The 259,373-nt window shown below is 42.8% G+C and overlaps 17 protein-coding genes and 3 non-coding genes across 38 annotated transcripts in view; 14 read left to right on the top strand and 6 right to left on the bottom strand.

The window, feature by feature from the left end:
• Positions 1 to 114, top strand: part of LOC117740834 (guanine nucleotide-binding protein subunit alpha-14-like) — a 4,800-nt gene extending 4,686 nt beyond the window's left edge. Inside the window, exon 7 of the mRNA XM_034547449.1 lies at positions 1 to 114. This exon is cut by the window's left edge and continues 526 nt beyond it. The gene's annotated coding sequence lies outside the window, so the exon portion shown is untranslated.
• A 663-nt stretch (positions 115 to 777) lies between these two features.
• On the top strand, positions 778 to 10,547 carry prune2 (prune homolog 2 with BCH domain). Its single transcript, XM_034547450.1, is given in 13 exon segments — positions 778 to 1,048; positions 2,875 to 2,940; positions 3,070 to 3,114; positions 3,116 to 3,196; positions 3,199 to 3,277; positions 3,869 to 4,045; positions 5,748 to 5,850; positions 7,685 to 7,816; positions 7,919 to 8,005; positions 8,699 to 8,797; positions 8,884 to 8,922; positions 9,365 to 9,415; positions 9,544 to 10,547. Coding segments are annotated over 12 exon segments (978 nt in total). The 5' UTR covers positions 778 to 1,048; positions 2,875 to 2,886; the 3' UTR covers positions 9,575 to 10,547.
• A 519-nt stretch (positions 10,548 to 11,066) lies between these two features.
• LOC117740703 (proprotein convertase subtilisin/kexin type 5-like) lies at positions 11,067 to 71,624 on the bottom strand. Its single transcript, XM_034547236.1, is given in 49 exon segments — positions 11,067 to 11,530; positions 11,968 to 12,178; positions 12,484 to 12,584; positions 12,974 to 13,130; positions 13,133 to 13,193; positions 13,837 to 13,913; positions 13,915 to 13,970; positions 13,973 to 14,008; positions 14,095 to 14,149; positions 14,151 to 14,326; positions 15,100 to 15,157; positions 15,159 to 15,185; positions 15,187 to 15,254; positions 15,257 to 15,343; positions 16,177 to 16,394; positions 17,162 to 17,360; positions 17,469 to 17,552; positions 18,580 to 18,667; positions 18,669 to 18,725; positions 18,727 to 18,782; positions 20,387 to 20,529; positions 20,672 to 20,714; positions 20,881 to 20,949; positions 21,095 to 21,298; positions 21,381 to 21,517; positions 22,452 to 22,554; positions 22,895 to 23,010; positions 23,232 to 23,370; positions 23,517 to 23,620; positions 24,084 to 24,168; positions 24,418 to 24,608; positions 24,817 to 24,919; positions 25,094 to 25,219; positions 25,363 to 25,499; positions 26,063 to 26,251; positions 26,513 to 26,633; positions 27,022 to 27,125; positions 27,243 to 27,343; positions 28,915 to 29,121; positions 29,294 to 29,466; positions 29,546 to 29,634; positions 29,886 to 29,965; positions 30,259 to 30,402; positions 30,548 to 30,718; positions 31,642 to 31,746; positions 33,726 to 33,909; positions 58,154 to 58,228; positions 61,276 to 65,089; positions 71,216 to 71,624. Coding segments are annotated over 48 exon segments (8,730 nt in total). The 5' UTR covers positions 64,227 to 65,089; positions 71,216 to 71,624.
• A 7,648-nt stretch (positions 71,625 to 79,272) lies between these two features.
• Positions 79,273 to 85,748, top strand: zgc:73226 (uncharacterized protein LOC402792 homolog). Its single transcript, XM_034547196.1, has 6 exons — positions 79,273 to 79,514; positions 82,908 to 83,058; positions 83,329 to 83,410; positions 83,827 to 83,900; positions 84,642 to 84,788; positions 85,018 to 85,748. Exons 1-6 carry the CDS (start codon positions 79,472 to 79,474, stop codon positions 85,064 to 85,066), a joined length of 546 nt encoding a protein of 181 aa, XP_034403087.1. The 5' UTR covers positions 79,273 to 79,471; the 3' UTR covers positions 85,067 to 85,748.
• Positions 85,749 to 94,796: 9,048 nt separating this feature from the next.
• Positions 94,797 to 109,917, top strand: thbs4b (thrombospondin 4b). Its single transcript, XM_034547618.1, has 22 exons — positions 94,797 to 95,027; positions 97,941 to 98,138; positions 98,600 to 98,850; positions 98,967 to 99,069; positions 99,247 to 99,329; positions 99,437 to 99,488; positions 99,602 to 99,753; positions 100,697 to 100,834; positions 101,297 to 101,371; positions 101,485 to 101,637; positions 101,741 to 101,845; positions 101,947 to 102,054; positions 102,485 to 102,644; positions 103,862 to 103,980; positions 104,532 to 104,584; positions 104,684 to 104,877; positions 106,308 to 106,486; positions 107,548 to 107,596; positions 107,716 to 107,912; positions 108,065 to 108,237; positions 108,765 to 108,904; positions 109,170 to 109,917. Exons 1-22 carry the CDS (start codon positions 94,949 to 94,951, stop codon positions 109,226 to 109,228), a joined length of 2,820 nt encoding a protein of 939 aa, XP_034403509.1. The 5' UTR covers positions 94,797 to 94,948; the 3' UTR covers positions 109,229 to 109,917.
• Positions 109,918 to 121,894: 11,977 nt separating this feature from the next.
• Positions 121,895 to 125,881, top strand: zgc:122979 (uncharacterized protein LOC641576 homolog). Its single transcript, XM_034546833.1, has 4 exons — positions 121,895 to 122,308; positions 122,903 to 123,161; positions 123,519 to 124,072; positions 125,025 to 125,881. The coding sequence occupies exons 1-4, from the start codon at positions 122,201 to 122,203 to the stop codon at positions 125,256 to 125,258; spliced, it is 1,155 nt and encodes a 384-aa protein (XP_034402724.1). The 5' UTR covers positions 121,895 to 122,200; the 3' UTR covers positions 125,259 to 125,881.
• Positions 125,882 to 126,433: 552 nt separating this feature from the next.
• hwa (huluwa) lies at positions 126,434 to 128,092 on the top strand. The gene is made up of 3 exons (XM_034546158.1): positions 126,434 to 127,018; positions 127,496 to 127,676; positions 127,926 to 128,092. The coding sequence occupies exons 1-3, from the start codon at positions 126,434 to 126,436 to the stop codon at positions 128,090 to 128,092; spliced, it is 933 nt and encodes a 310-aa protein (XP_034402049.1).
• Positions 128,093 to 129,367: 1,275 nt separating this feature from the next.
• On the bottom strand, positions 129,368 to 134,134 carry atp5fa1 (ATP synthase F1 subunit alpha). The gene is made up of 11 exons (XM_034547414.1): positions 133,991 to 134,134; positions 132,381 to 132,456; positions 132,109 to 132,278; positions 131,586 to 131,759; positions 131,230 to 131,396; positions 130,735 to 131,035; positions 130,389 to 130,613; positions 130,193 to 130,300; positions 129,942 to 130,086; positions 129,689 to 129,839; positions 129,368 to 129,601 (listed from the first exon to the last, which is right to left on the bottom strand). The coding sequence occupies exons 1-11, from the start codon at positions 134,048 to 134,050 to the stop codon at positions 129,523 to 129,525; spliced, it is 1,656 nt and encodes a 551-aa protein (XP_034403305.1). The 5' UTR covers positions 134,051 to 134,134; the 3' UTR covers positions 129,368 to 129,522.
• A 1,051-nt stretch (positions 134,135 to 135,185) lies between these two features.
• On the top strand, positions 135,186 to 145,111 carry c12h18orf25 (chromosome 12 C18orf25 homolog). 6 transcript variants are annotated; one of them, XM_034546545.1, is made up of 5 exons: positions 135,186 to 135,446; positions 136,433 to 137,311; positions 141,835 to 142,005; positions 142,462 to 142,576; positions 142,694 to 145,111. In XM_034546545.1, exons 2-5 carry the CDS (start codon positions 136,486 to 136,488, stop codon positions 142,881 to 142,883), a joined length of 1,302 nt encoding a protein of 433 aa, XP_034402436.1. In that variant the 5' UTR covers positions 135,186 to 135,446; positions 136,433 to 136,485; the 3' UTR covers positions 142,884 to 145,111. The 6 variants fall into 6 exon arrangements, with proteins under 6 accessions (XP_034402436.1, XP_034402435.1, XP_034402440.1 ...); XM_034546544.1 differs by having other exon boundaries at positions 136,430 to 137,311; XM_034546549.1 differs by lacking the exon at positions 141,835 to 142,005.
• Positions 145,112 to 147,444: 2,333 nt separating this feature from the next.
• On the top strand, positions 147,445 to 157,824 carry rnf165a (ring finger protein 165a). Of its 2 annotated transcripts, none has more exons than XM_034546886.1 (8): positions 147,445 to 147,624; positions 154,503 to 154,815; positions 154,908 to 155,033; positions 155,176 to 155,305; positions 155,619 to 155,723; positions 155,908 to 156,000; positions 156,107 to 156,210; positions 157,037 to 157,824. In XM_034546886.1, the coding sequence occupies exons 1-8, from the start codon at positions 147,564 to 147,566 to the stop codon at positions 157,152 to 157,154; spliced, it is 1,050 nt and encodes a 349-aa protein (XP_034402777.1). In that variant the 5' UTR covers positions 147,445 to 147,563; the 3' UTR covers positions 157,155 to 157,824. The 2 variants fall into 2 exon arrangements, with proteins under 2 accessions (XP_034402777.1, XP_034402776.1); XM_034546885.1 differs by having other exon boundaries at positions 155,905 to 156,000.
• A 4,307-nt stretch (positions 157,825 to 162,131) lies between these two features.
• Positions 162,132 to 188,436, bottom strand: LOC117740702 (lipoxygenase homology domain-containing protein 1-like). The gene is made up of 43 exons (XM_034547235.1): positions 188,257 to 188,436; positions 187,704 to 188,097; positions 184,885 to 184,999; positions 184,609 to 184,620; positions 183,045 to 183,125; positions 181,964 to 182,148; positions 181,007 to 181,105; positions 180,359 to 180,507; positions 180,154 to 180,277; positions 179,728 to 179,978; positions 179,514 to 179,649; positions 179,239 to 179,399; positions 179,039 to 179,125; positions 178,736 to 178,871; positions 178,475 to 178,629; positions 178,220 to 178,380; positions 177,289 to 177,365; positions 176,986 to 177,182; positions 176,708 to 176,900; positions 176,447 to 176,607; positions 176,025 to 176,358; positions 175,733 to 175,884; positions 175,149 to 175,282; positions 174,532 to 174,683; positions 174,275 to 174,379; positions 174,065 to 174,190; positions 173,807 to 173,974; positions 173,529 to 173,710; positions 173,282 to 173,398; positions 172,638 to 172,800; positions 172,158 to 172,312; positions 171,791 to 172,000; positions 170,627 to 170,753; positions 170,284 to 170,492; positions 169,936 to 170,121; positions 169,172 to 169,299; positions 168,972 to 169,089; positions 166,709 to 166,886; positions 164,203 to 164,388; positions 163,715 to 163,885; positions 163,150 to 163,279; positions 162,717 to 162,872; positions 162,132 to 162,612 (listed from the first exon to the last, which is right to left on the bottom strand). Exons 1-43 carry the CDS (start codon positions 188,434 to 188,436, stop codon positions 162,132 to 162,134), a joined length of 7,122 nt encoding a protein of 2,373 aa, XP_034403126.1.
• A 4,074-nt stretch (positions 188,437 to 192,510) lies between these two features.
• st8sia5 (ST8 alpha-N-acetyl-neuraminide alpha-2,8-sialyltransferase 5) lies at positions 192,511 to 205,422 on the bottom strand. Of its 2 annotated transcripts, XM_034547718.1 has the most exons (9): positions 204,677 to 205,407; positions 199,754 to 199,861; positions 199,254 to 199,340; positions 196,540 to 196,632; positions 195,663 to 195,749; positions 194,723 to 194,867; positions 194,476 to 194,588; positions 193,697 to 193,789; positions 192,511 to 193,579 (listed from the first exon to the last, which is right to left on the bottom strand). In XM_034547718.1, exons 1-9 carry the CDS (start codon positions 204,820 to 204,822, stop codon positions 193,117 to 193,119), a joined length of 1,335 nt encoding a protein of 444 aa, XP_034403609.1. In that variant the 5' UTR covers positions 204,823 to 205,407; the 3' UTR covers positions 192,511 to 193,116. The 2 variants fall into 2 exon arrangements, with proteins under 2 accessions (XP_034403609.1, XP_034403610.1); XM_034547719.1 differs by lacking the exon at positions 199,254 to 199,340 and having other exon boundaries at positions 204,677 to 205,422.
• Positions 205,423 to 206,891: 1,469 nt separating this feature from the next.
• Positions 206,892 to 210,143, top strand: rpl37 (ribosomal protein L37). Its single transcript, XM_034546395.1, has 4 exons — positions 206,892 to 206,982; positions 207,742 to 207,877; positions 208,594 to 208,678; positions 210,033 to 210,143. The coding sequence occupies exons 1-4, from the start codon at positions 206,980 to 206,982 to the stop codon at positions 210,100 to 210,102; spliced, it is 294 nt and encodes a 97-aa protein (XP_034402286.1). The 5' UTR covers positions 206,892 to 206,979; the 3' UTR covers positions 210,103 to 210,143.
• Positions 207,589 to 207,670, top strand: LOC117741022. Its single transcript, XR_004610674.1, has one exon. It is a non-coding gene; the product is annotated as a small nucleolar RNA SNORD72 (small nucleolar RNA).
• On the top strand, positions 208,056 to 208,134 carry LOC117741021. The gene has a single exon (XR_004610673.1). It is a non-coding gene; the product is annotated as a small nucleolar RNA SNORD72 (small nucleolar RNA).
• On the top strand, positions 209,361 to 209,439 carry LOC117741020. The gene has a single exon (XR_004610672.1). It is a non-coding gene; the product is annotated as a small nucleolar RNA SNORD72 (small nucleolar RNA).
• A 2,120-nt stretch (positions 210,144 to 212,263) lies between the features above and the next one.
• Positions 212,264 to 224,138, top strand: pdcl (phosducin-like). Of its 3 annotated transcripts, XM_034546394.1 has the most exons (15): positions 212,264 to 212,593; positions 212,691 to 212,774; positions 213,920 to 214,036; positions 215,802 to 215,942; positions 216,032 to 216,175; positions 216,749 to 216,930; positions 217,088 to 217,171; positions 217,354 to 217,600; positions 217,834 to 218,120; positions 218,725 to 218,872; positions 219,087 to 219,422; positions 222,298 to 222,439; positions 222,478 to 222,487; positions 222,857 to 222,898; positions 223,059 to 224,138. In XM_034546394.1, the coding sequence occupies exons 1-15, from the start codon at positions 212,587 to 212,589 to the stop codon at positions 223,620 to 223,622; spliced, it is 2,535 nt and encodes an 844-aa protein (XP_034402285.1). In that variant the 5' UTR covers positions 212,264 to 212,586; the 3' UTR covers positions 223,623 to 224,138. The 3 variants fall into 3 exon arrangements, with proteins under 3 accessions (XP_034402285.1, XP_034402283.1, XP_034402284.1); XM_034546392.1 differs by lacking the exons at positions 212,264 to 212,593; positions 212,691 to 212,774; positions 222,298 to 222,439; ... (1 more) ...; positions 222,857 to 222,898; positions 223,059 to 224,138 and adding an exon at positions 213,770 to 213,811 and having other exon boundaries at positions 219,087 to 219,752; XM_034546393.1 differs by lacking the exons at positions 212,264 to 212,593; positions 212,691 to 212,774; positions 213,920 to 214,036; ... (7 more) ...; positions 219,087 to 219,422; positions 222,857 to 222,898 and adding exons at positions 220,946 to 221,062; positions 222,073 to 222,255 and having other exon boundaries at positions 222,340 to 222,521.
• A 3,018-nt stretch (positions 224,139 to 227,156) lies between these two features.
• On the bottom strand, positions 227,157 to 229,285 carry rpl28 (ribosomal protein L28). Of its 2 annotated transcripts, none has more exons than XM_034547649.1 (5): positions 229,239 to 229,285; positions 228,660 to 228,747; positions 228,101 to 228,224; positions 227,406 to 227,524; positions 227,157 to 227,292 (listed from the first exon to the last, which is right to left on the bottom strand). In XM_034547649.1, the coding sequence occupies exons 2-5, from the start codon at positions 228,738 to 228,740 to the stop codon at positions 227,203 to 227,205; spliced, it is 414 nt and encodes a 137-aa protein (XP_034403540.1). In that variant the 5' UTR covers positions 228,741 to 228,747; positions 229,239 to 229,285; the 3' UTR covers positions 227,157 to 227,202. The 2 variants fall into 2 exon arrangements, with proteins under 2 accessions (XP_034403540.1, XP_034403542.1); XM_034547651.1 differs by having other exon boundaries at positions 229,157 to 229,244.
• A 206-nt stretch (positions 229,286 to 229,491) lies between these two features.
• On the top strand, positions 229,492 to 232,856 carry LOC117740961. The gene is made up of 6 exons (XM_034547648.1): positions 229,492 to 229,918; positions 230,007 to 230,121; positions 230,435 to 230,547; positions 230,810 to 230,909; positions 231,037 to 231,158; positions 231,318 to 232,856. Exons 1-6 carry the CDS (start codon positions 229,828 to 229,830, stop codon positions 231,464 to 231,466), a joined length of 690 nt encoding a protein of 229 aa, XP_034403539.1. The 5' UTR covers positions 229,492 to 229,827; the 3' UTR covers positions 231,467 to 232,856.
• sec16a (SEC16 homolog A, endoplasmic reticulum export factor) lies at positions 232,509 to 248,042 on the bottom strand. 9 transcript variants are annotated; one of them, XM_034547647.1, is made up of 32 exons: positions 247,946 to 248,042; positions 244,065 to 246,391; positions 242,889 to 243,458; positions 242,596 to 242,747; positions 242,258 to 242,346; positions 242,002 to 242,125; positions 241,623 to 241,821; positions 241,110 to 241,293; positions 240,860 to 241,002; positions 240,570 to 240,631; positions 240,256 to 240,394; positions 239,924 to 240,166; positions 239,737 to 239,834; positions 239,548 to 239,629; positions 239,303 to 239,420; positions 239,088 to 239,199; positions 238,873 to 238,978; positions 238,515 to 238,655; positions 238,293 to 238,406; positions 237,786 to 237,987; positions 237,153 to 237,664; positions 236,986 to 237,033; positions 236,475 to 236,639; positions 236,284 to 236,382; positions 236,093 to 236,149; positions 235,884 to 236,007; positions 235,615 to 235,752; positions 235,398 to 235,471; positions 234,875 to 234,946; positions 234,399 to 234,458; positions 233,726 to 233,797; positions 232,509 to 233,608 (listed from the first exon to the last, which is right to left on the bottom strand). In XM_034547647.1, exons 2-32 carry the CDS (start codon positions 246,315 to 246,317, stop codon positions 233,534 to 233,536), a joined length of 6,627 nt encoding a protein of 2,208 aa, XP_034403538.1. In that variant the 5' UTR covers positions 246,318 to 246,391; positions 247,946 to 248,042; the 3' UTR covers positions 232,509 to 233,533. The 9 variants fall into 9 exon arrangements, 8 of the variants coding, with proteins under 8 accessions (XP_034403538.1, XP_034403537.1, XP_034403531.1 ...); XM_034547646.1 differs by lacking the exon at positions 234,399 to 234,458 and adding an exon at positions 234,508 to 234,550 and having other exon boundaries at positions 242,889 to 246,391; XM_034547640.1 differs by having other exon boundaries at positions 242,889 to 246,391.
• Positions 248,043 to 259,373: the final 11,331 nt, after the last annotated feature.

Raw genomic sequence — 259,373 nt, 5'->3', positions numbered from 1 at the left:
TGTATTATTATTATTTTTTTTCAACTTTAATTTGTGTATTCAGATGAACCAAATTCGGCACCGTTCATGATCTATCTTGTCACTTTTTATTGACATTAAAACATGTATATGAGAAGAAAAAAACCCTGAGTTTTCCGCACAGAAATGTCTGACTCGACTCATAATGTCCGACAGCGGCAGCGTTGCACTGATTAACCCAAGAGTTGTTTTTGGACTCATGTGCTGGAGCTCCAGGCGTGGTCACACGGATTGGCACACTCTGGCAACGACCTTTGACCTAAACAATGGTCGACAATGTGCAAAGGTCTGACGGGTTGGTCTCCGTCTTCCCGTCGGGACCGAGCGGTGGTAAGTCAGCGGCGTTCGACCTGTTTCCACCCGGAAGGAGAGACCGTCTAGGTACTATTAATTTTATCATACAGTCGTAATAGTTTGCTTGTTCAAGGGTTGAACAGTTCAGTGCTAATGCAGAATATAAAGGACACACTTGAAGTTGGCTTATAAACAGGGGCATGGTAAGCATCAGATATTTGCTTTGGTTCAGTCACTACATTCTCACCAGCTTGTGGTAAAGCGTGTGAATATTATCAGCACAGGAAGCTGACGGCTGAGTATTGCTTCTTTCTTTTTTTTTCTTTTATACCCCCAGGGGGCGAATATAATCTTGTAGCTTATAAATCTACTGTCAGGCATTAATAGAGGAACCCACATTACCACGTAGCAATAACACAACAGCGTCTACGCATACACGCAGAGTGTATTCCCTCCAGTCGAGGATAACGATGACACACAAACACAACTCCTCCTATATCTCCATTCAGTTCCACTGCCGGAGGAAGCCGCTGTGCAGGGAGCTGTTATAGCAGGTGATCGCCCTTATTTGGTAATGGCCCAGATCATGTGACCACAAAATGGTGGAAGCTGTGAGCTGTGTGTAAGCTGAGCATCTCCATCGAGAGGCTGGGAGAAAAGGAAATAGGCAGGGAACTTGGAAGTACATCCATGCTCTGAGACGCAGGAGGACAGAGATTCCCGAGCCCCAGCAGTGGTGAGTAAATGGCTTTTATTCAGACAAAAAGAAGATCAAGGGATATGTTCTTGTAATTTTTTTCCCCTCACAGCCAGCAGACAGGAAGCGAGAGTGAGTGAGGGAGGGAGGGAGGGAGGGAGGGAGGGAGGGGCTGTCATCAGCACTGGGATCCTGTGCTGTTGAAGTGGATCTAAAGCAGCTCAGCATCCTCCATGGAGGATGCACATAACGGCTGAAGCTCATTTTATCATTCTGCAATGTCGGATAGCGTGACATTGTATGTTTGTCTTCCTCTCTGTGTGTGCGTGCGTGCACATCCTGTACATGTTTCTGTGTATCGTCAGCTTTATGTCATATGTACCAGACTCAGCATTTTTTTTTTTTTTCTTTCTTGCAGCCGTTTATACAAGCACATATTCCTCGTTCCGGGCAGTGTCTCCCGAAGAGGAACGAGGAAGTTTTCATTTTTCACGCGAATGAGCACACGTGACTCACTGTGAATTTGCATCTCTGCCCCAATCTGTGCTCATGCGAGCGTACAGTCATTCGATTTGAATCGGCAGTAGGAAAAGACAGCGAGGAGGGGGAATGAGCACATCATGATGTAACACGCTTGCCCACCCTCCCCTCTGTACACTCATCCTCCCCCCTCCTCCAGTTTGAATAGAAGGATTATTCCCTGGGGAGGATGACCTTTAACCTCAAAACCGTTCTCATTTCCCTCATCCCTCCCCTTACCACCTCCCCACTCTTGTCTTACTCCCTCTTAGCTGTGGACATGTATCAGTGGTGTAGATAGATTATTAACTCAAATCCATCACCGACACCATGTGTTAGCACAGGCTGGTGTTTGGGGGGCTTCTTGTGCGGATGCTTTGTAGTTTAGCCCGACAGATCCTGGAGGTTTTGAGGCCATGACTGATTGTGATGACGGATTAAGATATATTGGCCCATGCTTTCAACGTGAACACACAAGATTAACGTTGATGTCCATATGGATCTCTAGGATTTAAAAAAAATTAATAAATAATTAGATTCATACTAAGCGGCACGTCATACTGTTAAATAAGCGTGTCAGTGCTCTCTGGTGGACAAACTATATGATGGTAACACTGTTTCTAAATGTGACACCGTTATGTGCAATAAACGAATAAACCAGCTCCACTTTGTGGTCCAAACAAGTCGTTTTTGGTGGTGGAGGTTTTACTTAAGTGAAAGTAGCAATACTGCAAGATTAAAAAATACTCCATTACAAGTAAGTCATACATTAAGAATATCGCTTAAATAAAAGGTATGCAATATTATCAGCAAAATGCATTTATCAAATGTCAAAAGTAAAAGTACTCATAATGCAGAATATGGCCCCTGTAAGTGTTATGCTATTATTATTACTGATGCATTAATGTGAAAGTAGCATTTTACTGTTGATCAAGGTAATAAATGTAATCTGCAACAATGCGTCATAATGTATAAATGTATCATATGTTTTATATGTAAAGTCGTAATCTTTAAAGTAACTTGTGACAAAGGTAAAAGATAAATGTAGTGAAATAAAAAGTCAAACATGTTTCCCTTTGAAATGTATTAGATTCATAGTGTCGAAGTATAAAGAAATTGAACTCATGTAAAGTCCCTTTTTAATATCCTCAAGTGCAGTACTTGAGGATATGCAATTATTTAAATACAGTTTTAATGTTTGGCACAAGTTGCAATTTTAATCCAACTTCCTCACTCAAAACTCTGATTCAGATGAAGAGGAATCACAGGTGCTGCCTCACGCCGTAGTCAGGATACTCTCCTGGTTTTTGTTGCATCATATTTAATAACTAATTACTTTCTCACAGGTCCTCGTGGGGATGGAGCTGGCATCAGAGAGTAAAATGAACTCTGAGGGGGCGAAGGCAGACCAGGTGAGGATGAATCCGAGCGATGCTCATGATTTAAAGCAAACCAACAGTTTAAATTGTTTAAAAATTTAAAAAAAAACGTCTTTGACATCTAAAAGATGACTGATGTTTCTATGTATTGTTTCTTTGTAGTCCCGCCTACCTCTCTTCCCCCTGCAAGGAGGTCCCAGCCAAAGAAAAAAAGCTCTCTGCCCCTCGAATCAGCCTGTCCCTGGACCAGAGCGAAGATGACCTGGGGAGAACGCCAGATGATCTCGAACATTAATTGTCGATGACCTGGACACTCCTGACGAGGGGGATTACCTCGACTACACGGAACCACGAAATGACTGGGAGGTGGGTCGTTCAGGGTAACACTGTCAGTTTGACAGCCATTATAGCTCATTATGTTTTTATAGTCTAATCTCCCAAACCACCAAGGTTGACTATGAATTTAAAGTAATTTTTTATTATTCTTTATTCTGTCCCTCTGAATTTATCTGCGTTTATCTCGGCTGAAATTCTCTATTTTAGCGCCTGTCAGTTTAAGCCCCCGCTCGCGAAATAAAAGCCCGGGCTGCTTCGATGGGAATCCTGCATGTGACACCGGAGAGGAGCGAGATCTGAATGGCTTATTGAATCGCACGTTTTCTGATCCTCAGCCGCCAACAGAAAAACTGACTGGGTTGCCTCATTTCACAGTGTGTGGGTTGGGTAGTCACTCCAGAGACCCACATGTAGGTGCACAGAACTGACTAAGGGAGTTTATTTCATAATATGTAACCTTCTAATATTTTTACCAGTACCTTTTTTGTTTTGATGGCTGAATTCCATTTAGCTGCTCTAGTTTCAGGGTCCTGGTATTGCTTACTGGGACACTTGAACTCAGCATGGCCATCCCCAATGAGAACACCTGTGCCTGTAACGCAGTATTGGTCTTTTCTTTCATCAGACCCCAATGCAGCCAATAGGAGCGGAACAAGCGAGTCCTACAATCCAATCCCGACATACAGCGCTGAGGAGGAGCGCCAGGATGGCAAACTATGGAGGACGGTGGTCATTGGGGAGCAGGAGCACCGCATCAACATGAAGATCATCGAGTCCTACATGAGAGTCATCTCCCATGGAGGTGACTGTTAAAGAGCCTTCTGGACTCATCTTACACATTCCCTGTCTGTACAGAAGCAATATTTTTGAATATACCCAATACTGGGTTAATAAATTATTACTCTCAGGCAACAAACAAGCAGGTTGCTTGACACTAATCACCTCCACTGTTGCATTTGTGGGCTTAAAATATGATATATGTTTTTATTTACAGATAATTCTCCTGAACAGATGCTAGAATTAAATACCAGTCCAAGCTAATGCAACTCGTTGTAGTAAAGGCTGAAATAAATACATTACGTATAAACATTGAGTTTAGGTTCATTATGGAGGTTGGAAATAGAAGTTAGATTTTTGTTCTTCTTTTTAATATAACATTTCATAATACAGCTTAAGGTTGGTGCATAAATAGGTTTCAAGATAGTCCTTCAATACTCTCGAGTATTAATTGCAAGTTCTATTTTTCTTTTAAGTTAGTAATGCTGGCACAAAGAAACGGAAGTAAACAACCAATTTAATTGAAAATATCTGCAACTGATATGGGAATACTTATTGATTGAGCCCAGTAATTATGTTGCGTTTGAGGCGACTGCAGGCCCGGAAAATCTCATTCCAGAAATAACAGCATATTCTAAAAGTCATCATCTGTGGTCTACCGTGTCACAATCGGCTATTGTTTTGGAGCTGGCGCCCGCCACGTCTCGGCTGGAGACGGCAGAGCGATGTCTCCTTTTGGAAAACGCTCCGTCTTGCCTTGGAGGCGGGCCAACCAGGCGGTAGTTCAGGCCAGCTGACGAGTATTACATCATCCAGAGGCCTTCAGGAAGGGAACTCTGTGGAAGGTTTCACGTGTCCTGCACACATTAGAACAATAGGATTCAACTTGACAACAATATAACCGGTTTGATTAAAATTGGCCTCTGCTGTGCCTCACATCTCTCTAGTGTGAATAGACAAGTGCCCAATTACATAACAAACAATAATAATTAGAGAAATGGGTGCAGTGGCATCTGCATTAAAATGATGGGTTTGTGTGTGTGTGTGTGGGCGGGGGGGGGGGGGGGGGATGTGTTGACGGTGCTCTGCACAACCATAACCAAAGCACCAGGGCTGCAAATAACGATTATTTTAATTTTCAGTTAATCTAATCAGTCATTTGACAAAGTTATTGACAGTCTGTAAAATGTCATAAAACAAAGGCTGCAAAATGTAATCTGTTATTCAAATAGTACCCTCTTATTTTTTTTGTGACTAATTAATTAACTGAGAGAGCCAGGGAGCATTGGGGCTTTTTCTAATGGTCACCCGGCCCTTGCTAAAATACTTTCAGTGGCTTTCTCTTTTAATATTTCACCATCCGGGCTGCTGGGAGCATATTGTCTTCCCACTGTGGGCTTAAGAGAAACCGTCCCATGGAAACGGAGACGTCTGTCACTAAAAATATCACGAGTTCTGTCATTTACATAAAAGACTCTCTGTCTGAGTGACGCCAAATCTGGTGATGAATGGGTTTGTGAATAAAAGGAAATATCGTCTGTCTGAAAGATTGAGAGTGAAAATGAGACGGAGAGACAGTCAGACAAAAGGGACACAGAAAAAACTGAACAAAGAGGAAAATATGGGAGCAATAAAGTTATGAAAACTATGCTAATTAAGGCTTAGCTCTCAGCAACAACGGGACCGAATCGGGTTAACTCTTATTACTTGTATGTGTTTTTATCCAGGCTACTATAGCAACGGAGTGAATGCCATCATAGTGTTTGCTGCCTGCTTCCTGCCAGACAGTGACAGAGAGGACTACCACGAAATAATGGAGAACCTCTTCCTGTGAGTTTTACTCTGCACACACACACACACACACACACTTTAGCTTGAATATCGGTCAATCCACCACATTGGTTCAAAGTCAAATAACATGTACTAGATTAATTTGTACAGACAAACCTATATTGCCATCCATAGAACTATCATGGCGTACAGTGAGATTGTGTACCCTTACTTTGGGGAGCCTTTGTCATCCAATCTCATGGTGGTGCTAGTGGAAAAGTCCGAGGATTACCACATTTGCGTCTTATGTTAATTTGCCTTTTTTTGTGCATGCAAACAAGCGAACATTGACATGCTTGCTAAACATCTGCATGTGAGCGTCGTCATTGCAAACATGAAGCTCGAAGCAACGACGTCTCTCAGAAGACTCTTTTAGTGACGCATCTCGGGTTCTGTTTCATCTTAAGACCCGATGCCGTCCTTTTAAAAAAAAATTAATTCAAGGCAAACGGCACCAGGGACCATACTCAAAAGATGCTTTTTATTCGTGTTGATGCTTCTTAATACTTTTAAATCTGCCAGGCCATCTCTGCCCAAGGAAAACCAATCAAATAAAGTGATGAAAATGAAGTGATGGTCCCAGCATGTTTGTGGAGACCTCCCCTGTTGACGTCCTCACTGTGGCGCTGACACATTTCATGCTTGGACTGGGTGATTGGGATCCCACAGGCTGTTCTGTGAAAGATATTGAGTAAGCTGGCATATCTGAGAGTTTTGGATCGAAATGAAAGGAGGTAAACCGTAGCGTCTGCACTTTCTGATGCCAGATGGCTTGGAGGTCTGAATCCTTGCGAGGAGGAGTTAACTATAGCTGGGAGGTGAATGGTATGCAGCCTGATGCCAGTGGGAGATGATCACAATAGTCACGAAACAGAGTGGATCAGCAGTGTTGATTTGTAAGCTGGAGAATGACATTGGATCAGAAAGAGAGTCAGAATGAGCCCCAAGTCATCGCAGAAAGAGGAGTTATGAGGAAACTAAAGAGGACTGTTGGCTGAGAATGTTGTCAACGTTTTTCAAAGGATATGAAAAAGTTCCCTGCTGACCGAGAAGAATGAGAGAAGGTGGGTGGGGGGGGGGTTGGGGGAGAGAAATGAGAGAGATAACAAAAAATGTGGGTTTGATTCACAGTATTGGATTTTTATAAAGGTAGAAATTCTGATTGAGCTGCTTAGATGGATGCAAGAGAATTTAAAAAGGAGAAATTCAAAGCAAAATCAGCTCATCCATGAAGCAACATTTGTACCAATTTCTCAAAGCTTACATCAGAGTAGAGATGAAATGCTGGTAGTTCTCCAAACACGGAACAAGACTCCTATTTCCTCATAGTGTTGCATTCAGAGTCACAAAAGCAGGTTCTGCGGTTCTCCATTCTGACGAACACGATGTTGAAAACAATGACATTGCAACTTGACTGAATGGCAGAGGCGGTAATTCTAGTTAGTTGTATTTCCACAGTCGGATATAATATTAAAACAATGAAAATAGAGACGTGCTTTTCAATATTTTTAAGCCACGCTCGTGGTAATCCATCAGTTTTGAAGCCACGTTTCTAACATGTACGGCTGCCAGTCGATGCACCACTTTGGTTCCGACTGAAATACCGCAACATTTATTAGATGAATTTGTAGAGACATTCATGGTTTACCGGAATATGAATCCAACTGACCCGAGTTATCCCCGTCATTTGTGGTTTTGACAAATATTGGATGGATTGCCATGAAATTGTGTCCAGACATTCATCTTCCCAACAAGGTTTTAAGTATATTTAAGTGTGTGTGTGTGTGTGTGCGTGTGTGTGCGTGTGTGTGTGTGTGTCTGTGTCTGTCTTCAGCTATGTGATCAGTACTCTGGAGCTGATGGTGGCGGAGGACTACATGATCGTGTACCTGAATGGAGCCACACCCCACAGGAGAATGCCTGGCCTTGGTTGGCTGAAGAAATGCTATCAGATGATTGACAGAAGGTCTGTTGCGCGATAATATTGTGATCGATAACGGCACCATAACATGACAATGTAACGTAAACATGAACTCTAATCTAACGTGTGACGTCGTGTTGTGTTCAGGCTCAGGAAGAATTTGAAATCCTTCATTATTCTCCATCCATCGTGGTTCATCAGGACGATTCTCACCGTCACCAAACCGTTCATCAGGTAAACACGATGGCAGGGATGGTCTCGGATTTAGGGATGTTCATTGGTCGGCCCTATTAAGATGGATTGCCATGAACATTTGTACAGACGATAATATTGCCCTACAAAAGGCAAAGGACTTCAAGACACCAGTGGTTTTTTTAATTTAAGAATTTAGCAGGAGTTATTAATCACCATATAAATCAACCTTAATCAGTTAAGAAATACTATACTGTGATGTAATACTATACAATTATTTTTTAAATAGCATATCTACCATGAATTATATTTGACATTTTAATGACATGCGCTACTCTAAATTTTGCATCCCATTTTAATATCGTACTATATTATGAGTTATGATAGGCCATTTTAGGACTACTTAATTAATCTGTGACACATTATACTTTATATATGTGTTATGACCTTTAATGACATAGTATACTTTTCTATGACACTTATACGACACAATGAGTTTTTTGGCAATATATTGACATATCGTACATTGACTCTCTTATGAAAATACTATATTATGAACTTTTCATGACATTCTAGCAAAGGTGAGAATCTGAACATGCTACAGGAAGATTTTGAGCATGGTATTCAAAGTATTCTGATGGGCAGGTGGCATCTTGCATGGTAACAGTGCCATCAGTACAAGAGCATTCACCAGTTAAACTCCTTAATGTTTTGAATGTGTTGCTCTCGTCACAGCACCAAGTTCAGCAGTAAGATCAAGTATGTGAACAGTTTGGACGAACTGCACGAATCCATCCCCATGGACTGCATCCAGATCCCAGAGTGCATCATTAGGTGAGTCTCCCCCCCCCCCCCCCAAGCCTCAGTTGTCTTATTAAATGACTTTATATTCATCTTTTCATGTGAACTCTCACCTCTAGACTTGACAAGGAACTGAAGGAAGCAGCAGAGAACTCAAAGTAAGCATTTACTCTCATTATTTCCCTCCTGAGGGCAGTGGCCCCCCCCCAGCCTCAGCTTTATCCGCGGCCGGAGCGCTCATTCATCAGACGGCTCACTTTTAGATCACAGGGACTCTTCTGCTGCGTGAGGACCAATTGGATTTGGCTTTGGTTGCAATTACAGGAAAAGGACACGGGGGGGGGGGGGGGGGGGGGAAAGTTGCTAAAGATGCTAAACGCATTCGCTTGCGTCTCATTTATCATTACGGAAAAATAAATGAGCCAGACCTTATTGCAGAGTGATCTATCACACTGATAAATGTTGGAACAGGCACTGTAGAATTCACACACTGTTCTCCGACTGATTAATTGTGCATCGTGTTATAAATTGCGCATCTTTTAAAATTCACAACAATAAATTCTGCTCTAACAACCACTTTATTTTGTTCTCTCACTCAAGAAGGAATAGCTTTTTGCTGGGACTGGATCCAACAGCAGCAGGCAGAACAGAGTAAGTCCTCTAAGACGTTTAAGTTCTCACACACACACACACACACACAGCCATGTTTCTTCAGTCACCAACACATAAACATGCCCATCTTTAATGTCTCCCGTTTTGCTCTCTCCTCTTCCCAACAGACGGGATGCAGCCGGCGCCGGCAGCTCTTAAACACAAGCATACTAAACGGATAGGTTATCTCGATGTTCTGAAGTCACTGTTGTTGTACGGGTGAAGCTGGAAAACAAAGTCAAAAGGCTTGTAAAGCTAGTGTGTGTGGTGTGTGTGTCTGTCAGTGTGTGTGAATTAGACACTAGAGTTTCATATGAAAACGAAACTTGCAATAGTTCCCGTTAAAACTCAAGAGTTGGATCTCATTCTTTACGGCTGTAGCTGTAGCTTCTACTGTACCTTAACTCTGGCAATCCAGAGCACTAGACATGCTTGGCAGCAGCTACGGAGTAGCATTGCTGGTCACGGTAGGGAGTAGGAAAGCAATTACACACCAGACGTACACTGCACAAATCCATTTGTAGAGTCTATCGTGTTGTAGTTGTGTGCATGAGAAGCAGTGAAGCAATAATATCACCCGTAGCTGGTCACACACTCAGTATTTCAGATAAAGCAATCTACAGTAAAATCACATTGTGTGCACAAAAAAATCCTTGTGCCATTTGAAAAAAGAAAGCCTTGTGCCATAGACGACCAACTCCTGCATTTAAGCAATCCACTCCTTAATTTTTGTTTTAAAACTGGGGGGAAACAAATCTATAAAAAGCTATTTGACCGTCAGAGTATCTGAAACCTAAGAGGAATAAGTTAAATATGAAACCAAGTTATCAGCGCGGTGTCAGAGCATGTCTTATTAGCTCTGCAAGCGTGTGTGTATTTAATGACTTTCAGATACATAGACTGGGAATCATCTCTTCAGTTTCTCGTATATCATTAAGAATAAACCACAGTAAATTAAAGATGGGATTTCCGTAAAGCACTATCTTGTCCACACGCATGTGTGTGTGTTTGTGCATGTCCCCTCATAGTGGTCCTCTTACTCATGAGTCTTCAGTGGTGTATTGAGGATGTGCAAAGAAATTATGGATCACTGTTTAGTAATTCAAATAAATGGACTGAAATCTAAACGTCATCGGGTTCAATTGTGATTTGTTGTATAAAAGGTATGGCTTAGTCTGTACTATATTTTTTTTCAAGACTTTATTTGAACAGAAAACATTTTCAAATTGAAAGGCAAACATAATGGGAATATATAAAAGCTAAAGAAATACCATTAGTCAAATTTAAAAATGAAAATTCAACACAACAATTAAAAAGATGAATAATATGATTCATTAAACTCTCAAAACTAGTAAATGATCATGTTTGTTATATATGCCATAAATCATACTCCAAACAAAGTCCAGAAAAATCAAGCTTAATTATTCAAAAAGTCCATAAGAATGCAGAAATAGCAAACATTTCTCCGCAGCACATTTTGTGAATGAACAGCAGTTGTAAAATGCAGCTTATTATAAATAGCTTCTTGTGTCTCATTTGCTTCAACTCCTATTCAAAGAAGGATAAGTGGGTCTGTCCCTCAGGGCAGGAGGAGATAAACAGCGCACATGAAAAGAAAAGAGGAGGAATCCAGAGGAGAAATTCTCATACTTCACCGGAACGTGTAGCTCTCGTCATCGTACTCCAACTCGTCATCGTTGTCCTCTCCCAGCTGTCCGTACCGGAACTTCCGGTACACGGTGCCATCCTGGCCCATGTAAACAATGTCCTCGTCGTCGTCTTCGTCGTCGTCATGACCCTTACTCCCCGAGCGGCGTTCAGTCATGTCGACCAACTGAGCCTCCTGGAAGCGACCGGAGGAGGAGGAGCTGTTGCGGCCGCTGTACGATGCTGAAGAAGCCGCGCTGTAGCCGCCTCCGGAGCCCAGCTTCTCGTACCCGCGGGGAGTGATGTCTGGGGGCGCTCTCTTGGAGCGGGTGTGCCTGATGATGAAGAAAACAGCCACCAGTCCCAGCACCAACAGTACGCAGGCGATGATGAAGATTGCCGGATTGCCCCCGGCCGCCTCTTCCTCTTCATTTCTGAACGCTAAGTTGGTGCTCAGGACGCACTCTCCTAAAAAAACAACAAAAAAAACACACAGACTGGTAAATCTGTCTCTCACTAACAAGCTGTTTATTAAATCCAGATAGGAGAAGAAAATATTGATATCTGCATAAAGTCCACTTGGGTTCCACCTCTCTGTCGACATTTTGGTTTGAATAAAGTGATGTATAAATGATCACAGGCAGTTAACATTGACAGCTACATTTAAACATCAAACACACTGCTCCTGGTAAAAATGCAAATGCATAATGTAACAAAGTGTCTCTATTAATTCATTAAATAATGATTAAAACTCAACAAGCAACTTAAAGATATCACCTTGAACTACTGGAAATTGTGATGGGCATTTTGTGCTTTTGAAGATAATCGTTAATGAAAATGTTGATTTGTTTCAGCCCTACTTTGTTTACTTCGCAAGGATTATAACTAACAGAATGATATTCTACCTCGAGTCTCGGTGCAGTTACAACAGTCCTGCTGCTGCTGCGTTGTGGTCGCCTCCTCTTCCTCCTCCTCCTCCTCATGGCGGCAACAAAGCAGACAGCGTCCTCCAGCCTCTAAGATGGCCTGAGTAGGACACATGGTGCAGTTGGCTGGACCAGGCCCGCGACACTCCATACAGGATCCGTCACAGTCCTCACAAGCGTGGCCTGAATTCTGATGAGGGGCAAGAGAAAGGACCGCTGTTGAAGATACTCCATAGCCAGACTCGCAGCGACTGCATGCATTTTGAATCACAACTACTTTGCTTTCTAAACACATTTCTAAAAGCTGCGAGTGATGCACTGCCTCTCAGCTTAAATACATTAATATGCATCTACCTGACAGTCATGAGAATTATATTGTATGATACCCAGGGTCAAAACATTAGAAGTCATTATTTGAGAGAGGCAAGGACAGAGTAATGATTTATTTGTGTTGTGGTTGTGAAATAATAAATGTAAAAGAGTGAGTGTGGTTACCTTTATCACAGGAAACAGGCCTATGTCGCACATGGGCTCACACATGCCGTCCGAGAGCAGGTTTCCAGGGTAGCACGAGTCACAGGACTGGGAATCCCTCCCTGCAGATACATGACAACGCAAGTCTGGGAATATTCTGTATTCATATCATCGTCAACAAATCCCAAGAAAATATAAAAAACACTCCATCGATCCTGCAATCAAGTGTCGTCTGTGTAGCCAGAGCCTGACACGTCTTCCTCTACCATAGAGCCACTAACAAGTGAACTAAATTCATGAATGATGATTTTGATATTTTCATGGGATATATTGATCTTGTTTTCTAACTTTAGATTAGACAACTAGTTAATTGTTCAATATATTCTTTTAAGATGACTGTAGCATATGCAGTACATATGCACTGTATAGGACATTACTACTGGAGAAAAAGAAGATAATTAATATCTGTGTGTGTTTTTTTTTTTTTTACTGCATGTATCGACGCTCCTACCTGAGCACGCTCTGCAGCTGGCGTGGCAGGCGTCGCAGGTCCTGTGTGCCGTGGTCGTGGTAGTATCCCGAGGGCACGAGGGGAGGCATCGGCCTTCTCTCCGCAAGTAGATGAGACCCAGAGCGCAGCTCAGGCAGCCGTCCTCCTCGGCCACCGATTACACTCACTGCAGCTCGGGTCACACTTCTCACACATCCTTGAGCCGTGTTTCCATAGTGGACTATCGGGTAGAGTGGTGAGAAAGTTTATGATGGAGTAGATTCAATTAAAGGGGGATGAGATTGGACTTTTGTTTGTCCTCAAAGGAAATTCCTTTCCACAGATCCTCATTCACATGCAGCTTTACACAAACGTAACTAGCCGGGACATCGATGATGAGATGGAAGCCATTCCATCATGAGAGAGGGCGCTGCAGCCATAACAAAACACTTGAACCCTTGAGAGGAGAGTGAGACTCAGGTCCTGCATATATTCCACATCCATATTTTTTTGCTTTTGGTCTGAAAGTCGGGAGGGCACCGAATAAATAGCCTTTGCATCCATTTTGTGTTTCCTCTGGAGTATATAACTGCACCTCAATTTAACGGCACATTAATTTAACTCTCTCATTCACCGCACCCCAAATAAAATAAAGTCTAATTAGCATTTTACAGGCCACATGAAGGGCTATTTAAATCTCAAGCTAAATTAGCTTCTTTCCCCTAAAACTGCAGCCCTGTCCAGCTAACTGAAGACAAGCAACGGTTTAGTGTCCACAATGACATTAAGTGACTAGGCCGATCTTTTATTAATGACAACACTGTGTGACCGCACTTAATGTGAGGATGAGCGGCGCAGCTGGACGGCGAGCATGGTTAAACTACTGTGTGGCAGGCTCCACACACTCCTTGCCCTCCCGAACTAAGTGGATCTTACAGGCGAGACACCGTTGGCTGTGCTTTTCCAACGCAGGACTGACAGGAAGGATGGCACGGTTCACATCCTGGCCCCGACTCTCATAGAAGCCTGTCGGACATTCGTCCACACAGGTGCCATCTGTACAAACAGACACACGCATAACCAGAAGGCCAAACAAACAAGAGCTTCAGAGAGATCCAAAACAAAGAGCAAGGTCGACTCACCGAGCAGGAGATGTCTCTGGTTGCAGCTCAGACAGTGAGTTCTGCCGGCACCTGAAACACCGATGGCAATGTTTGTGACACGGATGGCATTCCCCGTCCTGGTCTGCGTACTGATGAGGTGAGCAATTGCTGGATGGCGGCACACAATGGCCGAGGCCCTCTAACCTCTGACCCTCTCTGCAGCTGGTGCAGGAGCCGGTGTGGGAGCAGGTAAGGCAAGACGCATCGCAGTCTGGAAATACAAGTAAAGGATTATATCACACAGTAAGGGACGTTCAAATATATATGATTTCTAACATGGTAATAGTATATTTGATAAACGTACTACTATTAAAGATTTGAGTTATCATTTCTTTCTGGAGTGAATCATATTGGATTTCCAGCTATTGGGCTCTCCAAGTGTGATCTGTGAAAACATTTTCTGCAGCTGTTTTTTTATTTAGATGAAAATAAACATATACAAAAAAAAAGAAATCACCCTCTGTGTGATGTGCAGTGCAGCGATGAATTTCCTTTTAAAGTCTCCACTGTTGGCAGCGACTGTATGAGGCAACAAAAGTGGGTATCGCCTACAACATTTCCTCGGAGAAGCACACCATCCTCCGTGTTTTTGAAGAACAAAACCGGAGTGCGTCTTTCTCTAGGGACTGTCTTTGGCATCGCTGTTCACTTTTCAAAGTTTGACAAGCTGCCTGTTAAACCGTCTGAAAAAAGCGCTGCTATTTCAGTCTTGAGCTAAAGTCAGGGAACACACTGCGGCACAGTAGAGAGTATAATTGAGGAGATGCATGAAGGGCGCTCGACAGGACAGTAAATGTTCAGAAAATAAAGTTTCAGGAGAAATAGAGCATCTCTGACTTTGTCATACCCCAAAAAACGGAAGGACTTCTGAAGGTAATATAAAACGAGTGAAAGAATATTAACCCAATAACTGGGTTTCGACTTTGATCACAGATCCTTGCTCCACCTTAAATCACCTTCAATTTGTGCCGCATGTTGTCGTACCTTCACATTCTCCCGTGACGGCGTCTCTGTACACATGGGCGGGGCAGGCTGCCAGGCAATGCGCCCGTGTGCAGCGTGGCCTCTGGGGTCCGCGCAGGCGTCACAGTCGTTGATGTTCGGGCCGTCGCACAACGCGCAGTCAGGGTGGCACGCGAACACGCCCTCTGCTCTTTGTCCTCAAAGAAGCTCTCGGGACAGTCGAGCACACACAGTCCCTCGTGGAGAAAGTGATGCTCTTCACAGCCTGCACAGAGAACAGCTTTTAGCACTGCGTGGAACAACAAGTCAGTGAAACTATACCGAGCCCCCTCAAGTGGTTTGAGCGCCCAAACAAGAGGACGAAGAGTCCTCTCGAAAAAGTGACACGACGTGAATGAAGAATTGACTTGAGGACGAGGAGTCAAAATGTTGTCATTTTGACGAGAACACTCAATTGTAAACAGTAGATTAAATACAATGTCTGGCAATGGAATTTAGACACAATGCATTTAGTGGAGAACAAGACTCGGAGTAACAGGAAGTTTTAGTAAGATCAGCAATGCTAATCTTGGCGATGTGTTTATCACGTTCAATATCTTAGTTTATCTTGTAAGCATGTTTACTTTTCCCAATTAGCACTAAACACAAAAACGCAGCTGAGGCTGTGGGGAACGTCCCCGCTTTGGTGCTCAGTCACAATGCAAAGTAGTTAAGGCTGCCACAGGAAAACTTAAGGGATCACCGGTTGTTTCCGTGATTGTCTGCCAACTTCCACGGCAATCCATCCGTGAGTTATTTCACTATAAAACAAAAAATGCCAACAAAACGGGGGGGGGGGGGGGGGGGGGTGCTAGAGGGAAATAACTCAACGACTGTCGAATGGATTGCCCTGAAATGTTGAGCATGCATTCGTGGTTTCCAGACATTTTCAATCAAAGTGGCGGACCGGCTGACTGAGCAACATTACCACATCGAGAGTCACGTCGTGGCTAAAAATAACAAACGCCAAACTTTCTGGTTCTGACAACATTATCCAGATAAGTCAAATCATTCTGGATTTAACTCAACGAGCATTTATATCTAAATGTCCGTCAGTACCTGTGCACTGCCCAAGAGGGTCGCACTCCTGGCAGACGGAGGAGGGGCAGTGTTGGCACTCCCCGTCGTGCAGAGTGTGTGCCGGAGGACACTCTTCCACACATTGGTGCTTGTGTAAGAGGAGAGGTTCTACACAGCTGAGACAGTGGGTGGCGTTCTTCCCACAGGAGGCACAGCCAGGCGCACAGCTCCGACACACCTGGCCTGCAGGATAACCCCTGTGAGAAGCCAAACCCACATCAGTAGATGCACAGAGACTGGGCTTATTAAGCATGCGTACTTTGGATTTGCATCCCTGTCCCTATCATGTCAACCAGGCAGCATCGTGGACAGACAAATAGATGTTTCACTAAGCGTATACATAAAACCAGGTAAGTATAAACACTGTTGTCGTACTAAGTCTCTTAACTAATTAATTTGTTTTACTTGTAATAAGTGTCAACACTACATTTATTTAAATGTTTTCACTCGATGAGATACAATGGAATATGCCGTCATAAAGACGACAAGAGGACAGCTTGCTCTGGTCTTTGCTTTGAGTCTACAAATGACAACTAATAATTCATCCAGACAATCATGTCATACTTAAGTATAGCTAAAACAAAAAGGTGCCTGGTAGCTGCTAGTAGTAAAATAAAAATAAAGCCCTCCGTGCTAATGGATGCTTCAAGGACTTGAGCAAGGACAAGATATTCCTTCAAACTCAAGGACGTCACAATTTAATGGCACATAAACATCAAGTTGGGAATGTCACAACCATAGCCAGCAAATACATCTCCAGCCACTATATTTTTGACTCTTCGGATACCGTGGCTCAAAGATGTGATTTCAACGGGATTTTGCCACCACGGTTGAATCCCTACAGTACTTCCAAAAGGAGAATAATCAATTTCCAGATAAAGCTGGAACACAATCATGCACCAGTCTGTAAAAAGCATGTGAATGCATGTATATCAAATTCATATGGACAGGATTGACCCCTGACCTGACACAGTGTTGGACACAGTGTCCCGCCTGCAGGAATAAGGGAGCTTTACGAGTGCTCTGACAGCGCGTGCAGTGCTGAGCGTCCACACACTGCAAACAGCCTCGAGGGCAGGCCTCACACACGCCGCTCAGCCGACTGCCAAACAAACCCCCCGGACACTTCGACACACATGTTTGCTGTGTGGTCAGAAACCACCCTGCAGGAGGAAGAAAGAATACACATCAATACTGTGATGCAAAGTAGATTAAGATAGGAAACTGATGAAAGAATATGAACATCTAATCTACGGAAGTGACCGACAGACCTTTTGCACATTGTGTACACTGGTTCTTCTCTTCTCCAGAGCAGGACTCACACGACGGGTGGCAGTTCTCACACTCTCCATCATCTGAAGGGGAAAACAATAGTTACAGTACGAAGAACCATCCTGGCTAACAGATGGTGGGACACAATCTTTGGGACAGTTTTCTGCCTACTTGTCTCAGAGGTAGATGAGAAGATGGATACCACAGATGGATACCGCTCTTTAAATATGAAGCTAGATCCAGCCGGTGATTAGCTAGCTTAGCATAAACATTGGAAGCATGGGGGAACAGCTAGCCTGGCTTTTAAGTTTAAAAACAAATCTGCCAACCAACTCCTCTTGTACACATTATATCTTCTTTGTTTAATTAATGATGATTTATTTTCTGGATGGGCGCAATGACTTCCATGAGTCAAACCTTTAACTTTGAACACAACCAAGCTAGCTGTGTTCCCCTGCTTTATGTCATTGTGCTAAGCTAATTTTATTAGTGTGTTAGCATATTTAGTGTACAGACATGAGTGTAATATCAATCCTCACATCTAACTGTTAGCAAGAAAGCATGTTTCCCAAAATGCCTTCCTACAACAGCCTAATTAAACCCACTCTTCACAATCTAAATCAACTGACAACTACAGAGAAGCCTGAAACTATTCGGACACACTGCGCGAATCCAAATTGTGTGTGGAGGTGTAAGGCTTTAATCTAAGGTTTTGTAGTTGCTAAGATTAAAAGTTTAAGAATAACTTTAGTTCCGTGTGTTCTTTTGCCACCTTTGTAATAACCTGTGTACTTTTCTCAGTTGCTTTGGTTCCTATAATCAAGATGTCCTTGTCACTAATTACCATATGTTGTTTAAAGGTCTGAGAACTAATTCTTGGGGGGAACTAAATGTTCAGCATATCAAATCAATTATTTCCAAGTTTGTATCTGGCCGTCGTTCAGTCGTTCTGCCCGTTTCGAGTACTTAAGTTGAACGGGGTTCAGGGACAGTGGCACGCAGACCAATTACCCTCCAAGATTTATTTTCTGCCCCTGTGAAAGTGTCCAAATCCCTGATTCATTATAAGCAGACAGTTGGATTAGTGGAATACTTAAGTATTAGTCTTACCGCTGCGAAAGGTCTTAATGGGGCAGACCTCATGGTCAGATACACACTCTCCGTTTTCCAGCATCTTCTCTTCCTCACACGACAGACAGGTCATCGTGCTCCGGGCCGCCACATGTCACACAGTCCGAGTGACACTCCTCACAGTCGGTTGGTGTCTTCGTCGCCATAGAAACCGCCAGGACACGTCGAAACACATCTCCCGTCTGGGGAAAAAAATAGACTTTTTTTTTCTGTTGCTTTTCGTCTCAATATTGTATGTAAATCACTTGGCTGGAAAAATGCACTATTTTAGTTCCTTGTACTCAAAGAGGGAAATCCGCCAATTTTACACATCAAGTACTATTTACACGACAAAAATCCATTTTAATACTAATATGCTCTGAATAAAACAAGTGTAATCAAAACAAACTCGGGTGTTAATCTGGCCCCGTTTATAGTTGAGCATGAGTAATCATCTTATTTGATGCATTGATAGACAATAAAATTAGCCAACATTAAGTAGTAAAGAGAGGACATACAATTAGCTCGACCTGCTGTAACACGTAAATGCTGCATCGGTTCTAACAAAACAATAAAATAGTCAATGAGCAATTACCCTGTAAGCAAAATGCCCTTCGTTAACGTAGCCCTCTCCATCCCCGAGTAGCAGAGGGCGGCAGGGGCACACTGGGTGTTGAGGTGGACATGTTAGCCTGCCTGACTCATTGGCTTTATCTGGTTTGTGAAGTTAGAACTCATGATCCCGGCTATGGCCCTGACGTATCAGATCCTTCACTTCGAGCTAAACACTCAACAAAGTCACGACTGTTTGCTGTGCTGGCTCCTCATTGGTGGAATGAGCTCCCCATTGACATCAGGACAGGTCTCTTACTGATAGCACTTTGTAGTTTAGCACTTTAGTAGCACTTAAATGTCTCTTACGGATAGCACTTTTGTACTTTAGCACTTTAGTAGCCACTTAAATGTCTCTTACTGATAGCACTTTGTAGTTTAACGTTATTGAAGAAATTGTACTTGCTTGATTCTTGTTGTTCTGAGTTTGGACTCATGGTTTAATGCACTTATTGTAAGTTGCTTTGGATAAAAGCTTCAGCTAAATGACATGTAATGTAATGTAATGTAATCAGAAGCCCAACTGTACTGCGTATTGATAAATCCATGGCGCTGTCCGTGGTGCTGAAGTGGCAGACGGATTTGTAATTGCTATTTTCTTCTCTGCCTTTATGTCAGTTACCTCTTGGATCTATGATATTATCGAAACTTTATAGCTTGTTTGGTTCTGATACAGAAACCAAACAAAATGTAGCAGGTCAGTCCCCCCCCCGGTAATAATTTAAAGTCCTCTACTGAATATAATGTAGTGAACATAATAATATAACAGTATGTAAGAGTGCACATTGATCACTTTTAATATTCTGTATTCTTCAGAACTTCCCAATGGTGGTACTATACTTAAGTACACATTTGATGTGCTCTACTTGAGTATCTCCATTTGCTGCTTTATACTTACTACACTTCCTTTTAGTAGAAAATATTAAACATTTCTACGACATTTACATTAAAAAAAGTAATTATCTTATTAAATATGCTACACAGTATAAACTAGCGAACAGTATATACAATTAAAAAACTACAACAGTAAATGCTTGTTTCCCCATAATGAATCAGTAAATAATAATCAAACAAAAAATATAGAACATTCACATTCTAAGTGACGTTATACTGCAGTATTGATGTTTTAAGTTTTAGGGATCTTCCTCCACCACTGAAAATAATGCGTCACTTGGACCAAGCAGGCAGTTTCTACCTGATAAGAAGAGGTCGGCCTCACACCAGTAGCACTCATGTTCGTCACAGCTCACACAGGTGTCATCACATGGAACGCAGGTCATCTCCTCTGCCACGCTGTACGTCTTAGCCGGACAGTTTTTGTAGCAGCCATCCTGAAAACTGATAACAAAAGCTGCGTCTATATCTGTGGTTTTTACACACACACAACACAGCAAAAAAGGGCTCTTTTCATGTAGCATATCAGTGAGTTAGTGCAGAGAGGCTGGATCACACATGGCGACAGTGAGGCACACAGCCTTACTTGTAAAAGCCCTCAGTGCAGGAAAGGCAATGCTTGGGATTATCTGTTGAAAGCAGACAAAAGAAACCTCAGCTCTCCTTTTAAACAGGAACTACCAGGAGAAACCCTTGAACATGGTCGGCAACACACCGAGGAGGAAAGCTCGGTGTGTCCCGCGGGCAGCGCTCGTTGCGGGAAAACTTTATTATGGCTACCGAGCAGTGACTTACACAAGACGCACTTCCTGCAGCCCTCCTCACAGGCCATGCAGTCGTCGTAATCTGGAGCCTCCACCTCCCCTGAGAAAAGAGTGTGAAAGAAAGATACAGGGAGAAAAAAAGAAAAAAGAGGACGAGACAGCGAAGGGACAGGGGAGGGACAATGCTTTTCAAGGTTATCTTTGACACTGTAGCATCTCATAAATAACACTGTGACCTTGTTTACCTTCTCCACACTCCAGCTCCGCACACACACCATCAGAGAGGTAGGAGGAGGAGGAGTCGCACTGGAGGCAGTGTGTTGGGCTCGTGCAGAGCCGGCAGTGGTCGGAGCAGGGCTCACAGCTCCTCTCCTCGGTGTGGTAGAAGGCCTCAGGACAGGCGTCCAGACACAGGCCTTCATACAAGTATCGCTCCAGTTCAAACTTATCTGGAGGACAGATAACAATATGTGGAATTATAGACTGGTGATTATGCTCACACACAGCGTGATTTACTTGTTCAGTCCTCACCAGTGTCACAGCTGGTACAGTTGGCAGGACTTGCGTCCACACAGGTGGCACAGGTGTGGTCACACAGGTGACACTGGCCACCTGACTGGTACTTGCCCTTTGCACACTCCACCACGCAGCGGCCGGCATCTAGAGCCCTGCAGCAAACAACAACATCCAAAACCACTTCTTTTTTTCCATCTGCAACACCACAATAATCAACAGATATGAATGATGTCCATGCAAATGAGATGAACTCATTCACACCCCCAGCATGTAACATATGGCAGAGTTACACAGATGAAGCCGAGCGTGTTGACACAGGGAGGAGAGGGAGGGCACGGTTGGATAAAGTGGGAGGCAATGAGGGATTTTTGGATACTGATGCTGATTATTTGAAAATCTAATTTCTGATATACAATTGACGTGCTGGCGAGCAATATATCAGACACTAACATTGTATACAGTGAATTACATTTTTTAATTGGTTAATTTTCCTTCTGACAAATTATTTAAAAATCAGCAGACCACAGATGATCCATTTTATGACTTATTCATATTCAATAAACTGTGAAACTCTGCCCATCTCAATTTGCCAGAGCCCAAGATGACGTCTTCAAATGCCTCGTTTGTTTGAGCAACAGTTCAAAACCTAAAGATATTCAGTTTATAGAGTGATAAGAAAACCCCTCTCACCTTTTAAGAAGCTGGAACCAGAGCCTGTTTGACATTTGTCTTTGACTCATTTTGTTTGAAAAACGTACTGAAACGATACACCAATTATCATAATAGTTGCCAATAATTGTCCTTTGAATCGACTCGTCAATTAAGTGACTGATTGCTACAGCTCCGCTTCAATTTCTTAGACATTTTGTTTAAAATTAAAAGATGACTCTGGCATAATAACATCCGCAATTATTTTCCATTGATAAATAATTGACAGCATCCTTACTGGCTTTGATTTTTTTTTTTTTTTTAAATACCAATACATCCGTGAAATATTGTTATTTGGGACATTCTTTCACACAGGAACAGTGGGATGAATTAATTTCCACTAATGACGGTGTATCTAAAAAGTCAAGACCAACCCACCGTGAAGACACACAGCTGATGCAGTCTTCTCTTTGCGGTCCCGTGCACTTCAGGCACGTTGCATCACACGCGCGGCACTTTCCGTGACCGTCCTGGTACTCTCCTGATAGACATGCAGCAAGAGAACGCCGCTGACTCAGAAGGAATAATCATCTGAGGCTTAAAAGGATGCAAGCCACATCTACAGAACACGCTACCCCTTTTTTTTTTTTTATAAAGTCATGACTGACTTATGGTTGACTCAGAAAGATAACAACACGTCTTGTTGTAAACATATACATATATAGCTCTAAAATATTCATAGTCCCATCAAACATTACCAGCTGTTTCCAGTTTTATGAAATCATCGTTAAAGGAGTAAGAACTAATATGTGTTACGGTTGCTTTAATTGTCTGGCAGCAGTGCGCCAACACGTGGTAGCGGAAGAAGATGGTTGACTGACCGTCTGTGCACACAGTGCTAACCACACACGCTCCCTCCTGCAGGCTGTGACCGCTGGAACAGCTGCTGCAGTTCCCCCGGCTCGGCCCCGCACAGGTGAGACAGCTGGCGTCACACCTGAGGAGGAGAGCAATGAGAGTGAACACATGGGCACGCACACATACACACTGACCACAAAACACACACACACACGCAGAGAAAAACAAACTGCACCCATACAGGCACACAACTAAAAAAAACACACACACACACACAAAGGGAAGCCAACCAGCAGAATAAGGCCTGCCATCAGCAGGTAAACAAACCACCCACACCTGAACACACACCAGTGAGCTCACCTCCTACATATCCTGTGCCCGTCAGCTAGCTCTGGGCTTGGCTCTGTGGTGTAGAGGCCAGCACTGCAGGAGGACACACACCTCCACTCCTCCATCAGGAAGCCTTCTGCGCAACCGTTGCATGCCCCAACACCTGCACCTGAAGTTGCCCGACGCGGGAACAATGTGTTTTTGAAACGGATAAAAAGTCACACAAGAGTAATGGAAACAAACCTCTTGTCATTTATTTTAAAGACATTTAAAGAGGTTTTCATACAGTTCGTGACCCTTGACCTGTGCTCTCACCTGCACAGGTAGCGCAGGCCTTATGACAGGGCTTGCATGTGCCTTCCTGCTGGTCGGGGTAGAATCCCGCCGTGCAGCTCCGCTGGCACCGATTCCCCTGCAGACTGTAGAGGCCGGAGAGAGCGTGTGGCACCGTGACACCCACAACCAATCACGTGACACCATGACACCCACAACCAATCACGTCACACCGTGAACGTGACTCATTGCCGAGACTGTAGACTCAGTTTTCCAACCCACAGCACGCCACCACAAGTGCTTGATGAACTGAGTCATTGAACACAGTATTCCGGAGTCTTCAAACTCAACAATATGGTGAATTTGACATGGGATGATACAAAGAAATGGTAATCAAATATATGTTTTCCTTTTAAGCTGTGTGCGAGTAGGGAAGGAAAACACATTCTGTTATAATATAAAGTCAGAAAGCTTTGTAGCTTTTCCTAATTGTTATGATGCTGCAGAGTGTTTGTGCACAGGGAGAATCAGTATTCTCAGCAGCTGGAAGAGAAGGAGCAATGTTCACAGAGCAGTTCATTCAACCATCATCGGAGGATTTTTTCTCACCTTGTGTCTGGTTTGCATTCCTTGCAGATGCTGTGGGAGGTGCACTTCAGGCAGTTTTCGCTGCACTTTCTGCACATATTAGCATCTGCGGGGAAATCAAACAATACACATGGAATACACATCACAGCGATTAATCAATCTCACTCACACACCCCTCAACTGCAGTTACATCAACGGACTATTCATTAGCGGGCTCATATGCAGCTGTTTCTAAACGGCTCTTTTGTAAGCCATGGATCCTTAAAGGGGTCCATTGGAGGATATTCCTTCTGTATTGTTAAGTGTAACAACGAAACAAAAGTCAGAAAAGCAGGTTTAAGGCCAGAAATCCAACCGTGGTCGAGGTAGTAGTGATCCCCACAAGCGGCCGTGCAGGTATTGGTCCCCTCAGTTAGGGAATGACCAGGCTGACAGGAAGTGCACTGGTCACTGCGACTCCCAGTGCAGCTCTCGCAGGATGAATAGCACCTCTTACAACGCCGGCGGTCGCCCCAGAATCCCCCTGGACACTCTGACACACACATCCTATTGGATGGACCGGGACCAAAGAAAATGCCAGTCTGGATCCATTTTTCATTACCATAAGTTTTCCGTTAGGAATTTAAATCAACATATAAACACATATGGACTAAATAACATGCGAGTCATATGTTCTGCAATATCACCGTATACTGTATTGTGTATAACATTCCGGACCTACAAACTGTTCTTTACACTGTGTCATCATGCCAACCTTGTGCTGTTCTTGAACTTGAGAACAAAGTGTAAACACGTGACACACTGCTGCGGGCCGGGCCCCTCACAACCATCGTCACTGCATTCTGGGTCACAGGGTCCTAGAAGGGCAAATACTCACAAAGTCACCGCACCATCATGGCTACAACAGTTATTCTCCTAGATGCTGATGTACTGTTGGTGCTTATTTTTTACTACCTGAACTAACAAAAAACAACATTTAGCTGCCGTCTGAGCTTGAAAAAGAGGCTCTTTAATACCAGTACGTGACTCACCACTGTATTCTTCAGTGGGGTCACTGTCCATCGATATCTCAGCCGATCTGGCTCCCCGCACACCATGCCTGGGATACGGCTGGCCTACAGTGCCATAAATCAGCAGGGACCACTCCTTTAGCGTCCCTGTGAAAACAGCAGAGAAACAGGAAGAGAGCAAGATAAGAGGCCTCTCCCGGGAGGCCCTGCACTGTATTTTAGCTGCTGTTCGTTTTGAACTTCAATGTATATGTCATAATACTGTGATGTTACAAAGAGGAAGAGCAGACCTAGTTCAGTGTTGTCTCTCTTCTGAGAGGAAGTATCCTGGATTTTCAAAGTCCATTCCCCTGCTGCGCGTTCCCCCCAGCTGTGAGTTGTCATGAATTCCCAGTTCGGAAATCCCTCGGGGGAGTCGTCAAGAGGCCTAAATCAAAACATTAAATAATCACAATAGTACTACCACTCCTGCTGCTAATTTTACTACAAATGATACTAGTGGGGCTGCTGCTGCTAACATTACTACTACTACTACTACCTCTTATTCTACAGCCAATGTGCATTATAAAAGTATTGATTAGTGCAGCTTAAAAAAAAAAGAAAACTTGAGAAAAATGGATTTACTTTTCCCCCAAATGTGCTTTAAGTCACAGAGTAATCAACACCTAAGTCTCTCAGGAACTGCATATAGTTGAAAATATCCAGAAAATCATTTTGCCAGAAACTTGGTTATGTACCAGTTCCCTAAAACGACTCCTGCAATTTTCCAGTAGCGTTTGCCAAAATCCAAATCCCCCCCCCCCCCCGCCCGCCCCCAATAGTTCAAGCTGCCAAATTGAACAATTTAGCACCGTGGCGAGTTATGTTTTAAACGGTTATAAGCTAAGCTTTAAACTAAAATGTTGCTCATAGATTACTGTATGTATGCTGAGGCTTCAGGGAGCGGGGGTGGCGAAATGTTCCACACATTCAGAGCGCTGCTCTCGTTACCTGTTAGCGAGCAACTGCGACACAGTGCCCGAAGGTGACGCGAGAGTAATGGAAAGGTCGCCGCGACGACTGTGAGCGATGGCGACGCGGACGACGACGTGCTCCACGTAAACGACGCGCCGCGAGGGCTCGCCGGAGCAGCCCGTGCTCTCAAACACAGACGTCAGCGGCGAGCCCGGATGAATAGCTCTGTCATGAGACGGGGGAGAGAATAAAAAGACACACGGTGAGTGGCAGAGAGATAAGAGAGGAGGCAGAAACACGAGAGAGCACGAGAGACGGCGGCGAGGAAGACGAGAAGGAAAGGAAATTAATCTAAGAATCTATAAATGTGAAAGAAGTCCATGTGTGAACTGAGACTGAAATAGATACGGTGCGATGAAAGGGGAGGAATCAAGGGAAGCCCCGACTCAAAAGTAGAGATGCAGTGCAGAGCAGTTGGTGCGATACCTGCTCAGCTGGATGGAAGCCTCCTCCACACACTGGTGCTGTGTGGGGACTTGTTTCCAACGCTCAGCCTCCTTCACCATGCTCTCAGCATCCAGCAGGCCAAAGCCATAGAGGTGGCTCACTGACACGCGCACACATACACACACACACACGTATATACACACACCACATTAGCTGGGGCATAAAAGGCGCTGTAGCTTATAAAAAACATCACACACTCCTGGGACTTTGTAGGCGTTTATAACTGTTCTGCTCACAGTATCTCATTAGCTTGTATGCTCACTGCTTGATCGTTTCCCAAAAAAAGAGCTGAGAGAACATTTACCTATAAATATGCTTATCAAGCTGAACTCATCTTTGCTCATCTTCTTTATTATTAGTTTGGAGAAGCTTCGAAAGCGATCATGAAATTATTAATTTTCCCCAAACTGCTGGCAAATACTGCAATAAAAAAAATAATAAAAATAATAAAGTGTGAGGAATTAGAAATCCCAGTCCAGTGGGAATACCGTTGAATCCGGCTCCATTAACGCTCCAGTCAGGAGCGAGAAGATGATGAGATTTTGATGTCCGGACAATAATATGCTGCACATCCCTCCAGGTTAGTAACGGGCTGAGAAAAGGTCAGACGGAGAAAACACGTCTCATCACCTGATCAAACCAATTAATGGCGCCTGCATGTATGGATTTTGTGTGCGTGTGTGTGCGTGTGTGTGCGTGAGCTGCTTACTTGGCTTCCAAAGTCAGAGCGATGATGCCTGTAGCTATGGAGGAGGAGATCGAAGTGTCTGACTTAGCACGGCTGCAGCTCTGCTGTGGACCCAACGTGACCTGTCGAGGACACCAGTATTCACCTGACATTCCACACAACTTGGCCTCAGTGGAGTGGACTTGGATATATAGCATTACATGATATGTATTTGTCTACCATTGGGCTGTACCGAATGTGTTTTTTTCATATTTTATGGTAAATGTGTGTCAATTTGCAGGTGTTACTATTTTAGCGACATGTTTTCCAAATGCCTTGCTCCGAAAGTACACATAATTACACAGTGTATAATCACGTTCTCCTTCTTCCCTGGTGGGTTGCCATGCAAAACACAAAGATTACTGCCAATCAATGCAAAAAGAAATGAACTAGGTGATTATGTATTGCACAGGAGGATATCTATTCCAACTTTTAGAAGCCTGTCATTTGGCCATATTGTCTCTGCCGGCGTGGTACGGAAGGCCGCTTAAATCTTTGGCTTTCAGGATGTTTACAAAGCTTCTTACTGTATAATTAGACACGCTGAAACTGCTGAGGTGCTTTGCGATGCAGCTCCTCGTGAGGTTTCTCGTGCAAATGGGCTACAAAATACTGCTTCTTTTGAAATTAATTGGAAACCCCAATTTCCAGATTATTATAATATCGATAACCCTTTATTTTAGGGTATAATAGCATATAGCAAATGTAACTTTTTGTGTCTTGGGGATTTTCAAATTTGAGTTCCACCGGAAAAGAAAGTTCATACCGGCAATGTCTGGGGCCTATTTGCTTGATTGACAGGTGTCTCAGCCGATCACACTCAACTGCCGAAGTTGTTGCTTGCTCGCCCCCAAACACCGCTCCACAGAAAATGTGTGTTTTGTGTTTTCAACAGCTTTAAGCAGCTGGACTGTTTCTCCAACCACAGTTACAAATATGATTATCAAAGATAATGCAAGTGATTGTTCAGATGTGTCGTCTCCAGAAGTGCTCCTCTAGACTCTACCCTCTGGGAGGGTGACTTCTATGCCCTCAATGCTCACAACATGAATATCATAACATTATTTATTCCATAATACGTGTTTCGCTCTGCCCGAAAAAGAAAAGGGAGTTGAACTGATGCGAGCCGGTCACAGTTGCAGTTGTTATCGGATGGACAGACTTGACCTAAAATTCTTTTATTTTTCATTCACATTTTCCAGTTAAATCACACCTGTGACCCTCATCATTCAAGTTACAGGTGCGATGTCAGTAATGCACCTTGATGTCACAATTATAACGAAAACAAGAATGCCCTTGAGGGAAAAGCGACATTTAAACCCAAGTAAATAAATTATTCATGCATTATTGGAAACATTATTCTTTATATACACACACACACACACACACACGTTTGCATTGTGTGCTTGTCTGTTGACAGTTTCACATTTTTTGCTTGTTCACTTGTTTGCTGTGCAGACTAAAATACTTCCAGGCTGTGTAGGACGAGTATAAATGTAGTCATCTGGGCTACCTGTAACGGAGTGATTACAGTGAAGACGCAATATGCCGAGTGTGCTTGTAACTGGCGACTGAGAAGCACACGGTGTTACTTCGTGGATCACAAACACCTCGACTCAGATGAAGGGAACACCACAACACAGACGCGCCTCACCATCTCCTCCTTCTCCCCTCCGGTGTAAGCTGTCGCCAGTGTGGAGGAGCACTGCTCCAGGTAATCTGGCGGGCTTCCACGCCGAGTGCTGCTGCCGATAGAGACGGTGTAGATGCTGCTGCAGTAGCCGTCACAGGAGCAGTGGTCCCCTCTTCGTCCGCCGTACCCCGACGCCCAGACGAAAACAGAGCCCCTCCCGTTCCGGCCCTGAGGCGAAACAGAGGGGATTCATTTATTAATGATATTTATACATTGATTAGATGAAGAAAGAAAAATACGCCCTTGAAGTAAATACACTGCCTCGGGGGGGACGCTGACATAAACAAACACATGCAACCAACAAGCCTTTTTTCATAAACAAACTCTTTCTTTCTCTCACTGTTTTGATGCCATTCTGTAAAGCAAGACGCGTGAGAGGCCCGGGTCCATCCAAAGTGGCCCCGTCATCTTCTGGCCCCCAGCTAGCCAAGTAGATGTCAATATGTTGCGGTCTGAAACTCAGTGATCGGGCCTCCACAATGTCCGTCACATCGCCATCCAGCATACGGATGCCTACAGGTAGAATTATTTGTTGAAATCTATTACATACAAAACTTCCCAATTCCAGAAGTTCCAAGTCACTTGAACGCACCACCTATCCGCGCTTGGAAAGAGACTCCCACCGTGCAATGGGAGTTATTTGCAGCCGCAGCAACCATCCCTGCACACTGTGTCCCATGGCTTCAGAGAAAGGAGGAGAACATCAGAACATGAGGTTAGATGCATATGCATGAGGAGAAGATGGGCTATTTCCGTTACATCAAACCAGTGAGAAGACAGAATTCAGACTGGGGCATTTGCAGATCCGTATGTGCATGCAATTACGGAAACGTGGAGAGAAAAGGGGGAATTAATTAAAGTTAGAATCATGACGAAGGAAAGGAAACGGCAAAACAGTTGCAAAGAGATATCTAGGAATAAGAAGTACTCACTAGTTGGAAGCGTCGTTGGAATTATTCGGAGAAGGGTCCTCTTCGTCTTGTCCAGTCACATCATAGCTGGCCAAAGGATCCTGAATCAGAGGGATAGTAAGTAGCAGCACATTGTGAGATGCCGGTGGCTATCTGTCTCCGTTTCATCAGACAAATCACAAAGAGCATTATTCACCAGTCTAGTCCACAGTTAAGTGCATCAGGCGTTTAATGTCCATTCCAATACTGTTGGCCGGCCTTTCCGAACCTTTGGCCCAAAAGCTCTGCCTGCAAAATCTGTCTCAGCTCTGCGCTCTTACACTAAGAGCTCTGCCAAATAGCTTATGATTAATGTCCCCTTGCCGAGAACAGTGTCCCATCCCTGGGCACTTACATAATTTGGCTTCAGATCCGGATGCTCCCTCTCAATACCATCATCTAGGACAGACACCACCACACCCTTCCCAGTGTACCCTCTCCTCCAGGCCCCCGCAATGTTCATACAAGACTGGCAGCCTTTGGACTCATCACTGCAGTGCTGTGGAGCAAATGGTGAGACATTCAAGTTAGACCCTGGGAGTAAAGAATAAATCAGGGTGTATATTCTAGGCTCCGCCTGTCTGGGTTTATGCGTCTGTGTTTGAGACTTCAGCTTAGTAAAGGAAAAGGAAACTCTGACTCACAATGTACCACAAACTGTTCCACAGTGAATTGTTATAGGGCAGCGTCTGGGTGCAGTTAAAGTGAGGATGAGCAGTGGGAAGGTGTTTGGTCTCATCGGAGGAGTAGATGTGACCGACTCTGGAGTTCCTTTTTACTCTTCTCTGGACCACTTGCTGTTGGAGCCATTCCACCTGAAAAAAGGAACACAAGAGGTAGAGACATGGACATGTATAGCCGCATGGCTCAGCCTCAGTCGAACCACTTTGGTTCAGCCCAAATATCTCAGCAACCATTAGATGGATTTCCACAAATCTGGTCCACACCCTCAGGATGAATTGCTCTCGAACTGACGGGAGGCGGAAACTTGTGACTCTGAAAAGTGAAGCAAATGCGGAAGTTTCTTAAATGTGCACTATTTCTAATGGCCATGAGGGGGAGACTGCTCCTCTGGTTGCAAAAGAAGTCCAATTGTTAAGATGTCAATGAGAAAATGACTCTACTTTTCTCTTGATTTATTACCTCAGTAAACATTGTAAACACGAGAATGTGGTCTCACTCGCTAGTTTCAAGTGCTATTCAATATAGCATGATGTTCATTTAATAAATTATGATTCTATTTACAGTAAAATAAGGTGTGGCTACTTTGTGATTGGCAGGTCATTACCAACAAAAAAACAAAACAAGATGGCGTTGACTAAATACAAAAAGGTCACAATGGCTAAAATGCCTCAAAATGCTTCAAGCCTGTAATCCACAAACCATTGGGTGACGTCACGGTAAATACGTCCACTTAAACAGTCTTATGACTTCACTGTCAATTTTCTATCTTTTGTAAATCGTCCCAACTTCTTTTTTTGGAAAATGGCAGAATTTTCTCAGATGTCAGCAATTATCTTAGCGTGTACAATTATTATTACTGGTAGAAACAATGGCAAAAGCTACAAAAAATAAGATCCAATTTAGATTAAACAACACTTTAAAACGTGTGGTACTGGGCTCTTAAGTGTGTAGACGGGGCCAGTACATGAACACGTGTGTGTTTATGTGTTTGGAGGGAGGGGAAACGCTGCTGATTAATAATCCAGCAGCGTCTCCTCATATCCCATTACTATACCTTGGTCTCCTTGGCGACGCTGACGGCCACCTCTTTATTGGACACAGTGGACCTCTTCGCCGTTTCGCGGTGGCGAAAGCTGTAATAACTCTTCAGGTCTCCGATCTAGTGAAACAGACATCAAATCCTCTAAATTAATTTGTTTTTAGGTGGAGGCGTGTCGCTCGTCCTGCCTGTTGTCACTGTAATAAACAGCTGTTAAATTATGAAACTGCCTTTGGTGTGTTTTATTAAGGCCGCTACCTTACACCTGTGATAGTTTTACAGGCAACAGAAACCTGAGCCACAAGACTCCAGCCACACTGCTGCTCGTGTGTGTGTGTGTGTGTGTGTGTGTGTGTGTGTGTGTGTCCATGATGCCATGACGTAAACAGATTGGTCTAATATACAAGAAAAGTAGCTGTAGGTAACGTGTTTTTAATAAAAAAAAGGTGTCATAAGGTTGCTTATTTTCTGTGACTGATGAGAATAAATGATTTTCCTAATTCTTTCCCTAATGATTCCGTAGTGAAATTATCTTTTGACTTCTGACCTCAGCAATATGAAAAGGTAAGCATCAAAAGGTTCTCATATCCCCCGTAGTGAAACATGGACCCAAGACCTGCAACTTTCATTACAGCACCTCACCCCAGAGAACACATGTGTAGAACGTTATGGGCCTGGCCTCTATACCTCACTGTTTTATTTATTTGCTTTATTATTTATTGATTTAGTTTGTATTTGGTCATTCTGTGGGTGTATGGACATCTCTGGTCTGATTGTGTTTTTTTTTTAAAGTATTATTTCTTTAGAATAAAGGAGTTCTGGCAACACTTTGCAAACCTGGTTTGGAAAGGCAATTGAGGTTCAACTGTTTGGATAATTAATATGACTGTATATGGTCAGAATAAGGAAATAAAGACAAGAGGTGAGAGAACAAAATGTGGGTTTTTTTGCCAGCTTGTTATCCGTCTCACACCCCGATGAACATCACAGCAGGGTTGTAATGTAGATGAGCAGCCGCTGACTTCTGATATTAAAAAGTTCTCCAGGAGTCCTCCAAAGTAAAAACTTTTGGCGCCCATACTTAGGCTAATATCTAAACTTCATTCTGCAGTAGCTTAGGGGCAGTTTAGCACCCCCTCTAGCAGTTAGGCTTATTACCTTCTTAATCATTTTGAGACACAATCATCTACGGCTGCGCCAAAAATGACTTTTGACCGTCATAAATGATCATGATTTTCTTAAATCTTGTACAGAAATTAAATTAAACATTACTGCCAAGCAGATGGCAAGCAGTGAATTGCTTCACAAAATTCCAATAAATCTAAAGAAAATAATGTGTCCCTGTTGCCATAACATTTCTTAATTAGTAAGGATCGACACTTTTTAAAGCCAGCTTGCCACCTCAGCATTTTATATATTTTTATATAAAATCTTTGCTAAATATTCTTCAAGGCAAGAATAAGTAGCAATATATTTTTATTTGACCTCAATTCAGTCCTCTCCGTGGAGTACCTGGTGCTCCTTTTAAAATAGCTTCTATTGTGCATTGTGTTTCTATGCAACTGTGTTTTAATGTTTCCTGTCTAGATGAGATATATGTTTTGATGTACCCTTATTAATAGCATAACAGAAGACTAATAGACAAAAAACAATTTCTATATTTCGATTTTATTCCTATCATATTGCACTTAATCTCAAATTTAAAAACAATGTATGTTCCAACTCCAGTTGGATATCTGCGATAATATAGTTTTTTTATGACATTAGAGATGTAGAAGTTTGGTTATTAGATGGGCCATTACTAGTAACTCATTGATGTTATTGATTCAATCGAGACTATGTACAGTGCGCAGTTAAGAGAGGATTATTTCTAAATATGTGGCACATTATTGTGTCTAGATGTCATTAGTTTTGCTGGAGCTCAACGTCCTTCAATGAGAGGAGGCCTGGAGCTCGTGGACTGACAGGCCTCCGAGCATCCTTAGGACATGAACAGTGACTAAATTAATAACTTCAAAATAAAAATATTTTTTTTAAAACTACAAAGACAACAATTGAGAATTGCTTGTCCTCTGCCTGGTGCTTGTGAGCACACCTACCTGACCCATATTAGTGAATCCATATCTCTCTGCTATCCTGTTCACGGACTCGGGGTCCCCTCTTATTCTTATCGCCCAGTCGTTGGTGAAAATCGTTGCACGACAAAACTGGAGAAGAATTCCCGTCCACAGCGCCGAAAAACGCACCATTGCGGCACAGTTAACGGGGCTTCCGCTAATTAGACTGAGCCCCACAGGTGTGTCACGCGTCTCCCACGGAAAGTGTTTCTCATTGCCGAAACTCACGTCGACTGTCGTAAAATTTAAAAGAAGAAAAAAAAAGAGAAGACGTTTCACACGGATGTCTGGTCGGCTGAAGTTGTCCCGGCTATCACATTACTGCTCCGACACGGGAGCCATGGATCAACTGCATTGTGTTCTTCATGAGGATCCCCATCTGTGGGGCCTTGTGTTGCAGCTCCGCGTCTCACTTCGAATTCAATTAGCCGTCGTTTTACTCATTAATGGCCCCTGTTGCTCGCTGTAAAAACACGTGCGCACATGGGTAATAACATGGCTAATAGATACTGCAAATTGCATTACATGAATGTTTTTTGATTTAAAAGGTCCTCAATTTAATCGTCGTTGAAATTGACAAAGTAGTATAAAAAAATAATAGGCTACATATATTTTTAAAAAAAAAGCTATGTTGAAAAACCTTTTTTGAAATATCAGACCATCACATGATTACGTTGTGATCCAGTCTTGTTTGTTTGTAGTTGTCACATGTTTCAGAAGTCTTTTGAGTTGTTAGTAGTTACACCAAAAAACATTCCCTATCCTACCTGAACCTCTCAGGTGTTTGCATTTAAAAGACAGTTTTACACTCAATGAGTACTTTACTACTTTAGGTACAATCAGAAATAGTTATTCTACTGGATTTGGATATCAGGACATTGTAATGGGAGTATTTTAGATGGTTGTATTGTACATTTTACTTCAGTAAAAGAGAAGAGAGGACAGTCTTCCACCACTGATATCAGCATGAAAAGAGCAAATGGACTAATGTGAATGACCTCTCTATCACCTTATTTCATGTAGGTTCTGCTCTGTTCCACAGGACGGGGTACTCAGTATTGAAGTGTTTTGAGCCCCTGCACATTCATGTCACCTCCTTGCGCCTGAACAACCCCTTACCATCTTGTGAATTGAATGAAAAACAGCATGACAGCTTCTGTGGAGTTGCTTTTGTTTTTCAGTGTGACCACTCTACTGATGTAGTGGTCACTGTCTAAATGGATTTGTATATATGGCCGGTGTGTTTTCAGTGAAAAGCCTTATCTATAACCATGAGGATGTGTTTAGCATTTTGGGGGGGGGGAAATAATATTTAGAAATAATGTTTCCCTTAAAGGGATGGATTTTTATTCCTCTTTTCTTTTGGCCAAATGCCTTTCCCCTTGGCACCACAGCAGTCTGTGCATTGTGAAGTGATATCCCTGCATTTAAAAATCCACTGCTTTAACTGGGTCAATCTGAAGCAATAAGAACAAATCGTTCATGGTGTGTTAAAATGACCATCGAGATATTCTTATTAAATATTAATGTTGCAATTCAACACGGATTGGAAAGACTTGTAACTTGAGGGGTGAGAAATTGCAGTATACATATATATATATATATACATATATATATATATATATATATATATATATATATATATATATATATCTTCATTTATTCTATTTATAAATGTGTATCATCCAGCAAATAATGAATCATGGTTGAATTAGTTATGCTTTCCATAACAGTATACCAAAAAAGGTAGTGTAAAATAATCTGCTACATTATAGCAACTAACCCACTAGTCACTGACTGTGGTGTATACCTTTAAACTCCATCCATCCATCCATCCATTTTCAATACCGCTTATCCTCATTAGGGTCGCGGGGGCGCTGGAGCCTATCCCAGCTGACATAGGGCGAAGGCAGGGGACACCCTGGACAGGCCGCCAGTCCATCGAGGGCACATGTAGGGACATACAACCATTCACTCTCACACCTATGGGCAATTTAGAGATCAATTAACCTGCAGCATATCTTTGGACTGTGGGAGGAAGCCGGAGAGCCCGGAGAGAACCCACGCTGCCACGGAGAGAACCCACGCTGCCACGGAGAGAACCCACGCTGCCACGGAGAGAACCCACGCTGCCACGGGGAGAACATGCAAACTCCACACAGAAGGACCGCTCCGACCGGGAATTGAACCCGTGGGCGACAGTGCTAGCCACTACACCACCGTGCAGCCCACCTTTAAACTCAATAAATACAATTTTATTTTATTCTCTACTACAAAGTATTTTCAAGGTCTACTGAAAAAAGGTGCATATATGTAAAAAGAAATTGTTTAAAAAACACTGGAGGAGGAAGTGAACTAAATGAAATCCATTCTATGGTCATCAAATCTGGAGATGTAATCTCATTATATTGTAGAATACTACAGAAAAAATCCAATCTTATCTTCTCATCCAGTGCCAGATTAGTGTAATATAATAATAATAATAATATTAATTGTTTCAGAAGGCCCTCGATGGACTGGCGGCCTGTCCAGGGTGTCCCCTGCCTTCGCCCTATGTCAGCTGGGATAGGCTCCAGCGCCCCCGCGACCCTAATGAGGATAAGCGGTATTGAAAATGGATGGATGGATGTTTCAGAAGCTAAAACTACTACTATGGAGAAATGCAAATGTCTGGAGTTGAAATGTCCCAGTGTGTTCATTTTAGTTGAATCGTTCTTTGTTATTCATGAAGAACTGTTTGACCAAGCCTGGTGGAAATCACGAATAACTTATTTTACTAATCAAATTCTTCCGGGGCAGTAATTCCAATTAATACCACAGCATCAGTCGTATAATTACGCCACTAGAGACCAGCTATGTGTGTGGCAGGTAGACGAAGCTCATGATGTGATGTGCGCTGCACGTCGTTGGAGGATCCCCGACTAATTAAGAGTTGCACATTTGATGCTTTGGGAAATAAAGGCAGTAAATCGTCTTGTGCCAGACTTTGTATCGAGATGCAGAACTATGATTCACTCCAATCTCGTGGTTGTTCGTTAAATATGAAGCTAGAGCCAACTTAGCTAGCTTATGGCACAAAGACTTCTGTCCAAAGGTAAGTAAATCTACCTCCCCGACCTCTGAAGCCCACTAATTAACCCTTGCTTTCAGTCTTCAACGGTTCAAAACATGTTCAAATTGATTTATCCATAACTTAATTTAATTCTGGAGAAGTTGTTGTCAGGCAATGTTTAAAAAAGCAAGATATTGATTGCGAGACTTACAGAGGTCTCGCAAGTAAATGCAAGCAGCAACCACAATGACAAGTCATTTCCATCTCAAGCAGCCAAGGATCTCTACATAAACCATCAAAACTTTTCTCTCAAAACACTTATTACAGGATAAATGTACAATGCAAAGCAAAGAAAAATGTCACTATCAAAACGTCAATATTAATTCTCTCTATTATATCGTCACTTACCGTATCGCGACAAGCTCTAAATAAGACAAAGAAGAAATCAGCGTGAACACGGTCGCTCCGAGCGTCCCGTTTGGGAACCAGAATGCGTCGGCGCTTCAGTTCGCGTTCGATGTCCACCGTGACCTTGTGAATCGTCAATAACAAAGAACAGGCTGGTGACGCAATGTGCACTCACAGCCTCTATCATCTGCTCCACAACGGAGAAGAAAACAAACCAGCTGAAGAAAACAAAAGAAAAAACACCTCTCGGCAAAGCAGTGCCAGGACTTTGAAGTTATCTAACGCCTCTTCGGAGAGACTGACTTTGATGTTCAGACAACTCTTCTCCAACAGTGACACATTCCCCTGAAAATAATTGTCAAACGTGTTCCCGAGCACATTGACTGGCCTGCAGGCAGCACAGGCATATGAACTCTTTATTCTTTATTCACTTTGTTACTGTTTTATAAAACTCTCATTGTTTCTTTGCGACACGAGTTTTGCTGCGAACTAAGTATAGTTCACATTTTTGAAGCCGCGAATTCTGTCATCTGGATTCAACAGTTGTGTTTCTTTAGCTTATGAACTGTCAGATGTGTCACTCGTGTGTGTGTGTGTGTGTGTGTGCGTGTGTGTGTTGGGGGGGGGGGGGGGGGGGGGGGGGTCAGTGATTAACTGACACAACCACTACGTGCGACTTAAAGAAACCATTTAAAAAATAATGTGTGTCGGACTGGAACAGCATTAGGGACAGCGACATGAACTCCACGTATGTGATTGGCACCCCCGGGTGTCAGCATCCCAGCCACAATCAAAGTAATTAAGGGGCTGCATTTCTTCAGTCTGACCATGGCCTAATTTCTGCTTCGAGCAAACGGACTGATTGACCCACCTTCTGTTGGGAGGCAGGTTTGAAACGGAGTAGGAAAATAAAGGTAAACGCCATACGAGTTGGAATGTCCAAGTGTAAAAGAAAACACACACACACACACACACACACACACACACACACACACACACACACAATTGCCCACATGCAGCTTGGAGAATCCTAGTTTTAACATGAACCTATGTATGAGTGCACTAAACAGTGTACACGCCACGATGCTGCTCACACATCATAACATAAACATTTAAGCAGCAGTCATTGAAAGTGAAGGAATGAGCACACAGTCAACACTTTGCTCTCCGCTCCTATATGTTCATGTTCCTCCTCCAGCATCTCTGGTTCGAATAGAGTCTGAGTCCTTGTCAGATATCATCCCACTCTTTTCGTTTCCTGCGTGTGCCATCTACTCTGAAGTTTTTCTTAATCTTAACTAATCCAAACATATGCAACTTATTGACAAATTCAGCACACTGGATATTTATTTTTCTTCCCAAGCCAGCCTGCTAGACAACTCGCCTCGTGTGGAGAACCGCGGTGACGCAGGTCTGCAGTGTTTCTCCTTCTCTGCCCAGCCCTCGATGTATTTACATTTCGTTGCCCATTTTTGCATCAGTGACAGCAGTGGCAGGGGAGAATTTAGCTCATAATTTATTAAACCAATCTGCAGCTATTGCAGTTGACTCAGAAACTTGGCAGGTCGTCTTCAAATGGATACTTTTTAATTCATTATTTACCATGCCCCAGTGAAACACACACACACACACACACACACACACACACACACATAAACACGGACACACGGAGTGCTGCAGTGCTACACGTGTAGATATAACCGGGACACCGTGTGTGTGTGTGTGTGTGTGTGTGTGTGTGTGATTCCTCTGAAATCTAGAGAGCCGAGCCAGAGGATATGCCCAGGCATTGTATATGTGGGTGTATTTTTTAATTTGGATCCCCTGGTCCACATCCAATCCATATTTTTCTTTTATTTGGTCACTAATGAGGCTCCTATCTCAGTTCAAAGGAAAGAAAATTCTTTCAAGTATCATCGCATCTTTGGGGCTTGTTTATCGGAATCATTATAAAGTCATTGAGAAAAGAAAAAAAAGACTCCTTGCACCGGCCTTCAAATGATATTATGTCTGCGCTGGACAGGTTACGTCTCCAGCGCCTCCGACTTCTCGGCCTGATTGACTGTGAAATGACCTCTTTAGTTGTAGTGTGGTAAAGTGAAACATAATATCTCTATCGCAGCCTAAGCTCAATGACTCATGCAGCATTAGCCTTGCTGCTTCCTCTCCGCACGCAGAGGCCCGTTGTAGTTGTTTTCACGTGCCCATTATGCACGGCTGTTGATGCCTGAAGACATGGTTATTTTTCTTCACCTTCATTTTTAAGTCGTGCCTCGACTGATGTTGCACCGAATTGCGTGACCCGACTTTGACCCTTGATGTTTCTTTGAAGAGACCCCTTGAATAGGCTTGTTCTCTCTCTCTCTCTGGTGCTCCATAATGACCGGAGCCCCGTTTACCTCATGTGTCAGTGTGACACGCCGGCAGCAACGGTTGCTTTCCATGTAAAGCTTTGCTCCCTTTTGTGTGTGGCAGCATTCTTGAATAGCACTGCAGCATTGCTGACAAAATAGTTACCTACCTCACCCCAGAATCCCCCCCCCCTCCCCCCCCCACACACACACACACACACTTCCTTTCTCTTTATGGATTCAAAGCCAGTCTTCTCCAGCTCCTTTGTTCCCCACTCCAGGCTGGGCTCAGATCCTCTCTGCTCTCTGTAAGCCCGCTCTGCTCTGTCATCAGGATTACAGGCTGTGCTGTAGCAGATTAATGACTGACAACTCTACACTCCTCTCAGCATTGCGCGGCGCACACAGAGCTACCAGGAGGGAGCATGTGGCTGCTTGTGAGCGAGAGAGAGAGGAAACAACTGCGGGGGAGATAATGCGTTGTGTTTGTATGAGAACAATATGTTAGCTGTGTGTGTGTGTGTGTGTGTGTGTGTGTGTGGAAATGTGTGGTTGCGAGACTGTGCGCGCGACAGGGTTTGTGTCTAAATGTGTTATTTTCAAACGATGGTACGTGCAGCGAAATCCTTTTCAACTTGTGCACCTCAGTGCAGCACAGCAGGACACAGAGCTACGTTGGGGGCCTCAGTTGGACAAGCTTAGGGTAGTGTGTGTGTGTGTCTGTGTGTGTGTGCGTGCACATGTGTGCATGTTTCATGTTTCGACCACCCAGAGAGAAAAAGTGGCAGTTGCAAGTCCAGTACATGAAACACTGTGGACTCCTGCCTGACACGGATGCATATTCCATCCAATAACTCTCTCCCCGGCAGAAACAAAACAGAGTCTGTTTCAAACTGCTTTGTTTGAGTGAAAACTGGCACTACTTAAGCCAAACAAGCAGGCAAACAAACTGAGAGCTAACCCTCTGCGAAGTTCGAAATAAATTGGGTCAGGATCTCGCACAACCTCAGAGCCTCATAGAAGCAGCTTATGTGTGTCATGAATTACTAAGTAGTAATATTTGGGGCTTCTCACAGCCATCAAACAGCTGAGGCTAAATTTCCAGAGACTTGCCCTGAAGTGTCCAGGAAAGTGGGCTGTCTGAGCCGCCATCTGAGGACTGAGAGGCGTCTGCTCTTTGTGTCGAAGAAATTTTTTCTATTTCGCAGTAATTTACCTCCCCTTGTGTCCTAAAAGTGACTCATGAAATGTCTAATAACAATAGCCAGTAGGGGAAAGTAACTGACATGTACTAGTTCTCTCAAGTATTTGCCTTTGTTGCTACTTTATATTCCACTACCTTTCAAAGTGAATGATTTTTCTAATTTTGACTCCCTTTTATTCAACTGTTGTAGCCACCAGGTACTTTTCATATTCAAATTGTACATTTAAATCCTACGGTGAGCTTATAAAATGTAATGCATTGTTAAAGATTAAACTCGTGGTTTCCAACCTCTTTTTACTTGGAGCATCTTGTCGCATTTCGGAGGTCTCGGAGTGTCTGATGGTTTCATTTAAAAGGGAATTAGCATTAAAAACTCACTTCAGAGCTTGTGCACATACATTTGGGTGTCTGGAGTGCCTACTAACTCACACACTGTGAAATAAGACCACCCAGTAAATCTTTTTTGTGGGGTTCCTAAATCAGAAAACATGTAATTCAACAAGCCATTCAGATTTGGCTTATTGCAATCTTATTAGAATATACCACTGGCCCATGAGTATATCTCCACCTGCAGCTTGAGAACTATACCTTTGCAAAGGTGCACCACAACCAGATTCAGACTGGGCTTGTTCTGCAAGGGGGGCTTTAAGAGGCAGGTGAATACAGGAATATTGGGACTGACAGAATGAGAACAAATAATGTGCTTTATGCTTCTTACACATGTTGAACCTGGAATGAAAACACACACAACCAGCTGTGGTAAAATACTTTTATAGAGCTGTAATCCATATCTGAAATATAGCATCCAAGCAGAGTAGCTCAACTCACTCAATGTCTCAATTTATATATGCCTTTTATGTCACTTAATTTGTTTATGTACGTGTTTGTGTGTGTGTGTGTGTGTGTGCTGTATGTGCATGTAGACGTGTAGTAATTTGTTATCGATTACAATATATTAAAAGTTTTAAATACAGGTCATAATAATTCATTTTAAATGTCTCTGGATATAAAAGCTGGTGTTCTGACCCTCATTAGTCCATTAATGAAGATGAATCTTTCCTCTTTCTTTTTATCTTTTTACCTATAAACTTTATTTATTTCATCTTTTATAAATATACTTCATCCTCTCTGCTGTATTGCCTTTTTAACCCTTGCCCCGTTCCACCCGCTATATATTCTCTTTATGTCTCCTAATCGCTTGCTACTGTGACTCAACATTGTGGTCCGAACTTTTGCTTTTATTTGACTTCAGCACTTTTACTTCCCTGCACCAGAACCAAACCTGTAAGTGCTGAAGAGGCATTTCAAGAGCAGTAACAACATGTCCCAGTCAAACCATTCTCATCAACTCCAACAGTAACATATGCATAACCTTTGTGACCCTTTCTCCTCCCACAGTTTCACGTTTGCATTTAATGTATTTCCATCCTGCAGTTCATTCCATGTCTCCATAGTTTATCATTTGCAGGTGTTTTTCTTGAGGAAGGGTACGCAGTGCATTATGGTATCAAAATGTCTTTTTCTCCAATCCGCTTGCACTCAGAGGAACCAGAAACATTTCTTCCTGTTCTTCCTGGTGGTGGCAGGGGGTCGCACCGGCTGAGGGGAGTCTTGTTGGTGGGGTGTGGAGGGCTGGGGGGTCGGGGTCTGTGGCGAGCCCTCAGGGGGGTCGCCTACCTTCCATGTGCGTACCACCTGCCCTTCCTGCAGCCGAAAGTCATGCTCTACACTAGAAAGAGAGAGAGAGAGAGAGACAATGCAGGAAAGTGTCAGTTAAGTGTGTTTTAACTTGATTTGACTGACTTACTTCTGGTTTTTGGTCTCTCCCAGAAATATATGGCTCTTTGGCTGCTAAATGCTCAACTGTGTTCACCAGCTATTAGTTGCTAACTGTGTCAGTCTGCTGTTTGGTGCTGAGCAGCTGGTGTGCAGTGGCCTTTTTGCTGAAAACAGCTGCCTGCTGCGGCCAAAGAACGATGAGCTGAAACTCGTTACGGAGCTCCCTGAAGCTGAGCGGAGCTGCAGATTCATCTGATAATTCTCTGTATACTCATCACTACGAGATGCCCATGTCATATTGTCCCATTGGGTCACATTGTTATTCAAAAAAAAAAAAAAAAAAAATCCATTAAAGCCACATTGCACAAAAAAAACACCGCAAAATGCAAGAAAGAACTATTGTGAAAAGGCATGAAAGAGAAGCGGTGAAGACTGGCACTTCCTAAACGACAATAATGGAGCTGTTGACAAAGTAAATCAAGAACTAAAATGCTGAGCATAACAGAAATGTTGCAGCAACAGGAGTGATCCCTGGACTGCAGTTGAGATGCCGACCAAACGAAAAGTCAGCAAGGTGCATTGTCAGTCACATGACAGCATAGCTCAGGGGCCAAAATGAGATGTGAACTCGGATGCACCTCTGCAGAAGCTATAGGTAAATGTAAGCAATAATAAATGACTGCATCTGCAATAAAGGAATAAAGACAATATTTGCTTAGAGAAATACATTTGTCAGCAGTTGTGTAAGCTCCCCCCGTGAACTGCTTATTTTTTCATCTTTTCTTTTTTTTTTGTATTCACTTTTTTCTTTGCTGCTATTCTTGCTTATTATGCAGTGGCCTAGTTAGCTGGTGTTTCTCTTCACAGCACAGATGCTGGAATAAAAAGGACTCCCTCAGTTGAGAAGTGCTGCAGAGGAAGCAAGAAGGAGCTCGGCAGCAGCAGCAGCAGAGGCCTGGAGTTCCCCGGCAAGAACTAAAAGGGCTCTCATATTCATATCTATCTGACTTTATAGCTCCGAATCCCTCAGTCCCTCAACTACTTCACTCTCGATGCCCACTGGTATTCGAATGCACAAAATAAACAAAACGAAAACATCAAACTCCAGACAGGAGCACAGTGCAAGCAACGGGTATACGGACAGTAAACAGTGGGAAAAAAAAAAGGAGTGGGTACAAGGAGCGATGAAGAGGATTTCAATCCTCTGTAATATTTACAGCAGGTAGAAGAAAAAGCCACTTAAGCTAAACCTCTTTGTGGAAGCACAGACTGCTTCACAGCTTGAAACAAACCTCCGGAGCTGCGTAAAAAATGAGGCACTAGTCAGGAGGAAAGTAAGCAATGGAGTCTCTGCTGTTCTCCCGGCCCTGAAAGGAATGAAGTAAATAGAGTACTCCATTCCCACATCTTCACAGCCTCCCTATTCGTGGCACCGTACGGCTCAGCCCCCTATAGAGCTCCCCAGTGGCTCCCATCTCGCCTCCGCTGTGTTCCCTCTTCGTGAAAATGAATAGCCCCGGTCCACAGCTCTGCCACAGCGGCGCTGTACGGAGCTGTCCACCCTCAACCTTAATTATCTGCACGCTGAGCCCACAAACTGTGGCAGGCAGGAGGCTGCGAACTTAACACAGCACCGCCCTTAATAAAGTGCAGAAAATGGGCCACAAAACTGAGACGGGGGGGGGGGGGGGAAGGGGATGTCATTTTTTTTTAAATGCTTGAAAAGTTAATTCAACTTTTTTTTTGAAAGACAGAATATTTTTTATCCATCCATCCATCCATTTTCAATACCGCTTATCCTCATTAGGGTCGCGGGGGCGCTGGAGCCTATCCCAGCTGACATAGGGCGAAGGCAGGGGACACCCTGGACAGGCCGCCAGTCCATCGAGGGCACATGTAGGGATATTTTTTATATGTCTTTATATTTAAAAAAATGTCTGGATGGGATCTTTCTTGTACCCTTACATCTGTCTACATGTATTAAACCTCTGAGTCTTTGTGGTTGAAGCAACGATGACCTCAGAGTTTCGCTGGGCGGATCAAAGCGACTCCAAAGTCGACCACACGTCAGCTGGAACTAGTTCATATATCTTGCTGTAAAGCACGTACACTATGTTTTCCCACTGCGTGACCTTACTTTGTGCACGTTATCCCCTCCTTAGAGATTTACTGTATACATGGACTCTTTTTTTAATCATTCAATTTGGAAGAAAGCGACCTTGCCCATGAGCACAACCCCCAGTGCATCTCTAGAGGGGATTGAATCAGCAGATTTGTAGTTACCAAATAATTTACCTGGTATTCAAGGTTATTCAAAACTGCTGATTTAGAACAATATGAGAAAACTAGCAGTTGTGTTTGAAATATTGTTACCTATATTACCGGCACCACAAAGTATATATTGCTGTATGAAGCGTACGGTATAGTGTGCTGGAGGCCAGAAGAAGGAGCAGGATACTTTCTGTAAATGAGGATGTTAGTTGCTGTCAGATGGGATACAGGCTGAACATTTGACGAGCTGAAAATAATATTCTAAAACTGTTTTAAAAAAAAATAATATAACCATAGTGGTTGAGCAGGGCTTCATCTCTTTTTCATCCTTCCATCTATTAAACATGCATACCACAGCACCAGCAGGAGATCATCATTCCTCCTCTCCTCTGTGCTTTTGCTGAGTGGTGGAGGAGAGACTTTCAGCAGAAATATAGAAGGCAATCAACTCCAAATATCGTTGCAATTTTCTCTCCTATAGGCTGAATATTCTTTAAAGAAATATCCAGAGAACATTTAATTTCTGCAGGAATTACACGAGCAGTCAATCTCTGCAGACAGCAACGTTCATCTGTTATGATGACACACACACACACACACACACACACACACACATGCACACAAAACAATTACTACTAAGGAGACAGGATGTACCCACATGTATTAGACTCTCCTCTGACTGTTATTTGAGGTGGTCCCACCAGCTGCTTGGCTTTCAGACTGTGGTCTACATTTGAACATCCTTCTTCGATACCTGCATTGACAATCTGATGGCGATGGTTTTGATGGAAAACAACCGTGTTAATGCTCAAATCTAGAATTTGATTCTTGCACAAGATGGTTATTTATTCATCGCCGCGTGATTTCGTTCAGGTCATCAGTTTCACTAAACTCTGCAGCAGTATGACGCTGAACGCTTCAGAATAAAGCGATTCCTCAAATGCTCATTTGCGTACGGGTTGTTGGAGCTTGTATGTATCCGTTAGTCTATGTGCTGTTTATATTTTCAATACGTGTGATCTCAACTTATTCCTATTAATAAGCTGTAGGTTTAGCCACAGCGCAAGCAAGCCTCATTTGTTATTGCCCTTGAGGCAAAAAGTAAGGTGGTATAAAGCCTTAAACTAAAGGAAAAGTAAAGGTGACGTGCAGAGGGGGTGCACCCAAAATAAATATGCTAAGTATATTTAATCTTAGCATACTTGAGTACACTTGAAGCCCTACTAATCATAAGTATACTTAAAGTGTGCATAACATTGGACAGCACAGAAGTCATTCATGGCATCTCAGGCAAAGTATGTGTGAAGCAGAAACTCTGTGGGCATCATTTAGAAATATTGGACATTAAGGGCAGTTGCATTTTAGGTCAAGCAAGTAGACTTCAATGAAACAACCACGAAATCAAACAATGTTAAGAGTCTACAGCCATGACAGCAGCTCTCTGAGGCTTTACTAAACGTTAACGTAAGCTTACAATGACAATGGCGACATGATGTTATGATGTTTAGCAGGTAACCACGTCAACCTCACAATAGCAGAGGTCAAGTTGCACTAAACTCAATGAATAGCCATGGAATCTTGGAAAAACATTCATGTGGCCATGAATGTTTTTCCAAGATTCCATGGCTATTCAATAATTGTTGAGATATTTCAGTCTGGACCAAAGTGGTGGACCGACTGACCGTCAGTAATAATATAATTAAATCAGTATCTCAGGAAAAACTAAATATGAGCTCCAGATAATTAATTTGTGATCGCGAGACATTGTCTCGCGTCGAAAGTTAATGAGATAATTAAGATGTCCTTATTGACAGCCAGCTGAGGCCGCTTACGTCTGATGGCTTGAACTGATTGACAGAGGGTCGGTCCCAGTGTAACCGCGGAGCTGAAATCAGTAATGTTGCATACTCAAAAAAAACTAAAAGGTATACAGAAGGCTTCACTAACAATATAGACTCAGGCAAGAACCAATAGAAATTGATGTCTGAACAGTGTATTATTTCAGCGTGTATCGCTGGAAGGAGATTGGGTGACTGAGCAAGGAAAAGAGAAAGAAAAAGAGAAAGACACCGACACTGTAAACATGACTAATACCTCCGGGACACGTCATTAGATGATTTATGCTGTCCAAGTAGGGTTTGACTATGCAATATAATTTATGTTAATCAGGGAATGCTAAAAGCTTAAATGCGCATCACCAGCAGTCGGATCACATTACGAGAAAACACCTCTCAGCATAAGACAGAACAATATATTGTATTTAAACTCTGTGCCGGGATTCAAATGTGGCCTTTTTCAAGGTCAATACATTTGACGTCATAACTAAGTGCTGAAGTGCTTGGCAGCAATTCAGAATAAACAACCCATGTTGTGGATGATATTAAATAACCTTGTATAATGTTAATGTTCTCTCCCTCCATCTATGTCCTCTCGCTTACATATTTTTCCATTTTTGTTATATTGAATGCCTAATATTTATATTTTCATAGCAATTACCCACATAGATTTTACTAATGCGACCTTATTATCGACCCCCTGGCACTCTGAGATTTGTTTTTTAAAAATCCACAGCACAGCCATTCCCAGAGAGAGAGAGACTCTCACCTTGTTTGTATTTATCTCCCTGTGCATAAATAACATAACATGTTATTTATTGAAGAGACCAGAGGAAGAAACCTAGAAGATTTAAGATTAGAGAAAGTCCTTTGCAACAAAGAGCTTTGTAAATAAAGAGCAAGTGAGGTTAAAATTGATTACTGAGGATGCATAAGCCAGGGATGAGGAAATAAAAGCAGGTGTAGACCGGGAGCTTAGAGCCCCATCAGAGTTAGCCTGTACCAGCTTAAGAGTTGACCCGCTACTCTGGTCCAACTTTCAAAGCTTTGTTTACTCCGTAAAGCCCATTGCATCATGGGAAGATGCTGTACAAAGTGTGTAAATGAGACAAGTTTGCACGGAACCAGCAGCCAAATGCGAAGCTGGCAGACCTGAGCATCCTGGATCTGCTCAGTGGGGGAGGGGGGGGGGAAAGCTGTTCACTGTGAATTCACACTCATTACTGGTTTACTTTGGGAGTTCACTGTGCGAGCATGCTGCTAACACCTCACCGCGGCTGCCAGTAGAGCTGCTTTGAGCGACCTGGTTATCGAATGTAGCATAACAGAGAGAGCGCTAGGTGAGATGTAGACCTGTGACAACACAAATACGTGTGGCTATTGACGGACAGAAATAAAAAGAAATCTGAGAGAGGAAATGAAAAGGTTACAATAACAGGTTTCTAGAAGCTGCAATAATAGATGTTGGCCTCTTTCCGGCTGCAGAAATAAGTTGTGAGCACATCGTTGCCATGTTATTGATTTTGGGAAATATTGGCTTTCTGACGCACAGTTAAATGACAAGATACCACTCTCGTGTACACGGTAAATATGAAGCAACCTCACAGTGACAACAAGACTCCATGTATCCAGGAATAGCTAGTTGCATAATTGCACTTGTTTTTTTTTTTATGAATTAAACAAACAAGACATAATTTGTTAATGTGTGATCTTGAGAGATGATGGCAGTCATATTCAGTTACATTTTGACAGAGCTAACCCTTTCCTCCTGTTTCCAGTCTTGCCAACTGATTGCTGGATGTAAACATATATTGAACAAGCAGACATCTAACCCCTCCACTAGAAAATGAATAAGCGTATTACCCAAAAACTATATAGTACGGCGAGGTTGTTAGCAGTTGCTTATTAACCCATTGAGCAGCAACAGTAGCATTCATTTGGAGTCGTGTTTTCTAGCCACCTGATGAGTATCAGTTCAACAATCACACTGCTTTTAGCTCTGGTTGGTTCTCCACCATCTTCAAGCCAGGATTTGTCCTCAGCAACCTGCCCACAGCTGATATGTATCCGGTGCTCAGTGGTGGACACTATTCTGTAAGTTGTGATTTGTTCTAAAGTCACTTGGGTTTTTACCACGATAGATGAACTGAACAGGAAGTCAGCGAAGGTGAATGAAAAGGGAAAAGGTGATGCATTACCTGTTTGTCCTCAACACCACTGGGGTATTGAGTGATAGCTGCTGGAGCGGAAGGCTCTGATGGATGAGTGGCTATTGAAGAGATCTGAGAGAGAGAGAGGGGTCTGACAGCAGGGTGGCAGTTTGCCACCTGAAAGAAACGACATCTAGCAGTGTATAGGATCCATCTTTATCTCTTTACCCATACATAAACACACACACACTAACATATGGAGGCTTTCTTTGGGGGAAGGGGTGTGTTCTTTCTTTCACCACTGTAGCTTTTGGAGGTGGGATGGATACGGTGAGCTGTGGGGAGGATTGTTGGAAGACATTTGCAAAGAAGCAGAACATCGGGAGCAGATTAACACCAACGTGTATCTCCTTTGTCGTTATATCTAACAGAATAACAGTGGTTTGTTTTGTTTAGATTTGTTTTGTTGCTCGTAAGTTACTGTGACGAATATTTCACTGATAATGACACCATCTTAATTTAATACTGATGCCTCGATATGACCAACATAAGTAAACCTGGCTATAGTCATTCTTAATGCTTGTCATCTGTGTCACAGGGTCCCATTACAGCAAAATCGGAAGAAATCATGCAGATCCACCAGAAACCCCCTTCAGACCCCGAGACCAGCTTTTATTTTGAAAAACGACTGTATGCATGTAATGAGAGAAAAATGTAGATTCCTGTGAATACAGAAGTTTGTTTAGGTCCAAAGTGTTGCGCAATCTAATTTGTGCACACTCCCTCTTCACGCGGAGGGATTTTTATTACAACCTGGCAACGGAAAACGAAATATGAAGCGCGAGGAGACGATTTTTAATGAACGCGTTAGCATTTAGCATTTAATATCTCATCTATCAATCATCTCTGATAATGACAGAAGCTCAGTGCCAAAGCAGGGGAGAAGATTGAGAGTGGGTGCTAGTGGAAGAGCTTTAGGGATCTAATTTCGCTGTGGGTGTGATTCTAACGTGATTAGTATTTATATGACACATCATCCACATTAGGCACTGCTTCCCTGTTCCACATGCCACTCTTGATCTTCCTCTCTCCTCCCCGTTGCAAAGACACGACACAATGGTGATGGGCACCATCTGGCACTCACTGTTGGCACACGTTCGGCTCTGTGAGTATTGCCAAAAAAGCATGAACAAGGGTTCTCGCTCTCCCTCTTCTCTTGGTGTGTCTCTCTCTCTCCCCCTCTGTTTCACACCCAGACCTTTATCTGCCATTTATTCACACAAGCAAACTCCTGGGTGGATGTTTTACGGTTTCTCATCTCCAGTGAATGGCTTTTAGATGCATGCGCTGGCAGCACGTCGCACACCACTGTGGTTTTTGTTGTTTTTCTTGTAAATGTCGTGTCGTCAGTGGTGCGAGAGGCAAAACAGACTATATGGAACAAATAATGCTCTTCATTTCTATTTTCTTGTTTTCTTGCCAGAAAAATCACGCTGGCTGAGCATTTCCTCAGTGTGGCTTTATATGAATGAGAATGATGCCTACAGTGTATTTTCTCCCTCTCCCCTGTGAGGTGCCTGTTGCTCGGGGGGCTTAGCCCTGAAGTAAAGATGGATTACTGCAGAAGAACTGCCTGCCCTGCCCTTTACACATTTCACACACACCACTTATCCATTATCATCCACGGGAGAAGCGGTGCGCATGTGTGCACACACACACGCACGCACGCACACACACACACACACACACACACACACACACACGCAGGTCTGAAAGCTCTGACAGGGTCGTTAGCAAAAGGTCGGAGTCAAGAATCTGACAAATCTTTCTTTAGAGAAACGAAAACCTCTCATATTCAGTTAAACTAAAAATATAGTTTAACACTCTTACTTTCCTCTCTTGTTGTCTTTCAATCGGTTCCTATTTGTCTCTCTCTCTCTCTCTCTCTCTCTCTCTCTGTTTCTCTCTTTCTCCATTTTTGGTTTAAGACACACAGCGAGGAGGAAATCTGTTCCTGTTCGGATCAATTTCCTGTCAGATATGGACAACCTGGTGATTTGAAATATCAGAGAGAAGCAAAGCCCGGCCCTGCAGTCTGCAGATTACCCTGACATTGCCTGGCTCAAGGGATTTAACCTCAGGGTTCAATAAGTGCGTTATTGAATTGGGTGTTTTGGATCATTTGGTGTCGAAGGTGTATGCACTTTATTTTCTTTCTTTAAAGCACAAACACTCCACCATATTTTGAATGTATTTGTTTTAGAAAGTTACAAATAGATACAAATTGAATGTGTTTACATTCTGTAACTGCCTCTATTTATTTTATCTCTATATATTGTACTTTACACCTCCTATATATGGCACGTTATACCTCTAAATATGGTACTCTCTACCTTTTACATTTAAGCGTCCACATTCAACCTGGTTTTGCAGAAATTTACAATGCGTTGTTTTTTTTTTCCTGACGACTGGGCTGCCTTTACCTTCGCCCAGGACTGAGGCCCGGTTCCACCAAAGAGTTTGTTCCTGAAGCCAATGTATTTTTTTCAAAATTCGTCGCAGTGGCGCGTATTTGCGCTACCGACGCCAGCAGCGTGACGAGGCGCCGAGGGTCTATTCTGCACTGAGCGCTGCACAAGTAAATAAAAGAAATTAAACTTTGGTTTAATTCTCTCGCTCGTCACTTTTTATCTCGCCCCCGCATAGTCAGGAGCGTCTGACCTCTCTCCATATTTGCTTCCGCCTTCACTTCGTCCAGAGCGAAGGCCAGAGAAAGCCCTCTCCAGTCTACAGTTTTATTCCCTTTCATAGCAACCAGACATCATCTAAAGAGGGTCGTCTGAAAAACCCTGCACCTCTCAAGCGCTTTCAGAATAGCCCCCGGCGTTATCAGCTGGGAATAATTGCTTTGGTGGACACAGGCTCTAAGGAGGTGGATCCTGGTCTCCAGGGTCAAAGTCCTGCACTTTGTACGCCCACCATCCGACACCCCCGACAACCTCCCAAATGAATCATGTTTTTTCTGCAAAGTGTTTCCCTACAAAACATGATCGGGAATTCAATCTGTCGTTTGATAGACGGGTTAGCAGGTCTGTCTTTCAATCAGGGGGTTGGCGGTTCAATCCCCGCCCTAGTCGATGTGTCCTTGAGCAAGACACTTAACCCTGAAGTACTCCCTGTAGCTGTGTCTACGGTGTATGAATGTAACATGATTGTAAGTCGCTTTGGATAAAAGCGTCAGCTAAATGACATGTAATGTAATCATACATCCATAATATAAAACTATGATTATAGACACTTTAAAGCTAGAGAAAGGTTGTGGTTAACAAAAGGGCAACAATAATTAGTCGGGCTCGCACATGCCCATCCACCACACGTGAGGTATCTACATCGGATACACTGGATGTACACTGTGTAGTGTGTAAAATAGTCCAATATGAACATTATTTATAGAGGGCAACCAGATTTTTTTTAAGTTGCTTTTAAAATTCACATTAGGTCTTTTTTTTTTACACAAACACTCACGATTCACTTTCTATCTCCTCCTCTCGCTTAATCTCTGCATATTCCTGTGAATTTGTTTTATATTCTATTCACTCAGGTATTTCCAATGCCTGTTATGATAATGCCAGCAAATGGTCAATGTTTAATGAATGCCTGGAAGCTGGAGTTTATCTATAATTTGCTCACACATCATTGTTTTTCAGAGGAGCTCAGCTAAATGTTCACACACCGAGGCACAGACTTTAATAATTATTAGATTAGATTTTTTTCCTGCTCATTTGCACAGTGTATGTTACAGTGTATATGTGGTTTCCCTCTGAATAAACTGCACAGAAACACCTGGGGTTCTGCTTCATTTGGCTGCAGAGGGGAAAGCAAAGCTGTAGGCAGCTGCCCGGGCATTCTATCCTCCTCCCCTCCTCTCTGACGCTCCCCTAACCCCTCTTTCCTGCTGCTCCTACACCCAATGCAGGGCTATGATTTTGCACCACTTCTCCGCATTCCCCCATTTAGGTGTGAAATGTATTTATATTCAAAGCGCAGAAAAAAACGGAAGAAAAGGGGGAGAGAGAGCGGAGGAAGTGACACAAGCAATCTACTGGAAAAGGCGCCTCTTTTCTGATGTCTGTAAAGTACCGTATTCCTCTGGATAAAACCAGGACAATGAGGAGCTGTCAGTAGCTATGGGCCAGTGTTGGGACCATGTGGAAAGTATTTGAATTGGACTGGTATGTCCTTCTAGGCCTCATGAGAAAGTGAATCAAAAGCTAGAGGAAGGAAAAGTGAGCCCCAAGCCGAGGAGTATAGCACTCTGGAGACGGGGAAGTAGACAGCGCACATTACAGAGGGCAGGAGTAGTGTGAATGAGGGCTCCATGCACCACAGCCCACAGCTCTCAACACTGACTTGAGTGACAGCAAAGACCCCTATACATTGTTCTAGATTTTCCACTTTATAATATGACTCCTCCACACATTTTCTTTGCATGCTATTTCCCCACACACTGTTTGGATTTTTGTTGTTGTTGACGCAATCATTTAATTCCCCCCCCCCCCCCCCCCCCCCCGCCCCCCCCCCCCCCCCCACACCAGAATCTTATCAGGCTACATTACACTGCCTGTTTGACCATGCAGGGCATGCGTCGCTGGTCCATCGTGGGGATGTATCGTGCCTGGCAGCCATCCTGCACCCACACGGAGCCAACGGTGAGATGTCTCCAGGTCTCCTTGAACACTATTATTACTTTTTAAAATATTTTAAAGCCTGCTGGGATTCATTTTTAATGTAGATGAATATTTTACTGCACACTGGAGTTAGGCATTTGTAAAAAAAAAAAAAAAAAAAGAAAGAAGAAAGGAGAGTGGAAGAGGTGAGGAGAAAAAAGTTGGGGCGATATCGAGATGCATGAAGAGTCTCTTATGCTCCACCAACTCCCTCTCCGGTCCATCGCAATCGAAGGACGGCGTGCGAGTATCAGCCCCCCCCCCCATCATGCGAGGTTGCGTCAGTGGAGATGTGTGTCAGGAAGCTCTGATTCATGATGGGTGTGTGGTGACAATGGCGAGTGACGGGGTTGTTTCTGTGGGCGCTGTCACAAAATGTTCCTCTCAAAGCCCTCCCGATGGATCAGTCTGCTGTCCCACCGCGAGTCTTGGAGACTCGGCAGAGGAATCCTCCACCCCAGCACCACCACCCCACCCCCATTGCGCCTGGCATTCATATGCATATATCACTGATGCGAAGAGGCATTCATTGACAAATAAGATGCTTAAAAGAGTCACCACAGACTGTGAATGAGTGGAACAGAGAGAAAACAATGCGAGTGTGAAACGAGGCCACGGTACAGATATCAAAACCCACATGAGTGGCATCCCCACAGAGAACAGTCAACTAGCAGGGAGGAAAGAGCGAGAGTGTGCTTCCTCAGCAAGCCTTTCCTCAATTATCTGCTGTTCAACCAAGGAGATGACGGATTGTGTTTGAACAAAAAAAAAAGCAACAAGAACTGTGGACTCATAGTTTAGCCGAAAAGGTAAGGGTTTTTTCGGAGAGTCATTAATCCATCTCAGAGTAGCGGCCTATCGAGTTCCTCCAGCGAAAAGCATGATGGAGCAATAGACAGAGCAGCAGCAGAGACAAAGCAGCCAAGTACAGATCTGATTAGGCTGCCGTCTCTCCGAAAGCTCCTCTGGGATTAAGCACAACAGTTCCTTGTTAGACCTCCCCACTTTCGTTCCACACGGCACACATTCGCCATTAGCAAAAAAAAAAGAAAAGAATAACACAACTCCACCCACTAATTACCACTCCTGTACGGCCACACGCACAGATTCACGTATTAACATGCAGTTAATGTGCCACTGGGACTGGGTAAATAACATCAGATACATCATGCATTATTCTTCATGTAATGCGAGACCCTTAAAAAACAGAACAAATGAAGCCTTTATTTATAAGTCTTGCTTGGGTACAAAATGTTCAAAATGTTACAGGCTAGATAGACACTAGTATTTACATGTGTACGCTTAAAGTGGCATTAGCATTTTTACGTAAGCTGTGCCCTAAAAGAAGTCCTGAGCACAAAGCTCTGTGGGCAAACACGCATGTATCAAAGAAGCCCTGTATTTAACATATTGTTTTTATTAGACTCTTTTTTTTGGTCTGCATTTTGTTCACCAATTCCTGCTGTTTATCTATTTTAAAGTAACCCATTAGATGTTCACAGAAACGAGCAAACAAAAACAAAAGCCACCTGTGATATTATCATACACTGTATAAATGTGTGCTTATTCACTCAATTAAAGCTGCAATGCTAACACACGTTCAAACTAAATACGGCATGTTTTTTGATTGCATTTTCTCGTCTAAATAAGAACAATTGCGCCTACAGCCCAACATCAGAATTCCCATAGAGTCGGGGTCACTTAAACAGTTGTTGTTGGTTGTGGGCAAGAAAACCCAAAACTAATGAGCTTAAAGATGCTAAAACATTGTGCAGAGCTGAGGAGGGGAACTGCAGAGCAAGATAATAATATCTGTGGGTTCCTCTCAGCGACTTCTTTCACATGACTTGATCTATTGTTAATATGAAAGCATTAATTGTGGCAGCTTTAAAATACATGTTGTGTGACGTTAGATTTACTCGGCCCAAGTTTTTTTTTCCGTGGCTTATTGGGCGAGGACCGATATTCTCGCACGGACATTTTCTATATATATTGCTGAGCTTTTCATCGAGATTGATACTGTCATGTGATGTGCTGAGCTGCGCTTTTCTTTGGAGGGCTGAGACTTATTCAAGAGCTTTTTTTAATTGATGGAATCTGTCCTGTCAGATTTTATGGCTTTTCCATCACTCACTCCGTTCCCCGGGCTTCACTTTATCTCTTTTTCCCTCCGACACCTTCTTCTCTATCGCTGCCAAATTTCTCTTTTAGACTCGGCTCAAATTGAGCCTCAAAGAAAAGAAAATCACCTGCACTTTTAAAAGGATGAAAATCCTCTTGTCACACATGAAAGAAGCATGTCGACTGGAGAGGTAGATTGAGCAATAAAACCTCATCTGACCATAAAAATAGGAGCTTGGGACATCAACTGAGAAGTGATATATTAAGAGTAATATTTCACTTTCTCATGTTACTTTCTCAGGCAGCTATTGCTGCTTCATGCAGACATTCCTGAACCCTCACTGAGATATCTTTCGAGATGAAGCTGTATTTAGTTTCTGAATGAATCACTTGTCTTCTTCTCCATCTGCTCTCTCTCTCTCTCTCTCTCTCTCTCTCTGTTTCCATTTCTACAGATCTTTTCTCACAGATCTTTTTTTTCCCCTCTCATATCTTTCTTGTCGGTCTCTGTTTTTTGATTGAAGAGGTTTGCATATACACACTAGAAATAAATGACTGAAAAATAATCAGATTAGACTTTAATCATTTATGTGCTGTACGGTAATTTAAACTTCAGCAATAATATAATTTGTTTGACAAGCAGGTTTATGTCAAGGTTGTGTTTTAGCTACAGGAAACCTCTATTAGCGCTACAGAATCATAAATAATAAACGAGTGCGTAGGTGAGTATGCACAATCAAATCACTGAAAGCAATCAGTTTTGGCCGGCCACATTTCACAGCTCCAATTCACAACTGAAGATGAATCTTGGCCCATTAATTGGGTTATGCTGCCTCGGATTCGTGACATAATTTGATATAACCCCTTTAAGGTGTTTACATCATTTAGTTTTAATAATCAGAGTAATTCTGTGACCCTACAACGTAATTTGTTTCTGAGACTTCAACACCCTCACAAAATTAATAATTACCTGACAAACAATACAACCTGTACAATGTGGCACTTGTTAACTGCCCTCTAGAGGATTATCAGAGTGATGCAGGAAGTAGAGCGTTCCATGTTTACTAAATTCAAGATGGCTGCACCCATGTCGCCTGGTCAGTTATCAAAGCAAAAAGTCCTTTTGCAAATATTGAGAAGGTTGTGGTAAGATTTGTACATTTGTGCATATTTTAAGCTAAACAACGCTAAACGTGTTTATGCAGATCAATATGCTAATTATAATATGCACATGGTTACACAATAGTAATGTAATATAAAATATAATATTAAAATATATATATATATATATTTTTTTAAAAGCCAAGGTAAAATAAATTGCTGTTAAACCGGATGCATAATATATGATGCAACGGAAAATCATATATGGAAATTAATTAATTACCATCAGTGTTTTTGCGTCCCTCGGATTGCCCGACCAAAGGGCGCCATTGTGCAGTTGAAGTCATTGTGCCTGATGCTGCTTGGTGGGGGACAGCAGAACTGGTCCGATATGCATCCCATTGGTTGATTTCAATGATGCATGAGGTGTGTACACGTCTTGGACTGATATTGTACATACGTTAACTTTGCAAAAGGAGGGATGAATCGTGTGGATCAGTACGATTTAGCACTTTAACCCCCGAGCAAAAATTGGAAATAAAACGTTTGAGAGCACATCGATACTTACTTTATGTGTCCGGCTTTACAAGTTTAATCCGGTGATAATACAATTGTGTTTCTGCACATATCTCATCCCTCCTCTCTCTCTCTACTATTACTTTCTTCTCTCCCTCTGCAAGATGTTCTTCTTCTGCTAATAACCATGTCCTCTTTTTTTGTGTGTGTGCAATTTTGACATTTACAACCACGAGACAGGGATTTCAATTTCATAGCAATCCACACTTTTCTTTTTGCCTTTCTTCGCCCTCCTGTAAAGTGTGAAATCCTGTTTGTTAATTGATTGATTTCAATTCAAATTCCGGAGCGGGATGATTACGTAGTCACTGTGCGTCTGTGTGTGTGCGTGTGTGTGTGTGTGTGTGTGTGTGTGTGTGTTTGTGCGTGTGTGTTTGCGTACTTGACACTGTGCATCTGTGTGTGTAAAAGAGAGATAAGGGTAGAAAAGGGAGAAGAGCAGAGGAGGAGGAGGAGGAGGGGGAAAACCAAGTGCGTGATCTGTGTTGATATTCACCTCATTAAATCTGAGAGAGTGTGTGCGTGTGATAAGTCTTAATAAATAATAACTGTGTTAAGTGATCAAACCTGCAGCGGTGTTGCGGTTGCGATGAGCGGCCATACTTAAAGCGCTGTTAGCCGGCCGTTCTGTCACGCGGAGCAGAACGACAATCCCACCGAGCCATAAAACTGAAGTCCCCCCAAAAACTGACGTGATCGGAAATGACAGCGTGATGCACATAACTGTGCACCGAAACACGCACTGCGCTCTCGGTTGCTCACGTGTAAAACAAGAAAAAAACGATAAATATGCGGAAATTCTCATTCACGACGAGGACGCATCCGTCCACTATACCTGTAGATGATGCAGGCGCAGTCCCTGCAGGTCCCACAGTTTTCAATGTCCTGTCCGGTCCTGTATGAATGTCTTCTGTTGAAAAGCACAGAGATGACATATCAGGGGGAAAAAAAAAGGTGATGATTTGCGTGTGTGTGTGTGTGTTTGTGTGAGCCCATAAAAAAACATGTTCAGGTTTCATTTCCCCTGTTGAACCAAATTTCTGGCACACATATCTCTGCAAACACACCAATATAATCCTCTCTGAAATCACCCCAGATCATTTTTTAATGAACGATACCCCTTCCAACCGGCACAGGCTGTTACGTAAACTATGAGTCACTGTATCACTCCGGGCCTAAAACAATGCTTATGAGGTAAAAGTCAAGTCTGCATGCATTAGACTTAGCCTCATCACTGAATTCTTATACCGGAACACGCGAGATATGTTGTCTCCTTATGAGACGGAAGGCCGTGCAGTCACATGCTCAAATGTTTGCAGAGTATAGTGTTGGCATTAGTGTAAGGAGTGTGTTTTGGATTACGCTGCTCAGATATCAGTCAAGCCTTTTTTTCCACGGATCACACACATCCATCCGTGTCTATCTTGTCCTATCCAAGAGTTCTCTCGTCCCCACATCATGTACTATTTTGGTGTGATAAGGCGGGGGGAAATTACTAAGCAGCTTACAATGTCGGAACCAGATTAATTAAAGACTTGATGAGAACGGTAAAGGGTTTACACAGTAAGAGGCATAGCGCATCTGAAACCACCAACACCATGGCAGCCAAATGCTGATTCCCATCTATCGCTGCCTGCTGCATACGTGCATGAGGAAAGAGAGAAATGGATGCAACGGAGAGTCCCAACTGCTCCCTGTGGCGTGACATAAAGTCTTCAGTATATCAAGACTTGACAGTAAAAATCAAGAGTTGCATGACGGACGTGAGACTTCATCACAATAACGGACGCTCCCCTGCCTTCTTTGTTCAAACTGGGGTTTCTTTTTCTCTGTCTATTGCTCGCCCTGTTGTTCAAGCCACTTCCCATTCTCACCAAATGTACATTGTGTATGGCATGTTGCCAAAGTATTTACAATGCTTCCAATGTAGGGATTGGCTATAAATAAATACATGAGTTGCATCCCAGCAACTCTTGGGGAAAAAAGCTTAGGAATAACGACCATCTCTCTGTAATATGCCGATGGAGCAAGGTTATCACCGCTGGGATGTGGATATTCCTTTTTTGAAGAATATTCTGCCGACAACAACCCACTTTACTACAAAGCTATGATCACATTATAATGTCTGCCCCTCTTTTGTTTTTGTGTGGAGAGAACCTGGATTCTCACTTGAGAAATTAACTGTCTGGGAATAAAACAGCATGGCACTTAGGCCACATGCTGACATTTACTTTCCAGGTCTCCAAGATATCAGGCACTCATAATTAAACAAGGTCCCACTGTTTGTTCTTCTTTCCTTCTCTGTTTTCAAGTTCTTTCTTTTTATCTACCTACCTACCAACCATCCATCTATGCATCCATGCAAAGGCCAATGGCATTTAGCAGCTAAAGAGACAGATATGTCCCTCAGGAGTTGGTTGAGACAAAAAAAGAGTGAAAAAAGAGGGAATATTGGACCTACATTCATTAGGTGGACTTAACCAAGACTCCTAATAATTTTGTTATATTGCTCCGTAAATGCTAAATGTGTATATAGGCAACTGTTTGCTAATATGTTCGCCATATGCACTTACAGTTAAAGATCTAATATGTCAGTGTTGTTTCTGATGCCCACAATTAGCAAAAAAACAGTTATTGCTAGTTTGAGGATTAGAACTTGAAACATACTTCTGTTTTACTTTAGTTTTTTGTCTTCTTTCAAAAGTGGCAGTAAATGTTCTTGTTACTAGAAAAGGTATTAGTCTGAAAATAATATGGCAATACAAGAGGGTATCTATTTAATAAGGGTTAACAGAAGACTGAATGTTAAAGTTAGCCACACCGGATGGCTTTTAATACTTGACTTGGCCCTGAGCTGAGAGCTCCGTTGGCCCCGGGTATCCAGCTCCACTAGCCTACGGCTTCCAGTCATTTCACATTTACAACATCAAATTTGGGACACTTTTCTCTTGGCCCGGGGGCTTTTACACAACATCGAAACCCAGACGAGCCCCTTTTAAAACCCTGGGGCTATGCAACATTTCACAGTACTGTTGATGTTACGTTTGAACGCCAACTTGGACATAAGTTGCAAAAAACAATACCGTGATCCCGGGTCATCTACCCTATGATGTGAAATGTAGACATTTTTAACCTTTGATGTGTACAATGTGTCGAGGAAAAGTCTTACCAAAGTTAACACTTGCGAGCGTGAAGCCTCATATTAAACCTCACTTTTCAAGGTTGTGAATTGTGTTCTCAGATCAATTCAGTAAAGATAGCTCTTGTATCATTGTCCAATGAAATTGTTGCAATTACTGTGTGCCTAAATTGTGTGCAGTGAGCCCTGGAAAACTTGTCAGTCTTGAAGTCATTCGTGGAAAACAGCCCAGCAAGAAAATAATACCAGAGTCTGCATTGGTGCGGGTGTGTTGTTTCAGATACTGGTAACATAATGAAATACAATCCATAAAGGCCTGTTGGAGTAGTAGATCCCTACATTTTAAGACTTATCAGAAGTCAAAACACCGAACAGCATATTGAAATTCTCTGAGATGGGTTAATCATGGTAAAATTACACAATTACAAAATAATCTATCATTAATATGCACTTGCACGTATTTAAGTCGCATTGCAACACTGTATTTTTTTGCACACATTGCACTCTTGGCACCTCCAAGGCGTCGATGTGTTGGATGAAGTCCATCTAAATGTGGCCATAGGTCAGCCGAGGGCTAATTAAATGCAAGAGTGAAAAGCCTTCAGAGCAGCTAACGTCAGTAGCTGGATGTTTATGATCTTATAGTAATAATGGAAGCATGCTCTTGTATAATGTGGTATTTATTATGACTTGACACAGGTCTGATTGAGCTCAAAACCCTGTTGATAAAAAGATTCATGGTGTGGAGTCAGTGTGCAGGCATTTCCTTTTTAATTCCTACAATGTAAACTGCAGACCAAGATGAAATATTGCCTCACCCTTCTCTTTCGGCTTCCTTCTTCTCAAGGTCTTGAATGACATCCAGCAGGACCTTAATGGTGTTCTGGCTGGTCTCCAGGACCCCCTCAAGGCTTTGGAGCTGAGTCTGCAAGTTACGAATATCATGCAGGGGTCCGTTAGGACCCAGGAGCTTTTCTGTCACCCTGGATGGGTCCAGTTTACACCTGGCACCAGACACCAACCCTCCCAGAATTTCCTGGACCTGTCTTAGTGTGTCAGCCTGGGTGGCAGTCAGGGGTCCAGCAGTAGGCCGCTCCCCAGAAGCAGAGCAGCCCCTGGCTCCAGAGCAACTCTGCTGGTTTGCAGGGTATTGGCTGTTCGGGGTGTTGGGCCTGGCATTGGGTCCTGAGCAGAGCATTTTGTGTAGCACCCCAAGCTGAGCCTGGGCTGAGCTGAGACAGCTGGACTTAAAACAGGCCTTGGCAGGAGAGGAGGAGGCCTGCTTCTCTCCCTTCATCACAGCAACTGGCGGAGTTTGAGCTCTGTGCTTCAGAGAGCTGGCTCTCTCACAGAGCTTGGGTGAGTCTGTACATTTTATATCTTCTTTTTTCTCCTTTTCCTCGTCTTTATCTCTCTTGCCAGCCTTGCTGTCTGCCCTGAGCATGGGTGTTCGGATTGCAGGAGCCGGTGGATCACTTCCCTTTTTGCGTGGTGTGTAAGGTGGAGGTGGCGGAGGTGGAGGTGGAAGTCGAATCCCCCTCTTATCCTGAGCGTTGCAGGGCGCCTGAGAGGGGGGCGTGTATGGTGGTGCGGCACGAAATGTGGACGAATAAAGAGGAACAGCTTTAGTTGGTGTTGCACACGTTTGTGCGTTTGGAAGAGTGGACGAGTATGTTTGCACAAGTGGAGGCGGAGAAGTGCACGATTTTAATTTGGGGACTGGAGAGGAGTAGGGAGTTATACCCGTGTTGGCAGAAGAGGTATTTTGCAGAGCTTGATATGGAATGTTGCAATGAGACACACTTTGTATGAGAGTGGCATAAGAAGGCAAAGTAGAATTTGGGTGAGGGGCATGGGCACTAACCGAATGTGTGGTCGAGTAATACGATATGGAGGTACATGACAGGGCAGTTTGAGTCACAAATGTAAAAGGTGTGGCGTTTGATGCACTGTGTGGTTGTTCATGCGTTACGGTTGGGGCAGCGGTTGTAAGTCTGATGGGGTCAACAGGAGTTATATTGGGGGTTACAGTTGGGGTAGGGGTGGAACAGGTTAGGGGAGCTGATGATACTATGCTTGAGATAGGGGAGGAGCAGTTTTGGCTGGGGCATGATGGTGTGGTTGGGGAAGGACTGGAGCATACGACAACTGTGCTGGGGGTTGTCGGTGGTGACACAACAGTATAATACGGGATAGGGTGTTGGGCAACGGTAGGTGCAGAAGTGGAACAAGGAATGGACAGCTCTATGGGTGGAGGTGGGGTGATGCAAGGTGGCTTGGCTGGAGAGGAGCAAGGTGGTTTAGCGCAGTGTTCAGGGGACTGTGTTGGCGCACTCGCAGGTGGGGGAGATTTACAGTAAGGCACAGTAGTTATTTGGGTGGTGGGAGGATCCTTAGTCTCAGTTGGGGATACAGGACTCTCAGATTGAATTTGCATTGAGCTCAGAGATATTGTCAGAGGTGGGGAAGCACAGGGGCTGCACATTCGTGTCTGGGTGGTGCAAGGTTCATGATTTGGAGGAGCTTGACATGGCAAATCTGTTTGTATTTGAGTGGTGCACTCTTCAGCCTTTGGAGGTAGGGTCGGACAAAAATTGGTGATTGGAATTTGAGTTGTGCATTGCTTGTCACTCAAAGATGTAGATTTTTGTTGACCCTCAGTTTGACTTTGGACGGTGCAATACTTTGAATTCTCAGGTTGGGAAGGGCTCTCTGTTTGAACTGGAGTGGTGCAGAGTTTGGTGTTTGAGGGTGGCGGGGATGGACTGTGGCTTTCAGTTTGAGTGGGAGTGGTGCAGTAGTTTACTTCCTTTCCAGGATCACTTGCTGTCCTATTAAGCCGCTTTCTCCTCCTGACCACTGAGGGAGTGCTGCTTCCCTGACGCTTGGGGCCATCTCGACAGGATACAGAGGAACAGTGAAATGGCTCAGTGTTGTGAAACACTGAAGGGGGACAGCTGTGCCTGGAGTTTTTCACCAAACTAACAGCTGATTTAATGTCTGTCCTGGAGGCTTTAGACCTCCGTTCCACCACAGCTCGATCCCCAGGCCCAGGAGGACCGTTTTGGTCCTTGGACCCAGACCCCAACACATGGTTGTGCATAAGGTACTCATCTTGAGAGTCATGTTCGTCGTCCCCATCCATGCCCAATGAGTCCCCGAGGCTGTGGCTACGTGTATTGGTTGAAGAGAGGGACTGGGGCTTTTTTAGGCATGGGGAGGTCTGGATGGCTGTGCTGGTGCTCGTACTGGGCCTGCGTGTCATTGGCAAGGTCAAGGAGTTAATCTGTGGTGGTGCCCAGCATCGACGCGTGGGACCCGGAGTCAACGGATGAGGAGGGGCCCTGGCTAAGAAAGCAGCAACCACCTCTATAGTACTTGCCATGTCCCCACGCACAGCCCCCACCACAGAGGTTTGGCCAGGTAGACTCTGAGTCCGAAGTCCATCCCTGTCAGTCCATGGCTTGGGGGACCTGCTGCTGCTGTGTTTGCGAAGAGGATGCGGGCTGTCACAATCCGTGGCAGGCCTCTGATGGCTATTGTTTTCTCCTGTCCCACTGTTGCCACTGCTGCTGCTGCCATCCTCCAGGTCTTTAAAGCGGACCTGGTGGGTGCGGTTGCGGCGGCGCTTGAGGCGGCTCTCGATATCTGGGGAGTCTCGATTGAGCAGCACAGAGCGCACAGTCATTGTCCCGGGCAACTTGTCTGCCAAGGTGCTCTTGCCGTTGGTTTGGCCTGTGAGCAAGTGGTTGGGCTCTTTGCTCACCATTTCTCTTGTCTCTCTCGCTCCCCCAACATCCACAGGCTCTGCAGGCAGTTTGATGTTTTGAAGGCCTAGTTCTGTCAGTACTTCAACAAGGAAAGAGAGCTCCCCTTTGCTTTATATTCATTATAGCAGTGAGCGATTTGTACAATAGATTGACTGAGTTCCAATTTCATCACAGAACAGACCGTGTAAGATTAATTATTTCATAGGATTGTGTGTAGCTGCTTAGGTTATCTCTAATCTATACACCAAGGACTTTCTTTTCAACAAAGATTGTCCCCTAGAAAGGATGGGTTACCGTATTCACAGTTCAAGGTATAGTAATATTAAGCACAGCAAGTAAAAATTAATTAAAGATCACGGTGATAAATTCTAACCTCCTTGGGTTAGCTTACTTATACCCTTGTACAAAAAAAATATATATATATGCAGCATCAAATACTCATTAAATGAGAATGTGAGAAATGTCCGCACTCTCCCATTTCTTCTGAAGTTGTGCACTTTTGCTCCTTATTTCTCTTTAACTTTCCAGGGAGACAAACTCTTGATGAGGCTGAAGAGGTTACCGGCAAATAAGCAGGGAGGAAGGAAATGCAGCCTGTCCATCTTTTCTGTGCCCATCACATTGGCTTGTCTTCTTGGCAGACCCTCCTTCTCCACTTGCTTTGTCCCCTGGGCCCTCAGGAGATTGGATGACCAAGGTATGGGATGGGCCTGCGTACTTCCACATAATGGCCTATCTGTTTCAACTTTCTTCTTTTTCTCGCCCCTGCCTCCTTTCCTTTCTGATTTTATCGCTCTTCTCTTTTTCGCAGCTCTTCTCTCAGTGACTCACTCTCTCATGGGTTGAAGACAGCGTGGAATTCCTGAAAAGAGCAGAGAGACAAAGAGGGAAATGAAAGGAGTCAGAGAATGAAATTGTTTCCATATTATTGCATTTCCATTGAAACGCGATGGGCTCGCTCCTCGGGATAATGAAGGATATGTTAGATAGGCAGCTATTTTAAAAATGCATGAGAGCAGGGTCAATGCAGAATGGAGAAAAAGAAGACATCAATTCAGAAAAAGTAATGAAAGGATGTAAGTGGCAAAAGAAAACAAAGGGTATATCATCAGCACTAGAAGGCTATCCACAAAAAAACAAGTGAGAAGCGATTGTAATTAAGGCCTATTCACATTGGCTGAAAGCTATACTTTTACTGTTGGTATTCCTCTCTCTGCGAATCTCCTTCCTTACATCAAATGTCTATTATTCCTGCTCTTGGGCACACAGTGGGACTGTTATTCCCCACATGCATGTGTCTTACAGATTTTTTTCTTTTCCTCCATGTTAAACAGTCTGTGGCCCTGCTATCAGTCCTTGATGATCTGCCATGGTGACATCCTTTCTGATTCATCTGGTCACTGTGTGACAGCCTGTCTGCCTCGCTGTATTTAGTAGTATGTTCTCATTACACTGATTCTGCGGCCTGTTTTTGAAGATCTATGGCCTTGATACCTATATATATATATATATATATATATATATATATATATATATATATATATATATATGGCAGTCGGGTGTGATGCTGTCGTTTGCCTTACACGATCTATGGATCTGTGCCTTGTTATCTCCTCGTGATAGCCTCTGACACTGACAAGCCTGGGCTAATTCTGTGTGCGAGTGTGACTGGCCGTTGCTCTGTTCCCCTCTCTTCTGTGGGAGGGGTAATTAGTGACTCCTTCACAGCTCCCAGGTTATTTAGGGAGAAACATACCCGAGGGGCTGACACTTTTATTTACTTCCACTGTTTTCCTCTCTTTCCCTCTTTCTCTCTCCGGCTCTGAAGAGGAGGATCTTTGTCACAACCGCGCCCCCCAACGCCAACCCCTTTAATCATAATTAATCCTAATAACCATGTTTTTAAAGTCACAGCTGACAGAGCCTTGGGGGGAGAAAAAAAATCAACCACACACACTCAGATATATTAATGGATATAGAAACAAAGCACAGGATTCCTTCGTATTTTACTTTCTTATCACTGCAGTGTATACAGATGAGCTGCCTATGATTCACACAGAAGACCAGATGGTAGATAGGACACTGAATCCGGATCTACAGAGGCTTAGAAACAAATGCTGATGTATATCTCGAGCATATAATCGATCCACGCTGTCTGTTTGACCTTGAAGAATTTTCTTCCTGGATAAAATCACATTTCCACTCCTCCTATGTATCCCATTTCATTCCGGCCGTCAGTCCTGCTACCCATTTCTTGTAAAAAGCAGTCTACTTTAAACATTCACCCTGACAGATTTTCCTCTGAGTTTCATCCACCAGTCGCAGAACCATTACCGTAACTCATTCTACGGGGTGTCATCCTGATCCTACCCTCTTTTCGATCTTTCTTCCTTCTGGCCCATCTCTTTTTTTTTTCCTCCCACCAATGTCACTTATATCTTCCCTCTTTCCTCCACCGCACTCTTCCCCATGTTGCCTCTTTTTGCCCCACATCCCCTCCTCGCCAGAGTTCCTGCCTCTCGGACTGCAAACTACCTTCAGATCAAAATTTACGGCGACACTTTAATGAATCCAGCCCCTCCTAATGCTGCACGGGCTCACTCCAGTGGCTGAGGCCAGCTCTTTACCACATGTGACATTTTCATGTTGCGCTTTATTGGCAGACAAGAGATAAATCACCGGGCAGGACGAGGAAGGTGTGCGACGGCATAATGTCAGCAAGGGTCATAACTCTTTGCGGTTATTATTCAAGATTTACCACAGCCGTCGTGCTGCCTACCTCTCAGAGAAGGCTTTGCTGTGACGATAGGCTTCTATCATCTTGCCTGTGTGGTTTTAAGATGTGTACATGTGTGTGTGTGTGTGTGTGTGTGTGTGTGTGATTATAATGTTAAGGTCACATCTGATCTCCCTATGCTAAGCCATGCTGACTCTGAAAAACATATCTGATGCATTCAAAACACAAGAAGCCAAGAGTCTGGTTGCGCAGATCTAATAATATTCCGATTATTTCTGGGATGCTGAGAATTGCATCCGTGCCAAACACACACACACACCTCTGGGTCTCACTGTGGCGAGGAGATGGAAGGTGCTGTGGATTGAATTGTTATGTAAAGGCATGTCAGATCGGATTGTCTAGGCACGCTTAAATTTGTCAGACAGGACTGAGTAAAGAGGAGGCCCAGAGAGGAAGAGGAAGGAGAGGAGGTAGACATGCTTGGTTATATTTAGAGATGCTATGAGACATATAGCAAACTGAGAGGAGTAGGAATCTGAATAAGTAGGAGGGAGAAGAGGCGGAGGCAGACAGACAGGCGGAGGTAGGGGGAAGCAGGAGGGAACAACCCCTGGCAGCAGAGGAAATGTCATGGTTAGGGTTCAGTGAAGTGGTAAATCAGGAGCATCAGCATGTCAGGGCATTTAAGGGGGAACTGGAGAGGAACTAAGAAAAGCTATATGATCAGTTATTGGCCCTGTGAGCAAAAGGAAGGGTAAGAGTTATACCTGCACTCTGTCAGAGGAATTAACCACCCAGTCGGCTCACAGAACAGATGTTAAGTGCAGGAGCCTTTGTGTTTGCATTCTCGTCTAAAGAAATCTCATATTCAGGAGCAACTCCTTGAGAATTGCCTGTACGCAAACATTTTGTTCGGTATGCATTGTGTGCAGCGCAGCACAACACAACAATGTTTCAGACGGGGGCGGGGGGGGGGGGTGGGGGGGTGGGCATGTTTAGTTTTATTTGATACAATAAAACCAGCAAGCACATTAAAAAAAAAAAATGCAGATGTAAGCGCCGTGAAGGACTCTGTGTGCACAAAGATTTGTATTTAAACAGATCCGCATCGCATTCATAAGCAATGCTGAAGCAGAAGTCGACCACAGCATATAGCTTTAACAATTTTGTATCTAGAAATAAGCAAAGTGAGTAAGTAAAGTAAAGCAGCACGTAAGTAAAAAGGTATTATCTTCACTGGTCTGGGATCTGCTCTGGAGGAAATTAATTCCTTCATTGCTGATACCCAAAGCTGAAGAAACAGTGCCACTGATGCAGCTGCCTCCGACTGATGCAATCTTAAGCCTGATCATGCTTAACAGCGAATTAAATTACGCAAACAAACACAAATTAAATTACGATTTTTAATTCATTACAAACCCGAGGCAACGCAGTGAACACAACCATTGTTATTCCTGTCAGACACTGTAAAACTGCAGCAGCAAGATGTAAACGGTGGATTGTTTGTTCATGAGTGCACTGCCATTCAGCTTGGCCAGTTACAGTTAATCAGTCACAGCAAGCCGTATTACAGCAGGCGCTAGCTGCAGCATTAATAAACAATCTGCATCTACACACAAAGGGCTTGGAAGATTCACCTGTTTTAGTTTTTCTTTTCGTCAAAGCAAAGGTTATCCTACAAGTGGTATTCACCATGGCTGAGCGTCGAAGGATACGTGCAGGTGCCATGAGGTGCGCTTGGCCTGAACATCCAGGACACAGTTACTGCAGCTTCTAGCTGGTCAACACGGTGGAGCTTTAGCAGCTAAAGTGCCAGATATTTCCCTCAGGAGTTGTTAGAGACCAACACAGAGCTTAAATCGACTGTTATATTGGGAATAACAGTCACCGGGTGGCCACAAACACGACTCTAAATGAATGATAACGTCGCTCTGTAACTTGCGGATGTGTAAATAAGCTAGAATTTGCTAGTAAATTTGCCATGAACTTTAAAAAGTATGATATGTTATGATTTTGTAGACAGTACAAATGAGTCTATAATTTTTAGTCCGATGTCGAAAAATATCTTCAGAATTAACACAAGAAATCGTCATTTTGATTGCGCACAACTTTACTTTAAAACACCACTTGTCATAGAAACAAACACACATGTCGGCTTGTAAAGCCACACAGCTCATTCCTTCAGAAGGCCACCCTTCTTGTTCCAGTTTCCTCAAAGGGTGGCCGGATTACTTCAAACTTTTAGAGAGCGGGTGCCAGAAATGATTTGTTCCATCTGTCCTCCTTTGACCAAAATCCTATGCCCGATATGAAATCCCTATATCTAGGCCAATGGATTGTGATAAGCAAACTTAGCCAACTGTGAACAAATTTGACGATGTTTGTGTATCTGTAAAACACAGCCAGAGTAAACATTGTTTTTTTCTTTTCAGCAGCCTAATTGTCTGCTTTCTCTGCCAGGTTAGCTCTTTTATGCTCATCTTTTTTGTGCCTCTCTTCCAATGGATTCAGGAGGTGAAATAATCCCAAAAGGTCTCCGTATGAAAAATGCAGCAGCCAAACACAACAAGTGACTTTCCTGACATGTCCGGGGCACAGCAGCACGCTATACATGTAAGGTACACACAGCACAGTCCGCTCCCTGGGGGGGTTTGCTCTCTGCTGGGCGGTCGCGCTGCAACGTCCCTGTCCAAACTAATGTCCCAAGAGTACATCATAGTGCGTTACCTATAAAGCCAAGCTGCTGTCAGTCCCAACGGAAATACCTGGCCAGCAGACTCACGGACAGATTCACGGAGCACGGCGAAAGTAGAAGACAGTAAAAGTTTAAGAGAGGCCTGCATCAGCTTCTGTTGGGTCGAGAGAGAAAATGAAGTGGTGGAGACGGAAGATAGATTTATAAGCGATGTGAGAGGGGGAAAAAAAGGATTAAATGGTCGGCGAGTGGAAGCTGGGATATGGAGATAGGCGACCCCTTAAAACACACACTGATGAGATGAGATAAAAAGGGAAATATAGTGTCGCGGAGAGCGGGAGTGACTGAGAGAACAAGAGCGAAGAGTTGTGTGACAACAGACGGGATTAACAGCACAGCATTTCTTCACGCTGCATTTATGCGTGTGTGTGTGTGTGTGTGTGTGTGCGTGCGTGTGCAATGTGCACCTGTGCATGGTGAGTGCATGCATGTGCATTTGATGGTGCACTTGCATGCATGAGAGTGTATGTGCAATTGCATTTGTGTGATGCTCGTCAATTAAAGATCGCTCCCAGATAAGTTAATTGGAAACCATGAAAGGATAATGCAATGTAAATGTAAACGCGTAATGTTAAAGCACATTGGCATTATTGAAATTCAGTAACAATGTCGCACGTTACTTGGAAATTAAATGCCAGAGCAGGATGCATTGGGCCGTGCTAGCACGCGCGCATGCACACACACACACGCACACACACACACACACACACACACACACACACACACACACACACCCACACACGCACACGGAGAGAGATCCATACAAATGGAATTCCCTCGCTCAGTGCCTCCTCCTCAAACTTTCTGCATACACCCACCCCCCACGGCACACACACACACACACAGACACAGACACACACACAGACACACAGTCCTGCTCATGACAAATATGCAATGAAGGCACGCTGCTGGAATCTGCAAAGCTACATCACTGACAGACCAATCTAAGCTCCTCACTCTTTAAAGCTTCTCATAAAGCTGCACAATCTCGGAAAATAACTCCCACACCTGCATTGAAGCAAATCCCAGTATCCAAACACACACACACACACACACACACACACACGTACGAGCCCCTTTCACTAGATTTCACACACACAGGCACGTTATGAGCACATGAACACACCCCCATTGTCAGAATAAAGCTGTGCACGTACATGCAAACACACACACACACACACACACACACACCTGCCAAACACGTAAACAAAATGTGTGCCCGTACGTGGTGTGCACACATGCAAGGACGCACACTGCCTTTCCCTCTCTTCATTGTGCAATTCAGCAGAATGAGAAGAAAAAAAACAGCAACAAAAGTAAAAAGTCACTCGTTGCCCACGTCCGCTGCACAGAACACAAACAGAGACTTGTTTTTAAATCTGTCCTCAGCTCTGATCTTTCTCACTCCGTTATCTCTATGGTGATGCTGAGAGAGGGCTGATGGGGGAGATTGCTGTACTATCTTCCATCAGGACACAGAACTGAGTCACACATACCACATTTCTCTCTTCCTGATTCCCTTCTGTGTTGCCTCTTTCTCCCATAAAAACGCTCGCTCCTCTTCTCTGCTATTCCTTCACGTCTCTCCAGCCCATTCTTCCATCCCTCTGGCGTTCACGTTTGCTCTTTATTCCCACCTCTCTGTCACTGCTGCGTGTTGAGCTTCACACCGTTTCCTTTCCTCTGTGTACAGTCCATCTGATTCTCTCTCGTCTCCCTTTCCCCTCCTCCTCCTCCTCCTCACCTTTCTCCTTTCCCCTCTGGTTGTGTCTTCTTCTATCTCACTCTGCTCTTCTTCTGTGGACACATGCCTTTCACGTGGGAACCTTATTTATCCATCCCTCAGAGCGCTGAGCTCCGCTGTGCCTACCTCACTGTCTGAGCGTTCGTGCTGTGAGTGGAAGTGAACGGACAGGAGGGGGAGCAAGAAGACAAGAGTGAGCAAACAGGCAGTTATGCTCTCAGATGCTCCTCTCAATTCCCCCTGTCTTGTTCTTTTTCCCTCTCTCCCCCTTTCTCTCTGCGTCTCTCCATCATGACCTCCTCTCCGTGTCGCCATGCAAGCCTCTGCATCCTTCGATGCAAAGGGAGGGTGGGGGGTAGGGGGGGGAGTAGGAGGCAGTCGGAGGTGGAGCTAGTGAGTCGGTCTAATTAAAAAGCAGAGTATGTACAGCTGCAGAGAGCAACGAGGGAGACAGCAATGGGAGGAGAGGGGAGGAGAGAAGGGGAGCAAAAGTGATCCGGGGGGCGGAACCAAGGGACATGGAGAGAAGAAGAAGTCAGCAGGGGGTGGAAATGAGGGGCACGGGATGGTTAACGGGGGTTGTGAAAGAGACCAGCTCATAGTGTGAGGTGGAGAAAAAGGAAAGAGCTGACGGGACACCAAGGTCAGCTGGGGAGGAATGCAGAAAGGTCACCCACAGAGAGAGGGATGGAGAATGGGGGAGAGGAGGAGGGAGAAGGAGATAGGAACAGACAGGTAGAATTATTCTACAGATATCTCCCATATGAGTGGGGGCAGAGGCGGAGAACCGTGACCAGCAGGATAATAGAGACACATGGACAATGGCCCTCTGAAGCCGAGGCAGAGCCACAGTCATCGAAGGTTAAACCGCTCCAGTGTTTTCAGGCCGCGCTAAATTAACATGCGCAAGTGTTGTTCGTGCATATTAAAAGGCAAAACAATAAATCACACATTTTTGCTTCTCGTTGTCTTCTGTCTGCAATTCTGAGCTTCTTGTTTGTGTCCACGCTTGATGACTATAAACAAATTGATTTTTATTTCATTTTTTTTGGACCCCATCATCACTGCATTGGCTGTTGTCACCGGAGGCTGGTTAGTAGAAACTACTCCATACAGCGGAGATAGAGAGATAAAGTCCACACCTATGCCTTCAGGGCTGAGACATCTCATCCCATTTTATCAGCGCTGATCACTTATCTTGTCCCATCTCCTCCCTCGCTATCAGACTTACATTAACATCCCCGTGAATCTTGTTTTTTTCATCTCTCAGATGTCTACACATTTAGACCTCATTTCTGGGAATCTTCATTTGAATGGATTTGGAAAATAATTTCATGGAACGAGCCCAATTACTCCCACACATTTTACAGTAATATGACTTGAATGGTTATGAGACATAAGGGTATATACCTATGGAATACATGAAGTGTATACATGAGTGAAGAGTCATTTTAGCTATTAAAATATCCCATACAGTACATGCACGACTTTGCATATGTTTTACATACACAATCCTTACACATAGTGGTGGTAATTATCCAAGGGCTCAGTGATTACATTAATCTTCAGAGGGTTTAATGAGACCCTCCGCACGCGTCTTGTTATAACAGCACACCGTGAAATAATGGTACATTATTATGAACCGATTCTAGGAAATAACGAGGACATTTTGTGGATACGTGACATGTTTGTATTACAAGGAAAGTTTTATGTTAAAACCGAACAATTTGGAGGCTTATCTAGTAATACCAAGAAAAAATGTCATAACAACATGAAAAAAATATCTTCTCACGTAGGATCTTTTGAAAATGAGTTTCTTGTAACAAGAACCTGATGAAACAGTTTTTGTCGTGGTGGTATCAAAAAGGCAAAAATAAAAATCCTATACACAACATGATGGACCGATTGATTGCATATACACATGCCTGTTCCCAAAAAGCCAGATTACTTTGCTGGATATCATTGCGAAGTAAAACATGCGCAAATATATCAACTAAAATCTGTTGCGCTTAAACCAGATAGCTCAGAAACAGGCACCAGGATGGGCACCTTGCAGCCGGGTTGAAGCGGAGTGACGCACCGGTCAAAGGGGGTTCGCAGGGTCATGTGCTGCACTGTGAGCTCTGCTTTTGCTCGGCTGCAGCGACGTTGACGTCGAGTGATGTTAAAAAAAGCCTTGCATGTTTGTGGCTGTTGGAGACATAACAGCATGGCGACGTAGCAGATGGAGGGATATGGAAGGAGGACGGCCTCTATGAGTCTCCTAAAGAGGTCGAGCAGACTATCGGCTACAGAGAGGTCCTTGAGTTTACGGATGACAAAGAGCTTCTGCTGGCAGAGTTTATAGGTGGTGTTTAGTTAATCATCCGTTCTATTTTGTCCATGTTTGAAGCTCTGCATCTCAACTGTCCTGCGGGTGATTATAGGGGAGATGTGTGAGGGTCAAGGCATCTTTGAAGAGCTAAAAAAAAAAACGCAGGTCTTACTAATTTTAGAAAAACCTTTTGGTAAAAGAAACATTCTTTATCTTTTTTAATTTTTGTAGTAAACTGAAGGATTAAGTGCTCCTTCAAGGGTTAAGCAATGCTCCTATTTATCAGGCTAAATAAACCACAATGGATGATCTCATCAACTACCTTTGAGTGAAAGATCAGTTGGTCCGAATTTTGATTTGTCCGACACTTTTTGAATAAATACTGCAAAACTAATGGACATTTAAAAAAAATTCAGATGTTATATGTATTAACACATAACAATCCATCTTGACACTAATCCTTTAGAGGATGTTGTTGTTGTTGTTGTAAGAATTATGACAAAGATATATAGTTAGTGGGACATCTTGAAGTTGTAAAATCATTGTGTCAGTGTTCTGTCCACTTGTCATGTCATGGTGACACGGTTTGCAAATAACCTCCATTTTAATATGTCAATGGAACAATATGCCTGAATTGCGCATTGGAGTGAAAAGATCAGTAGGTCCGAATTTTGATTTGTCCGACACTTTTTGAATAAATACTGCAAAACTAATGATATTTCCATCAGCTTAGATATTTGCATGTTAACTTAAGATGGTGATCATGGTAACCTATACTTTAATTACCAACTAACTACATGATATGTAAATGAATTATACCTGTAGCCTATAGCATCATGATGGTGTTGTCATGTGACCGTCATGAGGTCAAGGAAAGATGTGAAGGAGAATTCATAAGGACTTAGGAAAATACAACTGATGTGTTAAGAGTAAGTAAATAAGTAGGAGAATGTAATTTTCAAAGCATCATAAACCAAAAGGTGCCCAGCCCACAAGACACAGACATAACAATCAAGAGCAATAACATAATAAGAGCAAAAGAACAAATATAAGCTAAAACACCTACAAGCATGTCAAACAAAGTTAAAGCAAAATCTAAATCCAATCCATCTCCCACATTAAAACATAACTTGGGCATATCTGGGGCACTGCCTTTAACACATCAAACATAAAGCGCCCTCCTACGCTGTTGGTAGACATTCAACACAAACGGTGCGAGGTGAAACACTTCGTCTGTAAACAGGAACTGAAGTCAATCTTGTATCTAGGTTTGAGATGAAATGAAACAAGAAAGCATTTAATGTTCAACCTCTCCCAGATCACACAGGCAGAATAAGTTAAGTTGGGCACAGACCGACTAGTCGGGTTAAGGGTGATATAGTGCTCTTAGTGGTGAATACACTTGGAAACCTGCCTTGAAAATAATATATTTTTGCCCAAAATTAATGATTTAAAAGATCTCAATAGAAAATGTGTTTGGTAAGTCTGCTCTTGGATTTGTTGTAAAAATCCGCAGTCTTCCACCATCGCAATTATCTCACCCTTATGGCGCCCTTCCCATGCTTCATCAGAAGTTTTGCCAACATTTTATGCAGACCCATAAAACGACAAATCGCTTCCTTGTGAACTGCGTCACATTTTGATTGCTTGCATTAACCCCTGACCCCTGCACCGTAATCTCGAATAGGACAGACACACTATTTATTTAGCTGTGTGTAGGTTTTTTTACGACCCCACAAAACTGCTAAGAGAATGCTCCTGCGCTTACACTATAGGCTACGAATGTTACTGACGGGCGGCGCTTTAAATGTTATTACTGCAAGGAATTGTGGGACGGCATTATTTATTTCCCTTTCATAAAGGATGGTTTAAGTGTGCCCTATGTAAAAGGAGATGAGAAAGGAAGCACTGAAGCACCTTTCCTTTGCATTTAGAGAATTTGACCAGCTCTCATCGTGGCCACCACTGTCTTTAAACAACATATATGTATGTCTCTCTTTCTCTTTCTCTGGATTTGTGTTGTCCACATGAGTCAGGTACCATTCTCTCGGGGTGAAACTGTACAAACTGTAATTATTATTTATCAAGCTAATAAGCTCCCCCGCTTATAGCCAATCAGAATTTCCTCTCACAGAGCCGCCAAGAGAACACCACTATAGTTTCACTGGCACTCATTAATCAGCCTCCGAGTCTGAACAGCTACAGAAAAAGGGGAATTTTAAGCAGATCCTTCTATGTACGCTCAGATCAAGTCATCAATCACATGGTTGTAGGACAGGGGACGTGCCTAATGGCGAGATCTAACTACGGCCATTACCTGAAAAGGTTTTTTATTATTTAGCTATCTCGGTTTGAAGCATGATGGATGAACAGGGTGGGCAGTCATTTGCCGGACCTGACCACCAATGGCGTCTCTCTCTTTGATCTGAGCCGGGGTCCAGGACATTGTCAAAGATCTTAAGCGGCTTTGATGGATGAGGGAACTTTTTTCTCCTCTGTTTCTGGGCCGAATAATGACTTTTCCGTGTCCGTCCTCTTGTCTCGAAACAAGGCTGGAGGTCAGAAGAGAAATGCTTCTTGGCAACATAATATATGGTTGAGAAGATAGACCGTGAAAGCAGAGAGATTTCGGGCTGCTGCTATGCACCAGAAGGCACGAACAATACGTTGCGTCATTCTTAATGCTCGGTCTTCTTGTCTACCTCAAAGTCTTAAAAAAAAGTTATATGGAGCTGAAAGTTTTCATTTTGAAGCTGGCAGATCAAATTGCCTCAGGACAAGGAGGTCTTTGGGTCACTCTCTCCACCAGGTGGTGATATTGTTTTTCTTTTTTTTTTGTTTCATTACAATACATTTTCTAAATGAGTGAGGAAAGAAGAAAAAAAACATCTATTTCCCTGAAATGTAAATTTCCCCCTCATTGTTTGTGTTGACTGAACTGCTCATTATTAATCGGAGTAAAGGGTTAACACATTATGACGATGAGAGTGTGTTCATCCTCTCTGTTTGCTCTTGGCTACGTGAATGAAATCCCTCTCCGAGTCTGTGCACCGCTGATGTTGTCGCCGATGCCAAGCGTCTTAAAAGGAATCTCACCGAAATAGACGATGATGGGGCCATGAGGCTCATTCGATACGGACACAGAGCGAGAAATATTAAACAAATTCTTGTTTTTATTCATTAAAAAATAGTGTAAATATAACAGCGAGTTCTGAAATGTTCTCCAGGTGTATGATGCTGATGATTCAGCAACCGTGAACATCCTGATCTGCTCTGGTCCATTTTCATTTGATGTTTTTAAGGCACACATCAAAGGGTTCTCTCCGGCCTATATGCAGCTTGCCAAAGATTAAAAGGGAGCGCTTTTAAAATTATATATATTTCCTAGATTTTGGCAATAGCCTTAATAATTTGACTTTATAACTGCGGCCCACTAGAAAGATCTTTAATTAGAACATTTTGCATGAACATCCCTGATTAGCGAGCTAAAAATATTTATGTTGTAAAATTCATTTATTTGATATTTTTCAGGTTACAGTGTAATGTTTTAATGTATTCAGTATCAAATGTTCCATACCTGTGATGATTATAATTTATATATATATATAGTCAGTCCAAACAGAAACAAATCCAAAGGGCTAGACAGGAAATTTAAAGTCCAAAAGATCAGGTTCAAAACAGACACGTAACAAGATCCATATCCCAGGTTTCAGGTAACACATACATGAATACAGATTAGAGAGGCTAGAAAGCAAAGATACAAAGCACACGGCAACAACACAGAACTGGCGTGGAGAGAGTGGAAAAGGGCTGTTTAAATATCTTCAGGGGCTGAGGCGAAAGGAGGCCCAGGTGAGCAGTTGGTCGGGAAAGGTCAGGTGACTGGAACTGAAGGAAAGGTCAAAGGGCATCTGGTCGACAAGAAGAGAATGCCAATGTGTGGCTGGAGGGCAGAATGTGACACATCATGTGTCATCATGAACAGATCGGTAGTTTTGACACCATTTTTTTGGTATGGACATTCATGATGCCCAGAGGATGATTTCCAATGTTTTTAGTGACAATCAAAAATTACCCGACTGACAATTTTGTTCAAACCAAACTTCAAAACATCTGGTTTCCTGGGAAGTAAGTGTATGAATACATCAAGTAGATGCAATAGCAATGTTTTGGTAACCCTGCCTGTGGTACCACTATCGGGCTAGAATAATAATATTACTACTTCTACCACTACCCACTTGGTGGGTGAATATCAATTGATCCTTTCATTTCAAGATAAATAGAATGTCTCTACTCTTTTCAAAAACAAAGATTCTCATTAATACTGAGGAAGTTCACTTAAGGTATTTACGGATTGCTTCAGTGAAGGTAAGAGATTATTTAGTTAATAAAGTCGCAGGTGCAAAATAGTTCAAAAGCTTTTTGGTTTATATTTATTTAAAGTTTTTAAAATGTGATTTTGAGACCAGAAATCAGAACCAAGCTGTCGTTGTTATTGAGGAAACTGAGGCCATTATATTGTGGGAATTTGAAAAGTTGTTGTTTCCAAACGGTTGCTTCATCAAATGAGTGGAAGTGGTTTACTGGCTGGTGTTTGTGCCCCCAGAAGGAGATTTGACTAATATTTTTTTCGATAGTTTATTTAGTTCATCAAGACGACACTCTCATGAACCAATAACCCTTTGGAAAAAATAAAAAACATATATCATGTTAATAAGTATTACCATTTATAATTCATAATTCTAAACCTGATGACTTATAAGGAAGTGTGAAAGGATATTAGACGAACATCTGTAACTGCTTTATTACCTCATAGAATACACCCAAAAGTATGCATTAGCTCATGATAACCAATTTTACCATGTTGCTACTTCATACCACAAAAATATGTTATGGAAGCTGAGACTCCAGACTCCAACAAAAAGTCTCATCCCTTTACGACCAAAACTCACTGAACCAGCAATCGAAGGAGATAAAACATTTTACTTCACTTTATAAAGCCATATGTCTGACCCAAAAGGCCAATTTAGATCATGCCTTTTCTCAAAAAAACCTCTCCAATGTTGCTCTGCTTCATTATATTAGCATCAGTCTGATCAGTGTTACCTTCCTTGTGATAGTGGGATTATTCAAATAGACCGTGTAGTTGCAGACATATTCATTGTGGGCATGTTATTTTCAAGCAGGTCTAGATGACATGACACCTGCCTCTCCAATTGTGGTGTAATTGCTGCCAATAGAATATGTACAAATGTCAACTTCATGTCAACTCGTAAAAAAAGTCAAAGTTTCTTAGGTCAGAATTTTATGGATGATTAAATTCATTTAAAAAATGATGGTTAGGGTTCTTTTTGGGGGGCACACATGGGCCGCTGCTGCGTCATGCGCCGTGTTGTTGTTGTGGCTTTTGACCTGCTGAGCTTGTTTTGTTTACCTCGTCCTTGCTGGCACGTGGGAAAAAAGATGGGGAGGGAGGAGAGGAGGCTGAAGGGGGGGGGAGGGGGGGGGGGGGGGGGGTAGATTAGCACGGCGTCGGTGGCCGGTGTCTCTTTCAGACGACAACAAACACGAGAGTGATTGAGAGAAAAAACGCGCACAAGGCAGAACCCCCATTCGCAGCCGCTCGTCCTCGGCCACCATCAGCGTCTCTCCCGAGCTCCGTGACATCTCCATCCAGACCTCCGGCGTTCAAGCATGTCCCTGTCCGGCTCGCAGACACCAGAGGACGGACTCTACGGTGAGTGACGGGCGCTACATACGAGCCACGCAGGTTTGATGTGCTGTTGTCATATCACGACACGTATGCCTTCACGGTCATGCACACGTGTAGAAAACAGCTAAACGAGATCCCTACGGAAGCCGTTGTGTGTGTGTGTGTGTGTGTGTGTGTGTGTGTGTGTGTGTGTGTGTGTGTGTGTGTGTGTGTGCAGATCGATTTAATTTCCCAATCTCAAATATCAACACAATGGGTAAACAACGAGCCCTTCCAGTTATGATGAGCAGACGTCCTTCCATCGGTGCAGACATGATGACAACAGCATGTCACAGTGACATCAGGTGGGACAGGATGCCACTGAGAGAAGAACACACTGGCCAGGGTAGTTTGCATTGTTGTTGCCACTCACACGTCATTGTGTAAACAGATTCCCTGACTCACCTGTTTGTATCTCTGTAAGCCAATTAAGATGTGGAGATTTCCTGAGCTTATAGCTGCGCTGTGACTCGTGCACATTGCTTGGCACAGAAGGATGCTGGGCAACAATGTTATGGGACCAGGACACGGAGGGACTGTGTATGAAAGGTGACGGGGTGTTCTTGACTTTTTAAAAACGCGAGACAGGGTTATTAATTATAGATCACTATTGCAAACAATAGAGAGGTTTTAAGGCCAATGCTGATATCAATATTTGGACATTTAAAAAAAATTCAGATGTTATATATATTAACACATAACAATCTATCTTGACACTAATCCTTTAGAGTATGTTGTTGTTGTTGTTGTTGTTGTTGTAAGAATTATGACAAAGATATATAGTTAGTGGGACATCTTGAAGTTGTAAAATCATCGTGTCAGTGTTCTGTCCACTTGTCATGTCATGGTGACACGGTTTGCAAATAACCTCCATTTTAATATGTCAATGGAACAATATGCCTGAATTGCGCATTGGAGTTAGCAATTGCCAAAAGAAAATGACAAATGTAGTAGGATTTACAGAGAATTCCAGCTGCTCCCTATTTGTGAACTAAGGGCTACAAAAGTTTCAATTCAAATGTGGCACATTTTTAGCAAAGTTGAGTCTGTCCAGGTCTGTTATGCAATTATTAAATAGTTGGTGACCTCACTAGGATTCTCAAGTCTGGGGGCCATTAAATAGGGGACCTTTTGTTTTCAAATTTTTAGCATTGGCACTATTTATTTTCATCCTCAAATTGAAAATGTCCTTAAAACAGATGCTTGACAACTAATTTAGATTTCAATTAGACACAACATGAGCCTTTGTAACTTCACACAAAGTGTCTTTTTTGGATGTAATTATTCAGTCTGTTGAAAAAGGTGAAACAGATAAAACTATCTCAATATCCCACTACAAAAAGCATAGAAGACATAACCCTCCCTGTCCATTGCAATTTCTGCTCTGTCCCCAAACTGGGAGCAGACATTCATAGCAAATGAATAACAAGCCTGTTGTGCTGCACTTCATTGATTCTTTTCGCATCCCGCTCTTGTCCACATTACATGAAGCTGATTTGGCCGTGTCACAGATGAATATGTAAGGGATTGCGCCACAGAAACTGATTTAGTGCTGCAGAATGATGACAGATAGATAAGTCGGGCAACAAGGCAGTTGTTATGTCATAACTCCCCTCTGCAAAAATAAATAAACAACAAACTAGGGCAATGGCACAGTTCCCCTGCTCTCCCCTCCCTCTAGCTCTGTGCCCACTGATGTCTTTATCCCCTCTGCTGCTTTTTGTGTGATTACAGTGTAAAAAACCTGTGTAAAGTGAGGATTACAGCGGGAAGGATAGATGAGGTGTTGATATTTTGTAAATGCTGCCTGTGTCACAGAGGGATACAGACAGCATGACAAGAGAAAATCAAGGGGAGGAAGGCAGAGGGTGGATGGCTAATCTCTAACAGAAATAAGATCTTACATAAGCAAGCATGCTGTCAGCCTGAGTTAGCCTTTCCTTACTGTTTGGCTGTGTGTGTGTGTGTGTGCATGTGTAAATCTCTTCCTGCTCATGGACCCAATGAACCGGAGTGACCATTCAATCATTCATAGGCTGTATGTGTGTGTATGTGTGTGTGTGTGTGTGTGTGTGTGTGTGTGTGTGTGTGTGTGTGTGTGTTCTCCAAAACTCATTGATTGAGGGACGCAGATTCCGTCTTTGCTCGTTTGTGTGTACATGTGTGTGTGTGTGACACAATGCTGTCCAGCTGGACGTCCGTCATGCGTCCATCGTCTCGCTGGTCATCTGATGTCACGTCAGGACCTCCGCGGTGCTGCGCAAGTCACCACATGTCATCACACACCTGTCCACTCGCTGACCGCTCCACACACGAAGCTGCGGCATTACATAAATAATGTGGCCAATGTGGTTGAAATGATAATATTATTGCAATCGTAGAATTATTCAGAGCAATCCGCGGCGTTCCCTACACGCATCATTCCGTGCCTCATAATAGGATTAGTGGGTTATTCGGGGCAACAAAAGATACAGCGGTCAGGAATGGGGGGAAAAAATATCAAATTAAATGCAGTTTCGTTAATTAATAGAATGCGTTTCATGTGACTTACAAACATATATGAAACATAAAAATAACAGAGTTTGCCGTTATTCCATTCAATTATTCAAACTACTTATCCTATTCAGGCGCTGGATCCGATCCCAGCTGTCATTAGGCGGAGGGTTCACCCTGGACTGGTCCCAGGGCTCATATAGAGACAGACAACCATGCACGCTCACATTCACACCTAGGGGCGATATTAGAGTCTCCAATTAACCTTAAGCTGCACGTCTTTGGACTGTGGGAGGAAGACGGAGAACCCGGAGGGAACCCACGCTGCCACGGGGAGAACGTGCAAACTCCACACAGAAGGACCGCCCGGGATCGAACCCCGTGCCTGTTTGTCATTATAGAATGTTTAACACAGATAACGGCGCTTTGTAAAAAAATTAAATTATGTAGATTTTTTTTTTACTTAATTCATGTCCAGTTTTTGTTTGTAAGTCACCGAACATGAAACACATTCTATTAATGAATGACACTGCATTTAATTTAATATTTTTAATATTTTATCTATTCCCTGTGCCAGGTCTAGCAGAATGTATTGCAAAACAAATGTGACTCAACAATGTGCCTTCGCCCTATGTCAGCTGGGATAGGCTCCAGTGCCCCCGCGACCCTAATGAGGATAAGCGGTATTGAAAATGGATGGATGGATGGATGTGACTCAACACTGAACGATAAGGACTGTAGATGTGTTTACCCTCCTCCTGTTTACTCCTTTTTCTGGCTGCTTGCAGCGTGCCATATGTGCATGAAGCCTCGTCTCTGTCTGCCTCCTCGCTGGCTACCGGAGCATCATTACAAACTCTGCTGCTCGTATTGTTTCCCCATCAGGCTCCTGGGTCGAGCTGGAAGAGCTGATTACAGCCGCCAGCCTCAGGGAGAGTCCGACAGGGCCGCAGGACAGCGTCTCCTCCGGCCTGCAGGGGGAGCTGGAGAGGATCCTTCTGGAGGCACAGCTGGAGTGTGAGAGGAGTAGAGACAGGTAATGGTGCAGTTTGTTTGTGTGTTTTTTTTTTTTTTTATGTTTGTTTTGTTGTTTGGGGGGGGGGGGGGTTTGAGCTGCACAGCGAGGTGTAAGAATAATTTGCACGGTAATGAGTTTCATTCTGTGCTCAGTGGAACTTTGCTTGTTTTTCACAATATGTGTTTACTTTCCCCCGTGTTTGTTTGTTTGTTTGTTTTCACAGAAATTGCAGTCTGTCCATATCTTGTTACTGAACCCACATTGTACATGTCTGTTTGTGGTCCACAGTCCTACACAGGAGGGGACTCCACAGTGCCCCGGTTCCCCGAGGCCCACTAGTGAGCATGACAGTGACTGTATCACCATCCAGGTATTCATTCTGGACACGTTAATATCCATCAGATGGGTTCATCCTCCCTTTTTGTAATCATAAATCCATAACAGATAAATCAGAAAAATGTAGACATTTAAATGTTGTTGTGAAATGACCTCACTGGTGGTTTATTTTTCTTTCCTGCCCACTCCTTTCCCTTTATTAAAGTTGTAACAATCAGCTTGCAGAGATTTGCTTGAGGTCATCATGGAAGTTGTTTGGTTTTATTGATCGGTCCGTCTTTCAGCCGCTGCTCCTTGCTAAATGGTTTGTTCTTTGAGTCCCCCCCCCCCCCCCCCTGAGATTTCAAGTTGATGTAATGTCCATATGCTAAGGTTTCTCTGGTTAAAGTCACTTTCTCTGTCTGGATGTTCTACTGTTGCACATCATCTGATCCCTTCTGCACGTTGCAGGAGGAAGCTGAGCGGCGAGTTGACACGGACTGGGTGTGGGACTGGTCCAGTAGACCTGAAAATATGCCACCAAAGTAAGCCAGCTCTTTTTAAGAGTCAGTTAAGTTGAGTTCACTTTCTTTTAAAGTTATTTACGTTTGCTTTTTTAAACATTTTTATTACTACATCCCTCAGTTATTACAGTATTTGTAAGCACTTGCAAAGACATACAGGTGTTAAACAGTTTAAAAAGGAACAGTAATTTCCTGCCATGAGTTGGATGAGAAGATCAATACCTATGATGTTGGTGCATATGGAGCTGGAGGCTATGAGCTTAGTTTAGCATAACGAGTGAAATCAGGGGAAACCGCCAGCCTAGCGCTCTCTGCCTCCCAGCACCTCTAAAGCACACTAATTAGCATGTTGTATCTGGTTTGTTTAACTGGTACAAAACAAGAATTGTGTGGTTTTATTGGGAGTCACGTGCTGCGACTATGTATTGGTGCAGTGAGTCTATTCGTCACCGGGTCACTTAAGTTTAACTTTCAAATGCTGTGTCTTAAATGTTGTTTATGCATTATACTTTTGAGTGTTGAGGAGCGCATGAATCCCACTCACTTTCTTTTACGCTGCCACGCGTAACGTTTAATCCTCTGCGTTTCAATACGTCTGTTTGACAGGTAGCAGCTCTTAATGGTCTCTCTACTTCGCAACCTTTCTTGCATTCTCGGTATTCTCTCTCTCTCTCTCTTGTGTCCTCATTATCTCTGTTTATTTTCTTTTTTTCCCCCTTTTTCTATCCTTCCTTTGCCCGCATCGCTCTGCATTCTCTGCAGAGAGTTTGTGTTTCAGCACCCGAAGCAGCAAAGCTCCCTCAGCGTGAGGAAGACGGAGGTGATGAAGAGAGGACTCTTCTCCTCCAATGTTTTCCTCATCCTTGTTCCCTCTCTGCTGTCTTCCCACCTGCTCACACTTGGAGTCGGGTGAGACACTCACACACACACACACACACACTACACACACACACACACACACCACGTGCGCGCGCGAACCGGCTTAATATCGGTCGCAGAAACATATCGATGAAAACCCCAAACATGACAGGCCTGCTGAAGCTAGTTTCAGTTGCTAAGCTATGATTGGACAACTGTTGTTTGGGGGGAGGGGTTTTAGCAAATGATCAACTTTCTCTTTCTTACTTTCTCTTTTTAGGTTCTACATAGGAAGGCGTTTGGCCGCTTCGACAACGAGCACGCTGTGACGTCGGCTGTTGCCCAGCTCCCCCCCCCCTTCGCTAACAGCCCGGCCATTAAGGTCGGACTGTTAGCGCACTAATATGCCTCCTTCCTTCTCCGTCATGGGGCAACCTTAGGACCCTGCCTGTCTGTACCTCTTTCTCTCTCTCCATCTGTCTACCCAGCAGCACTCTGCCAGTGTGTCTCTCTTCTCAGCCTCTGCATGTCGTAGAGCCCGTTACCAATGAGTCAGACTGAGGTCATTTTTACTCTCCCGGAGAATAACACTGATCTCAGCCAGCATTATCAGAGAGGAGAGATTGCCCAGATACAAGAGAAAGGAGAGGAATAGTTTTAGCCAGCTAGAACAATAAATCCCTTTGATTGGAGGAGATGAAACCGGTGATTTGGGAACAGCGTGTTCGGACGAAGTGAGAAAGATAAGATGTGGTAGACTTTCGCCCCCAAACCTTCAAAAAAAGCAAAATGTCCTTTGTCAAAATGAATAACCCTCTGTAACACTGAGCTGCTGAGCGCGACTCTGGGGTTTTATCCTGCACTGATGGTGTGTCTAATGTAGAGACTTGTAGTTCGCTGAGTGAATGTAGGAGTGGCTCTGGTTGTGCTTTTTGTCCCGTAAACCAATGAAATATTTGACCATCGACAAAGACAATCATGATCCCATTAAACTTCACTCCTCAAAACCTTTAATGTGCCTCTAGGGTCTTTTATTCTTCTCTTCCAGTCTCATCCTGGCAGTGTTCGCCAGACACATGGTCATCTCATTTAATAAATGCAGGGAAAGTGAAGCACTTTTAGCAAGAGTTACAGAATCAAGCCTGGGCTAGTCATTTATACTGTCTACAATGTATTTTTAGTTTTTGTTAGGAGATTATGTGCAGGCAATCCTAAAAAAACACAACAAAAGGAAAGACTTTGCCAACCCACTGTGTTGTTGACATCATGCAAATGAACTGTTCTGATGATCTGTTTAGAATTTATTCCCTTTTCCACATGAGGTAAATCACTGAATTGTCCCGATACGCTCTTTGATGTGCATTTCACTTTTTTTATCCCTTAATCTCCGCCAGCAATGGCTCTTCCTCGTTTATAACATGACATCACACCATGCCTGTCTCTTTCCATCTGCCTTTGCCATTCCTTACCTCACAAAAAAATCTTTTTCTCTTTTCTTTTTAAATCATAAGCTGCTGCTTGACCAGTCAAGGAGTTGAGATTTTAGTGGTTTCCCATAAACCAGGAAGCCGTTTCCTCTTAACATCTCGTGAAAATAGCTGGCTTGGATCGGGAACAAATGGTTTGAGAAGCAAACGGAGGTTTTGCTGCGCTGCCTTGAACGTAAAAAGTGCCCATTTGTCGTCCGGCCCGACCAAACCCAATGAGTTTATCAGCCATTAGCGGACTGTTTGATGTGAGGGCTCCTGCTGAGCTCGTTAAGCTACTTCTAGATGCACCAAGCTGACGATGCAACTACAGGCCCGCGTTGGCAGAGCACAAAAGCACCTGGTTTACATTCACAGACACCCACACTAAACACACCCATGTGTAAACTATGCGTAGTTAAAAAGTTCATGTTTGGCATCACTTTTACACAACAAGGAACAACAGGAAGTACTCAGTCCCGAGGTGAGATGTTTATATGTGCTCAGGAAGTGTCCAATCCTCATCCTCTTCACTGCGAATAATATATTTATGTTTTGTAATTTTGAGTCAAGGGTTTCAGTTAAATGATTACATTCTGGTGTATAACAACTTTGGTTATGACAACTTTGTTCATAATCAATGCTATGCCAAAAATACTTGTCAATGTCATTTCTTCATGACAAGACACTAAGCACCACGTAACCTTTTTAAAAACAAAACCGTGATGAAATACAACCACCCAAAATGTCTCTTCTTCAGAAGGGAATTTAGGTTGAGGTGAGTTCTTGGAAGGCAAGAAAACTGATTTATGGACGTCACGGATCCACAGTCCCAACAAAAACAGATGCATTGAAAATCCACAGGCCAGCACTCAGAAGGTAAGCTACCTTTAAGCTTTATTGCCAGCTGCGACCTGTATCCATGACAACTTGGCGACAGCTGTCGACTTTTGTTGACTAAAAACGGATCAAACAACTAGAAAAGGTGCACTCAGCAAAGTGCAGATCTCCACCGGGTGTGTCTGCAACAACCACTGCTGTGATGTTTGATTGAATGAATACAACCCACAATCGGCTATCGAGGAGGTCCTTGAATAGGAAGCCGTAAATGAGCACCTAAAATAATATGCAGTTTGGTGCAGCAATATGCGAGATTAGCCGTGGACAGACATCTAGATGCACATTCACACACACACACACACGCCCATACTCACTCATGCACACACTCAATCCATCTTATCATCTCCTGGTGCCGATTATAATAATACCAAATTGACTAAAACAGTTCAATTGTTTCTTTCACCATCCGATGACATTATAGCTTTGCCTGCTGTGTTCCCGGATCTCAGTGATTGCTTTTATGACTACAGTTCTATCACAATCTAGAGAAATCACAGTGAAAGCTATGACAGTAGATCAGAATTATCCTCAAAGCCATGAATTTGGGCCTGTGGATTGTGCCAGATTCAACCCCCTGAGCCGTTTATCCTCAGATGGGGGCAAGCGGGCAGTCACAGGTGGCACCGACTGTTGTAAATCACGGTGTATATTCTCTGTTGCTGTGAACCGAGTGACATCTTTATAGCATGGGACTGTGTTAGGATCTGTCGACCCTGTAAAAGGGGGACAATTACGACAGCAAACAGCCCGAAATGCCACATGGGATTTTTTTTCCGAGCGTAAAAGTGAAATAGCAGACTTTCAGATTCATGCGGAATAGGGTGATCAGCAGGAGTCTGAGCATTCGGTGTTACGAAATAACTTGTAACGGTTGACGGTAGAGGACACTGAGGCTGAAACAAAATGTGGAATAAATCTGTTCATTTCCTCGACTCCGCTTTAGAGATCGGACATCTGACTCTCTCTGGGAAATGCATTATCTTCCTGCTCCTACACTAGACAGGAAATAGAGAGTCCCGTTTCAAATGGTTGGGATATAACAAAGAAACTCAGTGAAGTTGGCACGACATTCAAACAAGGTCAGTAATTTGGGCCTTCATCTCAAGTAACGTCACTTTACCACATGTGGCCCACTTCCCCCTCACAAACCGCTTAATATTATAAGGAATAGTGGATCATAATTCCTGAGAGGAGAATGATGTTCTCCCACTCAAAAAATCCGACACATAATAACACTAGCCGATCCAGCACACTCCCACACAAGTGAAAATAAATCTTATGTTTCGTAAATAGTTATTGCACGCTGCGCAATAAATAAATTATCTGATATTTGATGTCTGCTTCAGTGAATACAGGATTAATGTTTGTAGGAGGAGATCGCCACGTCTCTTCAGATGTGATTTGACATTCATTATTGCACGATGAATGCCCTGCCGGAAACATTTTCAGACTAGAGATTCTTGCATTTTTCATACTCTGTCACTCATGAGAACACTGCAGCAATTTGAGTTGTGTCTGAACAAATGACCCAGTGTGCTCCCCCCCCCGCTACGTGCTGTTTACCACCGCATGGCGGACCTTTCTAGCCCAGACACGCTCGGTCTCAACGTGCCAGAGCTGTGAAGGATTAATGAGAGCACCTGGAATAGGGCTCAATGGAGCACAATGCGGCGCTGTTTGTCCTGAGTAAACAAGCTGCTTAATATAGTGTCGGAGGGTTTTGTCCTCACAAAAAAAAAAGCACACCTACAAAAATGTTGTGCATTTGTTTGATACATGGTGTTCTATTCAGAGGGCTTGTTGTTGCTGAGCTGACTAAGATTGGACATTCACAATTTTTGTGCGTAGGTTTATAATAAAAGCTGAAGAGAGGAGACAACAATAAAGCTGCCAGAGGCTTCGGAAACCCCTTCCCACCTTTCCAACGTCAGAATTTTGGGGAACCACGTGCGCCCGTTTCTTTAACGTTTCCAAAACAACATGCACACTACCTTCACGCCGTTTACGAGAAGTCAGGGATTGAACTTCTCTTTCTAGCTCGATTTCTTTCCCATTCTCGACGCAACTATTTCTTTCACTTTTTTTTGTATGAACAACCGCGACCTTTAACTCTCTTTATGGCCGCTGCCTATTCATAAGTGTAGCTGATCGAAACAACTATAAACACTTTCCAATGTGGTCCGACAACACATCGTTCGAAAGAGGTCTTTTTTCCATCATAACCTGGCTCTAACAGTGGCGCTCGTGGCTAATCAAGGCTGTAAGCTAAAACCTAATACCAGCATTGCTAGCATGCACACAATGAGGACGCATGCATCTTTGTTGAGCCGTTTTTTTTAGCAGACTAACGTTTGCTAATTTGGCACCAAGAACAAACAGCTGAGACTGATGGGAATTGAACGTTTTGAGAGAATTTAAAAGTTTGACCTGATGGTTGAGGTCACGCAAAATTGAATGTCAGAGGATCGCCAATTCATCCTGAGAGAAACATGAACGTCTGTACCATAAAAAAAAAATAAAAATGGGACAGAGAGAACGTTCAGAAAAATAGGAAAAGGTCGCATCGGGGGCGGTGTTGTGAAAAACAGAGAGAGAGATTGCGGCACGGCTGACTTGGTGTGAAGTTTTTGAAGTGATGATTTACAGCAGTCTGAAACCCTGCTACGAGGTGTGTAAGTGTGGGTGAGGCGTGCATTGAGATGGTCTGAGTGAGTGTGAACGCATCCAGTCGGTGTGAGTGACTGAAGGAGCAGCTGGATAGTCTGAGATGGTCGGCGAGTGAACTCACGGTTTACACATGGCAAAAGCATCAACCACAACTTCAACCGGCGACTGTGCGGGGGCCTTCATTACCTAACGTTGCCTAATACTGAGAAATGTAGTGAGACGCTCGAACCACATTGTTGTTTTAGAAACGATATGTTCCCCTAATCGCACGTCGGCTACTCGGAGCATAACTCCGTGCACCTATCATCAATCTTCAGGCGTAATAGCCATGTTTTTCCAAGAAGGGGCGTTGAGGTTTGTATTACAGCGTCCACAACTGAGATCATTTTGAGTGATTTTACAGAGAGATGTGAAGGCACACGGGTCAGGTAAATGTTATTGAAAAAATACATCATTGGTTTTGTTTGTTTCCTGAAGTCTGCGTACAAAGATTCAGCATTTCTTTTCATACACAAACCAGACTAATAGTTCAACTCGCATTCAGCTCAAACAATTGTTTGCAACTATTTTATTTGAATACTTCGAGGCCAATGACTAAATAAATCTACAAGTGTAATGAGCAGTGCCTCATTTCCAAAGATTTTCTGTTGCATATTAGCTCGGAATACATTTTCTGATTAATTTTGGTGCTATAACATTTGATGTATAATTTGTATTCATGCCCTCTATGCTGTGTTAGACGATTTCAGGAAACTCGACAGCTTTATCCACCATGACATACCAATTTGGCTCAAGAGTTTGCCGTCTAAATGTGCTGCAGGATGTGGGTCCATTTATTAAAGCCTCTGCCTTGAGTTCAGAGTCGCAGTCTGTCTAACACCAAATATTCAAGCAATTTAATGCTGTAATTTTGGGTTTGGACTGAGTCCCTTCTACCAGACAGGGTGCAGGTTTTGATAGATGCTGCAGAATTAATGAGGTGTTGGATCAGCCCTCTCTGACTTGCTGACTCGCCGCTGTTATATAACTTCATCAGGTAAGACAGTGGAGAGCTTGTAAGACATTGCGCCCCACAGTGTAATGACCAGTTAAGCACTCAGCGCCGGAATAAAGAGACTTATGGTCACCTCCAGCTGTGGTTGTAAAAGTCTGCGTCCGTACCTCAAACACGAGGGCCATCGTGATGTAAGTCATTTTATGAAAGAACTTCTTGTGAAGAAGAACCTTTTATGCGGTGAATATCATTATTTTCTTTAATACTGTGGCATAAAACCTTTTTTCCCCCCCCTCACACTTTCAACATCTGTAAAAGAAATTATATATGTATGGGCTCCATTTCTGTAATATGCCTTATACTTCTGTGTACCGAGAGAATAAAATGGTATAGAAGTAGGAAAAAAAAAAGGCCAAATACTTAAAGTGGCATTCAAGTAAAACTGCGATGAATAGTCGTGTAAAACTGATAATTATGTTCCCATTTCTGCACAGCATACCATTGACAATTATAGAGTCAACTCTCCCCGACTGCCAACATCACCGCAACAACACGCTCCTGTAGGTCCATGCTGTACAACATCAGGAGAATACGACCCCTTCTCACTCAGAAGGCGGCACAGGTTCTGGTCTTGGTTCTGGTCCAGGTTCTGGTCCAGGTTCTGGTCCAGGCTCTGGTCATCTTGCGTCTAGACTACTGTAACTCCCTCCTGGCAGGTCGACCTGCTAATGCCATTCCAGCTTTACAGCTCATCCAGAATGCAGCTGCTCGACTGGTCTTCAACCTCCCGAAATGTACCCACACTACTCCGCTCCTCCGCGACCTTCACTGGTTACCGGTGGCCGCCCGCATCCACTTCAAAACATTGGTACTTGCGTACTGTGCTGCAAACAGATCGGGTCCGGTCTACATCCAGGACATGGTCTAACCGTACACCCCAGCTCGTTCACTTCGCTCGGCTTCTGCCAATCGGCTTGTAGCTCCGTCACTTCGAGCTAAACACTCAACAAAGTCACGACTGTTTGCTGTGCTGGCTCCTCATTGGTGGAACGAGCTCCCCATTGACATCAGGACAGCAGAAAGTCTCTACATCTTCCGTCGCAAACTAAAAACACATCTTTTTCGACTATACCTTGAATAGGGAAGGTAGCGCCGTAGTAGCACTCTAGTAGCACTTAAATGTCTCTTACTGATAGCACTTTGTAATTGTTGTAGTCAAGAAATTGTACTTATTGTAAGTCGCTTTGGATAGAAGCGTCAGCTAAATGACATGTAATGTAATGTAATATACTAACGGAGCTCAATAAATGACCCTACCATGAACCAGAAGAAAAATAACGATTAGTTAAGACAGCTTTTTAGTTTAACGGTGCTTTCGTAGAGGTTGTTTGGTTCATTTGGTCAGGACCAAGGAAAAGAAATTATACATTATAGCATTTTTAGTTCTGGTCCGGTTCCTGTTCACACTGACTTTTTAGAAGTGAGGAAATCAAATTCTGGTGACTCACAGAGGTGTGTATGCAGCCCTCTAACCCTTCTGATGTGTTTATTTATGTATGCTGTCACAAAGAGTGCACGCAAAGTAACCATTTATAAATATTATTAGTGGTATTAGACTGGAAATGAACTCACATCGTATGAATAATGACTAAAAGTCTGTGTCCATACCTCAAATACGAGGGCCCTGATGTAAGTCGTTTTATGAAAGAACCTCTTGTGAAGAGGAACCTTTATGCGGTGAATATAATAATAAAAATGTAATACTGTGGCATAAAACCTTTTTTCCCCTCACACATTCAACATCCATAAAATAAATTAGATATGTATGGGCTCTATTTCTTTAATATACAAAAGCCTCTTTGGGACTCCCAGATAGATGACTGGCGCACACAGACAGGCACTCCAGGTGTCTTGTACGGTAACACATCATGTCTCAATACTATGGGATTGCTGTCGCACATTATTAATGGTCTTAATGAGCTGACAAAGAAGGTCTAGGATACAAGATTGGGTTGATAAATGTAATGATAAAATCCTCCACCAATAACAATGACGCATTTATGAAATTAAAGTAATACGTTGTTATTTTAAATAGCTTTTTGAAGATAAATAGTTTTGAGCTTGGAGTTTCACTATAAGCATTTGATCCATTTGGTCCGATAACCTTGGGAAAGTCCAAAGAGACGCACGATCAAATTATTTGATCCCTATTCAAGTACAGGCCTAAACCAGAAGTCATCCAGCTTGGCCGACAGAAGACTCACCATCGATCAATATATATAGAAAAAAATACATATTGTGATTTTAAAAAATCCCCTATCTGCTATCAAAACATCCTGTGGTTGGTTCATTTGTTTTCACACCACAAACAAAAACCACATGAGAGTCACTTGGAAGCGGACCGAGACCCAGCTTTTTAAATGGTTGAGGTTCTGTTGTTTGATTGACAGCTTTCACACCAGCACAAACGACCTGGGCGGATTTGTTGAAAATAAATACAATTAATAAAGTATTAGTAGGTCATGCATGTTTCTCATTTTGTCTTCCTTTAATGCACCACATGCTTCCAATCATGTCCCTTTAATCATCCTGGTTTCTGACCAGTTTGCCTTGTTTTCCTCTATGATTCAGAGGCTTTTTTAAACATGCTAATTGTCAGACCTCCGCTGAGAGCACGAACACAGCTTACTGTCGTGTTACGCTGAATAAAACTACTGCTTCGCGGCGGCTTCATTGGTTACACGGTACATTTTGTTGTCATTGTGGGTCCGTCGCCAACAAACCATATGAGGAGAAGTTAAGTTACGAGTTTAAGGATTCGGTCACGAATAAAAATCGTCCAGAGATGGTGTCAGAGACATTTGAGGTCTGGTTTTATGTCCGAGCCAGCTGCAGCTGACCTCATCAACCGCACCATGATGTGATTCAGCCCGGCTTCTCCAGCAGACTGATGTGGTCTATTGAGCTCCTGATCGCAGCTGCAGACCATGCATGGAGGTTTGTGGGTCTCTCTGTGATCCCGAACCAACGCGCCTGTAAAGTCTCGTTCTAAAAACCAATCGGATGGCAGATAAAACTCTGGGTGTCCTGCTGCTGACTGGCTGGACTCCATAACGGTACGCAACAATATACTGGCGCAGCGGCGTACAGACTAACCACAAGGAACACCTGCGGTAGAAGTATGGAAACTATGACTCATTTGCTGATGTTTGTTGCTATAGATACTTGTGCTTGTCCTTTTAAGTGGCAACATCATCTGGTAGCCACTGAAACTTGGCCTTTTATTGAATTATTGAAACATCCTTGCAGATTCAGCATTTTTTTTTTTTTTGTGGCAGTTTCTTAATCGTGAAAATAAAGCCTCTGTTGGGTTAAAAATAAGATGCAACACGCGTGAAGGAACAGGGAAAAACAAACATCATTAAGACCGAAAGCCTTCGTCATCTCTGCCAAATCTAGCAACTTGCGTGGTGCCAGACTCGCTGACGAGCTTGGAGGCCGCGAGAGCCAGCAGCCTGAAGCTTTTGCTGGCCGGTTAACACGGCATGTTAAGGCATGCGGGCTCCAGAACGCTCATTTCCTGACTTTGCCCCGGGATGGAGGGGGATAACGATGGTAACATGGGGAAGGTGTCACATCTGATCCCTGGAAGGAAAGGGAGAAAGGGCCGCCCTGTTTCTCAGACAGAGTGTGAAATAAATTCTCTAATTGCTGGATGTGGGAAACACACCGTATTCACCTCAAGCGTAAACGGTCCAAAATAATCAGCGTTCAATTTGAGCCGAAAAATGATATCAGTGGCCAAACATGAGTTCCTAGACTGGATTAATAGCTACTCGTGCGCAGCACATTTGTTTAAGAGCCTGTGGGAAATGGTAGCAGCCAGCAGGAGCCAATGCAAAGAGATTCTCCAGGTCACTCCTTCTCGACATGGGGCCGTCTGAGGAAGGTTTTAAAAGCAGGTTCTGGCCCTGAAGCTCCTCCCTTAGTAAGACTCCTTCGATCTTCACATTCACAGACTCGCACACAAAAACCAGTCAGCAGCTTCTATCAGGCTCACCATGACAGTCTTGTCTCACTTCTGATTTCAAAAAAGGAGGCAAGGACGTACGGGAATCCGCTTGTCACGTATTAGTAAGTCACTACAGAGAAAGTGCTGATCTGGGACCAGCCAAAAGGACAACATGGGTGTGTGGACAGCCCTGATTCTGGCCTCGCAGCTGCTATTAAAACTGAGCTTACACGTGGAAGCCCAGGCTTTAGGTGAGTGTTGTTTTGAAGTTTTCTAATTCCCCTTGCGTATTTGTTGTTTAAACATCATTTACAATTTTTAACTAAATCTGTCACAGATTGGCAATAACCGATTGCAACAGCTATAGCTGCTACTGGGGATGGAAGCAGTTCAAGAAATGAAATAATCATTGCAGATTCCCTGTTTAAATTTTAACTCAAACACACGCACACACAAAGAAAGATGTCTTTGATTCTATTTGAATGCCATATTTTTCTGACTTCCTGGATGTTATGTAATCCTCCATTTTCATTATCTGTCAAAAAAGATTTAATGGCTCCAACTCTGGATATTTTAACACACTATGTATGAGTGCGATACATAATGGATAAAGCAGACACTGTGAAAGAGAATATCATATGCATAAAGAACACAAAGGATTAGACATGGTGTATGATACTCACTGAGGTATGAATAAAATGCTAAATATCCCCGTCAGTTCAAGAAGAGAGGAGGAAGCCGAATGTGTTTTTGTGAGAGGAAGAAGGCAAAGATAAAGAATAAAAGTAGACATCTTTCTGCTGAAGTAAAGTCATCCTGCTTTTCATATCCATCCAGACAGATCTGCTTGATTACTTCAGCTTCAGGAGGTTCAGCTCTCTGGCTCTTATTAATTCAAACAAAGTCCCAGCTCGGGCACACACATGGGAACAATCAGAGTTGATCTGGGAGCAATATTGAACTTCAAGTCACACATACGCACAAACTCCCCTCTCCTTTTCCCTTTCTCTTTCTCTCTTTCACAGTCACACTACAATGTGTTCAAGGTCACACACAAACCGTGCTGGAGATGACATGCGGAGAGATTGGTGTCGATAGTTTATCAGCTTCTTACAAATCACTCCGGTGATAGATGGCATACCTTTTCATGCACCCATTAATCCCGACTATGTTTGGGCAACAGCTGCCTGATGTTATGTATAAAACAAGTCCAGTTTAATGGAGTTCCTCATCTATCCTTTTCCTTGCAAATGACTCATTGCCTGCATGACTGGAATGTTTCAAAAGGAGAGAGAGTTTAAAGCCGAGGTAAGTACGGTTTTAGTAACACGAAGCAGCCATTCTATCTCTGTGAAGGGTTATTGATCGGTCCGAATGTCCCGAAGGATGACTTCACCACGAGCTGAGATTAACAGAATTCGAATCTCACTTTCTACGTGGGGGCACGAAGACAAAACACATATTTGTAGCAGCTATAATCAATACTTCTATAATAACAACGTATTAAATGACAATGAGAAAGTGGGTAAACGTGGGGATGAACCGACAAAGAGTTATCCGCCCGAGCTGCAGTTCCCCCGTGGCTTTACAGAGCCTTATGATTTCAGCTCGTTGTTAAGCTGTCCAGCAGCAACTTTACTTGTTGGTTCCCTCTCGGTGTATCGTGTTTGACTGCAGCAGCCAGCTGTTTTCAGTGAAGGAGCTCTAAAGACCCACAGCACTAAACCTGCTCAGAGTGGACACACAGTGAGCGACTAGCTGGGGAACATTGTGGAGCAGCTGGAGACATTTCCCTCAGGATTGTTGGAGACCAAATACAGAAAAGAGTGATTATGGGACTTACATTCATCAGAAGATCAAAAACGTGACTCCAAATGAATGATACAGACCTCATGGTTTATTTTAATTACATGCCAATGTCATTTTTTCCCCATCATTATTAAGGGTTGACTGGACACCTATGAAACTAAAGTAAATCATAACATGAACGCTCTCAAATGTGAAGTATTTGTTCATTTAATTGTACTTTGTAGCCGTGATAGATTTTAAAATGCTGGTGTTAAAGAGAGGACAAGACACATAATTATGTTATGGCTTTCAGATAGTTTTATGAAGCTTGAAATCGGAGGTTAATCAGGGTGGGAAATGAGGCACTTCCTCAGGATGGCGTAAGACGACCCTGACCCCCATAAAGCCCTCTGTCCAGAAGATTTATGAGCAGCAGGACTGTGTGCTTTAAGAATGTGTCTGTGCGTGCCTTTGTAGAGTTACAGTAACTAAAAAAAAAACGTGCATTGAGGTTCATTTGTGTCCTTATTGTTTTAAAATACGTTGGACACATTGAGTCTAAAAGAGATACGTTTGTGTAAACCTCAACAGGTTATCTTGGCCAAAAATACAAAAAGACTCATCTTTGTGGTGGTTGTTGACAACACTGTGTCGTTTTGTTGAATGCATGCGACGGACGGAACACGCGGAGAGAGTTAAAAGGAAAAAGAGTAGAACGTCATCTGAGAATCATGCTTCGCAATCTTGGCTGACAGCCAATCTCTGGGAGCAATTTTGCTCCCTTATGACTGCGGGGCCGTGCAGACTGCTTTTAGGGTGCTTGTGTATTCATGATGAGTGCAGATGGCGGACTAGAGATTCACTGCACATCCTCTCGTGGGCAGCTCCCAAGGCACTTTATTAAAAGGAGGACTCTGACTATGAGTGCAAGTGTTCGGTGTCCCTCTGGCTTTTCACACCCACTAAGCAGCTTCTCAGTAAAGTCTGCCATACCTCTCCCGCCATGTGAGAACAATGAATCGAACTGTGAGAGATCACATGTATTATATTGGCCGAGCCGCTTCACTGTGGATCTGAAATGATGACAATAACACCGTACACCTAGCCGTCACAGTACATTGCTTTGATTTACTTAAAAAAAAACTCATCTTTCGGATTTCTCTGAGCCAACTCTGCCTGCCAAGTTGGTGGTGACTATTTGACACAGCGTCTCGCAAGAGCAACACACGCTGGGTCAACATCATCATCTTCCCCTCGTCGACACAGGATGTGTTTACTCAGGGATCGGAGCGGCTGCAGGTTGTTTAATATTCATATCTCATCATCCATTACTCATGTGCATTACCGCTTCTCTCTTTTCCCGTCCCTGTCAACAGTCTATGATCTGCTCACCTCGCCTGATTGCCTGCCAGACCTGCTGCAGGGGGGTCTGGCCGAGCAAGGGGTGCGCGAGGCTTTCATCCTCACCACCTTTAAGTTACAGCCCAGGACCGGAACCAGTGTGTTTTCCCTGTTCAACCCCCGGGACAACAGCAAGTACTTTGAGTTCACTGTGATGGGGAAGCTCAACAGAGGTAGGAGACCATGAAAGAAGCTGCGGTTACGTTTCAAGCTGCACTGATCAACCTTTTTGTATTAATGTGTTAGTCAAAAGGAGTCACTTATAATGATGAGCCCCACTGAGAAGTTCCTCTCACTTCTGTGGAGCATGTTCTCATATTTCAGCTCATTGTTTGGGGTTTACAGGTACTACTTAGCAAATGTTTGCATAAGACGGTGAACATGGAAAACATTATACCTGCATAAAATCAACAAGTTAGCATTGTCATTGTCATTGTTAGCATGCTGATGTTATAATTTGGTTCAAAGCACATAGGCGCTATACGTCGTGGCTGTAGACTTAGTGTTGTCGTGATTTGGATGAATCAACCCTTTACAGTAAATGCACCTTGTAAATCCTCCTCCATTTCTCCCCATTATCTCTGCCTTCCTACCATCGCTTCCTCTCCTCTCTCCTTGCTCTGTCCTCTAAAAGCCGTGTTGCGCTACCTGCGGAGTGACAAGAGGATGAGCTCGGTGACCTTCAACAACCTGGTCCTGGCAGACGGCCAACAACACCGACTGTTGTTCCACCTGAAGGGGATGCAGCCGCCGGGGCCGGGCGGGGTGGAGCTGCATCTGGACTGCAGGCTGGTGGAGACGCTCAGGGATCTCCCTGCTGCCTTCCAAGGTTTGCCAGCAGACTACGGTACGGTGGAGCTGAAGACCATGCAAGCCAGGGATCAGGTGAGCCCTCGCTTACAGTATTTACATACAATAATGAAGATGTTTCTGGCCCAATAATGGATCCGCAGATCTCCAGATGTCTGAGATGTCCACTTTCACCCATTTTATTCAAACAGGAGAGTTTAGACGAGCTCAAGCTGGTGGTCGGGGACACATTTGAGAATGTAGCGGCTCTACAAGACTGCCACTTCCAACAAAAAGACTCTGTCCAAACTCTGGGTAAGATTCTTTCTGTGGAAGCAAATGTCTACAGAGACGGCCAAATGTTTCTCGTAAAAACAATCCCAGCCGATGGAAAAAACAACAGTCAGTGTTGGTCAGAGTGACTCGAGAGCAGGCTCAGAGAATCGCCCACCTCTTCTTCAGCTTAACAAAATAACAGTCCCTTTCTCTTAGGGGTCAACACAAAGCAGCTGTCCAATCAAATGCTGGACTTGACCAAGGTGATAAATGAGCTGAAAGACGTCCTCATTCAGCAGGTGACGACCACTAACGGCTCCTCTGAGGCCACTGCTTCCCTATCCCTGACCTCCCCGACAGCGTGCCAGACTGCATATAAACTTGTTTATGTTTGACCTTTTTCCAGGTCAAAGAGACCTCCTTTCTCAGAAACACCATTTCAGAGTGTCAGGCTTGTGGTAAGATGTCCTTCACCTTTAAAAAACCATGCTCAATGAATATGTTTGGATTGTTGGAAAAATAAAATAGCAGAAAATGAAATTAAATGGTTTTTTTTCCTTCTGTTTAAAAGGTCTGGGTGGTACTGAGGTGGTGAAACCAAGGTGTACCTCGGGTGTCTGTTTCCGTGAGCATATGTGTTTAGAGACAGCAGATGGTGTCGAGTGTGGACCGTGTCCCGATGGCTACACCGGGGATGGATTCAACTGTGATGATGTGGACGAGGTAAGGCTTCGGTCGTGCCTTTGTTTTTTTTGTATTTTAGGTCTCCGTGGTAACGATTGTGGTTGAACCCGAGCGCCCCCCAGCACAGGGGGCAAACACCAGATGGACATACATATTTTTACTACATACCCACTTAACAGAAAGAAGCTCAGCTAAAAGCTCATAACAATTTCTACCTTCACGAAACACAATTCCGATACCAAGCAACCTAATGAGCACACAGCAAAAACAACACGTTAATGCTGCCAGTATTTTGCTACCCGCACAACACAATATGTCATTATGAAAGCTGAGACAGATTCTAACAGTGTAAAAGTCTCGTCACTCTACGACCACAACTCACTGCGCTAGCAGCTGAAGAAAATGAAAAATACAAATAAATACTTTTCTGTTTGTTTTGTCATCAAAAGTTGTGTCCGAGGGCATATCAACCGTGCTAATGGCTAACGTTACTCCAATGTCTCCGGATGATTTGTTTTAGTTTATTCCAGCTGTCTGTATTCATTTGCGTGGCACGTAGCATTTCCACTCTGCCTTCCAGCAGCATTGAACAGCCCAGCTCAGCCTTCGATGTGAAGCAGCATAGAGATGACGGATAATTAGTTGAGACATAACATGAAACTCCACAGAAGCTAATGTGCTGTAATGGGGTTTAGGAATGAAAGCCACAGGTAAAGGTTTGGGAATTCAGTTTGATTTCAGGGATGACTTTAAATGAGGTCCTCATGAGGATAGTACAAAGTTGTGTGTGTGTGTGTGTGTGTGTCTGTCTTCTCGTGTTTGCACTGACCTCTTTTTATAAGGACTGGCCCCTTCAGCATTCTCTTTTTTGCACGATCAAAAGTGTCATCAAAACTAAAAGCTTTTGGGGGAGAAGCCCAGCGAGAACCATATATACATATTTCTGCTTCAACATAGCTCGTGTCCTCCTTCCTTCCCGCAGTGCCAGTTTAACCCCTGCTTCCCTGGAGTGAAGTGTGTGAACACTGCCCCGGGCTTCCGCTGTGACGCCTGTCCGCTGGGCTACAGCGGCCTGGCCGTGGAGGGTGTGGGCATTTTGTATGCCCAGACCAACAAACAGGTAAAAGAGGGAATTCAATATGGGACAAATACACAATGAGACTAGAGCTTTAAAAAAAGAATGGATGCAAATTACAACATCAATCAAAGAAATAAAGAAAGAAAAATAGCTTGTGTTTATGTAAAGTTATGATAAAATACTGATGCCAGGTATTGTAGTATACTGCAATATAATGTTGGATCAATCAGGTGATTAAAACTGATATATAAGAACGTAAAAACAGCTTTCTATTATATCATCAGATAATAAACAATTAGCCTCTGGATTGAAGTGTAACAGTATATACTCAAAATGGTACACATTAACAGTACTTGACTAATGTACTTACTTTCTACAGCTGTTTATTGTGTATTTTATGCGGTAATTATTGGAACCTTGAAATCAGAAATAAAGTGAAATAACCTAAATTGTCATGAAAACAAAGCGTTGGAAAGAATTCACATCGCGCATTCATCGTTTCAGGTCTGTGACGACGTTGACGAATGCAAAGAGCCCAACAGCGGCTGCACTGAAAACTCCATCTGTTCCAACTCTGTGGTAAGACCGCCGTCGAATATTATCCAAACACCACACACATGGCTCATGTAGGACAATTATTTCATGTTTAAGTGTCTGTCCAAAATAAACTAGATGTCCTCATTCCCGCACAGGGCTCTTACCACTGCGGCAGCTGTAGCACAGGATTCACAGGAGATCAAGTGAAGGGCTGTAAGCCAGAGATCAGCTGCGGCAACAGCCTGACGAACCCGTGCGACGCCAACGCCCAGTGTATTGCAGAGAGAGACGGGTCAGTTCATTGTCAGGTAGGATTTCACACTTTCCTCCCACACTCACTACCTGCACACACACACACACACACATACTGCACATAAGCACAACTCCTGAGGTTCCTTTTTGTCTCGACAGTGTGGAATTGGCTGGGCCGGTAACGGATTCCTGTGTGGGAAGGATACCGACATTGACGGCTACCCAGATGAAAAACTCAAATGCAAAGATGCGAGCTGTAGAAAGGTAACCGAGGTGCAAATTGTCAGCAAATGCAACTTTGCTGCGATAGTCAAGGCCATATGTCATTGTCTTCTTTCTTTTTTACTGTAACACGTCTTCTCCAGGATAACTGCAAGTTCGTTCCTAACTCCGGTCAAGAAGATGCGGACAGGGATGGTTATGGAGACGCCTGTGACGACGATGCCGATGGTGATGGTATACCCAACGAGCAGGTTGGTGGACATGCTTGAACAAAGACAGCCACTGAGGAGTATTTTCCTTATTGATTAATCTGTTAGTTATTAAATCAATAAATTGAGTCTAAATTAAGTCAAAAATGCACATGCACATCATAGTTTCCTTATGCTCTGTGTGATGTATTTAAATGTCTTGTTGTATCCAAACAATAGTCCAAAACCTAAAAGGTGTTTCAACCGTGTAAAATAAATTGTAAAACACGTTACAACCTGAACGCTGGAACCTGTAAGCGATAGCTTAACTTAGCACAAACTAACAACTAAAAAGCAGAGGAAAACAGCTAACCTCGCTCTTTTATTCTTAACCAATACGATATATATCTAGTTTCTTTAATTCATACAAAAACATGCATGCACACACGAGCTTGTCCACTGAAAACAAATGAATGGGGCCTTTGTGTTCCAGGACAACTGCTGGTTGAAGGCCAACGTGGACCAGAGGAACAGCGATAAGGACAGCCATGGCGACGCCTGTGATAACTGCCGCATGGTGGAGAACCCTGACCAGAGGGACACCGACAGCGACGGCAAAGGGGATGCCTGCGATGACGACATGGATGGAGACGGTACGGAGTTAAATAACATCCCTAACGCTGACGCTCGTGCTTATATAACCAGCACTGTTTTTAACTTATTATTCCTTTACGTTTCGACCCTGCTCTTACGTTTAATTACAGACAAATACACGACACATCTCTCTTAATCATGTTGTGAAAAAGTGCCAGGCATAGGCATAACCAACAGCACTGCAAAAGAGAAAGAACACACAGCACTGAAAAAAAAAAAGAAGTGAAGGCCAAAAGCAGTCTGACCCCTGAGCGAACACGAGCTTTGATCATTCACCAGCATGATTACACCTCAGAAAACCCCACAGGAGAGAAGATAGTTTTTCCTCTATCGCTGCTGCTTGACCTTTCCGCATCTGTGGTGCTGCTGCAATGAATAAGAAACAGCATATGACCACAAACTGGTGTTTGCCTTCATAGCAAATACAACAGTGCAACCTAGTGGCGGAATTACAAGTAAAATGCCACATAATTATTCAGTCGATCAGACAGTACGTCCCAATTTCTATATGCATGCATTCATCAAATATAAATACACTGATTGACTTCACTAAGTGTGAGAGAGTTGGTCAAGACAATATTTTTAATGGATCACTTTGATTTTAGAGATCAAAACTCAATTGAAATCGATCGAATTGATGAAGTTAATATCCCATTAGGTATTAATGTACTCATCACTCCATATTGTCAACATCCATATTTGTTAAGAATTTCACTGGGCGGTAACTTTGTTTCTTTTGTGAGATAACGATTCTAATCTGCCATAAATTAAATAAAACGAGGGGTTTGTAAAATGACCAAAAATAGTGGGAAATGTCCCAAAGCCCAAGTTGAAACCTTCAAATAGATTGTTTGTTCTGATCAATGGTCCAAAAGCCTGAATATAACCAATTAACTAAAACATAAGATGAAGAAATACAGGAAAATCCTACAATTACGAAGCTGTAACTATATCATTTGGTGCACAAAATGAACTGATTTATTATCAGAATTGTTGCAGGTCAATATTCTGTCAATTGACTTAATGTCGCAGAATCATTCAAATTCACTTACATCTTTTGTGAGAATTCGGAAAAAGTGACAATGGAAACAGTACAATATCTGTACTTGCCACCTCTGAATATATATTATCCAGGACAATATATCACTGCTGTGAAGGAGTCAGACGGACTGCTAAACAACACTAACCCTCTCCTCTTGTTGGCTGGCGAGCACAGGCCTGAAGAACTTCCTGGACAATTGCCAGCTTGTCCAGAACAGAGACCAGGTGGACCGGGACGGAGACGGAGTTGGAGACGCCTGCGACAGCTGCCCCGACACCCCCAACCCAAATCAGGTCAGTCAGAGCCAGAGAGAGGGATGGAGGGGTGGATAGCTGTAGTGGAAAGTACATCTACAACCATTTTAACCTTTACTTCCATTACATATCAAAAGGAAAATATTGTTTTCTTTTGCTCCAATACATTTATCTCGCAGCTTAAGCTCCTCGTTACTTTTGAGATTAAGATTGAACAAAATATATAATACATTTATGAAAACGGCACATTGTTAGAGATTAAAACAGTGTCTCAAATTACAAATTGTGTCTGCTCCTGGGCATGTTTCAGATGTATATGAGTTGTTAGTTTTACAAATTCCCCTTTAAACTTTAAACAGCTGGTTTCCTTTAAATAACCTTTAGATACTCAAAAGGATAAAAGTATAAAACATTTCACACAAAAGGTTTGTTTTCTTCTTTCTGCACATATATTAGTCATCTGCTGCCCCAAGTTTTACTTGCATTTAAAAATGCAGGAACTTTTGTTACTTTTACTAATGTAAAGGATCCGAGTACCTCATGTGTGAAAAAAAGAGCTGCATTTGGAGAACTCTCTGCTCTTGTTTCAGTCTGACATTGACAACGACCTGGTTGGAGACTCCTGTGACACAAACCAAGACAGGTAATCATATCGCCACAGTCTCCATGTTGTGTAGATATCTGAACTGCTGTTTCTACTCCTGTGAGTACCACAGCCGTGATCATGTCACTTCCCCTGTAGTGATGGCGATGGTCACCAGGATACCAAGGATAATTGCCCATTCGTAATAAATAGCTCCCAGCTGGACAGTGACAAAGACGGGCTGGGAGACGAGTGTGACGATGACGACGACAACGATGGGATCCCTGACTCCTTACCGCCGGGACCAGACAACTGCCGGCTGGTACCGAATCCTGACCAGATCGACGACAACAGTGAGTGCTGGTCTGAAATACACAAGGCACCTCCTCGTATGCCACACAGTCAAATCAGTTTACCGTGATAATCAGATATATGATTGTTGATATGTTTGGCTGAAAACCAGCATTGTGGTCAGATAAATGTTCATAACTACATCTCCACATGCTCCCTGAACTGTTCCTGACTTTCCTTGACAAGCAATGTTGTGCCCCAATTTCACATCAACACTGATGCAACTATAGTTGAGTAGCAGTTTTGTTGGGTAAATACCTGTTTAGTTGGGGAAAACCCTGTTTAGTTGGGTAAAAGCCTGTTTAGTTGGGTAAAAGCCTGTTTAAGGGCTGTTTTGTTGGGTAAATGCCTGTTTTGTTGGGTAAAGGCCTGTTTAAGGGCTGTTTTGTTGGGTAAATGCCTGTTTTGTTGGGTAAATGCCTGTTTTGTTGGGTAAAGGCCTGTTTAAGGGCTGTTTTGTTGGGTAAAAGCCTGTTTTGTTGGGTAAAGGCCTGTTTAAGGGCTGTTTTGTTGGGTAAATGCCTGTTTTGTTGGGTAAAGGCCTGTTTAAGGGCTGTTTAGTTGGGTAAAAGCCTGTTTTGTTGGGTAAAAGCCTGTTTAAGGGCTGTTTTGTTGGGTAAATGCCTGTTTTGTTGGGTAAATGCCTGTTTAAGGGCTGTTTTGTTGGGTAAAAGCCTGTTTTGTTGGGTAAAGGCCTGTTTAAGGGCTGTTTAGTTGGGTAAAAACCTTCACTCATTGTGACATTATTTATGTAAAACAAATGCCCTTTGGAGTCAATGGGTGTGGAGTGTCAATCAAGTCAAGTCAGCTTTTGTTGGCAGTTAATGTATGTTAGTGATGTAAGTTTGGAATATAGCAAAACAAAGTGTATTAACTGGTTCAAAAGGTTTCAAGATGCCCACGCATTCACTCAATAAATGACACATAATGAAGCTTTTATGCAAATAACCACCAAGTCTGACCTTTTTGACGTCGTAGCAGCTGTTGCACATTCACAATGATAACATTGTATTAACATATTTCTTTCCATTTAAAAATGCATATTAGAACTGCACATGCCACAACAAGAAATAAACACTACTCTCTGATGCTGAACCCACACAGCAAGGTGCAGACTACAGAGATCTATATTAAAACAAATGCAACATACAGCCTTGTTCTTTTGCTTGCAATGTGAGTATCCCCTTAAGAAAGGAAATTTGGAGATGTTTTATATTTAGCTCTGTCTCACTTTTTTTGACATTTTCCCTTAAGCCAGCAAATCTCCTCATTGTGACAAGGCAGGAAACACACTGGTTTAAAAGGATTGAGAGCTCATAACTGTGAACAAGTGTCTGCACCTCTGACCTCATGAAACAATAACTCACAGTCTTTCTTACTTTTACTGAAGACAACTTTAATTTAAGTCCAAATCTCCTCTGTTGTCTCTCAGATGATGGCGTTGGAGACATCTGTGAGTCCGACTTCGACCAGGACAAAGTGATTGACAGGATTGACAACTGTCCTGAGAATGCTGAGGTCACCTTGACTGACTTCAGGGCCTTTCAGACGGTGGTGCTGGACCCCGAGGGCGACGCCCAGATTGACCCCAACTGGGTTGTTTTGAACCAGGTGAGATTACTAGATGCTGAAAATTCCCTCTTCTTGTGCGGTGGGGACAAGTTAAAGCAGCTATGATCAATATTTTTCATCCAATAACAATAAGAAATGTGAATAGTGACAAACACAATCCGCTTAAAACGATACAACGATATATTATTAGAAGAAGAAAAAAGACCTAAATATTGCACACACCCAAAGAAAGCATAAAGACATAATACACAAGACAACGTACAACAGTGCCTCCTTAACTGTGAGTTGCCATACCATATGTAATGATGCTTTCCAGCAGTGTTCTCAGTACAGTCTACAGAGAAAGCATCTGAGCACACAGATAATCAACATGGACACTCTAATTTAATGTATTGTCCATTTGTATTCCCATGTGCTCATAGGAGCACACCTGCTCAATTGCACTGTGACCAATGATTACAGGGCTCTCACATCTCTCAAATATAATTCCCTCTGTCTTTTGTTATGTCTTTTGTGGCACCACCTCAATTACCTGAATAAAAAGTGGCACTCTCCAGCAGCAGACTTAATATAGTTGCATCATCTGAAAGATTTACACAATTATTGGTCTGTCTGCTTCTGCATTCAGTTATGTACAGTGTGTCGTACAGAGTACCCCTGTACGACAGTGTTTGACCTTTGAGAGGGAGCCCTTGACCTTTTACTTGTTGGGATCGCTTTGTTAAAAAAGAATACATATAATATGTAATAATACAACGATACACTTCCATGTCATTTAACAGCTGGACAAGCGAGTGTTGGAGTGTATTGAAAGCTGAACTGGAATATCAAATAAAACATGTGCATATATGCCTTGGAGTCCACACATGAAAACACATCTTTCTGAAGCATGTTCACAATGACTCTTGAAACACGAGTAGCTAAAAAGCCAGAGATTTTCCCCCAGGAGTTGAATTAGCCAAAAAACTAAATGTACAGTGCATGCAAAACAAATTGTAATATAGCTCAAATTCATGCTGCGGTTAATGAGCGTAGTGATACTTAAGCAAAGGAAGGCATCGGGGTGCAAAATGCCTCATTAACAACTCTTTCTCACACAGGGAATGGAAATTGTGCAGACCATGAATAGTGACCCAGGACTTGCTGTTGGTAAGAAGTATTTTCTCTGTGTTGAATATCATATTTATATATATATATATTTATCATCAATAAAATGCACAATGTGTACGTCAGAATATAAGTAATATACTGTTTTCCCTTTCTGTTAGGCTACACTGCTTTCAGTGGAGTGGACTTTGAAGGAACATTTCACGTAAACACAGTGACTGACGACGACTACGCCGGCTTCATCTTCGGCTACCAGGACTCGTCCTCCTTCTACGTGGTGATGTGGAAGCAGACTGAACAGACCTACTGGCAGGCAACTCCCTTCAGAGCCGTGGCTGAGCCCGGCATCCAACTTAAGGTGAAAGCACGCGTCACGAATCCCCAGGCAGCAGATTCGTGCTCGTCCTATTTTTAATCCCTCGATCGTATTCTCCACATTTCGGCCTCTCTCTTGTCCGTCTGCTTCCACATCGCCCTGACTTCTCTCTGTTGCCCGTCGCTGTTCATCAGGCAGTGAAGTCTAGATCGGGCCCCGGGGAGCACTTGAGAAACTCGCTGTGGCATACGGGAGACACCAACGACCAGGTGCGTCTGCTGTGGAAGGACCCTCGAAATGTAGGCTGGAAGGACAAGGTGTCCTACCGCTGGTACCTGCAGCATCGCCCACAGGTTGGGTACATCAGGTACGGCACCTTGAAACCCCGTAACTGTTGCTCCATTGTGTAAAAAACGCTTGGTTTAACATGTTTGGAAACGGACTTATTCGTCTCGTGGCTGATAGTAAGCTCCCCCTAAAGGCTGGAAACAGCAGCAAACAGTGAAAATCCACCTACCAACGGGCGATTTTTTTTTTTTTTTTTGTGTCCAGTATTTAATTCTCCAATAACTTCCTGGAAATTTGACAACAAAACTCCAGGAAAGTAATTTTTACGAGATACAAAAGTGATTTTATAGGCTCTGGCAGGCTTTTTTTAAATTTATTTTTTACAATCTTTGTACAGAGCCAGACGAGCTGGTTTCCACTCATTACGCTATGCTAAGCTAACTGGCACTAGCTACATATTCACAGTACAGGAGAGTGGTATCAATCTTGTCATCTCACTCTCAGCAAGAAAGGGAATAAGCGTATATCCAAAAGTGTTGAGAGTGGAACATAGATTTTGTTGTTTGTTGTTGTTGTTTTTTAATGTCAATTGTGTGTTTTGTTTAGGGCACGGTTTTATGAAGGAACTGAGCTGGTGGCCGACTCTGGCGTGACAATTGACACGACCATGAGAGGAGGGCGACTCGGCGTGTTCTGTTTCTCTCAGGAAAACATCATCTGGTCCAATTTGAAATACCGCTGCAATGGTAAGGAAGGAACACTGAATCACAAATCCACACATTCTATTATTTTTAAGACGTTTTAAATTACTGCGACTGAGCAACTTGTCTGGCGATTTGTTTCTGATGCACATCGTCTGAAGGTCTTTCACAGCTCGTGTCTGGATAAGAGATTTTCGATTTAGATTTGATGTTGTTGTTGCGGACTACACATGTGAATAGAATTGGTTTGGGCTCGCTTGTCTTTAGATTTTGAGCTCTTCTCATGATACCCGACTTCTCACTTCCACAGACACCATCCCAGAGGATTTCCAGGAGTTCAGCACTCAGCACGGTGTTGACTCGCTCTAAAGTCTAAAGACAAAAACATGACATCGGATCTCTAAAGACTGCTTCTGTGTGTGAATATGTGAATGTGTGAGTGTGAGTGTGAGTGTGTGTATGTGTGTGTGTGTGTATGTGTATTGGTGTGTACAGTTTCAGTGCATATTTGACCACAATCTCCGTACTGTATGTGCATATTATCATGGCCCTTTCCATTACCCAATTGTATTTTTACTGTTTGATTATCTCTTAAAGAATACAGTTGAGCTCATTTTGCCGAAGGTTTTAAGTTATAATGATTTTTTACTGAAAACGATGCTCTGTGATAAAAACATGTAACATGTACAAAATGCTAAATAACATATGGTCAATAATGACCAGTTTCCATATATTTTCCAAATAAAAGGAAACATTATTATAGAAAACTGCATTTTGCTTCCACACAGGAGATTTTAGCTTATGTGTAGATAAACATGGACAAAAACAACTTGCTTTGGATCAGCCTGATGTTACATTTTAATCATAAACTGGTTTTATGTGTTTATCAGAGTGGTATTTCCACTACGTTTGTGAAGAGGACTCAAACGTCCGACTGTGCCTTGCCTCATTTACTGTGGAAGATGAACTTAAAGCTCAGTTGTTTTCTCTTCCAACTATTTGGTCCTTGACATCTTGATCATTTCATGTCTATGTATTCACAACCCTGGTCAAAATAAAGGGCTTTAAAGTACATTGGTGTTGGTTTTAAATCTGATATCGAGATCCTTCTTATTTTTCTTTCTTTAAAAATATGTACATGTTTTGATGATAAGATGTGTTATAAGACATCATATAGCCACACATACTGTGCATGTATACCCCTAAATAAGCCATTTGAATGCATGCTAATAGCCTCTACTACCCCGGGAGATTGGCAAGTTCTCCTTTAGCTCAGAGCGTGAAACTCTAGAAACAAAGGCCACTGTTTTGCCGGGGGGCAGGAAATACTTTCCTAATAAGAACATTCTCATCCCTGATTGGCTGTGGTGACGAAGAGAGAGACTTTGGTCTTTGCTCCTGGTGGGGGGGTCCTCCGGAAAAGAGACAAGGAAGAGTTTTTAAGGCTTTCATAAAGAGGCAACGTGACATGATGCAGATTCCTTTATATCTGGCTTTTTTTAATTTATTTTTTATCAAGTATGCCTGCCTTCATGAACTCAGCTGCTAGATAACAGAGCTGTGACTCACCTTCAACTGAGAGAGGTAAGATTATTTAAAATATTGACTTTGTATAAGAAGTTAAATGACTCATCTTGTATGCAGTGTGGCTTCATTTTGCTAAAAGTGCTATTGTATTAATCAGAAATAATAATACAAAAATGTATAGTTAAATTCAAAAGCAGCACTAATGGTTCACTCTATTACTTGACTGTCAAACTCGTGGCGTAACGGACCAATGTTGATCTGTACGGATTTGGGTGATGTTATATTATAACGTTATCATGATGTGTTCACATTTAATCTCGTAAAATGTAGTTTTTGTTAGAAACTTCAAACTGTTGTTTGTAGGAGATGTTTTCACAACAGCATTAGTAGATGTTAGAGGGAATTATGACCCGTTTACACTAAGCAGCTTATAACATCATTTAAACTACTAACGGCAAGATTAGTTTTAATCCATACAAATGCCATTTTATATTTCCTTATTCTTTGAATTGTCTGTTGATGATATAATAGATGACTTAAACCAATTAAATGGATAACATCTAGAATTTACACAACAGACGGGATCTGTATCTGCCAATATGGATAATCAATTACCAGTAATAAGTATTGGCAGCTGATCCGATCTGTGATCCGAACTTTACTTTTTATTTTCTACTGCACCGCTACATCAAACGGATCAGAAATCAATAAAGTCAGGCAGATAATAAAAACTAAAACAAATTTTAAACTTCTTTGCAGGCTTATTAAATTCTTTCAGATATGTATTTGGCTCTGCTTTGCTTTCAGTCTGGAAGACGAACCCCTTGAAGATGTGTATTCATTTATTGGTTGAATTACTGATATATATATGAAGACTGCTCGTTGTCTTATCTTATATTTGACAATCACTGCTGAAGTAGAGTTTGCCTGGACTTTGTAAAACTCAATTTGGATAAAATCCCACCATTAGACAAGATGCTGCCATCACTCCACAAGCTACATATCATAAGCACCCACCCTGCACCTGGTAAGACTTCATAAGCCACAGACGCAATATGCAGTACAGAGAGGGGAAAAGAAACTCCCAAGGGCCTCATCAAAATGCTCAAAGGAAACAACACAATAGACAAAGAAGAAACAATAATCAAGAACTCAAGATAGGCAAAGCCGTAGCTATATGACGATTGGAAGACGACAGCAGCATGGGCTGAACTACCTGTGGACACACACATGGTTAGATACCAGGTGATATATAGAGGTTTATATTTAATCACAAATGTTCTGGCAGATGAGTTCAGTAGCTTCCATATATTTGTGGATTCTTAAGAAGTATTGGAGAAGGAAAGAGGCTGCTGAGAGATCAAGAGGTTCACCGCTCACACACCCGGGCTTTCATGCAGAGAACTGGGACTGGGGGAGGTTGGTGGTAACAGTGGGAACTTCTTCTGGAAAGCTGCTTTGATCACTCCTTCAAAAACGTGTTTTATTTTATTAATATTAAAAGAATAGGAAACGATGTGACAAACTGACAGGGAGGTTTAGTTCATCTCACATTTCTCGGTTGGAGTCGTTCCCACCTGAGGGGAGAAGGGAATTATGTTCACACTTGGTTTGTGTGCAGGGAGGCGACGCTTTCTCCGAAATAGGGCGGATAACAATAAGTGACATTATCAAGTCGAAATTTGAGTTTACTTAGAACCTGTTTTGCATAATTTGCCATTTTCGTGAACTCTACTGACATGCAGAGGTGGAAATAGTAGCTGACTAGAATATTGTACTCACGTGAAAGTAAAATGACAACAAATGAAGCTATTACTACCAACTCAAAAGGCAGGTGAGTTACTCTGACTAAACGTTAAGTTACATTTCTATAAATGACGACAATGGGACAGAAAACATAATGCATTAGCACCACAGAGCCCTCATTACCAGACAAAGAATAGATTATGTTTCTGGATATATTTAACTGATTATCGGCCATAAATAAACAAACCGCCGTCCTCAGTACAGTATTACAACTCGTTACATGGTGGTGTGGGCAGATTTTAAAAAGGTCTGGACCCAGGCAAAAAAAATTAAGAAAATTAGAGACAAAATAATTAAATTCGAATAACCCTCAATAAATAACAAGTGGACACCGCAGCGCCTGCAACAACAACATCATTGAGCTGCATAAAGTAAACAACCTGACACATCATGATGGGAGACAACAGAGACTCGTAAGGCTTCAGCCTGTTGATGTACGTTGGAGGGTTACAACAACAACAGTAGCTTGGTGTTGTACTCACATGAACGTCACTCTGTGGGTCTTGAGCACTGCAAAGTCCTCCATGATCTGCTCGAGGTTCAACTTCTCTCCTGGTTATTATTTCCATGCATAATAAAACCCAGTCTGCCTCTCGGTCCCAGTATAACCAGTCCAATTACTGTCCCACTGCACTCCTCGCCGTTTTCAAACATGTTGGGCTGTCAGAGGACAGTATATGGGACCAGGCCTTTCTCACAGCATTTTGGGAGCTGCAGACACTGAAGATGACTCGGAGGAGGAAGTCATTTAAAGAATAGTCAGACACGCGCTGAATTACAGTCTCATATTTGCACCAGCTCATGAATACAAGCAGTAATATGAATCTGTTGCAGAGCACACACTCAAAGTATGAGACATGGGAGGGGCCAAGAACTCCCCAAGATTTAGTGAAGGAGCTCCCAACTTTCAACACAAAGTACTCTTATTTGTCTACTAAAAATAGTAATGTTTCCCACATCGCCAACGACATCGCAGAATTTATAGGATGAACTAATTGATGTCAAGTACACAGACTTCCAAACCTGCCCCACAGCATGGAAATCTGCTTAATTAAAGCAGATGCAACTTTTTCGCTGGGTCTTTTAAACACTGATAAAGTACAAGTACTGTAAAAAAAAGTAATGTGTTACTTCCACCCCTGCTGAAATGACACTGGCGATAAACTCTGATGACATCAAGTATGGACCACAGCTACCGGCCTTCACAGGAAGGAGCTCCAACTCGCTCGATTCTCTTTAGAGCTGTTGGGCTTTTCACCGGGGACATGCGCCTCTGTGGTCAGTGGGTGAAAAGTAGGTGATGAGCTGTCTAATCTTCAAAAAGGCACATGTCGGTTACACTTGAATTAATAAAAATGTGCAAAATGTAATTGCTCCTATTTGAATATGGTTCAGTTTAAGCCTTTTTGTGTCCAATGAAAGAATGATGTCACTTTCCATTAATGATGGGGCAGGCTGTGTTTATCCAAATGCTGGACTGGATTTGCCGAGGCGTGGCCCAGGTTCATGTTTGTGAACAACCCTCTCAGTGGGCTCCTCATCACAGCCGGCCTCTTTCTGCAGAATCCTTGGTGGGCTCTGAATGGTCTGCTTGGTACCTTTGTCTCCACTGTGTCTGCCATCGTGCTGGGACAAAGCAGGTTAGATTGCATCTCCTCACTCTTATTTGACTTTATCTTTTTTTCCATCATTTTCCTCCTATTGAGCCATTATCGCTGTCTCTTCCACTAATATTCCCTGCGGCTACACTTTCCTTTTCACACTGCGTGACTCATTTAACTGTGTTTTGCTCATCTGTCACATTCACCGCAGGGAAGCCGTATCAGTGGGTTTATACGACTACAATGGAACCTTGATGGGCATATTGATGGCGGTTTTCTCTGCCAAAAGGAAGCTGGTATTGGTGGCTTTCATTGCCAAATGTGTTCATGTCCATGTTGTGGTACGTGTCCTCTTGAATGTCCTCTGATTCATTTGATTGCACACACTTTGCCACTTGAAATTCTTAGCACCTTTTGAAACAATGGGTCCGTGATTTCAAAAGCGGCCTCTCAGCCAGCGATTTTTCCAGGCTTAAATTACGTTTGACTCAGGAAGCTCACGCCCCTCTCCAGCTGACTCATTTTAAAGCAAGAATCCTGGCCAGATGATATAGTCGACATCTGAGCATAGAAACATTTTAACATTATAAAAGCATTGTCCATTAACTTTTATTTGACAGCCAATAATCAAAGCCCACCTCCTCTTGTCCCACCCGGACTCTGTTTTGTGGTCCAACCATAAAGTAATGCTTGATTTGGAAAAACAATGGAGTCAATCTGTAAAGATGTGGGCACAACAGTCAGAACATGTTATCTCATGTTATCTGAATTATTGTACAGGTTATTTTCAGAAACAGTGTCAAGGAAAATATTATGGCCTTCCATGTTTATGCCAAACAAGTAGCAGGACACTGCAGGGAATCGAACCCCATCCCAGTAAACCAGGAGTACCATTACCAGTGCCTTTTGCTTTTTGACGGTACATGGGAGGTAAAGCAAAACCTGCATTAGCAACAGCATATGAGTGGGCACTTTCTCAATGAGGGCATAAGAGTAATATATTTCCTTTAAAAGTTTGATGAATATTAGTGCAGTGTTTATTAAGTGCTATATACATATATATGTTTTGACAGTACACGTTTTGCTTTAATGCTGTTGTTAATGCAGGAAAACAAAACCCTAAGTGTGTTTGTTATGTCCATTAGTTTTATTTTCACATTAAATATGTACATAAAACATGCAAAAAATACATTAAACATTCTTGACATACATGAACAAAAACGCCACACCCACCTTTTCAACCACACATGTCTAAGCCGGCGTCCAGCCAGTACCCACGACGTGCGAGGAGGAACGAGGACCCACATTAAGAAAACCTTTAAATTATTGGCCATTTGCTAACAGACTCCTTCTCTCCTCAGTGCAGAATTAACATTATGATTATTCCTGTTTTTAAGCTCTTCCTGCACCACCAACCCAGTTATCCCATGAATGTTTAGATATCTTGCTGCACTCTTAACTATTATTTCAATCTTCTCAGATCTCCCTTTTGCTTAGAATGTGCAGTTAACTACTTCTGCCATGAAATACACAAAGCTCTCCATATTTCTCCCTTTTGACTCTTTGTCACAAGTTGTTCATTTGGCTATTGAGCTGGTTCCTTCCTTGATATATTCCTTCCTGTTTTATTTTGAAAGTCAACTTTCCTCTTGTTTCAGGCAACTTGTTCCTTCCCCTGTGTGTTTCCCCTCTGGTCTGATTGTCTGCCTCGCCCATGATTGTTTCCACCTGTGCCCTTACCTGTGTATATATATATATATATATATATATATATATATATATATATATATATATATATATGCAAGGAGACAGACGTGATGTTGTTGCAAAATGTCGAGTGACAACAATGGAGGCCTGGGAGAACCAGAACCAGGAGCCATACGCGAGCTAATTAAGCTCTACAAGCATTCAAATTCTAAAGGTAAATATGACCTATAGGTGGGATCCTAATGTCAACATATTATAGTTTGCCTTTCCGCCCTATCAGTAATCCATTTCCTGCTTCTGTTCACAGCCCGATTGACATTAGTGCAGTTCTTTGCTGTTTATTGCTAAATTTCATCGTCAATAGCTCTCATATCATGTGTCATGGTCCCCTCTCCTATGACATCCCCTTTCAGCTCGCATTACCAGCCTGCACGTGGCCTTTCTGCCTGTCGACTCTCATCTTCCTCCTCGTTTCCTCTGAGATCCCAGCCATCTGCAGACCACCTCTGTCTGTGGTCTCCTACCCCGAGGAAAACTGGCGCTACTGGAGACAATTAAAGGCCTCAGAGAAAACTCAGCTCAGTCTGCGGAGCAGCAGCCAAGAAGAGGCCAAGCTGAAGGACAACAGAGGACCAAATAAATGTCCATCTGGGATAGTGGACAGCAGCTGCAGTGAATCTCTGTGTCATTTAGTTGTTGGTAATTATCTGAATGGTGTGGTGATGGAGAGTCTTATTATTTCCTCTCTTACATAACCATATCTGTTATATAAAATGGCTGGCATTGCAGTGAGAAATAGTTTCTTAATGGCAAATATTGTGTTATGCAGTGAAGCTATTTCAACAGCAGGGGGCAGCACTATGCCAGGAAAGATCACTATCTATTTTAATATGTTCACATTTTCTGTTGTGATGTTTTACAGCAAATCAGCTTTACAGTGGTTGTGCTATGCAGTATAACTGTGTTATTGTAATTGTGGTTTACAGAATGACCTGTGTTTTAATGTATGATACTGTAAATTACTAAATACTTTACATAGCCTTCTATTATACACTATTCACTAATAATTATACTAATATTGTATTTGATAAATATTGTATTATAAAGAATACCATTTTCTAAGAGGTATTAGTCTGAGTAGAGTACATCAAACTAGTATTTGTTGTCAACAAAATTGTGCAAAATAAATCCATTTGAATGTTACCAATATCACAAAAAGTACAACACACACATGAATGAGTGCATGTGCCAGTCATATTTCAGCCCCAGCAGTCATATTAGTGGTAGCGCTGTAGTTGTAATTGAACCAATGGTTACTGTAGTATCAAAATGATATGAGGTTGATAAAAGTATTTAGTTCATGTTAGCAGTTCGTTCAAATCAACTAGTAACAAGCTTAGAAGTCTTAGTTGGAGGGTGTACCAGAGTGGTACCAGAAGCTGTGTAAAGGATGCGATTTCAACAATCGTATTAACTCGAACACATATTCACTACACAAATATGATCAAATACACTGAGTTGCACGTTTCAAATACAACCAAAAAACATTTTGTATTTCAGTCAACCGTTATTGATCCTTAATGCAGCTGACAATCAATAAAGGAACAGAAGGAATGAATGTGCATCACGTGTTGTGGGTGTGTAGAAGAGATTAGAACCTCTGATGTTGCACGTGAATCTAGTAACATTGAGGACATTACTGAGCAGTAAGGAATGTGATCATGTATACCATCTTTGTCTGAAATAATATAGATTATATTTAATGTTGTCTTGAGGTGTTATTCATTTAGAGCCACTACAAAGCAAAGAGTAAACGAGGAGACCAAAACACAATGTCGGTGGTTGCTGTGAGTTCATTTAAAATGCAGCAGAGCATTTCATCAGTGCAGACAGAGAGCTGGAGGGCAGATTTCATAAAGTGCTCCCCCAGGCAAAAACACCCTATTCTCTGGCATCCATAATCCATCATCTCCTTCTGTACTCCAATCTGCCCAATCGTTTTCTCTTATCGTCCCTCGTTGCCTCTCTTTTCTCCCTCCCTTTACTCTCCTTCATGATCTCAAAGGCCCTATTATCTGTCTCCTTCTATCTCCTCATCCCCCCCCCCCCTTTTGAGGACCACCTCTCCCCCCCTCTTTCCCCTGAAGCCAGAAGATTTCCATCTCTGTGAAGAGAAGCCGCCAAGATGTTATCTGATAGAACGCATACATATGTATATATGGAGCTCTGTGTGGACACCGTGTCTTGCATTTATGTTTACATTTATGAGTAAATCTCTGGGTGTGCTTGTTGCCATCTGCCCATGGCACATGGCTTTCGTCTAGCCGGTGCTGCAAGAGACAGTCACACTCCCAGACATGTGTGGGAGCCGCAGTACATCGGGGGAGAAGGTGCGAGACGAGGGAAGAAGTCGAAAAATGAGAACGTCTCGTTTTTTTTTTGGGCTGGTGATAAAATATGACTTGTTATGACAGATTTTTTTCTTCTTTTTCTTGAGTGTCTAATTTCTCTCTGCCCTGCATTTCAACCCAATACCTCCACAAATCAAATCGTTTTTCTACAAAGTTGTTACAGAGGGAAACTTTCCTCAACTCTCCCCCACCCAGTTTATATTTCTCTGCGGCCTGTAGGTAAGAGTGACCTTTGTCAGAGGATTTTTTTTTTTTTTTTTTTCGTGGACTTTTTCCACACGTTGATTCATCCGGCAACCTTTGAAGGACACAATAAGTGTTGCAGTGGGATGGTGTGAGAGGAGGTTGGTGTCACTGCGCCAGCATTGTGTGCTCACAGCAGGGTGATTCACCTTCCAGAGCCCTATAGCAGGCGGCTCCTACTGCTCCTACCAAACACAACAGAAGAGAGAGAGAGAGACGGGGCTGAAGCTGCGAAGGAGGAACCCTCGACACACAGTCACGTACACCTGCATTCGTGCAGAGGAGGGGAAAAGACATGTTCCTTTGTCTCCTGGTCTGGCGGAGTGTCTCCTCCAGCGTCTGTCAAGTCTCACATAACAAAGTAATGTGTTTTATAACTGTGGTTCAAACATGGTTCATTATCAACAGAAAGAAGACGACACACAAGAACAGGGGAAGTAGACCTGGTGTTAATATACTTTGTTCTAAAGAATCATTTGTGATCCATTATTAGTTCATTAAAACCTGTTGCTTTCTCAAGTGCCGTTACTAAATGATAGCACTAATGTGGGACTATTGCATATAACAACAAAGAAGAAGAGAAAAAATATATAGTTGTTTTACAGATATATTCAATGGTACCACGTGCAAATTAGATGGCATTACTGTTGAATAATGTTAAATTGGTTAGCATGTTTAGTTCAGCTGCTAAAGTTGACATGCTCGTTAACTTGTTCTGTTTAGCCTGCAAAGGTTTAAGGTTTGTGACTCAACTCTGGCTCTGAGCGATGGTTCCAAATGTGTGTTGCTTTCAGGGCAGATATAGAACTACTCCCTGATATATGTTGTAAAAAGCCAAACAATTGCCTACATTTAAACATGTAAAAGACAAATGTTACAATCTAAGTTACAACAAATATTATTATCGTATTTTTATTGTCAGCTGAATGATTTGAATATAACTGCCCTGCTATTCTTGATTAAATAAAGACATCTGTCTACAATAAATGCAGCTACATGAGGGAGACCGCTGGAAACCGTGTCACATGCACATCATTGAGGGAAAAAAAGCCATAACAGACCCATGCATTCATCCAAATGTCTGGCCCCTGCCCATCAATAAATACATAATAACAGTCAATCGTTCGGTCCAAAAATAAATGGTGGCTTTCATAAAGTGTGATTATCATTGCTCATATTTCAGATGAACATGATTAGGCCCTGAGCCAAAACATACTCAAGAGTGTGTTTGATCTCCATTTGAATCATTTGATCATGGCCAGCTGCACAGCGATAATACTACTGAGTATGTGAGAAGGCCAAACAACACCACAAGAACAACTAAGCCGCATGTAAGCTGTCCACCTTCTCGCCGGCGAACAATAACGGTGTCGGAGCAGCTCGGCCATTTTAATAGGCATTATCTTTCTCGGAGACTGACATGGCAACTTTGTATGTGTTTCTACAAGAGAGAAAAACAAACAGCCCAAACACACAATCAGACTGTTCCCGTGGGCAGGAGAGAATGAACGCTGTGCGAGAGGCCGCTGTGATTCACTCTCAATCTGTGAATAGTATGTAAGAGCTGCTATCTGCTGCGTGACGCTCCTGGCTCCAACATGTTCAAACCAAATTTGGCTGTCGTTTCCTGTAAGATGAAAGGAAAATCCCCAGGAAACTCCAACCCCTCCATTGGATGTATGAAGCGTCACAGAGGAGGAAGCATTGCCATGTATGTACGCTCACCGTGACACACCGATTTCCATATCCATGGCAACAAGGCCGGCTCTGTGTCGTAATCTTGTAGTATGATCTCTAAATAGAATTACCGGCTGCCTCTAGATGACTTGCTGCATTTCATCCAAAGAGTGGCCTTCACGTGGTGGTGATTCGTAAGTCAACATTACATTATGTCGGTCTGTGAGATATTTTAACCAATTTCTTCTCTCACATTTGCAAAATATCTTCTTTGTTAGGGACTGTACAGACGTTATTAGGGTGGAGGGAGGTCTTCTTTTAATTAAAGAAGGGTTTTCTGATTGTTTTGGGGGTGAGCAGGTTACGGTGTTTAGTTCGAGCCCCAAATGTATATTCTATTACATCTTTTTTCTTGTGAGTTTTACTGCAAAACATGTGTTTTTGTGTGCTCTGTGGATCATAAAGGTGCATTCTGAGGACATCTTTTGACCCGCACAACTGGGAAGAGAACCATCTTTATTATTAATATACATTAAACATGATCTATATTCACTGTTATATTGTTCCACTACCCAACAGTCACCTTGATTCTGCTTGACAACCCAACCGGTTCAGCTCATGTTTACTGTGTTTTATTCATTGACAGTGGTAACCTTTCATGTGTTAACTGTTAGTTCAATGACAGAGAGCAGCAGTTTCTAGCTATTGCTAATTCCACCTATATGTTGGACTTCATAAAAAATATTGTACCATTATCATATTCAACCTGAAAACTGAGATAAGTCATAAAAGGGACAGGTTTTGCTCCTAGAACACAGATATAAGGATAAACGTGTCACTTTCATACAATCACTTTATTTTTTATTATGGACTCATCAGACTCTTAAAAAAAATTTTTTGAGGTGATATCTCGAAATTTCACAGGAGCAAGATATGTGAATACTCACCAAAAACACAAGGTTTAACACATTTCAATTACATAACATAAAGCAGCCCCCTTCCTCCACAGTTGTTGGCTATTAAATGGCTAATTTGCATTGGTTTGCATATATTGTCTGAAGCACTATACATAATTGCTATGCAGACCTACGGGGGAGGAAGCATTTATGCACACCTGCATAATCTAATTGATTCAGGATTAATTAAATAAAATAAAGCCTCTGTGAAGCTTGTTGGCCTTTTCAGTGGAACTCAACTAACAGAACAGTTTGACATTTACTTAATTTTCAGGTACAGGAAATTTACTGCCAGTCAGTGTAGACTTTTAAAGATGTTTAATACATCAAGGTCTTATTCTTTGCTGTGCTATTCAGAGGTGGAAAGTAACGAAGAACGCATAATCCTCCTCAAATTGAACATCAATAAACCTTGCACCGCTGTCACTTTATACTTTAGATACACTGTATAGACTTTTATATTTATTTGTACATTTTCTTTTCCTTTATTATTTAAATTCCTAAATGTAATATGCCCTGCTATTTTATTGTATATTTGTAAAGAAATGTCCCCCTGGGGATGAATAAAGTAAAATCTAATCTAATCTATTTATATTCAGTGCATACATGTGGGGTACTTCTGTTTCTATATACTTCTATTCCACTATACATGTCAGAGTGAATTTTCCTTCTAATTTTACATGAATGTACTTCCTTTTGTTTAAGTAAAATATCTGAATATTTCTTCCAGTCCTGGTTCTTTTTCATTGAATTGCATTAAACATTAGGTTTAAACATAATGTTATTATGTCAACATGTGAAACCTAACTGATGTTAAAAAATATCTGCCTGCTCCTTCACACGATTTTTAAAAGCAGAATAATAGGCTATACTCAAAATAATAATGATCTGCATTCTTTCATCCACAGCGAAATTACATAACCATAACATAAACATAATTTCATGTTCAGACATTTGAGGACACCGAGCAGGTGACTGTCTGGAGTTCGTCTGGACAGCCAGCATCATCTCATAACTGCACGTCTGGTTGTTCTGTGCATAACAATAATAAATAAATAAATACATAAAACCGTGTCGTGACTGTCTGCATCGGCTCTGCCTTCAAGAACTCCGGAAGCAAGCCTCAAAAAGGAGAGGGGAGGCTGCAACATCCGCGTGATCACCGCCGGAGCACCAATGGCTGTCCGCCGATCGCACTGAGGACACCGGCATCCCCTGCCGCGCGGTAGGAAATGGGCGGATCCGGGGAAAGCTCGGTCACGCTGCGTGGGTGGGTGAGTGGATAGTAACCGGGCGGCCGCGGTGGTATTTAACAGAGCAGCCGAGGAGAGCTCAGACAGGACGAGACGTAGCCAGACAACCAGCAGCGATTTCAGCACCAGGACAGCGACAGATCCTCTCCAGCAGCTCATCATGGTTCTCATCTGGACTCAGTTCGGGGTTAAGCACAAAAATGTCAATGTCAAGTGCAAAGTGCGAGGGATGCACCGGGGTGACAGCTCAGGCTCAGCATCATCAGCGGTAAGTACATTTTTTTGGGAATTATTTAAGTCATTATTTTTTTTAAAAACCTAAAAAAAAACTGTAATTGTAAATTGAATTGTCTAAAAGCAGCTGAAATACAATGTATATTATATTAGCCAATCCGCTCTCATCTGTATTTCATCCCCATTAACGTATTTCTGTTGCTATGAAGTCGCCGATTCATGTTCAGCCAATCGCTGCAGAGAATCTCGGTAGTTGGGGGAAATATCCCGTTCTCATATCCCCCCCCCCCCCCCCCCCCCCCCCCCCCCAACCCACCAGCCTATGCAATTCATGGTTATGCAGTTGCACAGCAGCACTGAGATTAGGGTGTTTTCCCAGAGAGTGTCTATGCCTGGGGGGAAATTTCTCTGCATATTAATAGATAATGTGCAGCAGTTGATGTGTGGAGGATGTCCAATACATGAACCCTCCTGATTTGTATTCTAGATGATGAATATTTAAACGTGCTTACTTATTAGGTATTCATCATCAGCCTTCTTGCAGCATGCACCATGGTCATTATGAGATTTCAAATGCATCTGCAAAAAAAAAATGTTCTAAAGCTTTCATTGTTCTTGTTTTAAACAGGAAAGCACCAAGTCTGAGCAGGACACGTCCTGCCTGGCCATCAAGCCCACAGGCAAGGACTTCTACAAGGTTCTGGGTGTCACCCCTGAATCCAATGAAGATGAGATCAAGAAGGCCTACAGGAAGATGGCTCTCAAGTTCCACCCAGACAAGAACAGTGATGCAGATGCTGAAGACAAGTTCAAAGAGATCGCAGAAGCCTACGAAATCCTGACTGACCCCAAAAAGAGAAGCATCTACGACCAGTTTGGAGAAGAAGGTGAGAGCGAGATTTCATTTAAATAGCTCAAATAGTAACTGACATCTGGCCAATTACTGTTGCTGGGGCATTAACTATTCATGCCTTCATTAAGGCTAAATAGTGATGTGAGGTGGGAGGACTGAAACACTTCCACCCCTAATAAACCGGCTCAGCATGTGCAGCTGTGAGGCTGATAAATTATTCACGAATTTAAGAGTTTTTCTGAAATCTATAGAGCTGATGATTAGTAAACCTTCTAGATTGAGAGGCAGAATACGCATTGAAGAAAAACCTATATTAGAAACAAAGTGCCTTGTCAAGCTGCAGATTGTAATGAATCTAAATGGACTCTCTCTCTTTTCTCTGTGTTTTTAGGTCTTAAAACAGGACAGTCAAAGGCGGGCCAAGGCAACGGTTTCCGCAATAACTCCCACACGGATCCCCACGCCACCTTCTCCTCCTTCTTCCACGGCTCCGACCACTACGACATCTTTTTTGGCAATGACAACGACGGTGAAGAGGACCTCTTCAACCCCTTCGGACGGTTCCCCTTTAGCCACGTGGGCGGGTTCCCCGGCGGCGACGGCGGCCTGCGACGAGGCCAGCGGCGGCTGCAGGGCGACGAGGTGGTGCACGACCTGCTGGTGACCCTGGACGAGGTGATGCAGGGCTGCACGAAGCATGTGAAGATCACCCGCAGCCGCCTCAACCCCGACGGACGCAGCCTGCGGTCCGAGGAAAAGGTGCTCAATGTGGTGGTGAAGAAAGGCTGGAAAGCGGGGACCAAGATCACCTTCCCCAGGGAGGGAGATGAGACGCCCAACAACACCCCTGCGGACATCACCTTCATTCTCAGGGACCAGGAGCACACGCAGTACAAGAGAGACGGCTCCAACATCGTCTTCACAGCAAAGATCACCCTCAAGGAGGTGAGTTTGGGGCATTTAAGTCAGGCTTAAAGGAGTTTGACTCCTACCAAGGACATTAGTCTTGATTTATTATGAAACACGTGTTAGAGCTATAAGTAGATATACTATGTCACTGACAACCGCGTACACCTACTCAGAGAAAAGGTGAACATCCACCCACCACTTCTTATCCTTTACATAACTGAAATGAAAGGAGGAAATCGATTGCCGACAGGCCTCAATACGGCTTAAGCCAGAAGATTTGATCCGTGCCAAATTCAGAAAGGGTGATATCTTTGATTAGAGTCTGAGGACAGAACACGGTGTTCCGTTTCAGGCATCTGAGCCCCCACCGCTTCACAATGGGCTGACAGAACCCCGCTAACAGAACAGCAGCAGTCTGCCAACGCCTTGGTTACCTCACCAGCCCCTGCAGAGTGAGGGAGAGCAGGAGCTAAATTTAGCCTTGGCGCTGACCGCCCCCACGAATCACACTTTGCTCTCCCTCTCAGCCACTATGTGTGCTGCAGACTCCTGTGCCTCTACAAGGCAGGCGGAGAGGCAGCTCTTTTGGCTCCCCTCTGTCTCTGGCTCTCACTTCAACCAACCCACACACAGATTAGCAGGGTAGCAGTCACAGAGAGTGGCATTTCAAAGAGCTCCCTCCATCTCCCCATGGCTCCCTTTAGTCACTAAAGCACTTAACTCCCACACAGAGCCTGTAAATAGGGCCGTGATTATCGCATCTGTGCCACCGGTTTGCTGCATAACACAGAAAATCGTCAAGCGTTGAGAAAGACAGACACTCCATATTTATCCGTTATATAACTTGACACTTTTAAAAAGGTCAGGCATTTAAATGATTTTTTGTGTTCCAAGTGTGCTTCATTCCAGTCAGGAAGCATTATGAAACTCGTTCTATATATAAACAGGTCTACAGAACTAACTTTCTTCTTCCTCTTCTCTCCTCCAGGCTCTCTGTGGCTGCACAGTTAACGTTCCAACGCTTGACAACCGGATGATGCCTCTACCGTGCACCGATGTCATCAAGCCAGGTGCCGTACGGCGGCTTCGGGGCGAAGGCCTGCCCCTGCCCAAGAGCCCGTCTCAGCGAGGCGACCTGGTGGTGGAGTTCCAGGTGCTCTTCCCCGACAGGATCCCGCCGCAGTCTCGCGAGATCATCAAGCACAGCCTGGCCCAGTGCTAGCCTGCTGATTGACACAGCTTCACCATGTGTTGTTGTTATCAATTCACAAAACACAGCCTTGACCAAGGTGCTAGTATCACAACTTCCTGTTGTGTTTGGAAATGGCAGGCGGCGCTTAAGAGAGTTGTAGTTCAAGTGAATAGATGACTTTCTGCAGACAGGACCGCACAACAACGATGTTGCCACAGGAGCAGTGAGTTCAGATCGGATTAATGGGGTCTTTGGTATCTGAGGGCGCCCATTGACTCAACAGCCTTTCACTTGAATGAAAAGGTTAACTACACTGTTGTACTTGTAAACCTAGAGCAGGATAAGCAGTGTGCTATTCCAGTCTGTGTAGACTTCTTGAAACCTGAATGGTAGAAACGGGGGAAAAACTACAACTTTACTATGGTTATATGGTGCTCATATGACTGATCTTTTGCATTGATTTATTACAATAGCAAAATATACTTGTGTACAAGAATCTACTTTGTGTACAAAATGCAAAAAAAATGTTGTCTCTAAGAGAGATTCATCTGTCAAATGTTCTATTGAATCATTTGAAACGTTTGTATATATTTCTGCGGCGAGCCGGCAGTTGATGCATCATTACCTGACATAGCCATGTTTGGAAGCATGACAAATAAAGAAAAACAAAAAACACAATTTCACTTCTGTTCTCTGCCGTTCTTTGTGATAAACATATGCAGGTGTTTAAGTGGACTCCACAAGCCTTCAACTATAACTATCAGTCATCCAAGGCCATAACATAAAAGCATGAATATAAAAATCACACGGATGCAGCGTTGTCAGGAGTCTGCTCACTTGCTGCCACCTGGTGGTGATTAATTGCAACGACAACGCCGAAAATCCTGCACATAATTGGACACACCTGTTGACCTGTAACGCATGTGGCTGCCAACGGAGCGCGCGTGGCATGGTCGCGTCGGACCGAGCCTTTGCTTTGTTAACACTGACGGCGTTACAATGATGGGGGACAACCGTGGGAGACTCTGTGCAAGCAGACATGTTGCTATACAATAACAACAGCAAACATTAAAACGCAAAGTAGTCCACATTGATTGACACACCAACCCCACCTGTGCGCCCAGAGGCAACGTGCACTCTCAGTTGAGCTCAGCAATTCTCCAAAAACAAAAACAAAGGCACCCTCCATTGTCCTGTGGGATGAAATGTCGCGGATCGGTCAGACCACGCCAGCAAACGTGACCGAGGGTTACCCGGTGACCAATCTGACTTTAGTGGTTCTTTTGCTCATACCGTGTGTGGTCATTCTGCTGCTGCTGAACTGCCTGTTCCTGGGTTACAAGTTGTTGGTCCTGTCAGAGAAGAAGAAGAACCGACGGACGCGAAAGGGGGACGCGGAGGAGATGCTTTTGCAGTCCGCCTCGCAGAGAGCCAGAAGGGTGTCGGACGTGGCTCTCCTCTCGAGAGCGTACACGTCTCTGTCGGAGCCGATCCTCCCGCATCCCGTCACCTCTTCCAGGGCTTCGTCCAGGGAGAGGGTCGGAGTGGACCACGGGATCCGGCTCCTGATGCCAGATGGCGCTACCGGCTCCGGGACGATGAGGGCACCGAGCACCATCCGGGCCACCTCCTCTGACGCTGGCTTCACCCCCAGGCTCCACCTGCCCTCCGGCGCACGGGCACACGGCACCGGTAACGCGGCGTGGCGTAAAAGCGCGCCGGTTGTTCCGCAGTCCAGTGACTCCGAGGCGGAAACCAGAGTGAACCTTGTTCCGCCGAACTCTCCCACGGTGAGTGGTCCACTGGCGGGGTTAATAATCATCAGCCTTGTTCTTGAGTAGTGGAGATTAAACAAGGAGTGTGATATCCATTCAGGAACATCTGCAGGAAACTAAGCTAAAACATAGGCACCCTTGAGGCATTTTGACAATGCTTTGCTTTTTAGACCCTTTCCTCCTCCTTTCTGTTCTTGTGCATTAGTCCTGAAATAATATCTGGACACCAGGCCTCAATATCTCCCAATAAAGAGGCCCTTATTAGTTTATATTCGCTTTAGAGCTGCACATTCCTATATTACCAAACAGTTATAGTTCATTAAAAGAGCACAAACCAATTGCCAAGGAAGACAGAGTGAAGACAAAAAATATATATTTAAAAAAATGGTCATCTTCTTACTTGAGTAACAAAAATGAGTGTCCACCCAAAATCCAGTATAAAACCCAAACTTCAAAGGGTGAGGTCGATACATTGTTGTTCTTTGTTCCCAGCAGGAGGTCGGCCATCTTTGTCGGAGCAGCACTTACGACATGCTGACCGATGTGAACCCGGGCGGTGCCCTGCTTGTGTTTGACAAAGTGGACATGTACACCGAGCCGCACTCAGAGGCCTCCTACCTGAACACATCGGCTTTGGGCCCTGGTCTGGACAGCGACTTTGGTGCAAGTGCAGGTAAACTTGTGTCTCCTTCAGCTGCACCGTAATCAATATGACTGTAAAACTAATGCTGCACCATAAACAAGTCGACCGGGGGGAACCACATGATGAAAACAAAATGTGTCGTCTTGCTTGGTTGAATGCTACAGCCCATATGTGTGATGTACAGGTATATTTAAGTCATTAGGATAGTATATGTATTGATAATTAAATGTATGAATCTGAAAGGGATCTTTTGATATACTCGCATGATCTTTTCCTCAGGTGTGTCCCTGCGGATTCTGTCAGCAGACAGTGACGGCCTGTCCAACGGTGTCCTGGCTTCGGTCCTGGAGTGGGATTATTATGACCCGTGCTACGTCAAACAGAATAATCTACCCAAGCATAAACACCACAGGCCCGCAGTGCACACCAAACAGTACTGGGTGTAAAAGGTTCCAGCTGTCTTTTTAATGACTTATTTATTTTTAATTTTAATAACGTGTGCTTGTCTTTTTTATTTATTTAGTCTCACTAATAATCACTAGTTTATTTTTGACAATTCTATAAGGATGCACTCTGCCACTGAATTTGTTCAACTTCTGAAATATCTACTCTGCACCTTCACTTGTTTTATTGTGAAATATGCACTTGTGAAATATGCACTTCTTCACTTGTTTATCTAAATCAGTCACTTCATATTAACCGGGCTGGTCAGTCAGTTCTGAATTTCATTAACATTCTTTATTTTCCTATTGATTTACATGTTTTGATTCACTCAGTAATAATAAAGACTAATTTAGAACTAAGAGCTTCTTGATTATCTTTCCAACTAAACCATTCTCACACAATGCAAATCAGCAGGGAATCAAGTGGCAATGCAAATTACAGAAGAATATAAAAAGCATTACTCTAAAACTTCCTGTTCACACTGGCCTGTAGCATCTCACATTAAGTTAGTGCATCTTAAAAGGATTTTTGACATTTAGAAATGTCATGTGCCACTCCTCACCAGCAGAGGGCACTGCAGTTTGGATTTTGCCCTTGGCATTCCATGTTTACCCTCTAGGCTGATTTAAGTAGATACCTGATACTGTGCCTTTACTGTAAGCGTATACTACATTGTGGTGTATTAAGTGATAACCTGATTTAAAGCTTGATAGTTACTAGTCTTAAATACAATTGAGAAAAAGTGAGCAGCAGGATGTCATGAACAAGGTTATTCAAGTATAATGACGAATGTTAATTTCTACCGTCATGAAGCATCGTGGCCCTTCCATCCTTTTCATTCCATTGTGTAAATCAGTAAGTAAAGCCCCAGTAAGCCTCTCACTATTTCTGGATTAAGATATAAAGTTACAACCTCTGAGACTTTCAAGTTGCATTTAAAAACAAGTTGGACGATTTTATGGATTTTGTAGATTTTGCGCTTTACTCATGACAAAAGGGTAAAGAATTGAACAAAATCATATTATTCCTCAACATGAAATTAAAGTCCCTTTTGCAGTTTCTTTAGGGGGAGGTTTGATCTTAATTGCTTTCGTCAAGTCAGAAAACACATAGCAGCAAACAATCCGTTTCTTAACTTTTATGCTGAACAAATGAGAGGGAGGATATTAAGAACAATAGTTTACAGGTGTAGCTGTGCACCATCAGCATTTGTTTCAACAGACAGACAAAGTGACCCAACAACCGTTGTCTGAAAAACACAAAAAGAGGCAATCGAGTCAACTAGATGGAATACTTTATTCTTGTTGTTAAGAGATATCTGTACATTAAAGATCAAGTGCCCCTTTGCACTCGATTTTTTAAGTTCATAGAAAGTATAATTGACTGTTGCACTACATGAACATGAAAACCACCAGAACAAACGGCATCACTTTTACTCAAAGGTGGAGAGGAAAGTCAACACAATTTGCTTGAGTTTTGCATCGGACGCCGGAGAGATTTGTCCATCAGCCCTGAAATCAAGTGAAGATCGGTTACAAAATGCATGGAACATAAATGACAATGCATGAGTCTAAATGCCTAGGAGTTCTTTCACTTACCTAATAGCCGACAGCAGGTCTTGGTGCTGGCTCAATACGTGCTGCAGGAAGGCCTTCTCAAACTTGGTGATCTTGCTAGGCTCCATTTTGTCCAGGTGTCCCCTCACGCCAGCATAAATGACTGTTACCTGTTCCTCAATGGCCATTGGACCTGAAACACAAAAGCATTCAGTCTCAAAACATAAAAGGCAACTGCAGAATGAAAGAGATGCCATTTAAAAAGGGAAATTCAAGACCAAATGTAAATACTCACAGTACTGTCCCTGTTTAAGGAGCTCAGTTAGACGAACACCACGATTCAGCAGCTGCTGAGTGGCAGCGTCCAGATCAGAACCAAACTGAGCGAAGGCAGCCACCTCACGGTACTGGGCCAGCTCCAGCTTCATGGTACCAGCCACCTGGTGATGGACCGAAATCAATAAGTCAGAATCAATAACATCAATTGTGATAATAAAAATTTTAAAAAGCTGCGAGACGGCAGATTCCGGAGGAAGGCGCGCAAACCTGCTTCATGGCCTTGGTCTGGGCAGCCGAGCCGACACGTGACACAGACAGACCGACGTTGATGGCCGGACGAATACCTTTGTAGAACAGCTCAGTCTCCAAGAAGATCTAAGTGAGAAAATAGCATTAAATAAACTGGGTTCAGGATTCCACGGGGGAGGGGGTAGCGAAGCAAGTTGACGAGTCGCGTGCTCACCTGTCCATCTGTGATGGAGATGACATTAGTTGGAATGTAGGCGGACACGTCACCCGCCTGGGTCTCGATAACGGGAAGGGCAGTGAGGGAGCCGCCGCCAAAGTTCTCGTTCATCTTGGCGGCTCTCTCCAGCAGACGGGAATGCAAGTAGAAGACGTCTCCTGGGTAGGCCTCGCGACCGGGAGGACGACGGAGCAGCAGGGACATCTGGCGGTAGGCGACGGCCTGCAGAAAGAAAAACACACGCACGGTCGCTTTTGATCCGCAAACTAAAAAGCGTGATGAAATTATTCACAGGAACTCGCTTTCAGTGAGTGAAAACTATTTTGGATGAAACAAAACTCGCCTGCTTAGACAGATCGTCGTAGATGATCAGGGCGTGCTTGCCGTTGTCTCTGAAGAACTCTCCCATGGAGCAGCCAGAGTAGGGAGCCAGGTACTGCAGCGGAGCGGCATCGGAGGCCGTAGCAGACACCACAATGGTGTACTTCATCGCGTCTGCGTCAGTCAGCCTCTTCACGAGCTGAGCCACTGTGGATCTCTTCTGGCCGATAGCTACGTAGATGCAATACAGCTTCTTCTTCTCGTCAGTTCCTTCATTGAAGCGCTTCTGGTTGATGATCGTGTCGATGGCAATCGCGGTTTTGCTGCAAGGCAAACATAAATAATGAGCCCCTTGGATACACCGAAAAACAGATCCATGGGCAGAAGCCATGATCGACGAAAGGCTGAACTAGCCGCATTAGCCCTTCCACGGCCGTAGCAGCATCTCATTGGCACTCGGAACAACATCAAATGCTGCCGTGTGTTCAAGTATTCACTTTGAGCAGGATCCTCTTACCCAGTCTGCCTGTCTCCAATGATGAGCTCACGCTGACCACGGCCGATGGGGACCAAACTGTCCACGGCTTTGATGCCAGTCTGCATTGGCTCCCTAACAGAGATACGGGGGATGATACCCGGGGCCTTCAGACCCACGCGTCTGCGGATGCTGGAGCCAAGGGGACCCTGCGAGGAAAAAAAAAGGAGTCAGCTAGGGCAACTAGTAGTGCGATCTTGTAAATAACATGATTACTTGCTTATGCATGAATCGTGCTTTAGAAATACAGGTTATTTAAGATAAGATAAGATAAGATAATCCTTTATTAGTCCCTCAGTGGGGAAATTACAGGATTATAATTTATCATCATCAGTGACCTTTCCATCAATAGCGTTTCCCAGAGCATCGACCACACGGCCCAGGAGCTCCAGACCAACGGGCACATCTACAATGGCGCCGGTTCTCTTGACAACGTCGCCTTCCTTGATCAGCTTGTCGTTACCAAACACCACAACACCAACGTTGTCGGGCTCCAAGTTCAGAGACATGCCCTGGATAAGAGAACAAACAACAAGTTACGACCACTTCTCCCTTTAGTTAAGCCAAATTACTGAAGAACAAAAACCATACCCAAGGAAGTTAATATGAAAATGGGCAGACTCCTTTATTAGTCTTTTATAGAGTATCTATTTACAGATTTACAGTATCTGTTCTGCCTGTGAGAAAGTAGCAGTGGCTATGTACTACATAGTCAGAGGGCTATTTTTATAAAAAGAAGAAAGCATGGCTGTTTACCAATTACCTCAGACTACAAATAATTCAGAGGCTGGTTAAGCAAATGCAATCCTCCCGAACATTTAAGGTGTAGCCTTATAATATAGATTACACCATCAGTCTTACCTTCAGCCCAGAGGAGAACTCCACCATCTCCTCAGCCTGCACGTTCCTCAGGCCGTACACTCTGGCGATACCGTCACCGATGGACAGCACGCGGCCGGTCTCCTGCAAGTCGGCGTTGTGGTCAGCGCCCAAGATCTTTTCCTCCAGAATGGACGACACCTCGGCCGTGCCTAGAAGGTTTGTAAAAGGTGCGCCCATTAACAACTGTGGGAAACTTCAACAATCAATACATTTTCTTTAGTCGGCCAATACAGGTTTCCCGAAACACTGACCTGTTTTCGCCAGCCATGGACTGGTGGTGTGTAGATTCTTGACTCCTACACATGCTGCTGCAACGTTCTTGGATACCTTTAAAGACGATGGAAACAAGGACAGAAATACATTTTATACCGACCAATCAAGTAGAGCATTTTCGATTTCATTACTTATTTAAGAAAAGACCGATATAAGTGACACCCGGTTCAAACTAATGCAACAGCCCTGCAATAAGTCTTCCATGTCAAGAAGCTTTTAATGTTCAGGTTTTGCCGTTGAACTTAATTGCATTATTAACGAGAGGTGTTTCTAACAGTCTGTCCAGCGAGGACAGACTCATTCTTAATAACATGGTGATTTTTTTCCCCAAACCTGGCATGTTCAACCAAACACATATTTTTACCTGTAGTGCCATTCATTCATTGAGATTGTTTGGGTGGTCGTTGCCTAGTTTTTGGAGATATCGGCAGTAGAGATGTCATGGGACTATATGGCACTAGGCCCGTTGTGATCAAAGCACCAACATTTTTTGGGGGAAAAACTCAAAAGTAATTTCTCTTTCCAGAAATAATGACCAATTACACACGATGCCCAGAATCCAAGGAGTTGTCTCACAACCTTGACAATTGGAAAAATATCAAAACAGCAAAGAGGAGAAAATTAAGATTACCAATTGACTTCCATAGTGACTTGGCATAGTACAAGGAAAGCCAACCCAACTTTAGCATCTCAAGTATTACCAGTACACTCACTCCGTGCTCAACACGATTCAAAATCCTCATACACTTTTCTAACAATCTGGATGGACAAAGGTTTTGTTTGTTGCACAATAACACACACATTATATAAAAATGAGTCTTTGCTTAATTAACACAACATTAAAATGTATGTGAAGTATTATTTGTCATTTATATTTGTCTATATTGATGCTACTTGTATCGTTTCATATTTGTATTATTCTTGGCTGTTACTCAAAATGTAATATCAGTACACTAGAGGTGCAAACTGGGATTTCGTTTTTGTGAGAAATTTCCACTCACATTTCATTGCAAAATACAATTAAGCCATCCCTATTTCATCAACATGACTTGGGACTTCGTCCACAATGTGAACACCTTAGAGACCACAGGTCATGCAGTCTGCAGGGTCACAGGACAGGCCTCGTCAATAACTTTTAGCCAGAACAGTATAATATCCAACGTAGCATCATCCCATATCGCTAGATAAATAAACACACCTATGCAAAGTTTAGCCTTGCAAACGCATTTGCAATTGATAGCTAACGTTAGCGTGAAAACTGACCTTCAATACCAACTCACAGTCGTCATAACTGCGCGTTAGCTTCGTCGTATACGTTGACAAAGCTTTAAAACATAGCTCAGAGGTCATTTGAATCGTCTAGTCACCCTGAATAATGTACAGTGCCATCTTGCGCGCGGCTTGCTGCCGTCTGTCAGCTACCAAAGTTAACAGTGGGGGACACAGAGTGAAGGGCCCGGTGTCCTCCGGTGCAAAGACGTGCGCATGCACCGCCATGACATATTTTAAAATGTCAAAAAAACACACGGGTTTTTCCTAAAGGAAGTAAACACAAACATAGATACAGAAAAATGTAAGTGTTGCTTACAAATCCAGCCCGTCGAGGCAGACTGCGGGCGAGAGCCGCTGCGACGCGTACTGACAGCATGTTGGTGTGAAGTGGGAAGTCTGTCCTGCTCCCGAAACAGAGAGAGAGAAGGACGGCGGACAAGGCAACGGATTTGAAGAAAGGTCACGGTGACCCGGAAGTACTTCAAAATAAACTCCCGTATGTGTTGTTTCCTTCCTTATCATTCTTTCTTTTTCAAAATGTAATGGTGTGTTGTATTGTCGAAGTTATAATTATGTTGACAAAAGACAATTAAATAACAACAATTAAATACATAAGCGATAAATACCTCAATGTATATTATAATAAGACATCGAATAATGAAACAGTATATCCTACATACCACTCTTAATATATAAGGAAACAATAACAAATAATTTAACCAATAATTCAATTATCAATTCATAAACAGATGTGCATCTACTTATTACTCTAAATATATAATCATGAAAATAAATTATATTTTAGACCTAGTTGTCAATGTTTTATATCTTTTTTTACTTCTGGACATTTTACGAGAAAGACATAATTTCATATATTATTACAATGAGTAATACATTATTTACAGAAATATGTTTTCTCATTTTAGATGCATTTATATTGCTTACATTTTTATAAAAGTACCCAAAAATATAGATTATGGATATGTTTTATGGTAGATGTGTAAAAGTAATGTGTGCCATGATCTAAAGATTTAACTAGGCATTTGTTATATTAATATCTTGGTTATTCTCAATAAGTAATACAACGTTTTTTGTTTTTTTCTAATCCCTAATTCTTAGACAAATTACATGTAGTCTTAACGGTAGGATATTTACCTCTGAAATATAGTGAGGTAGAAATAAAATGAAAGTTAAATACTGAGTTTGAGTAAATGTATGGTCAGCAAACCTTCAGTCACTATTATTTTAAAATGGGGGGAATGATCGTGAAATATCTGTCAGGGCCATAGCTAGAGAGACATTGCCATTTGGGGTTTTCTGCCAGAGAAGGTTAATCTTAATCCAAACCATGGTCTTTTATTAAATTTAACCAAAAAGGCAAACTTCTCCCTTATGTCCCTGGGCCACAACCAGTAGCTGCCCTAACACTCTGCTTTTCACACACGTCATCTCCTGCAGTCTTTCCCCTTCCTGCAGTACCACTATATGACCCACAGGGGGCGGTCAACCTTCCGAAAATCCCGGAAGTGGCGCATGTAGCTTTGTGAAAGACGGACGGCTGATGGAGACATTTTAAAATAAACACACAGCTAACCGCTATCTGGGCTTCGCGAAGGTGCGAGCGCACTGCGCCAAAAACACGTTCAAATTAGTCTAAGTTGTAAAGAAGTGAAGTATAGTTAGCAGGGTGTCGTAAATCAAAGAGGCTACACAATACCGAAGATGTTGAAGAGTCTGACACTGGGAGAAGAAGAATATAACTAAACGCCGCGGTGAGTTGTCGCTAGCGCAGCCGCTTTGACTGAGAAACGGTTAGCCGTTAGCTGCTGACATTATCCTGCTTGCTACGCCCATGGGTGGCTGGATACGGCTTCCATTTATAGGACCTTGTGAGGCAGCTGTCCTGCAAACCTGGACTTTTTCCAGTGACTTCTTCTCGCCAAGTTCGCTGGGTGTGAAGTTGTGACCGAGGTTAGCTTCACTACGCAGCTAAAAGTAGCGCCCGTGCTCGAGCCTGCGTTAGCTCCAGTTAGCCACAGAGCCGTCTAACTAACCTAACTCACGTAAAAGTCATTAAATCGATCAATAAATGCCTCGTAGTGCACACGTTTTTGTTTTACGTGTCTGTCGAGGTTTAACTAACTTTTATCCAAAAAACGTAACGCAGACTGTTTAAAACGTAAAAGTAGAAGCTAGCGAGCTTTCATACCAGCAATGTTGCTAACGTGAATTTCTGGCCAAATTGTTGCATTCAATTCAATGAGAGTTGTTGTTTTTTGTATGTGAACAGTCAGTTATACAACACGTTAACGCAGTACAAAATGCACAGACTGTGTACCATAACGTTTTTATTACATTACATGTCATTTAGCTGACGCTTTTATCCAAAGCGACTTACAATCATGTTACATTCATACACTGTAGACACAGCTACAGGGAACAACTAAGGGTTAAGTGTCTTGCTCAAGGACACATCGACTAGGGCAGGGATTGAACCACCAACCCCCTGATAAAAGACGGACCTGCTAACCACTGACCCACAGTCTCCCTTTTTATGAGTTTGTAAAGGAGGGATAGTTTTAAAATGTAACTTGTACATATTTATTTTTGGGGCCATTGTGATATCATTTCTTCATGTCCACATTATTTAATAATATCCTTTTATTATTGCCTATGCTGTCAGACATCCAGCCCCTTGCACAGACGCATATAATTTACAGACTGAAATTTAATTATTGATGTGTTTTTCTTCCAGCAGGTCAGCTCCTGTCCAGGCACATTGGTCCATGTTTGTTGGACCTTTGGGCTAGCATGAAGATGGCTGACTCAGACAAGGCAGAGGATTTTGTGGATGCTGAGTGCCTTGATGAAGCACAGTCAGCCACAGGCTCTGTTCAGGGAGAGCAGGATGAACATCTAAATTCAGAGGCCACCACCAGTACCAGCTCACCGCCAAGGGAAAAGGAGGGAGACAGCCCCTTGAATACAGAGGGCGAGCAGAGTCTCCTCTCAATGCCATGCCTGATGAAGGAGCTCCGCCGAGACTCCCCAGAGTCCCAGCACGCCTCTACAGAGAGCGACAAGCCCATATCCCATCATATCTATGAGAGCGACTCCTCAAACAACTGCATGCTCTCCCCCTCATCCAGTGGCCACCTCGCTGACTCAGACACACTCTCCTCAGGGGACGAAGGGGCTGCTCCTCCTATCGGAAAAACGGAAGATGGCAACATGGAAGCTGCAAATGATCCTGGGCAGACAGCAGGAAGGCAATCATCATCTACGTCTGCGGGGGGGAGGAAGTCCCGACGATCACGTTCAGAGAGCGAGATGCTGCCTAATGCAATGGCTGCAAAGAAAAATCGTTGCCAGCCGATCTCGGTAGCAGCTGGAGGGCAGGAAAAACAAACCAATGGCAAGCTGGCAAAAGTGAAAGGTCACCGTAGCCAGAAACACAAGGAGCGAATGCGTTTGCTGAGGCAAAAACGGGAGGCAGCAGCACGGAAGAAGTATAACCTGCTGCAGGACAGCAGTACGAGTGACAGCGAGCTCACGTGTGACTCCAGCACCAGCTCCTCTGAGGACGACGATGACGACACTTCAGGAGGTAGCAAGACAATCAAGACGGATATTACAGGTAACATCCAATGATCACAACACATGCTTATAGCAGAGTACTTCTACCATTGTCTAGTAGTACAGGGTAATCGTAGCAGCCACTTAGATATCCACTGTATCGCATAATGATAGAAAAACATATAGGCCTGCAGTATGACAATCAAAGATGACTAAGCAATCAGTCTAACTTGACAACAAGAGGCTGTCTGCGTGATGTAAACATTTCAGGCAAGCCAAATCAAAGTGATCATTTGACACATATATATTAAGGACATGTAATGGGGTTGTAAAAAGCCTTTGCAATAACAGATCTGTGCAAGCACCGCTTTGTCTGTTTGTTTTATCAAATCACTCCTTTTTTGTGTTACTTTCTCACTCATCTCTCTTCATTCACCCTGGGTTTTGGATAGTTAGACTGTGTACAAGTGGGCCTAGTCACTTCTAGCAATACAATGTGTGGTTTTAAAAAAAACGTCTCATCATTTGCATGCTTTGAAGTTGAGTGGACATTCTTCAACTCATGGAATGATATAAACGGAGTTGTGTTAATCTAACCTATACTATGAGCTCTGCAATTCCACAATGGGCTATTTATATCCTCAGCCATTGCTATAACGAGACAATGAATGGTGTATGATCAGTCACGCTGTTAGTCAGAGTTGCAAGACTCTGCAGTTGCTGTTAAGCGTTGGTGTGCTGGTAGAAATGGAGTCTTACACCTGCGAGTTTAGGCTCAATAATATTTAATGTGCCATTTTATCAGAATGCTTAAGTCAATTAAAATGATTTAGATTTAGTGTGTCTTTAGCACCGTAAGACTACTAGGCATTTAGTATATCCTGCAGCTTTTGGATATTCCTTAGCTCATCATACTCGTCGCTCTGTCAGGTGGTTTTCTTCTCTTTAAGGAGTTCTGTAGCGCTTTTTGACTGGTCACATGGCTCTTGTGTCATCGTCCAGAAAATATGAATGCGTATACAGTTCTGACTGACATTTCCTGATTGTAGAAATCTCTTTGGTGAGTTGAGTTCTATAAGTAAACTAGCTGGGTGGTATTTACAGGCCGGCTGCTGCTGAAGTCTCATTTACTTTAGGCTGATCTTTTCACTGCGGTTGCATTTCCTAGAATATAACAATTTGGTTTGGTTCTGGTAGACTGATTTTTATTTTTTGTTTTAATCAGATTTTAGCTGGTGGTGTGTTTGAATGGTTTTGTTCACTTGTGCGTTTTCGGAATGGAACTAGTTTATCTAACTAGTTCCATACTACCTAACTAGTATTAGGTGTTTTTTCAGGACCCAGTCTATTGTCTGATACTAACATATGGTATATTTTTTTACGAAGTTTTAGCAGAAAATATAATTTAACATATCTGTTGCCCTTCATCATAGTTTTATAATGAATTTGCATCAAATGGGTGTTTTTACCTCAGTCTGTTAACACATTTTTCAAACCACGGTCACTAAATCAGTCGCCCGAGACATCCAGTTATCTCTTTAGGGATCCGTACTACATGAAATGTTTTCAACCATTTTTACATCCCGCACACAGATTTGAGTGCTTCAACTGCATGATGTAGTCCATCAGCATGAAAGAGTCGATCTGCACGTAACCAACAACAAACTGTTATTTTCTCTTTAATACAAAAGTCCACCTCCGAAGCATGAAAGTGCTACTGTATTTTCTTATGGCTTGGCCTCAATGTCTTTAAAGCTGGCTTCAGACGTGCATCGGAGAGATCCAGAGTGGGCGCCCAGATTCATGGGCTGCTGGACACCAGTTCGTGGGACAGGAACGGCATCGGCAGTGTTCTGGAGGAGGCCATGACGCGATTTGCTGTGATGCAGCGTCAGACTGAGGAGCGCTTCCGCATCTGGATGGAAAAGCTTGCACACCTCGACTCAGACAACGACTCGTCCAAACGCTCAAGTGATGCCCTAGAGGGGCAGCAGCATCCCTCCCAGGGGGTACGCCCGTCCCCACCTAGTTCTTTTTTGCCATCGTCAGAGTCTTCAGAGACTATGGCTGCCTACATGTTGGCACGAGAGAACAACAGTCTCACCTCCACCCCTATAAACAACAACAACATCCTACCTGAAGTGGTCACTCAAAATGGAAAGCTAGGCGTTCCAGACCCTGGTCTCTTGAATGTTTAGATTTCACTTACTTAGATCTTACCAAGTGTAGAACTAGTTGATGCAGAAAGCACGTCAATGGGTATTAATGGGTTAACGATGCGAGGTCACTGAACGGATACACCATCAATAGCAGCTGGGCCTGAGCTGGTCACTTGAACTGGACTCTGTGCAGATCTGAGGCCCGGTTTGTCTACTGGCACTGAATCACTGTGAGATTTGACATTCAGAATAATTCAACTCACCCGTTTGATTTCGGCAGCATCTGTGACACGGACACAAGGCACATCTCAGTAGACTGTCCAGTCAGGGCTCTTATTCTATTGCTTATCATATGGCTTGTTTGTTTTTGTGTACCAGCTGTACACACACACACACGCACGCAGAAGCTGATTTATGTCATTCGTTCAGTCTGTGCATTACAGCACCTGGGCAGCCATCACGACAGTGCTAGGGGGGGGGGGGGGGGAGGCTGCTGCTGCTGCTGCTGCTTAATAGCATGTGCCTTGTCATTCTGACTTCATGCTGGGAATGATAGCTAGAGCATCATCATACTATCTCTTTAGAAATTCAGTTCAACACTCAACATTACGCTCTTTTCTCCTGAACTATGTTTGCACTTCGCTTATAAATTGTTCAGGGTCTTGGGACAACCTTTTATTTAGGTGGTATAGCTTTACTAACGTTAAAACAATATCGATTTGCCTAAAAAAAAAATAAACAATATACTAACCCACACAACTCTTGCTTTTTAAAATCCTATGACGATTAGATTAGATGTGTTTACATTTTGTATGTTTGCGTTTCTGTAACATTTGCTGCTATTGCTGCCTTTTGTGCAGTAACAAGAAACTAGTGAGGGAGAAATGATTCCCAATGTTTATTTTTAGTAGCATATGTATAGATTATGGACATCAGATACGGCATGGGTTTCTATGTTGTGGCTATTAGCTGCAGTGTCAAGAGCTTCAAATCTTGACTCGCATAATATTCGCCTAGTAATTTTCGATTTGCACTGGTCTGCCAGCTTGGCCTGTGTCTCCACGCGTGTCCGCAGCTTGACGTCAAACTGAAAACCCAGGCATCCAACTAACAGATACTACAGCTGCAGTATGGTGCATGGCAATGTTTACTGACTTCCTAAAAAAACGGACTGATTGGAGCAATCAAGTGGCCTTCTTTGGTTCAGATCCTGTGGTCTTTGAGGTGGAAACACTACTTTTACTGATGTGGAAGACCATAGTGTCAAAGTTCTTAATATCCAACCATCACTGACATTGATGAAGGAATCTTTGGCCTAATCATATTTATAGATAGGATGTTTAAAAAAAAAAAAAAAGTTACATTTTCTGTATGTGTATTTGTAGCCCTATGTCAGTTTTACAAAACGCTGGAGGCATCGTTTCCCCACCTGTTTGCATGTGGTTATTAGTATATAGAATGTGCTAGGCCAAATTGGTTTTCATCAGCAGCATGTGTGCAGGGTACAGCTTTGCTTATGCTGATAAATGGTGACTGACTGAACATTTTATCTATTTGGTTGTTTTCTCTTGTTTCAAAATGTGTGAATATTGGTGTTTTGGGTTCGTAGTGCATAATTAGTTAACTTTTGGGTTTAAAATGGATCCAACAACTGCTGTCCTGCATTTGTTAAAACTGAAATAACCCTTTAAAATCAGCCGCTTTGTCAACATGGTAAAGGGAGCCTCATACGAATACAAACTGTGTGCATTAAAAACACTTAAGGACGGTCATTTGTTTACCAAAGAGACTATCCTGGTTTACATTAGTCCTTTTTCTATCTTCAATACATGGCCTTTACATTGGCACGCCCACGGTTTCTCTGGTAATCGTGGTACCTGCCTATTTCAGCTATTCATAGGCAGTGTTCTCTCATGGTACATGCTGTCCAGACGAACACACACACACACACACACGGGCGTCTGGATGATGGTGTGTGTCTCTCCCAGGGACTGCTTTTACAGGGTAGAACAAAGATACATATTCCCGCTCTACCACAGAGTTATTCTTCTGTTTGGCAGTTATTAACCCACTGCATTTCATTCACTGAGTAAGACAATTTTGAAGTGTTTTGTAATGACTGTATTCTTGTGTAGTTTTTATGTGAATGGCTGTTATTTTAAAAGCAATAAATGCAGAGAAAAATACATCCTAGGAGTTTATTCATTTACTCGTAGACTATAAAAGCCTCTCTGGTGTAGCTTTTCTAAAAACATTTTTTTTTTTTACGTTTCTTGAATTGTTCATGTTTCACAGCCGAAGTAGTGCTGTCATAGTGGGGAAAAAGCCTAAATGTTTAATTTCACAATTTGACTACGGAGGCAAAACAGTCCTACGACTGCAAAGCATGATTTGAATAATGAAGTGTTTTCTTTGTTTTCTGCAGACGCGCTTCCAGTAGTGGGTCACTATGATATTTCAGACACTGATTCTAACCAGGAGAGTATGAGTGTGGAGACAGTCCGGCCCACGGTGATAAAGCATGAGCTAAAAACACACAGAGGCCGGGATATGGCTGCTCACTCTGGGTGTATAGGAGCTCTGTGCTCTCTCTCAGGTCAGTTACAAACCCGCTGAATCCAAACTGATAATTTCCACTCTTCGGTGAAGACGGGACATTTAGAGGCATGGGTGTCGTACATAAGCAACTTTCTATTTGGGGAAAATGGTCTTATTATTCTCAGCAAGACGCCTCTGAAGTATTTCTGTCTTCATCCCACACGCCACTCGCTTGCATTGGAAAAGAAAAAAAACTTGCTGCCTTGCTTCAAAATGAAAGAATTGATCTTTTGTAGCCGGCATTGTCAAAACATGAACATAAAAGTCCACAATTTCTGTTTTGTCCCAGTGTGTTGCTTCGTGCTATCCAGTCGGCTTTTCAAAAACACAAGTGTCGGATTCATGGTTTTTGTTCTCGTCTGTCAAAGCAGTTTTTATGCGTCAGCGAGGCCTGAAGCTCTACTGCTCTGGTCCTCTTCACAATGTGTGACTCTGTTCCTCCTATTTGTTTCAGGCCACGTGGAGGCAGAGCTGTCGCACAAGGAAAGTTCTCAACGCAACAAGGCCCAGATTCACATTGCCACCTCTGACAGCGAGGTGGAAATAGTTGGAGTGCAAGAGAAAGCACGGTAAAGACTCAGGGAAACACTTTTAAAACGGTCCTTTTTTTTAAAAAAAATGTTGTGACCCCCCCCCCCCCCACTCTGTGTTTTTACAAATTCAACTTTAAATTCTTTTGTCTCCAGATGCGCCCATCCATGCGGAGGAGTAATAAAGAGTCTGTCCACCTGGAAGGAGAAATCAGTGGAGCAGTTGAACAGCACAAATCAACCACCACTCTGGACTACTGTTTCCCCTCAGCCCAACTGGGTGTCCCCACCTGAAGTGGTGGACCTCACCCTGGACGAGGACGCCGGACACAAATACCTACTTTAAACAACTTGTACACTGAAGACTCCTCATTTCTTCCCCTCACTCCTCCTCGACCCTCTTGCCTTGCCTCCATGTTACGGCTGAAACCCCTGCTGTAGTTGTGGCCTCGCCTGTAACCGCTCGTGGACTCTTCCCCGCTCCAGAGCACCGTTTCTTTTTTAACTTACTGTTAAACAATCACATGTATCAAAGCCATCTACTGACGCGATTCCCCTTCTGAATTTAGTTCCCTTTTTTTGATGAAATGGCACAGCACTGCAAGTGCAGGTGGAAAAGTGCGTACGGCTGATTTATCCGTTAATGATAGCAATATCCCGTCGTCATTTAATACCTCAATTCGCCCTCGTTGACAGATTTAGATCGTTTGTGTGTTGTGCGCTTGCAAAGCTGTATTGTGAAAACGTCAAGTTGCTGCTTGAGAGCAGGTCGGTATCGCGCTGTTGACCTGCTTCACTACAGACTCTGAACGGCATATTTTCAGACTTGGCTTTTTTTTTTTTTTTAATCTGTGGTCGAGGCATAAACGGCAGCTGGACCACTTTCTGCTGTACGGCGGAGCACAACGTTCGCTTTGTACCGGTCGAGGGTCAATTTAGTTTTTCCAAAGTCTCACCACTGGTTTCGCATTTCGTCCAGTCTGCACCGATGGCTTTGTGTCACGACACTTTGTCCAGCATCGTGCTCTGGTGCCGGCGGGGAGAGTTTAGGTTCTTCTCAAAAGAAATAGTTTCACATTCTGGGAATTGCGCTCCTTCGCTTTCTTGCCGAACGTCAGACGAGAAGATCGATACCACCTCTAGAGACGAGTGGCGCCCATCCACTAGCAGAAAGAAAAGTGCAATTCACCCAAATGTCTTGATTTGAAATCCACAGCTTTCATTTCTGCTTCTACCATATAACAATAACACAAAAACCAACTGTTTAAACTCTCCAGTTTGGAAGGAAAAATACAAAGACACTACACATTTTGACTCATTTCATCCACAGCACACCTAATGTGGTGGTATTTTGGCAATAGAAATGCTGCATGTTGTCAGAGTGAGTGTCTCCCAGGTGACGTAGTCATCAGTGAATGTATGACCCTGCAGTGCGGACTGGGTGCACTTAATGTTTGCATGCTCATCTTCTTGAGCGGACCCCTTTATAACAACTGAAGAAAAGCATCTTCCATTTACTACTGCAAAGCGAGATGGCCCGAATGCCTTGAAAAGTGCACTATTTTCTTTTAGAATCGTACAAAGCTTATTCTTTTACCTTACAAAGCAGTGGATTTTGCTATCGACAATAAATATTTTAATAATAGATGTGAATTTAGCACACAAATGAATAAAAAAACAAAACTTTAAGTGGTGTTGAGTTTGTACCCACGTTTGGGCGTTTATAGTAGAACCCTTTACTGTGGACTGTTTTCACCCTGATCCTCAGGGCCGGCTCGCTCTCTTTCCTTGTGGTCTTATTTTTGTCTTCATGAAGTCAGCAGCCACACTGGATATTTGTATCCATGATCCTTCACACATTGTTATAACACTTGAGTTGTATTATTTCATATTGAACATCTACTTTCCAAAAGAGATGTTTGAGAATTGTAGAATCAAATTATTTGACTTCTGCTGGTCACAGAAGGGAAGGGGAAAGCCGAAATATAAAAAGGAACTAAACCAAAGTCTAAATGGATTTTTCTTTTTGATTTAAAATTTGCTTCCTTTTTTGTTGTTGCTGTGTAAGTCTAAATATTTTAATTTGGAAGTCAATGCATCTTGTGTGAAAAGAGGTAACTTGAACTCTTTCAAACAGTTCAGTATAATGTGATGTGTGTTCTGTTTTCCTTTGGCCAGTTCTTTTCCACTATATGCAGCTACCACTGTTATGACAATTATTTTTACCGGACCACTTCTGCTTGCAAAACCCATTTTGCCATAGTTCCTTAGGATTATTATATGTTGGTAAGACTCATGTCTATTGTGATAAAGGTTTAATAGACAATTAGGGCAGTGGTGCCCGACTATGGTTGCACATCGCATATTTGGTCACATCTTTAACCTCGTCAGATATTATCCTCATTACCAGTAATTTAGCTTTGCTCTTCTGTTTTATTTTACTGTCAGTATTTTACATTTTTAAAAAGGGGTTTATTTTGTTGCTTCTGCAAGTCCTTGACTTCCTTGAAATGATGTCTGTAGAACAAAAAGAAACTATTTTAAAAACTAAATAAATAGAGCGTTATTTAATGAGCCTCTTGTACCGCAGTGTATTTCCTTCTCTCTAATAAACACTGATTAATTTCACACGCAGGATATGTATTCCACTTTTAGAAGTGGACTGCTAACAATAACAATGGCAGTGCACTAAAATGAATCTAAAGTCCTGTCTATCAAAATATGTTTGTTTTTTTCAAGTATGTTCTTGTGCGTGTGAATAATTGCCATCGTAGGTACAAAAACTGAATGACGCGTCTTATTGTTTTCTTTTATCCTGTTGCCAAACAGTCTAGACAACTGCCTCGCCGTGAACAATACGTCACCCTCGCCCACAAAAGTAGCAGGCCGGGTCAGAGGTCATTCTGCGACACCTGCCGCTAGGGGGACATATGGAGTTCACATGAAAAGGACAATGAGGGAGTGGAGCAATGCAGTCTTCGGGGCCCTGCTCCTGAAACCAAAGCCCTCTCGCCGGCTCTTTTCACCCTCGGGGCAGAACATCAGCTGTATGCTAATCTTTACAGGGCAGTGGTGGCCTCACAGAGCAGCGAGTGTGCTGGCTCACTCTCAAAAGCCAGAAATAAGTAGCCTTCCTCTTGCAGATGTCGTTTTAGTGATGCCGCTTTAGAGTCTTTGTTGTACAAGTGCTATTCCAGGTTTATTCAAAATGACAGGTCCCTTGTCAAACAAACAAATGCTACTACTACCAATTACTAGTGAGAAAAACTAAGTTATACTTGCTCGCTTTCTCATGAAAATAAAAATAAAAGCTCTAAAAAGGGCAAATGTAAAATACTTATTTTTCAATCCATTTACGTAATATAATCATTTTTTTTACATTTCATAGATTAAACTTTCTTGGAATAATAACGATAACTGTTAGAAATTGGACAATGTGACTGAAGAACATGACAGAAAGGTCTTAAGAAAATCAAATACTTGCTACCGTTTTCATATTATGAGTTATAAAAGTTGTGTACATGATAGTTTGACAGTATTAAAAAAAGGCCTCATTTGTGAGTAAAGGAAACAGCAGAAGTTTGACCGGCACCGATAGTAAAGCATTGTGAAAGGCTCTTTGTGTGGCACCGCAGGCTTAAAAATGAGATGGTGGGAACTGGAAGACGAGGACATATGGGACTAAGAGTTTTGTGACCCCCTCAGCCTCCCCATGCCCATCTGTTCCTTCGCCCTTCAGGCTTAACACTAAAGGCAGAGAGATTTTCAGGACACTCGACAGTTTTATCTGCTCTACAAGAAAATGGTACTTGTACTGTGAGAATATAGGGAGAGGTAGGTTTTCAAAAAAGGAAATATAAGAATTGAATTTATTTTTTTTCCGGAGCAGATTATTCCCCGATGGCTGTTTGTTGGTTATGTCTCACTGAGCAGTCCTGGCTGGGACAAGCAACAATAATAATACGATTAACCTATAATTAAATTTCATCTAACAACGAGTGTTCTTCTCCTTAAAAAACTCGAAGATTCCTTTTACAAATGGGATATGTCGTCTTTTGTGATGTGTTAAGACTGAAAAGGAGCGTCAGATGTTCAGTGTGCTTTCAGGGAAGGGTAATTAAACCGGTGAGGACATTTCTTGGCGGTTACATTGAAGTCTAATGAATGCATTGGATTTTCTTGTAATGTTGCTTTGTTTGTGGTTTGACAACACTAGTGTGGCCTCATAATGCATCAGAATATATATAATTTGATCGCTTGTTTTGCATGTTTAAAAAAAAATCAAGATAACTGGTAAATAAGTTATGGCAGTAGAAAGAAACACATTGGAGTACCTCAAAGTTGCACTTGAGTAAATGTGCTTGGTTACTTTCTTCCACAGCATATTGATGTTTCATTTTGTTCTTCTTGATTTTGGGACCCAGTGAGTCATCTGACCCACCTAGTGAGAAGTAACCTAAATCCCAGCATATAGCTTTGCAAATGCCCACAATAAGCCACAACAATTTAAAAACACCAGTGCGGATATGCACGGCCTTTAATTATAAATTGTGTATAACAAATCAAAAAGGTAAAAGTAGTGGAGTAAAAGTGAGATGCTTGAAAGTTGCTGAATATATGTTACAGATTAGGCTACTGGGAAATGTTTAGCATTTAATTACTTTGTAAAAAAACAAAACAATAAATGAGAATGAAGCTCGGGGGGGGGGGGGGGTCTAACCAGATGTCTATTAGAGGGTCGCCGAAGAGAAAGCAGCACTACCAAATAAGTTTACAGTACCTTATCTGGGCTGATGGGTTCAGTCACGGGGGGGGCGGGCTGTCCAGAACACAGACGCATTCCCATTGGTGGAGCTGGGTGTCAAAGTCGGAGGGTCCTGATCGTAGGGGGTCCAGTGATTGGTCGCCCGGGTCTGCGTGCGCTCGCTGAGCAGCCTGTCTGTTTGAATGCGCTGGGTACTGGAGGGGATCATTTCCATGGACCATCTGTCTCGCTGGCTACCCACACAACAAAGAAGGACCCAGGATGGTGTTAGTACATGTTGGATATCTGGTTCTCCCCGTCTTCGGCTCAGTTAGAAATAGAGGTATGACCATCTCGATACATCTTCTTATCCTAACCCTAACATATTTCTCGGCTTTTCCTTCTTTTAAATGTCATCAAAAACGATGTAAACAGAGCCGACACCTGCTAGCAAAAAAAAAAAAAAAAAAAAAAAAAACGCAAGCCAGCACAACAGCGACAGTTGAGCGCAGACAACATTAGCCGTCTCGCTAACTGCAGCGTCGCGTTAAAACGACCGTTCAACCGTGGTTAGTGTGACTTAAGGCGTTTAATATTACACAAGAGGAAATGGACGTTTGTTTGCTTTTTATTAGGGAGGTTTCGGGGTCCGTTAACCGCACCAAATGACAGCAGCTGTCAAACGGCAGCCCCTCTTCTTTTTTTTTCCTCCCTTTTATCCTCAGCTGCGCTAGCGGTTTATCTTTCACTGCGTGGTGTTTACGTGCGTTTCTCTTTCTCTGTGTGTGTGTGTGTGCAGTCACCGCTAAGCTAACGTTACTTGAATACCAGTGTCTTCGTACGGCCACGTTCGCTAGCTCGGCTTTAGCTAATAACATCCACAGCTTTGGCGTGGATTTGTCATTTTAATTTGGTCCCGAGCAAAGTATCTGAATGTAAGCCGACGACCGATAACATGACGAGGGACGTGTGTCCCTTTGTGTGCAACTGGCATGGAGTCTGTTGATCTCCTGCGCTCCTTTTTTTCTTTCTTTTTTTTTTTAAACCACGAGTTAGTTTCAATTAAGTGCTCTTCCATAAATAAATAAAAAAATAGAAGGAAAAAAAAGAAAGGTAGCGTGATGGCCGTTGTTCAGAATAATAGATATGGCTGGCTATTTAAAACAAAAAATGGTATAAAATGGTGGCATTTTGCCGTAAACCTCAAACGTGTGTGTGTGTGTGTGTGTGTGTGTGTGTGTGTGTGTGTGTGTGTGTGTGTGTGTGTGCGTGCGATGGAAAAGCGTCAAATGAAACCTGCAAATTGCGCTGCATGTGCAGTGAAAACCTAAAAAAAAAGATATAAATATAAATAATCACTATGGCTGAATTGGGCATAATAACTATAATCCTCCACTGCAGTAGGCTCTGTGTTGATTATATAATAATAAATAATAGTAGTGGTAATTTGACGTGAATTGTTAAAACTACATGCAGTAGCACCAATGATTTCATTGTGCTTTTATTTGTGTTCTTTTTTCCTGTTCCATAGTATCGAGGCTGGCTCTACATTCCGCATTTCTCAGACCTTTGTCCCCCTCCATTGTGTAGCTAACGATCATCTGCTGCTGTCTGCCGTAGCCTCTGCCTGTTCTCTGCATCTAGCTGTATTGTGAACCCCCTTCTTCCTCATTTCCTCTTTCCATCTGAAGACGACATTGGCATTAAAAACAGAGTTCCCACTCATACCGTATCCTTCTGTGTAACTAAAGACTAAAGAATAACACCTTCTGTAGAAAACAGTTTGTCTTTATTTAAACTGTCATGTTGCTCTTCAGTGAATAACCCATTGTAGCATTAGACTTTACTACAAACTGTCATTGTGATTCTCCCATTCAGTGTGGATAGACTACATTCTGCTGTAAATTTCTGTAAAGTGGATACATTTTGATCCCCCCCCCACCACCACCACCACCACCACCACCACCACCCGACCCCTCCATTCGATTACAGCCAGGCTTGATCGAACTGGTTCAATTTGGTCTCCATGCCCTATTTGCAAAAGGTGCATTGTACCAGCTTTTGTAATCAATAAAGCACTTGTAGGATCACTTTTTTTCCCCCTAAATAGTTTTGACGGATAATCCTGCTATCATAGCGTTCACCAATTGGCCAAAACATGTAGTTTGAGTGTTATGTTCACCTTTGATGGTCCACTGCACTTGTTAGTGGCATCCAAACTGCTCCCCATAATCCTATCCATGTGTGAAAGCCTTTGTTCCGGCTAGCTAAATTGATTTACAATCAATTGACTAAACTCCGGTCTAACTCATCTTGCCATTTGAAAATTCCACTATCAATCACAGTCCCCCCCCCCCCCCCCACCCTCACCCCCTCCACACACACACACCTCTCAAGTCTCCCCTCAGACACCTCCAGAATGCTATCCATTTTACAGGGATGTGTATATCCTGCACTGCTGTAGAACTCCTTTTGTAGAATGAAAATGTCTTTTATTCTTTGTTTGTGGTTTTCTACCTTATGTTCTTGTATTAGATCCTAATGCATGGTCATTTTATACTTTTGTTTTTCCACATTGAACAGCAGATTCCAATGTAAACTTTGTGTAGAGATGTCCCTGCTATACTGAAATGTGCTGTAAGCATACACATCTACTCATTGGATGCTGCTTCTGTTCTGTTAACCCTACAGAGAGCATGTTCGGGCCTTGCCTTTGGTCTTTATTTGCATGGTATTATTATGGTTATATATAGGATATATTACTCTATTATTACTATTATCACACAGTGCCACACATACTAATATTTTCCAATAAAGACTGTAGTTTTCTTTCTAACCTTCAGTGTGCTTTTTGCTGATTTCCATGTGTCCCTCCCCTCCTCCCTCCACACTGTGCTGTCACTGAGACGGTCCCCTCACACTCTCTATGTGCTCTCATTGCTCAGCTGTCTTTGACAGAGTTTCAAGTCACTCCTCTGCTTACTTTAGAGTTGGGGCAACCACATTTTCTATAAAGAAAGAAGAACAAAAAAAAATGCATGTTTTTAATTGAAACACAACGGCATTGATATTTAAATGTTACACGCTGTCATTTCCTCCTAAACCATACACTGTTTATTGAACAAAACGCAGCCTACCTCATCCACTCATTGGTGATCACTGGTAACGTGTTAACATTGGAACAACTTTGGGCGATATGGATACAATCTTCTGTCTAGGTATATCTCATTTTGTATCTAGATATAATATAATATTTGGTGACGGTCAATTTTGTGAAAAACTAAAGTTAACTTGTTTTTGGCTAATCACGCAAATCAAAAATCCAATATCAATGTGCAGCATTGCCTAATACAAAAAGAATAATCAAACTGTTCTACACCAAACAATATGGCAAATAAATCATCTCAAAACTATATCTCGAGGTATAGACAAAAAATACCTTTTTTAAAGTCTCTCATTACATGCACATTAAACTCAGGTTACATTCTTCTAGAGGCTGTTCTGTGTGTTATTAATGGAAGAAGTCGACTCGGGCAAATCTTATTCGCTTTCTGGCAGAGAATGGTCCATTTAAAAAGTAACAAAGGTCATCTAGCAGCGCCTCTAAAGCTCACTGCACGTTATATGCAAAAAGGGTACAAATGTGAATTTGCTGCTGTACAGGGGGGTTAAGTGCACATTACCACCTATAATTATTGTATGGATTAAACAAAAAAGGACAGATATAATAGCAGTATAGATCTTATCCAACTGTGCCACGTGTCAATAGATTAAGAGTCTCCAAATGTGTAGCATAGTTGGAGATCAATTTGGTTCAACAATCATATGGGAATATTTCATCTGTGAAGCGTTATATCTTTGCATGTTTGGACTGTTGCAACATATTCATTCATCCATCACCTTTTCATGGCAGAAGAGACCTTGACACAATTATCCACAAAAAAAAAAAAAAATCACAGAGAGAAGCATGTATATGGTTAGGTTTTAAAAGTAAATTCTTATAAGTTGTGCCTTCGTAGCTTACAGAAAAAGCTTTTGATTGTTTATCGCAGGACATCGGTCATTCAATTAAAGGATGTTTGTTAATATACGATAGTAATGTACTTTGTGGTTTTCCAAGAGTCTTTAACTTACAAGTTCTAAATATCCACTCGGCTGACAAAATAACATTTTGTAAAACCCTTCCCTTCTGTGAAAACTTTAAAAACATGGTTGGATTGGTCAACAACAGGACGAACTGTGGTGTTCCTTGGCGTTTTAAATATAAATCATTTTAGTTGTAAAGCATAGGACTTCTGTCTGTTACGTTCCAGCCACTCGAGCCTTACACCTGTTCAACGCGTCCGAAATAGCCAAGAGTTATTTGCATGCCGACACACAAGGAGTGTCTGAGACACAGCCACGTGGGCTCGCCAACTTTCTCCTGCGACTTACAGCAACCGACTTTTAAATAACTCAACAGCTGTAATGCATAAGTTCTATATGTCACAGCGGCTGCATTGGGCCACGTTCATATCGACTGCTTTGTCTTCCACCGCGCGCTTACCTCGTCCTTACTTGACTGATGTTTAGCATCAAGGTCAGTGAGCGGTGTGCAAGCACGTGTCATGGCAGCTGAGCTACATGCCAGCTGATTCCACTCATCAGTCCCTCACTCTGATTGGGAGTGGAGCCAATCAGTGGGATCAGCAGGTGTGGCGATGTTAATTTTTATTTTTTTTTATTGGGGAAAAAAAAAAAAAACTGCATACACTGGGCTCACATGATGGAAGACCACCGCACCAGGCAGAAGACAGGATTATGTTGGAGGGGAGGTGCGATTGTAAAGCTGCAGTGATGGAGGAGGAGGAGGAGGAGGAGGAGGAGGAGATGGGGGGGGGGCGAGAGGGAGACAGGTTTGATGTCAGACTGCTGCAGTCGCGGCTGGGCTGGGCTTACGGGCCGTCGCTCACGCAGGGACACCATGCCGCAGCCAAACCGTGGGGGAGGGGCTGCCTGTGCAGCAGCACAAGGGGCGAGGAGAGGTTGGATGGGAGTGTATGCATGCATGTGTGTGTGTGTGTGTGTGTGTGTGTGTGTGTGTGTGTTTGTACGTATGGATGGATGGATGGATGGGGGTCTGTTCTGCACCAAACGGGCATGTTGTATCTGCAAGTCCAAGTCGGAAGCAGCGATGTAACAATAACAACATCAGGGCTGTTTGCTGGCAGCACTGCAATATATAAAATATTAATGTCAGCAGTTCATGCTGTGAAGGAGCCCAGAGACAAATAATTAGATATTTTCTTGAATTCTTTTTGAGTCCAGTCTTACCGGGTCACGGGCTGCATACAAAAGTGATGTTCAGCCTTTTACCAATCCAAACCAGAGCGTTCTGCCTTTTCTGCTCGAAGGCTCTCGAGGTCCCCCCCCCCCCCCCCCCCCCCCCCCCCCTACCAAGGCTGTATGCAACAGAGCAAAAACAATAGCCACGCAATATGTCATATTAGCAACAATGAAAGGACTTGTTTGACATTTTGGAATATGTGCTTATTGGCCTTCTGGTGGAGGTTGATACCACACTCATTTTAGATGTAAGGTGAAATCCAGCCGCTTAAGCGCCGTAGTTTACAGCAGAAAGACTTGGAGGAAATAGCTCGCCCGGCTCCGCAAAAGAAATGAAAGCTCACTTGATTAACAAATTACATATTGGGTTTTTAATGTACGCAATTACTGAAGTGGCTATTTCTCGGCTGGGGCCCAACACTTCCTGGTGTCTGTGCAGCAACTTATAAACGCCAAGAAATAGTCCTCCGTGTGAAGCCTCATGAAACAACAACAGGACTTCTGTATTTGTACAGATTAAACAACTCAAATACAACACGTTAATTAGTGAGCTTTAATGTTGGTGGTAGGCATATTTTGTAATGGCTGGTCAGAGCCAGCCGAGCTGTTTCCGAACATGACCAAAGTATTGATCTTTAGAGAGGGAGAGAGAAAGTGAATATGCATGTACCCAAAATGTTTTACCATTCCTTAAAATAAAAACACAAGTGCACATGTATTTAAGGGATACTGTGGATGTTGTGTTTACGTAAACATTTTAGACTTGAGAATTAGTCAATTAGATCTTGGCTCAGTGGGCCATCGACTGTAAAATAGATTTGTTTAATATATTTGCTTAATATATCCCAGACAATTAACTAATAGCCAAATTATCTCCCCTCTTTATATTATCAGTCCATATTACTGTTTAACACGTCCAGGCTTTATTCTGACTGACTGCTTGAAACAGCTGACATAACAGTAGATGACACAATTATTTCCTCCTAACCAAGCAAACGCACGATGCTCTGGTACTTCATTATACAGTCGGGCCTCCAGACTCCGCTTCCTGTTCCAGAAAGCTAGAGAGCTGTAATGGGCTGCTGAAGGAGTAACTGTTGGCCCCCACCTCCAGGCCCTCCTCCCAGCCCTCCTCTATCTGAGCTCGGAGTAATTAGTATTGATTGTTTTGTGCAACTTGATACCGAGGTGATTCAGTGGGACTACCACACAATCTCATGTCTGCTCCACCTCCTGATAGGAAGGGTTGGGGGAAGGTAGAAATGGAGGCGGTGAATCCTTTTGAAACCCGCCTGAGTTGCTGTGCAGGGTTTTAATGAGGAATCAGTTGAAGATGTGTTCCTTCAAACGGCAGACGAAATACTGGGCCCGAATCCATTAAATTAACTAGCAGTGGACCAAAGACAACGCTTGGTGCTGTAGATCTTCTCGGAAACGCACCAGGCTGTTAGTGAAGATCCATCCTTCCTGCTGGCTGCACTGTGGCAAGTGGAGAGGCCGGCCATTGGCTGCAATGTGTCTGTGAGTGGTGTGTGTGTGTGTGCGTGTGTGTGTGTGTTTAGATGGTGCTCCACAGGGGTCCCAATGTCTGTGTCCTCCATCTGCTGTTTGGTCTCGTCTCTTCCTGTGTCAGGTCTCTCCTGTTTCCATGTTCTCTCTGTGCGACTGATTGTTGTTGTGTGTGTTTGTGTGTGTGTGTGTGTGTGTGTGTGTGTGTGTGTGTGTGTGTGTGTGTGTGTGTGTGTGTGTGTGTGTGTGTGTGTGTGGGTGAGAAAGCCAGAAGGTGCTTGCGTCAGTGCGTACTCCTCACTGGTTTCTCTGTGGTGTCTGTCTGAATGAAAGTGATCCCGGGCTTATCTGGATCCTTTCTGATCACTTGCGTTTATTTACCCGTAGGAGCACACTTCACCAGGCATCAACACAGCCATGCTACCTCCTGCCGACACTTTGCCCTGGGCGCTCCCCAGGCACCCATCTCAGCAGAGTTCCCTCTGGGACACGCCAGCCAGCCACCTCAGACCGGTCTTGCCCCCCACCTTTCCCCCCACCTGCCCCCGGCACACCACCCGCCCCTCACTACCCTGCCCGCACCCCCTCAGTTCCAGGATGTGCCGGGGCCTCCATTCCTACCTCAGGCCTTACACCAGCAATACCTCATACAGCAGCAGCTTCTTGAAGCGCAGCACCGCAGGATCCTCCCGCACTCCAGGTAGAACCGGCACCTGCAGATATAGACACACACAGACGGAAACACCGAGACGGGGCATTTTCTTATACAATCTTATCTTTCTCTCATTGCAGAAGAACCCAGGAGCGTATTCCCCTGAACCCTCACCGACTGCGCTCGGGCTACGAGTTCTCCCCTCCCCTCCACGTTCCCCAGCAAATGACACAGCAGCAGCGGTACCTGGCCGAAGGCACCGACTGGTAAGTTACCGTCGGGAGTTTAACGAGAGTCCTGTAGAGCAGAGAAATGCTCCGGTCCGTTTCATCGCTGCACCCATCTGTCTGTCGCGGTGCCTACCGTGAGTGATGTTGTTTAATTAGTCGCCTGTCCATCTGCCTGCAGGGATCTCAGTGTTGATGCTGGCCTCCCTCACCACCAGTACCAGCTCCAGCAGCTTCCACAGCACTATCAGCATTACCTGGCCTCCCCTCGAATGCACCACTTCCCCAGGAACACATCCTCTGCACAAGTGGTATGTACATTTTATTATCTTTTATTTTAATACATTTTTAAGTTGTCCTGTGTATCATAGATATCTTGACCTGCAAGTTAAAGTTTTGCTCCATTGATGTGTTTCACCTCTGCCAACTGTGATCTGCTTTTGTTTTGCTTTTGATAGAAAACACAGCATTGTTGTTTGTTCCCCTTTGGTATTCTCAAAAATGTGTCTTGTTTTTTTGTAACAATACATTAAAACAATTGAGGGGGAAAAAAAAACAACAAAAAAAACGGTGTCTGACGACTAGCATGTCACCGTAATGTGATGTTGGGTTCTCTTTTGTTAGGTTGTGCATGAAATCAGAAACTACCCGTACCCCCAGCTGCACCTGTTGGCCCTGCAAAGTCTGAATCCTTCGAGGCACGCCACCGCCGTGCGAGAAAGTTACGAGGTAAACCCGTTTCCAAAATTCAAGCTCCTTGAGTTCATTCTTGAACTTAAAAAAAAAAACATCTCGCCGGAGCTCCACCTAGTAGCTGTTTTATTATCGTCGTTGTTGTTACTATTACTATTATTTATGTTCTTCTTCTTTTTTTCTCACTAATCTCAACTGGATGCCCACTTCACCCCAGGAGCTGTTGCAGCTGGAGGACCGGCTGGGGAGTGTCAGCAGAGGAGCGGTTCAGACGACCATAGAGCGATTCACCTTCCCACACAAATACAAGAAGGTAAGGCGTAACACACGGAGACGTGCGCCGCAAAATGGATTCGCATTTTCCGTGTTCGCTTTTCTGAGCCTACCTTTTGTCTCTCTGTAATCTGACCCGCGAACAGAGGAAGCCCCTGCTGCTGAAGATTGAGGAGGAGGAGGAGGAAACAGATGTGGATGAGAAATGCACCATCTGTTTGTCCATGCTGGAGGACGCAGAGGACGTCAGGTCAGAGAATCCTACTTTTTCGACAAAAAACAACACTTATCGTGAGAGGAGATTTTGAAATAAATAAAAGTTTGGCATCTTGAGCTCATTTGCTTGATGGCGGAGAGTCAGATTGATACCACGTGATACCAATATGAGTTTATTTAAATAAATGAAGTAATAATACAAAACGAATGGGCATTGTGTGGGATTTTATATTTAGGTAAAAAAGTTACAAACTTCTACCTTTTTGCTGTTAAATAAATTTGACAGCAAATGCTAAATATATTGCAAACCATTAACTAATAGGTCGATCTTCCTCCTTCTCACATTAGACCAACGGGGGTCACTCCAAATTACAACGCGTCCAACTTTAATCGGCCCGACTCGACTTGAAACACAAGACAATTAGCAGACAGATTCAGTTCGTGCCTGACAATGCCGGACAAAGTGTATCCCCTGTGTCCAGTCTTTGTGCTAAGCTAAGCTAACCAGACGCTGGCTCCAGCTTCCTATTTAAAAGACAGATATGAGAGAAGTTCAAAGCAAATATGTTCCAAAATGTTGCACCTACACATGCATTTCAAACCAAGTTGGGGTGTGAAATTCAGGGGATAAAACCTGTGCCTCGGGATGAGGTCAGTTTACAGCATGTGGGGTCTCAGCTGTCAGAGAGGCATGTGGGATTTAATGACTCCACAGAAGTTGTCTCTGCGTGCCCGAATGAACAAAATTAACTGCCTGCTGGTTTCAGAAGTTCATTGCAAGCACATAACTGTGCTGCACTGGGAGAGTCTAGCTGGAAACAACGTTGACCCCTGTGTCTCTCTGTCTTTTTGTCCTCCAGGAGATTGCCCTGCATGCACCTCTTCCACCAGGGCTGCGTGGACCAATGGCTGGCCACCAGCCGAAAGTGTCCGATCTGTCGAGTTGACATCGAAACACAGCTGAACCCTGACAGCTGATGAGGTTTCAGCCCCCCTCCTTGTCGATCACCCTAGAGTGGTTCCTGCTTTCTTCCACCTCGGCTTGCTGGCCACCATCACCACCACCACCACCGCCACCCTCCCCACTCCTCCCCCGTAGGGTGCTTTGCCAAATGTCTCCGGACTTCATGTGACATCACCACCCTTCTGACTCACGCTTTACTGAGCCAAGCCAGGAAAACTAACTGCAAGAGAGGCCAACTCTTTTGATATAGAAGCACATCCCTCTGGAAGGAAAAGACACACACACAAACACACACACACACGCACACACACACACACACACACACTCATGTACACAGGGTTTACTCGTAGCTTGCTGGTCGTAAGTGGGGTGTTGTTGCTGTTGTGGTGTTGTACTGTAGGTAGTCCTGGGCTGTGTAGCATGTCCTCAAAGCCATGACTTAATGTCCTGAGAGTGGAAAAACACATAACCCCACACTAAGCTGGCTACGTCCTCTCTCTTTCTCTCTCTCTCTCTTTCTATATTTATATAAATATATATAAATATATATTTCTCTCTTTTCAAACACACTTAAAATCTGCCACACACGAAAGCTTAACAAATGCTCTGATGCCATGTTTACCTAAAGATCATTTGTGGTCGTAGTAGAGTAGCAGTAACCAACAAGTGATATCTGATGCTCTGTCGCCTTCTTTGATTGGGGGGGGGGGGGTGGGGGCAAGCACCAGCTAGCTGAGTGTTTTAATTCTATCATGCAGCTTTGACATTTTGCAATACAGTTGTACATTTACCTTGGGTCGGTGTCATGTGAGATTGTGTCGTGTGAGTAGGTCTCTTTCGCCGCCGTGGAAAAACAGAGCCCGGCGATCGAGTCGTTATGTATTTTAAAAATAGGTAGAAAGTAATTTTACCAAAATGCATTTTTTTTTGTCACGGTGTAGCTTGAACCTGGCGCGCAGGTTCACGTGTGGGTGTGTGTGTGTGTGGGTGTGTGTGGGTGTGTGTGTGTGTGTGTGTGTGTGTGTGTGCTCTGCTCTGCTGTGTGTGACTTAAAGAATGTGTCTAACAAATGCGTGGCTGTTCAAAGAGTGCAAATGTGTGTGTGTGTGTGTGTGTGTGTGTGTGTGTGTGTGTGTGTGTGTGTGTGTGTGTGTTTTCAAGTTTTTGAGGCAACACCTGGACGTTAACTCACCGCACGGCCACTGGAACGCTTACACAACACAAAGCCAAAAAAAAACAACAGGGATGATAAATGAAACGGCAGAGCGAGGTGGGAGGAAGTCTCAGCTGCCCTTGTACCTGTTTCTTCATCTGGCGCAGGGGCCAGTGGCAGAACAGTGTGTACTAACAAAAAAAAAAAAAAATGCATGTTTCATTGTCGACTTGGGCTGTTAGCTTTGGTAGCGTTTCTTCAATTTAAAAAAAAAGAAAGAAAAAGGTACAGAGATGGCTTTGCATGACTTAGTTAATCTGAGCTGTGACTATCTTCTCAACACTAACGAACAAACAAAAAAACAAAACAAAAAAAAACAGTGTCAGTGGCTGCTCCCCTGACTTGTAGCGTGTGTTCATCCTGTCCCCTTTGGTGGCAACGATGGGTTTAATGTTTACCTTATTGCCTAAAGAACAAGCACATGTGACAATAGTTATAGCAACAAAGGGGTTTTCCCCCTGGTATTGCATTTGCGTTGGTTTATATTTAGGTATAGATTCATGCAGTGTTCGAGCAGAGAGAGGAGCTTGCGTATTGATTTTGTGTATTTGTGTGACAGACCTCCCCTCGTGGTTGCTATGCTGGTTGCTATGCTGTATTGCTAGAACATGTAGAACGTGGTGCGACGGAGGCAGCCTCCCTCTCGCAGTGCACACAGACACAACAGCAGGAAAACATTCAGGCTGTTAACACTTGGCCTGACCAGTTTTCACTTCTCTTTTTCTTTTCTTTCTTTTTTTTAACCCTTTTGTGTCGGCTTGTCTTTTCAGTTCTACAGGATGCCTTTAGGACCCTCACTGTCCGACGCACTATGATAGCAAAGGATAAGCCCAGAGGCTTTCTTTTTTTTTTTAGCCTCGTGGGTTAAGGATCAATTAAATGGGATTATTTTCCCCCTGTCTTGTGCACTGCCGGTGTCGAAACTGCCTCCTCCTGTAGTGGAGTCATCTGTGATGAAGTTTTCATAGTTTACACAGGGTGTTGTCAGTTGAGATGCCTTAAGTATTTAACAATCATAATTTATTACTAACTGTAGATATTGTGGGTATGTATTTAATTTTATATAGTTTTTTTTTTCGGGGGTGGGAAGGGATTGGGTATTGAATCATAATTTATTTATTTAGAAATAACACAAAAATGCTATGAAAAAAAACTATTACCTCATTTTTGCATTGTTTTAAATGGGAATGCTTTGCATGCAGTTGTACTTTTTGGAACACTAAAGTTAAAGAAAAAGAAGAGCCCCGCTGTTTGATATCCACAAGCTGGCTGTGCGATGTTTACTGTCCAAGGCTGAGCTACTGAGCCCGCTCTCCGCCTCTCTCTCTCTCTCTCCCAGTCTCTCTCTTAGTCTCTCTCTCTCTCTCTCTCTCTCTCTATCTCTCTTAGTCTCTCTTAGTCTCTCTCTCATGTGGTGCTGTGGATCTTAGTTACATTCCATTCAATGCAATTTCTCTGATCCCCCATGCTGTGATGTAGTGGACAAACTGCAATGAAGTGATTTCTTTTGTTTTTGTTTTTGCACTCGCGTGTTTAAAAATATGGGAACCCTCTCACTGGCAAAAGATAATTTAACTCTGGCTTTTTATTTTGTACGCTCTGCTTCTCACAATGCACTATGGGTCTTAATAACGATCATCTGTGAAGCATGTTCCCACGCTTTTAACTCTTTGTATGGATCTTTTTCATTTTCATCTCTCTGGTGTTTCTCTTCAGTTCGTAGACTTAAGCATAACAAGTGCCTCGCTTTAAGTGTTAGGAGATATTTCCATATTACTGAAACCATTAATAACAATCAATCCATGAAGCCGCCATGCCTTATTGGTTGCATAATTAAACAAAGGCGTGAGTTGTGAAGGAGCTAAGATAACATTTTGACTGTATCTACAAAAGCCATTGTCCTCAAAATTGAAGTCAAACTGTCCAAACTAGCTGTTGGTCTGTAGAACTGGAGCGTTACATATTGTGGAAATTGTTCTGACTGTAAAGAGGCATGTTTCACTGTGGGCTTTACAACTACTTCAGTAATTTTCTTTAATTCTGTTTGTCTTCTATCTCCCGCTCTCTCTCTCTTTTTTTTATTTTACCGTCCATCTCTCCTCTCAGACTCTATCCTCCGTTTCCTTTCACAGTCTAAAAGGAAGGCAAGGATATTAAAGCACAACCTTTTCTAAAAATGCATGTTTTCTCAGGTTTCAATATAGTCTCAATGGTTTAATAGTATATGGTGAAAATATATACAAAGAATATATCAGAAAAAGAAAAAAAACATAATTTTGTTGCTGTTTGAAACTGAAAAACAAAACTGAAGAGAAAATATCCCAAAAAGTGCCAGTGAAAGGGCTGCCGCCATCCTTGTACGAAACTCTGCTGTTTAGCTGTGACTGCGCAATGTTTTTCAATATAGGATATTTTATCTGAAAATAGAACTATTTATCATTAATATTAAAGCAATAGCGCATTAATGGTGATGTGTGTGTTGATGAAGAAATGGATGAGCACATTATGGGTAAATGTTAGTCACATGTGGTGGAATTTTGTACTTTATTACAAAAAAAGTACTACTAATAATAATAATAATGATTTCAAAAGTTGCATTGCTAAACCCAAACTGTTCTGTTTTTTTTAATTTTATTTCATGGCTTGTATATTATCCTTTTGTATGTGCTCTTTTTGTAATAAATTGGATAAAATGGACATGTTCTGGTTTTTCTGTTTCATATCCCGATGATAAAATGTAGTTCTGATTTGACCTTTCGACACTTTGAAGCTATTATGAGGTGAAATAAGAAGAATAGGGAAAATGCTGCAATCTCTATAATATAACTTTAAATCAGGTTTAATTGAGCATCATTTCTGACACACTTTTCTAAAATTCAGTTTGACATGACATATTCACTAGACTTTAGGGCAACAATTTTTTCTTCCACACAACAGTGGTAGTTTTGAATCAGTGTTCATACTCAGACACAGAGCACCGTCAGGATTCATTTGGAGTGAATCCCATTATCTCAGTTGTTGTCCGTCTTAAAAGTGAAATATGTGTCTCCGCTGATAAATGCTCCACTTGTTCCACCAGCTAGTCGATAACGGTGTCCGTCTGCCATTTGGATCTCAGCTGTGGCTTCCCCCCTGAAAACAGCTATATCCTGCTGAAAATGAAATGATGCGAGTGGTGGAAATACCCCAAAATAAGTCAATCTGTGAGGCTGTAAAACCAAAACATTGGGTGAAAAACTGAAGTGATGAAATGAGCGCTAGTTAATAATATTAAGTGCCCCCCCCCCCCCCCCCCCCCCCCACACACACACACACACACACAGTCTTTAAAACTATTTTCAATATAAAAGTATGGATTAGTGCAGCTGTAAAATAAAGCTCTGTAGGTTTGAATTAATCTGCGAGTCAAACAAGTGGAAAGCTGTATTGAGTAGTGCAAAAAGAGTTTAATATTTTATAAAACCTAAATTATAACAAATCTGAACAAACCATGACCCATCCCTGACTCATGAAAGTTAAAAAGAATGGCACATTCCGTTTCCTGACCCATAAAGATATTGTCACAGTATTTCTTTGCAGGCTATATTCCCAGGTATAGTATTAAATATCCAACTATAATATAATAATACCAATTAAAAAAAAACTATGAGTATAAAAATCTGTCTCTGTTCCTGAGATACACAACTTGCCAGAGCACAATCTCTTTGGTCGTTACTTTTAAACATGAGGGGAGATTTTTCTTTTTTGCAATGGGAGTTTGTATGAATACATCGTTCTCCTAGTATTTCGGGTAGAGGACCCTGGCAATCAGCCCGTCGGCCCTCTTCGTGTCCAGCCACTTCCCACACAGGAAGATGGTGGTGACACCATTGGCCGTGTTAGTGACTTCCACGCGATCCAGCAGCCAGCTGGGGCTCAGACCGGCGTTGTCGTGCTCCACCCGGACCTTCTGCAGCTCGCCCATGTCCAGCATTTCCAGCAGGAACCGGTCCGTCTGCTCGCGTTCGAAAAGGTTACGAAACTTCTGCCGCAGCTGCCGATGGCCTGAATCTCCGTTGGAGCCGTAGATAGTGATGAAAACATTGGCGTCTGTACCTGCTCCCTTCTCGTCACCCGTGATGACGATGATTTCGTACTTGACGGGCACGAGGCTCCGCGCTTTACTGGCGAAGCTCTCGATGGCCTTTGTGCACTCGAAGGTTGAGAAATCCTCCCTCTTTGGAGAGAGGGGGATGAGGGCGTTGCAACTGAAGATGTACCTGGAGGCGATGATGCAGACAAGGATTTGTTATCAACAAATGGCCTAAATTGAATAACTGACTTCCGCATGGATGTAGATTTGGCTCAGTAACTGATGTTTTACTTGTTTCCCAGTTCCCTTTCAGTGACAACGACCTCCTCCACTTTCCAGAAAACCTCCCCCTTTACTTTCTTTCCATCCTTGGGTGTGTGGCCCAGGCAGATACCAGCGATGTCCCCCAGGTTCTTGGAGGAAAACTCAAACCTGTCAACATTTCCCCTAAGAAGAGAGGAACACAGGCATGTTCGAGTGAGTAGGCGTTCGCTTAAAATTGGCCGACATACTTTAAATTCATGTCAGAGTGAATTTATTCTGGATGGTGTAATGTCATCATAGTCAATTGCAGCGTTTGTCTGAGCTCAAGTGCTTGGTGCTAGTGGGGATTATCATAATAAGTGCAAAGGCGTAATTAGAAGGAGAGAAAGCACATTTCTTTTAAGCTTTCTCGTGCACACAAGTTGCAGCTCATTAAGTTAATCTTGCACCAAATACCTACCGCAAGAACCTTTTCTTCTTTGAGGAGTTCTCCATTACGAATTCTTTTGAGCGGCCCTTCCTCCCCTCGAGGACAATCCAGGCATTTTCTTTGGTTTCGGTGTCTCCAGTTGTGATACAAATTTCGTACTCTGGAGAAAACACGGACGAATTGATTAAATGGTCTCAGTTGTCCTCCATTTCCACACGGAATACACATCATGCATTAGGATCCCGTGGCACGGAAATACACGGTTAAGTTAAAATCCTTAAGATTTTCATTATATCAAACCCAATTTTGGATTCTATTTATGGACTTTTCTTTGCTAGTGTAATCCAATGTTGTCTCATTGACGTCAGCCTCTTCGTAAGCTACTGCGGATGCAAACAGACCATCTCACTAGCTTCACATTGAAACACAGCGTGGCTTTGACTGTGGAGAACAACACAATGTCCTTGTCAACCACGTGACTGCGATCAGTATCTTTTCTTTCGTCAGCGGATCAGTTTTTTTGCTTGTGTTTGCCACTTAACCACGCTTTGCCAAATCACCCCAGACTGAAGGGTCTGCGTGTCGCTGGACTTACTGGTCTTCTCGTTGAGGTCCAAGTAGTCGTTGTTAGCGCATGCCAGTTCTCTCATTATCTGTCCATCGTCGTCATTCTTGGCAAGCCAGCGGTCACAGGGAAAACGAAAGGTTTTGTCCAGGATCTCATCCTTCACGTCGATGTATTCCAAGTGCCATCCTGGAGCAGGACCTAGGAGCAATGGGATCAGGAAACACACAAAGGCAATCAGTCAAAAATGTTGCCGAGAATAATGGAACGAGAGCGATGCAGCAATCCTTCAGGTCGCTTCAGGTTCAAATCCTCAAATCATACATCAACTGTTCAGGTTTCATTAAAATCAGAGTGGTGACTCAAGACATCGCCGGTGATGTCAGACTAATGAATCTGTGGGCAGATTCATTAGTCTTTGGTTGAGTGATTGACAGTCGTAACTTATTTAGTCGTAACCTCGAGTGAAACTTTTCACCATCGCGCCAGTTGCAAAGTGCAGATTCACATGAGCTGACCTGAGTTGTCGTGCCAGACTCGTACTTTGGAGAGCTCGCCCATGCTGAGGATATCCGAGAAGCGGAACGTGTCGACCTGCTTGCGCTCAAACTTGTTGGACTTGTTGCACTCTTTCAACGCCAGCGTCCCTGTGTCTCCGTTCTCTCCGAAAACTATGATCCACACGTTTGCATCAGTGCCGGCCCCTGAGGAGACAGGAAAGTCCCCCATTTAGAGAAGAAACCATTGGAACTTCTGCCTCCGTGGAACAAAAAGCCATGTTGGATTAAACAAATAATAATTTTGAGGAAATGTACAACCTGGCAATGTACTGTGAACTCACTATATGCTTCGATTTTCACCTCCAAAATGAGCGCAGTATAGTTTCATTTAAATCATATCATTGTGATGACATTTCTAAATGCATCTTTTCTATTATTCCAAAAATGCACTTATTATTATATTTTTTGTATTTTTATTTATTTAACCAGGAAAAGCCTCATTGAGATTAGAAATCTCCTTTAAAAGAGTGTCCTGGCCAAGACAGCAACAGCACATTTAACAAAGTTTCAGACATACAACATAAAACAGTCAGACAGATAATAAAAAATGTAAAACCAAAACTAAGACTCAAGTCATCACATCCCAGTTCACACGGGTGCACATACCTGAGCCAGAAGAAACATCTACAACCAGATGAACCTTCCTCCAACTCTTTCAATCTCTTTTTAAAAACACCTATAAAGAGACCGGGTTCCCGTAGACCCAAATCTGCAGCACTAGATCTTTATACATGTAAATAAATGATTTGTTGTAGCTTTTTTAAACTGCAACGCAGCTCTACTAATACAGGGTTTTCTTGAATTGACAATAAATACTGAGCTTGCAAAGCCCCGAGGAAACTGATCTGACAACAAGCAGCCACATTATGCAGAGTAAAATGAGCCGCAGAGAAAGCCGCGTTTATTGACTCAGACTCTATAATCCCTCTGTGCTCTATTATCTCGTTACAGTGAGTTAGACACTAAGTGAATGTGTGGTAGGCGATGGTGAGAACAAACCTCACTCATTCTGCGGCATTTCTCGTGTCCTTGCACGACACCTATCTGTGCACAAAATAATACATCTGATTTAATTGAATTAACGCCGCATATTCTAATTGGCAAAATGGAAAATGTAGACATTAATAATTACATTTTATGTAGCTGTTACTTTGAAATTATGATTTTTATTATAATTGACCTCCTACTTAACATTCAATGGGTCTTCACACTGCACGTGCAGATCATCTAATCACGACCCCAAAGGAGACCGTGACTTCATGCACAGCATCGCCTCTGTAATGTTGTCTGTGTCTGTGTGTCTATCGGCCATGCACGGCTCATTATTTCTCCAAGAGCCTCCGTGGTGGTGCAGGGCTACATCTCAGCTTCCAGTAACCGCCAGAGGCATGAGAGCAGTCCTTTGAAGTCGGCTCAGACTTTATCGTATTGATCAGCAGCACTTCTGAGCTATAGAAAACACTGCATGAAGAAAAGAGGGAGCAAAGCTGCGTGGACGCTTTCTTTAAGAGGATTTCTTTCATTTAACATTTCGTCAAACATTAATGATTCCAGCTTTGCTCCTCCTGATAAAAAAAAAAAAACACAGACCTCTGCACAAGGACAGGTCAAAAGAAGATGAGGAGCAATGTAACATATCCATGAACTCTGCTTCGAGCTTTGGATAACGGTTAAAAGAATGTGATTACAGACAAAAATAGCCTCCACAAAGCTGGGCGCTAATTTGCCATTACGGGGTGAGGAGTTCACTCATCTGAGAATATCAAACCACCGCCCCCTTTGAACATAGACATTTAAGGACCTGCAGGTTACCCCTCAGGTGTTTTATTTTTGAAAGAGTTCAGAAAATAATTAAGAGAGGTGACAGCAAGGTGAACCCAGGGCTCGATTTGACAGATGAAATCGCTCATCTGACAATTGATTCCTTCAGCATCCCTCGGGAAGAGCTGGAGGAGGCTTCAGGTGAAAGAGGATGTCTGAGCTGCTCTGCTCACTCTGAGCATTCCTGGATCTGACCGAAAGCTGACCCGGAGATGATGCTGTCGGTAGGATGAGTGGACTCATCTGTTAAACCCATTTAAACTCTGCAGTTCCTTTGCCTAACAGGTCTGACTGAATGTTAACAGATTGTCTTTTTCTTGAGGAAAAGCTCAAATTATTTGATACAAGAGACCCTTTAGATCAGTGGTTTCCAACACGGGGTTCAGGACCCTCCAAGGGGTCACTAGATAATTAACAGAAAGCAGAAGACTTTTCGCCGCTGAATTGTTGATTTTTTTTGCTATTGAATTATTGTTTTAAGGGTTTGAAATAACTGCTTTACAGTATTTTTAAAAATGCAAGCATAGAAAGACCGATCACAAATGTCCTTCTCTGACTGCAGCAGGACAGGTCGCTGCACAAAATTCAACAAAACCTTTCTGTGAGCACGGTGACAGCTGCCCGCATGAGGTTGAGGACGTACCTGCGCTGTCACTGGTCTTGACCTGCACTATATATGTGGTGAGCTCCACCATTAGCTCCTCGTCCACCACAGCAGCCATCTCGCAGAGCATGGTTCTCTTTGGTCCTCGGGTCCTGGAAAGCCACTCCTCGTAGGTGAACGAGGACACCTCCTCTGTGGCCAGGTTACGCATGATCACCTGGATGCACACAGTTGGCTCTTCAAATATTATAATCACACATATTATTCAGAATGACACCAACTGTATGTAATGTTCACTTTTTCATGCTCACGATAACAATGCTAACAATCAGACTCTCAGATATAATGAATACCACGTTCACCATCCTAGTTTAGCGTGTTGGCATGAGAACATTTACAAATTCTCTATATCTGCCCCCTCCCTCTGGAACTCTCTCCCCAAACTCATCCGAGACTGCACTGATCTTTCCATATTCAAATCGCAAATCAAAACCCACCTGTTCAGAACTGCTTTTAATGTGTGATTGTTTCCTCCATGTTTTTATTATTTTTATTTATTAGGGTCTGAGTGACTGAGAAAGTCCCTATTTGTTTTATCTGTTTTATCTGTATTTTAGTTATTCTTATTTATTAATTTGTTTAGCTTTTAGGATGTTATAATTATGTGAAGTGTCTTTGAGTATCACGAAAAGCGCTATATAAATCCAATGCATTATTATTATTATTATTATTATTAATAATAATTAACACGTGAGGCTGATGGAAATGTCTTTAAACCAAAAATCGTGGACCAGTTAAAAATGTTGGTCCTGATGATGGCGCTGGAGGGGACGTTAAGTTATCAAGCATATCAACATGAATGTCTGCACCGAACGTCATGGCAATCAAAGACACCTCATGAGTAAGATGTATCCTCCTGCCCACCAGCGATCTACAAAACGTCACGTCGGTCCATTAAAAATAATCGTTGAGATGTCTCAGTCTGAGCCAAAGTGGTGGACCAACATCCCAGCGTGGATAAGAAAACAAGTTCATATGAATAAGCGTTGTGCCATACATCATCATATTGTGGACCCCAAGCTGGTACGAGTAGGAACACAAACCCCGCCTCCCCCAGCAGGTCTGATCACCGGTCCTGGGAAACATTTCATTACAAAGTCCCGGCTCTGGCCCGACACACTCGTATTACCTCTCCCCTCTGCATATTTATTTGGGCAGATTACTATGCTGGCAGTCCGCCCGGTGCACTGTTGTGTCCTTTTCAATACATGGACCAGGCAATCCATAAAGGCAGCACATCTGCTTGTGATGCTGAACACACGGGGCTCTGTGCAGGGTCAAGTCAAGGAGATGTTCGCAGTCGGCGAGTCCCGGGCACCAACGGACAGGGCTCGCTATTGTTCCTGACTGCTCTGCTGCTGTGACTTTACCAGAGAAGACATTTGCATAGGAAATGTGTTCTGTTTCATCAGAGCTTTTGGCCCCAGACATCAGACTGAATTTGGAGGTGAGCGGCGATGTTGTCCTCACAAGGTCAGCGAGAGAGGAAGAAAAAACATGTATTGCTGGACTATTCATTCAAATTGGCGATATTTGTACTAACACACACCAATTCACATAGACAATTAAAAATCTCTCTACTGACTAGCACACAGAGCTTGTTACTGTGTTTTTTTTCGATGATGCCAGAACAAAGAGTATGATGAATAAACTGTTCAATATGCTCACTCCAGGAACTCTGGGCCTGCTGTGTGTGTCTGTGTCTTTGTGAGATGGTGAATCACGGACCATTCTCTAGATGTGTCTGTGTGTGTGTGTGTGTGTGTGCTGTGTGTGTGTGTGTGTGCTGTGTGATATAATAGATTGAATGATCCTGTGACCTGCCACTGCCAGCGTAAAAACACAAACCTGTGAGTGTTTTGCACTGTATTGATTTTGGAAGTGTTCAGCTTGTTATGCTCCTGGTGTTATGTTTCATGGATGAGGTCAGCAGTTTCTTCTTCGTATCCAATTAGCCCTTAACAAGTATATTGTGCATGATCAGCTCATTCTGGAACACCGGCTTAAAGTTATCGTCAGTCTTATTTCATGAATTGTTCTTCAGTTCCACGCAACTGAACCGCTTCAGTGTGGTGTACTAGTAGTGGCTAATGTTGCCTAGAGCTTCTAGCCGCAAGCAGAGATGAGGAGCGGGCTACAGAGGTCTGGTAAGCTCAGTATTTTCCATCTCCATGTATGCAATACTACATCTCAAGACCTGTAAACAGACGTTGGTGTGTACAATCCTTCAAGGTGATCTGACCTGATCCAGAAACCAGTCAGGTCGACTGCCGGAGCCATCAATACGAAGCCTCATTTTCCTCAGTGGAGCAATGTCGTCTATCTCCATGTTGAAAGTGTCCTCCTGACCGCGCTCAAACCTGTCGTCAAACAACAGCACGATGAGACGCTCTCTTTATTTCACATTGTTTCTTCACATTGTTTTCCTCCGTGTTTGGATACCTGTCCTCGTTCTTCTGCAGCAGCATCTCCTCCGTGCTCCCATTGGCTCCGAATACAGACATGAAGATCTGGGTGTCCGTTCCTGCGTTCTGCACGTCTCCTGTGACTACGGTCACCTCGTAAATAACCTGACGTGAAAATATCAGACATTTTCCTTGTTTGTATTTTTTGTACATACCCGTAGCCATCTCCCACACGCAGTACTACCTCTAAAACATCACTGGGCATGGATATTCATTTGTTTTGCAGATAATAAGCAACAGAGATTGTTATTCTTTTTTTAAGTAACTATGAGGTTGACTGCGTTGCTGTAAAAATTGGCCAGAATAAACCCTCGGAAGTTACTCATTCTCTTAATCTTCATCAATAAATCAACTTACAATAGGTACATTTTCATCTACATCAATAATGTTCTTGTGTCTTAGCCGTTGACTGGTCTTAGCACTCTACTTTTTTCCAGATAAAATCAGACGTTGACATCTGTTGTTAGCATCTTTTCCCATCTCAGATGTTACTGAATGTATAACTGAAAGGTGTTCTTAAATGTCTATGAAATTTATTGGAAATCCCATCGAAAATCAAGATATGTGCCAGATTTAAAAGGTTGTGCAACGTTTTCCTCAAAGTAAATAGCTCCATTGGTTTCATTCGTGACAGTATGACAGAAATGTATTCATCATCATTGGTCTATTGCGTTCATTTCATTTAAATGTGTTGCATGTTCTTAGCTAAATGAGTGACACCACATCATATTACTGAGATACCTGCTGGGAGATGGAAATGGCCTCTGCATCCAGCACGTTGAATACTCGAGCAGTCAAACCATCTCCTCGATCTTTGGCCAGCCAGCACTTGCAAGCAAAGATATATTTGACCCCTTTGGTTGGCACAGCAACCGACAGCTCATCAACCAGCCAGCAGCTCTCAGGAGTGGCCCCATCATGACCTAGCTGCAGGGAGGATGAGCAACAATCATCTCGAGGAACGTAGGTGTATATTCCCCTGCATGGCCAATGTGTGTATGCGTGTGTGTGTGTGTGTGTGTGTGTGTGTGTGTGTGAGTGTGTGTGCACAATCATCACTGAAACTCAAAGAGCTCCCCCCCTCCTCACCTCGACTTTTTTGATGTCCCCCACATCTGAACCGTGGGACTGAAAGCTCTCCAGAGAGCCGGCCTCAAAGCCCTTCCTCTCGTCTGGCAGGTCCAGCCACAACCTCTCTGTCTGGGTGTGATTGGCCCCGATAATGATCACATAAGCCCTGCTGGTGGTGCTCGCATCCCGCTCCAGTCCAGTACAGATGGTGATGTGGTATGGTATGACTGCACAGGAAGGGAACAGGATTCATTCATAGAGAGCAGGAGATTATGTAAAGATGTCTGTGCTAGAATAATTATGACAAACATTCACAGAGCAGAGGATGAATCCAGTTTACGATGCGGAAGGCTATTCTTACTCGGGAGCTCAACTTCCTCCTCCTTCTTCTTTTTGCTCTTTTTGTTCATGTTACTGTCGACACTCTTCACCGTCACGGCTGAGTTCTTCTTTTTGCTGTTAAGGCTTTCTCTAACACCTTTGTAGTCCTGAAAGAACACAACACACACACAGTGATGCAGAAATACACACCAACACAGAGGCTTGCTATTATCTACAGAAACGCACAGTACACGTGTGTTTATTAGGGCTGTGCGGATTTACGAGTTTATTAATTTACCATGATTAGCCACGGCGGCAATGTTTGTAATAAAACAGTATGTTGTGTCATTGTATTTAAAGGGTTAGTTCACCCAAAATAAGACAAAACACATGTATACCACTATAGTGTTGTTGACCATGCAGATAGTTCCCATCAGCCTCAGCTGTATTTGGTTTTTGTGGTAATGTATTAGCAAGCTATCATCTTAAAGGCACAGAGAGAAATCTTCTACATGTACGGGTTTTATAATTTTTTCAATCAATGGATCAAATCCTCTGACAAAAAAAAGATAACAAAATTAAGTATCTCTGGTTTATGTTCATAATGATAATTTTGGGGGAGTGGCTTGAGGGGACTTCCTTGCTAGACTCAGCAACCTTTGGAGTCAGTGATGCTTGCTACTTTCATTAGAAAAGAGTGGGCTGGGGTTTTTGTTTGTATATGTATATATATATATATATATATATATATATATATATATATATATATATATATACATATATTTCTTTTAGCGCAGTTAGTTTTTTAAGATTACCGGTAATAACCCTACCTTTAAAGTAAGAGCAAGGTAAACATTATACCTGTGAACATCAGTACGTTAGCATGCTGACATTAGTATTTCGTACATCTTCAAGGAGCCGCTCGGCATGGCTGCAGAATAATAGTCTTGTCAAAATGTTATATTTCAGAGCTCTAAGAAAAAAGTGATATTCCTTTCATTGGCATCGGATGGAAACCAAAAACCTAAGAAATGTATATTTTAAATCCTCAGCTCATAAATCGACAGTATGTCGTAGAGAGATACCATGTAATTTGGGTGAATGGACCCAAGTCTTTTTAATCTCCATCTCCATCTCTCTTTCTACTATTGTACTTGTGATATCTCTTTTCCTATTTGTACACACCACATCTTCAATGCTATACCTTAACATAGAAGACTCTCTCAATGCGCCGGTCCTCCCTCTTCCTGGACAGCCAACGTTCACATAAAAACAGATAGACCTCTTCCGTATCCACGTCAGCCACCTCCACCTGGTCCAAGTACCAGTCGGCACTCATCATGCTGTTATCATGGCGTATTTTTATCTTGAAAACCTGTCCGAGGTCAACGGCTTCTATCGTGAACTTATCCACCTGCGAAGAAAAAGCGTGACCATTGGGGACACAATAACAAAAGTATAATCATTTAGTTTGAATTATGTATTTGCTGCAATTTAATTTTCTTTCATGAAGCTCATTATGTCCGGATTGTTTGACACTTCATTGAATAGTATACAAAATGCTTTCTTACAGATCCCCGTTCAAACTTGTTGCCGTTTGTCTCCGACTTTCTGAGTTTCCTCTCCCCAGTGTCCCCCTGGTCCCCGTAAATCGTGAGGAAGACGTTGGCGTCGGTGCCGCCTCCGTACACATCGCCTGTCATCACTGACACATTGTATGTGTGAGCTGTAGTGGGGTACATTGAGCACAGACACGCACAGGGGGGATCAATTTGAGTGCAATTGGCAGAAAATAGAGTGAAAAGAAAGCCATTTTCCATCGCTGTTTGGTGCCACTGTCATAACGGAGACTCACTCAGGGATAAGAGAGGACCTGAAGGGAAAAATGTCTTGTTTCTGAACGAATGCTCAAAACGGTGGAGGGGGAGGAGGGGGGGGAGGAGGGGGGGGGAGGAGGAGGAGGGGGACAGGACCACAACAGGGTGACACATCTCTGCTCCGTTCCGTTTGTGTGTCTAAATGCAGAATGTATTGTTTGTGTGTTAACATACTCTCCAGGGCATCGTCCACCTCCACTTCGGTGACCTTCAGGTTCCCGTCTCGTGAAAGTTTCTCAGTGATGATGTCAGAGGGCACCAGCTCTCTCACCGTTTCGCCATCATCCTCCGACTTGGCGAGCCAGCATTCGCATGGGAAGATGACCGTCTCTGAACCCTACAGAGAGAGAAAGGCTAATTCATGTGTGTGTTTTGGGGCCTCAGGAATCAGTGAAAACACCATGTTCTGTTATTGTCTCAGCCTCTGAAATCACAGGGCTGGATTTAACCTCATCTATCTGTGCAGAGAACATCCCCACCTGCTGACCAAAAAGAGCATTTCTGTTTCACCAGTGGATGTGACACTTTTACCAATTCAGGGGCAAACATTTAACTTTTTATTTCGCTACGTATAACAGAAAAATATTTTCCAACACAAAAACATATATCGTCTCGTAAAATATGATGCATCGTTCCAAACAGTATATGAAGTAGCTCCACCTTTTACTACAACAGTAAAATGCTGCTGACACGGCCAGTAAGAATCATCCAACAATATGATATATAATATATGACATTATATTAGGTTGTTGACACTTTCACTGAAGCAACATTTTCACTGCAGGTCTTTTACTTGTAACGGAGTATTTTAAAAGTACCTTTCCCTTCCTGAGCAGACGTCTGATTTCCACTCTGTCCAGATGCCAGCCTGGGTTGACCCCGCGGTTGTCATGGCCGATCCGGATCTTTTCAATTACATCGCCCACATCTTCTAGCTGCACAGAAAGCAGAAATGTATTAACTAAAGTAATTGTATTCAGCGTTGTATTTACTACACTGATGGCCTTGCTGTTCTTCACTGAGCTCCATGACTGCACCTATTCTACTTCTACACTGTTATTGTACCTCAACAATAAACATGTCTTCAGCTCCTCTCTCAAAGTACATCCTCCGCTCCCTCTTGTTGACACACAGACTCTTCTGCTGGGTGCACACGGCATCTCGCCCGTACAGGACGATGAAGACGTCTGCGTCCGTGCCGGCTGCAAACACGTCGCTCGTGGAGATTTTAATTTCATAAGGAACGACTACACAATTGAAAAAAAATAAATAAAAATAACATAACTAGTTATGTGCATCAAATAACCAACATTTTTGTGCAGTGCCTTTTGCAGTGATTTTACATGGTGTGTAAAGCTCCGTCTGAAGAGAATTAGGGAAAAGGTCCCTGACGATGGCCCCGTCGTCCTCGCCTTTATCCAACCAACGACCGCAGGGGAAGTGCAGTTTCAGGCCAAGAGACGGGGCATCAATCTCCACCCAGTCAAGGAACCAGCCTGCTGATCCTCCACCTTAAACATTAAACACAAATGATTGTGATCATGTGGACTAATATTGCACCCTTCACTGCACAGGCAGGCTGGTCTGTCCTACCGTACCACAGTTGTCGTGTCCAACACGCAGCTTCTTCAGGGGTCCGATGTCCACAGCTTCTACAATGAACTCATCGATCATAGCCCGCTCAAACTTATTCTTATGAGTCTTTGAAGCCTTCAGGTTAATTATCCCTGTAGATGCACACATCACAGAGTAATTTAATCATTGAAAAATAAATGCAGCTATAAATTCAGTGTTAAAGTCTGAAGTATCACCTGTGTCATCTTTGGTGCCGTACAGAATCATAAAGATATTAGCGTCTGTTCCTGCATACTTTTTGTCACCAGTTTTTATCCTCATTGTGTATGTTGTTGACATGGCTGTAATACAAAATAATAAGAAACCAGAAGAAATTAAACATTAGGCAATCTTGTGATTGTTATTCCTATTCATTTATTAAAAGACAAAAAGCTGTTTTTTAATAATGGAGGTCTTCTTTCACTTTGTTTCTTTGGGACAGTGTTCCTCTCACCTTTCTGTTCCAGACCGAGTGTGGCTTCAGAGTCTTCCTCATCGTCATCATCTCCTTTCTTCATGAAGGCCTCGTCCACAGGAACCAACTCCCTGGCGAGCTGTCCATCATCCTCATCAACAGCCAGCCAGCGTTTACAAGGGAAAAAGTACCTTAAACACGATACATAATGAATATATAATAAAATGCTGTGCAGTGACTAGTATACAATAGTCTGTTTAGGACGATCACATGTTCCTGTGTCTAAAAATACTCAAAGAAAGGGACTGTCTCTGTTTAGATTGACAGAAAGGATGTTGCTTCACCAGATTATTTCAGAGTACCATCTCCTGCCACACAGTGGCGCTCTACAGACATTTAATAAGCAAAGGTTTGCTCATAAAATGTGAAGAGCTGTGAAGGTTGATGCTGTTTTGAGAAACCTGTGGCAATGATTTGGTGTCTTCAATGACTCAGCAAGGTGTAAATCATTTATTAGCAATTAAATAAATGATTATCTATTGTTTTGTATATTAATAGGTTTAATTATTCAAGGTATTTGTCTGAAGATGCAGTTACACATCTGACTTAAAGTGGAGATGGATCTCTGCTCCCTTTCTAACAGCGTCATGACTTACGTGGTGTCATCTTTGTTGTCTAGGATTTCCACGCGGTCCAAAAACCAGCCGGCACTGGCCTGACTGTTGTCATGTCGGATCCTCAGCTTCTTCAGGGTCCCCAAGTCCACCGCTGTGATGTTGAAAATGTCCTCCTGGGTCACACGCCATCCAAAACAGGAACAAAAGGGTCAAGAAATGTCACAGGTCTCAGCTTAGTCGTCCATGAGAACCTCATTACTTATTTATTTGATCTGTATTTAACCTGCAAGGCTCCTTAGATCCAACATGTGTTTGTTTGACAATTAAGGCTTATCCAGGTAAACAGTATCAACGATAACAATCACGACCATGTAGAACACAGCAGATCAAACACATCTTTACATTATGACCACTGTTTCCCCATGCACCACCTTCTAAAGCTAAGCTTCTCCTGATTCTAGCCTCATATTTAACAAACATGAGAGGTATGAATCTTCTCATCTCACTTTCTGCAAGAAATATGAAAAACTATACTTCCCAAACTGTCAGACGAAGGTTTATACCAATACTCAGATTATGACATAAAAATGAGCTCATCTAGAACTGACAGAAAGAAAGCTCACCTGGCCTTTCTCAAATTTATTCAAGTTGTTTGCCTTCCTGAGCCGCCGTTCACCCGTGTCGCCGATCTCTCCGTAGATGTTGACGTAAACATTGGCATCGGTCGCCGCCCCCCACATAGTCCCAGTAAACACATGAACCTCATATGAGTTCACTGAGATGAAAACACAGAAAGTGCACATCATATGAGTAACATTTTAACGCCGCACCTTATGAAGTCATAATTTCAAAATTAAAACAAACAATCCAGCCTCTGGAAGCAAATAACAGTCCATTACATTTAGCTCTACTCACCCTCCAGGTCTTCATTGCCCTCAGTCAGCAGCTCAACCACAATCTCCCCATCCTCCTCATCCCTGGCCAGCCAGCGGCTACAGGGGAAAGAAAAAGTCTCCACCACTTCCTGCAGCTCCTCAACCATCTCCACCTCCTCCTCTTCCTCTTTCTTCTTCTTCTTCTTGTCCTTCTTCTTGTCTTTCTTGGTGTCCGGCTTCTTCACCTCAACCTGCACCATCGCCATCGCCAGCCGCTTGATGTCCACCGTCTCCAGGAACCAGCCGTCCCCGATACCCTTCGCGTCATGGTAGATACGCATCTTGTAGATCTTACCGACATCCTGAGCCTCAATCTGGGTTGTAGGTATGATACAAGGGTCAAACAAGGACCGTAGATCTCCTGAATGCATTGAGATAACACGAGACAGGCTTTATACAGACCCTGAAGATCTCAGTGGTGGCGCGTTCAAAATTGTTGGAGCGACTCTTGAGCACAAGGACTTCAGTTTTTCCTTTGTCTCCGTAGATCTGACAGAAGACGTTGGCATTGGTGCCACCTGCACGCACGTCCCCTGTGACCACCGTTACTTCATAGTTGATCACTGAAGGAGAAGGAGAGGCAGCGCAATATACCTCGACTCAAAATCACTGTTACTGTGTTTATAACGATTACTCTGACTGTACTGTGTTGGTGTTATTTACATTGTTCGATGTCCAAGACCTCACTGGGATAAATCTCAACCTCCACTTTCCCATCAGCCTCATCTTTGCACAGCCAGCGGTGGCTTGGGAACATGTACTGCTTCCCATGAACTGGTACAGAGATCTGTACACTGTCCAGAAACCAGCCGGCCCTCAAGCCCTCATTAGTGTGACCAATCAGGAAACGGCTGATCTGTAAGCACCGGGGACATATAGACATAACCATAGAATCATAAACTCTGTTCTCTTTGAAGCGGATCCACGTCTGAAGAACTTGCCTGTCCAATGTCAAAGGTGTCAATGGTGAAGATGTCAGTTTGTCCCGTCTCAAAGTAGTTCCTGAGGTCGTTGTCGGAAACTGCCAGTATCATCTTGTTCGTGTCGCCCTTCTCTCCGTACAGCTTGACGAACACCCTGGAGTCCGAGCTGGCCCCATTCACACTGCCTGTCTTAATTGCTATATGGTAGCTGACATCTTGGGAGGATGGACAGACGGCAATTAAAGATGTTTTTAAAATCCCAAAATAAAATGTAAGTTTGCTTAACCTATCCTGTGTTTAAAATGTTATCGAGGCACTCACTAAAGAGGAGCAGGCCGTCTCCAGCTGGGACTAACTCACGGACAATCTGTCCATCATCTTCATTACGGTCCAACCACCTGAAGAAAAAAAAAGAAACACATAAAGACGGGCAAACTGAATCCTAAAAAGACTGAAATCAAGCCTCCCATCAAACCTCCCTGAATATTTAAATGTGTGGAAAGAGGAATTTATAAACATGGAAACAGTTTCAGTTTACACAAGAAATAGGGAGAAAAGACCCCAACATTAAAATGCATAGGCTGAAGCTAGGCATTATAACAATTACAAGTGTCAGGGTCTAAGTTCATACTTCAATTTCAAATCACAAAACATTTTATATGGCCTAAGATTATTGAGGAAATTGAATCACCTTTAGAACACAAAACACTCAAACAACTGATCTACATCGTAAGCTTGAAAAACCTTCCTCTTCTCAGGACAGACAGCCTGTTTCTAGATGTAACACTGCACCTCCACCCCGCGGTGTGGCTCCAGTTACTAAAGGATAGAGCTGGCTGACTGCTGCATTTAGTCCCTATTTGTCATGGCTAACTCATCCATCAGCTGCCTAACTACTTGAACAGCTGCCACTGGAGAACTCGTGAAGCTAAGCGTGGCCTATTTATGAAGCTTTCCGGGCCAATTGTGTCTACAGCTGTTTAATGTTTTGGGTTGGTGATACAGACCAAATAATTAAGAAGAAAATGACCACTCCCGTATGCTGAATAAGAAGCAACAGCCCGAATCTTGGCGTAAAGACTAACAACACTTCCTGCTAAGCTAAGCCGACTGTCTCCTGGCTGTACAGCTTTAGATGGACCATAAAGACACAAGAGTGGTTTCACACAACTTTCTACAAGAAAGCATCTAACTCTTTAAAAAAAAAGATCTACTGTCCCTTTAAGTCATGTCTAAAGTATTATTGCCTTGCCTGAAACAGGGGAACTCCGTGGCCAAACTCTCTGGCTGGCCCTCCTCCCGGACCATCACCTTATCAAGGAACCAACCACAGCCTCCACCGCGGCCGTCATGGCCGACACGAACTCTGCGAACTTGGCCCAAAGACACAGACTCAATGAGAAACTCATCGTGCTGAGGGAAGACGGAGGGGAAACGGATTAAAAGATGTTTGCAGTGCGTTTCCCGGACAATTTATGTATTTTGTGCCTATTAAAAATGCACTCACATTGCCCTTTTCAAATTTGTTGACATTGTTCTTGCTCATAAACATGAGTCTCTCCCCTGTGTCACCCAGGTCACCAATAACATTGAGGAAGACGCTGGCGTCCGTGCCACTGCCACTGACGTTGCCAGTGCAGATAGTAACACGATACTTTATCACTAAAAGAAAACACAAAGAAAGAGGAAGACACTCACATAATATCACATAAAGCACACATAGAGTTTGGATATCTGCACTGCAGTGTTTCCTTAGTCCATTTCTTACAGGGCAGCGGCTCATCGATGAGCGCTCCGGTGGCTGGTAGTTCTCTGGCGATCTCATTGTCGTCCTCATTGATGTCCAGCCAACGGCCACATTCAAAAGAATATTCCTCCATTGTCAAGGTCTTGAGCAAAGTGACCTGCAGAAAATGACAGCCTCATGTCTCTCTCTCTCTCTTCTCTATATCTGAGTTCAGGTGCAATGTTGAACTATCCCTCCGTGTCTAGTTTAGTGCTAAGAGGGTACATAAAACAGACTAACAGCTCACCCCAGGAGGGTTCGAAAAGAGAGAACGATGGGTCTCACCTTCGCTAAATGCCATCCAGCAAATGGATGTCTCTTCTCGTGCCAGATGCGCACTTTCCGCAGTCTTCCCATGTCTGGCATTTCAATCTACAGCGATCCCAACACATTTAAAAAGAACAACAGATACTTTAAAAAAAACATCTTGGGAACTTAGTAGTAGTTTAATGTGAGAACAGTGGAATAAATGATCCAGAGCTTACCATGAATTTATCAAGCTGGCCCTGCTCAAAACTGTCAGAGTTGTTTTCCAGTCTGATCTCATCGGACTTGCCCTTCTCTCCATAGATCTGCAGAAACACCTGGGCATCTGTCCCTGCCCCCTTCACATCTGATGTCAAAATCCACAGGGCCCATGGGTACTCTGGAGTAGAATTCAATAAAATGCAACTTGAATTCTGTTTTGGTGAAGAGAAGACGTGTGATTTACTTTTCTTCCAATAAGGAGAGAGTCTGCAAGTTAAACGAAACTACCCACTCTTCTGTTTCTTCTGCCTTCGAGAGACCATCTCGTACAGCTCCCTCTCAATCAGTCCGTCCCCCTCGTCCTCGTCCAGCCACTTCCCGCACGGAAACGTCTGCTCGATGCCCGTGAATGGGCAGTATATTACGACCTAGAGGGGAAGCAGGTGCTTGGTGGGTGAAGGGCATTTTTGAGAGTCCCTGTGTTACCAATGATAGAAGTGTAGTACCTTTTCACTGTACCATCCAGCCCCAACGGCCCCGTTGTCGTGCCCGATGGTGACCCTGCTGAGCGGGCTGATGAGGTCACAAATCTCCACGTTGAAAATGTCGATAAGACCACGCTCGAAAGCACCGCCCTCCAGGAACACTTTGCCGCTGTTCTTTAAGCCCTTGGAGCCGTGCATGACTATGTGGATCTTCGAGTTGGTGCCCGCACCCCTCACGTCTCCAGTCATCACTTGTACATTGTATACGATTCCTAAGTATATTCAGGACATTGCACAAAAAACAATTCAATTTCATCACTGGATTGACAGAATTGAGATGTAACATATATATCCTTGGTATTTGTTTTGACTTGTGCTGTTGTTTGGTCAACACTGTAATTCTCTAAAAGAGGACATTTAAAAATGTATTTTCTGTGTTGTTCTCACCCATTGGTTGCACAGATCCAACCAACACATCTCTCTGTATTTTGCCGTCACATTCATCCATGGCGAACCAACGATTAACTGGGAACTCATAGATTTCTTTATTCCCCATGTCATCAATCACTACCTGCAGAGGCACATTGCGCACCATTATTTACATGCATGTGGGCAGGTCTGTAAAATGTATGTTTGTGTAGATTGGACATGCCTTATCTAGAAACCATCCAGCTGATGAGCCTCTGTTGTTGTGGCCAATAGTGATTTTTCTCAGCCTTCCCAAGTTCGGCGCCTCTACCGTAAACTTGTCCTCTGACCCGCGCTCAAAGTTATCTTTGTCACTGTCCAGTCGCCTCTCTCCTTTCATAATAAACAAAGCATTTTTGGAGTCAAACATATTGAAATGAACGACATAGCTACAATCGTTAAAGTAACACTAACTATACAATGTTTGTCATGGCTTACTTCATCAACATAAACATAATCGCCTATTAATTATACTATTCAATTGATTGTTTCAAGTCATATATGGTTTCAGCTTCCAAACTATTCTCTGTTTACGTCATTGTACATTTAATATCTTTAACAAATCTTGGACTGGTTTGGTCTGCAAATCCTACAAAATAAGCCAATTAGAGAGGTCTCCTGGGGGTCTGGGCAGGAGGCCCCAGATTTCAACTGATCGGGAAGAAGCCTGAGAACCAGTTCCCAACCACATAATACAGAAATAGTTCCTTAGAGAAGAAAATGTGACAAATGCCTTCAAAAAAGATAAATGCCTCCTTAATAATAATAATGAAAAAAAGCCTATCTAATTATAATAAAACGATAATGATAATAATAAAAAATGCAGACCTACCTGTGTCACCATTCTCTCCAAAGACGTTTAGGAAGACATGTGCATCAGTTCCACTTCCCTTCATGTCAGCAGTGAACACGCTCACTATGTACTTATTTACTGAAAAACAGGAAATCAAGAACACAGCGACTTATATAACGATGTAGTTAATTATGCTTTTCAGTATCATTCAGAACCAATTTTCTATCTCTTCGCACTATTTAATCAGAATTAGTTGGACTTTTTTTTTTTTCATTGGACAGGTGCCTTACAAGTCCACACTGAGATGGTTTCCAAGATAAATATTCATAACAGCGTGTATGTGTGTGTGTGTGTGTATATGTGTGTGTGTGTGTGTGTGTGTGTGTGTGGTGTGTGCGTGTGTGTGTGTGTGTATATGTGTGTGTGTGTGTGTATGTGCGTGTGTGTGTGTGTGTGTGTGTGTGTTGTGTGAGTAACAGCCATATCACCCTGACCACTCACTCACAGCTGCAGTGTCTTCATGTCCTTATCCGAGCCTCGGCTTCACAACGCTCTGCTTGACTGACTGCAGGTTCTGAGATGTTAGATCACATTGCAGTTTACCTGGCTTACCTGAGGATCATACTCTGATGGAATTCAATTACATAATGAAATAGTAGCCAGATCTGTATTCTATCAAGCACCTCTATGTATAAGTATGTTGTTGTTTTTTTAAAGCGTTTTGTTTCTGCTCATTTGTCCTTCTTATTTGGAAAAAAACCTACTGTCTAACAATAGTGTCAAATACAACATTAACATTAAAGCATTAGTATTAAAGAGTTTCTGAGTAGGTGTGAGCTTGCACGTCTCGATTGTATTTTATCTTAAACCTATAGTCTTTCTGACTTCTCAAACCCGGTGGTTTGTCTGCTATGTGGGGGAGGTATCTGGAATTTTAATCAACTGTTATTTCCTTTGAACCCTTGTGTGCTTTGTGTTTGTCCCAGAGTGACCTACATTTCGGGACGTCCATGGGGTTCAGGCTGCCCAGCAGGTCCCTGACAAACAGGTTGTCCGCCTCCTCCCGACTCAGCCAGTTGTTGCAGGCGAAATAGAAACGCAGATGGGGCCGGTTCATGTCGGTCACCACCACCCTGTCCAAGAACCAGCTGGCGTTCATCCCCGTGTTGTCGTGCTCGATCCTGGGGAGTCAACCGTCATAGTGTGACATGAATTCATCCTGCAGGCAATCACAAATACGTTTTCCACATCACATAAACCAAAGCCTTTTTTTATAGTTTGTTTGAATTTACGGTTGTAAATTCAAATAGTGGAAACTGCAGTTTAACACAAGTAGAAAAGTCTGCTCCTAGGTTAATAGTCTGAATTCCACTTGAGGAGGGAAAAGCTTTTGCATCCCCTTGTCGGATTTATTCATATCTGCTATTACTCTATTTGTATACTCTATAGAATTGGAGTAAATGTCATCTTGGAAGTAGTAGTTTACAATCGCAACTCACGCTCCACTTTTGGAGCTTTCAGTGGATGGAGCTTCCTCAATTATTTTGCATCTGACATGCGAGATCAACAGTATTAGTAGTTAAAGAGACAAAGAATGCTTGAAAGTGTACCTTGAGTTTAGATTTTTTTTGGTCAAAAAATTGTAAAACACGCTTGGGGATAAAGCAAACCTTCGATAGTTTGCTATTTTCTGAAGAACCTCTACTTTTTGAAACCTCAGACTAAATGTATCCTGCCGTTCATGTGTGACGGCTGTGATGTAACTCCTCTGGAGTAAGACACTAACTCCCAACAGATGGGGCTTAACCTTCTGTCACTGGCTGAAATCCTTTGATGGCCAGCGTCACAGCTGGAAAATAAGTGAGAGACGTTCCTGAGTGAGTCTCTCAGTAAGCTGCTGTTATCTTGTGCGAGGTATACTTGAGCATCAACTGTGATGCTGTCGGTTACCTGTAGCTGTGGGCATCTGCTGCAGCCATGCAAAGGGGCATAAATAGATGTATATAATATATAAGTTATCACAAAGCCCAGTCGGCTCTGTGGGGTTTTCTATCACATTAGATTTGCTGTACAGTACCTCAGCTTCTTCAGAGGGCCCACGTTGTGCGTTTTGATACGGAAAACATCCGTCTTATTCTTCTCAAATGCAGTTCGGCTCCTGTGAGTTGGAGAAAAAAAGAATTAGAATTTGGGAGAGAGATAAATTGTGTGTGTGTGTGTGTGTGTGTGTGCGTGCGTGCCTGTTTGTGTGTGCGTGCCTGTGTGTGTGTGTGTGTGTGTGCGTGTGACGACTTGATTGATAGAGATTACAGGAGTCAATGAAACACAGTGCAAGCAGACAACTGAACTGAACCCTGGAGCAGGAAATGACATCTCCTGACTGATTCGGCTTAGGGGACTCTGGTGGTCTCACGGCGGCTGTATCATCTGAAACCTCCTGAGGCTCGGCCCATGCAACGCTTCCGCCTCCTCATGTGCTTCTACCCCTCACAGAGCTGTGTGCATGGAGGACCCCCTCTGCCACAGAGAATCAGACACCCTCTTTTCCATTAACACAGAATACCTGCCTTTGTCTCTGACCCACATCTCCATCTGTTCTCATCTCCCTGCAATATTCAACCCACAGACATTGCCAATGCTCTCATAATTAAAGTGCACAGTGTCATATACTGTAAAAGAAATAACTGCCAAGTATGAATTACTGTCGAACACATATAAATGCATGCCCTCGTTCTCTGTTTCCATGTAAAATCACCTGTAAGACAATGATGGGGAGACATTTGTTAAGTGTAAACGCAAACCCAATGCAAACTTTGGAATTCATGCAATTAGAATTTGTTGTGATCACAATGAATTTCCAAAGAGTTGCATTTCTATTCTGCCGCGATTGTTCAATCAGGCAAATATGCTTTGAGACATAGAAACCCTCCCATACCTGTATCATGTTATAAAGTGTGAATCCCTCATTACACGATACAGGCAGGACCTAATATATATCGGAGTAAGGTGAAACTCCTAATGCTATATGCTTATGATATGACAAAAGTGACTAATCAACATCCATGTTGGGTATTTCCCCTGCTGAGCAACACTATGGCCACACAGCACAACGATACTGAATACATAGCATGTTGACGCTGTCTGACTGAGACCAACACAAGGTATGAGTGACATGGTCCAGTGTGCCTTACAATTGGTATATCCTATACGCTACACAGGTAACCCGATCTGTCAATCAATGTGTGGAGAGATAAAGGGAGCCTGCTGCTGATAACATCCCCTGAGAGTCATTTGATCATGCACAGAAATGACATCGTGGTCTTCTTTCATTTGCCTCTGAATGGAAAAGAAGACCGGCCATGTCACATAGTTCCTCCTTACTCCAAATATTCTCTGTCCGACATTTTTAAAGGACTGTATAGAAGAGAGATTCTCTGACGTCAAAGGACATTTTAGGTTCAGGTTGATATAGTTTTGACAAACAGGTCCAAAAGGACACAATTGATTTAGTCATGATTGATCCACAGGCATCAGGTTAATGTTGATCAGGAATGCTCCCCCATACAGTGTGATATACACGATACAACTCAACACAAGGACAGAATCATAACCATCCTTTTAGCAGACTGATTAGAAAATACCTCTTTTCTGTGCTGAAAGATCAGAAAGGAATAAAAAAGGTTAAAGTTAACAGTTGACATTGAAACAAGTATTAAACTAGCTAAGCTTTCTAATATATATATAATATAAACAGAATGACATCCAATTGACTCTAAGCGACACACAAAACCTTGTCATGAGGGAAATAAGTCAAAGCAGAGCAAGTCACTGAGACATGATTTAGAGTTTTACATCCAAGCATACTTTAACACAATGACATCATGCCATCACAAGGACATAAACCCTTTTAAACTCACTTGCTTGCCAAGTGAACCTTGGGCGTGACGCCAAAGTCTCCAAAAAGGGTAACAAACACATTAGCATCCGTCCCGGCTCCCTTTACGTCACCAGTGATAGTGACCACCTCATACACTGAAAGAGAGAGGAGACTGTAGATTAGAAGGAGAGAAGGAACAGTGTTGCCCCTTTTGCCCATGTGGCAACCGACATCACAAATCTGATATAATGAGTGCACATCTAGGGAATAAATTGGGGTCTTACAAGCACTTAATAATTGTACAAGTAATGGTTGAATAAAAGGACAAGGACAAAGTCACATCCTCAGACTGTGTCCAATAATCTATAAACATTAAGGAGCATTATGTTTCCTTCCATGCACTGTTGCCAGGGAATTCAATGAGGTGTGATACACCAGACAAGCCTCACATTTCACAACTGTGTCCCTTCGTGTGACCGAGTTACTGAGTTGACGGGAAGGTAAAGGGTGTTGAGGTGTTTTTATGGAGGGGAAACAAAGAGAAAAGTGGACATGCACATATATGAGGACACTGCCTCCACTTTAGGAGGGTGATGTTCGTTTGAATGGAACATTTGGTCCAGACTGAAAAGTCACAGCAACTAGTGGGTGTATGACTCTGATATTTGACTCATTGATGGTTCCCAGAGGATGAAGCCTATACTGACTTTGTCGAGCCGCTGTCTGTTTTCCTCTTGTGCACGTTTGTATTTTTGTTTCAGCTATTGGACGGATTATCAATATATTTGGCACAGACGTTCAAGTTCTTTTGATGGTTTCAACTCATTCTACCATCAGAACAACATTTTAATTTGTGCATTTAATAGTTACATTAGGCCTACTTTGGTTTATTACTACACAGCTGAAAAACTAATGCTATTCACATTAGCCTCAGCTATGTTTAATGCTACTTAGCTTAACCTAACATGCTACCATAGATGGGGAACACCACCTTTAAAACACGGTATGCTACCTGCTAAACACCGGCAGGTTAGCATTGTCACTGTGAGCATGCTAGCATTCTCAAGTTAGCGTTTAGCTCAGAGCTCCGCTGTGGCAATGCCTCACCTATGCTTGTGGCTTAGTGTGTCACTTTTCACTCTACTTTGGTCACCATGAATCCAATGAGCTGAATACTTGTAAATCCAAACCCAAGCTTTATTTCTTGTGGACGATTTTGAGAATCACACCTGTGTTTGAGTTCCAGTAACAACATTAAATCTTCAGTAGGACGGTGACTCAATAGCTGAGCTCACACAATGGTAATACTATAGTCCTGCGGCATTACTGCCCGCGAATGTAAACTCATCTCTGCAGTGGTTATGTAAGATAGACTGGATAGGCTGGACTGGAAGGTATGGGACACTGGTTTGGTACTTTGAGTCAAACTTAATCAGCCAGAGACAGTGGAGAATAGTGGTATGCAGTCTGAACACAGGTAGATTGTGTTTTAAAGGGCTGGAAGACTTGGTTTACTGGTATCCAGGATGAAAAGTGTATGTGGACTGAAGGCGTGAAACTGTCTACATAATTTGAGATGAATTAATGAAAAAACATCCATTAAGTAAAGCATGATGAAACTGTAGAATATGTATTGAATGAGGGGGACACACAGAACAAGCAGACAGATTACATAAAAACATCCAGGAGAGGAGGAAAGGAGAGGCAGAGATCCGATAGGGACATGGCTATCTAATTAACAGGGAGCAGAGCTATTAGAGTCAGATTAAAGAAAAATAGAGACACCTGATAAAATCAGATAGACACCGAGCCTTCATAAACTCCTTGGAGTGTCAGAGACAGTGAGTGAGCCAGTGAAGCAAGAAAGAAGTGCACACAAGCATGTGTCACTGCTACCGATGCTAAACAAGGACACTTGCTGCTCCTTTCATAATCTCCTTTAAAGATCAGAAGCTGATAATAGCACATTCAATTACGTACATTATGGGAGCAATTATCTGGCAGTGAAAATGCTATAAAATACAAAGAAATGTCCCATTTGCGGCACTCTCTCTGTCGACATGATGAGGGGGAGAGAGCCATGAAATGCTTTTCAAGTTCAGACGTCTTTATGTGCAATTTGCTCATTTCAAACACATTTGAATACAGCTGAGTGCTGAACTTTCCAAAACGCTGCTTTATGGCAACCCTGTTTCATAAGAAGTTGCATATATATACGACTAATGTAAATATGTTTCCGAAGACAAAACGTTGATGCCAGAGACCTGCGTTCGCATCCTGGGTTTTAATGTATTTGTTTAGGCAGCAAAACGGCCTTCAGTTTAATGTCGAGCTTCAACTCACGAAAACTTCAAAATCTATATCATCCCATAGTTGCTATGAGTGGATATTGTATTGCGAGAGCAAATATATAACAATATGTAGAATAAGTTGACCATGAATATTAATGCAACTTTGCAGACACGTTTATTAAAAATGTTTCCTAATCGTGTTGTTCTTCAGGTGGCATACATTTATCTCAGTGCTTTAAGAAAGCTCCTCTGGCTCCCGGCCTTCTGGCCCCGGTGGCTCTCCCAGCCCCGGAGACTGGGACGGCACCCAGCACCTGTCTGCCCCCGAGCTTCTGTTTGGATCCATTCATGTGGAACATAACTGAGCTTTCACCCATGAAGAACAATCAGAGAGGGATTCCCGTGGGTGCTCTGACTCTGAGCTGAAGGGAACTGGAGGAAAACTGTATTCAAGACTTGACCAGTTGGGAAACTCCAACTGGTAAGTACATATGTCGTGTAACTGAGACTTACCTGAAAGACAACATGTTGGGGCTTCTCTGTCTGCTCTACAATGTGAAATCCTTACCTTTCTTTTTGTAGTACTCATCCTCGTATCCATCAGAAGAATCTGTGTGGTAGTTCAGCAGCACATCCTGGTAGATCACACCATAGTCCACCTGTTTGTTTTTGGCTTTCTTCCCCTTTTTCTTTTTATCTTCGTCACTGTCCACCGACCCCTTCTTTGCCTTCTTCTTTTTCTTTTTCTTCGAGTCTTCCTCCTCCTCCTGCTCCTCAATCAAAGGCTCCTCATCCCCATCGTTGTAAGACTTCTTCTTCTTTTTTCCGTCTTTCGACTTCTTATCCTTGGAGCCCATCTCCTCCTCTCCCTCTGGGTTCTCTGTGGAGGGTTTCTTCTTCTTTTTCTTCTTTTCCTTCTTAGCTATCTCAGTCACTTCCTCTTTGAGCTTCCCTGATTTCTCCTTTTTGCAATTGGTCGTGGGGTCATTATTGTTTTGCTCACCCTCCACAGCCTCATTTTCAATCACAGCGCCAACTTCAACACCATTTTCTGGTTTCTTTTTCTTCTTTTTCTCTCTTGTTTTTTCACCCTCTTTTATCTTCTTCTCTCTCTCTGGGGCCTCCTGACTCTCTTCGCTCTCTTCGCTCTTGTGTTTCTTCTGTCTCCTCTCTCCTTTCGTGGTGTCCCCACGGGTCACACCGTTGCCGCTCTCCTTTAGTTTTGGCTCCGTTTCCTCCACTTCGTCATCAACCTCTTCGGTTTCTTCTGAAGCTGTGGATTTTTTCTTTTTCGACGGCATCTTTAATTCATCCACTTCCCTGGCCTTTAGTTTCGTAAGTGCTGCCTTGAGTTTCTAATGGCGTAAGACAATTCATTTGACCCTTGGCTGCAGAGAGGTTGTAGGATCGTGGGATTCAGAGCAGCATGGGTGTGCAGGTAAACAGACTCAGGACACGCAGAAGGTGGAATGGCTACCGGGACGTCTCGTACCTGGGCGGTATATGGCTATATGACTAACACACACTACTCGTGAAAAATGACCATCACTTCAGCACTCACGTGATCCACGGGAGAAAGCCCTGTGAAAAAGGAGCCTTGCAGCGAGAACTTATCCTCTCTGCCACGGCACTCTCCATTATTCATGGTGTTAGGATCGCTTTACGAGCCGCGGGCGTCTCGCTTTTACCAGCAGTTACAGGCACACAGACAGACAGACAGACAGACACACACATTAGCACACACACAACCTCTCCCTCCCTTACAACTACTCCTCTTTGTTTATTCTAATAGAAAGTGTAGCTCCGTGAATAAATCATATTTAAGTAAAAGAAATGCATGACTGGTAACATATTGAGTGTATCTTAAGATTTATTATGGATGAGTAAATAGGATTTACGTCTTTCTCGGCTGCTTTCAAAAAACTTCAGTATCCACTTAATTAAAGGAACAGCACGAAATCTAGTACAGGGTCCATTCTCCCACTGAATGGGAAGCTTCCACTTCAACAGGCGTTAATTAAAGTCACATTATGATGATAACGCCTCACTTTCATTCGTCACTTGAAATAAAAATTTGAATGCAGGACTTTTTATTGTACCATATTGCAATATTAATAGTTTTACTCTTGCTATAGAATTCACAACATTGCTGTTCAGTTAGTCTGTTAGGCTGATGTCCGTTCCCCCTTCAAATAATGATAGCGCCCCCCCTAGGCAGAAGGGTTTAATCTGCGGTCTGCAACACCCGCTTTAAGTTAGGCCCCATTCGACAAGTTATGCCCCTTTCTTTCTCAAAGGTATACGACCCCGAAAGGGCACTCTAATTGAATACTCTATTTGTGTGCAGTGGTTGTAATTCTTTAAATGATTATTTTTAATATTTATATCTAATATAAGATAATTATTCATTTATAATAATGTTTTTTTCCGTATTTGCAGTGGTTGTAATTATTCATCAAATCATTAGCTGTACAATAATGTGTTACTCTATCTATGTGCAATAGGCAAAGACCTGAAACTGTCGAACGTGTTCAAACTGACAGATTGCAACAGGTGCGATGAAAAAAAGTTTGTTGGCAGCTCGCTGACAAGCCAACTAGCTGCAACCTCAAGTTGCACCACTTCGACATTCGGCCCCTGCCTTGCAGTCTTCAGACAGACCCCTCTCGTTTAAGTAGGAGGAACCATAGGGAGTTGCTCGAGCTTGTTAACTCTAAGGAAGTGAATCAAAGTTTTGCTTGTCCAGCATCCAGCAGTAAAAATGAACTGCAGTCAGTGAGCCGTGGTATGCGACACGCTCGACTGTCTGCAGAGGCCTGAAGCAAAGCCTTCGCTGCTGGACAGAGAGCTCACTGTCTGCTTGTTTGATCAAAGTTCATTCATTCAATGCGTCAGTGTCCAATCGCTTCCTGCAGATACTACACATTTAGAGCGGATGACTGATTTTGGAGATATGCGTGAGGACCCTTGCTTTATAGTTAGATAGGCTTGTATGCGTTCTTGTCTCAGTTATCATATAAGTGCATTCAACATGAAGCTAGAGCCGGCAGGCGGTTAGGTCAGGTTAGCCTAGTTTAGCTTAGCATAATGCTGTCTAATGCAGCCATTCCTTACAAACATATTTTTATTATTATGGACAATTCATTAGCTTTCAGTACTGTATTGATTCATAGGGGGTAAAAGTGTTGAAAAATAAAAAAGCTATACTTAAATACTTAAAAACTTTTTTACATTAACATGGACTAGTACAACTGTATATAAACATTCAAAACAACAGATTAATTTTTCTCTGACTTCAGTTTAGCAAGACTGTTTTCTATAACAGCACAAATTTCTCTCTGCAAATTCTCATTTCCGTTCTATGACAGTGGCGTACACATCTGCACCTATAAGCTCAAATCCTCCCATTAGTGTTATTGCTGCCACCTGTCACCTGATAGGTGTCAAGGGGAAGGGCACACGTTGGTCATGTTGATCTTTCAACATCAGATTACGCAACCTACGGATGACAGCAGAGAGTCAAAGCTCATTTGACCCGATGCGCCGAGGAATCATTCTGAACTAATCACAATTTACACAATATAATAATATTTAGCTTTAGTTTGTTTATCAGCATAAAACAAGGCCTGCTGCTACTGGCCCGTTGTTCCTAAAACAAGTAAGTACGTATTACATTTTTGGAGCCGATCCAAATCACGGGGCAGAAACACTAATTATTTTCCATTTTGGGAAAATTGCAAGATGTCTTGCAGACCACCAACCTAAATGATATCATTGCCCTCACTCAAATCCTCACTTGTGGACGGTTACAATTAACAAACTGGATTTATTCACCTTTCTTGAGCTCGCCAATAGAAATAATAAAAATTATCTCAACAGCCACGGCATTACTCAGATATGATCTGCCATATTCCCATTGTTTGCTGAGTCAGTCAGTGAGAGGACACTGACACCGGCCGCTGCTTAATAATTGAGGTGTTGACAAACCGGAGGTTAACTGATCTAAAATGAGATTGTTGAATTAGCATTGTGTGTCTTCTGTGAGCACAAAATCAGGACATTTTGTAAATCAGGCAGCATATGAATGCCTGTTCTTTTGTGGCAAATGTATTATTTGAATATGTCGTGAATGAGCTCAAGTAGTGCAGCAGTGTGCTCCTGTGCTATCCCCACACACATATTACACAATAATGAGTAATCCATGAACATAAAGTGAGAAAATCCAAACAAGTTTATTTACAAACACAATACCATTATAAAGAATGATCCAGAGTCAGTTAAGAAGCACTGTTATACATCACCTCCGTTCACTACACAGACCAGTTCTCTTCCTTTTCCATTCTTGATTCATTTGTGTCTGTGCAACAATTTAGTGGTCACGCCAAAACATTTTTGGTGTTCATATTTGACGAACTTATATCTCTTGTGCATAAACACACAAATAATCTGTACGAATCATGAGAACATGGAGAAGTGCAGAGCAGAGCATGACCAGAGGAGAAACAAAATATGATGTTAAAACCTTTTCGCAGTGTAAAACTAAATAAACAGTAAAAACCCATGCAGCTTTCCAGTGTGTAAATGCACAATGCTTTCTGGAGTGCAAGCTGAATTTCCACATATCAAATAGGAGGGTGAAACAATACAGTAGAAATGAAAGTGGCTTAGCATTTCACAAAAGGGCAGCAACCATCTTCGTGCATCTTTGATCAACAAGAACTGGGTCTGCTATTGTTCAATTCAACAAGTCCGTTCTCTCTGTGTAAAGGTTCGTGTATATATCTCCAACAGCACTGTGAGCTCCAGTGGAGGCTTACGTGTAAACATTTCAGTGATCATTGAAGCAGGCACACACAAAGCCAAGTATAGAGTAAAGTCATGCAGAGCGTTACATGATTATGAGTGGAGTTTACAGGGGTTAAGACTTCGCTAATTCCAATAGAATATAAGCTTAGAACTGCAAATGAATATTTGTACCTTAGAGAGTCTTAAATATTCTTTGATCCAAGAATATAACTACCAATTTAGTTTGATGTTTATGTATTTGCAGATAAGCAAAACGCATGGGGGCATTGCATATCATACAGAGAGGGGTTCGATATCTCATAAGGCAGCATGGCATAAGACATGAATGACAACAAGAGACCGGGTCGCTCGACAGTATGCTCTACAAATTGGACGGCATCGAGTTTTGCTCACGTGGTGTCATTTTGAAATATGTATCTATAGCTTTGGTCCAAAAACCATGACAAGCCAAAAAAAAAGAAAGCAGGGGGGAAAAAAACACCCTCGCCTCTGCATGCACCCCTTTTTTCACCAGAAATATGCAAGGACGTCTGGAAAACAGGCCATTTTGATAGCGTTTTTTTTTTTTAATATATATATATATATATTAACCCAGTGAATCTGGTCAATAGGAAATAGATTACAAAAGTAGACAATTGGATGTTGGAATTTTATCTTTTTTTCCCACCTGTTTTCAAATATTAGCTCAATACTAAGGGCCAGGTTTTGTTTTACACAAAGATTAAAAGCTGCCACACCCACAGAGTGCCCATTAAGAGAGAATACAGGGGGAATGAGGGGGCACAAAGACACCCACTGCGGCCCATTTCAGCGTAAATATCTGTGCAACGTTGAGTAGAAAACAACACTTCCGTACAGCAGAGCCACTAGAAAAACTTCACAGAAACAACATCACTATGAAGACCACTTTTCACATTAAAAACAAGCATTCTCTGGTTACAGAGTCGGAGATAACCATAGTGATTTGATTGGCTACATAAACAACTTATACAAAGTATGTTGGCAGTTAAAGCCAGCAACCTTCAAACTGTGTGGTGGGATACGTGAGAGCAGACAAGTGTGCGCTCTGAAGGCCAACTCTCTTTTTTGTGTCTCGCTGACCAAAATAAAACACAACCTGGTTTAAAACAAACAAACTAAAAAGGTACACCACAATACAGCAGAGGAGTGGGCGATCACGTGCACGGCCCCGTGTGTACATTGATGATCCCACGAGTATGCATGTGAATGAAGTTGAAAATTTCGTGGGGCATGGCGTGGAAGCCCGGCCGCGGCTTGACGTTGTCATAGTAATGGTGGGTGATGAAGATGCCCGAGGGGTTCATGGGAAACGCCCAGAAACCGTAGAGGTGGACCTCCTCGCACATCTCTAAGGCGGCGGTCACGAGCATCAGGCCGCTGCTGACCCGCTTGGCCCGGACGCCCTGCACCGCCCAGAACCTCTGCACGTTGAGCAGGTACTGCGGGTGGAAGAAGAACACGCCTCGCTGGGAGTCGAAGTCATCCAGCATGTACTTGACTCTGAAAGATACATCGGTGTTGCGGGTGTTGTAGAAGGCGGGAAGCACCACCGAGGAGTTCTCGTAATTCTGGAGGACCTCGTAAAAGGGTCGCCGCCATTTCTCCAGCTTCTGAAATCTGCAGAGGAGGCGAAACGTGAGATGGCAGAAGCCAAATGAGAAGGACTGAGAGAGAGAGAGAGAGAGAGAGAGAGGGAGGGGACTGATTTCTCGCTCGGTCCTCTATTTACAGTACCTCTCAGTAATAATGCTCGGATTTATTGTCACCAGATCTGTTTTAGTGCCAACATCAGCTGAGTACTTCTCATTGATGGGTGGTATGTTGCACCTGCAAAGAAGAAAGCACAAGTCCACTGATGAAGGGGTTTACATGTGTTTGACGTGACTTGACACAAAGGAGGCATGCTGGTGGGCTGCACTATTAATCATATCGTTGGGCCCCTCAACAGGTCAATCGTCTGATCGTGGCTTAGCAACTGTAACTAGACAGGCCTGTCAAGCTTTGGGTGGGTGGAGCTGTAGTAGGCCTAGAGATTTACATTCAAGACCTTTTTTCCAGTATTATTATTTCTAGTGAGCTAGAAACATTAAAAAAAAGTCAGGGACAGTGTTTTTATCCAACACATGAAGCTAACGCTAGCTTTATTAGCGAGCTAACGCTTATAAAATTAGTTGATCAAATTCAGCAAGTAATAGCAGGCGTCCTATTTCGGTAAAAATGAAGAAATAGGATGCCTGCTTTTGTCTTCCTATGTATGAATTCAGGGTTTCAAACCTACTATGAATTTCAAAAGGTAAATCTGCTATTATCACTGTAAACTGTACTGTGCGACAACAGAACGCTTGACAGCTGTGTATTACAGTGAATCACAGACAAGAGCATTGTAACACAGGCACAGTATCAAGTGTAATAAAGGATAAGTGTTGTTGTGTGATTGCATGCTCTGTTGGGCCAAGTCCAAGTTGTATTAATAGACAGCAATAACAAACACGGAAGGATTTTATCCTGTATACCTAAACACAAAATCTGCTGAGTCAATTTCCTTTCCACATTTGGTGTTCTTGATGATGCCGCCATTTCCAATAACAGCACATTTCTTGTACTGCGATTTGGAATACGGCATATCCTGGATGAAACAGACGCATTTTGTTAAATTCAGACTAATCAAATAGATTTAGTGGCATCAGGCCAATGGTAGAATAACAAAAAAGCCAATATGGAGGAAATTAGCAAACACTCATGAACAGGTGCTGAACTCACATCTGGGAACATCTTGAAGACTTCAGTGGTGATGGGAAGAATACCACTGGTATCCACCTCGTACCTCAGTTTGGTCCCTGCAGGAGTGTTCCTCTTGGTGGTGAACAGAAAGGAAGGAGCATTACAGCAGCGAGACAGAGACATCCTTCAGGAGGACACCAGAGAGAGGAGGGAGTTAGTTTATTGGTAAAAGACTTCACGCCAGAGTCAAGACCAAAACTAGCGTAACCCTTGTGTTGTGGGAATAGTGGCTTTACCTCCTCAATGTTTGGGGTCCCACAGACCCTGCTTCTGTACGTGTAAAAATAGTAATTGCAAAAATCAACCATTTTATTTTTGCTTTGAATCATTTTTTTTCTTCCAATCTTAATAACAAATGGTAATGGAAAGAAGTAGTGACCCTTCTTTTTTGCCACAAACTGGGCTTTCACGTTTAATTTATTGTTTTATTGTTATTACAATAAATATACACATTTCATGTTTATTATGTTAAATGGCTGTGCATTAACACGTATATGTAGTATATTTGTTTGCCGATAAGTAATTTACAGTTAAAGAATTGTACCCTATGACGATGTGTAGGCGGAATGAGACCCGTCTAATTTACTGTTTGACCTCTTATGAACAATTATCTGTTTAGACTCCATTGACAGAAATCCCAAAACGTCCATAATACGGTGGTCATCCATAACAGATGTGGAGAAATTGAAAATCCACAGTTTAACAGCTTGAGTCTCTGAGACTTTAAAACACAAGTTCTGAAACATATCTTCCGGTAAAAAAAGTAAAATATTTATATGCCGTTCATATAAAATGTTTATATCTAAAAGTGCTACATTAATGAAAACATTTTTTTAGGTTTAAAACACCAAATGACACAGACAATGAAAATAAATGTGGACATTCGGATGTACCTCCGCTGAGACTGAGCGATGCTTACTTGAAGTTGCTGTTCTCCTCCTTGTTCTGCTCCCATCTACACACCTGCAGGTTTCGCCATCTCTCAAACAGATCCGAGGTTTTCACCCTGGCAGATAGGCAGAGAGACTTGTGGAATGAGGAAGGATATCCATGGCCATGTATTTTCCGATTAAAGTTTCTATAAGGGTAGTAAATTGAAGAAACATCATAAAAACAACTCAAAAGGACAAAATGGGAGAGGTGGGGGAGAGGGCCCGAATCATTTCAGTGTTTATTCTGTGCAGGCTCTACTGGATCTGCACTTCCCTTAAAGCGAAGACAGTGGCTTCATCAAGCATGTCTGTAAATAGCTGTCCTTGAGCCGACATTTCCTCCTCTGAGATGATTGGGAGGTTGGCTCTGGGCGGCAGCGTGGCACCATTACTCTCACTGTGTGGCAGAGAGACAGCAGCTGTTCTCTGCCTGATGGCCCTTCGTCAACAGCCCAGAACAAGGTTGGCATAAAAAAAAAAGTTTGGCAGCCTGAGAAACATGCGTAAAAGGTCACTGGACAATGTTCACATTCATACAAGACTGTGCTGCAGAAAGTGCAGTGAGCACAAGCGCTTTCATTGAGGGGTATCATGAATCTGGGCCCTCATCTGCTCCATAATGTTATAATGTGTTACTATAGTTGACTGTGACTACTGGAAAACGTTGGTAATAAAATGGATGTGATGCGAGAAGATGCGAGAAAAAGGCATTGTTCTGTGGGGATTTGAGGTGGGCAGTCCATCAAGTGGGGACTTTGTCTCCCAACCTGAAAGGAGCTTGTGGATCACCTTGGGGAAAGAAATGCATTATTCTGAATTAGGTGGTCCACCTCACGTGTGAGCGACGTCATACTGACCACTCACATTGTCAAGACTTTGACGTCCATAATCTCCTGTCTGAGCTCCCTGCATGCAGTGGAGTTGTATTCATATGAGCCATCGTAGTTTTCCAGATACCTAGAGGGATAGACACAGTCATCCTCGGCCTTAACCTCTCCACACACAAGAGAACCAACAGAATTAATTTAAAAAATTTTAAAAAAACAACTGTGAAGATAAAATGCAATATTTAAAAAAAACAGTGTATTAAAAAGAACACAGTAAAGGAAAACAGCTTATATTTACTACAAAATGTCTTTATGAAATACTAGAATATCAGTGTGGCATTGTGGGATGACAAATGACAGAAGTGATGCAACTGATACGGTTCACTGGACACTTGCACCAGATTCTATTACATCTTAGTCTAAACCAACGTGATCCATTAACTAAAAGAAAAGTAATACCTCTCATATTTTCACTTATTTAATTGGTTATGATGAAAACTTGCATGGTTTAATGTGGATATCCTGGGATTAAAATGTGTATCAATGCTCAAGATTTAGAAGAGTAACAGAAAACAGTCTGAAAGAGAAAAGGAGTTAAATGGTGGATTAGTTAGATATAGAAGTGTAGTTTCTGGCGGATATGAATATGAGAGGGTCTAGGCTTTTGTGTGAGGCAGTACCATACATTTAAATAATGTATAATAACTGCACAAAAATAATAATATTTGTCAGAAACCATTAAAACTTTTTTAAATTTATTTATTATTTTATTTTATATTTTCAACTGGAGCTTAAGAATCTGATAAATCTTAAATCTTTTAATGGAAAATAATCATTATATTGAAATGGCAACATTAACCAAAGTAAATAATGTCTTCATCAGTTTTAAGTTGTGATGGTGTTTTTGGTGGATTTGAACATTCATATTAAAGTTTCGATAATAATCATAATTCTCTGTGCACGTTGTATTTACATGCAATCAGAGTACAGTCTTGATCAAGTGTGTATGTTTGACAAATGTTGCTACTTTAACATTATATTTTAACATGTTCCAGATAAACAAGAAGGAAAATTCAATAAACCTTTATCTTGTCAGCAAATGTCACATAGTCCTGCTTTAATGTTGTGCAATGTGCTTAAAGTTATGATACAGATCAAAATGCTACTTAAATTGTCTCCACATTTCGAACAGAACCAATATTTTCCATTTATATTTTGAATTTATTCTGCCCGTATATATTATTGTATATATTATTCAGTTACCGTAGACTGTTTACTGTTTTTGATATACTGTCTATTGTTATATTTTATTTGTGTGCACTTTACCCCTTTGTTGCTGTGATTCTGTACACTGCAGGACTAATAAAGGATTATTTTATCTTATCTTAAAATAAATGCTCCAAAATATGACTTTGCCTTGAAAGACAAAACTGACTCTGATCTATAATTTTCCTTTTAGGTTTGGGCTGAGCTCCACAGCATCGAGTCATCACTCTCATTGAAATAAATTTGTTTTATATAAATAAAGATACAAACCGATAGAGCTCATTTTACTTTTATTAAAAACAGCTGTATCTACAGTTATCATAGTTTCAAAATACACCCCTTCTGAGATGTATCTTAATCTAGGAAAGCTCTAAATGTCATAATATATTTTTTTTAATGTACATCTATAATGCTTGACAGGGATTGCTGCGATTTAATCGTAATCGCAATGTGTATTTGTAAGAATCAATGTTGGTCTTTGTAACATCGGATATATAAGATGGAGTGTGATGTTTTGGAAGATGGATTATATTGCAGAATATTAACTTTGGCTGTGGAGGCAAACGAGGTGAGTTAAAAACAGAAACAAAACAACCAATACAAAGAAAAAATGAGCACAACGAGCAATACAGTGGAGAGATGCATTAAAGGAACAAGATGCTTGGATGAAGTCGTAAGGAACAATGAAACTGGTTGTCTACATCCACCTGATGATGCAGTGTATTTCTGAGGTTTTTGACTGAGAGGAGCATCTGTTTTCTATTCTATTCGTGCTTGTTTTAGCTAAGATGATGAAACCTTTGCAAGCGTTCTCTGTTCGGTTCTAAAAGCAAGACAGCAAATCACTGGATGAGATGAATTTCACCTCAATTTTAGGGTTAATTGTACAATGCTGGCTGAATACCAATGCAGAATAAGAATAACCAGCATTTTACTACAGATTCTGACATCTACTGCTCGGTGCAATTTAGAGCTTTTTTTGGGCGGGGGGGGGGGGGGGGTTGGGGGAGAAGAATCTGGCACCTTTCTGTCTTATTGCAACAAGGAAAGTAATGTGGAAAAGGGGGTAACTCCAGGTCGCAGAGAGAGACAATGCAGATGTGAGAAGGGGGAGATAGGGGAAGCAGAGAGAAGTGTCCACGCTATGTATATGGCATACACACAGAGCTGTGCAGGACACATGAGACACAGATTGAGGAGGACAAGGCATTCGGAGATGGGTGCTGGATGGGACACAGACGTACGAGGAGAAGCCAGTACATCAACAGGAGACCGTGGTTCAACCAGCTTCTGAAGGGGGGGAGGGGGAGGGATGGGGATCTGGGGGTCGAGGTGGACGGGATCAGACAACATGCAAGAGGCAAATCTGAAGTGCAACCACCACTGAAAAAATATGAGAGTTTATACCTTTCAGAGTAATGAAAAAAAAAAGAGGCATTCTTGGGTTTCTGTGAAAATACTAAAAATGCCTTCAAACTGTCCTACCTTTTTTTTTTCTTCTTAATATCAGCTAGGCAGGGTGTGACTATTACGGAGATCTGTGAATCTGGCTGAAAATTCTGACGGAAACATCTGTCAACATGCAGACAGGTTAAGTTAGAGTTAAATATGTGTCTGTGGTCCTGTGACATCACCACCCCTGCTAACTTCCTCAACCTGCAGACTTTACAAAACAATAGAGCAAAAAACGTGTACATGTGCTGCAGATTTTATTCTCTCTAAAGCATCAGCAGACTGCTGCATACGTTACAGCGGCCCAGTCCACACATGCAGGGCTGGGTCGTCACTATATGATGTATTTGAAACTTGTGCTCTCTCTCTTTCTCTCTCTCATTCTCTCTCTTAATCTCTCAATCTCTCAATCTCTCTCTCTCTCTCTCAATCTCTCTCTCTCTCTCTCTCTCTCTCTCTCTCTCTCTCTCTCTCTCGCTCTTACACTCTCTTTTCTCAGAGGTGTTGTGCAGAAGGTCACGCTGGAAAGGTACCTTTTCCTTCCATTTCTGGCCGGCTTCAGAGATCCATCATCCAAGAAATTAACGGGACCGGTCCAATTTCCTGTCTCGTCCCCTTTGAGTCGGCTAAACTGTTGCGCACTAGCAAGAAAATGAATCAGTTTATTTGTGATTTATTGTCCTCAATGTGCAAAAAGTCAGACACATACAACCAAGCCCAACTCAAATGTGCACATTCACACACACACACACACACACCCCTACTACACGCACACACACACATATATACATTAAGAGGGACCAGCTTTTTGGCTCAAGAAAAAACAAGTCAAAGTATGACACCAAACATGGTTAGAATGAATTCTCGGTTCATGATATCATGGTTTGAATGGTTCATTTATGATCTGCCGGGCTGCTGCCACTGACCCACACCCTGCAACATTGGCCTGCAGGAGTGTTTGACTTTTAGGTAGATATATTGAAGGGATTTTAAGGTAGGAACAATAATTTTTCAGACCACATTTTCAGCCAGATATTACTCGTAAAAGTCTTCAACTTGGATTTAAAGGCCATACACAAACTTGTCTGTGTCTAATGACAAGAAGCTGAGATTTCTTTTTTGTTTTCCTATTTTTTTGCAGCGTGATCTTTTGCAGCGACTAGAAATTAGGATATTTTTAGCTCTGCTGCATCTATTTCCACTAAAACCATCGCAGTGAATTCATCAGAAGAGGCCATTTGGTGCAGGGGGTTCATAGCCCTCACTTCATTTTAGGCAGCTGAGGGACATCAGTTTGTTCACAGTCTGTTTAGAGTGCACATAGCAGCAACGGCTAGAGAATGAAGTCGCTCTCCCTCTTTGTGTGTTGTTATCCGAGCTTCTCCTCATTTATCAAAATGTTTGTTTCCTGGGTAGTCGACAATGGGTCCTAAGGGGCCACTCCTACACGACATCTGTCTCATGCGCTCTAATATCACCAGTCAATTAAAAACACCGCAACTTCGCCGAAATGTAGCACCGCTGGCTCGTCATCGACATGTTGAGAGGCAATCGAAATACTCCCAATGCGGATTGTGCTCCTTTAAATAATATCAAGGCTTAAAACTTGTATGTATTTCATTGTGAATTAGACAGCTAATTTTGTTGTCAAAAATTCCCATGAAAGGATCAAAACCAACAATGTGTTAATGTCTTAATACTTTCTGAGCTCTCCAGTCTGAGTACCCATATACCATGCCTATAAAACACAAATACATATGCTTTAGTAAATTGTGTATATTTGTTGTGGATTATATACAGATTTTGTGCGTTGGCTCAAAGCACCAGGATGGATGTGACAAATCGACTCAAAATAAACATTGTAATGAAAAAAAATGTTGCCTAGCGTAATGATGTGTGTCATAAATGTTTTCGTGCTTGTTTTCTGGATAGTGCACGTCTATGGAACAGGAGGAACAAACCATACACCTGGGATCAATTCATTTTTGTTTTTGATCTTTTCATGGGATTTGTTGACGATAAGTATCCTTTAAGAATCTAATATCAACATATTAAAGGTTAGGAGTTTTTCCATTATGAAGAGACTAGTCCCACTCCATCCAGATATTAGTGGGTGTACAACTTCTCCCGTTACCGACTGATTATTATGCAAGTATTCATGTGTGACTAATCTCTGTGAGTGCTCCGTGGGTGAGCTAAATTCAGCAGGGAATCTGAACCCAAAGAGCCTTTCTGGATGCATTATATGATTGAGTATTCATAGTTGGGGACTCATGTCAATACCTAGATGCAGGCGCATTCTCTTAGTGCCACTTCAACACCTCTATATCACCATGTAGCCGGATGCTGAACGCATTAAAATCAGAAAGGTGTTCCTCGGTTTAGGATGTGTGCTTACAAGAGGACGGCTGTTAATCAAACGCTAATCAAACCGGTAAAATCTTTTCGGCATAAACCATTAATCTAAATCATCACCAAAACACTATAGGCCCGTAAAAGCTTGACTTGATCAATAACATCATATATCATTGGATATATTCCAATCGAGTGGCTACCAATAAAACCCCAACCAATCTCCTGTCAATCCGTGGTCTACAAGTCAAACATTAAGAGTCCATTTATCTCCCATATGAGCACTGTATAGACAGTAATCTAAGTATTAGTTGAGACAAACAACAAGCACAAAGGTGCTCTGCTGCACTAATGCGCTCCTATTCTGCCCTTGTGCGTCGTTAATGGGATTTGAAAGCAGGAAGGACTTTTATACATATTAGATTTTGTGACTGGGCTGGGTTTTTGGGAAGGTCTGGACTTTGACTCAGATGTTTATCATGTCCACCGGGTATTTCCTGTCCACAATGGGCACTTCATAAACGAAATGCAACTGTTTAATATATGAAAACAGAAGTGAGCCCCTCTTGATCTCGTTTATTTGTTTCCTTACTGCATTATAAGCGTCGGATAAGTTGTCAATAACTGGGCTATTGTATACTTTTTTGCACACTGTCTTTATCTTTTTTTGTAAATAATAAATAATGAACTAGCGGTTCTGTGTGCTGCTACGTTCCAGAATCAATATATATGTGAAATATCTGAAAAAACAATAAAAGCTGTTTAGAATTCAAGGCCAATACATAATGCATCAAGAAAGGCTATTGAACAGTCACAAGTACCGAAAAAGACTATCTATTGTAAAGCCAACACTGCCTGCGATAGTCATATTTAATGTATTTTTTTAAAGCAAGAATTAGTTTATTTTTGGTTTTGAAAGGGAGTACATTTTAAACTTTTTTCCCTTAATGTTTTATAGATTTAAAAAAATCTCCAGATTAACTGATAATGAAATCACGAGTTCCACTTGAAAAGCCAATTATTTTCTGGATGGTTACTAACCAACCCGCTCCCGCCTGGGTCTTTGGTGCTACACTCTCTATTTTTTTTTATATATCGCCCTCTTCAAGTTAATTGAATAGTTGAAGAGTTGAAAGTTCACATGTCTTCATTTACAGAAGTATGTCACTGGCTTTGATCATTTACATATGGCTCCTCTCTAGAATCAGCAACTGACATTTTACAATCTTAGATTCTCCGCTCCTTCATCTTGACGTGAGTGAAGGCGGGCAGCGAGCTGAGTCATGTGACAGCACAAAGTGACTCCGTGGAAAGTCAATGTCCAGAGTTAACAACGTTTCGCGACTCACTTTGACTCTAATGGGCGAGTTAGAGCAGAGCCCTTTGGCTCTGTGGTCATGTGGGCTGGACGTGGAGTGAGCTGGTGTAAGATTGATGAAACCGTGACTCCCTAGAAGCCTTCGATCCAATCTATGCATCCAAATGTCTCCTCTGCCGCTGCTCTGGCCTTGACTGCAAAGATGTTTGTTTTTTCAGTATAGCTCATAACAAACACCTTGCCAGCATGTTCTCACACTTGGGTTCAGCAGGAAGAGAGGTTGGGTGTGGTCGAACCTGTGGACAACGACATCTGGGGTTTTTTAACGCTTGAAAAGATTACGTCTCCCCCCCCCCCCCCCGCCCCCCCTTCTCTTCTCTCTCACTCTCTTGCTCTCTCTTTGCATCACACACAGGCAAACATCACTCCCTCTCAGTCTCTCACTCTCACCGTCTCCTTCCCCTCTCTCCCCCACTTGCACTGAGGTGTGTGTGCAGACAGACTGTAGCAAAATGGCTGCCGCTGCATGAGCCCACTGCTTTCTGTTGGGTGGCTTGTTCCCCCCTCTCTCTCCCAGGACACAGGCAAAGGAAAATGTGTGTGTGTGTGTGTGTGTGTGTGTGTGTGTGTGTGTGTGTGTGTGTGTGTGTGTGTGTGTGTGTGTGTGTGTGTGTGTGTGTGTGTGTGTGTGCGTGTGTGTCTGAATTCATGCATCTCACCGCAGAGGTCGAGATGCCATGAATCCACATATCATCAGACCAGCCCAGCAGGGGTGAAGGGGAGGGGTTAGCAGTTATGAGGAGCTTTCAGATTGAAGCACATATATGTTTGCTTTGAAGTTAACATAATATGTGCTATAATATCTGGAGGTGGGAATCAAGTTTATTTTAGATCGTTCCTTTTAGTTTGGAGTGACATTCTTAGTTCTTTGTGAGATATTTCTTGTTGTTTTATCCACCTAAAGATAAAACATCCCGGCTTCCCTGCATCTGCTCGTCTCACACTGAAATTTGTCTCAGAATGTAAAGAAAAGGGGCCTTCGTTTTAGCCAATATATTGGTCTTAAAATGGGGGGAGATGAATGCCAAAGAGCACCATCCATATCAGGGAGACAGATACTGTTGCAGAGGTATTATAAAACATGGCTGTGCAGTGGCCGTGTGTGAGCTGGGTGGAACCTGAAATGATTTATTTAACAGGGGCCCATAAGAAATACACATCATCTTTATAGTGTTGATATCAATAATCATCATCATCAGCTCCAATAGCTTTCAGTTGCATTGTGATAATCTGATGCCTCTGTAAGATGTAGGCTACGACCAGTCAAGAAGGCTGAAACAGAAAATCAAATAAAGATCTTTGGGGGGGGGTGGGGGAGAAAAAGAAAGGGAAAACATTACCATACACAGCTGGAACACTGTGTATGGTATGAATGTGATGCTTCGCTTTCAGAAAATATTTGAAAAAAATATTTGAAAAAAATAAAACCACTGGAAAATAAGATGGATGGTTAATTGCTATTGTTCTTTTCAGCCATGAAAGCTTGTTTTCCCCCCATGAGTCCCGACATAGTTCATCCAGACTACTCCCATTCATACCGTACAGTGTCATTTTATCATTCATTATCTATTTTTCACCATTCAATCATTAACTGGGCAATAACTCTCACACAAAACGGCTGTAAACACATGCTTTTTAAAAGCTGAATGAGTACAGCCTGCACAATAGTTATTATAAACAGCCTGTTTGTCAACGACGACTAATAACCGTGATAACCGCCACTTACCTCTTAATGTAGTTTTTCCCATAGAGAATCTGTTGCAGTAGCGTGACGAGTCCAAATGCGCAAATGAACATGAAACAAAGAGACCTATTGCCGAGTATATCTTTACCCGCGGATGGGTCGGCGTATCCCATTCTTCGGCGCAGCATCCAGGGCTGACGGTGACACCCGGTTAGGTGTCTCTCTCCGCTGCATTCAGGACCAGGAGCGCAGGGGTCGTGTACCCGCCGGACAGGACATTGTCCATCACCTTGTCTATGCTATGTTACTGCCCTCGTACCGCAGCATCATTGCTGTTGGATGATAAGCATCGCAATGAAGCGCCAGCTGTGACCTCAATTGCAAATCAACCCTGCGTCCACTTGTGACACAATATTTCTTATACCTTTATATATGTATATAATATATATATCTATATTGCAAACATGAAACGTAAAAACATGAAACGTCCCGCGGATATCGTGCGCTCCTCGTCTCGACGGAGGTGCAGTCGCTCGGTCGGATGCAAGCAATGCAGATTATTTTATTTTTTTTCAAAATAACGCGCACCGACAGGTTTTTTGGTTTCCTCTCCAGAATGGATCCCGCAATGTTAAATCAGATCAAATCAAACGCATCGATGGCAATACGCGCGATTTGTTTCCTTCTCCTTTAGCTCACTGATGCGAGCACGCGACCGAAAACACACACGCGTACACATCCTCGATGCTTCATCTCCAAATCTGAGCAAAGCTGCGTGACTGAAATGTAAAAGAAGGAGGATGCGCCTTTTCTCCGCCTGGCAGCAGACCGGGGCGCGTCGGGCTTCATTCAGATGCTCCTCACTCAGCCAAAACCCAAGGTCATGGTCTCCTTTACAAGAATGTACCTGTGCTCTTAAAATAGCTCATTTAAATTCACCTGACCTCCTTATGCTGGTTAAAGTGTATCAGCACTTGACCTTAAACAATAGATTACGTCATCTAAAATAAAATGTTATAATTTATTCAGAGCGGATGCTGATGCAAACCAATGCATGATGTAGTTTATTTTCCTGTTCCTGGTTTCACATCTCAGCATTTACCTTTTTTTAAATTCCTTTCATGCATTAATGTCAAAGTGACAGCCACACAATGTTCTTCACTGCATTATTGTATATTTAACCTAAGTCCCTCACTGTTTTAGGCCCTGATGACAATTTAAACCCTATAACAGCAACATTGTGACAGCTGATCCACCACTTTGACAGCTGTTTGAATGTGTCATCAAAGTCCACCTAATCTGGGCTGCATGCATCCCCAGTATCACCTTCACAACAGAGCCGTGGGTGGGTGTGAAAGAAGAAATAGCTGATGAGCCATCAGGTCATAATGGTGTCAGACTATGTGGGGATAGGAATAAATCCACCCTGCATCACAAGGAGTGATCAGTGAGCGTGATTGGAAATATACCACTTTTACTGACACATATTCTACAGGGGACTCACATAGGTTTTGTAGCTTTGCTTTAAGTAATCCACATCCCTGAACCATCTATAAATCAGATGAAAACCTCAAAAATGTAATTCCTAGAAGTATAGTTTCATAAAGTTTTAGCCATCCATCGGTTTATTTACTGCCACAAAACCTAATCTGGGTCAGCACGCCGGCTATAAGCAAAGAAACCCAGATAGCGCTCTCTCATCGTTCTCTCGAGCCATGGCCCTGCAGGACCTGCAGCACTCTGCAGGCCAGATTGTGTATAGTGCCTGCAGCATGTTCTGGGTGTCTGCCCTAGAGCTCCTCCTAGTTGGACACACACAGAATATCTCCTAAGGAAGCATGAAGAAAAGTGAACTCAGAACCAGCTATAGACACACTGAGTTTAAAAATGAGCTGGCGGGGCCATCGACCCCCACTTCCTCCTCATCTCTTCAGTATGCCCTCCGTTGCAATGATGACAATTTAACAAATGTAAAAAATGAGACACAGCTATAAACCTTTCAATCTAGCATTATACACTCATTCTTAGTGCCATGGCTTGATTGCATCATTGCATGGGTTACAACTGATCACATACCATAAAATAAAAGTATATGTTTCTCCGCCCCACAAACAACACAAAACTCGTAAAAATTGTCCGGGTGTTATAGTGACATTGGTTTGTATTGTCAAAATGGTGTGTATAGGGAAATTAAATTAACGCTCCGTTTTGCTGAACATATTAGCATATTAGCTAAATGCTACACGGGGGGCACATTTCGGTGTTGCACAGGAAACAGTGCGGATGTGGTTTTATGGGGCGCAAACTCCTCTTCCGGTCTCTTTTCCCTTCGCCCCTGGACGAAAATGGTAAGTTGGAACGTTGGCGGACAGAAATCTTTTAACATCTGTGTGACGGGTCGTTTATCCGTCGCGAAAATGTGATTGTTCGATGTTGGATTGACATCGTAACCGTTCGGGTGAAGTATTTTCGAGATGAAGCCTCGTTTTATTAAGATTGACGCGGTTCCTGTTGCATCCATCCAACGTTTTTTGTGCTGCTCGTAGCATTGAGATTAAGGGCACAAAATGGGGCCCACGTTAGCCGGAAAGAGACTACAACGTGAATGTAACTCTAAACATCTCCGGTTATTCCCGGAGAGCTGCAACGAAAGAATAGCTTTTGTCAGCGTAATGTAAAAAACTAAACTGCGTGACTTGCGAGCTTTTCCATAGCGGCTAGCACAACTAGCCTAGCCGCTTCATCCAGGACCGAGTGTACACACTGTCAGCATGCAGCTGTGGCGAACATGCAAACGTCTGTAAGCAGCTGAAGGCAGGTAATTTGTCAAGATGTTACTTTTGTAGGGGCTTCATACTTATTTAAATACGTAGTAGTAATAATACTGAGGCAGTAATCAATATTGTTTTCCTCGCAGCAATCACCATGGTCCGATTGTTGCTTCCTAATCCTGAGTCTTGTCAATTATGTTTTTAAACACAAATGTCTGAACAAATGATTTCCAGTGATTTCACTTTTTTGTTTCTGAGACAAGACCGTCGGAGCTTTGCACTGTAATCAAGTCTTTGAGAATTGTGTCTGAACTCTTAAATATTCTTACTTCTCAGACCAAGGGAACATCCTCTTTCGGTAAGCGCCGGAACAAGACGCACACCTTGTGCCGTCGTTGCGGGTCCAAGGCTTACCACCTGCAGAAGTCCTCCTGTGGAAAGTGTGGCTACCCCGAGAAGCGCAAGAGAAAGTGTAAGGAATCTAATGACATGTACTGATGCTAAAAATATCTTTTTACTCGACACTTTAAAGACACGTGTGCTGTTGGCTTTGAAATGGACTGGTAAAGATAGTTATTGATCACTCGGGTATAATGTGCCTATATATATTTGTGGTCGGGTAGAACATGCTTGATAAGACCGTTCGATGCTGCTTACCAATGATGGCGAAAAATAAATGTCTGAACAAATGATTTCAATATGATATCAGTGTTTTCTCTGAGGTAAGCTTCATTGTTAGGAAGAGATCAGGGACATAAGAATTCATGCTCTGGGGTTCTGTGAGTATATTGAAGTTGGCTGTCAAATATCTTTGTGCTGCTAGATGGTTACAATTGTAACTTTTTTTCTCATGAAGTTTCCAGTTTAGGATCCATGTATTGTGTAAGCTTGTTCACTGACACTTTGGTAGAACTGAACAGTCATTATCGCGTCTCCTGGTGTCAAAAGGTGTGCTTTTGATAAAGGCCCATTTTATAAGACCACATATCTCTTTAAACCTGAATTCATCAAACTCCTGGTTATTTATGGTAAACTAACTTTAGTTTGTATTCCAAAAGCAATGGCATGCTTAACGATCGTGCCATTTGTGCCACAGACTTCCTGTTTATTCCTACATTATCCAGCTTTGCCTTGATGTGACTGGTCAAGCTGCAGTGATGCATACTGATTTTTTTCTTTTTTTTGTAGACAACTGGAGCGCCAAGGCCAAGAGGAGGAACACCACTGGAACCGGCCGTCTGAGACACCTGAAGGTTGTGTACCGCAGATTCAGGTACGCTCTTTAGACCTAATATTTGTGGCTAAGATAACACTGAGCAGAACACATAGGGTTTCTAGATGTGAAGAATTAGATTTGTAATTCTGTATTGAAAACACGTTTATTTGTGCTACAGTGTTAATGAGCTTTTTATGTCAAAATGGTATAAATGTTGATACGATTTAGCAATATAATTAACCCAAAGAGCGCAGTGAAAATGTGTTTGCTTTGAATCACTCCTAAAACGGCTGGATGCAATAAATGTACACTATATTTGCATTTAACCACTTGGAACTACAAACATTGGATCAGCTGTTAATGTGTTCACATTCCCAGAATGTAATATAAGCAAGATTCCTGCATCTTACGTTTAACTGCAAAGAAGATATTGGCGTACTTACCTAGTCAGACAGTTGTATTGATTTCAGGTTGAGCTGTGAAACGTTAAATAGGCATGTTTATAAGAAAGCCGGCTTACATAACCATATAAAAATGGTGTGTCAAACAAACATGGGTATAAACAATTTAAAACAAATAAACATGACGCCGTAAACTAAATCTCTGTCCCTAACATGGGCTGGAAAATAACTGCGCTTCAAAGAGACTGCTCACTTCACTTTCACTCAATTTGAAGGGGTGGGGGGGGCAGGAAGTGTGAGCTTTGTGAGAATAGTTATATTTCAAGACCGTTCGATGCTGCTTACCAATGATGGTGAAAAATAAATGTCTGAACAAATGATTTCAATATGATATCAGTGTTTTCTCTGAGGTAAGCTTCATTGTTAGGGAGCGTTCAGGGACATAAGAATTCATGCTGTCGTAACCATTGTTCCATCGTGCCACATGAATGTAGATAGTTACAATTTTAACTTTAATGTCATGGAGTGGCCAGTTTAGGATCCTGGTATTGTGTAAGCTAGTTAACTGACTCTCCTGGTGTCAAAAGTTGTGCTTTGAAAAATTTCCATTTAATAAGACTACAAATCTCTTTAAACCTGAATTCATCAACCTCCTGGTTCTTTATGGTGAACTAACTTTAGTTTGTGTTCCAATAGCGTGCTTAACGATCGTGCCATTTGTGCCAAAGACTTCCTGTTTATTCTGTTTTTAAACAAGTCAAGAAGAATTAAATATTTATGGTTTATAATTAATCAGCTCTCTACAGCTGTGGTTATTTTAGCTGGTTACCTTGCTAGTTTTCGGACCATCCTGCAACTACTGGTATTTGATGGAACTGTGGGGCATAAAGCTTATAGGACGACTATTAAATAGTGTGACTTTTTTTTCACCCAGATTTTCTGTAAAGTTATATTACTGTTTAAATTGCCATTTTCTGCATCAAGCTCACTCTTTTTGTTCTGTTTCCCAGGAATGGTTTCAGGGAAGGCACCACCCCCAAACCCAGACGCGCTGCAGTGGCCGCCTCCAGCTCATCCTAAAAGACACGTTTTTTGTTGAATAAATGTGACGTTAAACAGGAGTTTCAGTCTTGTCTCGATCTTTAAGCCTTATCGTCTGTCCAGTAACGGCAAAAGAAAGACCATGACTGATATCAACAGACGAACAGGGTGTTAAGAATTTATTCCCACTTCGGTCATTTATGCAAATCACTCGGAAAAGTTCAAACAAAGTTTTTTTTTGTCAAATCTAAACAGAAACCTGAAATAAATGGTGTTTTCAGAAACGTGAACTAGTGTTTTAATGTTGGAGGGTTCGTAGTGAGATCAGTGGGTACAAACAATATCTGCAGAATGACTTAAAATGTGGAAACTATCACTAAACCGCACCATGTTGTCATACATCAAGATATCTTGATACCAAAACTTAATGTGGATCAAATATAATGTTGTTTAATGTGCTTATGTTTAAACTATGATTATTTCAATTGTCTATAATTTGGTTTAAAAATTAAACCTGCTGAAACGTCTGCTTCAAAGCATGCCCATAAAGGGGCTTCAGGGGGGATACGTGTGAATTATTTTGCTCCAATCAAACGTCAACCATTAGCAATACCTTTTATTGATACCAATATGAACACGTGGTTAAATAGACTGAACAAATGCAAGTCTGTTTTTGATCTCCCAGAATGGCCTCACTCAAATGGTGAATCCACAGATCAAATGCACTGTGGTCAATAAAATGGTCCTTTTTGGTTCTGGGAAACCCCTTGCAGGTTAACACCCTGACCACATCTGTTTTTGCAGTGTGTAAATGTGGAAAGCCAAATGATTCACTCGAGTGCTGAATGCAAACAGTTTTCAGTACCAGAGCTCAGGTGGCCCTGCAACATACAGATACTTTCACAGGGCCTCAGTTGAGAAGTTTTCCATCTGCCCAGAGCTTCTAGCTGCGCTCCTGTCTGCCTCCTCCACTTCGTAAAAATGCAGCTGGGAGATAATCTGCAGCTCGAGTAGCGGAGCGGCCGTTTCAGAACATCTTTGGCAACGAAACGGACATAAATATTTAGCTGTAGCCAAACAATACTGAGATTTCTCAGATGACGACTGGGTGGAAGGCCGTTTACAAATGAGTCAACGGTTTGTGTTTTACGGCCGCAGCTGGAGACCACCACAGTGGAGCCAACCAGCATCCAAATGTTTGAAATATGGCTTTTCTCAGATTTTACATGGCAAGTAACAATAAAGACATTCGCACCAAACGAGGAAGTTCAGAGCTGTGTTTTCTTCCCATTGCCAGAACCTGAACTCTTCTGTCAACACATGTCTTTTTAGTATCTGTTGGTGGACCTGACGAGTCGAACCAGATCTGCAGCCTCAGAGGGAGAGCGTGGCTTCCATCACAGATAAGCCTGCAAGGATTTCACAGCATCAGTATTTCTCAACATAACTAATAGTACTCCCCACCTCTGGGAAATACTTTTTAAAGTTGTACTTCTGCCACTTCCACTACAGCTTATCTGTTATATCATTTTATTTATCACCAGTTTTATAGATTATGGATATTTACCATATTTTGATTTATACACATGAATATTTTATGTTAAAAGAAAAATTATGAAATAAGAATATGTATGTATTCCCAATAGCATTTTACAGCAATAAAAACTCTAAAATAGTACAGATACCTAAATGTTGCTAACTGCCGGTATGTTTGACTAATATTTATTAAACTAAATTGCAAGTTCTGTATCATAACTGAGGAACTTTATGAATTAAAGTGTTGTATGCTCTGGACACACAAGCTCTTCCTCCACTCCGGGGTCAGAGGTGAGATCATTCAAAACAAAGCCATGTGGAAGAGGTCAAGGTATACAGTCGTCATCACCGGTGTTACTAATAACGTTAGCACTGACGCAGAAGCAACAGATTTAATTAAGCCATGATTCATCTTTAATGAATCACATCAATGCTTTCCCCCCACTATGACATGTCGAAATGTGTTCCATGAAGCATGAGTAACAGGTCTGCTCAAGAAAGGATTTTTTTTTTTTTTTTTTTTTCTTCTACTTGTATATGCTTTGTTTTCATCATCCCACGGTGTTGGCGAATATCCTCCACAATTATAATATGCCTTGTCAACAATGATGAATTAGACCATGCTGGCATGAGTGTATGGAGGAAAACGTGAGAAGAAAGAAAAAAAAAGAAAAAAAAGCTTAAAAGCATGCGGTTGCAGTGACGCTCTGCGCACCAGCAGGGGGCGATAAAGACGCGTGAAGGCGAACGCGCCCCCAAGTCTCCGTCCCCCTTTTCCGCTGCTCCTCCGGACCGCAGGTGAAGGCGCAGTGCGGCGGGCTGCAGCACTCACAGACAGGACTCAACCTGTTGCACCGCCGGTCTGGCTGCTCTCGTGCTCCCGTGCTCTCCGTCTGTCCACAAGCGGGCTCTTCTCCTCCTCTGCGCCGCTGTTACACTTTTCTCACAGTTTTGTAGGAGTTGGCATCCTGAACCGAAGCTGCTGTCATGAGATGTGAGTATCTGCTCGTTGCTCGCTGCTGCTGCTGCTGCTGCTGCTGTGCGTCTTACCTTTCCGAAAAGAAAAACTGATTTTCAAACTGTTGTTGAAGCCTCTGTCCTAGGACCAGTGTGTGCTCTGCTCTTGATGTTGCGGGAGCCTGCATGCCGGGGTGATGAGGTTACCTCCGACACAGGTAGGTGAGAGGTCAATGTGCTTGGGTGGGTTTTTTGATGTATTACACTGTAATATATCTGTCAGTGAGTATTTGCTGCTCCAATGGCTGTCACAGGTCATTTGCAGGAAAACAATAGTGTTTTCTTTCCTCCTTTTGTTGGATCAGATCTTCTTCTGAGCACGGTTGAGCTGCCGGAGGCTTGTAGACATTCCTCTCCCCCTGATAACAAAAGCAGGCCCCGACAAGCCCGTCCCTGATAGAATAACAGGATTTATCTGCCAGAAGGAGCACTGCCAAAGAAAATCATTTATCTTACGTCATGTTTGACACCTTATTTCCCTTCACATGTTGATTAAGGAGAGAGGAGCATTGGGAGGCCTAAATGTGGATTTGACCAATGCAGTAAGATCGCTCTACTTATGATAGTAAGAGGTGCACTTTTTAAAAAACTTTTCCAGAAAGGTAACATTTCAAGACTTGTGGAAGAAGATAAATGTAATTGGATGCGTGTATTCCCTGCAGTGAAGCGTCCAGACAGACTTTTCCGGTCTAACCTGTGGCCAAATATGTAGTCTGACCTCTAAGGGCAACCCCCACGCCCCCGAAACACAATATACCATCCTGCCTGCCCATGGGGACAACATTATCTGCTCTCACACATGTGAACAAACCGTTTCACCAACTCTCGATATCTCCCCTCCTATACGGCCTATAAGTTGTATGATTTCTCGAGTTTCTTTTGGGTTCGCTGTTCGGAGACAGAGGGAAAAGGGTCTGCGTGGGCGGAGAGAGAGACACGTTTTTTTCATGCATGCGCAAGGATTTAAACCGTGTTATCTGCCAACATGTACGATGTAATATCTCACATGCTTGTCAAAATGTCTTTTAGACAGCCCCTTCCCTGTTTCTGTGGGTAAGAACATTAGTCATGAGGAGTCTTTCCAAGTATGACGTCAGGGGCCTCTTTCACCTCCTTGTAAAATACACGTCTCTCAAGACTTGTTTAAATCTTTATACAAGATACTGAATATTTTTTATAGAATTCCGGAAAACAAGTACTGCATTGGGAGCAGGAGTTCAATTGAATTCCATCACTTTATTTGCCTGCCTGAGTTCAATGTCAGTATTTGACACAAGTTCTTCTTTGTGTTTTCCCCCCACAGTGAACCCATGCTGTTATTTCCCCTGTCAGCACTGGGGTGTGTGTGTACGGTATGAGGAGGACACGTACGAGTGTGACTGCACTCGTACCGGCTACTCCGGGGACAACTGCACTTCCCGTGAGTCCTTCTCATATCCTCCCTTATTATTGAGTTTTTTTTAATGCAATTCCTTCGTACCCAAGACGGAAAGGATTAGCTGTCAGTCCGATGTAAAGGGCTATCTCATTTTGTTGTTGTTTAGTCAGGAAATAGGAGAACTTAGCCCCTGGCTCACAGAGTTTAGAGTTCTTGTCTAGACCCAAATATTTGGAAACAAAGCAGGAACAGGAGCAACTGCCAGAACGAGACCAGCTGGACCAGAGCTGCTTCTGCTCATCTCTTCCCCAGACCACCTACCTACCTATCTATCTATCTATCTATCTATCTATCTATCTATCTATCTATCTATCTATCTATCTATCTATCTATCTATCTATCTAACTATCTATCTATCTATCTATCTATCTATCTATCTATCTATCTATCTATCTATCTAACTATCTATCTATCTATCTATCTATCTATCTATCTATCTATCTATCTATCTATCTATCTATCTATCTATCTATCTATCTATCTATATATCTATATATCTATCTATATATCTCTCTCTCTCTCTCTATCTATCTATCTACTATCTACAATCTCTTCCGCTCTGCTTCACATTAACAAGGAACCCACACATAGTCCATAATCAGAAGGGATGTATTTGGCTGACAGTTTGGTAGCTACATCCGGCTCTCCAGGCTTTAGTCCAGTGAAGTTTCGCTTTCTCACGAGAGGAAGGACGGAAAAGAACAGGAATGTGGAACAGGAGATTGGGAAATGGGTTTGAAACACTTTTGTTTCAGGCTTCGGGGTTTTTAGAAATATTAATGTTACTACCAGTGGCGGCTGGTGGAATTTTTTTTTTGGTAGGGCCATCCAATCAATTTCAACAAACATCCCAGTATGATTCAATGCAAAAAAAGGTATCAAACATGCATTACTACTTTGTAGTTATATATTTTACATTTATTCCAACACTGACGTAATAAGGACATCTTATTCATACAATTGAGTATATTAATATATATATATATATATATATATATATATATATATATATATATATGTATATCAGATATTTTGTGCAGATATCTACAATATTTACAAATATTACTGGATATATTCCATATTTCCAAAACACAAATATTGACAATTAGTATACTTTATAAATATTCTTAATATTCTTATAATATTTTTTTTAACCTTGTGGCTCAAGGTGGGTGATGACCAGGCCCCGTGGCCCTCTATTGGCGAGTCGCCACTGGTTACTACACAGATGACGGCTAGCTGGTGTACACAGTGGAGCAAGTTATCTATTAGCTATGTCGCTGTGATAGTTGTTGATCGAGACCAAAAAACGGAGCTAGAAGAGAGTGAATACTGGAGTTACATTCGTCACGTGGTCAGAAACACGAATCCAAATAAAAGCTTATTTGATTAAACAAAATGTAATTTTAATTGAGTTTAACATATGAGCACAAAACTGAAATATGAAAATGAAGATGTTAAGATAGTTGACATTGTCATCTAAAAGAAAATGTTCAGTTTAATTAGCTCAAGCCATTGAGACTTTTGGGGCCTTGGGACTGTAAGGATGACGTCAAGGTGCTGAAACACGTCGGCTCTCTGAATTGCTGAGCCGGCTTGCTGAGTATTCTCTCGGACTGGGATTTATTGACATTAACATGCTCAAGGGAAGTTTTCCCCCTTTGGAATCCTAGCTCCCAGCCCTAAACTTCCAATAATAACAATTTAGTCAAGTAAAGGTCTTTTCTAATGTGTCCTCCCACCACAGCGGAGTTCTGGACCAGAGTGCGTCAGTACTTAAAGCCCAGTCCAGAGGTGTTGCATTACATCCTCACCCACTTTAACTGGCTCTGGGACGTCGTCAACTACACCTTCCTACAGGACGTCCTGATGCGACTGGTTCTAACAGGTCCGGAGTCATCTGTCTATTCATTCAATGAAATTCATTCAGGGTTGTCACATAGCCAACGTGTGGAATAACTTGTTTTCATTTATCAGTGAGGTCCAACTTAATACCCAACCCTCCGACCTACAACTCCAAATATGACTACCTCAGCTGGGAATCCTACTATAATCTGAGCTACTACACTCGGATTCTGCCCCCAGTGCCGAAGGACTGCCCTCTACCTCTGGGGGTCAAAGGTTAGCCCCTCATTTATGTTTTATCTAAGGTATCGATAAAAGTATTGTTTCGCTATCTGTACCGAACCCAAGTATTGTATTGCCACTAGTAGCAAAAATACTCAAATACTGTAATATATGCATACAACATTATGATAATAGCAGAAGGGACAGCCACTACGTTCTATATCATAAGGTAGTTTAAACTTAAACAGTTTGATAGTTCACTTTGTATTTTACAAGATGATCGTATGTGCTAGATATAAAATATTTTAAAAGTGTAAAATCATTCTTTATCTAAATGTATTCAATATAAATACTGCAAGTACCTTAAATGAATCACAGTACTTGAGTAAATGCAGTTACTGTTGGTTGGTATCTATACATCAGAAGTATCTAATGTATATGTGTTTGCTCGCCACGGTGACGTGCATGCCGGTTGTTGACCTTGGCTGGTTCAGAAGGGCCGTGCGATGTGTTAACTGGATCAGTCCTGTTTTCACAGACGCACAATTTCAGTATTATGACTGCAGGCGCGGCGTATCTGGTGTTTGGCCCCCTTGCTCTCTTTGACGTCGTGGTGTTTCTGTGCAGGCAAAGCTGGGCTGCCTGACCCTGAGATGCTGGTGGAGAGGCTGCTGAAGAGAAGGACCTTCAGACCCGACCCCCAGGGCTCCAACCTGATTTTTGCCTTCTTTGCGCAGCACTTCACCCACCAGTTCTTTAAGACCTACAACAGCATGGGTGTGGGCTTCACCAAGGCTCTAGCGCACGGGGTTAGTCCATTTACAGCTTTTGTCCTTTTCAGTGAGAATAAACTTTATTTGAGAAGCACTCTCCTTGACTCTGTCTTTCTAGCTCAACAGCTTTGCATTCATGCTTTGAATGATTAATTTCCTCTTACTCTCTCGCTCTCTCCCGTGACACATCCAGGTGGATGCGGGGCACGTTTACGGAGGCGACCTGGAACGTCAGCTTCGGCTCAGGCTTCTCAAAGACGGAAAACTCAAGTATCAGGTGAAAGAATCAAAACTGTGAAAAGAGAAAAATAAGAGCACAAAGATGTATCTCGACATGTTGCTTGAGATTAGAAGAAGTACTTTCCATCCCAAGGGCAGAGGCAAATAACTACTCACTCACAGGAGAGGGTTGGGAAAGACATTCATTTGTTCTCTCTTCTTCCATCCCCCCCCCATCAGTTAGTTAACGGCGAGATGTACCCTCCCACTGTGGCTGACGCACCCGTGAAGATGAGCTACCCCCCTGGGGTTCCTCCTGAGGCTCAGCTGGCTATTGGTCAGGAAGTGTTTGGACTCCTCCCAGGTTTGGGAATGTTCGCCACGCTCTGGCTCCGGGAGCACAACCGAGTCTGTGACGTCCTGAAGGCGGAGCATCCCACCTGGGATGATGAGCAGCTTTTCCAGACCACGCGCTTTGTCATCATCGGTGAGCTCGACAGAAGTTCGACAATACTTTGAACTAATCCTATTCCTTAACGTTGAGCTATTTCTTTAATGCGCTTATACTTTTAACTGCTATATAATGTGCTGCCCTACATTTCTGTAACAGTGCATGTCGTCAACCCCTGTAGAAGCTCACGAACGACTTGAGTTTGAACGTGTTCCGTCATGTTCAAACATTTAAATGGGTCTCTTTGTGTCTTTGCACCTTTCCCTCAGGTGAGACAATAAAGATAGTGATAGAGGAGTACGTGCAGCACCTCAGTGGATACTTGCTGAAGTTGAAGTTTGATCCCACCCTGCTGTTTAACTCCGACTTCCAGTATGGGAACCGTATCGCTCTGGAGTTCAGCCAGCTCTACCACTGGCACCCCTTGATGCCGGAAAGCTTCCTTATTAACGGAGATGAACTGTCATACAAGCAGTTCATCTTCAACAATACCGTTCTCACACACTACGGCATTGAGAACCTGGTGGACTCCTTCACTCGGCAAGTTGCCGGTCAGGTAATGAAACATCTGAAATATGCAGCAATAAAAACATAACTTTTCTTGTGTACAGTTGTTTGGAGATTCACGTAGTTAGAACTAGCTCTTAATTAGTTAGAACTTTGGGGTATAATCGGCAGTATTGCTGGCTTCAAATATCCAGAATGCAGTTTTTGGCATTCACACTTCACGTTTTGCTGGACTTGTATCCTGTAAGTGATGAAAGGTGAGTACAGAGTGGACTTAGCTAATGCTTTGATACAGTTGGGAGACCAACTGAGGTCGGTCGGGATTGTTATAGTTATACTATAACGCTTTATGTTGGCCTGAACACAAAGTATAAAAAAGGGAAGAGGGAAGACATGCAATAAAAGTCGTAGCTAATTTTTTACATAGATCATTACTTTTACTAATCTTCAATAGCATAGACTTTTGAAATATAATCTCAGGTAATCGCACACAACCCAGTCCATTCTAGGCAAATCCTAGCACATCCACCTGATCTGCTGAGCACTCTTTACTGGCGAATAACATATACAAATACAGTACATTTAATATTGTCTTTTTTTTACTTTTTTTTTTTTTACGTAAAATACTCAATTCCTAAACCTTTGTCCACCAGATTGGCGGTGGCTTTAACATCAACCCTGCGGTGAGCAAAGTGTCTGTGTTGGCCATTAAGGAGTCCCGCAAACTCCGCATGCAGTCCTTCAACGAGTACAGGAAGCGCTTTAACCTCAAGCCGTACACTTCGTTCCAACAGTTCACTGGTGAGGAATGCAGCTCTGTGTATGGACCACGGCACACAAATGCAACCTCTAAAGCGCGGGATTTTACACTTTTACAACTCTGCTGAGCCAACATTCTCATTCTTCTCCATCCCAAGAGCCATTGCTGCTGCCATGGCTGCAAAGTTATAGAGGAGTCCTTGGTGCATTGTATTGAAGATTATTGTATTAACTGTGCAATATTTGTGATTTGCAGATAACGAGGAGATTGCCCGTGAGCTTGAAGAATTCTACGGTGATATTGATGCACTTGAATTTTATCCTGGCCTGCTGTTGGAGAGAACACGTCAGGGGTCCATTTTTGGAGAGAGCATGGTGGAGATGGGTGCCCCCTTCTCCCTTAAAGGCCTCCTGGGAAACCCTATTTGTTCTCCGGTCTACTGGAAGCCCAGCACCTTTGGGGGCAAAGTCGGCTTTGACATCGTGAACTCTGCCACACTGAAGAAACTGGTCTGCAAGAACACCAGGACGTGTCCTCATGTGGCGTTCAGGGTACCAACAGAGGAGCAATCGAAAACGGGGCATGAAGACAGTAAAACAAGGACTGAAGAGCTATGACTCAAACACCAGAAGGTTATGGTTTAAGAAAAGAAGAAAAAAAAAGGCTGCTGCCAAGAAAAAAGATAAGATGTTTGTGTAGAGAACATTCACTAATGGTTGTTTGAATGTCACTGGATAATCATACAGTATGAGAACTCGCCACACATGAGCAAATCAGTGAGAGTATTAACATTGAGTTTTTGTTAAATGCTTTGTGTCTGAAGATTGAAATACCATCATGTTCACGCTGTCCAGTAATTAAGGTATGTATTGTCTGTGGATTTATTTAAAGAAAAATGATTGAGCCGTTCATTGAAATAAAGCTATAGACACAAAGTGGATTATTGTCCATTCATTTAAATTGGTAGTGGTTAAAATGGTTGTTTTTACTATCCATTCAAATGTGCCTCTGATGAGTCACTATTTCCACTTTCATGTTTCACCCACTGCTTCTTGTTAATCCTGTTTATTTTGGCTTGAGGCTGAATGATGACGGGAACACAAGAAAGAGACACGTAATGTTATTTTATCAATAAACAACATGCACAGGAATGTTTAAAAACACATAAAAACCGAAGCGCAGATCCCTTTTGACTTCGAAACATTTAGGTAAATTAGGATACGTATGAGATTAGTCATATCTGACCAAACAGAAAATCCACAAATTTTATTTTCAGATTATTGAAATGTTGTAGTATTAACAAAAGGAAGAGTTAACCTATACTTCTATTAATATTATTATATCATGGTACCTTTTGTGGGAAATATGATTAAGTCAACATGTTTCTCTTAGCAATGTTGGTGAGCCTGCCAGCGTGGTCGTAGTAGTAGTAGTAGTAGTTGTGGTATAAGCACCATCTGTCATACTCAATAGTCACATTGCCCTCTAGTTGTGAAACTAGGAACTGCATAATAATTCCAACATTACATTACATTACATGTCATTTAGCTGACGCTTTTATCCAAAGCGACTTACAATAAGTGCATTAAACCATGAGTCCAAACTCAGAACAACAAGAATCAAGCAAGTACAATTTATTCAATACAGTTGAACTACAAAGTGCTATCGGTAAGGGACATGTAAGTGCTACCAAAGTGCTACTACGGCGCTACCTTCCCTATTCAAGGTATAGTCGAAAAAGATGTGTTATTAGTTTGCGACGGAAGATGTAGAGACTTTCTGCTGTCCTGATGTCAATGGGGAGCTGGTTCCACCAATGAGGAGCATCTTCCTGCAATTCCTACATCGAGGCAAGGAACCCGGATTAGTGGTGGTATCATGTTGCCTTTACTGGCTCTCTGTAAAATCCAATCCACTGCACGGTTACTTCTATCATACTCCATAATTTAAAATATAAATTTAGATGACAATAACGCCATAAGAAAAACTCTGCATCTTAGCTACTTTAAGTGCCTATAGTGTGTTTCAGGTGTTTGATTCTATCAAAAAAAATATTTTTAATAGACCTATTAGGCTTGCATTTCCGTGCATTTCCAAATTACCACATTTGAGGTATTCATGAAGGCATCATACTCCCGAGTTGTTTGCGGCAGCTAAACTAGCACATAAGCAGGAGTGATTTTGGGGGAGTTGGTGATATTTGACTACCCTTAGCTGGTCATAAAATCAAGGTAAGATAAGCAATGGACATTATTATCTTTTTGTAGCGGTGTATGATGCTAGAGAGATTGATTACATCTACACTCGTTTAGCTAATGTATACTGTTTGTCGCAGGAAGTCAGTGCAAGAATAGCTAGCTAGCTCACTTTCTCAAACAAGATTATGGGATTGTCTCTATCCTCTTTACAGTAGCGTTGAGATACTTGAGGAAACTGCGAAAATGGCGACGAGCTGGCTGATGTAAGCTAGGTTATCTGATGTAGCTAATGCTGGCCATCGTAGCTGTCACATCGCAAAGGGTTCAGAGACAATTTAGCGGTTAACGATAGCTCGGTGTTTGCTCCTACTGTGTTTAATTCATTTTATTGGCGTCAACAACATCTAACGAAAGAGCTGTAACGTTAGTTAGGCATAATGTTATTTGTCTTTTGCTTCCTTACTACTGTTAACAGGAGAGTGGGTGTCTGTCTCTCCATCTGTGCACATTATGTTGGCTTACATACGGCTCAGTGCATCATTAAAGGCCTCTTAGCACACATTTTGTTGACACACTTAGCTTAAGCTATGTACAATGCAGTTGCCCTATTTTTGACAAACCCTTTCTTTCTAAACTATGACAGCTTGGACGGCTGTCAATCTGGGTTATTGTTCTCCACTGACTTAATGTGCTCTGCAACACTATTGTGTGATATCATAGTTGTTTATCTGTAGAGGTCTCATCTATGAGGGGTTAAAGATAAAGCAGTACTGTCAGCTGCAGCTCAGGCAAATTATTAGTCAAATTACTCAACAAAATGGAGACAGCCTTTATTATTCAAATGTAGTCTAGCAATTTACCAGCCTGTCCTGTGCTTGCAGTATGAAGATGAAGCTCATGAGTCACAGTAATAATAATAATAATAAACAGATTCCTTCTTGTGTGAAACACTAAATAAGCGCTGTGTTGTGTCCTGTAAATAGATGTAGAGAGTTGCATTATTACCCTATCTAACACATTAAAAACTTCAACCATCTGGTTAGCCGTTGTCATGACGACTCTGGATGACAAAATTCTGGGCGAGAAGCTGCAGTACTACTACAGCAGTAGTGAGGATGAAGGCAGCGACAACGAAGATGAGGATGGGGAGAAAAAGACCATCCGGGACACAAACGTCGGCGAGCCTGAAATAGAATACAGCGCCGATGGAAGTGCTGTTAACACGGGTACTAATATACACACACTGCCCAAATAAGAATGCTGTGCAGAAATTTGTAAAGGTATTACAGTGACAGTCTATTCTCTCTCAGGACCAAAGGGTGTCATCAATGACTGGAGGAAGTACAAGCAGTTGGAAGTGGAGCAGAAACAAGAGCAGAAGAAAGAGATGGAAAGACTGATCAAGAAGCTGTCGATGACCTGCCGCTCTGACCTCGACCTGGAAAAAGACAAAGAGAAGCAGAAGGCGCTGCAGGACAAAATCAAAGGCAAAGTAAGTAGGATGAGGACAAACTATAGACATGGGACAGAAAGAAATGCTTGGGAAAACCGTGTTCCTCACTCCTAGCTGACTCTCTCTTGAAACTGTGTCACACCCCCTAACGGGACACTTGCTATGGGAAAAGACTAAATATAGGCATGATATTAATTAAATACAACCTCAATAGATTGTGGAATCCCTGCGCCTCCATCCTCTAATTTCTGACACAATCTAATTATGGATTAGTGAGTTTAGTGACACATTTTGTTTCACTTTGCATACATTCAGGCTTTTGTTCAGATGAGTAAAAACAAACAACCTCTTATAATGTGTTTTTATTTATTGAGATGGATGTCTTGGTAGGTGGATTTAATTACCTTTTGGCCAGAGCCTGGGCTAACTGTTTTTTCCTCCATTTCCAGTCTTTGTGCTGGGCTAAGCTAACCATATGCCGGTTGTGTTCATATTTACGGCACAGACAACTGTTCAGTTTTTAATAACTATTTGTTAACTTTTAGTAATGTGTTTTCTTCTCCGTCTGCCTGACAGATGACCATGCAAGAGTACAACATGCTCCAGGAAGAAGAGGATGACGAAGACTTCCTCCAGCATTATCGCATGCAGCGCATCGAAGAGATGCGGCGCCAGCTCTGCAACGGCAAGCGCTTTGCGCAGGTCTGTGAGCTTATTAGCGGCGAGGACTTCCTGGAGGCTCTGGACGAGGAGGACAAAAGCACACTGGTCATGATCCACATCTACGAGCCCGAAATCCCGGGCTGCGAGAGCATGAGCGGCAGCCTGATGTGTCTGGCTCAGGAATACCCGCTGGTCAAATTCTGTAGCGTACGCAGCTCGGCCATCAGCACCAGTGCACTGTTCAGAGACAGCGCTCTGCCTGCTCTGCTTGTTTATAAAGGAGGCGACCTGATCGGCAACTTCGTGCGGGTGACGGACCAGCTCGGGGATGACTTCTTCGCTGTGGACGTGGAGGCCCTGCTGCAGGAGTACGGCCTGCTGCCTGACAAGCCCCCCAACTCCCAGAAGACAGTTCGCAACGGAGCCATCGTACAGACCACTGTGAGCGATGAGGACTCTGACCTTGATATAGACTAGAGCCTTTATATCGTCTATGAATTATTTGCTTTTGAAACGTGTACACAGTCTGAAAGGACTATAGATGATTTTTATGTAAGTGGACCCCCCCCTAGTGATGACAGATTGAGCCAGGATTGCTATGTTACTACTCATACAGCCAGCAGTGAAGCAGAACCAAAAGTAAATGCATCATGGCTGAATGATTTTACTCATGACATCAATCCATGGTAAACATAAGTTATCATAAAAAAAAAAGCACATTATTTTTGCCATTATTTAAATCAAGGACCTGTGAGAATAATGTAGATGTTAGTTTAAATGTTTTGTTTGAGCTGTGACTGTCTCTATTATTTATTCATTGTGTTAAAACACAATCGTTGTTTTGTTTCATTTGAATCTTCATTGTATTGAATGTGTTTCACTCTATAGAATACAAATCCTGCAGCCCAAACTGAATCGTAGTTGATTTTATAACTTTTGTATGTGCTGTACCATTTGAAATAGGGAGGTGAATAAACAAATGTTGGGACTCAGTGCCTGCTGTATTTTCTTTATTTATCAAAGTCCAACGTGAGGGGATGATGGACAATAAAACGTGTAGTGCATACTAACAGTGGCTCCATTTGATTGGAGTAATGTGAAAGGCTTGCTATGATTAATCCACTGCACACCACCTGCACATTTCCCTCAAGAGTTGAGACAAAAATACAACTAAGAAGGGATTGATTGATTATTGGTATTTGTTGGATGGCCAGAAACACAACTCCAAATGAATGCTAATGTTTCTCTGAAGTGTTAAATATACAACTTTATGCCATCATATTCACAATAACCTTTATAAAGTGGCAAAAAATAAGATTAAATATTTAATCCTTGAGTTTATTTCTCAAGGAATTCAAACTACTCAATGTGTATCAGTGTTCATAGCTTAAGGGATACAAAAAAAGAAGTGTTATATAAGTAATTTTATGTAATTACAATCCCGTGTTCACTATCATAACGACCACAAAGGAAGTTATTAAAGGAGTCAGCAGGTTTAATCTGCTTTCGTCCTCTGTGCTCCACCAACAGGCTCCTTTCCAGTCCAGTGAATTCATCAGAGGGGATTGGTCGAACACGGATAGGTCAACTCAATCCTTTCCACTCAATAATCACTCTGAAGGGGGAAGAGCCGGGTTAGAGATAATCCCGGCAATCGCATCCAAACTCACTACTCGACCATTATTACAGCATCGTTTTGACTTGTGCCCATGGGACACAATATAATAACTTTGCTTTCTATGAACAATTGAGTGCCGGAGTTCTGTGTAGCTCTTCCGTGGACACCCGGCTAATGGAGCCTAGAAATATGTCATCAGCAGCAGGGTGAGGCACAGTGACGTCAGCAGCCGGAGGGTCGTTTCTTCACGGAGGGGAGCAGCCGAATCGTGAAGGTCCTGTCCACAAAAGGCATGCTCCAACAGAAGATGGGTCTCTGCGCTGATGCCTGCATGGAAGGGAGAAATACTGTCACATCATCATCGCATTGAGCCCCTTTAACCTACAATTTGTGTGCAACATAACATGTTGTGCTGCTAGAAGGCTCATTTCTGTCAGAGTAGATTTGCATTTCACTTTGTTATCCCTCTGGTGCTGATATGACCCGTAAGCCTGATTGCATGCGACATGGCATGAAATCAATGCCAACTAAAGGCCACAACTCGCTCGCCTCAATGCAGTAAATCGTCTGGAAGCTTTGGAATGTTTTCGTCCGCATGTCGCGATACACACCGTGTTCTGACCATTCGTCCCACAGATGCTGGGCCTCCTCATCGTGATGTTCACGGTGTTCGTGATGATCTGGGTCTGCGTGAATCACGAAACACACACAGAAATACTGAGTCAAATGTAGTGGTTCTCTGGGTGAGGTCAAACAACAAAAAAGAGACGCAACATGATAACGTGAATGAATGAAGACAGCATGGAAAGGATTAAGAGAGAGCAGACGGGACACAAACAGGAAATGGGAGTAAGGGGAATAAGCAGGCAGCTGTTTTGACCTTGGGGGCAGAGCGTTTAAAAACACAACATTTCACAAGACTAATATGCATTTCAGTAGAGGTCCCACAATGCATAACCTGGCCTATATTATTCATCCCGTCTTCAGATAAAAATGAAATTCAACGGTTGTATTTGCAAATACAAAAGCAATATGTGTACTCATGTGAAATGGATAATAAGAATTAGAATAAGAGTTAAAAATATAAAAAAATATATGAAGGATGACAATTCTAAGAAAATAAATGTTTCTTACTTCAATTTTTTAAAATATATATACACTGTGTATATCGATGGTAAAAGACTCCGTACCATTTGAGTGATGCAAGAGCATCCGTTTGAGTTCCCTGAAGGCCTGGGTGAGGTTTTCCAGCTGGTCGTGAAGGTGGATATTCTCCTCTATCAGTGCATGAATTGTATCCTGCAGTTCAAAGCTCCGACTTTGCAGGACCAGCAGAGTCAAGGGCATGAAGAAAAGCGCTGGCCTTAGTCCCCTCATAGCGTCCACCACAGCCTCCATCACATCTTCACATGCCAAGCCATCCCTCTCACATGTACATCTCACTCCTGTGTCAGAGAGATGTGCTCCGCTGCAGAAATGATGGCTGCAGAATACTTTATCAGCTTAAACTCAAGGGGAGGTGACAACAGTTCATTTCTTTCCAAAGCCATGGATGGAAAGCTGCCAGTGGGCTGCTTTAAAATCTATCCAATGTTTCTACCTCAGTGACGAAAGCAACACGCCCCGTTTGCTTCAGTACAAGCTACTGGTTTAAACTAATGCTGTGTAAAAACCAGAGACAAGAAATGTTTAGAGTTGAGTTTTTCAGAGATTTATATAAAATACAATCCAGAAGAAATGGGTAAAAAGGGAAGCTGTGCCAACTGCGTCCTCCTGTTCGATTAGTTGTAGCTCATTTGTGCACATCATCACTGGGGAAACATTAGGCCAGTGAGGTCAAGAGGATAGTACTTTAGGACTTGGATGCAATTATATTCCCTGAAATATGTTGGAGATTTCAGCTGATCTTAACCAGCGTCTCGAGGGGCAGAGATCATCCAACAGAGGAAGGTCAGTAAAACTTACTGACCTGATTATAGCCACAACAGCTACATGTTTTAAGTTGTGGGATGTTTACTGCACAAGAAAAAGCACATGCCTCAAAAGCAAGTCAAAGATATTAGTAATTTACAACAGAGGTACATGTCCTGTTATTAGAGTTGTACCATGTATAAGACATTCACTTTAAGGGCTGATATATGTATTACAATTTAATGTGTGCGACAGCTTTCTTTTCCAAATTGGACGACAAAATACAAAAACACTGACTTAATCCTTCACTGAACATGAGTGATGTTGCCAGAAAGTTTTGCTCTTTTACACTCAGAATCAATAACTATGACAATTATGCAGTAAAAATCCATGGGAATGACCCGATTCATTACAATACCAAATAACTGGTCAGACAACACAGATGTAGTAGGATTCAAGTAAAGACACAAAACAATGCAGTGTTTTTTCCAAAGAAAAAGCTTTTATTTATTTATCACGTGTATCCGCTTATGCTGTCTTGGCAGCCCTGGCGCGCTTCTTCTTGACCACAACAGGCTTCTGGCTCTTCAGAATTGCACTGGCACGACGCAGGGCAGCCTGGGGAAAAAAATGACTCAAATTATGTTCCTGAACATTTTGAAATAGAAACTACAAATTAAGAACCATCATACAAATAAGAATGTTGCCTAGAAATCACAAATTAAGCTCACCATGCGCAGGTCCTTTCTGTACTTGTTCTTGCTAATGATGTGCCTCAGGCTGTTGAGGGTGGCACGAGAGTTCTTGTTGATGGTGATCTTCTCGTAAGAGTTGGCGGGTTTGTGCTGGCCTGAGCAAGAAAACAAAGTAGATGTTCCAATGTTACCACATTAGCTGCAATGATCCACAAAAAAGAACCTGAGACCGCATAAAGTCTGAGGTTACATAAATCCTCCATCTTTCTTAAAGTGCAGTGCTCATCTGCACCACGTCTTGTCCTTACAGATCAGTCTGTTATCTCTGAATCCAGAGATAAATCAATTGTGTAGCCATAAGTTAGATGTTAGCTAATAACTGTTCTAAAACAGTCAATTGGATTTCTTGAGTTTCTGCAATTCAGTGCATTAGCAACCATTTGAACACATTGGAAGTAAGCATATACATTTCCAGGAAGCATCAGTAAGTGACAAAACAAGTAGCTGCTGTCCTTTACAAACGCCACAGATATATTAAATAGCCTAGTGTGTTGTGGACATTCATTAACAGCAGCATTCAGGTTGTGCAATGTTAATTCAGAATTTTAATTCTAATCATAATGAAAACAATGTGAGCATCAGGGAGATGGTGAGTTTTATTTCATGGAATAAATCACTTGTTTTACAGACACAGGAAGTGTCTGAAGATGGAAATTGTGTAAAATGTTTACCTTTACGCTTCTTGAGCGCCACGACGATTCCCTTGCCATCGGCAGCAGGCTGCACACCAACAGTCTTCCTGTGCACCAAACCATTGAAGCGGAACGAGTTCTTGGACTTCAGGTTGTTGGCCTCCTGTCACATGAATACATACAAGTCAGATAACTCCCAATGGACAGCTTGTGTTGGTAATACAAACTATTACGCAGTTATTTCAGTCAAGACCAGTCCTATCATATCCCGTAAGCTACTACAGGGTGCGCACTGAGCACTTGGTGTACATTACAGCAGTTTGTAGGCATTGCTTATTCATTTTGTTTGTTAGCATGCAATAACTGAACTCCATTACCTAATCGGCCCAAACTATACTGTACATCAATAGCATAAAAAAAAGAAAAGGCTTTCAGTATTCAAAGACTTTTTGGGAACACGTAAATGTGTCTCGTCTCCAGTGTTAACGGAGTACATACTCAAAAAGTACGTTTATCAAGTACTATCTGGACTCCTATGAGCTGTGAGGTCTGTCAGTTAGGCGGTCTGAGCAGAGACAGGCAGTGGGATTTTACTCACGGTGCTGTAGGTCTGTCCGTTCCTCTTGATGAGGAAGCTGGAGCAGTTCCTGATGACCATCCACTGCAAATGGGACGACATGATGAACCTGGACAAAACAAGACGGAGCAACTTTAAGAATCGGTTAGGAGGTCCAGCCATTAGATAGTTGCAACTGACGGGCGTCATGTGTTTGCTACCATTTTTAAAATAACTATCAACTTAACGTGTTCACTTGGTTGCACGATTCTTTAAATTAGCCAACAATTAAATGGAGGAATTATTGGCTAAGTATGATGAAATATGATAATGTGTGTATTCAACGGTTGCACTCATGAAGACAGTACAGCACAGTTAGCTAACGTTAGCTAGCTAAACTCCGCGATGGGGCTGATCGAGCACGATGAGGCCTAACATGGGCGACGTGCTAACAAATGTATCTTTCCATTCCTACATTATTCAGGAACATTTCACGCCTCATGGGACGTAAAACAATCACCATACAAATAATATCTTACTTTCTGAGACAAAATACAAGTGTGAAGACACAATAAATACAGTTTAGTACGTGGCTACTAGCTGCCGATGCGACCACGTTACCTTTTAGCGGACGAAGAGGACCGGAGAGACCGGAAACCGCTTCACGCAGACTTTGACACAAATCACTGCGCACCAACAAATACTTTCTTTATGAATTATTTACCATAAAACACACATTTGTATCAGTTTTTAAACATATAATGAATAGTCAACATCAGTGTTAGAGTAATACTTATATTTGTAATAAGATACTAGAGCATATTAAAAGTACTAATTATCCAGCCAGCCCGGCGGAGGAACACGTCTCCAGCGCAGTTCGTCGAAACTCGACGTCATTAAAGCGCGACTCGTGTTTACAGACAGCCGTCAAAGAAAATATTTTAAAATCTAAGCTGTTTTATCTCTAAAACGAGTCATAATTTAGTGCACATGGAGGATACGCACATAGTAAATTTGTCTAATCTATTAGTAAAATCAGCATTTTTGGATGCAGATTTTGTGATGTGTTAAGTGGATGGTGTCTGAATGTTGATGTGATTGGAACCAACAAAAGTTGTCAGAGGTCAAAGTCTTCTGTAAAACCGCTCATTATAAAGTTACAGTATGGTGTAACATGGGACCGGCAAGCAGTGTCTTCATGTGAGAAAATATGGATGCAGCAGAAGATCTGGAGACACTTGGTGAGAAACTGTACAATCTGATTTACCCCAAACACAAAGAGAATGCTGGGAAACTCACAGGTGAGGTGAACTGCATGGCACGTTGTTTGATTTAACTTCAAATATACAACATAAAATCAAAGTTCCCAAGCCTGTGTACGTGCTCCAGGGATGCTGCTGGAGTTGCCAGGTCCTGTCCTGAGTCAGATGGTGCAGGACAAGGCCACGCTGACCGCAGGCGTGGAGAAAGCCCTCCGAGCCCTACAGCTGGCAAAGGAGCCCAGGTACAGCAATGGGCATGGGGTTGCCAAACCTGATCTCCTCCCTCCATCATGCAGCCTTGTCTTAGTTTGTGGGTTCTCTAAGTCGTCATTTCTGAGCCAGATGAATTCAAAGCAGAGGAGTGAGGTAGTGTTTAGATGCAGAAGAACAAAATCATTCAATAGTCTGAAGAAATGTCTTTATGAGGGTAGATTTGCCCATGAAGGCAACATCCGCTGTGTATTATTTTGGTAACGAGGAACACTTGATATATTCTTAAAGAGTGTCAAAACACTTTCAAAGCGTGCATCAACATGTCACTGCAACTCTTTGCAGCAAGGGGCCATGTAAGGATGTCGATAACGTGTCTGTGTCTTCCGACTCTCTGGGGGAGCAGCTGTTTGAGCTGGTGGATATTTACAACACCGGCCACTCCCAGAAAATCACAGGTAAGCAACCAGTTCTGTGACTCCACAAACACTTAATATTATGCAGTAAGATAGACATCAGCATCAGCTTGTTAGCATTGCCATTGTGAGCATGTAATGCTGCTCAAAGTGTCTAAGTGCATCCCCTCAGAGCTAGACTGGATGTGGACTCTTAGTCTCATTTATGAGCAACTATACTTAGTATGACTTATTAACGACATACTATACAATTTGTTATTCCTTTTTTTTGTGACATACTGAATAATGTGCTGTTCTTCAACAGGAATGCTTCTGGAGCTGCACAAAGAGGCCGTTTTAAACCTTCTTTCAGACCCCAAACTGCTGGAAGAGCAGGTGAACTTTGCCCTGAAGACACTTAAGGAGTATGTGGCTCATTTCGGGTTGATTGCAAGTGAAATATTCAAAAGATTAAAAAAAGAAACAATTTAGTTTGTGATAAATTACAGTTAAAACACTGTTTAAAATAATGTTCCTGCTGCCTCTCTTCAGGCAGAACATGGAGGAGACAGACATGAGTGACACGTCAGACGCTGACGACACAGAGAGGCTCGGAGAGAAGATCTTCTCACTGGTGGAAGAGCTGGATCCACTTCATGCAAATGATATTACAGGTGACCTGATACTCTGGAGTGGCATTCCCTGTAAACATCATTGATCTTACATATCTAATATATTTGGAAGTGTATCATCTTTATTACGTTATATGCCTTGTAAGATATGGATAGAGGCTACACGTTGATAACACTGCTACTTTGCTTCTATTTGTGCAGGTATGATGCTGGAGATGGACCCAGCTGCTCTCCAACAGCTGCTCCGTGACCACACAATGCTGGAGGTTGCTGTTCACAAAGCACAAGCAGCACTGGACACTGCGAATCAAACTCCAGAAGAGCATAGCAACATTTTACACACAGAATGAGACATTAATAACTGAATGACTGATGAGCTCAGATAATACGATGCTGGGAAGAGCGGGCACGTCCCTTTAGGAGATCATAGTAATGCATTGTTCCTAAATAAGCAGCTATCTTTGTTTTACACTCATTGAGTGGACTGTGGAGAGTCTAAGTTTGATTAAACTTATTGTAAATAATTGAAAAGTCTAGTTAGCCCAAATGGATATTGTACCACGGTCTTTTCTCAGATAAGTGGACTGAGCATAAGTGTCCAATTATACAACATTTATGCACCGAAGTAGCTCCGCCTGGGAGCCGAGTCATCCTAATCACTGTTGCTTGATGAAAATGTTTACAGCAAGAGGATTTACTTGTAAGTCTGTCAAAGAAGTGACGATTTTTAAGTGTTGCCAACAGTCATGCTATGACAATTTTTTTGTTTTTGTACTGTACATAATGATGCAAGTGTAAATCAGAGAAAATACAGCAGATTTTATATTTAACGAATAACTATGCGTTTGCATTGCATTTCCATGTATATGACATAGAAATTAAATGCTAACCTATGAATCACCCCCATCATCATTTAATCGATTGATATCATTTAGTATTGATAACATTTGAGCCATTTTCCATCACGTGTATTAATAGTTATGTAGAAAAATGTGGCAGCTCCACAGGTTACTCTCAACTGACTCCGGTGCACCTGCTTGCCAAAAAGTTGATTTAACACAATTCTAGACATTTTTTTAAAAACACAAAATCCTGTAAAGAATAAAACCAATACACAGTTCTTTTAAAGTGCTACAGAGCGCAAAAAAAAATAACTTTATTACCATTTCGTTTTCACCTTCTGTATTCACTGTTTTATGTCAAGAATTTTACATGAGGAACTCTAAAACATTGGGAAAAACCATTCCTTCTCTGAAACAAAAGGGGACCTTTTAAAATCATAACCGGATGTCTACAAAAATCATTGAAGCAGGAACAATTAGGATGACAAATAATCTAATTAAAATTCACATCGGCAAATTAAAAACGACAAGTATTAGAAGCACAATTAACTCAATTTAGATAAAGATTTATTTGTCTGCAGAAGCGGCCAATACAAACGATCAGTCAATGAATCTGCGTCATCTCTGGTGAGTCATAACTGCATTTCTTCAAAGCGATCAGAAAAAGAAAAAAAAAATAGTTGCTCTCCACACACACACACGCACACACACGCCTACAGCTCATAAATACAATCAATCTGATATACAAATATTTTGGATAGATTTCTTTTTAGCGATTCCTGCTGTTCTGAAGACCTCCACTCGTCTCGGAGAGGACAAACTGAAGCCTAACTTGGACTAAAGACCCCCGCCACTTCTTTAAAGTCAAGAGGACATTGAAATAAATATCTGAAACACTGCAGACTGTCTGTCCTGTTTCATCACACATCTTTCCTTTACTGGAGGGCAACTGAGGAAAAGCAAACAACACAGCAGACAACGCACTATTGACACAATTCATTCTCACACAACACGCCATCTCCGGTTAGAGGGACACTGAAGAGCTGCGAATACACAAGTCCACAATGTGAAATTAAAAAAAGGTGCCACTTTCTATCCATCACACATACAATCAATCAAACGGGGACATTTGGACATTAGACACAAAGGGAAACCTAAAACGGGACCTGGGATGATCATTCTGTTAACAGTGTTAGATTCGAAGAGCAACATCTTTTTTTTTTTAATACAGCATGTGTATGAATGCATCCATGTTTTAGCTTTTTATGTGCGTGTTAAAACCCATTACACAACTGTCTGTTTTCTGTTCGGATACAGAAAAACTTCAAGAAAAAAAAGTGACAATTACCGGTACTGAACCAAAGAAATAGATGAAAGAGTGGTTAAGTGGTGGGACGAAGTTCTACATGATGGAGACTTATTAGGCTCTTCTTAGGTGCGGGTTAAAAATAGAAAAAGAAAGAAAAAAAGAAGGTCCAGGCAGAGCACTGTGTGTCCATGTGCTTAATTTACGTCCAAGTAAGATATCGCTCTATCCAACAAGTCTGTTTACACAATATCTCTGCAAGATGATGTTTATTTCACCACTGGGTACTGGCGCTGACCGCCCAAACGGCCAGAGCGGTGTCCGCCTCCCGAAGGTGCACTTGTCTGAAAAAAAAAACACACAAAAAAAAAAAACACATCAGCAAGGAACGATCATTATGACGGGAAAAGGTGACGAGAGCGAGAGAGCGACTCTTTTACAACGTGTTCCGTTTTCCTCACCTGTGCAAACTGTGCAGGGTTATAAAAGGTGACGCCCCCAGCGGGTGCCATTTCCTGGGCTTGGACATGACTCTGCAAAGAACACACACAGAGTCACTACAGTGGGTGCAGTGTTACCATCGTATCTCTTCTTTGGGCATAGGAGGCGAGGAGCACAACATTTTAAAACTGACGTCAAGGGAAAGTGGAAAAGTAATCACAACGAGGACTGCGATTCACAGCGAGGCAGCATGACAATGCACTGTTTCATATATTTTAGTAACCATGCAAGCTTTACGACATGTTATTGACAACAACAAGGGAGTCGTCCTGCCTCCAGCATGCGTCACTCTGAACTCTAGAACTAAATACAAAGTACAGCTGAGGCTGATGCACATATTTGGGAATTAACCCAGTGATTGGACTAATTATATTCTGACCGTATAAATGGCACTAGATAAAAATAAGGAACGTAAATTTGTTGATCGTTTGCCGGGTTTGGTTGTTCATAACGTGGACAGAGTTACGTTAGAAATGCTGGAGACAGCAGGCGGGTGAGGCGGCAGACATCCTGTGTTAGATAGGCGGGGAAGCTTCAGGTGCAAATGGAGAAGCGTGCTACTTGTGACAAGGTGAGCTATGTGGGTGGCAGGCAGGGGTGAGAGTGGACCAGTCGAGGCCCAGCTGGAGGTACCTGGTTTAAATGCTGACTCACTTCGCGTGATAAAGAACTCATTGAGCTAGAACGTGAGAGCTAAAGACAGCAGAAGGGAAATAAACAGTCGACAACAAAACACACAAACCCATATTATCAATCTCCCATGCACCAGATAAGATCCGTTTCCACTATCCAACAGTTCAGAATGAAAATGAATACAATTAGCGGTAGAAAATTATGATTCTTGGATAAGAGAATTAGATTGAAACAACAAATGGAACACAGATTTAACATTGCATCAAGGCTGCGCTTTTAGAGTGTTTATGGGGAAAGATTTTAAAGTTGACATGCATGCATTCCCATGTTCCTTCACCCTCTAATATTATATTACATTCAGACTAATAAGCTCACTGCACATACTGGCTGTTAGGATGTCGAGCGTCATGATTCAGTGGTGGCATGATGGTACTAAGATGGCTACAGTAACAGTGGACAGGAGAAATGTGTCTTACCTCCCCGGACTGTGAGCCGTCAGGCACAGGAGGACCTTCTGGGGCGGGTGGTAACAACGTTGGGCTGAACATCTAAATTGGATCAATTAAAGTGCATCAGAAAGGAATGTGGAAGAGTAGAGCTTCAGCTTTGTACTTCATGTTAAACAGGTAAATTAACATATCTGCCATCTTGATATATTCTAAAGACTCTCTTATGTGGTTTTGTATCTTAGGTGCTCTATTTGAAGAAGGCACTCATTTTGTGAAATACATTTATTTGCATTCTTGCCATGAGTTAGATGAGAAAATAGACACCACACTCATGACATAATGACTGGAAACAGCATAAATCAGCCATCCCAGCTTCGTCCAAAGGTAACAAAATACACCTAACAGCACATGTCAAGCTCACCAATTCATTTCACAACATATATTGTAGTGAACCTGTCCTTTGATTTCCCATTTCAACAATTACACTAGATGGAAAGTATGATGTTTTAACATAAACTCATTAGGTTCACCAGTGAAGAGAAATAGATACCTGTGTAGCATCGATGGTGTTCTGCTCCTGATTTCCTCCTTCGCTTCCCTCTAGAGGTTGTTGATCATCAGGAGCTAAAAATATTGTATTACTTCAATCACTAATTGTACATTGGCTTCCAAAATCAAACAAAAACATTAACACCCATTATAAAACTAAGAGTGTTTATTTTTCGATCATCATTTAAATGTAATCAATTTTGACACATGACACGCACCTGAACTAGGCACAAATAGGTTAGCGGGCATGGACATTGGCGCCAAAGGAGCGAAGATGTCTGCAGGCGCCGGGGCTAACCCGCCCGGTTTAGAAATCCTACTGGGGTTCAGAACGTCCACATATCTGCTCCTCGTGCCTGAGAAGAAAGAGAAAACATGTGGCGTCTCCTTGATTGATTTCTTAACGACTTGTAATTCAGCGATCAAAAGTATTGTGCGAGGTCCAGCGTGGTGTTTGTGAAGCCAAAGCGAGGAACCCTGGTCTAACCTGCTCTCCTGGAGAACATGTTGACAGGAGGACCACCACCCGGATGTGCGGCAGGCCCTCCTGGGCCAGGCATCTGAGGCATCTTGGGAAAGCCAGGAGGAGGCGGTAGAAGGGGCTTATTATTCTAAAAAATAAAATGGGAACTGGTTAATCTAAAAAGCCTTCAACAAAGCCAGTCTCCTTAAAAATGTGAATCTGTCATTACAGACCTCTTCCTCAGGCTCGTTCGAGTCGACCCATTTCTGCTTCTGTTCATCCCACACAATCTGACAATAAAGAACATAGGGCTCTTAATACTGGTCATACGTAGAGATACATAAACAAATCCCATGCATAAATATGAACATGAATACAGAAGAATGCTAGAATAAGACCTGCACATGTAACAGTTATAACTTACAGATTTGTTTTTGTCATCTGGCAAGTGAGCCTCATTCTTCCCCTTCCTATAGAGCCAGTTTAGCCAACCACCACCTCCACCTCCACCTCCACCACCACCCTGTGTGAAAGAAAGGAAACAGCACTGGTGATCACTTATGAACACCGTAGGAGCACTGAATCTGATCTGAACAGTTATGTCTGAATATTAACCTTTTTCGGGGAGTTTTTCTTGACTTTCTTGGCCTCTTCTATGCGGGGCTGTTCAGGGATCGAAGGTGGCAGTGGAGAGGCCTGCATGACAGCAGAGTTGCTCCGCTCTCTTCCACCAGAGTGAGTGGATGATTCAGAGGTGGTGCGAGAGCGGCGTCCTGGAGCCTGTAGACAAGAACATACTGGTCAGACTAACACACAAACACATAATATACCTTGCTTTTGGGCATCATAGAGAAAGAGCTGGTTTCTGGGGAGCCTATTCAGTTTATTTAATGTCCATTCTGAGTCTGACAATGCTAGACGATGAATTAATTAACCATTTAAAAATCGCATTGTAGAGGTTCAATTAATTTTCTGGAAACAAAAGCTTTATAATATAGTTTAAATATAATTAATTGTTCTGAGCAGAAAAAAAACCCACTTTTCTGAAGTGCAACATCCAACAAGCCCTGAACAGATTCAACAGAAGATTATTTTACCAGTTATTATACGTGACACACAAACGCACCATATGCATTGAAGATTGTGAAGTAGTCCGTGATCTCCTCCCAGGACCCTGCAGCGCCACAAAAGACAACTTGGTTACTATTTTCTATCAAATCTACGCAACACAAAAGCAAGGCAGTAGGTTATTCAAAATCATTTCTTGAGATATTCATACAGCCAGATACTCACCATGTGAGCCATGTGGTCATAGAAGTCCATTTGTGGTGTGAAGGAGCTTCTGGGTGGGGAGGATGATATTGGCTGAGCAGGATGCATCTCTGGTGGGCCGTGGGACATCTGCTCTGCAGGGGCCATGTGCCCGGGAGAAGGGGGCATGTGCTGGGGCATGTGCTGGGACATCTGATGGGACATCTGATGGGGCATCTGATGGGGCATCTGGGGTGGCGGGTGGTTCATCTGTATTGGTGAATGCGGCACCTGAGGGGGATGCATGTGTGGTGACATTTGGCCCACTTGAAGAGGTGGGGGACACGGCTGCTGATGGGCTCCCGGGTACATCTCCGTCTGCTCCGGTAGTGGTTGGAAGGAAGGAGGGGCAAAGCCAGGATTCTGTGGAGGGTAGCCTGAGACGGACATCTGGCCTGGTGGTCCACTGGGGGGTACTGGGTAGAAATGGGGCACTTCACTGGAGGGTAAAGGCTGAGGAAGTGCCATCCCGTCTTGGAGGATAGAGGTGGGAGCTGAGAGAAAGTAGAAGATATCAGATCTGATGCATTCTGAAGCTAGCTCATAGTAAAGTGAGGTTAAAAAGGAGACCACAAGACACACAACACAAATACATTCATACACACACACACACACCTGGAGGCATCAGCTGAACTCCCTGCGGGGGAGGCCCGGGCATTAACGAGGTCATTAGTGGGTTGTCAGGGGTGGGGCCATCCACCTCCACAGGCAAACCGTACGGTTCAGGTGGACTCAGCTGGTCCAAGTCAGAGCTGGGGCTGCTGCAGTCAAACTGTGTAGGAGTTGCTCTGTCTTCATTGTATGTAATCACTCCCGTCTAAAAAAAAAAAAAATGTAAGAAAAGACAAGCGTCAAACATGCGTTACATGGGAACAGATGAGAATAAATTAATATTCCATAAACGTTATTACAAAGCCACAACCTCTACATCAAATAAAATGTCTGAATGTTGAAATACAACCCTTTTTGAAAAACAGATGAATTCTTGGTGTTCAATTATGGTTAAAATCAAGTCTAAGAAGCCCAAAAATACTACTAAAACAAAAAGCTTTATTTTGCAAATCCTTGTGTAAATACAAATGATCACACATAACTACAGACACCTTTCTTCCTTCCCCTCACCCGTATCTGTCCATCCAGCTGTCTGAGGTGGATCAGCCATTCAGGCTCATTGAACAACTCCTGCTCGGGCTTCTCCTTCAGTTGTGGATCAAAGAATCGCAGCTTTTCCGACATCTGTCGAAATACAGAATTAAAATTAAATTTCGTAGAATGCTAAAAACGGGTATGTATCTAAGCAGAGGCGGTACAGAGGGGTAGACAACAAGGAGAGTGAGTGCATACCTGTATAATTTGGCTTAGGAAAACCGGAGAGTAATAGGAAGGCTGCATGAGGACATTCCTAGAAATAACTTCACAGTAGTGGAAGGCCTGAGCACTCAGGCCTGCTTCAGCCAAGCGGCATGCATAGATCAACTTGAAGACCTTGAGACAATAAAAGATTAGACAACAGTGTTATTCCTCAGTAGTAGAATCTTTAAATCCTGTCTTATGCCATACTGGTAGGGAAATGTAAACACTTTCTTGAGTAGTCTTCACAGACCTATTTAATAGGGTAGAATCAATTACTTTTTGTGACACTTCAATAAAGAGAAACTGTGTGTTGGTTTATTTATTTATCTGTAAGTACCAAAACATCTACCTGGAAATTGGGTAGTGAGCATGGCTGGGAGCCAAGAGACTGAGCGTACTCATAGGCCTCAGTCCTCTGGATAGCTTCGTTGGTCGCACATTGGTAAAAGGGCAAACTGAGGTGATAAAACAAAGACAAGGTTATGTGTGCGGCATAACTGTGTAAAATCTTAAATCTAAAAAGGTCCCTTTACAGACGTGTGTGTGAACACCTCTGTCTCTAACCTGTGGTTGGAGCCAATCAGAACCATCTTGGTGCTCTTCTTCGTGAAAACTCCCAGACCAACTTGGGCCATCAAGTAGCAGAAGTGTGCAGCATCAACAAGCCCCTTGGATACTGCCACAGCACAAAATCAGCACAGAGAGATTATGAGGTAACATGCTGGTTGTGGTAAAGAATGAAAACCATATTAGCTCAGAGCAGTGAGATGCCATCCTACCGAGAGTGTCCCCCATAGTGGTGATTGTGCGAGTGTCCAGGTCCAGGGTGTGTGTGAGGTTAGACAGCACCATGGCCAAGTGAGGGCGCCAGTCACCCCACTTCTCCTCTCCGCAGCACTGCATGGGTACGAAACACATCGCAACTAAAGTGGCAATAAGGACCCTCAGCTTGTGCAACTTCTTCAGAATAATTGTGTAAAATAGTAAGAGTCAAAGAAAGAGAGAGGGAGGAAGAAATACTTACAGTGGCTGATGCAGGCATCCTCCCTGACATCAGCTGGTACACCGTCTGAAGAGGGTCATTGATAGGCAAACTGTTGGCAAACCTAAACAACAAAATAAATATAATATCTTTAAATCTGTTAAAATTATCGCAGAATATAGGTGCAGCCAAGTCTTGGAGTCCCAACCGTTATCGTCACCGGTGCTTTACCTTGTCATGACACGTGCATGTGTTCTGTTGTCCATCTTACTGGCCAACAGCAGGGCGTGGCCCCAGAGACCTCCCTTCATAGCTGCTTCTAGCGCATCCTATTTCACAGACAAAGCGGAGCTCGTTTCAGATTTCACAAGATACCGGTTAAATGACTATAATGCAGAGAAAGAGAGTATCTCTTTACCTTCTTGCGGCCAAACAGTAGGAGCTCCCTGAAGCGTTCGGTTTCCTTTCCGAGGTTCTCTGGGACAGTCATGAAGGTGTCGGACAGGAGGGATAGCGGTCCAGCTCCCGGCTCTTCCTCGGCTCGTGCCAACGGCTCATTGTTAAAATCAATCAAGTTGGCTTCATTTGGACTTTTGCCCGGTAGCCAGACAGAGCGATGCTCCTTCAGCAAGAGGTCTGCGATGTCTGTGCCGACCACAGTCTTAAGAAACCAGAGTGTGACAGTGAGAAAGCTGTTTTAGGAAGATACACAAGTCGCATTCCTACTTTGGCATATTCGCACAGTCTTACCCCGTTCTGTCTACAGAGCAGCACAATGAATTCCCAGAGCAGGCGGGCAGAGTCCCTGTCCAAGAGGTTGTTGTCACGAGAGCACTCCAGCACTTTGTTCTGGGAGAACTTTATCACGTCCACCTTATGGGTCTCCTCCCTGAACAGGACACAAGATGTAAGATAGACTCGCCGTGGCTAGTCAAACCAGTGACACCTTTTATACTTACAGACATCAAGAGAACACATAATTGTTACGGGAGCCACCATTGAACTTTACAAGGTCAATGACAGAAAGCCATTTGTGATGGACAAAAAGTGCAGCATGCACTTACTTAACAAGAGGTCCTGGGAATGCACGTAGTTCTGCCTGATCCGGGGTGTCTTGCAGTATCGTCTGCAAATAAAGATATGGCTCAAATAAATTACTTTATACAGCCTTTGTGTAGCTGTTATATGCATGTGCTCTAACAGAAAAAAAAGACAATCACAAGGAAAGCTACCATATTCTGACAGTTTGAGCAGTATAAATATTCTGAAGAAGCAGTTAGGGTGCTACATTTTGTTTGCATGTTACAGGGTTCTAATTACCATACTCCCTTTAAACAATGTTTCACAAATGTACCTCCATATTGTGGATATCAACGAGAGCAGGCTGTCCAGCTGAGGGGAGGTTGGGCAGAACTTGGACCAGATGACCACCAGGTCCAAAGCGGGCACAGCGGTGGGGTATGCTGAACTTCTCTGGGGTGGCAGGACGTGGAGGAGCTATAGGGAAGACATCAGTCAGACAAATGGAGGAACCAGTGTAATGTCCCAAATTTACCGTTCAATAAAAAGGACAACTTTTTTGAGACTAAGGACTGTACACTTACGTTGCTCAGGGGCGATCCAGGTGCTGTCTGCCGTGTACTCCGAGGGATAGAGGTACTGGCTGTAGTTCTGGGTGGCATCAGCCTGGTTTGGGTACTGTCCATAGGAGTAATCCACAGCCAGGGTGGATGCTGTGGTGTCATAGACTGCTGACACTAAGTCAGGCTGGCTTTGATACACCTGGCTCTGCAGGGTGTGAAGACAAATTAAGTTACATATAAATTGGAAAACAGATAAAACATAAAAGTAAACATGCAAACACTACAAGTTGCACACATTCCCAAGAATCACTACAAACAGTTTATAAGCGTAAAAACACATTTCAAGAAAAGAGGTTAGCCATTTGTTAAAATATGACACCAAAACCTTTTTGGCTTCAGAATGAGCTGCCAAGTTAGCATCTATATCTTAAGCCTATGCTGCGGATACTTATTTGGATGATGCTGAGAACTGTATGCAGGTCACAGTAGTGTGGGTAAAATACACCAATGCATACGACAGAAATCTGCACTCACCTGTTGTGATCGGGAGCTGAAGCTGCTCCGTCTGCTGTGGTGGCTTTGAGAGCTGTGCACACTATGTGCCGACTGCTCGCTGTGGACACTGCGTCGGTCAAAGTCATCGGCGTACGCTTCTCCGCGTCGGCGGTAATCATCATCGAAACTGGCATCATAACCGGGATAGTACTGCCACTGATCATCATAGCCCTCTTTCCTGTGAGTAGAGTGTACCGCGTTTGTTTATCTATCGCACAGATCGCACTTAGATAACCTTTATCTTCCGTTCTCAATCTATTATCCATCAGCCACATACAAGTCAACAGAGTCTATACACCGTAATACATTAATGTATTGGCAACAATGTCAATGTACATGAATGGGTTTCTCTGCATACCTGGCAGGATATGCCTGTTGATTATAGTAATTGTCTCTGCCTCTGTAGCTTTCATCATAATTAGGCCAGGAGGCGGGATCATAGTATGCTCTGTACCGGGGGTCATACTGTCCATAGTTGTATCCTTCCCACAGAAAATATGGAGGAGATTTGATCAAAAAACAGTTATACACACCAAAAGATTAATGTGTTTTGTGAACTAATTGTTTGACATATACATACATACTAGTAAGTAATCACAGCTTTCAACTCATACCTCCATATTCGCATTGTTTGGCGTATTCTGCATAATATTCATTGTAGGCACTTTGGTTGGCTCTCTGGTAATCCTCAGGATAGCCTTGCCTATGGGAGAAAGCAAGCAAAAGGTGAGCTTTGCAGGTCAAGCCCAAGGACCATATGAACATACTTTAGAGTTTATTTGAAACACATGTACACGAAACAAAACTCACCATGAGGGATACCTAGTTCTAAATATTGTCTTAATTAAGAAGACACTTATAAACTGCATAAACTAATTACCGACTTAATAAAATGGTGCTGGCTTGACATAACATGCTGCGTCATATGAACGATGGCAATGGTTTCACAGACCTGGAGGAGGGCCTGTCAGAGTACTGACTAGTTCTGGAGTTGGGTCGTTCTGGCTGAGGCTCTCTGTACTGGTAGTTTGGATCGCGAGTCGGTGGGATCTGCCCTTCATATCTGCCATACCAAGGATCTGCTCTGCCCCTGTATGGACCCTCCTGATAGATAAGTACAATAAGGGTTTTTTGGTTTAATTTCTTACATGCCATTGCTGAAGTTATGAGAGGCATGGTGTTATAGAACATTATTGTACATCTTTACAAAAAGAGTGGCAAACCTCAAAAAAAGCATACACTTACTTGATAATATTGCTGTGCTCTAGGATCCCCAGGTGGAGGTGGGTATTGGCCAGGTGGAGGTGGGTATTGGCCAGGTGGAGGAGGGTATTGGCCAGGGGGATATGGTGGTCTGCCATCTGGGTATTCTCCATAATTACCATAATAGCCACCATACACCTGCGCTGGCCCTGGAGGAGGGGGCCCATAGCCTTGCTGGCTGCCTGCAGAGGAGGGTGGTCGAGGTGGTTCTGCAGGAGCTGGCTGAGAAGCTCCTGGAGGTACTGGTCCTCGAGGCCATGGGGGGTATGCAGCAGCGGATGGGGGAGCACTGCCCGGGGCAGGCCCCTGTGCTGGAAGTGGATACTGGTCAAGGGGAGGTTGTGCTCCACTCCCTTGAACAGGAGGAGCATAATTTTGTCCGTGCCGTGCAGCTTGCGGGTCTGATGTCTGAGGGGGTTCAGCTGGTGGCGGCTGGATGTTTGCAGCTGCTTGGGAGGGTGCTGGTGGTACCTGTGGAGTAGATGAAGAGGCCGGCAACTGGACAGGGACATTCCCTTGCGTTCTTACCCCCTGCTGAGCATCTTTGGTGACCTGTAGGTAAAATCCATTACTCGATTGTGGAGACTCGTGTAGAGCGGAAGGATGGCCAGATGTTGGGTTCTGGGCTTGTGATTGGTGCATAGAAAAATCAAGCAGTTCATAATTTGATGGCTGATTATGATTAGAGACAGGAGCAGTCACAAGAGAAGCCTGTGGATTAACGTGGAGAGCAGTGTGGCCGTCTACAGCCAATGATTGGGCCCTTGAGAGAGGAGGGCGGACTGGCTGAGACTGCGGTGGAGCTGTGAAGTCTGATGTTGATGCTTCTTTGTTGTCTCGGGTCAGATTGAGTGGGCCCTGGTTTGAGGCAGAAGAATTTAAACTTATAGGTCCAGGAGCAAACACTGGATTGTGATTGGAGGTCATTGGAGGTGGTTGGGAGGTACTTGCACCCTGTCCCTGTGTGAACATTCTTACAGGTGGGGTTGATTCCCGAAGGCTACTTTGACTGGGTGCTTGAGCAAGGGTACTGGGGGGAATCACACTGTAATTTGACACTGGCGGGGCAATCAAAACAGGCTGGTCGAGCGAGTCGGACACAAGGAGAGAAGCATAGCCCAGGTTGCCTTGAGGGTCAGTTGGCTCTGCCTCACTCACCTTTGGTGGGTTCTCTAGGTTCTCAGAGTGTTGCTGCGAAGTTGGCTGGATTCTCTGGGAGGGTTGCAGGTCCAGTGGGACATCCTCTGGAGGTTGGATGACATACGCACTGGGCTGCCGTAAAGGTGCAAGAACTGTTGGGGCAGCAGGGGCTAGGAGGATGTTAGCGCCCAAGCTGGCAGGATCATGCTGAGCCCACAGAGTAGTGGCAGGGCTCTCACAGGGCCGACTGCCCCCAAAAGCACGGGATGAAGGCCGAGAGAGAGAGTGAACCACTGGGTGTGGTAGATGAGGAACACCACCTCCAGCCCCAGCCCCAGCAGGCGGGGGGTGTCCAGAGCCATAAATATTTTCCATATTATCTGGCGGCTGCTCCAGGTTGCCAGGTGTAGTATCAGCACCCCCTTCCACGATCATTTTAGCCCTATCCACTTCAGCAGGACGCACCCCAACTCCATGAGAGCGCACAGGTTCAAAAGAGCTGTTAGCACTGGCCTGAAAGATACCAGTCGGTTTTGGGGGGCTAGGTGTGGGAGGCCACATCTGCTCCAGGGAACTCTGTTGCGCACCAATATCTACAGCTGGAGAAGTGTCAATCTGCTCAAAGTAGCCTCCAGTGGCAGCAGACAGGTTAGCATCATCACTGAGACGTGGGCTTTCCTGCTGAATAAAGGTACCTACTACTCCCTGTTGGCGTCGAGTGCCACTTCCACTTCCATAGCTCATATTGCTATAGTTGGATGACACACTAGCAGATCTAATTGGTCTTTGAATAGTATCGGGAGTCTCCAGGTTAGGCCCGGTTTCAAACTGGTCAACTTCATGTGCTGCAGTAGCAGCAGGGCTGCCATGGATATCATTGGGTAATACTTCCTGGTTCAGGACACACTCCAAATTCTCCTCGTGGTCGTGCTGTGAATCATGAGTCTTATGGGTAGTTGCCTGTGGGGCATGGTCGCCATCATTCATATATGGTAGGTATGAATGATCTTGCTGAGGAGGTCCTTGATAATCCAAAGGAACATCTGCTTGGCCACTGAGGGCTTGTGGGTTGCTCTGATACTGAAAGGATTCAGGGATACCATTCACTGCCTTATTTCTCTCTCCAGCCAGTGTTTCTTCATTTTCCACATCATTGTCTTTGAAGAACATTGAGATTGCACCAGACTCCTGAGAGTATGGGACCTGGGCAGGGGTAAAACTTGAACTAGGCCCAGCCCCAGTGTTGGATGCATGTTGAGATTCAACCGAGTAAGGCCGGGGCTGAGGATGGGCTAAGCCGGTCCCCATTTGGTGGTAGCCTGAGTCCTGTGGAGGTATATTGAACCATGAGTCCCGGGGGTCAGAGGTCTGACTGAAGTAGTTCTGAGTTTGAAAGTGGGAATTATGCTGCTGGGGTGCATTTGGGTCAGGCCACTGGGAACTGGGAGCATTTACAGGGTTCTGGGGAGGAAGAGGAGCTTGAATCTGGGGATGTCCAGTTTGTGTTGGAGGGGTGGGGTTGTTGTGATGGGTCGATGGGGTGTGGGAGGGGTACATCTGGGTCTGTGGAGGTACATTGAAAGGCTGTGGCGGAGGGTCACTAGTAGGCTGAAAATAGTTCTGAACTGATGGAGGGCGACTACTGTGATCAGGGGCCCACTGAGAATAGGAGGTGGTGGGAGGTACAGGCTGGAACAACATGTGCTGAGGAGCAGGCTGTCCTTGAACTTCCTGGTTAAAAGGTGTCTGACCCGGTGCCTGGGCCACAGGTGGTGGCTCTGCGGCCATGGGTGGCATATGTTCTGTAGAATTAAAATAGCCCTGTTCACTATGTGAGGATGCATATCCTACAGGACTAGGTGCTGGGTAAACGCCAGGGGATGCTGCACTGTGAGGGTTGAACAGTGTCACTCCTGGTAGAGAGGAGGGTGGGGGACCAGAAAGAGGAGCTTGGACATCCCCCGGTGTCTGTGATTGTGGAGGCAGCCCTGAGCCAGCCTGAGAGTACATGGTGTTAGATGGGGCTTGCATTGGTGGGGGGTTGCTGTTGGGTATTGTTGGGAGACCACCTGCAGCCAAAGGTGCACCTGCAGCCATGGGGGGAGGAGCTCTCACAAAAGAAAAAGGGTCCGTCATGGGTTGTGCAGCAGGTGGCATTGCGGCAGTAGCTGGTGCCGTATGCTTGTGAGGCCTGGTCCTGCGGAACATATTGGGCCCGGAAGGAGGTGGGCCCGAGGGTCCTGGAGGTCCAGTCCAAGGAGGGGGCTGCATGGCTGCAGAGCTCACAGGTCCGAGGACCAGGTCACTCTAGTAGATGTCACTGAAGAGACTGAAGTCAGGCAAAGCTGGGTAAAGAAAAGAAAAGAGGGAGTGGTGAACAAAAAGCTACACATGCCTCTCTGATGGATTTGACCACACCTTTATTTGAGTAATGGTCGAGGATTGTATTGAAACGGACGGGACAACGTGGCAATTTCTACATCATCACCAAGATGTTATGAATATTACTACAGTACCTTAGAGTAAAAAACAATCTACTGATTGTAATGAATGGCAACTTTGATTACATCACGCACTCAAGTATAATGGTTTTACTTTAGCTTATCTCACTCAAACACTTAGAATAAACAATAAACAAGTGCAAACGCCTATTTTATTCTGTTAAACCGAGAAGAAAATATCCATTATGAGAAAATATGAAAGTATCTGGAGAAAACAAAAGAATTTCTTAAAAATAATAATAATAATAATAATAATAATAATAACAAAAAAAAGAGGGGCTACGGTAATTTGTTACTGTCTTTACTTATTAATTCTTTTTTTTTTTTTTTTTAAATGCCTCTACTGTGATGAGAACTGCTAGCTATTTTGTAAAAAGGAAAGTAAAGCTGATGTTACTAAACCGGAACTGGCTGATGTAGTTAGCTGACGGCTACCTAGAAAGTGTCAAATGTGCCTTGGTGCTAACTTGCTAACTTCTGCTTTTGCACAGCTTTATCACTTTTGTTGATGAACTTAGCTGCTGGCAAGACATTGTAATAAAGATGCCATAAATACTAACAAAAGATTGGGAAAAAAACGCTGACGAAACAGATGAGATTATTACATCTTCCAGATACAAACACTGTGAATATGTCAGTGAGAAGATCCGGGGTGCTAGCATGCACTGACATTGAGCATGTCAACTGATAGAAAGGTAACACAACAGAGAGAGTTAGTGGGAAAGTGGTCTTGGCCAGACAAGCTCTACACACGTGATCCCGGATATTGTATTCACACCATCCAGATTTAGAAATTTCACCAAGAACCGCTGCAACCCCGTAAACTCACCGGGTAGCAGTCACCATTATAACCAAACAAAGTTAGCTAGTTACTGATATATACATTCTCGACAGCTGATCGTCGTCCACAAGTGTTGCACTGTAACCGGTAAGGTTAGCTCACCCCTTTTTGTTTTCACACGACAGCAAATTAACGTTACACACAGTAAGCAGCCTGCGAGACAAGGTCCAGAGTGCTCAACGGCTAATGGTACATTGCTCAAACGCTACACGTCCTGAACGCCATAACCATCAAAACACTGCAAAATAAAGTCTCCTTCAGCCTAAAGATTACCCGAAAACGAACAGACTTCTCCCGGTGAACACATTTAACACTGACAAGGACGCATGCCGAACAGTTAAAGGTCGCTGGTGTAATTTAGACAGGTTCACTGCCTGGTCAGCTAGCCTTAGCATCGGTGCTTAGTTAGCTTTGCTTGCTAACTAGCCTAAGCTAGCTACAAGGGTAACAGTTATATAAACCAGATTGAAACGTTTATAGTAACGCATTGTTGACGATGGTACATGTTTACTCTTACCCGAGGTCGGAAATGTATACAAAAATAATCAAATTCTTACTAGTGTGCAGGACAGTGAGTCTGACACACCGCAACCATCTCCAATGGACACATCCTACAAGGCTACGTGTACATGCAGCGTCACGGGCCAAACACCCATTGCGTCACTACGTGGCGGGGCTTGTTAAAGGTACATTTTGTGTATTTATCTGAATCAATTGATGTGCCTCCAACATTTATTCATTATTAATTGACATTACCCTACGCCAGTGTGAATAAATGAAACATAAATGCAAAACCAATGGAGTAGTGTCTCAATATTCAATATATATATATATCAAAGATTTACAGTGTATTTAAAATATATATATAACACGTCACAGATGTCATACACAGATGACATTATGTATGTGCAACAACAGATTATAGTACACTATTATGAAATATATTATATTACCAAAGATAAGAGCTAAAAGTGAAAGATAGGACCCAGCAACATTAGAGAGTAATGTGAACATTCGTCCACTAGGGGGAGCACTCTGATGTGATATACATTGTACACTATGAAGGGAGGCCATAAACCACAATCGGGAATAATAGTTGTTTTTTAAATATGTTACGTGTCATGCAGCTATATAATACAAGAGTATGGAGTCTAGCAGTGTATTTAAATAATAAAATACTACGTGTCCCCCTTTCCATCAAAATGTGTCATGATTTGTAAAGTTGTAAAGCCACGATTCAATTAAAACAAAAACAAAATACTTATTGCTACATGCATTTTTCTTAATTGTATCACTAAATGTTAAAATGATAAACGCATAGTTGCAAATACAGATGTTTGGGATCCGTGATTAATACTAACACATTATAATAACTAATGAATCATTCTTGAAGCATGTATCCAACAAGGGAAGAGTTCTATTTTATATTAATACAATAAATAAAAAATAGTTATAATGAATGATCCACTTGATCCATCCTACTAATAGTTATATAGTTTCTAACTTTCCATGCAACCACCAGCAATTCCACATGATAGCTAATCTCTATTTGAACATTCACAAAAGGCATCCCTTGTTTCAAAGAAAATGTTTAAAGCCCTGGACAAGTTGTGGTCATGTAGCACAAATGAGAGAAACACTCTTAAACTCTTAGTGCAGAGTTCAAACACAATACACTCAGATTTATGTCTTGTTCACACACCCTCTTTTCTTCCACTTTCGCTCAGACTTGTCAACCGAAACCTGCCCTCCTACTAAGTAGACTGTGTCTTGAGACTCGGGGCAGGTTGGAACAGACTCTCAAGTTAACACCTAAAAACCCCTGGCTGGTCCTCTTGGTGTTGGATGAGTGTAATGAGTAATCTCATAATAGGATAAACATGTACAAAATCCTACTGATGTTACTAAATTCATTGTTCCACATCAGTTCAGCTAAAGTTGATGTTACTTAATTTTAGCACAGGATTTATTGATAACAATAAGACGTAATAACTCCCTATGATGGACGTAACGCAATTGCTGACAACAAACCATTAAACACCATTAACTGTTTACAACTACATTTTAGTTTTTTCTAAACATCCATTAAATGTTTACATCGTGCTTATGAAATGCGTAGTGGGGGGGGGGGCTGCATCACTTCCTGTGGGTACGCAGTGACTCACACAGTGTTGGTCCTCAGAGACTTTATCTGGTCTGTCATTAAGGTCGTGTTTATAGGAAAGCCAGGAGAGTGGTTAATGTTTGGTAAACCACTGTCTAAACTCCTGATAAGCCCCTGAACATCAACTTGAGGCCTGTGGTTTGTTAATGGCACAGGGTCCCTGAACAATGTCCCCGGAGTGAGTTCATCCCTGCTGGGACACGTAGGCTTGTAATCAACTGTCACGTTCTGCAGGTGTGTGATGACTGAGATAGAGGAGCAGAAGAAGGGAATAACAAATATTTAGGTGTAGAGTCCCATCACACACACACACACACACACACACACACACACACACACACACACGCAGTTGTGGTTAATAGAGTGATAGAAAAGATTGTATGGGCAGGTGTGGGCCTTGTTTTAAACTACAGGATGCAAAGATTAGAGGGATGGCAGTCGAACATCTCCTATCAGAGGATCTCTCGCATCCCTTCATGATAAACCAGTGTTCAAGTTGCTGCCATGAGGAACCCATCATGTCATGTTGCTGGGTTATTGTTAAGATAAGATATTCCTTTATTAGTCCCGCATTTGGGACATTTACAGGAATAAAAAATCCCCAAAACAAGTGATACAAATAATAAACAGTAAAAACAGTAATACAAACCAGTAAATAATCTTCAATAACTGAATATTATATATACAGACAGAATAAGTATAACTATTTTTCACAGTGTATTTATATTGCACAGGTTGAAGTGTTTGGTGGTCTACTGGGAGCAGAGCTGGTTGTGCAGCCTGACCAGCTGCACTTGCTGTGCCTCTCCTTTACACATCGGGCATGAATCAGCCGGTGGCTGAAGGAGCGGTGCAGAGCTGTGTGCACGGACGCAGTCTTTCAGAAGGAAAAACAACAAAGAATGACTGAAAGTATCACAGTTACTGGTATTGTGTACATTAACCTTTTTAATCTCTTTTAGAGAAAACAAATGCAATGTGAAACACTTAACCGTCTAATACTTGGAATATTCAATTGAATGGACAGAGCTCTTTCACCACAGATGGTTCGAAGGTCTGACTTTGCTTGTTTTTACTGGACAAAGAGATTCAGTTGGAAGGTCCAGGAAAAAGCAAGTAAGCAGACCTTGTGTTAAGTGATAGTTATAGCAGCTCACTTAGGCTGTCGGCTTTGGTAAGTAAAGATATTGACCTGATGATGGCGCTGGAGAATCTAATTCAACTTGACAACTATAATAGTCATCAAGGTCTTTGAAATTAATCTATTAGATATTTGTTATTGTTTAAAAAAAAAAAAAAATACATTTCACAAGGAAATAATGAAATGAAACATAAATCTGGAATGATAAAATCTTAAATACGTGATAGTGTTAGATTTATCCAAAAGACTCACCTTCATTTGCAGCTCCTGGGCATGTTGACGTTATACATTAAGAGACATTATTATGTTTCCTCTTGATTAAACATAGGTAACAAACACTATACCTCCCACTATACCTTTAGTGCAGTACAAAAAACACAACTTAAATCCAACAAATTAATAAAAACATTTCTCCCATAAGACTGGCATCGATTGTCCTACATTGTCGTATGAACAGCCAACTTATTTCTTAGACACAATAAACCTCAGTGTGTCTGTTTTTCCTGGGGCGTATTGGTGAACTTAAAACCTAACTTTAGGACCCACAGGAGGATTTGCGGGGCGACAAAAGCCACCTGGGGTGGCGGCCATTTCTACTGTAAAAGTAGCCCAGCAATGTGTAGACATGCAAGAGCCACACGTTTCTTCTGAGCTGTAGGAGTGGAGCCTGATTAGAAACGCCAAATTTAAAATATAATGTGTGAAGAAAGTTTGAAGATTTCCTCCACAAAGTTCCAGTCGGAGGAAGCAGCAACTTGCTGCAATTAGGTCAAAGCTCAAAGTAATATCTTGGCATTTGGGAAAACTCGCGTATTGGGTCACTGGTTGCAAAGTTAAATGAGAATAATGATTCCACTCTTCTGTCTGTCTATTGAATACGAAGCTACAGGCAGCAGCTGGTTAGCTTAGCGTAGCACAAGGTCTTGTTATAGAGGGAAACAGCTAGCCTGGCTCCGTGCAGCAGCACCTCTGAAGCTTACTTAGTAAAACGTTTTATCTTGTTTGTTTCATTTTACAAATACTGAAGTGTACGCCATTAATTTGCTGTTTTACAAGGGGTTATGTGCAGGACTAGCTCTGGGCTAGAGTTCCATCGTGTTTATGGAAACCGGTGCGAAATTACGTTTTTACACTTTTTATGTATCAAACAAACAACATTTAGGATTTAGTGCTGGTTGGTGGATTTTGTTTGTTTACAGTCTTTGTGCTAAGCTAAGCTAAGTGGGCTGTGGTTGCATATTTAAGAGAAAGATACAAGAGTGTTATCAATCTTCTCATCGGACTCTCCAGAAAGCGAATAAGCGTTTTACCGTAAGTGTCGAACGTCTCCTTTGAACATGTAAGTGGGTGAGTGTGTCACTGGTAGCCCAGAGCAGATACAGATCCAAGTCTTTGACTGAGAGCGTAATGAGGGTAGTACAGGCCTGTTGTGGGCAGAGAGTGCAGGGCTATGGAGGAGGGTCCAGGGGGGCAGATGGACCTTATCGTAGGGGTGATAGCGAGCTAAACCCAGGCCAGGCGGCACCCTGAGAGACAGGTAGCTGTGCATGGATCCTGGGCTGCTCTGGTGGGGGAGGTGGAGGTGGCAGTAGGCCGGTCCAGAGGAGGAAACATAGAGCATCATACTGTCCATCCCCACGGGCAGCGCTGTGTGCATGCGCAGGTGAGCCGCTTGTTGCACGACCCCCCCCCCCACTTGTTGCACGACCCCCCCGCCAAGACCCATTCACAAGCATTATTGACTGTACAATAAAGCGAGGAGTTGGAGAAAAATGAAATGACAGAGTAATCTAATAATTTCCCTTCAATCTAACGGTCCTGTATCACATTTAACCATCAATTAGGACTGGATGCAATTATTGCATTTCAAAATTAGGGAGCATTTGGTTTTCTTGTTGATTAAAGCGAGAGTGATGGAAGGAGACGATGGAGGTGGAAAGTAATGTTTTTCCAAGTGGGAGAAGGATTGTTTTACAAGCAAGGGACTGCAGACGTTACATCTGCTCCTGCCAATCCGTAGTGGGCCTGAGGGCACGGGAACCACCAGCGGCTCCAATGGCTGCAACAGGCTTCACAGAGTGCACTTCATTTATCTATCGCAATAAAATAAGTCACATATGGATCTGAATGCATTGTATTTGACTGGAGAAAGGTGGATACTTAGTTAAAATCGTGTCCCCCCCCCCCATTATCCAATAGTAAGCTAAAAATAAACTCATGATTGAATAGTCTTTGGGTACTGCAATAAAAATAAAACCGTCCGTCGTCAGTATTTCATGCATGTGGTGTGTTCTGTCTGTGTAAATACATCCAATGAAAGTATCTCTTGAATCTGGGGCTTCGTGTCTGTGGCTTGTGGCATGCACAGTGCTCAGTCTGCCAAAGAGGGTTTTGAGTTTCTCTCACTGTCTTATTCTGTGTTGGCCCCCCGGAATGGTGACCACCACACTTTAATAAGCCATTTCACAGGGGTCAATTCTCCTTTCTCCACGGCGTCAGCTGGGTCGCCTCATTCACCCTCTTCACCCCTTCCTCACCCGGGCTCCCCCATTGGCATGTGTTCAGTCCAACGTTGTTTACTGGATGGAGCATTTAGAGGGGTTAGCGTTTCACCGTGGCAGCTGTTGGCACCATGTGCCTCCCTCTCTGGCGGCTGGTCGACGGCACGCAGGCCAGTGCTTCACACACCCTCCAGCATCCCCCTTGAGGACCCTCCCCTCCCTCCTGTCGCCCCTCGCTTGGCCTTGGTTGAAACCGGTAGCCTTGATCGGATATCATATACCAGTTTAATGGGAAGACACAGTTCTGGCTTTAATTAATGGCTCACAGTCTGCAGCCAATATAGTTTGAGTATGAAGAAGTAAATTCAGTGTCGACAAGGAGCGTCCACTTTCTGTGTGTGCAGTATACAGCGGACGTGTACAAACGCTATTCATTCTAGCATGACAGCTAATATAATGTCTTTAGCGGGATTACGGGCTCCTGTCACTGCATTTTCCATGTCACCTCTCTCATTGATTGGCCTAAAAACTGTAACGACCACCAGGGCTTGTGGAAAAACCAAACCCAATGGCAAGTTTCACCTCAAGATTGCACATGGTGACATCTGTCGTTGGCCATGCTAGCGGCACCTGTGGCAATGTTGGCCTGTCAGTCCACCACTTTGGTCTCAACAACTAAACTAAATATTTATTTTAATCGTCACATACAGGTGCATCCATGAACATTGACCCATTAACCCATCATAAGTATTTAGGGGCAGTGGAGGCCATGACATTTTGTACAAACATTTGTGGTCCCCAGTGGATGAATCCTAATGACTTTGGCTGAGATTTTTGTTTTTTTTCGTCACATGTCTCCACAACTATTTGATGGACTGCTTTGAAATGTGATACATATACTCATGGTGGTCGTACGTGGCGTCCTTATGACATTTATGAGCCAAGGCTTTTTCCTGCTGTTTTCCTGTTTACATTCTAACACGCTAAACTAAGATGTGTGAACCTTTAGCTCTTATCACCACTGTGCCGACAACAAAACAGAGTCGCTAGCATGGCTGTAGACTTGGTTAGGAATAAGAAGTAGATGGGTCAAGATCCGGCAACAGAGGTGGAAGACAAGAACTGCGAACAGTTCACAAATAAATGTGGACAGAAGATAAGATTAGAATGAAGATGAGCGGAGAGAGAGAAGTGATATTCTACTTTCTGAAGACGTAGAGATAATCAAGGAAAGCATGTGACTTATCTCTGTGACATTTAGTTCTGCGAAACAGACGTGACTCGCAAATTCCCAAATAAACCAGTCAACAATTTCTGGCTGACTAGTACTCCCCTTTTGGTGACGTGGACGAGACACACACAAATGATCTTAAATATAAACCCACTTGAAGACAAACTCTTGAGATCCTAACATGTTAGTCTTCATACGCTTGCAGCTACACTTTCTTGAGTATATATCCGTGATTGGCAGATGGTTGTGCTTTTGGAGAGACGGGGGAGATAGTGAATGTCGGTAATCTCATCCCACTCCGCCCCAGAGAGTCGAGTGAGTCTTGGGAGAGTGGCGTAGAGAAGCAAGGTCAGGGTGACAGTTGTCGGACCCCCATCCATACCATTTGGATGGAAAGTGATACCGCAGACAGCTGAGGCAGCTTCTGTCACTCTCAGGGTTAATTTGGAGTATTTTAACATTCACTTTGCTCTGGACGGAATTTGTAATGGACGTGGAACTGGGGGGTGAATGGAAATCTCAGCATCCGTGCATCCTTACGTACCCTTCCTGCTCTCTCTCACACGCTACACCAAATGACAGTCAACCTCCCGAGGCCGCAGAGCAGCTTCTCGAGGTTATTTCGTAACCACAGAGTTATGCTGTGCCCATAACTCATTCAATCACATTCACTGTGGAAAGGCCCCTGTCACCCTACAGCATACATCCCACCCATGCAGTCCCTTGGTGAATGTTTTTTTTACTCCTTTGTGACAGGCAGGCTGCATATCAGGAGGTCCCTAAAATAAACAGCAGGGAAATGGGACGAGGCTCTCTGGACAGCAGATATTCAATCTCCATACGCACGCCTTCAGCGCCAGCGTGTGGATTCATGGAGGTATGATGCAACAGCGTGATAGTGGATGATATTACATAATGTGTAATGTACAGAGCATGTACTGTTTCACGATATAAGATGTTCTCGTTGTCATAAACAAGGTCATATTTTCAAGTTTGTTCAGTTTGTACGACTGAACGAAAAAGGGATGTTGGGTATCCCCTCACTTTTCCTCTGGCTATACTATGAGGTTTACCCTTTTTGTTGCAGTGGAACTCCACCAGTGTTTCACATCAACGCCTGTTCACTGGTCTCGGGAGTACATCTGATTGGAAAAAAAAATGTGTAAAGCCTTTTGTTGCTGAAGAAGGAGCTAAGTGAAGTCTGACAAATATCCTCAAAGGATGTCACCCGGTGTCGGCTTCAGTTAGAGCTGAAGACTACAAGAGTTTGAAAATAATAAAAGGTTTGGATGTGTGGAAAAAGATGTGCGCTTATCAGACCTCTTTAGCGCGCTCCTCAACCAGCGGCTCAACGCTACATTAGCCACAACTAGCATAACACACCTGAATCATTGACCGAACTGTATTGTGGGTAATGTATGCACCTGGTTTTGACAAGGATCTGTTCCAAGCAACAATGTTGATACTTATTTGATTCGATGTTCAGGGAGAGTTATTGTTATTATAGTTATTGGAGTAACAAAACGAGTAGAGTACTGATTTACGAGTGAACTGTTTTGATAATTATTGGATGGATTGCTGTGGCATTTTGACCCCCTGTGGGCTATTTAACCAACTGCTGACATCTGGGAAAGCAGCAACAAAAGAAGTCAGATGGGGCAAATGAGCAGTCACACAGGTTTCAAACTAAAGTTAGCCAAACTGGGCTCTGAGGAAGAGAAAACAAAGGTGAACTGTAAAATGGACAAGGACATCCTGGTTCGACTTTGACCTACTGTATACTTGCCAAGTGCACACAGTTTTCCTGCACAATAATGGCTATTACATTTAGGATGCATTCAGCTTCAGTTTTAGCTTCAAATAAAGTAGTCACCATGTTCTCAGATCTCCACATTTACTCCAGGAAATGCAAACTCAACTTGTACCCAACCAGAATGATCCATTACTGATGGACTTTGCCATCCTCATTTAGTTGACACTGCCACACTGCATGAACCCTCTCTTTGTACCCCAAAACTTGGCCTGCTCTCAAAGAGAGAGGGAGAATGCATACTGGCATCCATTAGTGTCCATTAGTACCAACATCGCCGATGTACGCAAAAGAGGGAGATCATTATTCACTGTCACAGTTGTGTAGCAGGTAACACCAACATCCAATAGTTCTCGACAGGGAAGAAACTCTTTCGAGACGAATACACAGTCCAGCTGTGACTTATATTTCGTAATATTTCGTATTTTCTGTTCCCTCGTCTCACATGTGCTTCTGTTAATTCATAAATTCCCACACAAATGTTTGCAGAAAACATGTGTTTCAACCCAGATCAAGCACTTGTCTTTGGGAGTCACAGAGGGAGGAAGAATAATGATGGTGGCGTTGGGGAGGGAGGAGGGGGGGGGAGTTGAATCTTTTAAGTCCTTCTCTCCTCTTGCCTGTTGTTTACATTCCCCCCCCCCCTCTAACCCTCTAACCCCCTAACCAGAGCTCCATTGCCTAATCTCATCAGTAAATTCCCCGGCTGAACAAATATCTCCTCTCATATTCTCTCACACACACACACACACACACACACACACACACACACACACACACACACACACACACACACACACACACTAGAGCTTCCAGGCACACAGTTCCAGTTAGTTTCCCTCGTTGTGTCTTGTCTTTGGTGCCTTTCCTAGATTGAGGTTGAGGTTTACATCCTCTCTCTTCTTTAGCCTGGCAGCACGTCAGCGGTAAATTAGTGTGGAGGTCACACTCTCACTTCCCTGTTTCATTTTCTCTTTTGTTTCACTTGTCTCTCTCTCTCTCTCTCTCTCTCTTTCTCCTTCTTTCGCCTCATGTGTCGTAACCGAAGGATGCAAGTCAGACACAGTTATAGACTGGCTGGAGGGGATCAGGGTTTTTTGTGATGATGGGTTGTGGGGGGGCCGTGGGTTCAGCAGGATAACGAGTATCTTTGTTGCAGTGTTGCATCTCTTGGCTGGAAGTAGAAACACACACCGACACGCTGCCCAAAGAGAGATCTCGGGGCAGGACGGGGTGGTGGATATGAAAGGCTGAGTGGACAGACAGACAGGGATGGCTATGGGCCTCCAACTGTGTGAGCACGACCCGCTCATGCAGCTATTATGGATCGGATCAGGGGGCCTGCTGCACGGCTAGTCCACAGCAGACAACCAGGCAATGCTTCTGTCTAAAGGCTTGGAACGTGAGCTTAGTGGGGCAGCAAATCTCATATATGGTGATTTGCTGATACAGTTCATCTCTGTTTTTTTGTGTGCTTGTGATTGGAAGTATATTTACCTGTGCGTTCGTAATTTTATTTTATTACAACCTCTCAGAGGCAAATGCTGTACTTTTGACTCCACTACATTTGTCTGACAGCTGTGTTTTCTGGTAAAATATTAATATTTTTAAGATGTGGTTCAAAACAATTATAATTTAGATCTGCTGGAAAATACATGGTCACAAAGCTGAAAACGGGGCGTTTTTTCTGAGCTGATGATACTTTTTATTAAAGCAAAGTATGTATTTACACGTGTGAAGTTTTATAATGTCGTTTTTATTTTCCTTGTGTAATGTAGTATTATCACAGTATGCTATTAGTACTTTTACGCGAGGAACGGATCTGAATACTTCTTCCACCACTTGTGATTGTGTTTCTGCAGTTGTCCTTTCTGTCACAAGGTTGCGAATGAGAGCCCATTTCCTGCACTGTTCTCACTCTGGAGTATATAGTGGGGGAAGGACACCCCCCCAGCCCAAAAAAAGACGTTTGGTGTGTGTGTGTGTGTATGTGTATGTGGGTATATGCCTTGTCTACAACAGCAGGGAGCCGAGCCCTTCCTGCGTTCCATTGTCCCCTCCTCAGACACGCAGATACATGCACATGCATACACATACATGTAGCCGATGCATATTGAAGATTATATTATAGCATACAACAACTTAAAAGAACTATGGATGACATACTTTTTAAAATAATTATTATATTTTCATACATTACATTCAAATTTCAACACTATTTAAATACGCAGCTGTACGTCATTGATAATGTGACACTGTAGTCTAATGCTGTCACCTAGATGATAAGCGTCGACTTTCAACCTCCTGCCAGTGGGGATAGAAAGTGATGAACATGTGGGAAAGTGTTTGATCTGTAATACTCATTATTATCAGAATGGTGTCTGGGCTTGTTTGACATTAGCGTGACTTATACGAGAAGTGAAAAGTGAATGTGACGGCCATCAGAGGAAGGTGATAATTGGGACACCTGAGGACCTCTGTTCTCTGATCCAGGGCCGTGTGCTCCTCAGAGAAAACTAAACGGAAGCTCCGCTCCGCAGGAAGAGGGGTTAATGTTGCTCTTCATGAGCTGATGTGCTTTACCCAATCACTTATCTTCAAATAACCAACAGAGGGGTTGTCTTCCAGCAAACAGCAGCCAATTCAGTCCAGGCCCTTGCGTAAATACTGGGAGGTCAGATTGGCAAAGAGAAACAAAGGTGTGAAGTACGTTTAGCAGCAGCAGATTAGGCACAAAGCATTTCTTTTCTTTTGTCGCTAGAAGAAGTATTGTTTTTTGTTTGTAAACTGATATGACAGGTTTTTGAATTATTAGTGAATTGTAACACCTTTCAGTAGTCGTTGGAAAACGTGTAATTTATGCAACCAAAGCATCAGTTTTATTCAAACGAGGGATGGAAACAAATACGTTAGTATTATTTTAAACTTACATAATTGTACACCTAAAGAACATTTAAGTACTCACCGGATGGAAAGGGCAAATTACTTTAATATTAAGTGATTTTATTTTGTATTTTGTATTTTGTAAAAGTTGTCTGAAAAAGAAATGATCAACAGAGTATCGAAAATAATTAATTCGATCTTTATTAATTAATTTCGTCGGCAATCAAGTCTAACAGGACAGCAGAAGAGAAGACT

Source organism: Cyclopterus lumpus, chromosome 12 (genome assembly GCF_009769545.1).
Source record: "Cyclopterus lumpus isolate fCycLum1 chromosome 12, fCycLum1.pri, whole genome shotgun sequence".
Classification (NCBI taxonomy): Eukaryota; Metazoa; Chordata; class Actinopteri; order Perciformes; family Cyclopteridae; genus Cyclopterus; species Cyclopterus lumpus.
The sequence above is the reverse complement of the archived record's forward strand: the minus strand, read 5'-3'. Positions and strand labels throughout refer to the sequence as shown.

What these genes read in the sequence shown, in the direction of transcription:
- zgc:73226 (XM_034547196.1), top strand. Translation starts at nt 79,472, where the DNA reads ATGTCCCTGTCCGGCTCGCAGACACCAGAGGACGGACTCTACG. An exon ending in GTGACTGTATCACCATCCAG is followed by an intron (nt 83,411 to 83,826) that starts GTATTCATTCTG and finishes TGCACGTTGCAG; the next exon opens with GAGGAAGCTGAGCGGCGAGT. An exon ending in CCTGAAAATATGCCACCAAA is followed by an intron (nt 83,901 to 84,641) that starts GTAAGCCAGCTC and finishes CATTCTCTGCAG; the next exon opens with AGAGTTTGTGTTTCAGCACC.
- thbs4b (XM_034547618.1), top strand. Translation starts at nt 94,949, where the DNA reads ATGGGTGTGTGGACAGCCCTGATTCTGGCCTCGCAGCTGCTATTAAAA. An exon ending in ATGCCCAGACCAACAAACAG is followed by an intron (nt 100,835 to 101,296) that starts GTAAAAGAGGGA and finishes TCATCGTTTCAG; the next exon opens with GTCTGTGACGACGTTGACGA. An exon ending in TGACGACATGGATGGAGACG is followed by an intron (nt 102,645 to 103,861) that starts GTACGGAGTTAA and finishes TGGCGAGCACAG; the next exon opens with GCCTGAAGAACTTCCTGGAC.
- zgc:122979 (XM_034546833.1), top strand. Translation starts at nt 122,201, where the DNA reads ATGGTTCTCATCTGGACTCAGTTCGGGGTTAAGCACAAAAATGTCAAT. An exon ending in CGACCAGTTTGGAGAAGAAG is followed by an intron (nt 123,162 to 123,518) that starts GTGAGAGCGAGA and finishes CTGTGTTTTTAG; the next exon opens with GTCTTAAAACAGGACAGTCA. An exon ending in CAAAGATCACCCTCAAGGAG is followed by an intron (nt 124,073 to 125,024) that starts GTGAGTTTGGGG and finishes TCTCTCCTCCAG; the next exon opens with GCTCTCTGTGGCTGCACAGT.
- hwa (XM_034546158.1), top strand. Translation starts at nt 126,434, where the DNA reads ATGTCGCGGATCGGTCAGACCACGCCAGCAAACGTGACCGAGGGTTAC. An exon ending in TTCCGCCGAACTCTCCCACG is followed by an intron (nt 127,019 to 127,495) that starts GTGAGTGGTCCA and finishes CTTTGTTCCCAG; the next exon opens with CAGGAGGTCGGCCATCTTTG. An exon ending in CGACTTTGGTGCAAGTGCAG is followed by an intron (nt 127,677 to 127,925) that starts GTAAACTTGTGT and finishes TCTTTTCCTCAG; the next exon opens with GTGTGTCCCTGCGGATTCTG.
- atp5fa1 (XM_034547414.1), bottom strand. Translation starts at nt 134,050, where the DNA reads ATGCTGTCAGTACGCGTCGCAGCGGCTCTCGCCCGCAGTCTGCCTCGA. An exon ending in TCTCCATCACAGATGGACAG is followed by an intron (nt 130,301 to 130,388) that starts GTGAGCACGCGA and finishes TTTCTCACTTAG; the next exon opens with ATCTTCTTGGAGACTGAGCT. An exon ending in CCTTAAACAGGGACAGTACT is followed by an intron (nt 129,840 to 129,941) that starts GTGAGTATTTAC and finishes TTTGTGTTTCAG; the next exon opens with GTCCAATGGCCATTGAGGAA.
- c12h18orf25 (XM_034546545.1), top strand. Translation starts at nt 136,486, where the DNA reads ATGAAGATGGCTGACTCAGACAAGGCAGAGGATTTTGTGGATGCTGAG. An exon ending in AATCAAGACGGATATTACAG is followed by an intron (nt 137,312 to 141,834) that starts GTAACATCCAAT and finishes TGTTTTCTGCAG; the next exon opens with ACGCGCTTCCAGTAGTGGGT. An exon ending in GGAGTGCAAGAGAAAGCACG is followed by an intron (nt 142,577 to 142,693) that starts GTAAAGACTCAG and finishes TTTTGTCTCCAG; the next exon opens with ATGCGCCCATCCATGCGGAG.
- rnf165a (XM_034546885.1), top strand. Translation starts at nt 147,564, where the DNA reads ATGGTGTTAGTACATGTTGGATATCTGGTTCTCCCCGTCTTCGGCTCA. An exon ending in CGGCTCAGTTAGAAATAGAG is followed by an intron (nt 147,625 to 154,502) that starts GTATGACCATCT and finishes ATTTACCCGTAG; the next exon opens with GAGCACACTTCACCAGGCAT. An exon ending in TCCCACACAAATACAAGAAG is followed by an intron (nt 156,001 to 156,106) that starts GTAAGGCGTAAC and finishes ACCCGCGAACAG; the next exon opens with AGGAAGCCCCTGCTGCTGAA.
- LOC117740702 (XM_034547235.1), bottom strand. Translation starts at nt 188,436, where the DNA reads ATGCCGTCGAAAAAGAAAAAATCCACAGCTTCAGAAGAAACCGAAGAG. An exon ending in GTCTGCTCAGGAAGGGAAAG is followed by an intron (nt 172,801 to 173,281) that starts GTACTTTTAAAA and finishes CTCTCTCTGTAG; the next exon opens with GGTTCAGAGACGGTCATCTT. An exon ending in GGGACATCAAAAAAGTCGAG is followed by an intron (nt 170,122 to 170,283) that starts GTGAGGAGGGGG and finishes TCCTCCCTGCAG; the next exon opens with CTAGGTCATGATGGGGCCAC.
- st8sia5 (XM_034547718.1), bottom strand. Translation starts at nt 204,822, where the DNA reads ATGCTGCGCCGAAGAATGGGATACGCCGACCCATCCGCGGGTAAAGAT. An exon ending in GGGAAAAACTACATTAAGAG is followed by an intron (nt 199,862 to 204,676) that starts GTAAGTGGCGGT and finishes TTTTCTTGCTAG; the next exon opens with TGCGCAACAGTTTAGCCGAC. An exon ending in GAGGAGAACAGCAACTTCAA is followed by an intron (nt 194,868 to 195,662) that starts GTAAGCATCGCT and finishes GTCCTCCTGAAG; the next exon opens with GATGTCTCTGTCTCGCTGCT.
- rpl37 (XM_034546395.1), top strand. An exon ending in CGAGAAGCGCAAGAGAAAGT is followed by an intron (nt 207,878 to 208,593) that starts GTAAGGAATCTA and finishes TTTTTTTTGTAG; the next exon opens with ACAACTGGAGCGCCAAGGCC. An exon ending in GTTGTGTACCGCAGATTCAG is followed by an intron (nt 208,679 to 210,032) that starts GTACGCTCTTTA and finishes TCTGTTTCCCAG; the next exon opens with GAATGGTTTCAGGGAAGGCA.
- pdcl (XM_034546394.1), top strand. An exon ending in TCTACCTCTGGGGGTCAAAG is followed by an intron (nt 216,176 to 216,748) that starts GTTAGCCCCTCA and finishes GTTTCTGTGCAG; the next exon opens with GCAAAGCTGGGCTGCCTGAC. An exon ending in CCAAGGCTCTAGCGCACGGG is followed by an intron (nt 216,931 to 217,087) that starts GTTAGTCCATTT and finishes TGACACATCCAG; the next exon opens with GTGGATGCGGGGCACGTTTA.
- rpl28 (XM_034547649.1), bottom strand. Translation starts at nt 228,740, where the DNA reads ATGTCGTCCCATTTGCAGTGGATGGTCATCAGGAACTGCTCCAGCTTC. An exon ending in GGCGCTCAAGAAGCGTAAAG is followed by an intron (nt 227,525 to 228,100) that starts GTAAACATTTTA and finishes TTTCTTGCTCAG; the next exon opens with GCCAGCACAAACCCGCCAAC. An exon ending in ACAGAAAGGACCTGCGCATG is followed by an intron (nt 227,293 to 227,405) that starts GTGAGCTTAATT and finishes TTTTTTCCCCAG; the next exon opens with GCTGCCCTGCGTCGTGCCAG.
- LOC117740961 (XM_034547648.1), top strand. Translation starts at nt 229,828, where the DNA reads ATGGATGCAGCAGAAGATCTGGAGACACTTGGTGAGAAACTGTACAAT. An exon ending in CAGCTGGCAAAGGAGCCCAG is followed by an intron (nt 230,122 to 230,434) that starts GTACAGCAATGG and finishes AACTCTTTGCAG; the next exon opens with CAAGGGGCCATGTAAGGATG. An exon ending in TCATGCAAATGATATTACAG is followed by an intron (nt 231,159 to 231,317) that starts GTGACCTGATAC and finishes CTATTTGTGCAG; the next exon opens with GTATGATGCTGGAGATGGAC.
- sec16a (XM_034547640.1), bottom strand. Translation starts at nt 246,317, where the DNA reads ATGCAGCCCCCTCCTTGGACTGGACCTCCAGGACCCTCGGGCCCACCT. An exon ending in TCCTAAGCCAAATTATACAG is followed by an intron (nt 238,407 to 238,514) that starts GTATGCACTCAC and finishes GTATTTCGACAG; the next exon opens with ATGTCGGAAAAGCTGCGATT. An exon ending in TGAGTCAGCATTTAAACCAG is followed by an intron (nt 233,798 to 234,398) that starts GTACCTCCAGCT and finishes TGTTCTTTGCAG; the next exon opens with AGTCATGTCCAAGCCCAGGA.